Source organism: Lissotriton helveticus, chromosome 5_1 (assembly GCF_964261635.1).
Source record: "Lissotriton helveticus chromosome 5_1, aLisHel1.1, whole genome shotgun sequence".
Lineage (NCBI taxonomy): Eukaryota > Metazoa > Chordata > Amphibia > Caudata > Salamandridae > Lissotriton > Lissotriton helveticus.
In genome coordinates this window covers 1,150,582,990-1,150,871,347 of record NC_136065.1, presented here as the reverse complement: position 1 = coordinate 1,150,871,347, position 288,358 = coordinate 1,150,582,990, and positions in this window count along the sequence as shown.

Genomic DNA, 288,358 nt, shown 5'->3' with positions numbered 1-288,358 from the left:
AGGACCAACAGCAGCGTATGGACCGGCATCAGTGTTTCTACTTCACAATAGTTTATCAAAACATATTCTGAAAACTTGGCGTGACAAGGCAGGTCATTTCATATTTTCTAAAGTAGCGCTACAATCTGTTACAATACAACTCCAGCATTTCTTTCACTGAAGTATTCCTATCAGCTCAAGGTAACTGTCTCACATTAGTATCCGTAAGAGTAAAATCCAAAGAAATAAACTGAGGAGAAATATCCTCTGGGGGAGAATGGAGCTCTACTGTCTCTGATGTTGCACTAGTGGTGCTTATTCCCCGTAACTGAAGGAACCTTTGGAAATAAATCAGTCATTATAGTTGCTTGGATGTCATTTTGGACAGTAGTTACTTTATCATTAAATGCTTTTGTGGCTGAATCGATCTTTGCTCCTAACAGAGTTAAATCAGGATTTCTCTCAGTGCCGACAGAACTATGAAGGAAAATTATCACCCACGCTACTGACAGGGTGTGATTGGAACATTACACAAAATTTAGTGAAGGGCAGATCAGGCCCCCCTGACAAGGCACTTTATCCAGATCGGGGTTTCCTCCGTGATTTGATCACAGACTGATTTGGTAGACCCCGGGGGCCTCATTTATGAGGCCATGCGTCACTTTTACGACGCCGGTGCGTCACTTTTTGTGACGCACCAGCAGCGTAAAAAATGTGCCTTGTTGCACCATATTTACAAAGTGACGCATCTAGGTAGATGCGTCACTTTATAAACCCCTACGCTACATTATACCTGCGCGAGGTATAATGTATGCAGGGGGGGCGTTCTGACGCAAGAAAAGGTCATAGAAGTGACGCAGTGAAATCTATAAGATTTCACTGCGCCACTTCTAGGACACAAATGCGTCAATTCTGACGCAGGCCCTTTCACATAAGGACACATTGCTGGAGTTGCGTAATTTTTGTGACACACTCCAGCAATGCGTCACTTTTGCGCCTACAAATACGTCAGAAATACTGACTTATCTGTAACTGCTTGCGCCATGATGCGTCATATTGTAAATATGACGCATCACTGGTGTTGCAAGGAGGGCGCATTGAAAAGTGACGCATCGCTGTTTTCACGCAGCGATGCGTCACTTTTCATAAATGAGGCCCCTGGTGACTTACTCATCCCATCGCAGTACAATGTACCTTCCTGTTGTGCACCAGTGGCACGCAAATGAGAATTGAGTATTTCCTCATCAGTGCACCCCTGCTCTCTACAGTGTCTCACTGCTCGATAAATAAACATCGTCTTATCATTCATAAATCAGAATTGACATTTATTTACAATGACCAAAATCCCAAAGATGGAGAATAACGACCTTAAAATATAGGAACCCGGCTGGCAAAGAGATACTGCCAACTTACTTTAAAGACTACATTATCTGAATGATCTATACACCCCATGTCTTTGGATGGCTGGCTAGATACGAAAAGATGCTGCCACAGCCAAACGTCAGATGCTACAAAAGCAATACACATTAGAAACGGACATGAAGACTTAAACAATATCACAGGTGACTGGTTCCCGATTTGCTGAAAAGGATAATTAAGGCTAAATTTCAGCTTAGTTTAATTTTTACATCAAAAACAGAATGGAATTTGACTCGCTTTAAGCGCAAGATCTATGAGGACGGAGAGAAGCATTACAGTTTGAGACACGACCTGGCTTTTAAGACTATTCCGACAACAAAACCTCCTGTGGGAAGTCCCACTGATCATACCCAGACGATTGCAGCAACATTATCAGCATTGGAAGTCTCAACACAACAGGAGATCGCATTCCTGGAGACGCTGCACTTGCCACGCTTTACTCAACCCAATGCAGAAATGCTAGAAACAGACATGACCTATGTAAGAGAAAACCTCCTAGGCCTTCCAGGAGATGCTGTCAAACAATGCACCCGGTGGAGGTGACCTACCACCCTACAACGGTACTGTTATTAAAATAGATCTTTGACAACGCAACGTCTTCTGAAGGCTTGTGTTCCGAGTTTACCAAGGCGTTTACATCTTTACCACTGAAATCGAAGAGAGATTAGAAATTGTGTTCTGGCTATAAACACAACTTCATGAGGTCAATGAGGGCCACATTTGAAACTGTATTATGCAGTGTGTCACCGATTTCATCTTCTCTATATTTTCTCCTCATTTCTGTAAAGCCCGGACATAGCTATTATTGACCAACATTTAATGGGAAACTCCCAGTTTCATCATTGCTATACTGGATGGCAGGAAACTTCAGTGATCCGGGTTATCTTATACTTAACAGAGTCTGGCTGAGAGTCCACTTGAAATGTAAAATGAATGCCTTTATTCACCATAACCCTCCCCTTACGGCATAATGTGTGTCTTGTCATTGACTATAAAATGCTGAACTGGAGGACATAGAGAACTGCTGGCATAAATACCATGCAACATTTCATATCAAATAATGTACCGAAGTCCTTCTGGGATCTGGTAATGGATTTTGAACTCCTCGAAAATTAGGAGTGGAAATATCTATAATTAAAACCTTGCCTCATCAGGAAATTTGGAACAATGCCTTTGAAGCTGGGAGAATCATATTTCCACCTTTTTCCCAATGATGGATCACATTTAAAAGTTTAATGTCTGGCCTCTACTCATTGCTAACAGAGGAACTTCATGCTTCACCTCCATCAAATGGCTATGACAATCTGTGGTCGCAGTGACTTATGCTGATCAAGACTGACATAAATCAAATTCCACAAAATATGGGCTTGGTGGGTGGACTTTTACGGCTTTCAAAATATCCAAGAGAATAGAACACTTGAAACAATGGGATTATGCGTGGACCCACACTTGGGTCAGAGAGATGGGCGTTATCAACCACACTTTGGAAACGAATAATGATTTTATTTATACTGGTTATGCCATGTTGTAATGCTATTTCTGCATCGTAAACTTACTAACATACTGTAATACCAACATCAGTTTTCTACAAAGTGAGATGTATTTAGTTGCTAATGGCTACACAGGAAGGTTCTTATTGTACAATAAAAATAAAATATATGTAAAAAAATAGACTGACATACATTATTGGAATCCCACGATAAAGGAGTGATGGAGGCTCAATTAAAGTGCAATTTCTTGAAGGTACCACGTGATTGTCTTTGGTCGCCTGCAAAACTTATCAAGTCACATCTAAGTGGCACAGATGCTGGCTGAAAATGTTATATTCCTGGCGTAGATATCATTCATATTCTGGGGTCTTGTAATGCTATAGAGCCATATTGGTGACAAGTATGGAATACACTACGTACAATATGTGTATTAAACTTTGAGCATTCTCAGTCCCTGCTATTGCTTCACACATTAAACAGGTTACAAACCACTGGAAAAGATGGGTTGATACCTCAATGTCTATTGCCAAAATAGGGATTTTACGGAAAAGGAAGACTATAATATCACCTCACCGTACAGACTGGAGATGAGTTCTGACAACTGCAGCACTCATGAACAATTTATTGACAGATTGGATGACCAAAATTGGGTAGTTTAGTGGAAATGGGGCTTTTTTCTATTTTTCTGGCCAGTCACTCTGGGCTTAGTGCAAGCTGAGATTTTTGCCCAACTGATTCTGAATACAAGCGATATCTTAGCAGGGATGTTTTCCCTCCCTTCTTTTGTTCTATTATTGGCAGGTGATAGCAAACGTCTCACGGCAGCCTATATATGGACTCAATCTATGTATAATTGAAGGTTTCCTGATATGAAAATGATGGTGTGAATGATCATTAGGTTTTCTTGTCCTTATATGTCTATATACTACTACTACCATTTTGTCTTTTCTATAGGTCACATTCTGCTTATAGCATAGAATATTAGTGACTTTGTAAAAGGATGGCGCAATTGTCATTCTGGCTGCTTTTTGAAAAGATAGAGGTACTGAGTATTTTGTTGAAATAAAAAGATATGTTTAAAAAAAAGAAGCAATAACAACAATCTATTTTAAAATCTTTTGCCACACATATAAAAATATTACAATTAACCCTGTCACACCTAATGTCCTCAGAAATATTTTCATTTATTTTCCAAAAAACGTTCATAAACGAAATTACACATATATAATTACACGTTGTAGTTGACTGTGTACTTTTTCCAAGTCACCTGAACACAGGCCACCACAGAAATTATTACATGACCCAACAATAGGCTGGTTTATTGTAGCTTGACATGGTTGATCTAATTAGGACACAGTTAGCACAAATGCATTCCACTTCGGGTGTCTCACTTAGAAAAACAATAAACTGATAGGTTGAATGCTTATCAATCAATGAGAATTATTCAGCCACCATTCGAGTCCTTCATTTTGTTTGCCCACTATGCCTCTCCAGACAGAAACCAGCAATGTGCAAATCAGACTTGGTCCTTCGCTAACTGAAAAAATGTCCTGCCCAAACTGCAAGGCTAAGTCCTTTGGATGTATGACGTTACAACGCATGCTATTACAAAGCATGCCTTTACAAAGCAAGTTTTACAACGCAAGTCGTTACAACGACTTGCAATGGGGGGCGCTGGATAGTGAATAGTTTAATTTACTATTCCAACTCCAGTCCCCGTGGATAGTAGGGAATGTGTTGGAAACTATTCCCTATCCAAAGCCCCCCCAGCGCAAGACGTTGTAAAAGTTGCGTTGTAATAGTTGCGTTGTAAAGGTACTTCGTTGTAAAAGTTACTTTGTAAAGGATGTTCCCCAAGTCCTTTCAATATGAGAATACAAGCAACCCTGACTGGTTGTGGCCTTTTTAGACCTCATGAGAAGTCTGGTATGAGCAATCAGGGTTACTGGGTCCAATTCGTATCTATTACCTTTGTTATCCTAGGTTTTACCTTAATTTGGGTCTCCAAATTAGAAACGAAGAAGTGCAATCATCATTTGGCTCTCAGTATTTCGAGCAGGAATACTGCAAATCTTGGGGCAGTGCCGCCGGCTAAAAACTCAGAACTCAGCCAAGCACACCAATAACGTTCGGTTCATCAAAGCCAAGCCTGTGCTTTTACCTTAGAAGAGAAAAGATACTTTAATACTCGAAAACTAAGAGGCATATTCACAAGCCACTATCGCCACCACAACGTCACTTTCAATGATGCTGTGGTGGCGATAGGGGCCTCGCCCTATTCACAAGGCAGCGGTAAGCCACTTAAAGTGTCTTAACGCTGCCTTGTGAATACGGCCCCCTTTCACGCTGTGTTTAGCGTGAAAGGGGCGTGCAGTGGGTGTTGTGGTGGGCGTTCCACCGCAACACCCATTGATTTTGATGCTACCCCCTATTCACAAGGGCAGCGTAAATAGGAGGCAGCGCCAAAATTAAGGCCAGGAAAATCCTGGTTGTAAGTTGCGAAACGAGGAAAATTGCTTTATTTCTCCTCGTTTTTGCTTTTTCTATGTGTTCTGCCTAGTGCAGCACTCATGGAAAAAGCAAAATGCCCTGGTTTGTGTGTGTACAGGAAGGTGTCCCTTCATGTACATGAATAAACCTTTTCTTCAAATGCCGTTTTGTAACTTGCATGTGTGCTGCATGAAGCAGCGCACATGTAAGTTACAAACTGGCATTTTAGGTTTGTTTATGTGCAGGAAGGAACACCTTCATGTACATAAACAAACCTCCCTGCTTGCAGACACCTTTGCACTCTGGTGCAAGAGTGCCTGCGTTGGCGCTTAGTAGTGAAACTTAGCGCAGGGGGAAACACAAGGCTGCACCATTTCCTTGTGAATATGGTGCAGCCTTGCAGTTTTTAAAGTGGCGGAAAGAGGCGTTAAGTCAAGAAGGCTAACGCCTCTCTCCGCCACTTCCTTGTGAATATCCCCAAAAATGTTATGCATAGAATTACAATTAAATTTGAGGTTACAATTTGCAAATCACTCCTTCGGGTGTCTAACATGGATTACTATAGTGACACATTTTCTGCCTTTTGGGTCTGTCAGAGGGGTTAGATCAGTCTATGTTTAATCAGGTAGTAACTAACTATATAAGTGAAAGTAATATTAGTGAATATTGCATTTATATATTTACTCCATATGGTATACTAAATACCGCCGACCCTATGTACAAATACCTTACATTGTCAGTCGCATTAGGGGAATTTGTCATGATTTGCTCTCAGAGCACTTAACGTTGGATACCACAGGCCTAATTTTTTTTAAATTGACGCATCGGCACCGTTGCATCAGTTTCCATGTGCACTCTGGATGCACTGTATTTACAATACAGGGCTCCGTGGCTCAAGGATTAACAGCTGCATCAGAAATTCTGACGTTGATCAAAAAACTGACATAACTCTAGAAATGCATCAAAACACGTAGGCGAGTCCCATAGCAAAAGCCCTGCTTCAATCCTTATGCCTGGTCAGAGCAGGCGTAAGCATTTTGATGCAGTGATGTTATAGAGTGATGCAGTGAAAAATTGTGAATTTTAGTGCGTCAGTTCTACGTGGCTTTTTTGCATGGGAACGCCTACCCTGCATACATTACACATGGCGCAGGTATAATGTGATGCATTGGACTCAATGCGTCAATTTGTAGATATGGCGCAGTGTGGTGCAGTGATTGCGGCGCCGCTTTGTATAATAAAGATGAAGAAGCGCAAGGGGCTTGTAAATAAGCCCCCACATATTTAAGCGTGATGTGTTGGAACTGAAAGTCTAATCTGCGTACTCACACAGCCAGAAAAAGCATGGCGAAGATGCTCTTGCTCCCTATAACGAACGCTGGAGCATCTCTCTCTGAGGCTTTTTTCCTCCATGTCCTTATCAATTGTATCTAAACTACCTATAGGCTGTCCACACTTGCAACCAACAGCAGCCTCGCGCTGTGCCCATTCTGAGTCAGGAGGACATTCTGACGTTCCCCTCACTCTCTTTGAATCTTTTATAGATGTTTTTTTTCAAACCTCATTTCATGCTTTGCAGGCCCGCGTGACTCTGTTTGTTCATGGAGGCTTTGATTTTTCTCTTTAAAATGCACTTAGTCTACCGAGCGGCACTTTGAGCTGATAGGTTTTATTGTTGTAGTAGGAGCCAAAGATAAGTGGAGCTGCTCGGAAAACTCCCAAAAAGTATTATTCTGGTTCATTCAGCATCAAAGGGGAAAACATAGCAGTATGTGTGTCCCCAGAAAGCAGTCATTTCTAGCCATAGGCAAAAACCTTTTCTGATAAAAAGGATGAATTTCTCGCGCCCTTTCAAGAGACTTGCAAGAGACACGATTGACAAAGTCCAATTCTTTGTAAATAATAATTTATTTATTCCACATTTCAATTTCTCACATTTCATGTTTGTTTTTCTTAGGACTTTTGACACGATTTACGTGCAAGATTTATTTTGCTTCTGTTTTATATTCAGTAATAGCCGTGTTTATCACGGTGAGATACAGATCTGTGCTTTTAATGCCAATGTCTTTCAATGGCACTTGTGCTTCACTTCTGTTCTGGAACGAAGTCATTATTTGCCACAGATGAGAATGTATAAAAAAAAACTACATTTCATCTCTAGCCAATACAGTTATGTTATTTACTTGCAAAGTACTTTCACGGAATTGCTGCCAGTTTGAGTGAGACTTGTTTACTTAATTGTTATTCAAATTTTTCTCATGCTCTTCAGAATTATGCTATATTTGCATATACAATGAGGGAACACAACAATCAGCTGAACTCCTGCGCTGTGATGTTCGTGTGTTTGTTTTTTACGCCGCCAGGTTTTGAAGGGCTGCCTCCTCCCCCGCCCCTGATCGTTCTTTTGTTAGGAACAAAGTGCAATTAGAATAAAAGAGACACGCATGTAAGCTGTGCCGTTAATATTCAGGGGAACACAAACTCAACATATTTCTTTCTTAGGTACTAGATGATGTATCCAAAATGTTTTACTGGTAAATAAGCAATCATTTGTATAAGCTAGGGACTTTTGTCACAAACGGCGGTGGTGCTGAAGCTATGCTATTAAGGGATAATATTATTCCCAGCGACCTGGCACAGAAAAGCACTTCTGTTTAAGTGGCTGTCCACATATGATCAGAGTGAAAATGCCTTCATGCAGAACTTGAAAAGGAGAAGTGGTCTGATCCACTTCACCCTGTCTCATGCTGTACTCTATGATATGCTGTGTTGGGTAGAAGCAAAGTGAGAATAAGATTTGAACAGACTACTGGATATAAAGTGCTGAGCTGAAGATCTATCTATCTATCTATCTATCTATCTATCTATCTATCTATCTATCTATCTATCTATCTATCTATCTCTCTCTCTATCTCTCTCTCTATCTCTCTCCATCTATCTATCTATCTATCTATCTATCTATCTATCTATCTATCTATCTATCTATCTATCTATCTATCTATCTATCTATCTATCTATCTATCTATCTATCTATCTATCTATCTATCTATCTATCTATCTATCTATCTATCCATCTATCTATCTATCTGTCTGTCTGTCTGTCATTCTGTCTGTCTGTCTGCCTGCCTGTCTGTCTGTCTGTCTATCTATCTATCTATTACGTACTGGAGGTCATCTGTAGGTAGTTATAGGGTAGTTATAGCTAGGACCATGTTTCCATAAGAAAAGCATTTTTTGACTTGCCTATATCTTTGTGCCATTTGACGAATCTTCACGAAATTTTCCGATAAAAGTGTCATAGTGAGTCTTGCTATGCATGGAAAGTTTCTGGGTGATCCGTCAAGCGGGGGCTGAGAAAAAGGGGGATAAAAATTAAGTGTGTTTCCTATGATAATTCCCATTGGAGCTACAACCCAGCTCCTATGGGATCACAGATCACACTTTCAGCTATCTAGATTAAATCTGTTCAGTAGTTGTTGAGAAATGTAAGGAAATACAAATTAGGATATCAGCGATCGCTGCTAATTTGCAAATATTAATTAGCAGGGAATTGCAGATCTCCGATTGGCTGTGATAGAGCGCTTACAGCACTCTGAATTGTATGGGTGCATTATATTCATGCTTTAAAGGCACTCACTGATATTCTGTCGGTTGCAGGGTTTTATGATTGATAAAATGCATTTATTCAAGTCACATGAGCGTTTGTAATGTAGTGTGCACATTTAAGTAGGATTTTGTATGTATTATAAAAGTCTATAATTCCTGTATGCATAATGTGCAGGATGATATTATACCCACATAATGTAACTGTGTATTGTTAAATTTATCTGCACTGTAGGCCCTAACTGTAAGTTGTTGTTAGTTTCAATATTCTTTGGTTGCCCAAGAATTAATTAAATGAATCCTTTTTGTATGCGAAGACAGTATGTTCTCATCCTACTGCAGGTGCAGGAATTCAACCTCGTTATTCTTAGATTAAGGGAGATACCCAGAATGTCTTTGAAGAAGACTAGAAGGCGAAAAGGGAGAATGCCTATTGTGTCTGGTTGATCTGGGAACCAAGGCCACAGAGCGGGAGCTGAACAACACGGTTCCTGTGGAAAAATAGAGACAGAGGAGATTGAAACATTTATGTGATGTATTGGGGGCGAAACATTGTCTTTTTGTATGATGCGCAGGGACAGCGTAAGGAGACTTCTGCATTTTTAGGAGGAGAAGGAGCATCTTAGAACAAGCTCCATAGCCTTAAGCTTTCTGACCCATTTGACATGAGTACTTCTTAGGAAGTCAACACGTGCTGACACCTTAGGGGTATGATATAAGGGCAATAGGCAGGACCCTCAGTGAGAACAGTGTAGGGAAAGATTACCTTTGTTTCTCTTCCTCATGAAAAAGGATTTGGACTCAGCTTCAATTCTGGGCTGCATTTTGATTTTGGAGTTCATCACATTATTCCTTCTATTCTGAATTAATTATATTTGTAGATTCGGCTCTGTATTGATTTTCATGTACCTATATTCTCTGATATTAAGGTGTGTTTATATTCAATTATTTTTGGCCTTATAATAAAACCCATAAGCGGAAATTCGGAGTCTGTTGTCTTCTAAATATAACTACATTGTAAGTATAATCCTGAATTGTTTACTCCCCTCAACCACTTTCAGCAGGCAAACATAAGACCATCTGTGCTGAATTTAGTAGGGAAGACAAGGACTAAATTTAGTGTAATCAGCTGCCAACACTTCAACCAGGACGTGTTGGCATCCATTTTGGGACTTGGCTTCAGCTGAGTCTCACAAAAAAGTGATAAAAAAAGATAAAGGTGCAGGGTAGGAATACCCTGACCATCATCCCTTGGCCTTGGAGCCACAGACGGACTCGTCAGAGCAAAAAAACATTTCCATTAAAAAGAAACAATCAAAGGCTACCTTGCTTGTTTTGAATAGAGCTCATGTGTAGGCCAGGTTCTGGGTGAATTTTTGTAAAAAAGGATGGGGGCACACAGGGTCACCCTCTTTAAGCTCGTGGAGTCCTGGAGACAATCACATCAAGGGTTTTATTTGTAAAAATGTAGGGGGGCACATGGGGCTCCCTTCCTGAGGCTCTAAAAGCCCAAAGGACCACCACCTCTCCAGGGCTACACAAACAATGATGGGGTTGCGCATGGACCTCCTCGAGCGCTGGGGACCACCACCTCCATGTGGCGTAACAGACATTGATGGGGAGCCACACAGACCTCCCAAACTCTGGGGACCACCATCTCTTGGGGGCTAACCAAACATTGATGGGGGACTGTGTGTACCCCCAAACCCTACGTACTACCACCTCCCTAGGCTAAATAACACAATGGGGGAGGGTGTGCAGATCCCCTGGATCCTGAGCACCACCACATCTCCTGGGCCAAATATTCTTTTTAAAATGGGAGCGGGTGTTATGAACCCCAATGTGCCCCAATATAGGCATAGGTGGTTGCATGACCTTTTACCTACATTTGTCCTACCTTGCTCCACAAAGCAGTTCTGGCGCTGACCTTTTGTTGAGTTAGGCTCTGAATACATGTTTTGTGGTTTTCTCCAACATCTAGCCTCAGTTATTATGCATGAGGATTCTTAGTAACACAGCAGGATTACCATCTTCTACATAATAACTCTGTACAAGGGTCACAGCTATCGTCATCCCTGGATGACATGCCTACAGTACCATGACACATCTAGGTAAGACCACTGAGGGTACCTTTTGGGTATATAAGCACCACATCTTTGCTGGGAAAACCAGAGGAGAAAAAGGGGCATGTAGGAATACCCTGACCCTCTAGCCCTGGTGGTTTGGTCCCTCAGGACCGCGCCAGGTCCCAAACACATTAAAAAATATATTTTTATGGTGACAATTATGACAGATTTGCGAATATGCTGCAAAAATTAAAAAAAAGAGCATGCACAGTCTCCCACACTTGTTCACAGTATAGCCCCCAGTTGGGCCAGGTTCCAGGGGCATGTGGGAATACAAACAAAAAAGGAGCAGGTGCATTGCGCCCTCCTCCTAAGGCTCCTTTGAGCCTCAAGACCATCTCCTCCCTGGGGCTTTTTTAATATATTGAAGCGGGGCTATTTGGAAAATAAACCAATTGTGAGCAAGGGGCCCCATTAGAGATGGAAGGACAAAGCCAAAACCGGGTTGTAAATATTAAATATCAAGCTTAATCATTGAACTACTTCTCCATGAATGAGTCAAACAACTGCAAAGTCTTTCTTAATAAACTCACACTAAATAAACAAAATAAACCTTGTCTTCTTAACCTAAATAAATGGAAAATTATCAAGTTAGAACAAGACAAGTCTCATAAACTATAGAAACAAGAGCAGCATTTTCGCGGTACTGTTTGAACCCAATGCACGCTAAGCAGACCACCATCTAGCGGCAGCCTACCCCTTGCTAATGTACTTTCTTGTGTGCACTTAGTGGCAAATGACACCAACCTAGATTAGGCACAAAAAACTCCTAGAAAATAAAAACTTGTTAATTCAAGCTGCCCTATCAGTGTGCATGCAGTGCCTCGCAAACCACACTACCATATGCAGACAGGTAAGCCACAAAATCTCAAGATCTTGGTTTTCAAAAAAATCATAAACCAAACCAACTTATAATTAAAAAAAAACTTTCCATAACGGAAGTCACAAATAGGAATAATACATTAAAACAACACCAATTGAACCTAAATAAGCCGTGCAAAACCAAAAACCTCACACACAGCATATTGATCCTTCTGTCACCACAAGACATGAAACCTCAATAACACTCTTTATAACATTCTCAAACACCAGCATCATTATGCCCAGTTCATACTTACAATCCAATTTGTTCATGAACAGCACTGAATCTTGGCATAATCCTCCAGGATAGTCCACACTGGAAAATCCTCTAGCATTAAAGACTGGGCAAAAAAGAATTTTCTAAAGCAAAAAGGAGGTGCTATTTAACGTGCAACCATACAGTGCTCCCAAGACTGTCGGAACAAAATGCTCTACCCCAAAATCTGGATGCCCCAAAATTGACTTCAATCAGATTTCCTACATTTCTTCAAATCAAACTTCAAATGAGTCTTTATTCGATATTTTCAATCATAAAAACACATATACAATACATGCAATATCATAAAATACCTTAAGAAATAGTCATTGCAATTTAAAATTCCTTAAAAAAATATCATTAGAAGAGGAATTTTTCGGTTAAAATTGTACAGTTCTGTATAAAGAATTTAATAACATTTGATGGTGGTAAAATAATTCCTAGGATTGATATCCTTAGGATTAAAAGAAACATTTAAAAGATAATATATAAAAGCAGGTTATTCATTGGAGTACAGTACACAGAGGATACACCTCACTAGATATATATGCAGGTTAATTAATGCAGAGTTGTAACTGAAGTAGCCTCCAATGTGGTTCTTCTAAGGGCCCATGTCCAGCTCAAAACTTAGCCATAGCTATATCTACGTCTTCGCGTGTATCAGTTTTCAAGATTCGCAATGCTGTTTGGCAAGATCTTGTGCCAAGTTTTAAGCAAATCGGCATGAGCCATTTATATTGAGGGCCCTTATATGCTGGGAACACAAACAATACATGAGCTATAAACTCTTCCAAAGTCAAGTATGTAGGGCATTTAGTGTCTAAAGCATTATGCCACTTTGACGTAAAAGATTTTAAGGGGAGAGTACCCTCTCTGAATTGGTGATATTATTTCCTATCGCAAGGTCTCGCTATGGAATCCCAGTATGCTTCAGACCTGAATTCATACTTGTGTTCTAAAAAGATACATGTTAAGAAGGTGCTACTCACCAATGACATGGACTTATAACTGACCATGTCCCTATAAGGTGCTTTGTAATCATTTTTACTTGGAAACAAATTCCCTACTGTGTCCTCCCACAGACTGCTGAGCCCCATTTCACATATTGTGCCCTTGACCTTTTGTAGCCAATTCATTTTTGAAGACGTGTCTGCTTCTCTAATATGCATTACTGCATTAGCATATGGTGCTAACTCCAGTGGCGGTGCGTCCATTAGGGGCGTTGGGGCATTGCCCCACTAACCATGGACGACCGCACGCTGCAGGAAGTAGTAAATACTATAGGCTTAAAAAAAAATGTATCCGCGCTTCACTAAGCGCACTCGCAGTACTGTTTGCAGCAGAGAGAGACAGCGGGACAAGCCCGACAGATTCGGAATCGCGGAAGGCAGTGGGGGCGGGGCTGCAGCAATGAGTGATAGTGCAGCCATAGGTAGCGCAGCAGGCACTGTGTGTGTGTGTGCATTTTGGGCTAGTCATTTTTTTAACTGGCCCACGCATGCGCACACCCAGTAGTACCTTCCCCCCTCCTCCTCCCCTACAGCACACAAACAGGCAGGGACCCGGCTCTCCCGGGTCTCATAATGGGCAGTATTTACCCTGCTCTTTAGCCAATCCTGGCGCAGTGGCGCTGGTAATGCTGCACCAGGATTGTATGCACGTCACCGCGCCTGGCATGCCAAAACAACACACGACGAAGAGTGAGATCGTCACAAGGAAAGGAGAGTGTGTAGTACTCTGTCATCATGTATGTACGTACCCTCCTCGTGAGTCGTGTGTGCCTGCTGCAGTACTGTCTCCACACAGTCAGTCGAGACTGTCGAGTGAGTCACGTCACGTCACCTCATAAAAAGTAAGTTTTATTTAGAGTACAACAATAATCCAGTACAGACAGTCCAGAAGTGTGTCTGTGTGCGTGGTGTGTCGTGTGTCACTCACACTACTATTCTGGCCTAGACATGTGTATATGTGGGCTCTGATTACAAGAAGCCTCTCTGTGGGGCTCCACCGCTCCAGGCATGGGCACGTGCGGCATGGATAACTGGAAGCCATAATCTGTGGTGCCCTGTCCTGGGCTGGCCAGTATAGCACCGCTCCTGCCCGGCTGGCACACCAGCCGCCGTTCAATGGCCCAGCGTGTCGCCCAGCCTCTGCTCTTTCTGTCTCAGACTCACACACACCCCGTGGCCAAATCCCGCTCCGAAATTCAAATACCCCGGCCCCAGCGCTTAATAACCCGCTGCCACCCATGTGTGAGAAACAGGATTGAACCCACGTGCAAAGGGCGGCGGCCACCGGCATTATTCAAAACGTGCTCCCACACACCACGCGCGGACTTACACCGCACAACACGCACACTTATATGAGCGGCGCTGCGCACTCACACAAGGAAAGATGGTTTACAGCTGAACCTGAAGGAAGGCCACTATGGTAACAAAAGCAAGGTAAGTGGGGTACTCCTGGCTACCGGTTATAGGACTCACATTCTTTCTGCATTTAGTGGATTTCATTCCTCCATTGGTGTTAATCTTTATTTTAATCATTCCACACATCAGCAAACTCTTGCTTCTCAGAGAACAGCATGCTGCATTTTGGAGCAGGGGCTAATAATACAAATCCCCTTTTGATCGGACCGGGCGGGCATCATTGCAATATAAAATGCTCCTTGGGCCTGAAAGTCTACAAAGATTCATCGGTATACACAGAGTAAGAACCCGGCAAACAGCAACTGAATCGTCAAGAGCAGCATTATACAGGGCCACTCCTATCATGTAATTATGCGGCCGCGTCGGTTTTCGCTTAAGTATGTATTCGCCGCATCTGCCACATAATCCATCGTCTTCTGCATAATCTTCAGATTGTAATAAAAAAAGGTTCATTTCTATCTCAAAGGGTTCAAAAGTTACTAAAGATGCAGCAACACGTGCTGCCCCTCAGTGGAAGGCCCTCTGTAAAGCTTGATTGGTCACCATTCTGTTGCTTATTGCTATATTTTTGTGTTAAACCGGTGCTAATGAGGGTCAAGCAATGCTCAGGAAGTGTTAACAAGTGCAAAGATGACAAAAACATGCAGTATTACGATCGTAAAATGTGCCACATTAAACCACATCATTTGCGTTTTCTTGCCTCAAAATTTGGTCCTTCCCTGCCGCATAATTCCAGTGGCCCTGATTATACATTGCGTCACAGGCTTTTTAGGGGGACCAGGGGCATAGCTACCTTTGGTGTAGTGACAGGGGTGCCCATGGGCTTGAGAGGCCTATGCCCGGATAGTTGTTCACTTTTACTGCCCACTTGCAGCCAAATGGGTAGTTTTCCTTGCTTGCACCAGGACCATTGGCACCATTGCTGATGCGTCATGCAGCTTGTCTCTATTTTTTAGACACCACATGCATATTTGTTGCTGTCCTCTCATCTGTCTTGAGGGAGTAGGGTCCTCAGACATGCTCCCTCCTTGTGTGCTGCTTTCGCGTCCACGTAAGTTTTTCGCACTTAAGTTGCTTGCTTCTGGTTCCAAGCAGCTTCACCTAAAAGCGGCTTTGGAATTTGTAAGTGAACTTCCTGACTGTGAGTGCGTACAGAGGAGGATATTTAGGTTTAGCATTGGGCCTGGGACCGGTTGGTTAACTGTTCTGCATTAAATGGTTCTAAAAATCGTAATGAGCTCTTGAAGGCAGTAAGGAATGGCGTGGCCGAGGGGGCCGCGGTGTCTACAGTCTACGCACTTAGGGACAGAGGTGGGATGATCTGTTTGCAAATGCATCGTGCGTCACGTACATCGACTGGGCTATAGGCATTTTGGGACTGGGCCGAGTCAGAGTCAAGCATATATGTCAGGCATGACTCCCTACTTTGGTTTCCTATGCGGTCTGAGACGGAGGTCTGGGGACGGAAGTGAGTCCGAGGGTGGCACGGGGTCGAGAGAGCACTAGAATGGATAGATTAGGTCCTGGGTGATAAAAAGGTAAAAAAATCTTTATTGTGTAGTTAATAAAAACCATTAAATATGAGATGCAACATTGATTTAAGATGGATCAAAGAAAGCACTTTCTTATAGAATATTAAAACAAACATTGATTTAAAAGGTAAACATAATATTGGTACTGGTATAAAAAAATTGTAAGTGCTTATTCAAATTCTATAAAATACAGGTTAAAAAGTTCAGGAAGATCAAATTTGTAGTAGGTCTTGACACAATTTCTGTTTTTTTTCAAAATTGATAACATATTTAATTGTTCGACAGATAAATTGAGGGTCCACTGAGTCCAACACTTGGATTATGGCTGAGCGGCATGTGCGGATTCCTAGTTTGTTGAATTTTGCCTTGAGCAGGAGCCGACGTTCACTGTCTAGTTGCGGGCAAATGCAGATCAGATGAATGAGATCTTGTACCGCAGCGCCACATACGTTACACTCCTTTGAGCCTGGTGTCCTCCAGCCCGGTTGGTCAGCATTTGTAGGCAAATTACCCATTCGTAGGGTTAGGTATTTGGATTTCAGATGTGAGGAAAAGGCTAGCCCTAGATAGGGTGCCGGGGCCAGCTTCTTATATGATTGGATTATCATCCAGGAGTGTGAGCGTTGTCTCAGGATTGTTTTATCATCAATCAACGAGTGCCAATTAGCTGCCTTTTTTGCAGCCTGTTTGAATGAAGACACTGGTAACTGCCTTTGCCACAATGACGCCAGCGCTGTGATTTCTAGGGAGGATTTTAAATACTTTGCATGCTGGGAGTTTGGGTTGCTTTGCATGGCTTCCCAGATAGCAAGGTTAATTTGTATCTCACGGTTCAGCCACACATTGTACCAGAATCTAACTGTGTCGTAATTTTTTTGCAATGTTTGACACTTCAATCCAAATTCAAGCCGAACCTGGGCGGGTGAGGCATCGCATGGCAATCTGAATATGCGTTTATACACCCCTGTTTGGATTTTGTCCAAGAGCGGTGCGTTCTTTCCACAATGTACCACACTGCCATAAGCTATTGTTGGAAGTAGCTTGGCTTTGATGACTGTTAGGAGGGGGATGAACAGGGGGCCCTTAAGTGACTTAGATAAACAGCTGAATGCATGGAGTAGCGCTGTTCCTTTCTTCTCGATGTCATTGAAGTGCGCAGAGAAGGTGAACCGTCTATCCTAGTATATTCCCAAGTACTTATAATTATCCACTACTTCCAATTTGTTATTGTCAATTGTATAATTCAGTACTTTTGTACGACGGTGAGTTATAATCATGACCTTTGTTTTCGTGGTGTTTATTTGCAGAATGTTCTGTTTGGTGTATTCAGCCAGTTAGTTTATGAGACGTTGCAGTCCTATTTTCGTCTGACTAAGGAGAACAACGTCATCAGCGTAGGAGAGATGCGTGAGGGGCATTATTCCTAAGCGTGGGGGGGTGTGCATTGGTCCCATCAAGCCTTGGTGTCAAGTCGGCCATGAATAAGTTAAACAGATGGGGGGCCAAGACACAGCCTTGCTTTAGACCTTCACAGGTGCCGATCTTCCTCGTGAGCTGATTGCCGTTATCAATCTTTACCTGCATCCAGGTGTTGGTGTATAGGTCCATTATTGGGGTTAAGATCGCGTCCGGCAGGCCCTGCTGCTTCAATTTTGCCCAGAGTAATTGTCGGCTGACACGGTCAAAAGCCGCCTTAAAATCCACGAAGCATAAGTGTAGTACTTGATGATTTTGAAGGCTTTTTTCGGCAATCAGGCTTATCGCTACGGCGTTTGCCATGGTACCTATGCCACGGCGGAACCCTGACTGGTTTACAGGTATTTTGTTGTTATTGTCAGACCATTTTGTAAGGTCGGCTAATACCAATGAGGCGTAATACTTTGCCTCGGCGTCAATGAGCGCGATCAGGCGATAATTTACAGGATTTTTTCGGTCACCACCTTTGTAGATTGGGTTGATGATCGCCCCTCGCCAGCTTTCCGGAATCCGACCACCGATGTTTATTATCCGAAACAATTTGTAAAAGTTGCTGGCCCAGAAGTAAGGATCCTCCTTGTAAATTGCCTGAGGAACGCCGTTCGGTCCTGGTGCACTGTCTTTCCTACTTTTCTTTATTATTTGTAGTATGTCTGCTTCCTCATGTGGTTCTGGATCTTGCTGATTGATGTTAATAAGATCAAGCGCTATTGTATCTGCATTGGATCTTTGAAATGCTGAAATTTCTGTTAGCAGAGGAGATTTCATAGGATTTATTGAGAAGGTATCAACTAGATGCTGTGTCCATGCCTTTTCAGTAATGCAGGTCAAGCATATAGGGCTAGATGATCTGTTGAGTATATTTACTTGAGACCAAAATTCTCTGGAATCAGATTTTTTTGCATTATGTATTATTTTTGTCCAAAAGTCAGTGACCGTGTGTTTTTTTTCGATCCAAATTTGTTTCTTATAAAGTTTCTTTATGAAACGTATGTCCTGCCATACCATGGATTGTGAACTGTGACCTTGTGCTCTCCTCACGGAGTGTCGCAAGCGCCTTCTTAGAGAGCGTGTTGCCTGGCTGAAATGGCTAATGTTCTTTGCCTTATGCCTTGTATTGACATTGAGTTTAGTCTTTGGTAATTTCTCCACAAAGGCAACCCACGTTTCCATGGCTAGTTCATTTTCTAGGGTAAGCTTATGCAGTAAATTCTTTGCATCTTGAGCTATTTGCGGGAGTGTGGCACTTGTCCACTTTAACCGTTTCAAGTTTATTGTTGAAGTGTCCCCTGCCAATTTTGGTGCATTTAGGTGTTTTGAAGGTGTTAGTTTAATTTCAATATGCTGGGCCAAATGATCACTATCTGGAGAGCATACTATTTGGAACTTTTTAATTAATCCCAAGAGTGGAAGGGAGACAACGGTGTAATCCAGAATTGTGGTTTAGCTAGGACCGATGTGGGTGCTGTTGGGGGGTCTGTCCTGGCTTATTCTCCCATTTAACACTCGAAGTCCTTGCTGTTCTAGCTCCCACAACAACTGTCGTCCCATTTTATCCAATCTCTTCGCATGCGGGATTTCCTGTGTTTCGACAGCCCGGAGTTCATTATCTGTAATGATATTTTCTTTATCCTCATGAGGGTGTAATAGATTGGCATTAAAATCGCCTGTAAGTATTATTTCCCAAGTTGGCTCTTCTATACGAAATGTTGTTATTACACCACTGAGTTTCTTGAATAACTCTTGTTTAACCTTAGATTTTGGGTGGGCGTAGATATTAATAAGAAGAACAGTTCCGATACCAACCAGGGATCCCATTTCTAGTTTAATTATTTGCATATCTGTAGTGGATTCTGGTATCTGGGAGGACTTGATGTTTAGTGCTGTGGAGATATAGACCGAAAGACCCCCCTTTGCTCGCCCATAGTTTTGGGTTCGAGTGGCACTAACATGGAATCCTATCCTGCCCGGGACATCAACTATAGATGTTAGCCATGTTTCCTGTAGTGCAATGATGTCATAGGCATCCCTGGAGTCCGTTTTATTTTTATCACTTACGATGTTTTTTGCTCCCGCGATATTCCAGGATAGAATTTTTACAGGGTTTTGATCCAAGTGGGTGCCCTGAGTATTATTTCAGGCCTCTCGTGTCCCATGGATTAATCGGAATTGAACTTCAGGCTTCCGATTTTCCGTGCCCCTGGCACCTTGCAATACCGAGTATGTGATTCTTTTTGCCACTGGACTGTTTGCTCTTGTACGGTGTTTCATCAAGAGAGGGGACGGGTAACCTGGTGTTACCTCATCTTTCAGGCAAACATTCTTTACATTACAGTTGACCATTCACATATTTTCACTACAAACAAAAAGCAGAGTCATGATGACAAGCCCATATTTCAGTTTGCTCAGCCCACAATCAATTATCCGGCAAGGCCCAGTATTTTCATCAGATATCGACAAAACCCCAATAAAAACGGGCGCCTCCTCCTCGATAACGCCCCACGTTGGGTGCCAACTGAAGTACTGGGTTTTTCAGAACCGGTACTGAACCAGTAACCCAGCGGTGCCAGGGACAACACCCTATGACTTCGGGTCCTTCCTGTTTCAGACACAGAAACTCAGAGTCTTCTAGGTGAAGTCAAAGATCGAGGTTATTGGCTGCAACCAAGTAACAGGCGTCCTAGAAGTACAACACAGTGTATATTCTCAGCAGACTGCTCAACCTTACAAAGCCAGCCTTCTCTTTTTATACAAAATATTATGCTTCAGGCAAACATTCTTTACATTACAGTTGACCATTAACATATTTTCACTACAAACAAAAAGCAGAGTCATGATGACAAGCCCATATTTCAGTTTGCTCAGGCCACAAACAATTATACGGCAAGGCACAGTATTTTCATCAGATATCGACAAAACCCCAATAAAAACGGGCGCCTCCTCCTAGTAAAGCAGGTCATAAAGTAGGAAACAGAAACAGATGTGTGTAAGATTAGGAAGGGTTTGTGTGCGATGAAAGGTTTATGGCATGTTGTGCCTTGATACAATCTCGTTCAGCCACTGGGAGAGGAACTGATCGAACAGGTTTGTCCTTGGGCAGTGGAGTCAGCTTGCCCAGGTCGCAGAGAAGTCAGCAAAGGTGTACATGTCCTTCAGAATCATGTTTTGGCCTTAGTCTCCGGCCTATGTGAGGGAAATCACAAAATGGCTGCCATTCACAAAATGGAACCCAAGGGTTCAGGACAAAAATTGCGATTACAAGGAGAAATCGTCACTCGAATATGACGAAAATGCTTGTGCATAGAGTACTAGCCATTCTCGGTCTTCTGATATCAAAATCGTCATGATACGATGAGGTTTATAACATGGGTACAGAATTTCAAGTACTACAGTACCAGTGCAGTTGGCTGTTGTACTTCATTTCTTGGGGTCTTGCTCAAAGTATTTGACTTATATTCTCCATTATATGTTTTAGTTTCAAGATTCGTTAGAGTTTTGGGGAGATTAAAGATTGGGTAATTGATCAAGGCCTGCTCATTGGCGGGTCTACTGCTCAATTGTTGGTTTCTGGTTTTTCTTGCACGTTTTTTTTGTCTTTTAGTTAAAACTTGTTCCTGATTATTTGTGGCGTTTATCTTCTCTGCTTTTGTTTGTTCTTTTGCTGTCGGGTGTTGGCGAATGTTAATCTGGTCCTGGGAATTGTTCTGTTCTTCCGATGGTTCTCCAGATTTGGTTTTTGTTGCCTTACTCTGCTGAGTGTTTGTATCTGCCACTTGTGGTAAAGTTTCTATTTCTATCATGGTGTTTTCACTCCTCACATCTAAATTAAGTGTGGCATGATTAGGTATGGTTTTATGCTGGTCTCTATCTTGCAATAAGTGGTTGGAGCCAAGATTTGTACGTCTGCATTCCTGTAAGATACTTTTGAGGATTGACGGGAGGTCCTTTAGTTTTCAAGTATGGGACTACATGTACAGTTTGGGGAAAGAACCCGTTGGGTATTACGATTCTGAAGGGATTCAAATGTGGTTGCCATGGCATCGAGCTTTTTATTGATATCAAAAATATACTCAGCGATTATGCTCATGAGATTGATTTGGATGTCGAGTTTATCCGACTGCATGTTCAGCGTTTTAATTGATGTTTCTAGTATTTTTCCTAGGGCTCCATGGAGTTTTATTATGGATTCCAGATTTTGATTAGAGCCGAGCTTTCCGGCTTGCTGGCTCTGATTATCCTGGTGATTGGATGTGTTCGCTAGGTAGTTGGGATGTTCCTCGACATTTTCCTCTGCCATGGTGACTCGTGCTTCCGTGCCCACATTGGCCAGGGAAGATACTTTATCTGTCAGAATTCGGTGTTTAGAGCCGGACAATTCCCAATCGCTCGATATTTCTATTATTGTTGCATCCTGGGGGGGTACTTGATTTGTTTTTTTCGATTGGTCCAAGGGTGGATGTGCTTCCTCTTCGGACCCACTAGATATCTCAATTAGGTTTTCCTTTGTTGGATCTTGAAGCAGTTGGTAGCTTGCATGGCAGCCAACCTGGGCTTTTACTTGCACATCTTTGGCTGTAATTACAAGTTTATTGATTGGTTTCATTTTTTCCAGGTCGGATTCCCTAATGTTTTTGATTCGCTGGTCATTGACTTTGTTTGTACATTGACCTTTTAGTGATTCCTTATTGTCGAGGAGAATTTGGGGTTCCGACCAGGAGTTACACACCACATCCTTTTTGGCGAAAACAAACTTTGTATGATTTAGACATGACTCATGTCTAGGTGTTGAGTGCTTGGTTGGTTGGTCTTTATATGCCTCATCTAAATTGCTGGTGTTAATGCATCCCTGGTCGTTATATATGGCTGAGTTGGTGCCAGCCCCTAGTTGGTCAAATTTTGTGTCGCTAATTGTTAACGCTGGAGGCGTGTTTGTCCTTACTGAGCTCTTTTGGCTTATATACATTATGCTATTTTCTAGGGCATGTTCCATGGTGTTGTCTGAGATCCTGTCAGTGGGACCTTGCGGTATGATGTATTTTGTTTTGAGTTGCGCCTGGTCATGGCCACCCTTTTCTGTGTGCACTTGAGCTTGTATTTGAATTGTGCACTTGTTAATCTCCTGACCTGTTGGCCTGTACGCCTCAAGGGCTGATGCCGTACTCCTGCCTGGATCCTCTGTATCGGTACCATTTGTTATGTTGATGATTGTATCAGGTATGGTAGTGAATTTTACTGGCAACTGCATGCTTGGTTTACTTGGTGTTAACGGTTTTTGAAGACCATTTAGGGTTGCTGGCATTGTATAAATGGCTGTTACTGGGTCTTTCAAAAATGTGAATTTACTTGTAGGGGTTATTGAGCCGAAAATCGAATAAATTGGTGGTATTAATGAGGTTGTAAGGGTGTTAACTTCTTTGTTCTTGGAGTTAATGGTTACTGTTTTGTTTTTAGATTTCCGTTTCGTGGGCTGCTGTGGATTCCCTCTTGTCCTCCCCGACCTCATTGCTCCAAGGTAAACTGGCGATGCTTGCTCACCTTTTAGTAACTTACTGCCCTTTTAAAACCTTTCACCAGATGACCAAAACTGAGGTTGACCGGGATGAAGATCCTTGTCTATATTTATTTATTATTTATTTATTTATTTATAATTTTTTTGGGAAGATGGGAAGTTCATTTAGTTGTCAGGGAAGGATCCGTTCGTCTCGGAGTGCTTGCTTGGCTTGGCTAGGCTTGAGTGCTTGGTTTGGATTTGGTTTGTGTTTGAGCAATGACAAATGTTGGGCTAAGTAGCAACTTGATTAGTTGTTGTTTTTAACTGTTATTATATTGTTACTGCCCACCCTGCGCCTGTTCCTTCTACTCCTCCACTTTGCTACTCCACAGGATGCCCAGTGGAAAAGACAGGCACTCGCTGAAACTGCCTGTCTGCCTTGTCTGTCTTGTCTATCTGTTCGTGCTGGTGCCTAGAAGGCGAGGGGATCGTGGGGAGATTGTAACGGGCCGGTCAGGTTGAGCAGTAGCTGTGGGCTACCGACAGGCTCCCACCGCACCCTGCCGCACTTACTACCCACTGACTCTTCCCCGGCCTCCATGTCCACGCCAACCCCCCCTTGCAACTCCTCACCGCCTCGATCCTTTGTCCGTTGCTTGCTGTTTCTGCTGCTGCCACTGTCAGGCACCGTCGGCGGGTTCCCAAGAAATCGAGCTCGAAGGTGCTTGGTGCCGCTTGATTCCTTCGCCTCGCCTGGGTCGGCTAGGTAAAGACAGCGGCTCGGCACAACTCCTCAAGCCACGAGCAGTTCAAGCTCCCGTCTCCGGCTCCTTACACACCCGGCTCAGGCACCCAGCTTGCTTCCAGCTCCTCTTTCCCCTGTGCTTGGCACTTGGCACTTGGGGACAACTCACCGTCTTAATCACGGCACCCCTGGCTCCCCAGGCTCCCCAGGCTCTCCTTGTACCTCCTCCCCTTCCCCACGCCCGGCTTGGCAAGCGCCTGCTGCACCGGTAGCGGAGTCGGGAGGGGGGGTCGCGGGGCAAGCTGGTTGCTGTTTTGCTGTGTTTGCTGTTTGCCACCCGCGGTACTCGCCACCCTCCGCAGCCGCTACTATACTGCCTTAATCGCGGGAGATGGCAACTGGCGGCTGGCGTCCGAGCTAGCGTCCGGGCAATGGCGATGGCGATGGTGATGGCTAGCTTCTCTCGCACCCTGCTCAGGCTCAAGCTCGGCCCAGCTTGCCTCCGGCTCCTCCTCCTACGGCTCCACACTCAGCACTCGGCACTCGGTACTGCTACTCGACTCGACTGCTACCTCGACTCGACTGTGACCTCTCGCGATTAGGTCCTGGGTGTGTCTGGCAGGTTGGAGGTCCGAGAATGGATTGGAAGCTGTGGTTACCATGGATGGACTGGAGGTCAGAGTTCAGATCCTCTCAGTGAGGGCAGGGGCAGGGTATATTTGAGAACATCACAGACATGCATCGCAGATTCTGGGAGCATCTCTCCCACACAGTATTTTGGAAGACCTCGCCTGCAGATAGTGGCCCAAATGTTCTCCTTTCGTATTCCACCAGTCCCAGGTACATGGATGAGAACAGGTTATAATGTACGGCAGCTTCTTATGAAGCTCTGTTTGATAATGGCCTCCATTTATGTGCAACCCGGCTCTATTAAAGTTATTTTTAAACACACGTAAAGGGCGGAGTTCGGTGACCCGCAGCTTCAACAAACATACATCATTGTGATGTTGACAGTTTTCCTAAATACACAGGAGAAAATAAAGGGCATTGCAGTTGAATCAAAACAGAAAGAAAATTATATACACCCCTACCCCCATCGTACTGTCTACCTACCATACAAGGGCTCTATTAAAGTTTGCCATGATGAATTCTGTGGTGAGATGGTGGTGCTCTCCTTATTGGTCTTTTTGAGGGTCTCTTCGTACACGAAGACTCTCACATGCCTGTTTCTTCGCTTTCTCAAAGGACATTTCACTCACTGGTGATACGTGCGGTTTCCAGTATCTACAGCTTTTTCATCTTCAACTCAACATGCGAACGTGGAAGTGGATGTGTTTGTCTTGGTTTTGAAATAGGGTTAGGGAGACTAGATTTCTCTGGTTGTTTGTGGGGGTGAGGGTGCTGGTTATCATTGAGTTCAAAGGATTTTTCCAATCTTAAAAAGGCAACTTGTAGCACTTGTAGGTAGCACTGGGCAATGTTGGGGTCTGCACTAAAACTGGTTTCACTTAAGGAAGACTGATTTTTACACTTAGAAGGTTGCAGATTCATCCCCTTTTGTATTCCCTTTTGTATCGCTTTGCAGATTTATCTGCCCAGCTCCTCCTTTTCCCCATGCCCATCCTGGCTAGATTTAAGTCTGGAAGGGACTGTTAACGTGTTAATATGCAGAGTTGGTATTAAGATTTGTTTCTTTGCTTATCCGAGTCTTTAGAAATGTTTTTTGAACGGCTTTAATCTCTGTATCTTGTCCATCTATGCTAGATGGGACAGGAAATCTTGCAAACAGTTTTGTTCCTGCGCTTTAGGTTGGGAATTTTCTGAGTAGTGTGCCTACTTGAAAACACTACCTACGTAACAACCTGCATTTCTGTTGCTTTTCGTTAGGCTACAAGTCTGCAGTGTATTGAGTGTTGGCTAGATATTTATTTGTGCCTATGCCAGTGCTGCCAACTGGGGATTGTCCTGAACCTTGGATGAATAATTAATAGCTAAAATATTTTGTTACTTTTTACTGCACAGCCTTTTAACTGCAGGGCATCGATGGGAAGGAAGGTTACCGTTAAACCTGTAGAAAAGCAATCGGCCTCATTAAGAGACCTGCATTGAATTCTCAGTTTCCCACTAACTGTTCAGGCAGTTGGGGCAAGTTAACATTCTGCCACGTCCTAGGCATAGTTCCCAACATCTATTGGCCCTTAGTTGCATTGCCCTGATCCCTTCAGAACAGCCCTGGTCTTGGGGTGTAGGGCGGGTTCATGCTGTCTCATATACTGTGTGGGTTCATGCTGTCTCATATATAGTCCCTGGACAGGAGACATGCTCTCACAAATTTCACCCATGCATTCGCACCCTCTTCTCGCCTGGCAGTCCTTCTTCCTGAAGGACTGCGAGTGCGCACCCCCCTTCTCACAAGTGTGTCTCAAGCCCCGGGCCCGCACCCTCCCTGATTCGGTCACAGACCAGCGCCCCGGGCCGTTTTTCTCCTAAGCACTGCAGGAGTCTGTTATGAAGCTCTGCGGTTATACTGAATAAGCAGCTACCTATGTTATATGACAGCTCTTTAATAATCTATCGAGGGCACGTTTTAGACAGAATTAAAGTATCGTCTGCAAACATTAATAATGGAACCTTCGAGCCGGCAAGAATAGCGGCATCTGTTGGATAGGCAGTATAATATTAAATAACCTCATTTATAAACAGCGAGAAAAGTGTAGGGGTCAGTACGCACCCTTGCCCTACCCCCTTATTTACTGGGAGGTGGTCCGTTAATTCGCCCTAGTGTCCCCACCGTACCTGGGCATAGTTAGACTCGTGCAGTTTAATGATAAGAAGTTGGAGTTTGGGGGGCATCCCTGCTTCCTTTAACGTGTCCCAAAGCTTGTATTTGGGCACCAGGTCGAATGCTGATTTTAGGTCTATAAATGCAGCATATAGAGTCCCCCTAGCTAAAATCACAGTGCTCCAATAAATCATCATGAATCTAAAGACTTGATCGATAGTACTGACATGGGGGCGAAAACCCGCTTGATAGGTGGATAGAATTTCCTGATCATCTATCCATGTGTTTACTCTACTCAACACGAGTCTGGCCACAATATTTTGTAATGTGTCAATTAGGTTTATTTGCCTCTAATTACTTTGACTGGCGCAAACTCCTTTTTTGTATATTGGGATTATTTCTGCCCCATGCCAGGATTCTGGTATGGGGGCACCTCTGGCCAGGGCATTGGATATGATGTGGATGTATTTAAGCCAATTCTTCCTGTCATGTTTAAATATGTTGGCCGGGATACCATCCGAGCCAGGGCCCTGCCTGCAAGGACACCATCCAAAACTCTTTCAGTCTCCCCTATACCAAAGGTTAAGACAATATCAGAAGTTATTTCAGGGTAGTATATGGGGGTGCCTATTGTGGAAGCAAATTGGGCCTGATAGTTGACAACCCCATTGTTCTGGTAGCACATTATTGACTGGTACAGGCCCTATGTCTCCGCTACCCCATTTAACTTTTTGCCAAAATTGCCGCCAGTTTTTCCCATTACTTGCATGTAGCAAATCCTTCCATCTATTTTCATCAAAATTCTTCTTAGCCCTGTGTTGTACTTTTTAATATTCTAGTCTTGCATTTTTGACCTCCTGTGGTGCTCCCAACCTGATTGCTTGAGAGAGGTGCCTAAAAGCAGTCCTGAATGCCCCGTCATACCATTTTGTTGATTTTTTAATTACATGCCTGGTAGATCTTTTGTTTTTCGTAAAAAAAACTTTCAGCTTAGCAAAGAGGTCTTCATGTACCTTCATAACGGGCAAAAAGAGAGTCATCATGAGTGTCTAGAGTTGAGAGAGTTCTTAATGTACTTTTGAAGAGATTGCTTTATCTGATCTAAGGTGCTATCGTCTTTTGATATCACTGCCCATTTTAGCCGCCGACAATCTTGGACATAATTACATCTTCTGTCACTATTTCGGTACTTTCCCATGGCGGATCCTGACCCTTTATCTCTAGAGTTAGCAATAACAGATTGTGGTCGCTCTCCATTCTATGTAGGATCTTCATATCCAGAAGTCTTGACCATAATTCTAAGTTATTAAGAAAGCAGTCAATTCTGCTACTTCTTATCCCATTATTAAAGGTGTGGGTGCCGTTGCTGTCTGATATCGACGTCCCATTAACAGCCCTTAGACCCCTCTCTAAGCATAAGCTTTTTAGCTGAAGAGTCGCCACAGTCCATTTATTAATTGGAGGCAGCGTTAAAAGCGGAATCCCCCAACTAGAATCCTCATCACTGCTAAGACTGCAATCTTCATGGCCGAGGGTCTCAAAAGTGCAGTTGAAGTCACCTGCAATTACCACATGATTCACCCCTTTCATGGCTTCAATAAAGGTATCCAATTGAGAGACAGTTGATGATGCTTTCCCACCCACTATCCCTCTTGCATTCACATTGATCAATATAAGATCTGGCTCAAATTCCAATCGGACTTTAATGGCCAGAATGTCAGGGCTGTCGATTAATAACTCTTCAAGGTCGCCCTTTATGACTAGCAGTTGCCAGTTTACCGAAGGCCAGATAACCAGGACGAAAAATTTTGTTCAATGACCAAATCTCCTGGAAAACAATGATGTCATGCACCTCTATGAAACTTGACAAATCAGATGACGTGATATTGGATGGTAGGCCGGCAATATTCCAAGATATCAATGTTAATGAGGAAGAGGCTGGACTACCACCCAAAGCTAGGGGTATCTGGGTCTCCATACTCTCTGGATGGTTAGAATTTAATATCTGCAGTCCCGCATTAGTGACGGGAGAGAAAATAGGCTGAATATTGATGTTCTCTGCCAGAGTTGGGGTGACTGATTGTAGTCAGTCGCATGCATCTAGGTGCAAAAGGGGGCAAATCTATTGGCGAGATTTAAATCTAAGGATCTATATATGCTTTTTGGGGGGCCCAGGGCTGTCTCACTACACTTGGTGGGCCCCTCCCTATTAAGGGGTGGGGATGAGGTCTGTAAAGAACCCCAATGGCAGGACAGAGATTTTGTCAGAAATACTTTGAGTTTGTACCCAACTGATCCAAGAGAAGTCTAACAACGTACACATTATTAAAGTTGATAACTACACAATCTCCCCTCCCTTCTTTCCTGGAGGGATCTATCCAAGCAGATCATCTGGCCATGATCATCTGATTATAAATATCCCCCTCCCAAATCCCAACACCCTTCAGTTGTGTGTTCAACCAGTGCATAACTTTAAATAATAATTGTTCAGTGGTTTCAGTCTGTCCTTCCAGCAATACTGGGACATTCTTCATGACCACCACCAAAGGAGCGGCTGCCGGAGGAAGGTGTAGGATCATAGGACTTTCTAAAGCTGTACTATGATCCGATCTACCATGCTTTGTCAATGGTTTTGGACCAAATGTCCCTGGTAAAGAACTGTTCTGTCTTACTTTAAGCGCAGCTAGTATTTGGGTTTGCCATTGGCGCGTTATTAGCTGCTGTCACTGCAGAGGAGCGTCCATCGCCCAGGGAACTTGTGATGGATTGAGCAAATTCACTCGACATGTTCCCTGTCTCAGCGGCGTTCTCAATCATAGCAGCCCTAGGAACATCTAGATAGGTAGCTGTGGGGAGGGTCTTCCTAGAGGGTAAAGAGTTCATTGCTGATAGCTTTGTGGATTTGGGTTTGACTGAGACAATGTTACTTGACTTGCAAGGTATAGGCGCTGATGGCAACTTGGTTTGAGCAAATAGTCCCTCAAGGACACAGAGATTAGATTTAACCTGTAGTTCAAAATTGTTTAGTCTTTCCTCAATCTGGCTCAGTCTGTAGATGATAGGGTTTAGAGATGCCAGGAGTAAGTTTTCCATTCTCTTCCACATAGCCTCATTAACCTCAGGGCATAAATCGCCTGTTGGGTAAAAATTCAGAGCTCCAGCAGTTAGGGGGGCACTGTCTTCTATAGTACGTGGATCTAATGTGGCGCCTCCTCCAATTTTATTCTTCCTGGGAATTTTTGCGTTTTTTGGTCTCTGTGGACCCCCTCCCCTCTTCCTCTTTACTGTGGGTTCTGAGATTACTGTTAGACTTTTATTTTTAGTTAGGGGCGCAGGCCTCATAGAAATCCGTTGGAGTGTGCTAATTGCAGCACTCTCTTGCAAGATTTCAGCAGATGACTGTGTGATAGGCACTTCTATTGACCTATTAAAAGGCTGTAAAAGGTCACTCGCCATGTTAGTATTATCTGTAGCAGTATTAGGGCAGCAGTTGGGGTGCATTCAGAGGCCAGGCCGCTCAGAGATGATCTTTTACACAATAGGGGTTCAAGGGCTCAAGGGATAGGCGGCGCTCTGTGATTGCTATCTCATGTTTGAGAACAGAGGTTGCTCTAAGTAAAAATGTATCCAATGTTCCCACCACACTTCCATTATGTAGCGCGCTTCTCCTCTTTCCCTCACGCTTGTTCATCTTAGGACATAGTTTGATATCAATTCGGAGGTCCTGATTAATTGCGAGGTTTGATATAGACGGTCCGGGCTTTGCCTGGGAAGCTCCCGGGCACTCCCGCGTTGCGGGAGGGCGGCTTCAAATTTACCCGCGCCTCCTGGCACCCTGTGATGACGCCCTAAGCAGGCGTCTGGCAAGGCCTACTGGGACTTGATGTTTCTGCTTGGCTGTTCCCCTCACAGGCAGAGCGGTTGGTTCCCATCCTGTTTCCCTCAAGGCTAGTGGAAATGGAGAAGGTTGAGAGATTTCCTTCATTTCACTGGATTGAGAATGATGTTCAACCTCACTTTCAAGAGGCAATATGCCCCTGCATTAAGATACCTCCTAAAGCATCAAAATCAATTACACAATTTTGAGTAAAAGAGTTGAGATTGAATGGACCCACTCAATAACTAAGTTTTAGATCAATGAAAATTCAAAGAGATTTATTATAGAATTTAAAAAAATAAGCGGTTCAGAATCAATTCCACAAACGATCTCATTGCAGAGTTATGCAGACAATGCAAAAATCAGAAAAAATGTTAAGACCCAAGTGGGCAGCAAAATCGGGAAAGAAACAGGGAGCATCTCTAGCTGAACAGGAAAGTATTCTTCTTGCACCAAATTCAAGGGGTTTTTACACATTATTTTTCACATGAAGTCATAGAAGCCACAGACTCACTATAGTGTGTGCAAATGTATCATTTCATTAGCAAATCAAAGCTTATGGAAAATAAATGTCACATTGCATAAACTGCTAAGCACTAACCCACTACATGAATAATTGTTCAGCATTCTCTATGCTAATGTTGTCTGGAGATGCTAGATACATTAAAAATAATGTGCTATATGAATCACTGGAGCACAGTGAATCAACGGAAGTAGCTTGTAATTGTTTGAAGCTGTGACTAAAAGTTTGAGAGCAAGACATCAGTAACAGTGGACATAAATACATATATTTAAGCTTGACTTCATGTTGCAGAGTTTGAGAGGAGAGAAGGTGGGCAGGAGTGAAGAAACTTGAGTAACAGGACCAGGTCCAGGACAAGATGGTGTTTATGTTTAAACTTAAGGCCATGGTTTTTTTTTGTCCTCATCGCACCATATAGCGTCTGCCATACAATCAAAAAGCCATCCTTCCAACCTGGGCTACTGCATTGGCTGTAGGCCTAACCAGGCCAGTTTCTTCGTATGAAGCTTGGTGTAATCATTGGACCTAGGGGCATTTAATCAGTCTCATTTCCGTACCCCATGCTATGAGCCGTGACCAGATGTTAAAACTATTGTCATTCAAGTGTCCCTGGTCCAAGCTGAGTCCCTCAGCCAATTCTCATAAAGTGGGGGGCGTGAATCCTCCCACAATTTGCAGATCTCCCTCCGAGCAATAAGAATCAAATGCAATAGCAAGCCTTTATGTGTTACCAACAGCGAATTCATCAATTCGTCATCGATGCCAAATATTACTATGGAGAGATTCAAATTGATCTTAACTTTAAAGATGGCTCCAAGTGCGCATTCCACATTCTGCCAGAACCCCTTTAACATAACACATTCAAAAAATATATGTAGATCATCAGCCGGAGAGAACTCACATCTTGGGCATTTTGAGGAGGAAAGAGGGGCAAATGTAGCTATTTTCATGGGGGAATAAGATAGTCTGATATTAACATAGAAATTATTCTTTTTTAACGAAGCCGGTTTAACAAATTTACATTGTGTTTGGAAAGAAGATTCATACAGGTTATCAAATGTAGTATCCAAGGCTGACAAGTTCCAAACAGCATGCTGTGGAGGAAGATCTGTAGCATCAGCGTCCAAAAGCTTCTTGTACCAAAATCCGACCTCCTTTTTTATGGGGTTTGCATTTTGAAGGCGAAGCTCAATTTCCCAGTTTTCACCAATAAACTCTTTCTCCGCTGTATACCAGCAGGTCAGTTGTAAATATTTAAATCTTGAAAAAGAGCTTCCTATTTTGGATCTTAATACCTCCCAAGGGTGGACTCCGTCTGAAGATATAAGATCAGACCAAATCATGATAACGGCCTTTTTAATGGGGAGCGCAAGGCTATCCTCCAAACATGCGGGAAACCCAGCGGAATCCCAAATGGGAGCAAATTCAGATTAGTAGCTGATCTCCCATTTTTTTCTAACCCTGTACCAGACATTTAAGGCTGTTTTTAAAACTCTTAAGGCCATGTTAACACAATTTTTTTTTTTCAAAGATCTTTATTCGGAATAAAATACATCCATAAAAGTACACAACAAGTGCAATGGCAAACAGTACAATACAAGAATAAACAGCCAAAAATATAATCTGTCTGATCCAATAAAATGCGAAAACATGTTAAAAAGACAATATATACAATATTTTTAAAAAATCCTTAAAAACTCTTAAAAAACAGCGACAACTATAGTGTAAGACAATGAAGAAAAGAAATCCGAACAGATATATGTGCAAATTACAATGTGCAAGATCATGATGAGTATAAAGTGCAATGTGCAATATGCAGATTCTTATCAATCAATGTGCAGAGTAGCTCGTGAGCGGACAGCAGCTTTAAGAAAACAGCTCACTCTAAATATTATTTCATCTGTACCTAACATTAGTAAATTCCTCATTGCAGTCTTGAAATCTAAGAGATCGTGTTTCCGACAATATGGCATTAGAAAGTGCACAGTAAACAATTTATAAAATTCACAAAAGAACATAAAATGCATAAGGCTTTGTTTCATGGTCGGGTTACATGGACAACCTACGGTTTTCAAATGTTTATTGTAGCCCAAAGGGAAATTTAACAAATTTACTATGCTCCCGTCCCGGAAACGGAACAGTAAACTTCTATTCCATCTACCGAGATTTAAACGTAAATATTTCTGGGGCGGGGCAGAGTAACTAGAGGCGGGCTCTAAATGGCCCATGTACCTTGCGACTGTATGCTTTGGAAGATTTATCCTTTCCCGTTTTTCTCTATTGAGTTTGTACAAAGCCCTTTGAATACACTTCTTATGTGAACGATCTATAAGATTCGGAGATGTAAACAGGTGACCTTGCCCTATACTTATTAGACATTCATTTACTGCTTTCAGCCATGGTATGTGATGTGCCCTATCACATTTTAAACAGTCTGTGATTATATCACGAGTCAACATGGCTGCAGGGTTCGTCCATATCTTTAGCCAAAAAAGGGAAGGCCTTGATCTAATAAAATCCTCAATATAGGGAATATTTAGTTCACTGTGACATATATATTTTGAAGCACAGATAACGCCACCCAATACCTTCCGGCAAAATCTGTTTTCTTCCGTCTGGATATGGAGGCAGTTTGTATATCCCCAAACCTCTGCACCATAAGTACCGGTAGGGATGCATTGTGTTTGATAAATCTTTATTAATGGCACAATTACATCCGCATGGTTAGGTTGGCGTAGAGAAATTATTGAGTTAATAGCTTTACCCAATTTGTTCCTCGCGTAGGAAACATGCGGTTGCCAAGAACCGTTGTTTGAGAACAACAGCCCCAGATATGGGAAAGTGCATGTGCTTTTTAGAACATTCTCCCCTGAATTAATCTCGATAATTTTATACCTTTTTGGGCCACAGGTCATGATCAGGGATTTTTTCAAATTTGTACTTAAGCCTAAGTCGGCCATAAAACTAACGAAGCCTGAAATTAAAATACGCAGTGCCTTTGGAGTGCCCATTAGGACCGCATCATCAGCGTAAAGCAGAGTGGGTATGGGGATGCCATTTATATACGGTACGTCTTTTGTTAGGGTACTTAATGAGCTACTCAATTCATTAATGTATAAAATAAAAAGCAGAGGGGCCAGAACACAACCCTGTCTGACCCCCCTGCCAATTAAAATATCACTGGAAACTTCACCAGTGGAGTTAATACGCACACGAGCTCTTAAGTCGCTGTGAAGATAAGATAAAAAATGAACCAAATTATCATCTAAACCATAATTAAGAAGGACGGACCATAAACGGGAGCGGTTTACAAAATCAAAAGCAGAACTCAAATCCATAAAACCAAAATATAAGGGGGATTTTTTGGCGATTGTATATTTGGCCATTATCAAATTTAGGTTTAAACATTGTTCTACCGTTCCCACTTTACTACGGAAACCTAACTGACTCGGGTGTAAAATAGAACTTTCCTCCGCCCAGGTTCTAATTCTTTTAAAGATTACCCTACCCAGGACTTTCAGGGTGTTATCGATTAGTGATATTGGGCGGTAACACCCGGGATCCAGCCTGTCGCCTTTTTTAAAAATGGGGACGATAGTACTGTTAGACCATGTCTCAGGGATGGATTCGTATGTTAGGTTATTGAATACATTGCATAGAAGCGGTGCCCAAAAATTTATTTCACATTTTAGTTGGTCGATGGAAAGACCATCTGGGCCAGGTGCTTTATTACTGGCAGATTCTGCAATAGCATCCTCTACCTCAAGCAATGTAATGTTCAGAGGAGTTGGAGGAGGAAGGGTTACTGCAGGGTGGCCAGATACAGCGTAGATCTTTGAGAAGTGGTCCACCCACACAGGTCCCAAGATATTACAATTGATTGATGTTATATTTGAACCAAGAGATCTTAGGTTCTTTACCTCCCTCCAAAACCCTGGTGTGTCTTTTAGGGCGGCTGTACGTACAAGGGATTCCCAATGATCTTTGACTAATTCATTGGATCTAATACGTAAGGTAGATTTATACCTTGCTCTCAGAAGCCTTACCCGGGAAATATCCCGTGGTTTGGCCGTGAGAGCAGCCCTTAGATCCCGGTTAGCCTTCGAGCAAGAGGCATCAAACCATTTTGGGGCATCCTCAATTTTCCTGGATGTTGGCTTGGAGCTCTCGCTTTTTATTGCGAGGCAAAGTTCACTAAATGATTTAATCAAGTTGCCCCCGCAGCAATCAGTGGAAAGACAATTCGAGATCAATACAGGATGTTTATTGATCACAGTAGCCAGAACACCCCTATTATCCACCCCCCTCCAGACAACCCTTAATCCATCCGTCGAGGCATCCAAATTTGCTGCCCCAATTTCCCTATGTGAATTTTTCCCCCCTAACAATTTAAAATAAATCACAATTGGGTAGTGATCGCTATATACATTACACACTACCTCTGCTTTTAGTAAAACATCGGCAAGGGAGAGTGAAACAAAAATATAATCAATAGTTGTTGCACTTCCGTGACCGATGTAAGTTGGGACCGGGGCAGTGCTTATGTCATTGCCAGCAAACTCCAAAGAGTTTACGAGTTCTCTAGTTGCAAGGAGATCAGATAGTTCTACACCTCTCCTGCAAGGGGGATTCCTTAAGTGAATGTGAGCATTGAAATCCCCTCCTAAGCAAATGCCATCAAACTTCCCATATTTACGTCCCTCCGCTATATCATCAAAGAAATTAAACAAATCTAAAAAGTTACGATTGGGATAGGATAAAAAATCATTATTGTAAAAATTAATCAGACATAATTTTACCTCTCTTGCATATACCAGTGCCATAAAACTTGGGTTATTGGTTTGTATTACTTCTGTTTTTACCCCTGCTGTTATCTTTACCCAAATCGATAAACCCCCACTAGGACGGCCTAAAGGTGGAGATGGCACTATCCTATTGTGGCAGCTATACCCTTCCAATAACAGATTGGTTGTACTCCAAGTTTCCTGAAACATTAGAACATCATAACAATTTACCCAGTCCTTCCAGGCTTTAATTTCCAGTTTTGCCTTCAGCCCTGCAATATTCCAACTTATAATGGACAAATTCTCGTTAAGACAGGGACGAACATCATGAACGGTTACCCTGGCGATAGCTGTTGGGTGGACCGATTGATCAGATTGAGCGTTTGATGGCAGAGAAGGGTCGGGTGGTATCAAAGTCACCTCGGGTTCTACAATCTGTAAAGAGTCAGCATTGGGCACCGCTGCGACAGGGTCTTCCTGAATTACTGGCAGTCAGTCCAAAGTGCCCTGGTCTGATAATGCTGAAAATCTATTATGTAACGAAAACATAGGAGGAGATTGCAACAATCTGTTAGGGGGTCTGTAAAAATAACTCAGAGGTAAGGGGGTCACCACGGTGGATGGGCCATGCTGAGTATTCTTCCTATTTAGTAAAAAATTTACCATGCCCGGGTTCCTAAAATTGATTGTAATACAATCCCCGTTGATGTTTTTAAACAGGGGTCCAACCCAGGTCACTCGGCGAACAGAGAGGATCTCATTTGTTATATCGTAGCCGACCCCCTTGTGTTTGGTTAACCAGTCAATGCATTTGTTATGTAACTGTACCCAAGATTCACCTTGACCCTCCCTAAGTGGTGGTATACCAGCCAAAACCAAAACATATGGGCACGACTCTGGAGGAAGGTGTAAGGCAGGACCTTGATGTTTTATCGGTCTGTTATCCTCCGGTTGTCCTCTATGCTGGCCTGGCCTGGTAAGTACTTTCTGCTTAGCTATACCACTGGGGGGGGTTAATCTTTTTAGTAGTGTTTGTGGTGTTAGGTAGACCGGAAGATAGTGAAGGAATGAGAGGTGGAGTTATAGGAGAGTGGTTTTGCCTTGTATTTCCTTCCACCAAAGGTTGTGTCAAGGGGGCGGTATTAACATTTGATGCCCCTATGACCCCTTTGGCTATAGCTGAGTTACAGTTTTTGTTGGGCTCTCCGCTAGATAGTGTGCTGGTGATAGACTCTAGGTCTTTTAACAGGCGATCACCTCTAATTTGGTCTAAGCAAACCATACCTTTCCTCTTGGCTTCATATTTTTCACAAGGGTTTCCAGTCTATCAAACCTCTTAAAAATATTATTAAATTGTTTGATCATTTAACATTCAAGTTGTTTAAAAATTGTATCTGCAATAGTCTCTATAAGATTTCCCTGTGGTTTGAATTGATGAACATTTTCATTAGGGAAATCCGTCTGTGTGCAGATTGAATTTGTGCCCTCATTTATTATAACAGTATCACAAAGATCCCCAGTGTCAGAACAGGCTGTTGGGACCTCTGTTTGACGCTTCTTCCCTCTAGTCCACATACTCTGTGGGGTTGGCTGGTTATCACTTCTAGGAGGCTGCTTCCTCTTATTTATTTCAGTCTTTGCTGGGCCCCTTTTACGTTTTGCTCCTGTGATCTTAGTGTTTGCGGAGGGAAGCGCTGATAACGGCGCAGGATCACAAACAGCATCAGTAGCCATGACAAGGGTATTTCCTTCTTGTGGTGCTTCAGATGAGCTCACCGCAGGGGTAGATTTCACTACAATTACCTCTGGCAGTAGAGGTGTAGTGTGTTTAGGGCTGATGAAAATGGTCGATTGGCCGTTATTTTGGGAAACCAAAGACAGCCTCCTTTCAGTCTCTGCAATCTCGTTGAAGGCATTATCCAGGAGACTCTCAAAGGAGAGTTGTAGGGATGCAGGGACTTCAGTAGCCTGTGTATCGGTGTTGGTTGTGATGGTAGTGATATTATTGCGTTTCCCCATATTAATAATAATGGCTCACCTTTCAGTGGAAGTTAGATGGGTGGCCCGCCCGACCACTGTTGACCTCTGAGGGCCTCAGAGGGCCCGCCCTTTGCCCGGGCTTTGCCCCGGGCGCTCCCGCGGCCGCGACTCGCGGGGCGAGAGGTGCACCTCTGCTTTATCGCGCCTCCGGGCGGTCTGCTCTGACTCGCGGACACCGCGACCGCCGGGGCACCTGGGGCTTGTAGTTCTGCCCTCTCGGCGGTGGCGGCGGGGTCGGCGAGGGTGCTAGCACACGTTGCTGGGCTTTACTGTCCCCCTTCGCTGGAGCGGTCAAGGAGACTGGCGAAGATTCAGCCGTTTACCTCACAGCAGGATACGTCCTGGAAATGCCCCCCAACACAAATGAAAAACACATTTCTACAGATGGTAGAGAATTTGTTTAAAAAACAATAATAATATATCAGAATATACATGCATAATCGAGTGTGAAAATGCATTCTGCTCATTGTCAATAATGTACAAAATTATGACCCTATAAAAATGTTCACACTCGTGCCAGTCATCCCCCACTTTTCATGAAAAGGAAAGGAGAGAGGCACAGATACAGGAGACTGCAAGGACAGAGCACAAAGCTAACCGTAGAGCACAACAATCAGTGGGAGAAAATGGTAGCTCTTAAGTTGAAGAAGTGAGCGAAGGATCAGACAGAAGGTAGGGGATTCTGGAGGGCCAGAGCTGAGTAAGCAGCCACAAGGATGAGCATCTGCAGAGCTTTAAGAGACCCAGAATAGAAGTGGGGAAGCAAGTACATCTTTTCCGTGCTATTTGTGTCCTCCTTCTGATGTGACTCCTGAGGTTCATTGTGTTGTTACTGTTCTTGTTCTGTGCATCTGTGACGATCTTCTCAGGATCGAGAAAATATTTCTCTAAGATGTGAATGCTGTCTATGCTAGAAAGCATGAGAATGGAAATATATGGTAACTAGGGGAGGATGTGATAGTCAAAATATCCAGCATCTCACTCAGGGTCTTCTAATCTCACTGACACCAAGGAAAATCAAGGCCTACCACTGTTGTGTGTGGGTGCCGGGAATTCCTCTAGTGAGAATACTTTTTGCAGGAATACTTTTTACAGCTTTTGTGGTGGTTGGCAACATGCTCCTCTTCTCTATAGGCTTTGCCAGCTAGCTTGTCCCACAGCTACATGTGACAGCACAAAAGGTATGGTCCATCTCATTCCCTCGAGTCCCATAGACCTGTGTAGTATCAACCAAAAGATGGGAGGCGCAGGCGATAGATTTGTCAGGAGGATTTATTTAAGTTCAGTAAAATATATCAGACCCCAGCCACAGCTGACTGGCACCAAAACACGCTGCCTCGCAATTCCCCGGCGCTCGCCTTGGAACGCTGTCCGTGGTGACATTCTAAGTGATGTCACAATGGCGTGTTCCAAGGTGACAATGGGGCAGGGGTGACACATGCGGTTATCTTCCTAGTGTGATGGAAGATAACACACATCCCCCTTCTCTACAAAACTTCAGGAACACACAATAGTGAAAACAGAAGACCAATAATAGCAATCTACATGGTAACATAGTGCTCTAGGTGTTTTGGGCGACTTAACACCCTTTGGCTAATTCTGCGTGGAGCATGCGATTCTCCCATGCGCACCCTCGCAGGCAGGCTGTCCCCCCTCTGTGACGGATCTTCCCTCCTGGCCTCGTCACCTTTGGTCTCAGGGGGGTGGGGGGGGGGGGGAATGGTACCTTACAACTCTTCCCAGGTTCCATATCTTCCCCTCCTGGGGTTTTTACAGCATTTTTGATAAATTTTACAATTCTTGTAGGTTTGGTAAACTCTGACCAACTTGCCCTGCCTGTTGGTACTCTGATTTTTATTGTGTCTCCTACTTTGAAACCTACCTCTTTCACGGAGTGTAGCTTATCAAACCTGTCTTTCCTCTCAATCATGGCTTTGTGCTGCCTATCCAACCCTTGTAACTCCCTAGCGTGCCCCTTCCACCCCTTCTGCCACCCCATCCAACCCGGTGAAAGTATTGTGAGGGGCCTTCTAGCTCTGAGTAGTTCGAAAGGGGTGACTCCAGTTGTTTGGTGAGGGGTCAGGCGGTACGCTTCTAGACGTTTTCCCATCTCTTCTTTCCAATTCAATCCATTTGTTCTTGCAAGTTGGATGCTCTCCTTGAGAGTTTTATTAAATCGTTCGACCATTCCGTTGGTCTCGGGGTGGTACAATGCGCAGCGTTTGTGCTCAATCCCATTGTTCTCGAGGAAGTACCCCATTTCTTTCGAGCATAGCTGTACCCCATTGTCCGTCAGGAGGCTACTGGGCAGACCTTCCCTGAGGAATAGTTCTTGCAGGAACTCAATGACCACTTTGGTGGTGATCTCCGATACCATCTTCACCTCTGGCCACCTAGCATATAGGTCTACGAGCACTTAGATATAGGGAGTGCGAGTCTCGCCTGCAAGTGGCCCTATTATGTCCAATGCCACTTCTTCCCAAGGCCCCACCAGTGGTGGTCTACATTGCATGGGAGGTGTGTGCTGTTTCAAGATCTTATCGCTCATGGTGCATGGTATGCAGTCCCTAACTTTCCTCTCAATCACATTGTTCATCCTTGGCTGCCAGTAGTCTCCCCGCATCCTCTGCTTCGTCTTGGTGATTCCCATGTGCCCCTCATGGGCGAGATCTACTAGGTATTCCCTCAATGCACTGGGAGGGATCAACCTTGTGCCGCGGAACAGACATTCATCGGCGACAGATAGTTCATCCTTAATCATCCAGAACGGCCGTAGCGCATCGTCCTGTTTGTCTTTGAGGTTCCAATTTCCTTTTACCCTCTCGTACACTTTCATCAACTGGTCATCAGCTCTAAGGGCTTCTTTCCAGCTCACTTCTCCAACAGCCCCTTGGGTAATTACTCAGACCTTTTCTGCCAGAAACTCGTCCTTGTCTTCTTCGTTCTCATCGCCTGCTTCATCATCCTTCGTTACCCCCACAAGGCGCGAGAGGCAGTCTGCTGCAAGGTTCCTCGTTCCAGGTACATATTCTACATCAAATGTATACTCCTTTTTTTTAGTTCAAAAGAAAGTTTATTAAAGTAATTAAGATAAAAGTTGACAAAGTACAGCATACTCCTGAAGGTTTACGATCCAATGTCTGATCCTACTAGAGATCGCGTCTAGTCCTTTTTTGTTGAAGACCTCAACCAGAGGCTTGTGGTCAGTCCTCAGGTTGAATTTAGTTCCCCAGAGGAAGTCCCGGAACTTGTGCATGGCCCAGTATACCGCTAAGGCCTCCTTCTCTATTACCGAGTAGTTAACCTCAGATTTCTTGAGAGATCTTGATGCGAAGGCTATGGTCTTCTCTCCACACACGCCCACCTGGGTAAGGACCGCCCCGAGTCCTTTCGAACTCGCATCTGTTGCCACAACCGTCTTCCTGTTTGGTATGAACGCTTGGAGGCTTGGGGCCTCTTCCAGTGCTTTCCTCACCTCCTCGAATTCCCTTTGGCACTCGCCTTGAAACGCTGTCTGTGGTGACATTCTAAGTGATGTCACCACGGCGTGTTCCAAGGTGACAATGGGGCAGGGGTGACACATGCGGTTATCTTCCTAGTGTGATGGAAGATACCACAACCTGTCCACATTGTGATTCAGAAAAGAAGAAAGAAGCAAACATGAGCACCAGGCATTTCAGTGTTTTAGAGAGAAAAGGGTGCAGCAACCGATAATGACAGTTGATTGGAGATGAATGGTTGCTTGAGTAACATATTTCCATCATTGAGCTTAGATGTCAGACTGGAGAGAGTGACAGAGAGTTTAGAAAGTCAGTACTGTACACTAGAAGAGAATGTCCAGTTCTGTATGACTCGGAGTTGAAGACATTATAGAAGGCACAGTGGAGGTTGACAGATCCAGATGTAGGTGCGGGGTCATTTGTGAATGTAGGAGGTGAGGCAAGATGAGCAGATAGCGATAGGTAGAGAGTGAAGGCAGTGCCTTAAAATGGTGCTGATGACTGTTCCAATTTGAGCCATTTAAATGGAAAACAAAAGGTGATGCATCCACTAGACCATCATGAGTACTGGGGTTTGCAGTTGTAAGGAACTGAGTAAAGACAGATTTGTGTTTATCATAGGCCACAAGAGTGAAGTTGGAGCAAGGTTTCAAGGTATTGAAAAGTTAATTTCCCAGAATCTATGCTGTTCTAATGAACTTTTATGTGATGTAAATGGCAATTTCAATGGATACAGCACACAGCAATGCCATGGATATAAGATTTATTGAAACAGAAAATGAAGTAAAAAGGTCCTAATACTTAGATGAAAATACAAAGGTTTTAAGGGGCATATTACCAAGAAATAGCGATAATTATCGCTATTGCTTCGTTAGAGACAAAAAATTACCGCTGAGCTGCGGCAATTTTTATCGCAAATAAACCTTGGTATTACCAAGGTTTATCGCAAATGCGATAAAAATCGGCCGCAATGCATGAATATCGCTGCTAAGTCAGCGATATTCATGCATTACCGAGCTAATGCTCTTAGCCATGTTATCCACCTCCCATTGGATAACATGGCTAAGAACTGCTCAGGGCAGGTGTTAGCTTTTGGAGATATTTGCGCTTAGCGCGAATATCTCCATAAGTTGGTAATAGGAGATAGCGATGTTAGCGACTGTTTCCAGTCGCTAACATCTTGGCACGCCCACTTTGCATGTCATTAGTGATAAATATCACTGACATGCAAAGTGGGGCCCAAGATGGTCGCTATCTCCTACTAGCTGTCGCTAACTGGTGTTAGCGACAGCTAGGTAATAGGGAGATAATTTTATCTCCGCTTTCTTGGCTTTTAAAGCCAAAAAAGTGGAGATAAACCCCCTTGATAATATGCCCCTAAGTTATTTTACTGAAAGGAAACAAATTGCTGTCAAGGAGAGATGGGAGTACTAGAACAAAGACACTTTACAATGAATGCTCTCACTCAGAGGTAGTCTAATCATAGAGTATTAGCTTTTCGTTAAGAAACCAAGAGGAGTTGCAATACACTGCCTGAAATTACTGAACCATGAATCATATGAAGGCAAGATTGCTTAAGTATCATTAGCAAATGCAATCTCTTGGCAAGGCCCTTCTCCACATCATGAATAATTATATTACCAAACACATCTTCTCAAATGCACAACAAATGAATAAGTCATTATTTGTTTTGAAAGAACAAACACAGATCCTGATACTTGAAGACCTCCCAACCTCATGACCAAATAAATCCCAAAGAAACCCCAATGATGATCATAAAAAGTATTTGGCATCAGCACCATCGAAAAATCAACATTCTCTTCCAAGACTGCCAGTCTGAAGTAATTCCTCATCGGCACCAGTGGGATGGGCTTTTATGTGAAAAGAGACCTCAGGCTGTCCAGATAAACATCTCCAGATCCAACACAGTGGGTGTGACATTCAGAATCCCCAAATTATCCATCCTACATCCATCCTAGGTTGAGTAATCTTAAAAAGCTACATTGTACCACTTTAGAGTGCTTTGGGCTGGTAAGAACTTCTGTTTTCATCTGTGAGGAGAACACTGAGCTCTACCTAAAAATCATATCAGGAAATTATATCATCTAGCTCAAAGATTGCTTTCCCATCTTCTGTACTTGGGCTCATACTTACTGCTCAATCCCTTGAAGATAGAGGTTATGATAATTACCAGAGACAACCCAGAAGGAAAATATTTACAAATAAGTGAAGAATCTTTATGGCTGAACCCACCAATTCGTCCACTGTAACAACTTCCTCATAATTTAATCAGGTTTCAGGTTTCAAGTCTTTATTTCGATTTGATAAATCATAAAAGACACATTGTAATACATTTATAAAAAAAACTATAACATAGAAAACTATTTGCAGGAGAGAAACATGTACAGATGTGTTTCTTATTGAGTTAAAATTTCACTACACAACTACTAGGTGAAAGTATAAAAGCTAATACATAAATAAAAAAGAACTTCATACAAATAAAGTAAGCCAAGTGAACCATACACTAATAACCTTGGATGAATTAATTATAAAGGGATTTAAAAAAAGTATTAAACATCTTAAGTAGGAAACCTGATAAGAACATAAAAATTAGGAATTACATAACAAACCATAACAATCAATCAATGGGACACCATTTCATTCATAAAATGCCAGAAAGTGCTATCAGTGCAATCGTACGTTTATGCAGTAGACTGGGTTTGCCCCCTTATGAAGCAGTATTGGAGGGCTCTAACAACTGTAACACAAGTTTTGACCTGATAATCCAGGCCCACCCCAGGTATTTTGCGAGGCTCACTACGAAGACCTCAGAAGTGGTAGTCCTTAGCGCCCAAATGGCCTCTGCTGATTTTCTAAATGGTAAACGCTGAAACAGTGGTTTTAACCATTTGTTTCGCGGCGCCAAGTAGCTAGGGCAGGCAAAAAGAAAGTGGCCCTCAGATTCCTTCTGCCCCGTACAGCCCTTACAAAAATCTGAGGTACCAGTGGACCATTTATTTACAAAGGTGTTCAATGGCAGAGCACCTACCCTGAACTGGTGGTAGAGTTTTTTGTCCAGCGGTTTATTAATAACATCCCAATAAAGCTCACGAGACAGATCTAACTTAAAAGAAAGGAACCTGCCCGTGAGGCTAGTAAGGCTGGAGATCGAAACTCGATTTTGGCGAAGAGACGCCCAATACAGTGCTTTAAACTCTTGTTTGGAGGGAAAAGCATTTGTGGAGGGAGCTGCCCAGAGTTGTTCTAGACCCATATCAACCAGAATATTTTTTACAGCTTGGAGCCATGGAATTTTCCCAGAACCACCAATTGACCTCACTTCTGCTAGTTCTTTCGCAAATAAAGACAGGTCAGGGGAGGTCCATATTCGCCTCCACAGGGCCACCAGTCTGAATCTGGCCATCTCGTTGATCGGAAGGCACCCCAGATCCAAACAGAGGGGAATAGATGGAGACGACTGAGGTAGACCTACCAAGTTCCGTAGGAACTTGCATTGGGTTTTAAAGAGTTTTGAGAGGTCCATGTGACCCCAGAGATCTGCGCCATATAAGATTGCAGTACTAATTTTGGCGTCATAGATCTTGAGAGCTGGGGTAACCCGCTTAGTAATGGAACTCTTTTGCTCCTTTATTAGGCAGCCAGTTAGCCGTGCTAGCTTAAGATGTTGTATTCCAACTTGATCCTTCCATCTCAGGCGGCTGTCTAGGGTAACCCCCAAGTAGGTCATGGTCTCAACTTGCTCAAGGTTGACTCCACTCAAGCTCACGGAGCTCCGGACAGGACGGTTTCTCGAGAAAACCATGAACTTTGTTTTCCCCACGTTCACCGCAAGATTGTTAATGGCACAAAACTCCTCAAAGCGGTCCAGCGCCCGCTGTAGACCCCTACGTGTTCTAGAGAGGAGTAGGGTGTCGTCGGCGAAGATTAGCAATGGGAATCTTGTCCCGGCTAACATTGGGGCATCAGTGGGGGTATCTGAAAAAAATTTCACCACTTGATCAATGAACAGGAGGAAGAGTGTTGGTGCCAGGACACACCCCTGACGGACACCTCTAGTTACGGGAAATGTTTCCGTCACTTGTCCCTGGCCTCCCCACCTTACCCTCGCATAATTATCCTCATGGAGTTTAATTATGAGGTCAAGTAGTTCAGAAGGTAAACCCAAATTTCTCATGACTCCCCACAGTTTGTCCCTTGGCACAAGATCGAAGGCGGACTTCAGATCAATGAATGCTGCGAAGATGGTACCGCCACCAAGTAAGACCACTTTCCAGTAGATCAAACAGAGTCTGAACACCTGGTCAATGGTACTTATACCTGATCTGAAGCCCGCCTGCATGGGAGATAAAATATCCTCAGATTCCATCCAGCCCTGAACCCGTCCCAAGACCATACGTGCGATGATTTTTTTGTATGGAGTCAATGAGACTGATCGGGCGGTAGTTCCCTGGGTTGGATCTGTCGCCTTTTTTAAATATCGGTATTATCTCGGCTCCCTTCCGTGATTTTGGTATACTAGCTCCTTTGGCTAGTGAGTTAGCAATCATTGTTATGTAGGGAAGCCACAAGGCGAGATTTGATTTAAACAGATCCGCTGGAATGAGGTCCATACCGGGAGCTTTCCCTCGCAGGGTCAAACCTAGAGCAAGTTCAACCTCTGATTCTGAGAAAGTAAGATTCTCCCCGTATGTGTGTAACGGGGATGGCTTTCCCAAGATTGGTTGCAATTTGGGATTTTCAACACTGAATTGGGCAGAATAAAAGGTTACCCACTCTTCTGGAGGCACGTGATTTGCCGGAGTACACGTATCGGGATCCTTCCCCCATTTGACTAGATCCCAGAACTTTTTCGGATTGTTCGAGGTGGAGGCATCCAAGAGATCCGACCAGAACCTATCCTCCCACTCCCGTTTTGCTTCCCACTGGGTTTTTCTATAACGTAACCTGGCTGCTTTAACTGCGCCCATATCACAAGATTTTATAGTTTTAATAAGATCTGTATGGGCCTCCCTACATTTTTTATTATACCATTTCTGGTTGTGAGAGTTGGCTTTGGAGGGAGCACTCCGACAGGGGAGAGAGAGTAGGGACTTTAAATGTCCAAAGCAACTAATATGGAGATTAATAACAATATCTGCCAATTCCGGGCTACCCCCCAGCAGATCAATTTTTAACATTTTGTTACACACATTTTTGACCACAGTATTAACATTGACCCATAAAGTTTCGTCCTCCAAAACCCTGGACCATTTCAGCCTCCTCCTGTCATTAGTTATAAAGACATCCCCTGTCTGTGAAGTAGTAGGCTCCACCGGACTCTTTATGCCTGGCAGTTTCAGAACAAGCGACAAGGGATTATGGTCACTTTCTGGGCGCGTTATTATTTCCATGTCCACTACCAGGGGCCAGTATTCCAATTTTAACAGAACGTAATCAATACGGCTCCGCCTTAGGCCATTGTCAAAGGTACAGTTGGCTCCTTTATCCGATCTTGTGCGGCCATTGCAAGCCCTGAAGCCCCTGTTTAGGTTAAGAGCCATCCAGTTCACTGCTGCCTCAGTTGCTTTGACAGTTTTTTCGACCATCAAATCAGGAATATCCCAAGCGGCATCCTCAGCCGAGCCCCAGCTGTCCCCTATGTCATACAATGGCTCGATGGTACAGTTTAAATCTCCTGCTAAGATGGTAACATTCCCACTACCCATTTCAACAAGCTCATGGTCTAAAACATTCAACAACAGAGGACTACGGCCACCAGGCATACCTCGGGAGTATATATTAAAAATGATCAGATCCCGGTGGTTGGCCTTGCTCAGCTTAATTATAAGAAGAGCCGGGTTCTGAACAGATAACACTGTCGGATGAAGTCCCAAAGTCTGCTTTACCCATATCAACAAGCCACCTGAGGCACGCCCTTTGCCCCCTCTAATCGCAGGTTTAAAGAAATTAACATAGCCCAACCTGAAGACTGGTTCGGGTGCCCATGTTTCTTGGAGTAGGATGATGTCAAATTTATCCACAAACTCCAACCAATCTTCAGAAAGCATACGGGCCTTAATCCCTGCGATGTTCCAGGATAATATTTTCAGGTTTTCTAGGTCAGATGCCGCAAGGGGGGGTGGCAGGGCTGAAACTGCAGGAAGTACCTGGATGCACCCACTAGCCCTCCTATTCTCCATCAACCTATGGTTGTCCATATTGCCTCCACTCATCTTGGCCTCTAAATCGTCATTGGAAGCTGGTGGAGTAGTCTCCCTTGTGGCCGAACCTCCCATAACTACTTCTAAATTATCAATTAAGTGTGAGGTCTCCCTATTCCACCTCGTCGGCTCATAGCCAACTACTTCAACAAGGGGGGTCAAACAAGGTGTTATATGGAGTCAATCTATGGCCTCAAGGTCGGAAAGGGGACCAAAGTAATTGAAGAGAAATGGGCGTTGCTGGGCAAGAGGTGTTATTTCCAAGGGATATCTTCTAGCGGGAAGTTGACCAAAATTTGGATGTGATTGAGATTGAGTAGGAGATTGCCTATGGGGATAGAAGTACGATAGGCCCAATGTTTGGACATCCCCCTGTCTAGCAAACCTAGCTTTTCTTCGAATGGTGTCTACCACCCATGGGTCCCTAAACGAGATTAAAATGCAATCTCCCTCCAAGTCCTTAGTGCCATGGCCCACCCTGTCCACTCTCCTAACAAATAATATTTCAGTGGGTGAGGAGGGGGGTAAAGGTCGATTTTTGTTTAACCTAAAGGTCACTTTGTTACGGAGGTCCCCATATGACTCCTTACTACCAGGTTTTAATGGGGCAACACCTGTTAATACTATTGTGTGGCGTGTTGCCTCCACAGGTAGATCAGCACGTGGGGTGGTAAACCTTCTAGGCCTGTCCACCCTTTGGTTGGTATTAGTACGCCGGCCAGCTATATCTCCGTATGGTAGGAGACGAGGAGGGGCAGGGTTGGGTTGTACTTGTGGGGGTGGCCTGATGTTTTGGGGTCTATGAGAATTTTGTTTTTGTTTTTCGGGGGCCTTCAGCGTAGATACTTGTACTAGGGTACTCGCAGATAGTTTAGAGAATGTGGTTTTTGTAGCTTTTGGCATCCCCCCCCTATGATCATATTGGTGTCTACCCCTGGTATTTTGTTAGAGACAATATTACCAGTAGGAATGTTATTTACACTTGAGGTCTTCGGGGCTATTTGTGTTTTGATGACTCCTATAGGACTGGTACCAGACAAATTTTGTAACATGGCCTGGTTTAAGTTCACTACAGCCTCCATGCTGTCTATTTTCGAGGTCATTAACCTGGTCCGTTCCAAGACGGGTAGTAGTAGGGATTTGAGCATGGCCTCCATTTTTGCTAACAAGATTTCATCACTGTTAAGGCACATTGGGCAGGGGTTCGAGGAGCCCAAGGTGGTAAGGGAAGGGCCCAACACATTAGGAAATACAGACGGAATTTGGGTGTCTATAAGGTGCCCAGGACCCTGGCTCCCATTGTCTGTTGTGTCTATTGTTTTTAAAATCTTACGTTCTCTCCCCCCCGAAAGTCTAGCATCTGGTTTCCTCTTTCTAGAAATAATTTCTGTACTTATGGGGTCTGTGGCAACACCATTGTTAGAAACATTAAGGAGTAAATAACCAGATATCTGGCTAGGTTCGGGGCTCGCATTAGCATGTGAGTCATCCCCCTGGCTAGCTTGTGAGTCATCTAAACTATACGCATCGTCCTCCAGTATGCGAACAGTAGGGCTCTCCCCCACACTATCTAAGTGAACAATAGCATCCATAGAAGTAGAATGAACACAATTAAAAGCAGCATGTGCTACGGGGCTGGTGGCGGTAGCTAGTCCGCCCAGCGATGAGCGCTTTCCGCTAATGAGGTCAAGCGATAGTCTTTTTTCCACCATCAAGATTTCCTTCTCCAATATCCCCGTGGCCCGGGTGATGAAGGCGTCCAGTGGGCCTGATACAACTCCCTTTGTAGTTTGAATTTGGACTGTGCGGTCTTTGCCTGACCTTAAAGGCATGGTAAGATGTAGGTTAAAGGCAAAACCACACTATCAGTAGATGTTACTTATGTCCGTCCCCACTAGATCCAATATCAAACGATAGTTGAGTAAGGTAGACCGCCTACCTTAGGTATGTCAAAACGGCCAGGGGGGGGTGGGCCCGGGCCGGACTCTGCCATACTCTAACGGCCTCAAACGGCCCGCTCTTAGCCCGGTCTTTGCCCCGGGCTGCGTCCCGCGCTGCGGGAGTACTGATCCAATATATAGTGACTGTAGAGGGCGTTGGGCGGGCCAGCAGGGAGAGCGGACCGGAAGCTCTCAGATGGTCACGCAGGGACTCCTGGACAATGGAGACCCCGCAACGCTCGCAGCCCTGCTGAAACCACTTTCCCACGTCCTGCGCTGTTCCTCCTCTCCTCCCTGCAGCAAGAGTTCTGCCACACGCACAAGCGGCGAAGCGGCACCCGCGGAGCGGGTGCGGCGAGGTTCCCCAGGGAAAGGTGAAGTCCCGGCAGAGAAAGCGCCTCCAGGTAAAAAGCGCTAGTAACGATTTTGGTAATCTAATAAAACCTTCAATTTTAGTATGCACACCTAAAAAAGTGACAATATGTACCTTTTTCCCTAAAGAAAGAAGCATACTATTTTTGAAAGCCATTGTTTTCTTATATTCCAGCAACTTAGGCAATTTTTTTCTTTCCAGCATTGCACAAAAACATGACACCTCACCATAGATGTCCTTCACAGAGCAGTTCAACTGATCAAGGTTTTCAGGAAATTTACCAGAATCTCAATGACACTCAAAGAACTCCACATGCTCGGTGTAGCAGCTCAAATCACCTTCAAAGTCTGTTGCATCACATATAAAATGGCAAACTTGAGAACATCATCACATTTGGCATCGAAGATCATTTAGTGGGCCTTGTAATATCACTGCATAAACCTACTTAGACCTGCGACAAAATATGCATGAAGATAAGACATTCAGCCTTCCCTTTCCACACTCTTACCTAAGACCACTACCCAATATACATTTGGATACTCCATCACTCCAGCTTAACTAACACCTCAGTCAAGTACATTAACTCTGGAAGATGGACCTCAGATGTAGACCCTTTTGTTCTACTTGTATCTCTCCCTTATACCCATTTTCAGTACTTTATTCTTCACGCCACATTAACCGTTGTGCAGTACATTTAGCCCTCCACGACGCCGGACCTGCATACCTCAACAACAGTCTCTCCTTCTACACACCCACCAGTCATTTCTGCTCCACCCAACTTGCCCTAGCCATCATCCCACGATCTGCAAGACCACAGCTGGAGGAAGATCCTTCTCCCACCTCGCTGCGAGGACCTGGAACTTCCTACCTCTACATCTCAGGCAATCACAGACATTGCCTCAATACAGGAATGTCCTCGAAACCTGGCTCTTCGACTGAACCGCAGACCCCCCCAACCTTGCTCCTTGTGACCCTAACGGGTGAGTAGTCTCGCTTTACATGAAACCTGGTAGATTGATTTAACTATGTATTGCTTTTAAAAATTACCATAACTTCAGAAAGACATTGCACTGTGCCTTTCATAGCACCCTGATGTCCACTGGGCTCCAGCATAGTGAGGCAAATAATTTGAAAGCCTCAAGTATAGCACATTTTCTGTATATGATTTATGAGCTGTCTTTGACTAATACAGCAACTTTTCAAAATAAGAGTTGGGCACAGCATCCCTGGGGGTATTCAGGTGAAAAAACATGTTGACACTGAATCTCAGTAGATATAGGCAGCCAACTACTGTTTTTTTAATAAACCATTATATTGATGTTGACACAGACACATTGGGCACCTATATAACAACAATCATGAAGGGGTTCTCCATAACGTAAGAATATATTGGTTGTTAAAGGAAGAATTGAAGAACTGCATAGTAGAATCCCGTTGCCCAACCACCAATTGCTCACCCCTCCTTTTTTTTTAATCTGTTATAGGTCTACAATAAGTTGTGACTTCATGATTGATGGTTTGACATGGGTCCTAAATGGTTCAGGGAGGAGTCCCCAATAGTGACGCCACTCTGACCAGATTTTGTAGTTTTTCTATAGGCACGCTCTGGCCGCGTATATGGGAATCTCTAAGCTCATACAGTGATCTAGGCCCCTTCTCCAGCCCTTCAACAGAGGGAGATCCACAGTTTGGTGACAAGTAATTTCAAATCTGGGGGACTGCACAGTTTCTGGAAGTAAAGGCAGATCCCCATGTTCTGAAAATGTCACTTTTCAACTAATTGACTCCCATCAAGTCCTGCACTGCCATTATAAAGAAGACTCGTGACAGCTACCACCCCAAGGAATTCAGCAGGATCTTTGTATTGTCTGCTTACTGGTAGTGTCAGCAAATGGATGAGACGAACCATTGGCATGAGACAGACATTCATTATGGTACAGGGTAGGATATTTTGCCTGGGAACCCGCATTTCACAGACTCTTATTCCTTTTTGAATAAAAAGAGCTCTATTGACAGAGACTGAACATTCAAAATGGACTGAAACAGGTAGTTTTCACTTTACCAATGCAGATCTCAGCGATGCATCTAACAAGAAATTTAGGGTGAAAGGTAGAAAATGTGATGAATAGTGCAGCAGAAGCAATGCTGCAACACCACTCCTATCGGTTGCCACTTAAGGACTCCTTTTCATGGTAGTAGCACAACATGACCTGATGCCCATCCAGACCATGAGTTGGGATTATATGATGCAACACATTCCATTTTATTTGCCAGGGCAGGGGAAAATAAGCTGGATTAAAGTTAGCAGGATCCATTGTGTTGTTTTTTTAAAGGGGGGTACAATTACTCAGTCCCAACTGTAAATAACTTTATCTTCTGATACTGATAGATTTACTTGAATGATCAAATGCTGTGCATATACCTCCAATATTTGTAATACTAAAAGTATGCAAACACTCCATGGGCCTAGAGAGGAACAGTATTTAAAGTTTCAAATCAGATTGAACATCTGTTGTTTGGTGGGAAAAGTAAATGCATCCTAAATTAAAAGTATTCTGTAAAAGGAACAGTTATGGGTGATATGACATCAAGTCTCAAAGTCTGGAAAAAACGTAATAGTTTCACAACTGTTTCAGGTAAAGTGTGAACAGCCTGTCCTTTAGACTCGATGGAGAAAAGTACCTAAATGTGGCAAGGAACAAAGTTGTTTGTTTGGGGTTTTTCAGAATGCAAGGCGAAAAACATATGACCCTATATTCTTTCAACGGTTTGTATTTATAGTGTGTTTCTTTCCAACCCGTCAGTTGTGGAAGAGCATAAGCCTTCCTCAGCTTGTGCTCCAGGGCTTAATCAGGGATTTAAAGCTACTACTTCGGCAGTAAATCACAAGACAGGTTTACCTTTATGTATCCTTAGTTTACAGTTTAAATTCAACTTCTTCAATTTTCCAGCCAGAAATGGCAGTATCTAGTACAATGATGCCCTTCGCTGCAGAGCCTGGAAAGGTGTTAGCCAGAAAGATTGTCATTTGTGTGGGTTAGTTTGCTCCAGCCTCTGACTGTACACTTGTGGGGGGATGGTGATTACGAGCAGAAGCTGTTCCAGTATAACCATGTATCCTGACTTTCAGTGATGCATGATGCAATCACATCATTTATGAGACTCTTTTCAGCCAATACCACATCTAGGAAACGCAACTAGTTTCTATGGAAATAAGGGGCAGCCCTGGAGATTCCATTATTAGATACAAAGAGAGCATGATGCTTGTTCCTAGCGGGAAACAGTGTTCACATCGCATGCGATACATCGCATGCCATTACAACTCGGTCGTTACAATGACTACATTATTACATTGCGAACCATTACATCGCAAGTCGTTACAACGACTTGCTGTAGGGGACAGAAGGTGTTGGATTTACAATCCAACACCTTCCCTGCTGTTGCACAAACTGGAGTAGGAATAGTAAATTATACTATTCCTAAGTCCAGAGCGCCTCCTACAGCAAGTCATTGTAAAGACTTGTGGTGTAATGGTTTGCAATGTAACAATGCAGTTGTTTTAACGACCCTGTTGTAATGGCATGCTATGTATCGCTTGCGTAGTAAAGAGATATATTTGTTTCTAGCACGTAGAGTTGTCACTGTGCCACATTTCATCTGCAGATGGAGATGGGCACTAAAGAGTGTGCTTTAAATTGTACTCTTGTACTCAGTGCGGTTGGTGCAGGAAAGGATGGGTGTAAGGTGGGTTGTGGGTGTGGCACCAAGGCTGAATGGTTTTGGAGTTCTTACAGAGAGTAAAAGAAAGACTGACTGTGTTTTTTGTGTGAATTTTTAACAAGCTTAATAATCAGTCTCTTAAGTCGAGAAGGCTTCTTTAACATTGGAAGCCACTCTGATGGCCCGGAAAGGATTTGAGCTGATGTCCACATGTGATTGGGCTATAATATTCCCTTTCTTTTCAATGAATTGCACTTGCTATATCATATTGTTTCAACATACTCTGTGTGCTATAATGGTTTGTATTAACCAAATAAAGCTATAATGATGATGACTGTGGTGTATCATTAAAGCGGTACCTTCCGTTGAGTCAGCCTGTATTTTGTTTTTGGACATTGATGCCCTTGGGATGGGAGTGGCGATGGAGGAAGTCAAAAGTCATATAAATTAGGTCATAGCCAGAAGAAGTGCAAACAGCAGGATGAAAGTGAGTCAGTAGTTTAGAGATTAGGATAGTGTCCAAGTGTTTGTTCAGCAGTAGTTGAGTAAGGATATTTCTTACTGCTGAATCTTCATTTTTAGGTTAGTGTTGCTAAAGAGGATATGGAAGATGTCAGGAGGTAGTGAGTCCAGGATAGTGTCAAGGTCATCATAAAACATTCAACAGCTGCCACGGGGGCGGGGGGGGGGGCGTGATACAAACAAGAAAGAAATGGAATTCCCATCATGAGAGAGTGGTGATTCCGATGTGATTCAAGAGAGAGGCTAAGCGTCTGGGTGCAGGGTTGAGACAGAGGCGGGGACTTCTTGCAGATGAGGGTAAATTTGCCTCCAGAATGTGCAGCATCTGTGATTACATGCAGGTGTAAGTGATTGTGAAGGTGGCATTGTTGTGTCAAGGGCAATGAGTCCAACCATATCTTTTTTTTTTTTTTTCAAAAACCTTGATTAAACAAAACTGCATAGCAAAGTTACAATATTGCACCGTATCAAGACATCATGTACAGGCATACAATATATTTCAGCAAAATTTACCTCGAATACGTACCGCATAAAATCAATACAAAGAAGAAATATCGTGAGCGCACCAGTCCAGTAAGGTGAACCACGGAAAGAGGCACCTTAAGTAAGGGATGTGTTGCTCGAGCAGAGGGGAGTGAGAGCTGGAGACAAGCTGCTCATTGACCTTCACCAGCGGCCGCCGTGGGAAAACGCTGGCGGAGAGCGCAGGAGAGGTCGCAGGTCGCAGGGCGCAGGGAGGTGCGACTAAGGAGGTAAGACACAAGTGGGCCCCACCCATATGTCAAGTGGGCGGGATCTGGCTGGCATGAGAGTCCAACCATATCTTTAGGGTCAATCTAGGTTTTGGTGATGGCATTGAAGGGTCGTAAAATGAAGATGTGACACAAAATGACCCCGCCCCACCTTACATTAGTTTGCCGTGCCCTCTGAACTCATACCGCAAATAAAATACAATATCATATGTTATTTATTTTCCTACCAGTATAGCTTCTTAAGGGCTCAAACCGCTGATACCATTGCAGAGCAGCGGTGAATGGAATGAAGAGGAATACATGATGACTAGCTCTTCCACGGGTATCAAGAAGAGGTGGGAGTATGGGTCTGAAAGATCATAGTAAACTTCATAAAGTGAAGCCTAAATGTCTCCAGTGACTGCAAAGTCTTTGAAGTTAGGTGTGCACAAAAATCGGCTAGTTGTAAGTATCCGGCTGGCAGCTATAACTAATGAGAAAAATCACATAGGGTTTCAGTTAATACGTTTAGCTGAGATGAGCAGATTCCTGCCCTATTCAGAGCGAAAAACGTGTATTTTTGTCTTACCTGAACGTTAGGAAGTGCGGAGGATATTTCCATAGAGAAACGCCACGTGTTTGGAGTGTTCTTCCTCCTTTTTACAGGATTGAATAGCCAAGAGGTTAATAGAGAGTGAATTCAGACGCCATTAGGATCACAGGGCTGAGAGAGTGTCAGATAATCACCTGCGCAGCCATGACCAGACTCTTGACAATTACAGCATTTTCTGATGCCACTGGAGCTATTATTTGGACAGGGGTCTTCTTGACCTCCAGTGAGTCTTGCTGCCTGGGTTTGTACTCTTGGCGGTTTGTGAAGAGATTTCTGGGGCGGCCAGAAAGAATGTCATGGCAGTGATGCAGATGCAATGACAAGGGTCAGGAAAAATACAATCACTTGTGCGATCAGAGGAAAGGGAGGACATTCTGTATAGGACACATTTGATCAGCAGTAAGCACACACTGCGTTCCAAATGTGTGTGAGCACAGACACCACGAGCCTTTAGCAGAAACATCTGATAATACTGCAGGATTCAGAGGTCATGCAACACCCACTCTCTGCTAGCGCAAAAGCGGTTTTAGAATTGGAATAGGAGAGTGTGTTGCTAGAACTCTGAGATATATTTCTTTTTAAAAATAAAAGTGTTACTTTTCAGGGTAATCTCGGTTAAACAGCGGCAAAACGTGGTGCAGATGTCAGTGGAGAACTGCTTATGACGATTAGGTTTTGTGAAAGAAATCTGTAAAAGAGACACACAAAAAGAACGGTTGGCCTGCTAAGGGGCTACCTAATCTGTATGGAGTTGCACAAAACCAGCCATTCGCCCGAACATAGGGGCAGATTTACAAGCCCCTTGCACCAGGTTTGCGTCATTTTTAACATGGGAAAAGTGACGCAAAAGTGGCGCGAGGGGCTTATAAATCTGCCCCATAGAGTTTGGTTAGAAAAGCATCCCTAAACCAGACTATGAACCCAAAAGCGGTTAAAGATCTCGTTTCAGCAATGCCAAGTTGTTTAACATATGCTTGCACCATAAGCGATTCTGTGTAAATTGCAGCTGTTGAAAATTGTCTTTTCAGAATAGCTAGGAAGAAGTTTTCGTTGTTTGCATTTTCAGTAGCAACCGCAATTTCGAATTACAGATGCCATATTTAACATATACGTTGAAGACATAATTATAGAATATAAAAGTTAATGTCTTCGATGCGTTTTGAAATATTCATGAGCAAAGCCTTCTGAACATTGGTCTAAATAAAATTGTTGAGCATTTATTCGAAGACAAAAAATATGCAAAATATGTATTGCAGATTGTTGGGCAAAAAGTCTGTTAATAATTCATCTGTCAACCATAATGCACTTCCACCACAATGCATGTTCATATTTGCCTCAGCAATGAAGCATTGCGTTAACTTGCCCTTTTCTGTGCAAATAGCCTGTCAGATTTTGCTACATTCTATTGTCATTAGCAAGTACTCTGGGCACCGTAGGCGTTATAGGCGGGCAATAATTGCTCGCAGGCCTTTGAAGAAATGAGATAAAAGGGAAACTACTTCCAAAGCCCATTTATAAAAAACACTAGGCAATTGCAGCCACACCTGCCTGGTTGTACTGTTGTTAAGTTTGCTTCAACCTTTAGTAATCTTTGGAAATTTGAAAATAAGAAAACAAAAGGGATGACTTGCTCTTCTACCTTAGAAAAAGAATGCCCACCTCATGTTCTTCACCCTCACACCACGTACCTTCCAGGCTCCCGGCAGGAACAGGATGTGAGCAAAATCTGGCACCACCTGCTACCATTCACCCTTTCAGGGACGCATTGTTAATGGAAATTACCTCTAGGGGGAAACATCATGGAATAAGTTCAATATTAAGCATAAGGGAGGGATATACAGGTGGGTCTTTTATTTCACTGAGTTAAGAAAATTATATTTTGTCAGTAGAGAGAGGTAAGTAATCAACTTAATGTTGGTAAGCAGCTCGGAGAAAAACACTCTGTGGGGCACTGTGCGGAGTGGGCAAAACTCTGCGACCTTTGACGATGGAGCAGAATTCTTCACCCACCCCCTATTAAAAACGTATGTGATGGTCTGTGGTCCCAAGTCCGCAAAGACTCACCCACTCTATATTAGGGATGTGCCTATCGAAAGGGTCAGTTCTTTTCACTATCTTGGTATTACTTTTGATGAGAATCTTAGCTGGTCTTCTTGCATGGCAAACAGGTGCATCAGGTTTAAGTGGGCCATTCAGTCTGTCTTTACAGTTTCAAGGTGTGTGGGAAATAAGCCTAATCTTCCTCTCCTAGTGATCTACAAACTAAGGTGTTTTCCAACTTTGATTTACGGCACAGGGATCTGGGATACTTCTAACACAGGACACCTGCAGCTAGAAGAGAACAGGGTATTTTGGAAGATTTTGGCGGACCCGTCCACCAGTAATACTTTAAGGTGCATGAGGAGCCCGGCTTAGACTATGTTGATGATCTCTGAAAATTAGCTCCCCTGTTTCTTTGGTGCCCTATTTGGTACAATATGCAGGCCTCTCTCGCTAGGTATCTAATAGAGGATTGTTTGGCATGTGAGGCTGGCCTTCCTGTGCCTTGGCTTCGGTACCTACAGCTGAGCTTTTGAAATCTTGGTAGACCTAGCCTATTCACTGATCAACCTTCTATTAAGAAGGAGGATATGAGGTGGGTGAAGATGCATTTCCTCTGGAAACTGGCAAGGGACAGGGAGTCGAATATTTCAAGTTCTGAATCCCTGAGTAATTACGTGCGGATGCAAACTTGTCCTAGGACAGAAGCATATCTTGAGTGGGTCAATAATGCATGGGAAAGATCACTTCTTGCTAGATTTCGACTGGCCTCTATCAGATGGAAGCTTTGTTTCCCCCTTGGGCAGTAAAATGCTTCCTCTGTCTGCTACTGCCCCTGTGATGAGTCCTCTGACCAAACTATTTTGCACTGTTTGGTCTGTGTAGATTTTTTGTAGATTTTACAGAGAACTGTTAAGGGCTTACTTATTCCAGCTGTTCAGAAATCCAAAATTAATAACTGTTGAACTGCCCTATTTTACCACCAGTCATTGTGTTCAGAAAATCTCTGCTCTAGAGTGGGCCTATTTTTCAAGTCCGCTGTCAAATTACGCAGTTCCATGATGTTCTGATATGTGTTTTATCTGATTTTAATGTTAAGGCCTTTTACTGTATAAAATAAGTATTCTTGATTTGGATATTGATTTTTTTACGGATTCGTCTATTGCTTTGTACATGCTTTTATGACCATTCTTTCTGGTCAAAATAAAGTTTTAATGAATGACACTCATATATAGGTGGCTGCTTGACATTTACTTTTTATTTAGTTGCGTTTGCTTGCATTAAAAAAAGCATTTGCAATGCAATAGGTCTCGCATTATTTAAGTTTGAGCTATTGGCATTGATAATAAAAATGCAACACCAATAACATTTTAGTAATGCGAGACCTATTGCATTGCAAATGCTTGTTATAAGCAGACATGTGTGATGGTGGATGTGGTGGTGGACGTGGTGGTGGTGGATGTGGAAGTGTTGGTGGTGGACATGGTGGTGGTGGATGTGGAGGTGGTGGACGCGGTGGTGGTGGACGTGATGGTGGTGGTGGCACTAAAACAACTTGCCTTTACCTTACGGAGACTTGGCTCGGAGAGTGTTCGGGTCCTGATCTGGCGACTGCCATTCCTTCTAATTATAATATCTATAGGAAGGATAGAGTGGGAGGCAGAGGCGGGGGTGTGGCTGTGATCGTGGATAAGAGTGTCCCCTGTTCGACCTTTGCCGTTGATAATATTACCGGTTTTGAAGCCTTAGGTTTTACCCTTGGGCTCTCTCCTTGTCAAACGTGCACTGGGATCCTTATCTACAGAGCCCCTGGGCCCTTTGGCTCTTTCTTTGATGATCTGCAGGCGGCACTATCGGTGCCCTGCCTCAGATCGGAGCACTGCATCCTGTTGGGGGATCTGAATGTCCATATGGACAATGTAGCGGATCCCGATACCATTAAATTGCAGGATATTGTTGCTCCTTTAGGGCTGATCTCTTATATTACTAGCCCCACTCACATCAAAGGTCATACATTTCTCCCGCCCACTTACCTTCCTTTGGGGCTTCTGTTCGCTTCCCTGCACCCCGCGCAGCCGAGGTGAACGCTGCTGCGGGAAAGGCTTTCCCACTCGCCGCCATCAGCGAGCCTCCCCTCAGGCCATGCCCACCTGCATGAGGCCACGCCCACCTGGATACTTAATAGGAGCTGATCACTAGCTCGGCCCTGCATCAGACTCTCCCGAGGCTTCCCCGGGTGCACAGTCCATACTTTTCTCGATCTTTTTTAACTGTGTGAAATAGCTTGTTTTTACCTCCCGCCCACTTACCTTCCTTTGGGGCTTCTGTTCGCTTCCCTGCACCCCGCGCAGCCGAGGTGAACGCTGCTGCGGGACAGGCTTTCCCACTCGCCGCCATCAGCGAGCCTCCCCTCAGGCCACGCCCACCTGCACGAGGCCACTCCCTGATCATCGCTATAAAGCATGTGCTTCCCACGTACGCGCAGCGGAGGGGCGCAGCGGGCGCGCCTAAGGCAAACCCGTCTGCGCCCGTCCGCGACCGGCCGGGACCAGGGGCCACAGACCCTGCCCGTCCTCTGGTCTACTCACCAGCCCAACTTTCTGCACACCCGGCCCTTCTCCCTCCCTCCCCCTCTTTGCTGCAACGTCTTGACTCCTGTGGTATTCTTGCCCCCCACCCCCCCTGTTCACTCCCACCCACTCACAGTCTTATTTCTCCCTCCCCTGTTCCTCCGCCTCCACCTTGCTCTCCACCCACCCCCTCACAGCTGCTGCTTACCTGCTCAACACTCGGTCGGCAGTCAGGCACCAAATGGAACTTTTTAATCTTTTGAGCACTGATTCTCCAGATTATTTATTCCTCACTGAAACTTGGTTCTCCACCGACTCCCTTCCGGACCTTCTGACCATTCTCCCTGACAACTACTATGGTCTTCGAGCGGATCGCCCGGCTGGGAAGGCTGGAGGCGGTGTGGCGATGATTGTTCGCTCCACCCTGAAATTTCAGCTTCTCGATCACCCTCCCATACCCAATGTGGACTACCTGGTGGCCCGATCCCTTAACCTCCCTGATCCTCTCACCATTGTCCTCTTGTACCGTCCCCCTCAACCTATGCCTCTATTTGTAGCTACTCTCCAGGATCTCTTGGCCACTTTGGCGGTCAATAATTCATCGGTCATCTTACTCGGCGATTTCAACTACTGGCCAGGCGACCCTGGTGAAGATTCTTCTTCTAAAGACTTCTCTGCCACCCTCCAGTGTTTGAATTTCACGTCTCACATCTTGGTCCCCACCCATGTTAAGGGCCACACTCTTGACCAAATCTGGTCATTACGTCGTCATGTCTCCCCCCCTTCCATATCCCCTTGTATTTGGTCTGACCATTCCATTATTTCTTTCTCCATTTTTTCTGCCTCAACCGTTAAACCGCCCCTACCCAAAAACGTACTTGCTCGCAGCTGGAACCAAACGGATCTCATCTCTCTTTCGTCTTCCTTGGCCTCCACAGTGCCTGACCTTACTGGTCTCGCCATAGATTCACATACAGGAACCATTAGCACCTGCGACCAGGTTGCCCCGTTTAGAAAGGTCAAATCCGTTCGTCCCTACGACGCACATAAATGGTTCACCAGGGAGCTCAAAGATCTTAAACTTGATCTCAGGCGTTCGGAACGCCATTGGAGACGAAATTACTGCCCTGCTCTCCGTGCTAAATATAAACTTTTACTCAACGACTATAAAAAAGCGATCTTGATGGCCAAAACCAAATACTTTACCGAGAGAGTTGCCCTCTCTGCGAACAAACCCTGAGAAATTTTCTCCTTGGTTCACCATCTCGCCACTTCCGATTGCACTAGCACCAGCCTTGTCCCTACCCAGACCCTCTGCTCCTCACTCAACGATTATTTTATTGACAAGATTGCCAACATTGTAGTGTAGTTCCTATTATCCCAATAGGCTCTGCGCATTGGAATAATACCTTCAATAGTAAAGGCCTAGACCAGACGTTAACTAGGTCTACTACTGACGATATTAGACTTAAAGTTTTGGGTTTGCCAGCTAGCTCAGAGTTCACTAGAAACTTTCTCGAATGTTCAGGAAGGAATTAACTTCCCTGATTAGACAAGAAGGGATTAAGTTTCTGACAACCATAGAACATGACAACTTTGCTCTCCCCTAACCAAGAGTGTATCTCGAGAGTCGTGTGAACAAAAGGCAATTTATTTTACTCAGTCAGTACGTGCATTCTTAGTCTCATCAGAATGTAGAGAAAAGGAAGAGACGGGCGTGTTCAATAAAAAGGTGTTATTTATTGATCAGTCTCTTTTCTCATACAAGAGAAATGGATCTATATTATTGCAATACTTATAGTTAAGTAAAGTGCATACATTAAAAGCAGAAGTATAAAATAATACTGTAAAAACATTGATATGGTTTCTAAGCCATAAGATGTTTTAAAATGAATAAAATATATTATATACACATATACATTTGACTAAACGTAATCAACTGATGTTTCTAAATACGCCTACCCCGTGTACCTGACCTAAGCCTAATACGTGGGCGGGAATAGAAAGTTACAGTTTAAGTTAAGTTTGTTTTTGCCAAGTGAATAACTAAAGAATTCTCTGCGAGGGGTTATTCAGTTCTGTACCTGGAATTAAGGATGAATGAGGGATGGTATCTCTCTCTCTGGTCTCGATATTCCAGGCTGCCTGCGAGGGCTACCCGGAAGCGCCGGTGCTGGATTTCTCGGCAGGAGAAAGCAGCGCGTCTCGTTCTCAGCGCGTCAGGAAGGCGGGGCTGCGCCAGCGGGGTCTGCTCTGCTCTGGGCTTCGGCAAGTATGGCTGCTCCGTCTCGTCACCACCGCGTGTGTTTGCATAGGGCAATATCGGTAATATTTATACCTTTAAGGTGCCGAGATTGACGTAAGGATGGACATAGATACATCAATAAGGATGTCATACGACTTGCTCGTTAGCACATTCTTTTGCTGAAGTTCTCGGTGAAATCAAAACAATGGCCGCAGGGTTTTGCCCAGGTTGTCATAGGTTTGATTTGTTATGAGAACTCCGTATGCCTTATCAGGGGCTGGAGGAATATCGCTTGTCTAATTAGATCGCAAGCGTTATGACCTAATCAGATAACACGTTCCTGTGCCGTAGTGTGACTGCGTCAGATAACGGTATCTGCATCATGGGGGTTTTCTGCCTCATGGGCTGACTGCTAGTTAACTTGTTGGTTTGTTTAACCAGAATAGGGTCAGGAATAGGGGGATCGATTCAGAACCTATAGGAATACATCACACCCACTCCACGCTAACTATGGACATATTTACTAATCTATGCATAGTAAAACATACTATAGAGTATAGTGTATACCTTACCACCCCAAAATACATAAATGCATTTTGAAATTTTTCAAATATACAGAAGAATTGCAGTCATATGTATTGTATGCACTCAAGCTGTAGAATAATGCCAAAGTAATCACGCATTTGTATACATTATTGCTATTTGGTATATGATAATTTACACATGAAATGGCTCTTAATACAGAAAAAAAGTTCGAGACCATTCCATCACACAATAAAATATCTATGAACATATCAGCGGGCAGCTAATATCTATAAGCTATCTAAAATTTAGAAACCTTAGTTCTCTAAGAATAGTTCTTACTTTAAGCAGAAGATAGTGTCCCGAAAAATATGTAAAAATATTTTGGGGCTGCTGAAAAATTGCTGTCCGTGAACTGGAGGTAAAAATTGTTCATGTGACTTTATTTTTAAAGTTGAAGGCCGAATTCAGGGAACGCCGTGTGCGAGCTTGCTCAAAAGTCTCTATTTCTGCTCTGGTGAGAACATCATATCATTTAGGCTTTCGAAAAAACTGTCAACAGCTTCCTGGGAAAGTTCCACTAACTCGGAAAAAGGTGTAACCATGCATTCGTGCGCATGATTTTCTCCATTGACATTCTGATTCGCATTGCTGACAGAAGGTCGTACCTGTTCGATGCTGCTTTCATCTTGAACTTCACTACCCCTTAATCGTAGTGGTGAAGCTTCCACGAATGCCGTCATCAGGATTGGTAGCATTTGAGGGCAGCACAAAGCGTGAACCTTGATCGGGCTCAACAATGTTTCTGCATCCATTGGCGCATCCGATTGTAGCGTTAGACAGGTGTCTAACACGCATTCTTCTCCGCATAGCAGACACCTCAATACAGGTAAAACACATCTTTGCCACATTGGTCGAAATGATAGAAACCAAGTCATGTTCAGGTCTCTAAGCCGGGAGAGTCCCAGGATTTTTGATATCCGGTCCCGGTATCCAATGGCTAGGATTGTTTCTTCCCTTGTCGCAAGAGTTTTGTCTGTGACATGGGTTGCCATAACGAAAAATAAGGACTAAGAATAGGATTCCTGCAATTAGTCCCAAGATCAGGGGAAGTCCGCCAAAAATCGAATGGACGAAATCTGGAAAAATACCCAGTATGGCTTTGAATGGTGTTAATGCCATCGAAAATACTGTCTTAAATACCTTTGAGACCCCATTGGTATCAGAAATATTTAAGATTTCATTCAGGATTTCTGCGAAATGTATGGGGGAATTAGTTGATAACAATGAATGTATCTCTGCAGTCGTCCTTGCGACTTGTAGATCATACGTTTCTTTTGATGACGTGAGCCTTGTAGGCGTCTGAAGAAGCACTGTTTTCATTCTGCTTAAAGTATCTATTCGAATAGAAGTAATTTTCAAATTGGGCCATGCCCTTGCCTCCCTGTCTGGAAAGGAGCTGGGGAACAATGAGCGTCCACAGCACTTGACCTTCGCAGTCGTAGTTACGAGATAAGGTGTCCCGGGCATAAGACTACAACATCTGCGATCTACAATTAGAATGTAACTCCCATTACAGAGTCTTTGAAAGAATGGTTCTATCTCTGTTGCAGGTGCGCCTTGCTGGTGACATGAAAGGTTGTATGAATTCCCTTCACAGGCTCCATGCAAACTAATTCCGTTACACAGAAGCGTGCCGCTTAGTGACATCGCACAATCATTGCCACTAAGAAACACTTTCTGTCCTTTATTACTGACACATGCATGTGAATAGGGCAGGTTCCATGTTGTTTTGATGTACCCCTTTCCCAATTTCTCGTACATGCCAGCCTGTATATATTTTTGGCAGAATTGAAACCTGAAGGTTGAGATTGGAATATTTATTATCCCATGTATTATCCATTCACTGACAGGTCGTTCTGACATTGTCACTGGTAATCTTTCGAGTTTTTCAATGCTCAAGATTGTATAATCAGCACCCTTTTGTGCCATACTGATTTGTCTATCAGTAAGGTTAAAGATTTGGAATAGTGACGTTGTGTTGATTAAACGCCAAGGCACATAGCCTGAACGCAGATTTTGTAACGTCCAGCCAAGCTGTACAATAGAACGCAATTGAGACTGACCGTGTTGTAATAACAGTAAGTCTTGCGATAATATGTCGATTGCTGAAGACACAATGCTGTCCAAAGAAAAAATTCTGGAGGACAGAGTCATTAACCCATTGTCCACTACAGAAAGTGATTTTTCGAAATGAATACGGTCAATTTCCCGTATTCTCTCTGCTGTTTCAATTTGAATAACCTTCCAGGCCTCATTGTATGCTGCATATACAGAGGCTGCTATGAATCGCTTGTGACGCTGTTTGCGTGGTCCCATAGTGAAATCACGCAAGTCAGCACCATCAGTAAGTAAAGTTAGGTGTTGCTTAATTTCTGTCAGTGTGGAAGTTTGTAGCCATTGAAGGCATAATGTGCCCACACTGTAGGTGGTTATTATCCCTGAGTGATGTCTTTGAGGATATCTAGGGTCTGGCCTGGTCATTTTGAACCCCTGTGTTTTGTTCAGGAATCTGTCTTGACAGTTATTAGTATCTGTGGGCCAGATCAACCACTGTTTCCAATCTGGATGTGTTCTGTTTTGGTTTAATACATCATTTACGTCTATCTCTTCATCTATAGAGCTATTGCTGTACATTGTTGGTTTTGGAATAGACGGTTTATTTAAGTCATTAATTTTGGCTAGGCCAAGACAGGTAGTTTGTTGAACAGTGTCATTTAAAAATATCATTTGTTCTGGGATCATGCAGGCTCTAAACAAAGATTCTATACCCTGTACTTGCCATTCTTTTGTACCCCAAACACTTTTCAATTCAACATTTTTGTCCCAATAATCAAAACCAAAAGTATTCATTTTTTCAAAGAATGAGTCCGAATATATCAATTTTGTGTTTGTTATCATGGTCTTTGTCCCTGTCTTATTTGACAATTTGAAATAAAATGTTTCAGCATTACTTATGTTAAAACCTGAAAAGTATGAATATTTGTCGTAAACGGTTCTTGAGCTCCCTTTTGGAGGGGTTGCACAATGCTCCCATTGATTATAATTTAAAACATTTCTAGGTTGTGCAGATCTATGTAAAAAATGGTTACCATAGTGGTTATAACAGTACATACTATCATAATTTGTAGAACCCTGCAAATAATCATGTTTGGTAAATTTAGCAGACATTACTAAGTCAGACATCATATTATTAATGCTTTCGAAGTCCCAATCATCAGCAAATGAGCTTGGTTTTACAAAGTCACTCAATGAGATCTTAATTTGGTGTGGATATTTCAGGATTTCGACCGGACCATAAATTTCATAGTCAGTGTTGTCCCATGCTACCCCACCCGGTATAGGATTGGCTGTGAAGTTGACTGAAGAAAGTTCTCTTTTCTCGACGTGTGACGATGTGTGTGGTTTGAGGATCTAGTTGATTTTCTGACTTGCTGTGTCCATTTTAGCATATTTTCCCTCAATGAAGCGTCCCAAAGTAAGTACCATGATGAGCCAAAGTATGAGGATAAATGCACCAAAACCCACCCAAAATTCGATCCATGGAGAAATCAGATATGTTACTTTCAGTTGTTTCCAAAGTTCTTTAGCTTTATCTTTAAAGGTTTTTGATGATGTCTGTGTCTTTGATTCACTGAAGCCTTCAGAGGAATCATCGAAGTTTATGAAGTAGCCGGATGCAGTTCTGTCAATTGTTCCAATTGGTTCAGGATCACTGTTTCTTGCATTTGTACTTGGTACTTCATTGTAGATTGGTGTGTCTCTGCTAAAAGTTTTTATTTGGGTTTTCAGAGGTCTGAGTTCTATTGCATTGTTGCATAGTCCTTGTTGTTCTTCTGTAGGCGTTTCGAATGTGATGAGCCTCTTCGTTAGGACCTCTGTACTGGTAGCAAACCTTGGTGTTCGGCTACTTATTGGGAGTCCACTTGGCCTACTGTTTGTTATCGGCCACATGATTGTGGTTTTACCAGGTCGATGGATACAACTCGGTTCTCCTTTTTACCAGCAAGTGGCGGTAGTACTACTGATCTTGTCCCGTTGATAGACAAGACAGGAACTGCTTTTCTGTAAGAAGGCCCAAATTCCTTCTTTACCGCGATCTTTTCCCTGACTAGATCCCCGACTTTTGGAATCCAGACAGGTCTTGCTGGGACAGGTGGTGGTTCTTCAGTGGTTGTTGGCTGTTGTTTAAACTTTATGTTGCTCAGGTCTTTTCTTGTTTTGTTTAAGTCCTGCAAAATAGCCAAACGGTCTTTGATATCAAAGCTTTTTTCTTTCACCACTGAAGTCTGACTATCAATGTCAGAGATCAACATCCTAGTTCCAAATAATAATTCGTACGCACTGAATCCCTTCAGAGAATTTCTTGGCAAGTTATTTAGACTACGTTGGACACTTATTAGATGTTTGACCCACCCAGCTCCCGAACCTAATATCCTTTCCGTTATAGATTGCTTTATGCCTTGGTTTTTTCTTTACACCATCCCGTATCCCTCAGGAAGGAAGTGAGAAGATTCCCGCTGTGCTATGCTCATTTGGCCATGTTTCCCATCAGGCTGGAGGGCTAGAGTGAAAACAATGGTCAAACGTAGCATGCTCTTAGCGTATATGCCATTTAGACTCGCAAATCTTTGTATAACAGTCCAGACGTCAGCCGAGTGCTGGTGATCTACATTATAAGTGGAAACTAGCCTGTATATGTTAATCGCAAGCCTTCATTTTTACTCTTGATTTTTTCTGGAGTAAAACGACGAGGTATTAAACTGTTTCTCTCCCCACTGCGATCTCTGTTGCAGTTTGGGCAGTTGTTTACAAACATGGTGTGACGCAGGCTCATGCCTGGCCACCAGTACCGTGATTGTAATTCTTCCAGAGAATCTTTTAGTTTGAGGTGTCTGAGACCCTCGCCCATATGTGCGTCTGCGATTAACAAGTTTCTCCTGTCCATGTTTGGAATCACTCTATCCCCCACTCAAGGGATTCGAGCAAAAGGGACGGAGTTTGCATCGATTATGTATGTATAATTGAGTGGATAGTTGATCGGTAGCGCTGAGCAGTCGCCTTTTGATGACGTTTTCACCGCCAGCACTGTTTCACCGTCAATGTATTTTAATGTACGCTTTTTTCGAACTACGGGAGCCGATTTAGTGGCTGCCGCTGCGGCTGTGTCAGCCAATGAATTCCCTGCAACGTGAACGCCATCACGCTGATGACTCAGTGAGTGTGTCACGTGAGTCTTTGGTAGCTCTTTTTGTAAAAGAGCTATTTGTTCCCAGAGCAGTTTCTGCTTTATTGGTGCATCTGTGTCATCTTTGTAACCGTTCTGAATCCATGTCTGCAAATCCTTATTATATGATTTGACGCAGTAATATGAATCTGACACTATAAGTGTCGGGAATTCGCGATCCGCATTATCTAGCGCCATTTTCAATGCTAGTATTTCAGTTTGTTGTTCTGAATTAGTTTCTACTGAGTGTGTTTTTGTTAATAGAGGTTTTAGTTTACCTCCGCGCCACACTTCTTTTGTAATCCCACATGTGGGGTTGTATGCCTGTTCTCCCCAAACGGGGGGTTGAGCATGTCCGTCTGTATAAATTACACAGGCGTAATGTCGTAAAGGCAGAATGTCGATTGGCAGAGGGAATGTTCTTTCATATTCTAAATTTTCCATTTCTTCTAGTTCTGGATCAAAGTAATAGTATACTTTGTCCGTTGTGATTGAATTCACCCATTGTATCCATTCCGGATTCAATGTTGTTGTTGGTAAATTACACGGTGTTGTTAGTGCCTCAAAGGCTGAATCTGCTGTTGTGACTGTGATATGTCTACCGTCAGCTTGATCTTTTTCTCTAGCTATTGCGGTTTGAACTGCATGAACAATGTTTTCTTTGTTGCTGAATTTCTGTTCAGCTTCTGTGTACAAGTGTGATTTGAATGCAATTGGTACCTTTTCTCCCTCATTAGAGGTCAGGTATGTGAATCCGCATCTCCCTGGGATGACTCGAATCACAAGATTGCGTGTGTTATCACGTGTTTCTAATTTTGTTTTAATTAGCATGTCTGTTTGTAAGGATCTCAAAATTTCTGTGTGTATTTGAGTCCAATTATATCTTTTAAAATCTGGTTTTATCAGATCATAAAGGGGTTTGACCCTTTCTGCGTAATTTGCAATGTATGTTCTTCCGAAATTTAGGAAGCCTAGAATCGACTGTAGGTTTTTTAGTGTTCTAGGTGCTTGGATTACGGCACATTTCTCTAGGAAATTGTCAGCCAGGCTTTTGCCTTCACTTGATAATTCATATCCTAAGAACAGGACTGTCAGAAGGGCAATTCTGGATTTTTTAAAGTTGAATTTGTAACCCTCTGCTGCGAACCCAAGTATTATGGTGTTCACTCTCTTCAAGTGAGTCTCCAAGTCATCATCTGTTAAGTAAATGTCGTCGACATAAGATAATGCTTCATCATCATATATTTGTAGTAATTCTGTTACTCTCGCTGAGAATACTCCCGGGCTGTTCTTGTACCCCTGGGCTAACCGACAGAATTGTTTTTGAGTGCCATTTATTGAGAACGCAGACAAATATCTGCTCTCTGGTGCAATGTTTTGACAAAAGAATCCATTAGAGATGTCTAATGTTGTTTTGTATTTTTTGCGCACTATGTTATTCATTAGTGCAGCACTATGCGAATTTTGCACTGCAAAAGTTTTGCAACATGTGTTAAGGTGTCGGTAATCCAAAACAAGACGATATGAATTGTCTGGTTTGGAGACCGGAAACAAAGGGTTGTTCATTTGTGAGGTGCAAGTTTCAATCACCCCCTGGTATTCTAGCTGATCTAGTATTTCTTTTACCTGTTTTTTAGCTTCTTGCTTAATTGGGTACTGCCTTTGTGCAGTAGGTTGTGATTTTAACTGGATTTTGTGAGGAGGAGAGTCCTCATCCCATCCCACGTGATTTTTATATAAAGCAGGAGCTAGAGCCACTGCCCACTTTCTAGCAAGTGTGTATTTTTTATGAATTGGGATATGATTTGAGAAGGCAGGCATAATTACTTCTTCGCCATGAGGGCAATCCCTGACAAACTCTGGTGGCCAGTCTTTTTCAGCTAGAAGGATATCATAGCCCTTGGAGAGATTATCCCAAAATAGTCCCCTTATTTTTCTAGTCTTATCACCCTCTATACGTAATGTTATTTCGTATATTTTGTGAGGTTTGCTAACTCTGGTGTCTGCAGTTTCCACTTGAAGATATTCATTCGTGTCCACTGTCTCCAGATGATTCATAAGGACTTTGCGAGCTATGCTCACTTCTGCTGCGCTGTCTAGCATTGTCTGAGCCCATTCCCCGTTTTTCAGTTGTGTCCTCAGAATTCTCGGCATTGTTAACTATTTTAATGCTGGCTACCTTCTTCTTTGGAAATTGTAATTTCTTTTTTAGCTGAGCAGGTTCCTTGTCTTTGGACTTGGCGTGCTCTTCTCTTTGTTCTGATCGTCCTCTTCTTTCCGATTTCTGCGAGGAAGTCTGAAAAGATTGAGAGGGACGTGTATCAATATCTTGATATCTATCAGGCTTTTTTATATTATCCCTATTTCTAAGGTTATATCTTTTCCCAGAGGGGTCACTCTGGGGTGACCTGTGTCTTTGGTTCGGAGATTTCTCTCTTCGCCTAGGAGACCTTCCTCTGGACTGGAATTTCTTTTCTTTGGGATTGGATTGTTTGTTTCCATCCCAGCTCTTTTTCTGTGATGTTGAATTATTATTAAAAAATGTTTTTTCTGGACTTTCAATTAGTTGTGGTTTTACTGGTATTCCACCTAAACTATCTCTACCTAGTTCCTCATAGGATTTTTCTATGATTCTGGCAATTTCAGCTGGTTGGTCTGCTATATCTGTTTCCTTTAACCTCTGGCGGATCGCCACGTTTGCTGCTTCTCCCTTTATGTTGACTAATAATATAGCCGAGACCTGCTTGAAGTCTTTTAGTAATTTCATACCAAGAGTTAAAGCGGGTTCTGGACCGTATTCATCTCGAATTTGTTTTAGCACATCTGGTATTACCGAAATGGATGGAACACCGTGCGTTTTTGTGTAGATGGAAGCAAAGACTGTACCCCAAGTGTCACAGTCCTCAATGTGTGGTGCGATTCCCATTGGAAGACAGATAGTCAGAATCCTGTGCTTTTCTAGCGGGGTGGTGTCTGGAAACACCGCCTCTATTTGGGTGATTTTCTGCGCTAGCCAGAATGGTATTTGTTCCCGTTTAGCCGGTACTTTACCTAGGCAGGACTGGATGTTCTGTGGTGTAATTTTATTTGTGTTCCCCTGGTGAGGGGTCAGCTGTGGGAGTTTAATCGCTGGCTGAATTGTTGAAGTCCGCATCACATACTGGACTAATTGTCTATGTATTTTTATTAATTGTTTTAGCTGTGTTAACAGGTTGGCTGCAGACATCCCGTCGATGTCTGGATGTGGTGTGTATCCGGCTAGGACCGGCCACGTTGCTCCTGGTCTACCTAAAGGACCGAGCCTGGTGATGTGATTATTATGTTTTAGGGCGCCATCAAATAAGAGCAAATGCTCTTGAAATTTGAGTGGTACTTCCACCTCCTCGAAAGGAGTGTACGTTTCAGGAGGTTCCTCTATTTTGTAATAGTGGAAGTACTTTGTTACAGGATTTGCTGCTGGAAAATTTATCCATGAATAGTATACCTCTGTCTGCCGATATTCGTGTGCCTCAATTACGAATATGACTGTACCACCTCTAGGTGTCAGTCCATTTTCTATAAGTTTTATGGTTATAGATTTCCTTTTAATGACCGGGATGAGTATTATATCCTGGTCTGCTTCCTGCATGGTAGCATCAGCTGCTGCGAGTTCAGTTGCTAATCTAACTGCCTCTCTTTCTTCATCACTGTCTACCATTTTACTGACAGGATGGTTATTTCTTTTGTTTGCAGATCAGGTTTCTTATGGAAACAAAGATTAGATGCACAATATTTTGGAACAGTGTATCCTTCAACGTTGACTATACCAAGAACCATACATAGGAGTTCCCTCCTGCGAGGTCTGGCGGATATAACCTTTTACCCACTCCAGACGTCTTTGGAGTATTATGGGAGAAAGGGGTCTGAGTGAGAAAGCACGACTGAGTTACTTTAAATGTCTTACGTTAGTTTTATCGCCCTTTCCAAACGCGTTGGGCGCCATGTAGTGTAGTTCCTATTATCCCAATAGGCTCTGCTCATTGGAATAATACCTTCAATAGTAAAGGCCTAGACCAGACGTTAACTAGGTCTACTACTGACGATATTAGACTTAAAGTTTTGGGTTTGCCAGCTAGCTCAGAGTTCACTAGAAACTTTCTCGAATGTTCAGGAAGGAATTAACTTCCCTGATTAGACAAGAAGGGATTTAGTTTCTGACAACCATAGAACATGACAACTTTGCTCTCCCCTAACCAAGAGTGTATCTCGAGAGTCGTGTGAACAAAAGGCAATTTATTTTACTCAGTCAGTACGTGCATTCTTAGTCTCATCAGAATGTAGAGAAAAGGAAGAGACGGGCGTGTTCAATAAAAAGGTGTTATTTATTGATCAGTCTCTTTTCTCATACAAGAGAAATGGATCGATATTATTGCAATACTTATAGTTAAGTAAAGTGCATACATTAAAAGCAGAAGTATAAAATAATACTGTAAAAACATTGATATGGTTTCTAAGCCATAAGATGTTTTAAAATGAATAAAATATATTATATACACATATACATTTGACTAAACGTACTCAACTGGTGTTTCTAAATACGCCTACCCCGTGTACCTGACCTAAGCCTAATACGTGGGCGGGAATAGAAAGTTACAGTTTAAGTTAAGTTTGTTTTTGCCAAGTGAATAACTAAAGAATTCTCTGCGAGGGGTTATTCAGTTCTGTACCTGGAATTAAGGATGAATGAGGGATGGTATCTCTCTCTCTGGTCTCGATATTCCAGGCTGCCTGCGAGGGCTACCCGGAAGCGCCGGTGCTGGATTTCTCGGCAGGAGAAAGCAGCGCGTCTCGTTCTCAGCGCGTCAGGAAGGCGGGGCTGCGCCAGCGGGGTCTGCTCTGCTCTGGGCTTCGGCAAGTATGGCTGCTCCGTCTCGTCACCACCGCGTGTGTTTGCATAGGGCAATATCGGTAATATTTATACCTTTAAGGTGCCGAGATTGACGTAAGGATGGACATAGATACGTCAATAAGGATGTCATACGACTTGCTCGTTAGCACATTCTTTTGCTGAAGTTCTCGGTGAAATCAAAACAATGGCCGCAGGGTTTTGCCCAGGTTGTCATAGGTTTGATTTGTTATGAGAACTCCGTATGCCTTATCAGGGGCTGGAGAAATATCGCTTGTCTAATTAGATCGCAAGCGTTATGACCTAATCAGATAACACGTTCCTGTGCCGTAGTGTGACTGCGTCAGATAACGGTATCTGCATCATGGGGGTTTCTGCCTCATGGGCTGACTGCTAGTTAACTTGTTGGTTTGTTTAACCAGAATAGGGTCAGGAATAGGGGGATCGATTCAGAACCTATAGGAATACATCACAACATAAAGGCTAATATTCCCGTGATGCGCTAACCTGATGCCTCCTGTCCCCTTCCTCTGCCCCCCTCTTCACTGGATCACTTTCCTCCCATTTCTATCGATTGTTTTCTCAATTTGCTCGCCAAAGTCAAGTCTGGTTCTCCGGCGGACTGTGCTCCGGCACAGATCCTCAAAGCTCTTTTTACCAACTGTTTCTCTCCTCCCCTTGCTCTTCTTAATGCCTCCTTAGCCCTGGGGTTTGTTCCTTCTTCTTTCAAAACTGCCATAGTTCTTCCTATTCTCAAGAAACCTGGACTAGACCCTTCTCTCCCTTCTAATTTCAGGCCTATTTCCCTTCTTCCCTACTTGGGGAAGATCCTTGTAAGCTACGTCACATCTTGCTTGTCCTCTTATGTCGAGGAGAACCGTCTCCTGTCCTCCCATCAGGCAGGCTTCCGACCAGGACATTCTACGGAGACTGTGATCATCGCGGTCCTGGACGAACTTAAGGGGAAAGCTGACACCAATCTTCCCCAAGCCCTGGTTCTCCTCGACCTGTCCGCTGCGTTTGACACGGTCGACCATACCATCCTTCTCGACCGTGTCAGCGCAGCGGGCATTCGGGGCGTAGCCTTCTCTTGGCTTGCGTCCTTTCTCCAAGGCAGGTCCCAAGCGGTCCACCTTTCGGGCTTTTCGGCTCCCCCTCGATCAGTCAGCTGCGGGGTCCCACAAGGTTCCTCTCTTTCTCCCCTCCTTTTCAATCTTTATATTCACCCCCTTATTATTTCTCTTCGCGAACTTGGGGTCTCGGTGTATAATTACGCGGACGACCTCCAGCTCGTCTTTGATCTTTCCTCTCCCTCGGATTCTCTTTCTAAATTCTGCTCCACCTTAGTTTTTATTTCTGAATGGATGAGCTCCAATCATTTGAAGCTCAATCCCGATAAGACGGAGCTCATCCTCACGGGTGGCCCTTCCAATCCTTGGTCCCCGATTCATTGGCCCCCTTCTTTTGGCCCCCCTCCCTCTCCGGTTCCCTCCGTTCGGACCTTGGGCATCAAGGTCAGCCATGAGCTCACTATGCATGCCCAAGTCAGTTCCGTTGTTTCTTCTTGTTTTTTATCCCTTCGTCTCATCCGGAAGATCTCCTGCTATTTCTCAGCAGACGCCCTTAAATCCATAGTCATGGCTCTCATCACCTCCCGCCTTGACTATGGGAATGGCCTGTATGTGGGCATACCTGCTTATGAAACCCGACGCCTACAGGCCATTCAAAACCAGGCAGCCCGCCTCATCCTCCGTCTTCCCAAATCTTCCCACATCACTCCTGCACTTAAGGCCCTTCATTGGCTTCCCGTGCACCTTAGATCTTTCTTTAAATTGGCCTGCCTGGCCTTTAGGGGCCACTCCTGTTCAGCCCCTCTCTTTATTAGTTCTTTGATCATTCCCTATACCCCGACCCGCACTCTTCGTTCCTCTTCTCTCTCTCTTCTGCACGTTCCCCGCTTCCGCAAAACCAGAACGGGGGGCACCCGTTTTTCGGTTCTGGCTCCCCGGTTCTGGAATAGTCTTCCTCTCTCCATTCGTTCTATTCCCATCTACACCCACTTTCGTAAAGCCCTGAAAACATTCTTGTTTTCTCAGGCTTTCCCTTGCTAGCCCCCTCGGATTCCTCTACAGAGTCAGGTCTAGTCCCTAGCGCCAGGAAGCCGCTTGGCCGCAGTGCGCTGTATCAAGTTTCTTTTTCATTTCATTTTTCATTTCATACTATAATCATATTCTCTCCACCAGGCTCATTGAAGTATCTTTGCCGCATCCTGTGCTATGGACGGACCATTTTTTAATCAACTTTTGCATTCTTTCTTCCGCCTTGACTGGTTCTACACTACCGAAGGAGGTGAAACGGATGGGGCGGTCATTTCATCAGGTTACGGCGGAAATGCTGTCCGATGCCCTTCGTTGTCATCCCTGTCGGCATTCGGGCAGTTTGGAGGAAAAGTTAGATTCTGTCCAGAAGTGGCTGGCAGTTAGATTTGATGAGCTTGCTCCGGGGAAACCAGTTAAATCTGTGGCCAGACATGCTTCGGCCCCTTGGTTCACCCCTTCACTTGGGATAATGCGCCAAGATTGCAAGAAAGCTGAGAGAATGTGGCGGCGTAAGTATGATCCGGACGATAAATCTAAATATCGGGATGTTATCAAGATCTATCACAAGCATATTTCTGAGGGGAAAAAAGTTTACTTGGAGCGCAGAATCGATGAGGCGGAAAATAGGAGTGAAGAACTCTTTCGGATAATAAAGGAGTTCGTCTCCCCCCCATCGAGTTCGCCCCCTTATTCTCACTCCGCAGTCTGGATTAGCCAGCTTGGGGACTTCTTTATAGATAAAATTAAGTCCATTCAGGCCGCTTTCCCTGGTACTGGTTTTCGTCTATCTGCTGGCCTACAGGCCACCCTCCTCTCGCCATTCGATGAGAAGAGCCCAGTCCTCTCGGACTTTCCTCCCTTATCCGTTACCTCCTCTTTTGATCTTCTTTCCCGGCTTCAATCAGGCTCGCCGTTGGATCCTTGCCCAGCGAAATGCCTAGGAAAAATAGCGCCTGCAATTAACAGCTTGCTTAATCCGCTGCTTAATCTCTCCCTGTCATCGGGCGAAGTTCCTTCGGCCTGGAAACATGCTCTGATCCTGCCACTACTCAAAAAGCCCACGTTGAATATTGTTGTCCATGCTAACTATAGGCCGATCTCCCTTCTCCCTGCTCTGGCAAAGGTGATCGAGAAACATGTACAGCTCACTATTTCTAGCTTTATAGAGAGCAATAACATCTTGCATGATTCTCAGTCGAGCTTCCGTGCTAATTATAGCACGGAGACAGCTTTGCTCGAGATCACCGATGCCATCAGGGAGACGCTTGATCTGGGGGGAAGGCTATTTTAGTTATGCTGGACTTGTCGGCGGCGTTTGACACCGTCCCCCATGTCGGTCTTCTTTTTAGAATCTGGGAGATCGGCTTTCGTGGGACGGTGTGGAACTGGTTTAAATCCTTTCTGACCGGCCGTCGACAAGTGGTCTGGGCACCACCGTTCTCCGCGGAATTGCCGCCGCTAGAGGTGGGGGTTCCTCAGGGGTCTATCCTGAGCCCCACCCTCTTCAATATCTATGTGGCCCCTCTGGCGGCGGTCGTGGAATCCTTCGGTGCCCGGATCATATCCTATGCTGATGACACCCAGCTCCTTTTTACTTTCAAGAAGGGAGAGGCTTTTGATGGTGGTCTGATCAGGGAATGCCTGGGTGCGGTCTTCGACTGGTTTCGGCGGAATAGTCTGAAGTGCAACTCCGATAAGTCGGAGTTGCTTTTTTTCGGAACGCCGCCGGCTCCCAGTTGGAGGACTTGGTGGCCGCAGGACATGTTTCCGCCTGATGAGCCCTCTGTGAAAGCCAAAAACCTTGGTGTGCAGTGTGATGACGGCCTCTCTTTCGGACCCCAAATTATCGGTCAGACAGGGAAATGTTTTGGCATTCTGAAAATGCTTCGGAAGTTTCTTCCTTTCCTGTCATTGCAACACAAAAAAATCATTGTGCAGTCTCTAATTGGCTCGCGACTCGATTACGCGAATGTCCTATATCTCGGGCTGCCCAAATATCTGCTGGCCCGCTTGCAGACTGTACAGAACTCGGCTGCAAGAGCCATTTTTGGCCTTTCACGCAGGGCAAGAGCCTCGGAACTGCTCAAGAGACTGCATTGGTTGCCCATTGCTCAAAGAATCACCTTCAAGGTTTTGACCTTGGCTTTCAAGGCCCTTCATGCGATTGGCCCTAAGTATTGGGGGAAGCGTTTGGCGTTCTATGTCCCGAGGAGGACTCTGTGATCGGCCTTGTTGGCCAAAGCCGTTGTTCCTTCTATCAAACGCGCCCGGATCGGAGGGCGTTCCTTCCGTTACTTGGTCCCGCGCTGCTGGAATGAGTTGCCTGTTTTCTTAAGACAGTCAAACAGTCTCCTTTCTTTTAGAAAGGAGCTGAAAACGTGGCTCTTCTCAGTATGATCTCCCCCTCCGGCCTCTGCTCTCTGCTGCAGTTCTCTTTGCCAAAGCGCCGGGACACCCCTTGGGGTAGCCGTGCGCTATAGAAGAGACCTAAACATAACATAACATAACATAACAAGGATTGTGGAAGGAGGAAGCAAATCTGAACATGTACTAATGATTACTGAATGATGGGGCAAATCCAGTGATGCATTAAAGTTGAATGAATAATTTTTGAAATGTGATCATTCAGTGAGGATTAGAGAGGTGGCACAAATATGAATATCAATTAAGGATTATTGAATGATGAAGCAAATAGGAACATATGAGTGGAGCACAGTAACCTTAGCGCTATATAGCCCGCTGCTATTTCCCGAGGTGAGGGATGCCGAGTTGGTACAAAGGGGCCAAGGCCTACCAGGCTCATGTGACTTTGGGGCTGGAAGGGCAGGAAGAAGGGGCACTGTAGCCCTAGCGGTATACAGAGTGGTAATATTTCCTGTGGTGCAAAATGCTGAGTTGATGTAAAGGGGCCAAGGACTACCAGGCCCATATGACTTTGGGGCTGGAAGAGCAGGCGGAAGGGGCACTGTATCCCTAGCTCTATTCAGAGTGTTAATATTTTCTGTGGTACAGGAATCTGAGTTGATGCAAAGGGCCAAGGACTACCAGGCCATATGACATTGCTGTAGGAGGAGCACAGGAGCCCTATCGCCATATAGCACTTTATTTGTTCACACAGTGTGGGATGCCGAGTTGGTGCAAAGGGGCCAAGGACTACTAGGCCTATACAACATTTCTGCTGGAGGGCAGGAGGAGCAGTCGGAGCAGGAGGAGGACAGTATCCCTATCAATCAATCAATCAATCAATCAGGGGTTTATGAATTGTGCTACTCACCTCACAAGGTGCTGGGGGGATGCAGCTCCGGATCAGTCGAATAGCCAGGTCTTGAACGTGTGCAGAGTGGGAGAGTGTCTGATGTTGACTGGGAGCTCATTCTAGGTCTTTGATGTGACCAAGGAGAAGGTTCGTCCATCTGCTCTGATTCGGATGCATGGGGTCTCTGCCAGGTCGAGGTCGGTGGAGCGGAGGTTCCTTTTGGGTACATGGAAGGAGACTTTTTCGTTGAGGTATTTGGGTCCGATGGTGTGGAGGGATATGTATGCGTGGGTGAGTAACTTAAAGGTTACTCTCTTCTCGATGGGGAGCCAGTGGAAGTCTTGTGGGTGCTGGGTCATGTGTTTGTGTTGTGGGGTTCCGAGGACAAGTCTGGCTGCGGTGTTCTGGATGGTTTGGAGCTTGTGTAGCAAGGTTTTGTTGATTCTGGCATAGAGGATGTTACAGTAGTCCAGTCTCCTGGTTATGAGTGCGTGGGTGATGGTATTTCTGCATTCAGGGGGGATCCACTTAAAGGTCTTATGGAGGATGCGTAGGGAGTTGAAACAGGTGGAAACGTCGGCGTTGATCTAGTGGTTCATGGTGAGAGAGAAGTCTAGGATGATGCCGAGGCTTTGGGCATGGTCTGATGGAGTGGGTGGGTTTCTGAGGGTGGAAGGCCACCAGGTGTTGTTGTAGGTGGTGGAGGAGGCTCTAAGGACAAGGACCTCTGTCCTCTCAGAGTTGAGCATAAGGCAGCTGTTGTTCATCCAGGCTGTGACGTCTTTCATTCCTTCCTGGAAGCTGAGTCTGGTGTCTTCGAGGTTGTTCGTGAGGGAGAGGATGAGCTGGGTGTTGTCGGCGTAGGATACTATGCTGAGCCCATGCTGTCTAACAATGGCAGCGAGGGGGGCCATGTAGATGTTGAAGAGTGTGGGGCTGAGCGAGGATCCCTGGGGTACACCGCAATTGGTCTCTGTGGGTGCAGAGAGGAAGGGTGGGAATCTGATCCTTTGGGTTCTGCCGGTGAGAAAGGAGCAGATCCAGTCAAGGGCGTCATGGAGTCTGGCTGCGAGAGTGCAGTTGGAGATGGTGTTGAAGGCTGCGGAGAGGACTAGTAGGATGAGGGCCGCAGTGTGGCCCTGGTCGAATAGCATGCGGGTGTCATCAGTGGTGGCGAGGAGGGGGGTCTCGGTGCTATGGTTGCTGCGGAAACTGGACTGGGAGGAGTCGAGTATGGTGTTCTCTTCTATGAAGATGGTCAGCTGGGTATTGCTGAATCTCTCGGTTATTTTGGCTGCGAAGGGAAGGAGAGTGATGGGCCAGTCAATTTTCAGGTCCATCGGGTCAGCCAAGGGTTTCTTGAGGAAGGGCTTGACCTCAGCTCGCTTCAGTCATCGGAGAAGATGCTGGATTCGAAGGATGCATTAGTGGTCCGGCATAGTTTGGGTGTTATGGGGGCGGTGGCTCTGTGGTAGATGTGCGGTGGGCAGGGATCCGTGGGGGATCCTGAGTGGGTGTCCTTCATGGTTCTTCGGTGGTAGCCGGTTTCCAGGTGGTGATGGTGGGCTGGTTGTTGGTGGTGGAGAGGGGGGTGGTGTCTGGAGTCTGTTTGCTGAAGTTGTCATAGGGCCTTGATTTTCATATGGAAGTAGGAGCTGAGCCTGTTGCAGAGGTCCTGGGATGGTGTCACATCTGTGGCTTCGCTGGGGGGTTTGGTGAACTATTATATGACGTTGAAGAGTTCTTTTGCGTTACTGCCATTAGTGTGGATTAAATTCTTGTTAAAGGTCCGCTTGGTGGCTCTTATGCGCTGGTGGTATTCAGTCACGGTGTTCCTCTAGGTGTTCTGGTCTTCGGTCTAGCGCTATATAGTGTGTTGATATTTCCTACAGCTCCCCTCCTAGTTACTCTTTTGAGGCCTCTACCTAGCAGCATAGAAGAGCCACATCAATTTCTGAAGTTTTGTCGACTCTCACAAGGGCAGCTAAATGAAAGAAAAGAGCTGCTGCCTTATCACACCACGGAATACTGCTGGAGAAACCCCCAATCAGAAGCTTATGCTACTTGAAAGATGCTGTAGCAGGTTTTCTTTGAACCATCAAGCCCAATTGTAACCCCTTCTCAATTGACTGGGTCTAATAGAACTCTGGCTAGAGGTCCTTAAGGCCACCCTGACTTCAGTGAAAGAATCTAACTGAACACTGTGTGTATGCACATACCGCCTAGCGTTCATGGGAGTAATGAAGGCCCCTGCCCAGAACTCTGCTACTAGTACTGGCAGGAACAACAAACTTTTTGGATTTCCCCTTAAGGAAACCCGGTTCTATGACTCCACTGGGAGATTTTGGTAATCGGATATTATTGTAATTCACACCACACCCAAACTGTGAATAATGCTTCAGAGGTGAGACATCTGCAAGAGAAAACCTTGTCATCAGACATCCAGAGCATTTAAGAACTCTCAAATACTACTGTGCTCAATCTTTCACCATCTGCCAGTCTATATGTGGTGGTGCTGGCAGGGGTCCGTCCCTTCTTTGAGGCATTATCAAACAGAATCTGGTAAGAACTTTACATAAATTCACCCATTGGCTGTGCGACAACAGAGGATTTAGCATGGCTAATTGTAATAAGATCTGCAGTGTTGGATGGCTGGGGACTTCCGGCAAAATATTGCAGGGGACAACATTGTGGTAAACTTCGAGAACCCGATTTATGAAAGAAATGTGTTATCCAACCAGAGGATCTTCGAGTCCCAGTGGAGTAAGATTGTTTCACTACCACCCCTTGGGTTCTTTTACATGTCATCTTTGATGCAATTAAGTAAGCTACCCATTTCAGAAACCTCAGTGGTGTCCCACCTTGCCACAGGGACAGCCTATGAGTTTGACCCTTAGGAATAGATTCGAAATTTCATCAGATCCAATATCAATTCTACCCTTCAGTGGCAGTGCAACTCTAGAACAATTAGAAGCAACTTGCCCCTTGCTATCATTCTATGGAACCAGCAACAAGGTCTATTTTTCCACTATCTACCTCAGACTCCTTAATTGGAATATTGCAGTAATACATTCTAAATTAAACTGTGCGAGCCTGATTGGAAACCCTTATTTATTGACTTTGACATCACACCGTTTCAAGAGACAGGGGCCTTCATATCCATGGCTTTCAATGGTTATTAATGTTTTTGTGTGCTGGGCACGCACAGTCATTCTTCAAAGGGGAACCTGTCCATATGGATTAATTTGCCTCAGAAAGTTAGTCCTCATATAATAGAAACAGCAGTGATTTACAAACAGAAACTGTTAAGGGAAACTCTAGATTTTTTGTATTTGATTAACTTTTACAATAATGATTTTGCGAACATGCTATACACGAAATTCTCTAAACTGTATAGTTTAATGGAATCCCTTAAGGATAGGCTCAGTGCCCTGGGCCAAGTGTTCTATTTGATTATTACAGGGGATTTAATGCTAAACTGGGAGAATGCATAACCATTGAGACCAGTATGCCTTTGCAGCCCCCAACGGGTAATAAAGACCTGAGAGGGATATAACTTAGGGGTTACTAAGCAGCGTAAATCCCACATCCATATTTTGAGGAGGAGATTACACCTCTGTAATTGATTACATCTTTTTTATCCAGAGGTTTGCTCAACTATTTAGACATTACATGACTTTAGAATCTACATATGTGATCACAACCCTCTTGTGGCTACTTTGAACCTACTGATAACTAAGGCACAAAGTCCCTTGGTTGCAGTCCCCAATCCTCAACCAACTTCTCAACATCCCTCCCAGTTTTTAGAACTTCTACTAGGGAGAACCGGAAATCCATTTTAAGCTGCCTCAAAGATGAGGGAGGGAGTTAGTTGTTCTTTCAATTGAAAATCTGTGTAACTGTATTAAAAACGACCTATTAAAACCAGTATGGAACCAATTCAATACACCTAGGTGGTTCAATAAAGCATGTTCCACAGTAATTAGACAACTAAGGAAAGCTCTCTGAGCTAAACCAAGAGATTCTTCAGAAGTAACTGTATCTCGCAGGCTGTATAAAACAGCGGTTGAAAGAATGGGCATAGAGTTTAACACCTTGCCTGCAGTACCGATTCTCCCCCGGTGCTGAACAGTCCATTCGCGGGTGTGGTCAAGACAGAACGGTCCCGTCATGAGCACAGCGCGACCGATGCTCATGATGGAACGGTTCCATCATGAGCATCGAAGGGGTTAATATCAAGAACTGGGACAATTTAGTCCCTGCAGCATCCACAAAAAATACCAAATCTTTTTGTGCAGCGATAATTCCAAACCACACTACTCCTGTGGCGTGAGGTGAACTCCTGATAAGGACTGCTGGGCCAGTTTCCAGACAGTATTCCGTTACTGTGCAGTCTAAGTTTCCAATTCTAGAGAATGGAAATTCGAGCCGCCGATACGCGAACTCTTCTCCTCACGCCGGACTCCACAATGTGAGTACCGGGATTTCACCTCACGCCACAGGAGTAGTGTGGCTTGGAATTAACGCCGCACTTTAAACCTCAATACAGTGAATCTGTTCAGCCGTGAACAAGTCGCATGTACAACTATACTGAGGCAATGAAACACGTGTTGGCTTGAGAACTGTTCAAAGCTTGAAGACCAATTAAAAAGAAGGAAAGAAAAAAGGAGAAAAAAACGGATTGATTTATTGTGTTTTATGTGTGATTAACAGCTGAAACTACCAGTTGAATTTTACGTGTGCTTGGGTATACATGTTATGATGTCTTGTTGCTTTTACCACAGAACCTAGGGAGGCAGGTGGTTCTCTCTAACCCTTGAGCACTGTCACTAATAAGGTCCTTTTCAGAATACCTAGTGTAATTACCTACACGCGCCTACATCGGTAAACAACCTTTACAACGAAACTTTTACATCGCAGAGCCTTTACAACGCAACCATTACAACGCAAACTATTACAACGCATTGCTCTGGGGGCCGCTCTAGGATAGGGAATAGGTTAATTTACTATCCAATAACCTTCCCTAGTATCCACGGGGACTGGAGTTGGAATAGTAAATTAAACTATTCACTATCCAGCACCCCAAAGCACTATGCGTTGTAATGGACTGCGTTGTAATACTTGCGTTGTAAAGGCATGCGATGTAAAAGCATGCGTTGTAATGTCATTCATCCGCCTACATCCTATTGCTTATACCACCTATCTAGTGAAACTATAAATTCAATAAAGGTCAAATATTTAGAACTCGCTCACTTTGGCCTGAAAAATTACGGAACTTAAAAAATCACCTGTCCTTGCCCATATGTATTTAAAGTCTTCCTGGGGACTAGAGCATCCCATATTTACATCTCAAGGGCACCGGGAAAGGTTGTTGCTGCTCTGCCTTACTTTGTTTTCCCTTCAGGTTTCCAAAGAACTTTCAGCAGGCCCTTGCCGGAGTGATGATGATTTTTCCCCACAGTCCCCACTGCATCTCTTCTTTTGTAAATTGTACCTGCCTTATACTAAACTAATTTAATTCCATTGATAAGAAAGCATAACACCCAGCAGCTCAGAGTAGCTTGTAGTTATCTTCACCCATTGTCGGATGTCGATTGTTGTCACCATGTGGGGTCCTTTTTGAAGATATCTGTTCGCTCAAGAAGTAATAATATGCATCTCGATTGCTGCCTATGTGTAATAGCGTTAACAGGTTTACGACTGTATTCATTGTACTTTTTAAAATTTTTGTGGCATGCATTAATGGGATTTTTATTGCCGGTTCACCTATATTTTACTGTATGTTAAGGAGGTTGGTTTTAATTATTGTATGTCCTTTTATGGGTTGTTTTCAGCATCCGAATAAAGACATTTGGATTTGATTTGAAAATGTGCTATGATTACTGAGCAGTGGGGCAAATCAGAACATGCATTGAGGATTGACAACTAGCAGTGGAAATGGTATAACACCTTTCTCTTCTACAGAAGATTTTGCATGGTGGTTTAAGCTTTCTATGCAGACTCAGATTTTACCCACGATATACGTACCAGCTTTAATTAAATATGCTGGGGATCTTACAGCGTTTGCTGGAAGTTCGTTCGCCGTCTGAAAAAACTATAAGCATGTTTTTTTTGTATGCATAAAAGTCACACATATTATAGAACAAGACTACTTCTAAACAAGTTCTGCTTTACCTATTTTGGGTGACATATCAAACACCTAATACCCGAGGTATCACTGTTTAAATATTGAATTCTATCTCCTGACACTCTGCAGATTCTATTGGCAGCTGTGTCATTTTGCAGTGTTGTACTGATGGAACCAATGGGCATATTACCAAGGGTGGCGATATTGAATTATCGCCGCTTTAGCGGCCGTTTTCGGACGCTAAGCGACGATAATTCCATCGCCCTATTACCAAGCTGTCGCTAACACCAGTTTGCGACAGCTTGTAGGTGATAGCGAGCGGTTTGGGGCCCGCTTTGCATGTCAGCGATATTTATCGCTAATGACATGCAAAGTGGGCGTACCCAACTGGTTAGCGACTGAAAGCAGTCGCTAACCTCGCTTTCGCCTATTACCAAGAAAGACGAAGCGATGGAAATATTGGCGCTAAGCGCGAATATCACCAAATGCTAACGCCTACAAATACCAGTTCTTAGCCATGTTATCCAATGGGAGGTGGATAACATGGCTAACAGCATTTGCACGCTAATGCGCGAACACCGCTGGTTTTCCAGCGATATTCACGCTAACGCCTGCAATAATATTGCTTTTGAGATAAATGTTGGGAATAGGACGTTCTCTCAGCGATAATATTGGGCGAAGCGCGGCGTTAAGAAAACTAACGCTAAGCTCAGCTAGCGATAAATATCGCTAACTGTTGGTAATATGCCCCAGAATTCTCTGGGTACTGAATCTATGGGCTGGACGCAGAGAACAACTCCATGTGAACTATCTTGATAACAGAACTAGACAACTTCATAGAGGTTGTTATATGGGAACTTCAGTGTTACTCCTGACCTCTTACTAGATAGATCTTTTTTTTAACAAACAGAGGAATGGCGCACAAAGGGTGTGTACTCTTAAAACCAATAGGTCATGAATAATTTTAATTTGATGGACATCTGGAAGGCTCAACATTCAAGCAAGCACAAGTGGGCCTATTGCTCCCACTGCAGTAATGCTTCCTCGAGGATTTTTTTAATATTTATTTAATAATAATTCAGGGAAGTAGTAGTACATCTTTCGCAGATATTTGTACCATATTATCATAAAGGATCATGTAGTAATTAATGTTTGAGTTTGTGGTAAAGACTATTGCATTAAAATAAATAGGGACCTTCAATCATGGCTGGGTCAGAGGAACAGATGTTTGCTTCCACCTGCACACAGAAATCGACCCCTTCGTGTCGAGTAGCTTCAGAAGCTCTGTAGTTCACATAGAATGGGGTGCACTATAGGCAGTGGCTTCAGTTCTCTGCACAAGGTACCCATCCCTAACAAATAGGTGATGGCTCGTGGTCATCGTATGCAAATGGACAGGTTACAATCCTTACAAATTCAGCACACAGACTCTTTGCATAAGCTACAGATTTAGTCCTTGTTCAAGTCAAAGGAATGAGAACCCATCTTCCAGAGGGTCTTAAATAAGCCTCGTAGAAGAACCATTGTGCTTCATTCAGCCATAACAGCCTATGAATCAAGCCACAACTTCAACTGTGTCCTGGCAGTGATCACTATGGAAATGAAAGCTCCTGGTATAATTAAATATATGAAGGGTGAAGATGGAACAACAGATGATCAGTCTTCCACAATCCATTCCTTGTTCTTGCACGTTTACACTGATCTATATCATCCACAGTGGTAGTTGCTTTCTCCTGCGACCAGGTAGTATTTAGAAAAGGTGTTCACAACCGGCCAATACACCGACCTTTGTTATTACACAAAACACAGGAGATGCTAACTCAATCTCTTATCACTTTAGAATGGCATACGACAAGTAAGTCCAAGAAACAAAGTAATTGGCAAACAAGAGTTTCCCCCACAATTCTACCAAACATTAGTGGATAGCCTCACACCATCCATTTCTGTTGAAAACTATATGCCAAACAATAGATGCAGGAGGTCCGAGGAGTCCACTGCCCACTTACCCATTCAATGGTGGGAAAGTATTGCTCAATAATTCTAGACTGCTACTCAAAAACGGTGAAGCTGGCCTCTATACCTCCTCAGCTGCTCGTCTAGATGTCTATTCTACAATCTAAATTCAGATTTTTCGGCTAAATACTAGTTATATTCCACAAACATTGCTGAAAAAATTCAATCCATCACAACTTCATTTATTTGAAAAGCAAAATAACCGTGGCAACTTTCACTATCTTTAGTGGAAGGGTCTTACCCTTGCCGGAGTTATGATGGTACTAGCAGCCAGCACCTGGGTGCCAAATTATGCAACGCATGAACTTGGAGCAGGTGGGTCAGAATTATAATGTTAATCGTTTGCTCTTTTTGGCTAATTTGATCTTGAACAATCATCTCAGAAAATTCAATCAGGCAAACTTTTTCAAACAATTAAAGCTGAAGACTAATTTTACTTTGACTCTAGTCTGTGAAGAGGCCGCCCACGCCTTTGGGGTCCCAGCTATTATATATGAAAGGCCCATTTTGGAAAGTCAGTACCTCTTCTTTTCTCTCTCTGACATTCTCTGTTAAAAACCCCAGGTTAGATCCCCATATTGCCAACGTAAGGTTTTCATTTGAATAGAGACCTTTCATGACCGCAATGCAACATTGAAACACATACAACTGAAACAGCTTCAAGTCACATTTCCCAGTTTCTTTACCATGTACCATCCCCTAGTCGTTAGAGCAGTTTTATCTGTTCCAACTTTGTGATGCTTCCCGACATATTTTTTTTAAATAAATCCTTATACAGTGGAAACATTAGCTGATGGGTTGTATGAAGCTCTCCATACTCACATATATAGCAAACTCCTAATTGAAATTGAAGATTTTGTAAATTACTTATGTTAAGACGAGCATCCTCCATAACCTATACTTCGACACATTGAGGGTACCGTCTAATTTATGTACATGGCACTTTCCAGACACAGATCTTTCTAGTTTGTTAGCTGCCTGGCCGTTATTCAGAAAGTCTGTGGTAAGATATTGATTGATGAATCCTGTGGAAGTTAGTAGGCTGTCTACTTCTCACAAGGGGGTTGTTAGACAAAGTCTCCCCTCATCCCTACGCTAGATGCAGGAACTATTAATGTAATCTCATCACAAAAAGCCATTACTATGGAAAAAAATACCCTTTCAGAAGGAAACAGTGACCACAGTTTCTTTTTGAGCATAACTATAGAGAACTAGACTTTTCTCATTTTTTCATTGAAGATGTCCGATTGGGCGATGTACTTTGGGGTGTTTACCTATTAGGCTTTTTACCTTCATTTTTTATATAAAGAGGTGTTGGGCTTGGCTCTTTTTGCAGGGTCATCCCTAAACTTTTTGCTTTTCTTCTAGCCTTTTTTCTGACATGGTGTTGTTGGTTTTAGGCCTCTGGGCACTTTAGCACTGCTGTGCAGTGTAAAGTATGTGCGCTCTCTGTGTTAAATATGGTAAGATTGGTCTACACCTGTTTGGCCTTTATGTAAAGTAGTATCTCATATACCCTGGGCTGGTAAATTAAATGCTACTGGTGGGCTTGCAGCGCTGATTTCGCCACCCACCAAAATAGCCTTTCAAACCTATCTCAGGCCTCTGTCATTGCAGGGCCTGTGTGCGCAGGTGTGCGTAATGTCACTGCCGTTGTGACATGGCACCTACAGTATGTGCCATGTCTGTGACCCCCCCCTTTTTACTACATGTCAGTCACTCCTAAGGTAGGCCCTAGCTAGCACTATGGGCAGGGTGCATTGTAGGTAAAAGATAGGACATGGAACCTTAAGTGTGTGACATGTCTTGGTAGTGACAAACAGCCATTTTGGTTCCTCACTACTGTGGGGTTGCCCTCCCATAGGAATGCATTGGGGATTCCCTTGTAAGTGTTTCAGTGGTAATTCCTGATATGAGAAAAGCAGCATGGTCAAGTTTTGTATGTTTGAAATAGTGATAATAAAATGCTACGCAATGATGTGCGCAGATTTATTAAAACTATTTTAGAAATGCCACTTTTAGAAGTTGGCATTTCTGTGTGCTATGAGTTTGGCTGCCTGATGTGAATTGCATGTCTGGCTTTTGAGTGACAGGGGCTAGTAGGCGTGTGTGGCACCAGGAGGGGCAGGGTGAGTCAGCATTAGGCTGAATGGAACATCTGCATTTGGTGTGGTGGGAGGAGAAGTTCCTGGTCCCTAAATAGGATGGTGCCTACCCTAGTGAATGCTGGCTCCGCCCCCGCTGTGGTGTGTTTGATGACGATCCCCCACCTAACAATAGGGTAGAGGAGCCTGGTAAACAGAGTGCTCCAGAACCAGTTGGAACTGGTTTCCCCAAGCCCTGTGCTTTGATTTTCAGCTGGTTCCTGTGCTTGTTCTGAAACTGGGGGCTGCTGCTGCTGAGCTCCAGGAGGAACCGCCACAAGGGACTGCCTCCCTGATGGAGGGCCCTGTGTAAGGTCCTGCCTGAGCCCAGCCTTGTGCCCCCTGACCTTTGTCTTGGACCTAGCGCCTCATGGAGTTCTACCTTCCTACTGCTGAGAAGAGCACTTCTTTAGTTGTCTTGCAGCGCTGGGCTGGGACATGGGATTCCCCAGCATTTTTGGCACTTCTGCAGCAGAGCGGGAGCCACCCCGCACTGCCGCTACTGAAGGGGAGCGGGAGCCTATCCCGCATTACGGTGTGCTTTTGGACATTTATGCTGCATTGAGTGGCAGGAGTTCCCCCCGCATTCGTGTTGCCTTGCCAGCTGGAGTCTACCCCACTGCAGGTGCCCACCCCACATCTGCGTTTTGTTTGGAGGCGGGTGCCAACCCCGCAATTGAGCTTTGTTCTGAGGTGGGTACCCACCTCCGATTTGCCTGTTGCTGGGGGGCTGCCGCTCTGTGAGCAGCGTCCCGGAAAAGCATCCAGCCGGCCAGGAAGTCAGGAGTCTCGCCTGGTTGTGGGTGGGGCCTCTCCGTGTGGAGGAGATTAAGCCGCAGGGGCCTGCATCGACAGGAACAGAGCTGTGCGCTGGCTCACTAGAACCCGGATCCCACCAGAGATTGATGGCAGGAGATGGGGCTCGACCGGGGTCTCCCCATACAGTTTGAGACGGTTGAGGAGAAGAGTGCACGCCGGTTCTAGGTGCCTGAGACCTGCGCAGCAGAGAGCGGGAGAGTGGAGCTCTCTCAATCTCTGTGGGGGGCCAGAACTGCTCCTGAAGTGCCCCGGTGCTGGGGGCACTTGGATTGCTAGAGTCCCGATGCAGGGGACTCACAGGGCATCAAAGTGCCAAGGCTGCAATCCCTTATGGGGGCAATTGATGGATAGGAGCCCTGGAGTGGGGCCCCAAAGGCACCACAGGTTGCGTTGAGTGGCAGGAGTTCACCCCGCATTCGTGTAGCCTTGCCAGCTGGAGTCTACCCCACTTTGTGAGTGGTTTTGACTGCAGGTGCCCACCCCGCATCTGCATTTTGTTTGGAGGCGGGTGCCAACCCCGCAATTGAGCTTTGTTCTGAGGTGGGTATCAACCTCCCATTTGCGTGTTGCTGGGGGGCTGCCGCTCCGTGAGCAGCGACCCGGAAAAGCATCCAGCCGGCCAGGAAGTCAGGAGTCTCGCCTGGTTGTGGGTGGGGTCTATCCGTGTGGAGGAGAGGAAGCCCCAGGGGCCTGCATTGACAGGAACGGAGCTGTGCGGTGGCTCGCTAGCAGCCGGATCCCACCAGAGATTGATGGCAGGAGATGGGGCTCGACCGGGGTCTCCCCATACAGCTTGAGCCATTTGAGTAGAAGAGCGCACGCCGGTTCTAGGTGCCTGAGACCTGCGCAGCAGAAAGGCAGTGAGTGGAGCTCTCTCAATCTCTGTGGGGGGCCAGAACTGCTCCTGAAGTGCCCCAGTGCAGAAGGCACTTGGATTGCTAGAGTCCCGACGCAGGGGACTCACAGGGCACCAAAGTGCCAAGGCTGCAATCCCTTTTGAGGGCAATTTATGGATAGGAGCCCTGGAGTGAGGTCCCAAAGGTACTGCAGGTGCCAGTGTCGATCGGGGCACATTGTCTGTGCTCATTCTTTGTCACAGCTGCCCCGCCTGAAAGTGGGCAGCTGCAACGTTGGGGCATTTGTTGTTTAGGAGCCCAAGTGGGGGCCCAGAGGGCACAGAGATGCCAGTGCCCCCCTGTATTTTCTCAGTTGCGCCACCATAGCGGGCAAGTGCCACGTGGGGACCATTTCGTTTTGGACGAGCAAAGGGTGGGAAGCACCCCTGGCCCCAGAGCAGTGCGCACTTTGTCTTGGTTGCAGAGGCAGCAAGAGGGCCAGTGGGAAGGTCCTAGGATTAAGCCCTGACTTTGCTGGACAGAGGGCAATGGAGCCCTAGAAAAGGCCAGTTGGCCTGGTGTCAGTTTCCAAGGTGGGCCTACTGTGATGTGATGCATAACATGGGTTATGCCGTAGGTGCTGTGTTACTGTGGAGCCCTGTTTAGGCTTATGATGCCTATTGCGTGATGTGGCTATGTTGGTGATTTATGTTATGTTATGTTAATAAAAGCTTATTAAGCGCACTAACACCGATTGGTTTCCTGGCGCTGGAATAGACAGTAACATAACTGGGGACATGGAATGTAGGTTTATTGATATGCTTGTCTGTAGAGCCAGGTCTTTAGGGCTTCCGAAATGAGAAGAGGTCCTGGCAGGTCCGAATCTCAAGAGGGAAAGTGTTCCACAGACGAGGAGCCAGTGTGGCAAACCTGTGGCCGCCAGAGCGCTTGCGTTTGAAAGAGGGTATATGAAGGAGGCCAAGATGGGATGAGCGGAGGTTGCTAGACGGTACGTACTTTTTGATAAGTTGGTCAATGAATTTGGGGCTTTTGCAGTGTAATGATTTGAAAATCGTCCATCCTGTTTTAAAGGTGCACGCTGGGTCACCAGAAGCCAATGAAGTTGCATAAGTAGAGGGGTAGCTGGTTGCCATCTGGGTTGATTCAGGATCAATCTGGCGGCATAGTTCTGCACCATCTGGAGGCGTTTTGACAGATAGAGGGGAGGCCTAAGTAAATGGAGTTCGCATAGTCCAGATGGGACAGCACGGTGGCGATCACTACCTGGGTGATTGCCTCCGGGGTGAGAAGGCGCCGAACCTTCCGGATTTTTCTTAGATGAAAGAAACACTTAGAGACCACCTGGCCCACTTGGGCCTTCAGCGAAAGATCGCAGTCCACGGTGACCTCAAGTGTCTTTGCCGACAGTGAGGGGGTCGGGGCTTGACCCATGTCTGCCGGCCAATAGTGAGGGCCCCAGTGTTTGACGCTGTCTCCGGTGAGAACTAGCTCAGTTTTTCCCAGATTTAATTTCAAGTGGTTTTGGTCCATCCAAGCTTTGATGTTCCTCATAGTCGATTGAAAATTCAAAATAGAAGTTGCCCCATGTGATTTATGTGATGCCTTGGACAAATGTAATGTAGGCACTATGATTATTGCCTAATGTGTTTGGGCTGCTGAGGTCGTAGTGAGTAATATGTTTATGCTAATGATGTTTGGGTCTACCGTGATTTATTGCCTAATATCATGATATGATATGTCAGGATGGGGTCTAATGCTTGTGTGATAATGCTTAGTTCATTATGGTACCAGTAGTTACTTGTTGTGTTTTACATTTACTTACCTGTTCTGAAGGGTCTGACCGTGGCCGATTGGCCTGGTCCTGTATATAATCCCTTGTGAATATTGCCTGTGCCAGTTGGCACAGTGTAATTGTGTGATTAGGTTTCTAATGTGTTTATGATAATACAAAGGCTATTTTTTATATAATCTTGTGTGGAGTTACTTTTGTGGTGTGCCTAGTTTGTGGCTGCTGTGTGTGGGTGTTGCGCAAACGCTTTACACATTGCCTCTGGGATAAGCCTGACTGCTTGTCCCACACTACCAAGGGAGTTAGCAGGGGTTATCTTCAGCGTGTAACTCACTTGCCCTGACTAGAGTGGTGGTTTCTCCCTGTCTTAGGCGCAAGCCCTAGCCAGTACAAAAGGGGGTGGTGATGGACGGAGCATCTGAACCAATCAAACACTCACACCCAGTCAAAAGATCTGGGTTTGATCCATCACCGTTCTTTAGCCCACTCTGCCACCCCAGTTCAGACATGGCTATATGCAAATCAGTCTGACCCTGTGCCTCATGGGAACAGTCCAGCCCGAACTGCCAAGCCATGCCTTCCCTGGACCGGAAACAAGCTTCCGAGGACCGGTTTCTGGCATTACAGCCGTCTTCAGCCCGGCTTGCTTGAATCCAGTGGCAAAGTGAGTAAGGGACTCAGGTCTGAGCATACCCTGCCACACTTATGGTGGCCAAAGCAGTACAAAAGGGGGTGGTGATGCAAGGAGCATCTGAACCAATCAAACACTCACATCCAATCAATCAATCAATCATACCACTTGTATAGCGCGCTACTCACCCGGGAGGGTCTCAAGGCGCTTGGGGGAGGGGGTCCGCTACTGCTCGAACAGCCAGGTCTTGAGTTGTCTCCTGAAGGCGAGATGGTCCTGGGTCAGCCGAAGGTGGATGGGGAGGGAGTTCCATGTCTTGGCCGCCAGGTAGGAGAAGGATCTGCCTCCGGCGGTTGCTCTTCGGATGCGTGGTATGGCGGCGAGGGCGAGGCTAGTAGACCGTAGCTGGCGGGTGGGCGTGTAGAAGGTCAGGCGGTCGTTGAGGTACTTCGGGCCCAGGTCGTGGAGAGACTTGGGTGCATGGGTGAGGAGCCTGAACGTGATCCTCTTGTTGACGGGGAGCCAGTGCAGGTCCTTCAGGTGGCCGGAGATGTGGCTGCGTCGGGGGATGTCCATGATGAGTCGGGCGGAGGCGTTCTGGATGCGCTGGAGTCTTTTCTGTAGCTTGGCTGTGGTTCCGGCGTAGAGGGTGTTTCCGTAGTCCAATCGGCTGGTGACGAGGGCCAGGGTGATCGTCTTCCTGGTTTCGGTCGGGATCCATCAGAAGATCTTGCGAAGCAGGCGAAGGGTGTGAAAGCATGATGAGGAGACGGCGTTGACTTGTCTGGTCATCGAGAGGGAGGAGTCCAGGATGAAGCCCAGGTTGCGTGCGTGGTCTGTTAGCTTGGGAGCGGTGCCCAAGTCTGGGGGCCACCAGGAGTTGTCCCAGGCAGAGGGTGATGGTCCCAGGATGAGGACTTCCGTCTTGTCTGAGTTCAGTTTCAGACGGCTGTTCTTCATCCAATCGGCGACGTCTTTCAACCCTTCGTGTAGGCTGGTTCTGGCGGTGTCGGGGTCGCTGGTGAGGGAGAGGATCAGCTGGGTGTCGTCGGCGTAGGAGATGATGTTGAGGTTGTGTTGGCGTGAGATGGCAGCAAGAGGTCTCATGTAGACGTTGAGGAGGGTGGGGCTGAGTGATGATCCTTGCGGAACACCGCAGATGACTTCGGTGGCCTCGGATCGAAACGGGGGAGGCGGACTCTCTGTGTTCTTCCGGCAAGGAACGAGACAATCCACTCCAGTGCCTTCTCTTGGATGCCGATGTTGCTGAGGCGCTGTAGTAGGGTGCGGTGGCAGACAGTGTCGAACGCTGCAGAGAGGTCCAGGAGGATGAGTGCCGCTGTTTCCCCGTTGTCGAGCAGGGCTCGGATGTCGTCGGTTGCTGCGATGAGGGCGGTCTCGGTGCTGTGGTTGGCTCTGAAACCGGACTGCAAGGGGTCGAGGGATCCATTCGTCTCGAGGAATGAGGCAAGCTGTCTGTTGATGATCTTCTCGATGGCTTTGGCAGGAAAAGGAAGGAGCGAGATGGGGCGGACGTTTTTGAGGTCGTGGGGTCCGCTGTTGGTTTCTTCAGTAGGGCGCTGAGCTCGGCATGCTTCCAGCTCTCCGGGAAGGTGGCGGTGTTGAAGGAGGTGTTGATGACGTCTCGGAGTTGGGGTGCGATGGTGGAGTTGGCCTTGTTGAAGACGTGGTGGGGGCAGGGGTCAGTCGGAGATCCGGAGTGGATGGTGTTCATCGTGCGAGCTGTGTCTTCGGTGGTCACTGTGGTCCAGGTGCGGAGGGTGGCGGTGGGGGGCGTTGGTTCGGCGGTTGGGTGCGTGGGTGGTGCGCCGAAGCTGTTGTGGATGTCGGCAATCTTGCGGTGGAAGAACGAGGCGAGGGAGTCGCAGAGATCTTGTGAGGGAGTGATGTCGTTGTTGCCGGTACTGGGGTTGGAGAACTCCTTGACGATGGTGAAGAGTTCCTTGCTGTCGTGGGCGTTGTTGTCCAGTCGTTCCTTCAGTGATTTCTTCTTGGTGGTGCGGATGAGCTGGTGGTGCTTGCGGGTGGCGTGTTTGAGGGCGGTCATGTTGTCAGTGGTCCGGTCGAGGAGCCAGGCTTTCTCGAGGGTGCGGCAGGTCTTCTTGGAGTCCTTGAGTTCGTCGGTGAACGAGGAGGCCTTCTTGCTTCTGGGTCTGCTGGGAGGGTTCTTCAGTGGTGCGAGTTCGTCGGCGCAGGCGGTCAGCCACTGGGTGAGGTTGAGGGCTATTTCGTTGGGGTTCGTTGTGCTGGTGGGTGGGTTCTGGCTGAGGGAGGTGGTGAGCTGGTCGGCGGTGATCTTGCTCCAGCTTCTGTGAGGAACCTGTTGCGGGTGGTGGTGGGTTGTGGTTCTTCTGAAGCTGAAGTGGACGCAGCTGTGGTCGGTCCAGTGGAGTCCGGTGGAATGGCTGAAGGTGATGTGCTTGCTGGATGAGAAGACGGGATCTAGCGTGTGGCCGGCATAGTGGGTGGGGGTGTTGACCAGTTGCTTGAGTCCGAGGTTGGCGAGGTTGTCCAGCAGGGCGGTGGTGTTGCGGTCCTTGTTGTTCTCCAGGTGGAAGTTGTGGTCGCCTAGGAGGATGTAGTTGGTGGAGGGGAGGGCGTGTGGGCTGATGAAGACCGTGATGTCTTCGCTGAATTGTGTGCGTGGTCCCGGGGGTCTGTAGATGAGGGTGCCTCTGAGGGTCGTCTTAGGGTCGGTGTGAATCTGGAAGTGGAGGTGCTCGGCGGCGGCGAAGGTGTCGTTGGAGTCGGTCGTGATGCGGATGGTGTTCTTGTGGACGATGGCGATGCCTCCTCCGGTCTGGTTGATGCGGTCCCTCCTGGTGATCTTGTACCCGTCCGGGATGGCGATGGTGATGTCGGGCGCTGAGGAGGCGTTCATCCAGGTTTCCGTGAGGAAGGCGACATCTGGTGATGTTGTGTCAAGCAGGTTCCAGAGCTCCACGGCGTGTCTGTGGACGGAGCGGGTGTTGAGCAGGATGCACTTGAGGTTGCTGCTGGTGTTTGGCTTGGCGGGCGCGGTGCAGGTCCGGAGGCAGGTGAACTTGCAGGTTCTGCAGGTGAAGGGTCCGTGAGTGCGTTTCGGGGCGGCCCGGCAGCAGGCGGTGTGCCGGCCGGCATTGAGTGCGTTGAGGGCGGCGGCGTCGTAGGTCTGTCGGGTCGTCTTGCATCGGTGGGGGCCAGGGGTTCTGGCACTGGGCGCTGTCCAGGCGCGGACGGGCGCAGACGGGCTTACCTTTGGCGCGCCTTCGGTGCACATTCGGCGCGCCCGCTGCGCGTACGCATGCACTCTGCCATAAATGGAGAGTGGGGGGGCGGAGCGAGGGAGGGTAGCTGGGAGGCGGGAGCGGGGTGGCGAGTGGGGGGGAGCGGTGATGAGATGCGGAGGGAGCGAGGGTGGGGCCGCGGGGAAGCAGCGTCAGGGAGCGGGGTGGGTCAGGGGAACAGGTGTGAGTACAGTGATAACACAAAAAACAATAGGAACAGCAACAGAGTTGAGGGCACAAAAAACAAAGGCAGAGCTAAGTTACAAGGGGCAGGAGATCGACGGAGCAGACAGCAACACGAGGCAACGCAGCAAAGCAGGACACGAGTCCAGACGGCAAACCTTGGCGGCCCGAGAGAGCGGGCAAGAGCAGGGGGCCACTCCACACAGGGGCAGAGACTCGGCCTGGCAGCGGTGGCGGGGATCGCGATCGGGTCCGACCAGGGCTGGTCGGTCGGTCGCAGCTCCTCGTCCCGCGCGCCGGGCTTAAGTACTACTTAGTGGGAGGGAGGGGCAGCTGGGAGGCGGGAGCGGGGTGGCGAGTGGGGGGGGAGCGGTGATAAGATGCGGAGGGAGTGAGGGTGGGGTCGCGGGGAAGCAGCGGCAGGGAGCAGGGTGGGTCAGGGGAACAGGGGGTGAGTACAGTGATAACACAAAAAACAATAGGAACAGCAACAGAGTTTAGGGCACAAAAAACAAAGGCAGAGCTAAGTTACAAGGGGCAGGGAATCGACGGAGCCGACAGCAACACGAGGCAACGCAGCAAAGCAGGACACGAGTCCAGACGGCAAACCTTGGCGGCCCGAGAGAGCGGGAAAGAGCAGGGGGCCACTCCACACAGGGGCAGAGATTCGGCCTGGCAGCGGTGGCGGGGGGACTGATCGGGTCCGACCAGTCAAGAGATCTGGGTTTGATCCATCACCGTTCTTTAGCCCACTCTGCCACCCCAGTTCAGACATGGCTATATGCAAATCAGTCTGACCCTGTGCCTCATGGGAACAGTCCAGCCCGAACTGCCAAGCCATGCCTTCCCTGGACCGGAAACAAGATTCCGAGGACCGGTTTCTGGCATTACAGCCGTCTTCAGACCGGCTTGCTTGAATCCAGTGGCAAACTGAGCAAGGGGCTCACGTCTGAGCATACCCTGCCACACTTATGGCGGCCAAAGCAGTACAAAAGGGGGTGGTGATGGACGGAGCATCTGAACCAATCAAACACTCACACCCGGTCAAAAGATCTGGGTTTGATCCATCACCGTTCTTTAGCCCACTCTGCCACCCCAATTCAGACATGGCTATATGCAAATCAGTCTGACCCTGTGCCTCATGGGAACAGTCCAGCCCAAACTGCCAAGCCATGCATTCCCTGGACTGGAAACAAGCTTCAGAGGACCGGTTTTTGGCATTACAGCCGTCTTCAGCCCAGCTTGCTTGAATCCAGTGGCAAGCCCTAGCCAACCAGAAATCCCATTTCCAACAAGAGGTCAATGATGAACTGAATTCACTAAAACTGCTTTCTTTTTGGGATTTTAATTTGTCATTTGATACAAACTCTCCTAAATTTCAATATTAGATTGAATAGAAAATGTAAAATCCCGTAAGGCATCTGATTTGTAGCCCGGGTGTACATTATACAGTTAACTGGTGTGGATCTTGTGGGGGGTCTAGTCCTTATTCTATAGAACATCGCTCCAGCAACACATGTATGTAGCCACCTCAGCACATAGCTAGTCCCTATGCTTGGAGGATAAAAAGTTACCAAAACACAACATACCACAACACAACAAAATGAATCTTAAGCTTCTACATTGAGACAAATTAGAAATTTAAAAACTACCCTGGTCCTCCATGCAGCATAGACAAGCCAGTGCTCTGCAAATAACTGCACCAAATACAGATCCTGACTACCGACATTTTTGCTATATTCAAGTCCATCAAGAAGAGAACAGGGTAGCATTTCCTATGTGCATCCAATGCAATTAACTGGAATGTTAGCACTTCAGTGAAGAACACACATGTACACCACAAGGTGAACCCAGAAACAACTCTTCAGCAATCAATGGAAAGTTTTTCAACATCCACCATACTGCTGAGTTGGTGGCCATTAGATCCACATGAGGACATGGTATACGCGAATGTCTGACAAAATATCGACATTCACAATATCGACGTACAAAAATATCGGAGCAAAAATATCGAAATCAAATATATCGGCTTCCTATACTTAACTAGATATATACACAAATATCGATTTTTTAATATCGATATACAAAAACATCGTTTACTTTTATATCGACTACATTAACATCGGAAAACAAAAATATCGCTATCTACAAAAAATAATGACATTAACTATAATATCGACATCAAAAATATCGTGCACTTCAATATCGGATAATCAGCTATATCGACTTTTTATATGCATCTGTTTGTATAATTAATTAACGTTTTATATGTTTTCACATCTAAATAAACACACAATACTTAAATTAATACTATAGACACACTATTAATTTGTCAAAAATATCCTATTGGTATAATTATATCACCTACACATATAAAAATATTCTATACTACTTTGTATAATTTTATTATTTTTTTTGGTTTTTCACTTCTATTACAAAGTAATCACAACTGAAATTCAAATATACTAACTAACCAATCACAAACCTAATTTTTTAAATGAACCAATAGCAAAGTAATTACTACTGACACTCCCCTATATAAACAATTAAAATCTAAACACAAACTACTTGCCAAAAGTCACTGAAGGAGATTTATCTCTATCCGAATTGCTGCACAACAACTAGAAGAACCAGACTATCAACCTACTATCACATCTTCTAAGTAAGTAAATAAAATAGAAACTGCATTATTTGCTACTACTACTTACTTACCTGCTAAATACCCAGTGCCCCTTTGCTATTCATACTACTTAACATGCTAAATAATTATATGAAACTATTTTTTTAGATACAACGACTACTGAATATTCTACTCAAAATAACTGTGAACAAAGCATACGAATACAGATTGTAATAACTATGTAAGTAATTTCACATTGTTTCATTATGTGCACATAAATCTAAACACACAGAAATAATGACTTTTGCCCCACATATTCCTTTTTTTCTGTAGATTCTACTACTGAAAACTGCACTACTAATGAACTAAGGACATCAGTACTATTTCTCCAATACATTTTACTAAGTAAGTATTATGCAACTGAAATAAATGTGGAAAAACAATACAAACATTTAGAACTGTTCTAATTATTTTCTATTATATATTGTTTATTTACAGAGCAAACACAACGAATAGATATACAGACATAATACAGAACTCCACATTCTGAATAATAAAGATACTAATCACAAAGTAAGTATATTAAAGAACATAATTACCAGATAATCTATTAAAAAACATACCAACATGGTGATTATTCTAACACATATGTTCCTTTTTTATTTAAGATAACACTACAAACTACTCTCCAGAAGCTGAAGAAACAACTATACTGGCAAAGACCAACATAAAAAAATATGTAAGTATCTTCACAATGTGAATCATGAAGATACACTTTTGTAGTAGAAATTAGCTCTAACATTGCAAATGTACTGAAACATTAATTAATAATATACTACTTTCATGTTTTTCATAACAGCTACAACAACATCACAAACAATTATTCCCAACAAAAGAAGCAAGCAACTCCTAATTTTGCTGTAAATTCTAAAACACGTAAGTATAAACATTCCTACTTATCACTAACATAGATTATTTATCACATTTAATTTGACATTAACTATTATATATATATTTTATAGATATACAAAGTACAAAATGACCGAAGGAGCCGAATTTGTGACCAGCCAGAAAGGAAAACTATTACTATGCTACATGGGTTACACTTATACACAAGAAAAGCAATATAGCATGAAAGTTAATTGGAAATGTTGTAAATATTATTCTAACAAGTGCTATGGCAGAGCAGCAACTAGAGAAGCTACAGTACTGTATACTAGGGAACACAATCATCCACCTAATGTTACTGAAATAGAAGTTAGAACAGCTTTGGAAAATATAAAAGAAGCTAGTACAGGTTCCCAAAAGCAAACAAATTTCATTTTAAAAGAAGCTATTCCTAAAATCCCAAAAACTGCCACAACTCAAATGCCAAATATCCTCTCCTTAAAAAGAACTATAGCACGAACTAAAAAAGCTACTACTGCTACAACACCATCTCCCAGAACATATCAGGATATACATTTAACTGCTAACCAAATAATAACTTTAAATAAACAACCATTTATAGTTTACGACAACGAAAACAATGACAAAAGGCTTATAATTTTTGGTACCAATATGAATTTAGTTAAACTGCAGCAAAGCCAACATTGGATGATGGATGGAACATTTAACATCTGTCCCAAACCATTTTTCCAATTATACACAATACATGGCCTCTACCACAACTGCAACATACCTTTGCTATATGCACTATTACCAAACAAAAATAATTCCACATATATGGAATTAATAAATATAATTAAACAAAAAACTAATGATTTTTCTCCTGAAAAAATCATTCTTGATTTTGAGCAAGCAATGCTCTCAACTATCCTAAAAATCCACCCCCATACCTGCATTCAAGGCTGCTATTATCATTTAAACCAGTGTTTATGGAGACACCTTCAAAAAACTACCCTAAGTGTCGAATATGCTACAAACTCATCTTTTGCTTTCCAAATTAAAAAACTCATTGCACGTGCTTATGTCCCTGAAACAGACGTAGCTGAACACTACAACATTCTTATAGACAGCCCCTTCTACAAACAAAATGAAGCTAAATTAAGTCCATTTCTCGACTACTTTGAAGACACCTGGGTAGGCAGATTCCACAGATCTGGCCAGAGACGAAATCCCAAATTCCTCATACCCTGGTGGAACGTTTACAGAAGTACCCTTAACGGAGAATCAAAAACTAACAATGCAGTGGAAGGTTGGCACAATGCATTTGTACAATCAACTGGCAGAACCAAACAAACTCTAGAACATTTCATTAAATGCCTACAGAAAGAACAGAGCTACCAGGAATTTAGAATGGACCAATCTGTAACAGAACTTGTCCCTAAAACATCAAAGCAAAATAAACAAATGCACAAGTACCTGGAAGAACAAGTTAAACTTTACCCTAGTACAAAAGGCATAGAATACCTAAACATCATTGCCAAAACACTACTCTAATTAATTCCCAAAATGTTATAAAACACTAAAAGTATCACCTAAGTATGCAAAAATATGTAACGTGAGCTTCTAAAGTATTTAATGTATGCAATATATAGAGATATTATTATAATATATGCACACATTAAAACTAAATAACAAGTAAAAAACAATTCCATAATAAAAATAACATTACCCACCCACACAAAATAAGAAAGCAAGGACTTACCAATCATGTTGTCAATCCAATAACGTCCTTCTCCACCAAAGTAATCCAGGTAGTGCAAAATTAACCCCAAAAAAAATGTAAAAATACAACTGTTCCAAAATTAAGACATCCATGTTGTCCAGAGCCATCGAATAACCATAAAAAACCAGAAAAATTGGAAAAATAGAAAGAATCGCTCCAGCAAAACCGAAAAATGTAAATAAGTGTTTGTAAAGCAGTGTTGAATTAAACAAACAAACACTTCCTTTAAAAAAAACGGAACTTCCGATGTAGCGTACACCTATGACAAAAACATAGAAAACAGACATTCCCACCCACATTAATTAGCTAGTAATTAGGTACAAACATATTAAAATTGATAATTTCACTTGTAGATATACCGTAAAAGACTAAAATTCACTCTATATATAATGATTTAACTAACTAACACTACGTGTATATACCATAAGTAATTATCTGTTTTCGAAATCTAAAACATAACTCCCTCACATTCAACAACACAAAATATAAGGTCACTAATCTCAAAACATCATTAAAATACACATAAAACATATAAAATAAACCTTACCTAAAGCGACGTGAAGTGTCTCCCAACCGCGATCAGCCCTTCTTCCAAATAACCCAAAACGACCTAACCCGGTTACAAAATAAAGCACCCAAATGCAATAAAATAGTCCCAAGTATAAAATATAATATCTATACTTAACTAAATAGGCAAAAATGAACATTAAGTTTCTATTATTGTAAAGAAATATTTACTTTAATCCTACAATGATTTGATTAACAAATATATAAATGAATGTAATAAATACATATTAAAAAAAGAATAATATTTATGTTAACAATATCTAGAAATATAAGTACATTGTCACAAATTATAATAATTGAAAAATGTGTAAAAAATGTGTGTATTATATAATAAATATTTGATGTATTGAAATGAAGTGGAAAAAATACTTTTGTTATTTCTACATTTCTTTCTGAAATTACAATATGTAAAACAGATAATAAATAATTTTCTTTTTTTACAAAAAGGATGAAAATAATAATGCTTCTGTATAGTTGCTTATCATTGTGTTTATAAAATATGTTTATAAAACCAAATGTAATAAAAATATTTTTGTTATGAAATAAAATGTTATTTGTGAAACATAAATAAAAATAATGTTTCTACAATCATGTTGACCAATTTGTATCATTATCTTACTATAATGTAACAATCTTATTAGAAATGTTGCACTGTATATTAAATGTGAGTATATGTTGGACTCTAATAATTTAATTATTACTATACCAAATCCAGCGTACATTAAATTAAAACTGACCCTGAACCCAAACAATACCCCTTTACCCAAAAACTGAAAACTGACCCTGAACCCTAAAAATACCCCTTTACCCAAAAACCCAAAACTGACCCTGAACCCTAAAAATACCCCTTTACCCAAAAACAGAAACCTGACCCTGAACCCAAAAAATACCCCTTTACCCAAAAACCCAAAACTGACCCTGAACCCTAAAAATAACCCTTTACCCAAAAACTGAAAACTGACCCTGAACCCAAAAAATACCCCTTTACCCAAAAACTGAAAACTGACCCTGAACCCTAAAAATACCCCTTTACCCAAAAACCCAAAACTGACCCTGAACCCTAAAAATACCCCTTTGCCCAAAAACTGAAAACTGACCCTGAACCCAAAAAATACCCCTTTACCCAAAAACTGAAAACTGACCCTGAACCCTAAAAATACCCCTTTACCCAAAAACCCAAAACTGACCCTGAACCCTAAAAATACCCCTTTACCCAAAAACTGAAAACTGACCCTGAACCCAAAAAATACCCCTTTACCCAAAAACTCAAAACTGACCCTGAACCCTATATATACCCCTTTACCCAAAAACTGAAAACTGACCCTGAACCCAAAAAATACCCCTTTACCCAAAAACTCAAAACTGACCCTGAACCCTATATATACCCCTTTACCCAAAAACTGAAAACTGACCCTGAACCCAAAAAATACCCCTTTACCCAAAAACTGAAAACTGACCCTGAACCCTAAAAATACCCCTTTACCCAAAAACCCAAAACTGACCCTGAACCCTAAAAATACCCCTTTACCCAAAAACTGAAAACTGACCCTGAACCCAAAAAATACCCCTTTACCCAAAAACTGAAAACTGACCCTGAACCCTAAAAATACCCCTTTACCCAAAAACCCAAAACTGACCCTGAACCCTAAAAATACCCCTTTACCCAAAAACTGAAAACTGACCCTGAACCCAAAAAATACCCCTTTACCCAAAAACTCAAAACTGACCCTGAACCCTATATATACCCCTTTACCCAAAAACTGAAAACTGACCCTGAACCCAAAAAATACCCCTTTACCCAAAAACTCAAAACTGACCCTGAACCCTATATATACCCCTTTACCCAAAAACTGAAAACTGACCCTGAACCCAAAAAATACCCCTTTACCCAAAAACTGAAAACTGACCCTGAACCCTAAAAATACCCCTTTACCCAAAAACCCAAAACTGACCCTGAACCCTAAAAATACCCCTTTACCCAAAAACTGAAAACTGACCCTGAACCCAAAAAATACCCCTTTACCCAAAAACTGAAAACTGACCCTGAACCCTAAAAATACCCCTTTACCCAAAAACCCAAAACTGACCCTGAACCCTAAAAATACCCCTTTGCCCAAAAACTGAAAACTGACCCTGAACCCAAAAAATACCCCTTTACCCAAAAACTGAAAACTGACCCTGAACCCTAAAAATACCCCTTTACCCAAAAACCCAAAACTGACCCTGAACCCTAAAAATACCCCTTTACCCAAAAACTGAAAACTGACCCTGAACCCAAAAAATACCCCTTTACCCAAAAACTCAAAACTGACCCTGAACCCTATATATACCCCTTTACCCAAAAACTGAAAACTGACCCTGAACCCAAAAAATACCCCTTTACCCAAAAACTCAAAACTGACTCTGAACCCTATATATACCCCTTTACCCAAAAACTGAAAACTGACCCTGAACCCAAAAAATACCCCTTTACCCAAAAACTGAAAACTGACCCTGAACCCTAAAAATACCCCTTTACCCAAAAACTGAAAACTGACCCTGAACCCAAAAAATACCCCTTTACCCAAAAACTCAAAACTGACCCTGAACCCTATATATACCCCTTTACCCAAAAACTGAAAACTGACCCTGAACCCAAAAAATACCCCTTTACCCAAAAACCCAAAACTGACCCTGAACCCTAAAAATACCCCTTTACCCAAAAACTGAAAACTGACCCTGAACCCCAAAAATACCCCTTTACCCAAAAACTGAAAACTGACCCTGAACCCTAAAAATACCCCTTTACCCAAAAACCCAAAACTGACCCCGAACCCTAAAAATACCCCTTTACCCAAAAACTGAAAACTGACCCTGAACCCAAAAAATACCCCTTTACCCAAAAAATCAAAACTGACCCTGAACCCTATATATACCCCTTTACCCAAAAACTGAAAACTGACCCTGAACCCAAAAAATACCCCTTTACCCAAAAACTGAAAACTGACCCTGAACCCTAAAAATACCCCTTTACCCAAAAACCCAAAACTGACCCAGAACCCTAAAAATACCCCTTTACCCAAAAACTGAAAACTGACCCTGAACCCAAAAAATACCCCTTTACACAAAAACTGAAAACTGACCCTGAACTCTAACAATACTCCTTTACCCAAAAATAATTATTATTATGTAATTACAAATTAATTATTAATTAACAATAACAATAAAGTAAATATATTAGCACATTAGCTGTAAATAAATAAATTTAATTATTAATATTATTTTTTCCAAATTAATTTACAATAAGTAAAAAATATATATTTAACTAAATGAAGCTAATTAATATAATTAACTAATTAATATTAATTAATTACCAATTAATTATTATTTCAAATTATGTAAAAATGTATATTAATTAATTAACTAATTATTAATAATTAATTACCAATTAATTATTATTTAAAATTATGTACAAAATTAAATTAATTAATTAACTAATTAATATTAATAATTACCAATTAATTATTATTTAATTACCAATTATTTATTATTTAAAATTATGTCCAAAATTATAATTAGTAATTTAATAATTAATATTCATTAATTACCAATTAATTATTATATAAAATGTACAAAATTATATTAATTAATTAACTAATTAATATTAATTATTTACCAATTAATTATTAATAATTTTTTTTTACAAACATATATTAATTTATTAATTATTTTTAGATTACTTCCCACCCTTATCCCCTATAAACCCAATAACCCGCTCCTAAAACTTGATATCTATTATTATTTATTAATATTAATAATTTAAATATTATTTTAAATTTTATCTTTTTTTTCATATTTTTTATTATTTTATGTATTTTTACATACATTTTAATACACTCCCCACCCTTATCCCCTATAAACCCAATTACCCGCTCCTAAAACTAGATATGTTTTTTTTTTTTTTAAATGTATTAAATATATTTTAATTTTTTAATATAGACCTTTTTATCAATTTTTTATGTACAATTATTATATTTTTTCCTATACTATTTATTTTTTCCATTACTACACGATATTTTGTATTGTCGATATTTTGTCATACGATATTATTATTGTCGATATTTATACTTACTTACCTATTACGATATTTTTGTATCCGATATTTTTGCTTCCCAATATTTTTTACCTTCGATATTTTAACTTCGATATTTTGTCTTTACGATATTTTATTTTCGATATTTTGTCTGAGTACCGGTATACGCATCTCTGGAATGGCCTCCTAAGTCACTTCGCCAGTCCATCTGTGGATCTAGCAGAACCGACACATCTCCTGTACAGCACTGTGCATCCCCGGCAGAACCAGCACACCACCTTTGTTGTTCGACACATTGCCTTCAGAACCAATGCGTCACACCTGCTGTGAGGGTTCTTCCGATGCAAAAGGCTCCACATTGACCCTGCTGCCACATTGGAACCACCACCTATGCAAAACTTTCCTGAGTTAGGCCCTCACATCTCTCATCAACTACTCATCATCTGTGCCGTAGGGGTAGGCTGAACTTGTGAAGTTTTACTCCACGGAATTCTGTGGAGCTACCTAAAATCTCAGCAAGATTCTGCAGAGTCCCACGAGTGTTGGAATTCCAGTCTGTAGCACTGTTGCACTAATTTCTAGTGCTGAGCTTGGTCCGCACTGTAAAATCAGCACAAACAACACCTTTGTGCATGCCAGAGGGCACTGCTTCTTTCTGCCGCTCAAGTAACTTTTGTACTCATGTGGCCACTTTCTCAAAGTGAGCGGCAACTGTGTTATCATGAGCAGTAGTGACCTGCCACAACCGCGCATGTTGAGAATCTTGTCAGAAGGTGGTCTAGCGCTTGTTTTTTCCCACTCGCACTTGCCGACTTAACAATGGAGAGCCAAGTGCAAGAAAAACTCCACCATACAGCGGTTTGCTGAGTTTTTTCAGCTTGCCTAATTGGGTCGCAAAAGATGGCCGCAACTCCAGCCCCAGTTGACGTGATGTTGTGACTATGTTCCACACCGGCGCAAGCAGATATCCATAAGTTGGCGCTTTGTGCTATTTGGCACTATTTTCACTGCAAACGTATAACCTGCATATCTCCGGTTGTATTCTTTGAATTTTTGTTGTTTTGGTCTTGTTTCATTTATTGGGAATTTATATATTTTTCTTATATGGTGTGGGAACCTTTTGTGGAGTGTTTTTACTGTGTTATTGTATGTAGCGTTGCAGAAATGCTTTACACGTTACCTCTGAGTCAAGCCTACTTGCTCAGTGCCAAGCTACCCGAGGGTTTAGCACAGGTTAATTTAGGGGTTGCTTGTGACTGAACCCTGAAAAGGATTGTGGTACCTTCTTGAGCATGGTTTCACCCCTCAACCTGGAACCCAAACTTGTACAGTGAATACAATGCACATGCCACTTTGTGAGCCCAAATTCATCATCATTTGAATCACACTGCATGAGAATTGCTACTCATTACTGTTCTTTTGGGGCGTTCGCAAATGCTTTGTTTGCAAATCTAGCGCAGTTGTGATATCTAGCAGCACGTGTCTTTCGTCCTGCGCTGCTTTTCCCTCATATGTCATTTACTGTGACCTGCTTCCTTCAGTAGAACGAGTCCAAGGATACAGCGTATTTCTAAGAGAGAGAATACTGCTGGGACTTTGACAGAGAGTTATGTCTTCATTTCGATGGGAGTCATTCGGAGGACACCTCAATAAATAGCCCTGGCTGTCACAACCTAAGTTGGTTTTAAAGAAGGGGTGAGTAGCCGGGCAGATTGCCCTGTTCATTCTGAATGTAATTGCACATATTATCAACAGCTTCCCTCTGGTTCTCCTTTAATGTCGATGTAGCAGAACTAATGACAATGTTTGTTTGTTATTGGCAAAGTTATATTGCTGCCGAAGAAAATTGTTATGAGACAAAGGTATAGTAATCTGAGGGGTACAGTGCCTTTCAAATGATAGCTTCAGGGCTAATGGACTTCAGAGTGTGTGTACTCAGTTTTCGACATGAGTGCTTGCAGTTAAGGTGCTCTGATATGGTCATGGTGATTGACCGCATTCTTCACTTGGTAATAACATTACAGTCAATATGGTCTGTGTCCCCTGACATTTAGTGGTTGTTCTTATCCAGCAGGGGTTTGTAGCACGGTGGCAGGATCAAATAAGTCAGCATTTGTATACCACCTGTGGGGTGACGAAGCACATTACCAGATGGGTAGGAGACCACACCACGGATGAGTGTGTGGTTGGCAGTGTTATATTTGTGCTGATCCTATGTAGGAAGTGTTTTGTGATTGTGGCCGGGCGAGCATAGAGATGTTCTTATCTACTTTTGGAGCACAGCGTCTCCCAGTACGATGGGGAGTAGCTGTGAGAGATAGACCTGCACAATACCATTGTAATCAGCTGAAGGTTATCATTTACTCTGCAGGTCGTGCGTTCTGTATCATGACTTAATTTAAGCTTTCACATCATATCGCATGATGAATGTTTTGGGAGTGTGGGAGAAAAGAGGCAGGGGTCTACCTGCATGGTCAGTGATATAGGTAGTTCAGTTGGAGAGGAGCACAAGAGCTAAACATATAGGCATTCACACAGCCAGAACCAAGTCACGTATGCCTGAACCAACAGGACTCAGATAGATGCTTTTATATTTGTTTAATACTGTGCTTTTGTGGCTGGTAAAAGCATACGGACATAGAGGGGCCGATTAGGATGGCGGACGGACTTGCGTCCGTCCGCCACCCCTGAGTTGGAGGGACCGTCCGCATGGGCAGCGGCGGTCCCTCCATAGCAATTAGGATGTGACCGCCACCCTGGCGGTCACATCCTGTATGTTTTACATTGCGGCGGATGCTGCTTGAAGCAGCATCCGCCGCAATGCAAAAAACGAAAGGTGTGCATTTGCATGCACAAAGCGGCAGGCACCGCGCGGTGCCTGCCGCTTCGTGCACGCAAGGGCAGGGGGGTACCATAGGTACCCCCCATGTGCACCCCCCACGCAACCTTCACCCAGGGGGCCCGCAACGGGCCCCCAAAGTGACTGTCCGTATGCTTTTCCACGGCGGAAAAGCCGCCGCGGAAAAGCATGACTCACCCTGCATCCTAATATGGCTGGCGGTGTCTGATAGACACCGCCAGCCATGTTATTGCTTTTCCGCCGTGGTCGCCTTCCGACCGCGGCGGAAAAGCGGCGGACGGATTGGGAGACCCACCAGCCATCCTGATTTGGCGGTGGGTCTTTCAGGCCTCCTCGGCGGATTTCCCGCATACTCCGGGCCGGCGGTGGCTTCCGCCGGCCCGGAGTATGCGGGAAATCCGCCATCCTAATGACCCCCTGACTTCGGGGGCCCGTTGCGGGCCCCCTTGGTGAAGGGGGGGTCAGGGGGTGCACATGGGGGGTACCTATGGTACCCCCCTGCATTTGTATGCAGAAATCGTCAGGCACCGCACGGTGCCTGCCGCTTTCTGCATACAAATGCAATGTATGCATTTTTTACCATTGCGGCGGGTGCAGCTTGAAGCGCACCCGCCGCAATGGTAAAAATAGAGGATGTAACCGCCAGGGTGGCGGTCACATCCTAATTGCACAGGAGGGAACTCCGCAGGCAATGCGGAGGTTCCCTCCTATGCTATGGTGGCGGACGGACTCAGGTCCGTCCGCCATCATAATTGGCCCCTTGGTTTGCATTTCTCTGCAGGTGCTTAGTAATATTTCTCTTCTTTGAACTTGAAGATACATGTCCGCAGCTCAGTGTTGCTCTAGCATCTCACTCTGCATGGCGTCCTACTTCCAAGTGATGCCTAGTTCATCATAATTCTCAGGCGTGCCCAGTGCACTGTTAGTCACTTCGCCTACAATTAAGAGACATCAGGTTGGGCGAATGTACAAGAGAAAGAAATACTGCAATTATAACAACCAGCAACACTAAACAACTTGCCGAGAACCCATTGTTGGAAGTATTTAGAAACATGTTTAGGGAAATAGCTGTAGATTAAGGATTTCATCCGGACCTGAGCCATAAACCTTTTCTTTGACACTTCGCAAATAAAATTGGAGAAGACCCAAATGTTTGAGATGGCTGGGCAGATGGTGTTTATTTGGAACATTGAGCAGATAGATACATCCGCCAAAATCTGTCCCCTTAAGATATTAATATGGCTTGAGTATTGGAGAATTGAGGAAATATTTAGTGATCAAAATGTTTTAGAATGCGGATCAGATGTAGAAGCCGAACAAAACGGGTATGAAATTGGTTGATGGTACAAGTGCAATTAATAGAATTTGTTTAATCTATAAAGTTATTCTCGTGACACTTCTCCCAATATCCTATAACAATAAAAAGAATGGGGGTAGAACATTGTGATCACTGTGTATGACAATTTAAGGTTTAGTTTATCCAAATGAGTCACTCATTCTGGTTCAGATTTAAGAGTGCGACTGGTGCTCTAAACGTTGCTTTTGTTTTTGTGTTCATCCCCAAATAAAATGCACAATTATACCCATTGGAGGGTGACTATTGAAGATGTGTCTGGACTATTAATCTATTTCTACATATGCTGGGAGAACATCAGAAAATAAGCAGAAAAATCAGAAATGTTGGAAAGAAATATCTCTTAGTTTTAACATGATGACAGACTGTGCCTGAAAAAAGACAAGATTGTGATATAGTTGAATACATTGTTAAGTAAACCACATTGGAAACTGGGAAAAAATTGGTTTCAGGTGGAATAGATGTGGAAAAACTCTCCATTCTAAGAAATTGGATGAATAAGTCAAAACTGTATAGGGATAGGTGGATTTAGGAAATCATTAACCAGCAGGTATTGGTAAACTGCATTTTCAGATAGATGGGGAATCTAGTATATTTAACAGATCTGGACCATCCAGATAATCCATGAACCATATAGAGTTATCTAATTCAAATTGATTGGGGGTGGTTATTTAAAGTTATAGAAGTAGGGACAGATGCCAGAAATCTACTGAACTCTAAATGACCCCCTTAGTTATATTAAAAGTGGTAATCTTCTATGAATGCAAGGTTAAATGGATACTTAGACCTTACTTGTGTATTTATTCATATATAAAAATGTATGTTTATGTTTTTATTATTGTTAATTTATTTCACTACACTTAATACGTTTTTTAGTGAATTATTGCCTTATTTATTTATTTCGTTATTTCATGATTGTATCCTTTGAAGCGGTGGTATACAATATGTACTTTTGTTTATTATATTAAATTCTATATTTTAGAATTAAAAATGTAACAGCAAAAAAACAGCATTGCAAACAAATTGTTCTAATTGTAAGGATCAGATTTAGTGACTTCCCAAATGATTCTACACCCTACTGACACGCAGCTGTAACATCACATTCAACTTCACAATATCATTGGAAAATATAGCTGGGGGGTTTTCAGAGGGCTGAAATAAAAATATATGTTCATCCATTTTAACTTTTATATTATGTCAGGAAATAAGATAACCTTTATATATTTTAAAGAATATATGTTCATTTATCCAGCTGTATGTTTTAAAATATAAATGCACACTTGCCAATGCTGGTAAAATATTATATTTGATGTATTGCTTTGTGGTAATTCAGTTAGCTTGAATATATTGTTTAGTGTTTTTCTAAACAATCAACAATATTTTATAATGAGTTTGAGATCATGATTTTTCAGTCACTCATTTTTAACAGCAAACATTGTCTGACATAATATAAGTGGGTGAAAGGCTAGAAGGGTTTTATTGATCGCTTTGTTTAAAAAATATTCGACAATGTCCAGGCAGAGTATATAAACTGAAACGAAGCATTATTAGTTAGAGAGGAACTTTGATTCAGAGACTCCAGGATGAGGGTTATGCATAACTGTAAGAACCTTTTCTTGCTGAAGGCAACAGAAATGGCTCCCCAAATCCACCTTATCTGTCTACTTGAGGATAATGTAGTTGCTGAGGCACAAAGTCAAGATCAGCAGCTGTCTCCTTATTTTTTTTTAAATTTTTTTTTTTCTTCTTTTTTGTAGCTGTCTCCTTATTGATCACCTTTTCTGTTGTTTGGAAAGCGTATGCTTTTGTAGATCATCTATGAGACTTCAGTAGTCCTCTTTTGGTGCTAAGATCAGCGTAGTTAGCCAATGGTAGGGAGAATTGTGGATAATGATATAGAGAAACCCTACAATATTGTCATATTGTGGTAGTAGTTTCTGTTGCTCTGCTTTTGACAACTGCTGTTGTCTCAAACTTATTTATTTTAATAAAAACCTGCTATTGTTATTGTGTGCAAAGGATAAGATTTTAATTTTGCTAAACCTCGAAAATATTTTTCTAGCTTTCTAGTGCTTTTCATTATGTCTATTCATGATGTAAAAAGCATTGGTTTCTACTAACTATTCCTGTGAGACTCACAGGACTGATCAATACCTAACATGCACTTTACTTCTGTGGTTTGGGGAGATTACAATCCATTGCGCTCTCTGTAGGTTTTGTAGAAATTTTAATTACACCAGAGTAGTTGTTGTAAGTTTGCTTTTGGGGGAAGAAATCCTAACACACGATATACTGTTGTGGCAGTTTTTTTAATGCAAGCAGCCTTTCGGGTGGATTTCTTTTACAATGCAAACCAATTGGGTAATTTCTTTTTAGCAAAACTACAAATCTGAAAATGAACAGCAATGTTTTGAATGTTAGCAGCAGTTCCTTTAATGTGGTTGATCAACAAACATTTCGAGTATATTTTTTACCCAAATGGAACGTTTGGGTAATTATTTAGCACCAAACTACAAATATGAATGTGAGCGGCAGTGTTTTGAACATAAGTAAACAAAAATAAACTCAAAATTTAATTTTTGAGTTAAATTATTACTCAAACAGAATGCTTGGAGATTTTTTTTGAGTGTGAATTGCATTTCACATATTTATATGCAATTTTATTGCAAGATAGGAGGAAGGCAACACAAAGGACAGATAGGGCAAACAACACAGTGGTGGGAGAGAGGGTGGGTGGGGTAAGCAACATGGAGTGCAAGTAACAGGATTGCAACTAACATGGGATGAGAGGATAGGTGGAGCAATCAACATAGAGGTGCATGATTGAGTGGCAGCAAGCAATATGTGACAGGAGGGGGCAAACAGCATTGTGACAGGAGGACAGGTTGAGGGAAAGCAACATGATGTGGCTGTCCGGATGGAGGGCAAGCAACACGGGAGGGAGTGTAGGTGGGGGCAAGTAGCTTGGGGATGGGAGGGTAGAAGAGTAGAGGGAGCAAGCAATTTAAAGGAGTAAAGCAGGTAGGGGGTAAGCAAAAATAAGAGGGGTGCTGGAGGAACACAGAGTGGGTAGTATACACTGGAGCCAGCTGAAAAAGGCGCACTCAGGTAGAATAGATAAACGCAAAAAAAAAAATAACTCCTAAAAAAAATGAGCAGAGGACTCACACAAGGAATGCTCCAGGAGACGGACAAGCCTGTGAAGACAAAGGAGGCTTGTGGCAGCTGACCAATAAGAAGCATGCAAATGAGAATCACAATGAAGGCAAGCAATAGTGAGCAATGAGCAGACTCTAACCTACTGTAAGAAAATAAAAGGCATTGAAGAGACAGCATATGTGCTGTATATGCAAGACTTAAAAATGGGTTTCTCATTTTAATGTCTATTGAACCCATGTAAAGAGATGAATTATATTTAATCTGTGTTTGGGACCATCACAGTAATTCTGTTCCGCACAACCACGCCCCTGGTGAAACTCCTTTCCTTTGGCTAGAACTAAAAAAATGTTTTCCCAGATGCCTTCTGTCATGCAGCTCTCTAGTTTGAGTTCACATTTACCTGAAAATGAAATCTTTTCTGGTGTGGTTCCTCTTGAGTTCAGTACTTAATTTCCAGAAAAATAAGTGTCAGGGTCCAAAGTTTTATACAGAGGCCCACAGGCTTTTCCGTCGACGGGTTGGGGTCCGAATATAAATGCTACATATTCGTGATTCCACGTCATGCTTCTTTAATCCACCAACTTATGCTCCCTGGCTCTTTATCTCATCACTGCCTTCTCCCTTTGTCACTTTCTTTGTTCCATTTTCTATTCCTCCTTGTGTGATTTTCTCTCTCTTGCTCTGATCAAAGTTTGTGGATGAAAAACAAATATCCGTCCCCAAAACCTAGTGCAGCTGTGCGCCACCTACTGCCAGAACCTCAGATTAAGTACTGCTTAATTCACATAGGTTTTACCTTTATGTGAATACCTCGTTACATTTCGGACAAGACTTCAGTTGAGCAAAACCTTATGCTTTTATTACTGCACTGTCCATGTGGATGGGCTGAACAATTTCCTTATCTGTCAACGACTTGGAATAAATATTATTCCTTGCTCCACGCAAAGAAATGGTGCATGCATTTCTGTTTATTACAATGCACTCTCCTTTCTGCCTAGTAATTCTTAAAACCCCAAACTAGGCCAATAAGACACCTACAATACAATTGTGTGGACTTTTAACGTTTATTTGGAAAAATGTCTAATAAATGTTACCTTGCAATTATTTTGTCCTCCTATGTAATAATTATGTGCTTGCACTCAAACACTTTCAGTGTTGCATCAAATAAAAATCTTTATTTACTGGTGCATGTGACTATCAGCCTGATTCATGAAGGTAAATGCGCTCGCAAAAGGGCCAGATTCTCAGAATCTGGCCCTTTGCGAGTGCAATTTTTGCATTTGGGATTCATCATCCCAAATGCAAAAATCGCTAATAAAGAATTAGCAAATATGCGAGGATTAGCATTTAAGGAATCTCTATTAGAGATTCCTTAAATGCTATTCATGACACATTTAAAAATTGCGAATTAGCAATTTTGGGCCGCTATTTACCGAGAGGTCAGACCTCTCGGTAAATAGCAAAAACTTAGAAAAATGCTTTTAAAAGCATTTTTCTAAGTAGCATGTTGCACACACACATGTCCCTTGGACATGTGTGTGCGCAACACCTGTTTCAATTAGCATTTCAGGGGTGCTACAGGGTGTCCTTTGGACACCCCTGGCACCCTTAAAATCGCTATCTTATTTGCGAGTAGCAAATTGCTACTCGCAAATAAGGGATACTCCACATTCATTCCTATGGGCCTTTTGGCCCATAGGAATGAATGGGGAGTTATTCCTTATTTGCGAGTAGCAATTTGCTACTCGCAAATAGAGAATATGTAGGAATCGCTATTTATTTAGCAATTCCTACATGAATACCGTTTTGCGAGTCCCCAATAGCGATTCGCTATGAATCGCTATTAGAGACTCGCAAAACGGTACCTTGATGAATCAGGCTGTATGTTTTCTAATTTCTAGACTTTCCAAATACATTCGTGTTGAAAATTGCCTTAATGGTTGAGGGGGGTGAAACGATACTCAAACAACAGCCGCAATCTCTGTCAGGGTGAAAGACAAACCCCAAATTAACCTGTGCTTATCCCTCTGGTAGCTTGGCACACAACAGTCAGACTTAACTGAAAGGCAATGAGTAAGACCCTTTATGGCAGTGAAATTTGGGGGGTACACTGACACAGATAATCTCCAAATTGAGACGTCTTTCATCTATTCCTCAGGGTACTCCCTCTTTCACTGCTCATGAAGACCTAGGCATGCCCCACATTTCTGATCTAATAGCATTCCGCCAGGTGTCTCTCTGGCTAAAAACTTGCTTTTCCATCTTCTTCTTGCCCATCCCAGGGGTCAAAACAAAGGGCAAACTCTTTCGACTTGCAGCTGTGATGGTATGTCTCCGCAGTACATGGTTCATTTCACAATGTTTTGCCCATTTTATGATACGCCCAGAAAATCCTTTTTAATTCCTGTTTTGAAACAGGCCAATTTTAGACAAGTATGGCCCTCTTTTATATTTTTTAAATGTTGATGAGTAACACTGTTTTTTATGTGCTTAACTTTTTTTAATCCGTGATTAGGCTTAGGGTGAGTTGTGATTACCTCACCTGACCCTTGTCCTTATTCCCGGCACCATGCACTTTATCTTGCTCCTCTAGCCATTCAACTAACAACTTGACTAAGTGCAAGGTCTTACTGCACCATCTGGAGCATTGTTTAGCAGGTATTTTATGTGTGTTTGTGGAGATTTGGTAACTATATATTTTTAAACTACATATATTTTTATTTTGTATATACTATGTTTAAACCAGGTATGTTCCCGTCTGGATTGTATGTATTATATTCTACCTGGTTCATTTATGGTTTTATCACTTGAAACCAAATAACGTTTATTTGATAACATTTTGATTTAGAGGCAATGAGTAAGGTATTCATGCAGCACTTCAAACGTAATAAAATGAAAACACAGCACAAGAAAAATCCCACAACAATTAAAAAAATATATAATAAAATGTAATACATTATTTGACACCAAAATGACAATAATCCAATCAGTAGAAATGGTGATATGCAATTTAAAATGTTTATGTATAAACAGTGCCTAGAAGCACAAAGAGCCAACTGCGGTTTTCTGGTCATACTGGACCATAACAAAATCACAAGTGGGCCGGATACAGGGACCAGATTAGGCCAGCTGAACAAAGTACCTTAAATCCTGGTTTGCGGAGTGTTGTGAGAACCTGTGTCGAGGATGTGTCAGGCAGTGGTGATTCTGAGGAGCTACAGAGCGGCAGTGCGGAGTCCTAAATCATCATGGAGATTGCTGGCAATGAGGGGCTTGCAATGCAAAGTGGTGTGTTAAAAATGCCCTGTGCACTGTGGGTTCTGAAGAGCTGTGGGGCTCGGATGCGAAGTACTGTGTCGTCATTGAGGATGCCGTTGACAAGGGGCTTTCGTTGCGAATGCCTGCACCGATGATGCATCGTGCAGTAGCAGTTCTAAGGAGGCTGAGAATTGCACTGCGTAGTCTGGCATCAGAGATGCATCACGCTACAGTACTTTTGATGTGGCTGCAAGGAGATGCATCGCGCTGCATTGGTACTGCTTCAGATGACCACAGCTGGGCTGGCAGAGCACCTTCAGGCCCACTTCCATAGGTCCAGGACTGGGATGGCATCACTTGCGAGGGAAGGACTCACAGCAGAGTCCAGATGCTGGGTTCATGGTGGTTGGAGTCGTTTCTGTCCCTAAGGCTCTGATCAGGATGACAGCCAACTAGCCCTTGGAGTCACTCTGGTGATCCTGGGTTCAATACCCAGGTAGCAAGGCAACAGAGTTGCAGTCCTTCCGGCATAGCAGCACAGCAGTTCTTTTGAGTCTGCTACAGGTCCAAAGGTGTCCTAAGGAGTTGGGTCTGAGGGTCCATTATTATTACCAGTTGCCCACTTTGAAGTATGAGAAGGTTCAGGAGATTTGCAACCCCAGAGGTGCTTGGAATTTCCTGATTCCCTGTCCTGGCCTTAGCTTGTCTGTGGTCTGAATAGACTAGGGTCAAACACTTTGTGAGTGTGATCAGGCAGAGCCTTGATGACATGCAAGTATGGTAGATGACAGCTCCTCCCTCTCATCAAGTCAGAGTTGGACCATATTGCCAACACCTATGCTTCTTCATCTCATTGTCTAGGAGCAATATACAAAGACCAACTGCTAGCAACACCTAGCCATGTGATTCAGGAAACAGACTGCAGGCACCAAATGATTGGGACAAAAAAAGCCAACTTTCTTAAAGTGGTATTTTCCGATTGTGACTTAAAATCTGGCTTTACCTTTAAAGGGGGTTTTTAATTCCAATTATTTAAATACCAAAGTCAACATTCCAACGTAACCACAATTGAAAGTTAGCACCTATTGATTATAGTAAGCTAACCCAGGGTCATTCTATGGGAGAGGTGGTCCTTACAGTAGTACAAAACGAATTTGAAAGTTTTCCACAACCAGGACATGCAGAAGTTAAAAGTACATATTCAGCCTTTTAAATAAACACACTCTACCCTATGGGCTGTTTAGGGCTTACCCTAGGGGTGACTTAAATGTAATAGAAGGAGATTTAGGCCTGGCAAAAGGTTTATACTGCCAGGTCGAAATTACAGTTTAAAACTGCACACACAGGCTGCAACGGCAGGCAGGAGACATGATTTAACTTCTACGTAGGTGGGTTGTGCAATTAGTGCTGCAGGCCAACTACTAGCATTTAATTTGCAGACCCTGGGAACATGCAGTTCCACTTAACTACGTACCTATAAGTAATTTAAATGTGCCAATTGGGTGTACCCCAAGTTTACCATCTTTAAAAGAGAGAGTGCAGTTTAGCACTGATTTGTAGTGTTATAGTGTGAAATGTCCTTTGAACCAACAAAAGCAGGTTCAGAAAACAGGATGGTAAAGACAAAACGTCCATAATCCTTTTAATATGTCTAATGCATTCTGACATACTGAAAACTTGTTTCCTTACCACATTCGCCACTAACTTTAACTCTTCTGGTTAAACTTGGCTTGTACTTAATGTGCTGCACAAAATAATATTCATGATCAGTTATCACCTAATACAGATCTCTGTTTTTCTTGTTCCTTTCCACACCACGCAGTTTTGCATTTATCCAAAAGATTACCTCGTTGTCATCTCAATGCATTTTTAGCAGAAATCTTGAGAACATTGGCCCCCATCTTTAACCAATTCAATTTGGTGTGATGTGTTATCTGTTTTATATTGGATTGTCAGATTTGGCTCCTTTCTTTTAAAGGTTCATGTTTCTTCTTTCTAAAGTGGTTGAATGTAGTGCCACCCACACTGATCGAAAACATGACACACCTGCATAAATCCAGCTGAATTATTTTCGTTTCAGGGTTTTTACAATGCAATTGTATCTACTTGAAATTTGCAAATGCTGATTTTACGTTGTTTTCAACGGAACTTATCACGACACATAGGCAAGGCAACCTGGTCCAGATTTACAAAGAATTTGCAATCTGATGCAAAGTCGATTGCGATTTACAAATCAACGCAAATCACAAATTGCAGTGTTTTGCAACCTAATGTAATAGAAGACAACACAATGTCCTGCATTCCTTTACTTCATGTCAAGGCCGTGCTCCAGTGGTGGTGTATGGGTGTTCCCAAGCAACCACACACAGGTTTTGATGCGAATCGCTAGCTACAAGGAATTATAGACAGAGATTTGCGCCAGAGTCTTGTGCCCACCTGAGGCAGGTGAAACTAAGAAGAATTGTTTTCATTTCTTCTATTTTTTCTCTTTGCTTGTATGCTGTATTTGTGCAGCAAACCATACATGGATGAAAATGCCTTAAAGCATAGTTTTTGTGTAGGAAGGGATCACTTCCTGCACAGAAACTATTCTGAGTACCACGCAGACACCCCTGCACTATGGCACAAATGTGTGTGCATTGGAGCAGGGCAGCCACAAGGGCAGAGTGCAGGTAAAAAGCAGAACTGCACCTCTTCTGAGTAGATATGGTAAGGTTCTTCTCTATCCCATTCACACAATGCAGGGCAGAAACTTTACTTGCTGTTCTGCACTGCATTGCACACGCTCTTTGTAAAAATGCACCTCAGGACCTAGGGAACAAAAGCATCAGAAGCTTAGAGCGAAGTGTTCTATAAAATATTCATAACAGAAGAGGGCATTCTGTAAGGTATGGGAGTTTCTCATTTAAAGTGGAGCGACTTCTAAGTACAAGGGATTGATTCATTTGCAATATATTATTTTGACTAAAATGCTACAAATGACTATCATGGCGGATGAGAAATTGTATTGTTATTTTTTGAATTTCAGGTGATACAGAATTCATTTTTGCTGAAATATCATTGTTATTACCATACACAAATCTTCAAAAGCGAAATGGTCTTCTATTCACCACTGGCGCATGTCTCGTACTTCTTACAGGAATTGTAAGTTTCCAATGTAGAATTGCATGACCTGTGTTCAAGCACTTCGCTTGCCTACGGCATGGATGCAAACCGCGCGTGGAATGCAAGCCCTATTGTGTTAGGCCCTCGCGACCATGTACTTCTGCACTATACCTATGGTGCATCATTCCCTCCAAGCAACTGTCAAGACCCACACATCCACCTCCACACATGTATTTACACCCACCCACCAACACAGACTCACTTATATATAACTCCACCCACATCAATGCCTTCTTCCACCCATTAACTCCCATGTGCTCAATGTTTGCTCATCCATCCCACTATTCACCGAAGCCCAAGCATCAGCTTAGCAGTCTATCCTCCTACACTCTAGGACACATACACGTGTCTTCTTCCATTCACATATGCAGACACTCATCCATATACACCAATATTTGACTCCAACTATCTACCCACACTCAGACATCCATCCCCTCAAGCACAACCATGCAGTCATTTATCCACTCTTAGCCATGCATTCATCCTTCCACCCCACCGTTTTGTTAATCTGTTTATCCCTCAAGCCCAAGCGTTTTGTCCATCTTTCTACATCCATCCATACTTCTGCATCCTTCATCCATTCACCTCAGCCATCCATACATCAATTAATCAGTCTATTAATGGAATAATTTTTTCTTCCAACCACCGAGTCCAATGCATTTATCAAACTATCTATCCACCACATTATATTTATCCATCCTTCGACACCCTTCCATTCATCCATTTGTCCAGCTGCGCACCCACCTATGGATTTATTCTGTAGTGTACCTAACCACATTATTTACTGATCCATTTCTGTGTATTTATGCAAACATCGATCATCACTTACATATCAATGTGCGATTCTTAGTGTGCACGTTTGCCCCTAAATGTAATGCCTGTAACTGCCAGTGTGGTATGTGTGCCTACATGTCTGTTGTATGTGTGCCATTATGTGGGTTACGAGTGTGTGCATACATCTGTGTATTGGTCTGTGTGCATGGATGGTGGTACATATGCTTGCGGGTAAATTGGATGCTTGCAGGTAAATTGTTCTGTGTTTGCAGGAGTGCTTCCATAATTGCTGTTTTGGGGTGTGGGTGTATTTGTTCTATGTGCATGCACTATAAAGAAGCTAAGGGCCATATGTTCAAAACTGTTTTGGAGGTCGCAAACACCCTGATTCGCATAGTCAGACCATTTGCGACTACAAATAGCATTTTTAAATATACAAAAGCCAAATTTTGATTCAGTAACTTGTTACCGAATCGCAATTTGGGTTTGCAATTCAGTATTTGGAGGGGCTTGTTTGGTGTGTCCCTTCCAAATAACGATATGGAGTGGTATGGATTAATGTTTTGCGGCCAAATTTCAATCTTAAAACATTAATGTTTTACAGACTACTGACAGATAGTGGCAACCATTTGAACAAGCATTTGCAATGCAATAGGTCTCGCATTTACGTGAGTTTGAGCTATTGACATTATAAATAGCAATGCCTTTTTATTTTTGTTTTTAAAACATAAATAAAAGGCATTGTCATTTACATTGCCAATAGCTTAAAGTCTCATAAATGTGAGGCCTATTGTATTGCAAATGCTTGTTAATTACATGGGCCTCTGCCACACTCCTCTCTGCATAGATTGGAACTAAATTTGACCGTGGCTGCAACCCCAGTCTGCCCTTCTGTTGATCTGCTGGGTGCTACATAGAAGAGCTGCATCAGGTAGCATTTAATGAACACTCTGTCAGTGTAAATAGAATCACGAGAGCTGAAGACAACGAAAATCAATTAAAACCAAGTCAGCAGGGCTCCTAGAGAATTGTTCATGGCAGCTATTTGGTATAATGTTAATATTTTCAGTCTGCAAAATTAGCACCACTTTTTGCACCTTACATGTACAGCTGAACAATCAATCAATCAATCAATCAAGACATTTATAGAGCGCACTACTCACCCGTAGGGTCTCAAGGCGCTAGGTGGGGGGGGTGCCGTTACTGCTCGAACAGCCAGGTCTTGAGCTTCTTCCTGAAGGAGAGGTGGTCTTGGGTCAGGCGCAGGTCGGTCGGGAGGGAGTTCCAGGTCTTGGCGGCCAGGTAGGAGAAGGACCTTCCTCCTGTTGTCGCTCTCCGGATGCGGGGGACGGCGGCGAGGGCGTGGCTGGTCGATCTGAGGTGGCGCCTGGGAGCGTAGAAGTTGATTCGGTTGTTGAGGTAGGTCGGGCCTTGGTCGTGTAGGGCCTTGTGTGCGTGGGTGAGGAGACGGAAGGTGATCCTTTTGTTGACGGGGAGCCAGTGCAGGTCTCTCAGATGTCCGGAGATGTGGCTGTTTCGTGGGATGTCGAGGATGAGTCTGGCTGAGGCGTTCTGGATCCGCTGGAGTCTCTTCTGGAGCTTGGCGGTGGTTCCGGCGTAGAGGGCGTTGCCGTAGTCCAGTCGGCTGGTGACGAGGGCCTGGGTGACAGTCTTCCTGGTCTCGGTGGGGATCCACCAGAAGATCTTCCGTAGCATGCGCAGGATGTTGAAGCACGACGAGGAGACGGCGTTGACTTGTCTGGTCATGGAGAGGGAGGAGTCCAGGATGAAGCCCAGGTTGCGTGCGTGGTCCGTTGGTTTGGGTGCGGTGCCCAGGGGGCCACCAGGAGTCGTCCCAGGCGGAGGGCGAGGAGCCCAGGATGAGGACCTCCGTCTTGTCTGAGTTCAGTTTCAGGCGGCTGGTCGTCATCCACTCGGCTACATCTCTCATCCCTTCGTGCAGGTTGGCTCTGGCGGCGGCGGGGTCGTTGGTCAGGGAGAGGATCAGCTGGGTGTCGTCGGCGTAGGAGATTATGTTGAGGTTGTGTTGGCGTGCGATGGCCGCGAGGGGGCTCATGTAGACGTTGAAGAGGGTGGGACTCAACGAGGATCCTTGAGGGACGCCGCAGATGACTTCGTTGGCCTCTGACTTGTACGGTGGTAGGCCGACTCTCTGTGTTCTTCCGTCGAGGAAGGAGGTGATCCATTCCAGTGCCTTCTCCTGGATTCCGACGTTGCCGAGGCGTTGCACTAGGGTGCGGTGGCAGACAGTGTCGAATGCCGCGGAGAGGTCCAGGAGGATGAGGGCCGCTGTTTCTCCGTTGTCCATCAGGGTTCGGATGTCATCGGTGGCGGCGATGAGGGCGGTCTCAGTGCTGTGGTTGGCTCGGAAGCCAGACTGTGAGGGGTCGAGGGATGCATTCGTCTCGAGGAAGGCGGCCAGCTGTTTGTTGATGGTCTTTTCGATGACTTTGGCCGGGAACGGGAGGAGTGAGATGGGACGGTAATTCTTGAGTTCGGTGGGGTCCGCTGTAGGTTTCTTGAGTAGAGCGCTGAGTTCGGCGTGCTTCCAGCTCTCAGGGAAGGTGGCGGTGTCGAAGGAGGTGTTGATAATGTCCCGCAGGTGGGGTGCGATGACAGCGTCGGCCTTGTTGAAGACGTGGTGAGGGCAGGGGTCGGTCGGCGATCCGGAGTGGACGGAGTTCATTGTGCGGACGGTGTCTTCGGTGCTGATTGGAGTCCAGGCGCGGAGGGTGGCGGTGGGTGGCGTCACAATGCAGTCTCAGGGGACCTATTTCGAGAGTCAAAGTGATACAATAGTTGTCCTGCGTAGAATCACTTTGCCATTGACTTCTGAGAACCAGATAGCTTCCTTATGAAATGAAAGAGGTGCACTAAACACGCAGTTGTTCAGGATTAGTGCTGGCATTCTTCTGTCAGAAATAGGCAGCTTCCTATTACAAACACCCTTCGGGAAAAAAGAACAGCCTCCCAACAGGGGGTGGTCCAGACAACAAAGACGTCATTAAGAGTGCCACTGTATGCCATGAAGCTGGATACTGGCACGCCCCGGTTTTCACTCTCTCGCACTACATGTCTTTTACTAGCTCAGCCAATTGCACCCGCCGTGTAGCGACAGGCTGCGCGACCAACTCAATGGGCAACTTTTTGTTATCTCCACGTAGCAGGACGCGACAAGTGCTCTAGCAAGCCACTGTTTACCCGTGGTCAGACGAGGGTCAGGAAGAAGGGCAGAAAGAATGGCGAATACCATAGCTGCCAAGTTTTCAGCTTACCCTTAGTGCAGAACAAGTCGGTCTCTGGTAGAGCAGAGTGCACGATGCCCCACTTGAGTCCTCTAGTGGTGAGCGCGGTAAAAGCAAGCTGTCTTTTGGTACGCGCTGGTTGCCATGACAATTAATTAGAACAACAACGGTCCCATGCAAACAAGTTTATGCGGAACAAATAAATATAGACAGAGTCAGATCTATATTTGGAGCGACATATCCAGCCGGACAGAGGTCTTCAAATTTACTCAATAAGAAATTAATTCTTACAGAAAGAATACCTTCAACAGTTCACCAGTGTGGGGCACAAGCCTGTACCCAGACACTCTTAGATCCAATACAGAACAAAGAAAAGGGCTTTTTAAGGCAAAAGTAACGTTTTCTGTTTAGAAGTTCAAATGTACAGAAATATCAAGAAGCACCATTTACATATACAACACATATAAATCAAGTTTTGTATAAGGTGCAAGGCAGGTCGACGGCGTTTCGGTCCCACTACTAAATCATGGGGACCATCATCAGGACATTGATTAATGCCTTAACGTTTTTTAAGCCTCTAAATGCCACGTTAGATAACCGGTCGGTTCAGGCAACGGGGTGATGGCCTATTGAGGACGGGGAAGCCCAAAATGGGGCATGATGATTTTGACCGTGTTACGATAGAGTAATCAAGCGGTACCAGGATTCTACCGGATCAGTCGGTAGTTTGGTCTGCGTCCTGGCTTCCTCGTGGGGAAGGAGGCGGTGATATTGCCATGACAATGGCACAAGCAAAACAAAACAAGCATTCGCCGCGTTGCAATACAGCCCCGCGCCAGTGAAAGTGGCAGCAGGGGGAGGGGGCATGGGCGGTTCCCTTTCGGGAGTGTGCGACCATATGGCTCCACCATATGGCGCTATGCGCTCCCGAAAGGAAATCGCCAAGATGTGCAATACATGGACATTGCAAGCAATGCAACGCGTGCACATCTTTACCCCCAAAGCTGTGGCGATGGCTACAGGTCTCTGTCCTATGCAATGCATGCGCGTTGTGTAGGCGAGACCTAAAAAGGGAAGGGATCCCAATGGGACGCCATCCCCTTTAGGAACATAAAAAATGAAACTTGAAAGTTTCATTTTTCTTTTGAAGCACATTCCATTTTCCTTTAAGGATGCATTTCAAGGAATAAATGTTGATTTATTAAAAAACAATCACAGACATGGTAGTCTATTGACCCTAGCAGGACACCATCACTATGATTTCTGTGATTCCTAATGGGTCACAAACTGCTACTTACCTCATCAATATTCATTAGGGGTAGGTCGATTTGCGATACACTAGGAATTGCTAATTGAATACAAGTTTCATACATCACGATTAGCAATTTACTAATTGCAATTCAAAGAAATATCAATTTTAAATTGCTATCCCAAGATATTGAACATGTGACCCTAAGTCTTTTGTTCCATACAGTAACGACTAGCTAGCTAGCCTGGCCTGATGACGGCTGATTAGCCAGAAACCGGTCCCAGGATGCTTGTTTCCGGTCCAGTGAAGACATGGCTTGGTAGTTCGGGCTGGACTGTTCCCATGAGGCACAGGGTCAGACTGATTTGCATATGGCCATGTCTGAACTGGGGTGGCGGATTGAGCTAAAGCATGATGATGTATTAAACCCAGGTCAGTTGACGTGCTTGCAATGTTCAACACTCCGTCTATCATCCCTTTTGGTTTTGCATAATAAAATACAGGCGGGTACCCACTTAGACAGTTTTAACTTAATTTTTTTTCTGCACTTAAGATCCCTAGTTTGAAAGAATTTTGTTTCAAAATACGATTGCTCCACCCTGAACGTTGGTTTGTACCATGGTGTGTTAGGAGCCCTATGATCAAGCATGCCACTATCTGCGTTGAGAACTGGGTCCTTACTCTGTTTTGGCATGACCATTATTACAGCTTCAGATATGGTAGGGGTAAGTACTTTTGATGCGCTAGGAGTGGAATAGGCATGTGAGGAGACACCAAGACCGGGCAGAATTTTTAATAGAAAGCTGGTGTGAACCAGTCACTTCCAGGGGATTTATTGGTCTGTTGTTTAGCTATGGTAAAATTGATCTCCTCGATCCAAATATCCACCTCTAAGCCGTCCGCATCGTTGTGAGGTGGGTGAACCAACTGCGAGCCAGATATATATCTCTCCATCTCGTCCTGGTCCTTCTCAGCGTGATACAAGTCATCATATCGCCAACGTTCTATTCCTAGGCATCAACAAAGCGGAGATGGCCCGGCTACAACGGATACAAAACTCGGCTGCCAGGGCCGTCGTAGGCCTCCCTCGCAGAAGCTCGGCCAGAAACACCATCCAGAAGCTACACTGGCTGCGTATTGAAGCCGAGTTCATTTCAAGGCTCTCACTACCGCGTTCAAAATTCTTAAAACTGACTGTCCCGGACTCCTATGTCCACTCCTAGAGCCGTACACTCCCCAGCGTGACCTACGCTCCTCAGGTCAGCATATGGTAGTAACCCCCCGCATAAGACTTAGCAGAATGGGTGGCCGTTCTTTCAGAGTTTTGGGGGCTAAGGTTTGGAACTCCTTGCCTCCTCACATTCGCTCCATGACCAACCTGCTGGCCTTTCGCAAGGCGATTAAAACTCTTTTATTCTCCTCAACATAATCCTCCCTAGTCCCTTTCCTTCCTCCCCCCCCTTCAGGTTTCTGTTATGGTTCAGCGCCGGGACGCCTCGTTGCTGGGGCAGCTGTTCGCGCTCAATAAAATGTAATAACATAACATAACATAACATAACATAGAATTTCTCTATGGCATGGTATATGTTGTTATCGGATAGGGCCTCATGGCATGGCGATACACGGCACCCTTTCCATCTGCTGCCTTACTTACAACTTACACACCAAGAGGCACTCCATTTTGTTGCCACCCGAATAGTTTTTCTGTTTGGTTCAAAGTAAGGCTTGCACTGTCATAATCTAATGTTTAAGCTGTTTCCATGCCAGCGTCAGTTGATGCCACACAGTGCACGCCTCTGACTTTTATGAGCTTCATCCTGGCTTTTCACATGCTCCTTCAGGGTGAAGCACTTATCTCTTCTCTCTTTATTGAGACAAGCTGAGATCGCTGTAAAGGAGGTCATAATCACCACTTTTAAAGCATCCCAGAGAATGGGTTGGTGATATCTGCATTGTCATTATATTGGAGGTATTGTTGGACAGTGCTCAGAATCCTGGTTCGAACGTCCATCGAGTGTAGGAGATGATCCTTGAATCTCCAACTGCAACTACCACTTGATAGCGGAGGGAGTGTGACAGTGATGTGTATGAGTGGGGGAACCAACACAGCAGAAACCGGAATTTCTGCCTGTGCTTTAGCCCATAGGTCGCCCTAGCCCGAGCCCTAGCCCCAGCTGCCAGTGTGACATTCCTAGCTGAATCCAACTTTTTTAGACAGGCCTTTGATAGCATGTCATTTAGAGTGCTGTCCTCCTCGGATTTGTAGCACGCCATAGTAACTTGCAAATAGGAAGTCCACTGATCCCAGGTGCAGCCGTGTCACCCAGTACCCCAGGTGCTTGAGCATTGTGTTATGCGCAAAGGCCGAAGCTGTCTCCACCGGGCACAAGGCCACCAAAGTCAAGTAGTAATGGGACTGCCCTTAGGCACTAGAGTCCCCCTCCAAAGTGGCTCCCAAGGGGATGTGGGGTGCTCACCAGAGTGACCCTTCCTTCGTGCACACCATACCACAGGTAGCCCCTCTCCAATAATATGAGATAAGCAACCTCTAATGTTGGAGACTGGACTGTCTTATGCTGTGGGCCGCTGCACCTGGAGAGGTGAGGTGTAAAGGGGCCTTCCATGTACAAATAGTTGTCCCCCCGCTCCTTATTGATTGGAGTGTCACTCATTCAGTCATCTCTGCAGCCCCTTCTTTAGTAGGCCATATCTGCTGCTGGTCCACCAGCAGTTCACTCATTAGGCTCGCCCCAGCTGCCGAGAAGTCAGATCACAGCACTCCACCTCCTGCAACAGGGGAACCTCTCACTGGGGATGCTGCCACAGCAGATGTGAGGCCAGAGAGTGCCCAAGGTGAGCCAACCTACCCACTCACCACTTCGGCAGGCTGTCAGCATGCAACCCATTATGCCATCTCTGTGCCAGCATGGTGGTCGCAAATTTGATGCTCTTTGTGCGGAGCTGCCATGTGAGTTGCCTCACCCTTCAGCACTCACTGAGGGCAGATCACAGCCCTCTGGCGTTGCCTCTGTGCTCCACAACCAATGCTGCTGCTTCACCATCTTGTCCAAAGGTACTTGTGGGGCCAGGATGGCACAATGTTGTATAGGCAAGCAGAACTTCAGGAGTATGCTACTAGGCATCTGCCATCTTGACCCCCCCCCCCACCCCAAATACTTTACTATTGTGGTAGAATGATGTGATTGGAATTAAATGTCTGGAAACTTCGATGTGCAAGAATTAGATCAAACAAAAGAAGTTGATCTTTTTACTGAATAATTGATTAGGCAAATAAGTGAAAACCCATAAAGGGGCAGGGGTGAATGTTTCCATCAGATGATTTCCATAGATATCATCTCTGTATCTGGTGATGTGAATGACAACCAGCTTTAACCATGTGTGCCAATTAGGCCTGGATGGAACTTTTAATTCTGCTTGCGGAATTGGAGAAAATTAGCGACTCTGAATTACTCTTGTAATGCAGAGTTCCAGCCAAATTCTGTGTGGTGATTTTTTTCCCATCTGAGCAACACAATGACAACAGGAACAATGCAGGCATCAGAACAAGTAGAATAGGCAGCCAGCAGCTATGTGTGATGAGACTTTTTTACTAAGTGACGACCTCACACATCTGACAATTATTGGATGAGTTTTAAACAGTTATGTATATGCCATTGAACGTTTGGACTTTGTGATTACAATTAAACTTGAAGTCTCTGTTTGTCGCAGCATTTCCTAATTTGATGGATACAAGAAACCATGTTGATTATTCATGATTAAGGACACTACTAGTCTGACTGTCAAGATAAGCCTTACAGCTTTTATCAAGCATCTATGGACATGTACTTTAGAAGAATGAAATGAATATACGTTAAATACTCTTGATTTGAGTATTATATGGGGAACATATGAATCTGGTAATCCAGTCGGGCTAGCCCCTGAAGAATCTAGTAAATAATCCCATAGCCTTATGTTATTTCCCCCACTACTTGTCTTAATATTCTTCTATACTATGGGTCCAGAAGAAGGTAGTCTAAAAATTATTTTACCCACCGAAACGTGGATTGACCTGGATGATGGATACCCTGCCCACAACACTGTCACAGAGATTGCTATGTTATCTATCTTCTCTTTGACATTTGTAGTGTATATGATCTGGGATGGGTATAGGATGTTTGGATGAGAGAATGGGAATGGGTGTTGGTATGATAGTTAGCATGTAAGTGTGGAGATGTGTTAGTACAATGAAATGCTTTTGTCCATACAAAAAATTATATTCACGTGGACTATGTACAATAGATGAAATTGTTGGACTTGATTATATAAATATCTTTCCTTTTTCATCTGGGAAAAAAGGTGCAAATTCTAAAAAACAAATAAATTGATGATTTTTTCTACTTTTGATACGGATAAGTTTAAAAAAAGAATTTGAATTAAAAAAAATCATTTATAGGAAAGAAATTAAAAAGATAAAGATGTTGTAAGAGTGTTATAATGTTATCATGGATAGCCCAGTATAGCTGTTGTCATCCTACACCAAAGAAATATAGGTCGGGCGTGGCTTGCACCCGAAGAGCATGGCAGCGCTTCTGTGAAGCTCCCGCGACCGGCACGTCTGCATCACGCTCACTGGAAATATCGAGTGAAGTGAAACGAAGGCATAGACGTCGGACAGATCAGCCTGCATAATGGATTCCGTTTTGACGCTCCTCTCTTCGTTTCTAAGGCATTTTTTGTAAGGTTAATTCCCATCTTCTCTGAAGCCCTGTAACGGCCACTATCTTAGCGCTGTAACCATCGTTGCGGCAAACTTCAGCTGGCAGCGTTAATTCCACACAGGCTACATGCTGGCACCTGCAATGTGTGCTATTAATTTGCCAATTTTTCACCTTCCTTGCGAAGATGCTATGAGGAAGTCAGACGACCGCCATTTTGTGCACAGCACCTACCAGTCTGTTTATGCAGCACTGCATTTTACTTTTTCAGTTGAAAGCTCCCAAGTTTCTGCTTTCCCCTCTTTGAGTGAACCTTTTGAGCACTATTATAACATTTACTCAGTATTAACACCAGCATCATTCATTTGATTATAAAGTGTTGTGACTTAGAATTCTCTGTGGTAAATAGGACCATATTATCTGCTGTAGCGTACTTGCTGGTATTTTTGAAGAAAGCAGGACAACGCAACTATGCTGACTTCACATCTTCATAGTGCCTTTATCAATGTTTTCTAGAATCAAATGTTTTCCTTAATCTGCATATTTGAGATGTAAATGGGCAGGATTAAAATGTCTTCTGTATTGCACCCAAGCCGCAGTGCTCTTTCATTAAAAATTCAAAACGTTTTTCAGAGCTCTCCAAATTAGACGAATCTGATCTGCTAACTTCAGAAGCTAATACTACAACAATGGATTCCGCAGCAGCATCATCAGGGAAGTCTAATGTTAATCGCTTAAAAAAAGGCCCACCTTCGCCTCCAAAACCACCTTCTCCAGTCGCAATAGAATTGTTATTGCATGAGATAAGAGCTCTTAAACCTTTTATTGAGGAAACTAACTCTAAGTTACACATTCTTTCAGACAATTAATCTCAACCGGATAATAGACTCACAACTGTGGAACACAAGATCTCCTCCCTTACAGAAACCACCAAGTGCGTCACATTCTTGCAATCTCAAGTTGTATCACTCCAACAACAGGTTGAGAACTTGGAAAATTGCAATAGGAGGAACAATGTGTGCATTAATGGATTGGCGGGGGGAACAGAATGTGCAGACCCTTTTGGTTACTTCAAATCCTTCCTCCCCAAGATACTCTACTGAACATACAGAGAGCTCACAGACTTGGCTGACCTCCCACTAGTACAGTCCCTTCCAACGTCTAAGAGGTGTTATTCTCTACTTTCTCGAATACACGGACCTACTGAAGGTATTGGCAGCCTCCAAAGCCATCAAGCAGATTTCTTGTTCAGGTTCTACATTGTTCTTCACGCTGGATTACTCAAAAGCTATGGTAGCCAGACGCAAGGCTTTCCTAAATATGAGACCTGACTTGCGCTCCATGGGAGCCAGATAAGGTTTATATCACCCGTGCTTATTTAAAGTCACTTATAACAACAAAACAACATAATACAAAGATCTTTTACGTCTACAAAGTTTCATTAACTCTCACAGCACCTCGCATATGGACTCTTCAAGACCCTCTCCCTTTCCTTCACCTTTTTGAGGCATGAACCTTAGGATCTTTTCTTTTGTAATCCCTAGTTTGATGATGTTATTCTCAGATATAGGTTGTTATCTTTTTTCTATCGATACATTTTTTTGACTTACATTATCTTGATTCAATTATTATATCATTTTAATATAGTTTCTCTGTTTAATGTATAATATGCTGGCTAATATGTTCTTTCTTCGCTTTTTGCAGTTATGTGTAAGTTGAACTTGATTTCTCCCCCTTGCGGTTCAGCTTCCCCTGGACGTCCCGTCTGCTCCATGTGGTCCTCCCCACCCCCACATATTTGTTCCATTTTTGTAGGTATGTTCCTTGTATTGTCTTTTGTATTGTCTTTGCAGCTTTTGAATATTATTCCCTTATCTTTACACTCTCTCCTAGTAAGAGTGCTCCCTGTTCTGTCTTATGTTATGTGTACTGCATTATATTCTTCTACTTTAACTAATTCTTATATATACTTTTTACTTGCCTTTACTCACACTATACATCAACACAAATTGCTAGATGCAGGGTGCATTTGTACCCCAACCCTCAGAGAATATTCCTTCTATTCTTCAAACCATCATACCCAATCAAGAATTGACTATGTTTTTGTATCCCATAACATTTCACAGTCCCTCACATTTGCAGAAATTGGTCCCATTCTTTTATCAGACCATGCCCCGGTCTCCATTGGTTTTGATATACTTCCTAGAAACACTTACCCAAGAAGCTGGCGCTTTAACAATGCACTCCTTTTAGATTCCAAATTTACCACAGCTTTCATTTCCTTCTCCACTGACTATTTTGAAAGAAATAACACAGATTCGTTATCTCCCGCAACCATCTGGGACGCCTTTAATGCGTCGGCAAGAGATTTCATATTACAATACGTCTCAAAGAAACATAAAGCTGCGCGTAGGATCACTAACGACCTCCTTCAAGACATTAAGACACTAGAACATTCATATTACTCATCACACTCAGAGGAATGCCCTCTCTCTCCTTTACTTTTCAACTTGGCATTAAAATCATTCCCATCCAAAGTCCGTCAGAACCCAAGTATTTATAGATTTCAAACATCGAATACTCACATCAAACTTGCAGCTTATGCCGATGATATTCTGCTCTTTTTGTCTTAACCAGAAGAATCAATCCCGGCTTTTATGGTGAAATCCTTTTCATTTATCTCCGGATACAAGTTAAATAATGATAAGTGCAAAATCCTACCGCTAACAAAGTGTACTTTTAGTTCACAGTTTCTAGCTTCTCGCTTTAAATGGAGTCCAAATCATATTAAGTACTTAGGCCTGCACTTCACACCCTCCATTTCAGAAAGGATCACACTATGTATGAATAAATGCATTAAAAAACTATCAGAATTGACTTCTAAATTGCATCCCCTTTATTTATCTTGGTGGGGTTGCTTGGACATCATAAAGATGATGTTATCACCCATAGTTTTATATAATATTTCCAATATGCCAATCCCCATTGCTTCCAAATTAACTAAAAAAATGAACTCCATTTTATCCTCTTTCTTATGGAATAATAAGAAACCCCAAATGTCTCTATCAAAACGAATCTGTCCTAAAACAGAAGGCGGAGTAAACTTTCCAGATTTCTAGGTTTATCATAAAGCCTTCTTACTACGACAAGCTTCCTTGTGGTTGCATGACCATACAAGTACTTGCCCTCTCTGGACTTCCATTGAACTGTTTATGTTTCCCTTTTAATTTTGTGAATACTCATCTTTTTCACGCAAACCTCAATCCATTTCGACTCCTATATTAAAGCATACATCCAAATTACTTGTATTATCCTCTCACTCTAATCTTGATTCCAAAAACTCCTTTTTAAATTCAACAATTTGGCATAATAAAGATTTACAAATTTGTGACAAACCTTTTTATTGGAAGACTTGGAGAGAAAGCAATCTATCAATTATTTTCAGACTCAGAATTTTTGCCCTTTTCAACACTCAAGCAGGAATTCAATTTACCGACTTCCTTCATACATAAATACAATTTACTTAAAAAGCCATATTGGAAACTTATTTGCATTGTCCTGGCCCGCCACCCATTTCCAATAACTTGGATCCCTCTTTAAAACTCCATGCCCTGTTAATGACCACGCCTAGAGCCTCTACTATCTATAATCATCTACACGGATCTGACACTGACAGACAGTAAACAAAAACTGAAGAGGCTTGGGAAAGAGACTTTGAGATTTGCTGGCCAATCTATTTTTGGAATGGCATTTGGTCCAAACTAAGCAAAGCTTCAAGAGCAGCAAATACCACATAGACACTATTTTTTGTATATAATAGACTTTTATTCACACCAGCCACTTTAAGCAAACGGTTTTCAACCTCTCCGGATACATGTTGGACTTGTTCCTCCCCATACGCCGATTTGTTCCACATGCTATTCATTTGCCGGTTGGTACAAACTTTTTGGAAGCAAGTATGACCACAAATTAATTTGATTTATGACACTGCGCTTCCCTTCTCTTATATTCATATCTTTTTATGTAGCCTTTCATCTGTCTGGGAGGGGGTTTCACTTAATATTAAGATTATTGATTTTTTATTAGCAATTGCTTTTCAACAAATTACTGTTAATTGGAAAGACTTCTCAAAAATGTCATACAAAGCTTGGTGGTACACTGTATTCCATAATCACAGATTGGATACTGCCTTTGTATATCCTCCTCAAATGGCTATAAAACGTATTGATTTATGGTCACCTGTAACATTGTTTATTGATGATAGTGACAAGAGATACTCGATGCCAAAACCGTTGCAACAAGAAGTTCCCAAACCACCCTGATCTCCCTAATAGTTCCGTAAGTTTCTTTTATTACCCTTTATGCATATATGTTTCATGTTCTACATACCAATGTGATATATGATTTATAGTGTTTATTATGTATGATCACTTCATTTTCCTCTCAATAAAAATCGTTTGAACTTAAAAAAAAGAAATATAGGTCAAGTGGTAGTTTTTTGTATATATGGGTAATTCTTAAAGCCTTGGGATATCTGTGGTTGAGGAATTTTTAAAGTTGACTTAATTTTCATTTTGACATTGCTGAATTAATTGTAGTTTTTTCTTCTCTGTTTGACACGCCTCCTTTTTTTGCTGGCCAAGTGGCCATTTTGGTGTGGCCAATGTGTGTTTCTGTGTGTGTGTCTGCCATAGGTCACCATTTTGTCTTTGTTCTATGCCTGTCATGTGGCAGAGTGGCTATTTTGCTTAGCCACTGTGCTTTTGCCTTAGGCCTCCATGTGTTCTTTGTTGACCATGCCTTCTTGCTTGCAGTAATGAATTTATGGCCAAGTGCATATTTTACGTAGTCTGTATGCTTTTCCCATAGCCCTCCACCATGTGTTCTTTGTTGTCCATGCCTTCGCCCTTGGAGGCCATGAGGCAGGGAGGCCATTTTGTCTAGCTCTGTGCTTTGCTTTTGCCATATGACCACATGGGTTCTTTTTTGTCCATGCATTCGCCCTTGATGGCCATGATGCATGACAGCCATTTTGTGTAGCCAGTGAGCTTTCCTTAGGCAATAGGCCGCCATGTGTCCTTTGTTGGGAATTCTTTAGCTCTTAGTGGTCATGTGTTAGTTCAGCAATTTTTGCAGCCAGTGTGCGTTCCTTTTGCCATAGGCCCATAGGTGTTTTCTGCTGTCCATGCCTTTCCCCTTAGTGGCTATGTGGCAGAGATGGCCATTTTGTGTAGCCAGTGTCCTTTGTTTATGCCATAGGTCTGCATGTGTTCTTTGTTGTTCATGCCTTCACCCTTGGTGGGTATGCAGCAGGGCGTCATTTTTGTGTAGCCAGGGTGCTTTGCTTTAGCCGTAGGCCAACTTGTGGTCTTTATTGTCCATGCCTTCTTCTTTGTTGTTCTGAACATGCGGGTGGTGGCCATTTTATGCAGCCAGTGTGTTAAATCATTTTTTTCCATTTTTCAAAGTCATTTTCTAGGGGCATTGAGAGATGAAGACTATGCCTTTTTGAATTTTGTTCTTATTTTCTTGTTTCCCTGATATGAGTTTCATATGCTTGAGGATGATTGTAGTAGTGTTTTTTTATGCTTTTTCCCAATTTTCCACTGTACCTTCTTGCTGCCCATAGCATTTCTCATAGTCCCTAGGGAGATACCAGCAAGTTTTCCCTTCCTCCCGAGCCTGCCATAGGTGTTTCATCATAGGCCATAAGTGCAGTGTATGCAAGCAATAGTTGTTTTAAGGATAATTACATTTTCCCCTTCACCCTCTGCCTGTCATAGGTGTCTCATAGGTCATAGGCACACACCAGCAATCATTTTTATAGAATGTTTCCATGTTTCATTGCACCCACTGGATGCCATAGGTGTCTCATCATAGGCCACAAGCGCACCAAACACAGCAATAATTTTTTTAAAGAATATTCCATTTTCTCCTGCTCCCTCTATCTTCCATTGATGTCTCATAGGCCATAGGCGCCCAGCAGCAAACATTTTTTTTAAGACTTTTTCCATTTTCCCCAGTACTCCCTGACAGCCACAGGTGTCTCATAGGCCTGAGAGGCACATAAAGTAGCTTTTTCATTCTGTATGTTATTGAAATATTATGTTTATTCCTGATGTGGAATGGCTATACTATTGTTCATTATTTGTGTTGACATAATTAAATTATATTGTTTGTATATTCAAATTGCATATGACAGGTTTCACAGAATTTTTTTCTTTTTTGTTTGCCTTTAGGTGCAAAAGAGACACCACATACAGTCAGACAGAAGGCCGACAATGACACCACCTGAGTGCTCTTTTGCTTCCTCAAGTTCTGCCAAGTGGCGTCTGCCAGAGCTAGGAACTTGAAGATGGCTCAAATGAAGGGTGCTCCTGTCAAGAATGTGGCTAGTGAGGAGGAGAAGGAGAAGATAGCTGTGACTAACCTGCGCCCTCCACTTTTTTTTAGATAACGTGGTGCAGAAGGCTGGGATCAGCACTCCTGTATCACTGGCACCACCCCAACCTAAGCCTAAGCCTGTGCCTCTCAGCGATGCAGCACTTGCAGTCATGGTGACGAGCAATTAGTCTGAACTGGATTTGTCTCAGCCACAAAGTTCCTAAATTGTCATAGGAGAGTGGAGAACAGGAGTCACAGCCAGCAAAGTTCTTCTTGAAGTCAGAGCAGAACAGGAAGTTGCCCTTCCTGCTGAGCAAGATGTGGCTGTGGTTTCTGAGAATGGTTGCGTCTGTGCCATGTAGATGGGGGCATTACACAAAACGGTCCTGCTACAACGAGCGTTCCCTGTAGTGTGCCAGCATCATCCACATTATCAACCTCTAAATGGTGCAATATTCAAATGCAGACACCTTTGCATACAGGTATTCCTGCAAGACACACATTGAGAATACCACCTCCTGGTTTTCTCCGGAAGTCGCCTCTGTCAGTGGCATCAAAAAAACACAAAAATTCAAGTTACTATTAAAGGCATGTTTAGGCAGGCTGGGCCCTATGAATGCAACTACCCACTGGTACATATTTTTAGAATTTATAGCAACCATCTGCCCAAAATAGAAGGTTCCCAGTTGGACCTATTTTGCCAGAGTTGCTCTCCCAGCACTCCATCATGATGTGCTGCAATTGGTTGGCAAAATGAATGTGGAAAGTTGTCAAGCAACTGATTACTTGTGTATCACTGCACACTGTATCTCTTTTGGGGGTTAGGCAAAATCTATCTGCAGGTCTCAGCACAGAGGAAATGTTAAGGGCATTTGGCAGCATGCAACAGTAGCGATATTTGCAATTGAGAAATCCCATACAACTGTAAACATCTTAGAAGAGTTTAACAGCAAAGTGTTTGAAAAGCTTTGACCCAGAGGTCTCAAAATTGTAATTGTTGCCACATCCAGTAGCAATAATATAGTCAAGGCCATGGCAGATGATGGCTTTTTCAAGGTCCTGTGTGTGGCACATTGCTTCCACCTGATTGTGTGGAACATAGTCTGCAATATACTGGAATATGCACTCATTCCAGTCACTCTTTTAAAGCTCAGAAGCAGTTGAGGATCTTTCAACATGCTAAAAGAGTTCTGGTTAAAGTCCTCAAACAGGAGGTGGCAACACGTTGAAACTTGACCTACTACATGCTGCAATGCCTGTTTGTGCTATGCAAACATATGATGGACAGAATGCTGAATAAATCATACATTCACCCCCAGTCAAGAGATCTGGGTTAAATCCATTGTCATTTTGCTCACCATGCAACCCCAGTTTAGACCCAGCCATATGCAAATCAGTCTTGACCCTGTAACTCATGGGAACTGTCCAGACAGAAACTGCCAAGTCAGGTCCTCCCTGGACCGGAATTAAGCATTTTGGGACCAGTTTCTGGGTATTACCCTTCATCAGCCAGGCTAGCTTTAATCCAGTGGCACAGTGAGCAAGGGACCCACATCTGGGCATACCCATCCCACTTAGGAATAAATCATGCATTCACCCCGTCAAGAGAATGCCTTTTGAGCAGTAGAGACTGATCCCTGACTATGCCCTTCAAAGAGGAGGATTGCAACTGGAAAAAGTATCATATCAATGAAGGTGGAAAAATGGGAGCTATTCAAGTTTCTGACACAAATGCTACTTCCTTTTGAAGTTTTCACACGGGAAGTCAGCAAGGAGGACCATAAAATGAGCTGAGCAATCCTGTTGTTGCATCTGCTAAAGGACCAGTTGAAAAGGCAGCACAAAGATTCGCCGGTGTGAATGAAAAAGCATATGAGTTGGTTCAGAGTGTAATCCTTCACTTACCTATTAATCTAAGACTGCTAAAAGAGAATTTTTCCTCCAAAGAGTGCATATGTGCCACAAAACGTGGTCCACGGTCCAGAAAGCAATGCCAACTTACATTCTTTTCTCAGAGGGGATGTTTCATTTACAAGACTTGGACTGTCGATCAAGTGAGGGACATGATAGAAGAGTGGCTGGAGCTAAGGGGCCCGAACAGAAGTTCTGCCGTTCAGCCTTCAACCTCCAGAGAGAGCGGTGCTGTTTTCTCACAGCCAACACCATCACCACAAGCTACACAAGCAATAGAAGAATCCAAATCAACATCTGCAATGGCTTGGTTTCAAGTTTCCGGGCTTAAGTCAAGTGCAGAGGCAAAGGTAATAGAGGTCGAGCAAAAGGCAGCACCAATGAACATTCAGAGGATTGTCCAAAATTATGTGGATGATCCAAAAGTGGTCTTTTTGGATGAGAACTCAATGGCCAGGCTCTGGGGTCAACCCACTACTGCGCATGACCGAAAGGCTGTATAAGCATGGGGTTGGCTATCTTCAGAAAGGTTGACACTCATGTCACGTAAACGTAACTTACCTTTGATCATGCTGCTTGAAAAAAGTAATAATATTAGAATTTTAAGAAATCAAACATATTGCTCACGAACCCCTCAACCTCGATACCTATCAGGTCGAGCAGGTCCTGTTCTTGGTCTATAATGAGTGCAGACACCACTGCCTTGTCGGAAATAAGACTGGGCTGCACCCTCGCCTGTCTGTGTAACCAAAAGGGGATGCAGGTGGTGGAAATTGTATCGCTGCATGCTTCTGCCACAACACTAGGGACTGGAATGGGAAGAAGGGAATCAGGAGGACAGAGAAAACAGGTCAGGAAAGTGAAATTGGTGATCAGATGGGGTGGTTTGTGTTGAATGGAAAAAAACAAGAAGTACAGCAGAAAGCTAGGACAGAAGCAGGCTGGATAAAACAAATTGGCTGGGCGGTTGTGCACCACGTAGTGCTGTTCGCACTGATTTTTCAGCACGGGATGTGCTACCAGTGCTAAATCGTAGCACAGTATGCATTTTCTGCCCATTAGCAGAACTCCACCATATCTCACACTGGGCATATTATCAAGAACAGCGTTAAAATTATTGCCGCTTTAGCGGCAGAAAACTGCCGCTAAAGCCGCGATTATGGGCTTAATAGTATGCCCTGGAGAATTCCAATTGAAGCCCATGTTCACACCGAACATGGACTGCTATTGGAGTTCTCAAGGGCATATTATCAGGCCCATTACCGCCGCTTTAGCTGCAGTTTTCTGCCGCTAAAACTGGGATAATTTTGAACGCCCTTCTTGATAATATGCCCCAAAGTTTTTATGTAAATCCACGGAATTTCGCAGTGTGAAATTCCACGTGTTCTGCCCACCCCTAGTGCCAATCTGTATAATCCAAGTTGGACTTTTTTTTATCATAAAGCTGCTGTTGTCAGAAAGTGAGCAAAAAAGGATGACATTGTCATTGAATAACCTTCCTCCATAGAAATCCTAGAGCTCTGCTATCATTTAGGAAGCCCGTCAACGTCATACCGCCATCACGTATGTATAGATACCACAGTCTCTATGTGAAAGTCCAAAAGCCCAAGGTTACCAGTCCTCTGTTGGCATCTGTCTGTTTCTTGGAAAAGCCTGCCATCTGAGACAAGAACTTGACTTGAACTGATACAAGAGATGCAGAATCCGAGGCCCGCAGCCAATTCAAATAGCATAGTTCAAGTTTTGTGTAAAGCTCTTAGGCTTTCTAATACCTGCGATACTGCAGCAGGGTTTTCATATGTTTACTTAGAAACTGCTCTCGGTGCCAACGGTGTGAACAGTGAACTCTGTCAAAACTTTGAGCGAATCCACAGCCTCCCCTCCTTGAACTGGTGTCGTCACGGATGCTTCCTTTGTGTCAGACATGAATTTCAAATGCGGCTGCGGGTCAAATTCTACTCTGACATTGTGCCATTTAATTAGCTGCTCGGTTCTTATGGCATTTGACTGTAGGGACCAGGAAGGCACTTGCCAATTAGCAGGAGGGTGCCATTAGTTAGGTATGGAGGTGATTTCTTCAAAAATAAGAATGCGACATGCCTCACTGTTTAGTGTGAGCGCACATGCCACCGCCTTCATGTGCCTCCCACATTAGAATTCAACATCGCAGACCTCCCCTCTGCCCTCACCATCCAAAGCAAAATCAATAAAACATGAAGAAGCTACTTAATAAGCACTGTATATGATTACTTTCCTGATCACATACTTCCAACACATTCATATGGACTTAGAACAGACCGCTGGCTGGTCCCTGTGCCCTCTCTGATTTGCATAATGCACCTCTTTGCCCTTTGACATTTGATCTTGCGACTTAAATGTTCATTAAAGTTGAAGAGATGGGGAAAGCCTGAAGACGAATCACAACTGTTAGTGTACTGTTTGAATTATTAGAGCCTCTGCAAAACGTGGAGCAAAGTGTATGGTGTACCCAGATTGAGCTTATTCGTAAAAAAAATGAAAACACAGCTATCTATCTATCTATCTATTTATCTATCTATCTATCTATCTATCTAACTATCTATCTATCTATCTGCAAACTCACACAGTGACGCCATGTGACACACTATGGGGCATATTTACATTAAGGTGGTGTAGTGTGTCATTAAGCCAAGAAGGCTAACAACACCCTTCGCCACTTTAGAAACGCAGGGCTGCATCATATTTACTAGACTATGGTGCAGCCTTGCGTTTTGCCCTGTGCTGGCACTAACTTCAGCTGCCTAGCACCAACGCAGGCACCCTTGCACCATAGTGCAAGAGTGCCTGTGTCGAGAGGGAGAATGTTTATCTGCAGAAAGTTCCCCCTTCCTGCACATAAACAATCTTTAAATGCCGTTTTGTAACTTCTAAGTGTGCTGCTTAAAGCAGCACACATAGAAGTTGCAAAACTGCATTTTTTTAAATGATTGTTTATGTGCAGGAAGGAGGATCTTCCTGCATATAAACAATCATAGGCAATTTTCTATTTCTATGTGTGCTGCACAAGGCAGCACACAAGGAAACGGCAAAAAGAAGGAGAAATAAAACAATTCTCCTCTTTTCGCCTGTATAAGACCAAGCTTTCCCTGGCCTTAATTTTGGCGCTGCCTCCTATTTATACTGCACTTGTAAATAGAAGACAGAGTAAAAATGAATGGAGCTTGTGTTGGAACGCCCACTGCAGCACCCATTACCTGCCCCTTTCATGCTAAAGTGTGCCTTATTTACACATTAAGTGGCTTAATGCTACCTTGTAAATAAGGTGAGGCCCCTATCCCCATCACAACGTCACTGATGGTGTTGTGGCGATAGGGGCTTGTAAATATACCCCTATATGTACTCCCTAATGAAGGGCTAATATCACACAGAGTCACAAAAGATGACATGGAAAAACCTTCACAGGTTCCCATTTCATGTTTAGTGGCCCTGCAAAGCTGATGTCCTTACAGGGTGTGAAAACTCCCCAGGAAACTGGTGGCAGATTTAGAAGCTTTTGTTTTTGGACTTTTTTTAAGTGGAGGGGTTGAGGGTAGGTAGAAGAGCTTCAGTCTGTGCTCGGCACAAAGCCCCACCTCTCCTGCCCTTCATTGCACCTGTTGAAGTTTTTTTAGAGGTTGGCTATCTATCTATCTATCTATCTATCTATCTATCTATCTATCTATCTATCTATCTATCTATCTATCTATCTATCTATCTATCTATCTATCTATCTATCTATCTATCTATCTATCTATCTATCTATCTATCTATCTATCTATCTATCTATCTATCTATCTATCTATCTATCTATCTATCTATCTATCTATCTATCTATCTATCTATCTATCTACCTAATCCATCCATCCATCCATCTGTCTAACAGGCTATCTGGCTGTCCGTACACTAATATTCTCAAATAAAAAGGAGACACAGACGAGTTGTGGTGGAACATGGCTTCAAGCTCCACATCTAGGACTGAGTTTACTGAGAGCGAGAAGACTGCCACACCTCTAACAACACAGTGTAGCGAAAAAGACATCATCCCAGACTTCTTTGTCACTATACATTTCCTAAGCCTCCTTTATCTCTGCTCAGTCTGCTATCTGTCCCGCTCCTAAGCTATCCTTATCCACTACAGTTTGTCATTCTTCCTGGAGCCCTCTCTGCTCATCCCACATCCACTTGAACGCCTATTTTCTTTTCTTTTTCAGCCCTCCGTTTCTTACTGCCTTCTTTTATGTCACCCTTCCATTCTTTAGTATGTTCTAACACTCTGTATCTATACCCACCTTTCTATATTTAGCCCTCTCTCACCCGGACTCCCACTCTCAGTTATCTGAGCCCTCTCTCCGTGCCACAGGGGGATGTGACTGCAAACACAACAATGATGGACAGAATGTGGATCAATGTCACACATTCACCCCAGTCAAAAGATCTGGGCCCAAATCCATCGTTTTTCCACTCCACACCACCCTGGTTTAGACAATGGCGATATGCAAATCAGCGCTGACCCTGTTGCCCCATGGGAACAGTCCAGTCCGAACTACAAAAGCCATGTCCTTCCCAGAACGGAAACAAGCATCCGAGGACCGGCCCGGTTTCGAGGTAACACCTCTCATCAGCCCGGCTAGCTTGATTCCAGTGGTGTGGAGTGTCTGGGACTCACGTCTGAGCATCCCCAGTACACTTAGAGCGGTAACTGCAAACACAACAATGATGGACAGAATGTGGATCAATGTCACACATTCACCCCAGTCAAAAGATCTGGGCCCAAATCCATCCGTTTTTCCACTCCACACCACCCTGGGTTAGACAATGGCGATATGCAAATCAGCGCTGACCCTGTTGCCCCATGGGAACAGTCCAGTCCGAACTACAAAAGCCATGTCCTTCCCAGAACGGAAACAAGCATCTGAGGACCGGCCCGGTTTCGAGGTAACACCTCTCATCAGCCCGGCTAGCTTGATTCCAGTGGTGTGGAGTGTCTGGGACTCACGTCTGAGCATCCCCAGTACACTTAGAGCGGTAACTGCAAACACAACAATGATGGACAGAATGTGGATCAATGTCACACATTCACCCCAGTCAAAAGATCTGGGCCCAAATCCATCGTTTTTCCACTCCACACCACCCTGGGTTAGACAATGGCGATATGCAAATCAGCGCTGACCCTGTTGCCCCATGGGAACAGTCCAGTCCGAACTACAAAAGCCAGGTCCTTCCCAGAACGGAAACAAGCATCCGAGGACCGGCCCGGTTTTGAGGTAACACCTCTCATCAGCCCGGCTAGCTTGATTCCAGTGGTGTAGAGTGTCTGGGACTCACGTCTGAGCATCCCCAGTACACTTAGAGCGGTAACTGCAAACACAACAATGATGGACATAATGTGGATCAATGTCACACATTCACCCCAGTCAAAAGATCTGGGCCCAAATCCATCGTTTTTCCACTCCACACCACCCTGGGTTAGACAATGGCGATATGCAAATCAGCGCTGACCCTGTTGCCCCATGGGAACAGTCCAGTCCGAACTACAAAAGCCATGTCCTTCCCAGAACGGAAACAAGCATCCGAGGACCGGCCCGGTTTCGAGATAACACCTCTCATCAGCCCGGCTAGCTTGATTCCAGTGGTGTGGAGTGTCTGGGACTCACGTCTGAGCATCCGCAGTACACTTAGAGCGGTAACTGCAAACACAACAATGATGGACAGAATGTGGATCAATGTCACACATTCACCCCAGTCAAAAGATCTGGGCCCAAATCCATCGTTTTTCCACTCCACACCACCCTGGGTTAGACAATGGCGATATGCAAATCAGCGCTGACCCTGTTGCCCCATGGGAACAGTCCAGTCCGAACTACAAAAGCCATGTCCTTCCCAGAACGGAAACAAGCATCCGAGGACCGGCCCGGTTTCGAAGTAACACCTCTCATCAGCCCGGCTAGCTTGATTCCAGTGGTGTGGAGTGTCTGGGACTCACGTCTGAGCATCCCCAGTACACTTAGAGCGGTAACTGCAAACACAACAATGATGGACAGAATGTGGATCAATGTCACACATTCACCCCAGTCAAAAGATCTGGGCCCAAATCCATCGTTTTTCCACTCCACACCACCCTGGGTTAGACAATGGCGATATGCAAATCAGCGCTGACCCTGTTGCCCCATGGGAACAGTCCAGTCCGAACTACAAAAGCCATGTCCTTCCCAGAACGGAAACAAGCATCCGAGGACCGGCCCGGTTTCGAGGTAACACCTCTCATCAGCCCGGCTAGCTTGATTCCAGTGGTGTGGAGTGTCTGGGACTCACGTCTGAGCATCCCCAGTACACTTAGAGCGGTAACTGCAAACACAACAATGATGGACAGAATGTGGATCAATGTCACACATTCACCCCCAGTCAAAAGATCTGGGCCCAAATCCATCGTTTTTCCACTCCACACCACCCTGGGTTAGACAATGGCAATATGCAAATCAGCGCTGACCCTGTTGCCCCATGGGAACAGTCCAGTCCGAACTACAAAAGCCATGTCCTTCCCAGAACGGAAACAAGCATCCGAGGACCGGCCCGGTTTCGAGGTAACACCTCTCATCAGCCCGGCTAGCTTGATTCCAGTGGTGTGGAGTGTCTGGGACTCACGTCTGAGCATCCCCAGTACACTTAGAGCGGTAACTGCAAACACAACAATGATGGACAGAATGTGGATCAATGTCACACATTCACCCCAGTCAAAAGATCTGGGCCCAAATCCATCGTTTTTCCACTCCACACCACCCTGGGTTAGACAATGGCGATATGCAAATCAGCGCTGACCCTGTTGCCCCATGGGAACAGTCCAGTCCGAACTACAAAAGCCATGTCCTTCCCAGAACGGAAACAAGCATCCGAGGACCGGCCCGGTTTCGAGGTAACACCTCTCATCAGCCCGGCTAGCTTGATTCCAGTGGTGTGGAGTGTCTGGGACTCACGTCTGAGCATCCCCAGTACACTTAGAGCGGTAACTGCAAACACAACAATGATGGACAGAATGTGGATCAATGTCACACATTCACCCCAGTCAAAAGATCTGGGCCCAAATCCATCGTTTTTCCACTCCACACCACCCTGGGTTAGACAATGGCGATATGCAAATCAGCGCTGACCCTGTTGCCCCATGGGAACAGTCCAGTCCGAACTACAAAAGCCATGTCCTTCCCAGAACGGAAACAAGCATCCGAGGACCGGCCCGGGTTCGAGGTAACACCTCTCATCAGCCCGGCTAGCTTGATTCCAGTGGTGTGGAGTGTCTGGGACTCACGTCTGAGCATCCCCAGTACACTTAGAGCGGTAACTGCAAACACAACAATGATGGACAGAATGTGGATCAATGTCACACATTCACCCCAGTCAAAAGATCTGGGCCCAAATCCATCCGTTTTTCCACTCCACACCACCCTGGGTTAGACAATGGCGATATGCAAATCAGCGCTGACCCTGTTGCCCCATGGGAACAGTCCAGTCCGAACTACAAAAGCCATGTCCTTCCCAGAACGGAAACAAGCATCCGAGGACCGGCCCGGTTTCGAGGTAACACCTCTCATCAGCCCGGCTAGCTTGATTCCAGTGGTGTGGAGTGTCTGGGACTCACGTCTGAGCATCCCCAGTACACTTAGAGCGGTAACTGCAAACACAACAATGATGGACAGAATGTGGATCAATGTCACACATTCACCCCAGTCAAAAGATCTGGGCCCAAATCCATCGTTTTTCCACTCCACACCACCCTGGGTTAGACAATGGCGATATGCAAATCAGCGCTGACCCTGTTGCCCCATGGGAACAGTCCAGTCCGAACTACAAAAGCCATGTCCTTCCCAGAACGGAAACAAGCATCCGAGGACCGGCCCGGTTTCGAGGTAACACCTCTCATCAGCCCGGCTAGCTTGATTCCAGTGGTGTGGAGTGTCTGGGACTCACGTCTGAGCATCCCCAGTACACTTAGAGCGGTAACTGCAAACACAACAATGATGGACAGAATGTGGATCAATGTCACACATTCACCCCAGTCAAAAGATCTGGGCCCAAATCCATCGTTTTTCCACTCCACACCACCCTGGGTTAGACAATGGCAATATGCAAATCAGCGCTGACCCTGTTGCCCCATGGGAACAGTCCAGTCCGAACTACAAAAGCCATGTCCTTCCCAGAACGGAAACAAGCATCCGAGGACCGGCCCGGTTTCGAGGTAACACCTCTCATCAGCCCGGCTAGCTTGATTCCAGTGGTGTGGAGTGTCTGGGACTCACGTCTGAGCATCCCCAGTACACTTAGAGCGGTAACTGCAAACACAACAATGATGGACAGAATGTGGATCAATGTCACACATTCACCCCAGTCAAAAGATCTGGGCCCAAATCCATCGTTTTTCCACTCCACACCACCCTGGGTTAGACAATGGCGATATGCAAATCAGCGCTGACCCTGTTGCCCCATGGGAACAGTCCAGTCCGAACTACAAAAGCCATGTCCTTCCCAGAACGGAAACAAGCATCCGAGGACCGGCCCGGTTTCGAGGTAACACCTCTCATCAGCCCGGCTAGCTTGATTCCAGTGGTGTGGAGTGTCTGGGACTCACGTCTGAGCATCCCCAGTACACTTAGAGCGGTAACTGCAAACACAACAATGATGGACAGAATGTGGATCAATGTCACACATTCACCCCAGTCAAAAGATCTGGGCCCAAATCCATCGTTTTTCCACTCCACACCACCCTGGGTTAGACAATGGCGATATGCAAATCAGCGCTGACCCTGTTGCCCCATGGGAACAGTCCAGTCCGAACTACAAAAGCCATGTCCTTCCCAGAACGGAAACAAGCATCCGAGGACCGGCCTGGTTTCGAGGTAACACCTCTCATCAGCCCGGCTAGCTTGATTCCAGTGGTGTGGAGTGTCTGGGACTCACGTCTGAGCATCCCCAGTACACTTAGAGCGGTAACTGCAAACACAACAATGATGGACAGAATGTGGATCAATGTCACACATTCACCCCAGTCAAAAGATCTGGGCCCAAATCCATCGTTTTTCCACTCCACACCACCCTGGGTTAGACAATGGCGATATGCAAATCAGCGCTGACCCTGTTGCCCCATGGGAACAGTCCAGTCCGAACTACAAAAGCCATGTCCTTCCCAGAACGGAAACAAGCATCCGAGGACCGGCCCGGTTTCGAGGTAACACCTCTCATCAGCCCGGCTAGCTTGATTCCAGTGGTGTGGAGTGTCTGGGACTCACGTCTGAGCATCCCCAGTACACTTAGAGCGGTAACTGCAAACACAACAATGATGGACAGAATGTGGATCAATGTCACACATTCACCCCAGTCAAAAGATCTGGGCCCAAATCCATCGTTTTTCCACTCCACACCACCCTGGGTTAGACAATGGCGATATGCAAATCAGCGCTGACCCTGCTGCCCCATGGGAACAGTCCAGTCCGAACTACAAAAGCCATGTCCTTCCCAGAACGGAAACAAGCATCTGAGGACCGGCCCGGTTTCGAGGTAACACCTCTCATCAGCCTCGAAACCGGGCCGGTCCTCGGATGCTTGTTTCCGTTCTGGAAAGGACATGGCTTTTGTAGTTCGGACTGGACTGTTCCCATGGGGCACAGGGTCAGCGCTGATTTGCATATCGCCATTGTCTAACCCAGGGTGGTGTGGAGTGGAAAAACGATGGATTTGGGCCCAGATCTTTTGACTGGGGTGAATGTGTGACATTGATCCACATTCTGTCCATCATTGTTGTGTTTGCAGTTACCGCTCTAAGTGTACTGGGGATGCTCAGACGTGAGTCCCAGACACTCCACACCACTGGAAGCAAGCTAGCCGGGCTGATGAGAGGTGTTACCTCGAAACCGGGCCGGTCCTCGGATGCTTGTTTCCGTTCTGGAAAGGACATGGCTTTTGTAGTTCGGACTGGACTGTTCCCATGGGGCACAGGGTCAGCGCTGATTTGCATATCGCCATTGTCTAACCCAGGGTGGTGTGGAGTGGAAAAACGATGGATTTGGGCCCAGATCTTTTGACTGGGGTGAATGTGTGATATTGATCCACATTCTGTCCATCATTGTTGTGTTTGCAGTTACCGCTCTAAGTGTACTGGGGATGCTCAGACGTGAGTCCCAGACACTCCACACCACTGGAAGCAAGCTAGCCGGGCTGATGAGAGGTGTTACCTCGAAACCGGGCCGGTCCTCGGATGCTTGTTTCCGTTCTGGAAAGGACATGGCTTTTGTAGTTCGGACTGGACTGTTCCCATGGGGCACAGGGTCAGCGCTGATTTGCATATCGCCATTGTCTAACCCAGGGTGGTGTGGAGTGGAAAAACGATGGATTTGGGCCCAGATCTTTTGACTGGGGTGAATGTGTGACATTGATCCACATTCTGTCCATCATTGTTGTGTTTGCAGTTACCGCTCTAAGTGTACTGGGGATGCTCAGACGTGAGTCCCAGACACTCCACACCACTGGAAGCAAGCTAGCCGGGCTGATGAGAGGTGTTACTTCGAAACCGGGCCGGTCCTCGGATGCTTGTTTCCGTTCTGGAAAGGACATGGCTTTTGTAGTTCGGACTGGACTGTTCCCATGGGGCACAGGGTCAGCGCTGATTTGCATATCGCCATTGTCTAACCCAGGGTGGTGTGGAGTGGAAAAACGATGCATTTGGGCCCAGATCTTTTGACTGGGGTGAATGTGTGACAGTGATCCACATTCTGTCCATCATTGTTGTGTTTGCACAGGGGGATGTGAGGCAGGGTACACATGTGCCAGTGGCCAGCCACAGCAGTTCGTTTGTCAGAACACTAAACTATGCAACAGGAGAGGGCCAGTGCATGATGCACGATGACAGTGGCTATCTCTATCACTTGTGTGATGGTCATTGTGGTGTATGCACAGAACACCAGTCTCTGTCACAAGTGAGGACAGGTGCATGGTTTGTCATTTCATCAGACAGCATGACTACTTTTGTGAGCAGCAGTGCTTGGACAACTGGTATTGGCCACGTAAGTGCTAAGCATGCACCTGTAGTTTGTTGCCACATCTGAATGCTCGGAATTATTGGGGCAAAAAACACAGATCACAATCTCTGCCCAGGTGACAGAAGAGGACTCTGTTGTATCTTCTCCTTTAAGGGTGAGTATTCCTTGCTAGGAATGTGACATGTCAGGGAAAGAATGTTGTTGGTCAAGTGAAGTTCAGTTGGAGCCTGGACTTTGCTGAGACTACTTGCCACCCTGGTGGGTGTCAATAAAGTTACTAAGAACCTTTCCTACGTGTGAAGGATCGTTTTATTACTGGCAACGAAGGAACCCACCAGGAAATAAAGAACCCAGCGTGCGTGAGACTTGATTTTGAAGGTATTTTGTGTTTCGGGAATGTTTTATTTGATTGATTGAAGACGGGAAAGACTGGTGCAACATTTTGAAGATTTGTGGTGAACAGGTGCTACGGGAAAGACTGGCGCACCGCTTGAAGATTTGTGATTAGGAAGTGCTTTAAGACTATTTTCAACGAACTTGACTTACTTGTCGTCACGGCGTGATTTGAAAGTCTGGAGCGGGTTGTGCACGAACTCATTGGCGTTCTGTTCCAGTGCTTGCACGACGGAAGTAAGCGGAGTGTTCTCTTCCGGAGCTGCATTTATGATGTCATCACGCGACGCAGCGTGTGTTTTTGGTTCATTTTCTTTTTATCATCTTTACATTTCCGTTTATCTTCATTATATTTTTGTATTGTAATGAGGGAATCTATGACATAATATCGAAACACACATTATCGTAGTACAAAATTATCGACACAAAAATATCGACATCAAATATATCGTCATCCTATACTTATTTAATCACATACACAAATATCGAAATTAAAATATCGCAATACATAAACATCGATATCAATTGTATCGACCCCATATATATCGCAATATTTAAATATCGATAATTAAAATTTATAAACAGTACGTTAAAAATATCGAGAGTAAAAATATCGGCTACAATAATATCGTTATTTAAGCAATATCGAACAATTTTATTATTATTCTATAACACTTTTAAACATTTAAAAAATACTATTAGCACTACAATTCACATTTTACAACAATTTATAAATACATACATTTTCACATTTAAAAATAAATGATTTACACATGTATAAATTATTTCTTTAACATATTATATAAAGGTATGTATGCTCAACATTAATTAGCATTTACCATATATGGTAATTAATTACACCAACAGTTTTTCAAAAATACAAACCAACGAATCAAAACAGTACAAACATAAACTCACCAATAGCTAACTAATTACTAACTCCAAAACACTATATAAACAATTACATCCAACAAACAAATTACCTAAGAAAAGTAGAAGACAGGAAAGAATACTGTGGATACATTTGACGACGCCTACAAGAAAACTAAGATTCAACCTACCATTAAGAGGATTGAAAGTAAGTAACAAAATGTAACTTAATTAAAGGAACTGCTAAAATTACACATGTAGTAAAAAGGACAAATTACTCATACATATGTATTGTATATTATCTCCTACCACTACAGAAAACTTCACTACTAAAGAACAGAAAAAACTAAGAAGAAAACTACAAAACTACTAACAAAGTAATCATTTTATATTTTTTCTCGAACAACATTAATTAATTGAAGCTTTAACATTAAAACAGCAAACAGACCTGCTTCCAAAAATATGTTTATAAATATGGATTTTAATGAATATTTTTTTTTTTACAGATAAAGACATCAAAGAAAATACAGGCCACAACTGAAAATTGAACAGATTGCCTTACACCTACAACAGCATTAAAAATCTGCATAACAAGCAACTAATACAAAGTAAGTCAATTAAATGATGTGACAAACAGTAACTCCTAAAGAATGAAAAATTGCTAACATATTGTAATAATTTATGCATATATCCTTCTTTTTTTCTAGCACCACTACAACATCCACTAACAACAAATATCAAAGAACAGAATTCAACAAACAAAGATACAACTACCAAAGTAAGTATATCCAAACACTTTTCAAAAAGATAAAATAAGTAAAAGCTTTAACTTATAGCAAAACATGTAAAAGCTACCCAAAAAAATATAACTAAACAATTAACACAAATAAATGTTTTTTTTCAAGCAAAGAAACACCAGAAAAGACAGACCACAAGGAAAAGAGTAAAGAACATCAAAATCACAGACTAAACTTCAACCAAAGGTAAGCATGCACAATATAAATATTTATAATTCCCACTTAAAATACATATAACTATAACTATAATAACTATACCATATATTTCTAATAGATTTAAAAAGGAGAAAATGACAGAAGGAGCTGAATTTGTTACCAGTCAAAAAGGGAAACTATTACTCTGCTACATGGGTTATACTTATACCCAAGAGAAACAATTTGGGATGAAAGTAAATTGGAAATGTTGCAGATATTACTCTAACAAATGTTATGGAAGAGCAACAACTAGAGAAGCAACTGTCCTTTACACCAGGGAACACAACCACCCTCCAAATATAACAGAAATAGAAGTCAGAACAGCATTAGAAAACATTAAAGAAGCTAGTACATGTTCCCAAAAACCTACAAGCCTAATTTTAAAAGAACAAATTCCACAAATCCCAAAAAACAGCCACTACCCAAATGCCTAATATAATTTCTCTCAAAAGAACAATATCACGTACCAAAAAAGCAACTACTACTACCACTCCACCTCCTAAAACATATAGTGATATAAATTTAACTCATGACCAAACTATAACTTTAAACAAAATACCTTTTATAATTTACGACAATAAAAACAATGAGAAAAGAATAATAATCTTTGGTACTGCTATAAATTTAATAAAACTCCAACAATGCCAATTTTGGATGATGGACGGTACTTTTAACATCTGTCCCAGACCTTTCTACCAACTTTACACAATACATGGCTTATATCAAAACTGTAACATACCTCTACTGTATGCACTGCTTCCAAATAAAACTAATTCAACATATATGGATTTATTAAACATTATCAAACAAAAAACAAATGACTATTCCCCTGAAAAAATTATACTGGATTTTGAACAAGCAATGCTCTCAGCTATTTTAAAAATACACCCCCATACCTGTATCCAAGGCTGCTATTATCATTTTAATCAGTGTCTTTGGAGGCATTTACAAAAAACTACTCTAAGCATAGAATATGCTACAAGCTCATCTTTTGCATATCAACTGATAGCACTAGCTTACGTCCCTGAAACAGATGTGGCCGAACACTACAACCTTTTAATAGACAGCCAATTTTACAAACAAAATGAAGCAAAGTTAACTCCTCTCTTAGACTACTTTGAGGACACTTGGATAGGTAGACTCCATAGATCTGGCCACAGGAGAAATCCTAAATTCTTAATACCCTGGTGGAATGTTTACAGAAGCACCTTAAATGGAGAATCTAAAACAAACAACGCAGTTGAAGGTTGGCACAATGCCTTCCTCCAATCAACAGGCCGAACTAAACCAACATTAGAAAAATTAATTACATGCCTCCAAAAAGAGCAAAGTTATCAGGAATTCAGAATGGAGCAATCCATTACTGAACGAACTCCAAAAACATCCAAACAAACAAAACAAATGCACAAATACCTAGAGCAACAAGTAAAGCTGTACCCTAGCACAACAGGCATGGAATACCTCAATATAATAGCCAAAACACTACTGTAAACTACTCTAAGCCACAAACAATCTCAATAGAAAAATGTTCTAATACAATATTATTACATTCATATAATTTATCTCGAAAAAAATTAATGTATGGAATATATATTATATAATTAAATATATATACACACATTAATTATGTTTGAAATAAATAAAACTAAACAATATTCATTAAAACATTACCCACCCACAATTATAAAAATGTAAAAAAACTTACCAAAGATATTCCAAATGATGCAGAATCCATTTCCACCAAAATAATCCAGTTTCGAATACCAGTTACCCAAAAAAAAATGAAAAAATACAACTGTCCCAAAATAGATAAATCCATTCCACGAAGCTCTTTCGAAATACCATAAAAAACCCGAAAAATGTAAAAATGTAGAAAAAACGCTCCAGGAAAGCCGAAAAATTTGAAGAAGTGTCTACAAACTATTAGTTAATAAAACTAACGAACACTTCTCCCCAAAAAAAAACGCTTTCTTCGGACATCAGGAACTCCTGCAAGTGAAAGACATAAAAGAAATATTCCCACCCACCTAAAATAACACATACACTCCTACTAAAAGTAATAGCAACATAATATTTCGAATAATAGACTTAAACATCGAAACACTAACTCTACACACAAGGCAATACAACACTAAAAAGTACGTTAAATGTACATCCGCAAACACAACATATCATAATCGCCAATACAACACATTTACTTCTAACAACACTAAATACGACCAAACTACTCTCAAAATTAATTCAAAACACAGTTAAAACATATTAAATAAACCTTACCTTCAGAGACATGAAGTGTTTCCCAACCGCTAGCTGAACTTCCTCAAAATGACACAAAACGACCTAAAGCGGTTACAAAATAAAGGACCCAAAACTAAAGAAAATGATAGAAATTACACACTTATTATTTAATGCAAGCAAAGTATTTGTTAATTTAATAAACCAAGGAATACTATGAAAAAATAGTAATTTTTTATTTGTATTAAATTACTTAGAAAAATGTACACAATTTGTAAAATTATAAAAATAAATATTATAAAATACATAATATTTATTATTATAATTGTAAAAATGTTGAAATGATGTAAAAAAAATTAACAAAATGTTTAACAAAATGTATAAAAATAAATATATTTTCTTCAATTAAAATGTTTGTTACAAAATGTAATATTAATATATTTATATTAATATAAATACTAAACTATTGTTTACTAACAACATGTATTTGAATATATACATTGTATATGTATTTTTCAAACAGTATATTTTATTTGGATGTATGACGTTACAACTCATACATTTAGAACGCATACCATTACAACAAAATATTTACAACGCAAAAACTATTACAACGCATGTATTTACAACGCATGTTTTTACAACGCAGATACCTTTACAACGCATACCATTACAACGTACGTATTGGTAAGTATATAATAATTTTGTTAATTTAAATTAATAGAAAATAATATAATTTAATTAAATGTAATATAATTTAATGTAATTTAATATCATTTAATTAATTTAATTTAAATTTTAATAATTAAAAATAATATAATTTAATTTAATTTAATGTAATTTAATTTCATTTAATTAAATTAATTTAAATTTAAATTTATTTTAACCCTGTACCCCTGTACCCCAAAAACCCAAAACTGACCCTGAACCCTAAAAATACCCTTTTACCCCAAAACCCAAAACTGACCCTGAACCCTAAAAATACCCCTTTACCCAAAAACCCAAAACTGACCCTGAACCCTAAAAATAGCCCCTTTACCCAAAAACCCAAAACTGACCCTGAACCCAAAAAATACCCCTTTACCCAAAAACTGAAAACTGACCCTGAACCCTAAAAATACCCCTTTACCCAAAAACTGAAAACTGACCCTGAACCCTAAAAATACCCCTTTACCCAAAAACCCAAAACTGACCCTGAACCCGAAAAATACCCTTTTACCCAAAAACTGAAAACTGACCCTGAACCCTAAAAATACCCCTTTACCCAAAAACTGAAAACTGACCCTGAACCCTAAAAATACCCCTTTACCCAAAAACTGAAAACTGACCCTGAACCCTAAATATACCCTTTTACCCAAAAACTGAAAACTGACCCTGAACCCTAAATATACCCCTTTACCCAAAAACTGAAAACTGACCCTGAACCCTAAAAATACCCCTTTACCCAAAAACTGAAAACTGACCCTGAACCCTAAAAATACCCCTTTACCCAAAAACCCAAAACTAACCCTGAACACTAAAAATACCCTTTTACCCAAAAACTGAAAACTGACCGTGAACCCTAAAAATACCCCTTTACCCAAAAACTGAAAACTGACCCTGAACCCTACAAATACCCCTTTACCCAAAAACCCAAAACTAACCCTAAACCCTAAAAATACCCCTTTACCCAAAAACCCAAAACTGACTCTGAACCCTAAAAATACCCTTTTACCCAAAAACTGCAAACTGACCCTGAACCCTAAAAATACCCCTTTACCCAAAAACTGAAAACTGACCCTGAACCCTAAAAATACCCCTTTACCCAAAAACTGAAAACTGACCCTGAACCCTAAAAATACCCTTTTACCCAAAAACCCAACACTGACCCTGAACCCTAAAAATACCCCTTTACCCAAAAAAACAAAACTGACCCTGAACCCTAAAAATACCCCTTTACCCCAAAACTGAAAACTGACCCTGGACCCTTAAAAATATCCCTTAAAAAAAACCAAACATATAAAATTTAAAATATAATTATATACTTACCAATACTTACGTAGTAATGGTATGCGTTGTAAAGGTACCTGCGTTGTAAAAAAATGCGTTGTAAATACATGCGTTGTAATAGTTTTTGCGTTGTAAAAATTTCGTTGTAATGGTAGTGCGTTGTAAAAGTTGCGTTGTAATGGTTGTTTCCCATTTTATTTACTTATAACAATACTTATGTTTATTAAATATGTACTCTTTGAATTAAGTAATATTACCAATATTGTTTGAAATGTTTAATAACATTTACACAAATTCCACTAATATATTAATAAATATAAATGTAAAAAATATATGTTATACTAATGTTTATTGTTGTTCTTTCTCATGTTAATAAAAAATTTAATTTGTTCCAAAAAACACTACAGTATTTAATATTTTACTTCACTAAAATATTTATTTAATGACATTTCAATCTACATAACTTTACTATTCCCACTCCAGTCTACATTAATTTGGTGTAGGTGCTGGACACTAATTAAATATAATTTACTATTCCCACTCCAGTCACCATTAATTTGGGGTAGGTGCTGGACACTAATTAAATATAATTTAATTTTCTCACTCCAGTCTACATCAATTAGAGATAGATGGTGGACACTAATTATGTATAATTTACTATTCCTACTCCATTCTACATTAATTAGGAATTCTTTAGCACACTATTTACATATACTTTTAAATTCCCTCTCCAAGGTACATAAAATGCATGTATATATATGTTTAGTTAAATAAAAATACATACCTTAAACACTATATACAATAATAATGTTTAAAAAATAATCTTTTCTAATTAATCATTTTTATTTTCACTATTCAAATGTAGTATAATATACAAAACTGTACAGCAATATAGATTGTTAACAATTTTACTCACTCCATACACTCAACAAACAAATATACTTATTCCGAATGAGTAAATATCAAATAAATGTAAAAAAATATTCCGATTATTTATATAAAATAATTTGTTAAACATATTTTAAAGTAGAACAATATTGTAAAATGTTATAGAAAAAATTTCGCAATTTATTTTAAAATTTTAGCGAAATTCGAAATTTTAAATTTGTATTTAATGTACATATTGGTTTTATAAATGTTTTGACATATTTTAACAAAAATTTTTAAAATATATAATTTTAAATTATAAAATATATATATATATTTTTTTAATTTTTCCAATAAATTTAAAATTTAAAACACTTTTTTTATGTAGAATTATTTAACCATTTTACATTTTTTCTCTTATTTAAATATATTTATTTATAAACATTTTTTATATTATATTATTTTAAAATAATTATTATAAAATAACATCTATTTCAAATATCAAATTTCTAAAAAAATATATTTGAAAACATATTTTTAAAATTTTGAATTATTTTAAAAAATATTAAATTTTTTATTTGTAAATGTTTTTTTAAATGTATTATATTTTTTCAATTAAATCAAAAAAAATTATAATTTTTTTTAAAACACTCCCCACCCTTATCCCCTATAAACCCAACATCCCGCTCCTAAATTTATATATCAATTAATTAATTTTTATATAAAATTTATATTTAATTTTTTTTAAATATATTTTCTAATTAAAATAAATAATCTGCAATTTAATATTTATAATATATAAATTTTTAATACACTCCCCTCCCTTATCCCCTATTAACCCAACATCCCGCTCCTAAATTTATATATGTTTTATTTTTTGTATTTATTATATTTTATAGGTACACATTACTATTAATAAATTGTAAATATTATTAATTATTACACAACAATAACACATATAACTACATAATTATTACTATATATTTTATTTCGATATTTTTACTATTTATCGATATTTCTTTACAACGATATTTTTACTTAGATATTTTTGTTATCGATATTTCAGCACACATACTTATAACGATATTTTTGTAATCGATATTTGTGATTGCGATATTTTTCATCATCGATATTTAAACTTCGATATTATGTCACTTCGATATTAAAAGTTCGATATTATGTCTGAGTACCGTAATGAGGGAGATGTGTTGTATCTTCTCCTTTAAGGGTGAGCAGTCCTTGCTAGGAATGTGACATGTCGGGGAAAGAATGTTGTTGGTCAAGTGAAGTTCAGTTGAAGCCTGGACTTTGCTGAGACTACTTGCCTCCCTGGTGGGTGTCAATAAAGTTACTAAGAACCTTTCCTACGTGTGAAGGATCGTTTCATTAGATTCACAAACCAATAACATAATTCCAAGGGCTGTTAGAGGTCTCACTAACCAGTGGCATATGGCAGTGACTGCCTGGATCACTCTCTTGTGCGCCACCGAGAGCTAATTAAGGCATCAGGAGAATGCCATGCAGGAGGCGTGGCCTGCACAGATCAGACACAGGAGTGTGTTGTAGTTCCTTGTGATCCGCTCTTGTCTGGCAGTCAGATTCGATCTGACAACAGTGGATTTAGATTCCAAGGCTTGAGCCTCAGTAGTCCAGGTTCTCCTTGAATGATTTAGTTGCAGCTTCATTTTCTTGTTGATGCGTGACACATTGTCACACGTGAGTTAATCCACTGATTCATCGCTGTGATGGATCTTCCTCTGTACATTGTTTTTATAGGCACAGCTTGATGAAGGAACACGTGGTGCTGGTATTGGACAATGAGGTGCTCAGGCATGAGCATTACTGGGTCTTTGGAAACTCTCATGTATCGCTTCTGTCCACAGAAGAAGCACATGCACACGCACTGAGACCATTAAGCACAATACTGGTTGGGCGCTCAGATCAGGCCCATCCGTACTGTTGCAACGCGTTTTGTCTCATTAGTCACTTCAAGTGGTATTGTATGTAATACTACTTATGTGAAAAAGAGACAATAAGGAGGAGCTAACAGCACCTCCCCGAGCACCTTTCTTTGCTATAAAATATATAATCCAATATACAAGAAAAAATTAAAAAGTGATACAATTTTTGGCATCAAGTATCTTAAATAAAATGTCTTACTATTCGGCAACACAATTTTGTTAAACTGCAAAAATTAATTCAAATAAATTCAGATAGACTGTATAACTGACTTTAAATCTTCCAGCTGCGAGGAATGTAACAAATCAACCAAAACTGATCCGAGGGAATGAAGGCCGTCGCCGACTGGATGAGGAGCAGCCAACTGAAGCTGAACTCAGACAAGACGGAGGTCCTCATCCTCGGACCCACCCCCTCAGCCTGGGACGACTCCTGGTGGCCGACCACGATGGGAAAGGCACCAACACCCACCGACCATGCACGCAACCTAGGATTCATCCTCGACTCCTCACTCTCCATGTCTAAACAGGTCAACGCCGTCTCCTCCTGCTACAACACCATCCACATGCTCAGCAGGATCTACAAGTGGATCCTGACCGAAACAAGAAGAACGGTGATACATGCCCTCGTCAGCAGCAGACTGGACTATGGCAACGCACTCTACACAGGAATCCCAGCCAAATACCTACGATGACTACAACGCATCCAAAACACCTCCGCCCGACTGATCGTCAACGTCCCCCGCCACAGCCACATCACTCCCCACCTGAGAAACCTACACTGGCTCCCCATCGACAAGAGGATCACCTTCAAGCTCCTCACCCATGCACACAAAGCACTCCACAACGCCGGACCAGCCTACCTGAACAGCAGACTCATCTTCCACACCCCCACCCGCCAGCTCCGCTGTCCCCCCGCATCCAACATATGACCTCCGGCGGCAGATTAATTAATTAATTAATTGGTGGTTTCTAACACGCTAGAATCGACTCCCGAAGGAGTATCTCTGCGCTATAGACCGCTGGGGAACCCGTCCTGGCTTTCTCTGTGAGATGGTCCCTACTGAGTATCTCCATGGTGAAACCAGGCATCCCCGGCGTATGTGGGGGGCCGTTGTGGAGATGAGGCAAGCTAATGCCCAGAGTTTCCGAGTGTGATCCCTGGTTAGAGTAGGCACCGAGGCGAGAATTATCGAGTCCGCTGACCCTGGTCCACGACCCTGCCGCGTCAGGAATTGAACCCTGGCCCTGGGCCGTCCTCTGCTTCCGGGTCTGCCGCCTCTAACCAGTGCGCCACACCACTCCACAGATCCTTCTCCTACCTAACCACCAAGACCTGGAACACCCTCCCTACCCACATACCGCAGACCCAAGACCTACTCGCCTTCAAAAGACTCCTCAAGACCTGGCTCTTCGAACAGTAGCAGCACCCCCCCTCCCCTCATGCCTTGAGACCCTCACGGGTAAGTAGATCGCTTTACAAGTACTCTGATTGATTGATTGATTGATTGATTGATTGAATTGTGTTTTGTGCTATCAGGACTCTATGATGGGCACGGTTCACTGACCTGTGTTCTGCTGCCAGGACTCTGTCTCTGATGGGAAGGTCCTGTGATGGACTGACTTCCATGGCTAGGTCTCTGTCTGTGATAGGCAGGGTTCTGTGAACTGTGTCATATGTTGCCAAGACCCTATCTGTGAAAGGCAGGGTCTTTCACAGGTTTTAGAAATGTGCCTTTTTTGCAAGGTCTCTCTATGTGTTGGGAAGGGACTGGAATGAGCTATCTTATGTTGCCAAGATTCTGCCTGTGAGGGAAAAGGATCTTAAAACGGTGTCATCTACTGCCAGGACTCTGGGCCTGATTTAGATCTTGGCAGTATTATCACTTCCTGCTGCCGCAGCATCCCAAGTACCCCGTTTATCTGACAGCGGTCCAACCGCCACATTTGAATGTTGTGACAAAAGACAGGAGACCGCCACGATGGCAGTCTTTTTTGCTGGCTAACAGTACTCTCCCTCCCCCCGGTGGGTTACCATAAGCTTGTTTAGATGTTCCCATTGTGCTGGCAGTGTCCTGGAGGTGTAGTCCTCATGGAGTGCCGTGGTTGTGTGGAGATAGGTAAATTCTTCTTATTTTCATTGCCTATTTTGTTTTACATATAGCATTGCACACCAACAACAAACACACACTATTGAATGCATACCCACACCCACCACAAAAGCCTACCTTACATACCTGTAAAAATGGGGTGACTGAGCGTCATGGTCAAGTAGCAGCAGCAAGGACCTGGACAATGGCGTTCAAGATGAATTCGGTTGTGGGACCCCAAAAATTATGAGTTTTCACGTCTTTTTCTTCAATTCCGCCAACTCGAGCTTGGAGGTTTCCCCACCACAGCAGCCTCAATGGAAAAGCATATTGTAATCTGGACTGCAGGAATTTTGTCCGGACTCTCTAAAAAAAATGCTTCTGCCTATGATGCCTTCGATGTGGGAGAAATATCCTGGTGGAGGCAGTGACAATGCAGTGGTCTTCAATCCAGTGACCAGCCAACATCTAAATTGAGGGGGCGGACCGCCAAGACAGCGGGTGGGAAGACCTCCAAAATCGAGACAGCAGGACCCGATCCACCAAGATCTAAATCAAGCCCTCTGTCTGACATGGGCAATGTCTAAGATGGATTACTCAACTGCCAGGACTCTGTCCTTGATGAGCAAGGTCAGAGATGAACTGTGATCCACTGCCAGGTCTCTGTGATGAGCAGGATCTTAGATGGACCGTCTTCTGTTACCAGGACTCCGTTAATCATGTGCAGAGTGCTTAGAACTATGTCATCCTCTGCCAGCACTCTGTCTGTGATGGACAGGGTCTTCAATGGACTGTCTTCTGATGACAAGATTATCTCTGATGGGCATTGTTCTTTGAATTGCATCATCTGCCACCAGGACTCTGTTTGTGATGGGCAAGGTCAAAGATGAATTTCTCTAGAGCGAGAACTCTGTCTGCGATGGGAAAGGACTTTGAACTGTGTATTCCTTTACCAGGATTCTGTCTGCGCTGGGCATGTTCTGAGATGGACTGTCTTCAATTGCCAGGACTGTGTTTGTAAGGGGCAGATTTCTTTGAACTTCATCATCTATTGCCAGGAAATTATCAGTGATGGACAGGGTCTGAGAAGGATGTTGGGCCTGATTTAGAGTTCCGCAGCTGGGTTACTCCATCCCAAACCTAACAGATATCCTATCTGCCGTATTACAAGTGCATTATATCCAATGGCACTTGTAATATGGCGAACAGTATATCCGTCACGTTTGTGATGGAGGAACCGATCCCCCAACCTCTAAATCAGGCCCTTTGTTTTATTTAAGTGCTTGGGACTTTGTTGCAAAGTTTCAATCGGCTGTTTTCTGATGGAGATTCCGGTGGGACTTTGGAAGTGGTCTTAAAAATAGAATTATACTACTTCTTAAAGGGATCTGCTAGAAATGACTTAAAGTTATGATTCACATTGAGCATTTTGTGTTAAACAATCTGATGTCTTTATATTTGTTTTATTTGTTCATCTACAGCATTCTATAATGCTACAGAATGAAACCAGTTTTTAAAGTTTCCACAACACCAAAGTATTTTAGATCAATGACTCAACTCCAGCCCTGCAACAGTGTCTTAGCCCAGTGAATGTATCTTCCAAGCTATTACAATGGCCTACAAGTAAAGGGAAACTTTAAGGCAAGAATCTGCACAGGTGTACGTTCGGGGCCAATACATCATTTCCATCTACAGTCTATGACCTGGTTTAGGATGGTTCCTTTTCAAATTTTATTTTCAAATTGCAGTGCTCTTGTACAAGGGGATGGCTTTCATGACACTTATTGGTGATTATGGTTCCAAGCATTACATTTCCAAAACATTGGCACAGTGAAGTATGAGCACTGTACACTTGGCTGTGTTCAGCCATTCTCACCTGGGATCACCTGGGACAACAAAATGTACTGACTCATCTCCTACAGCCGGCCAACCACCAGATGGTAGTGCTGAGGAAGGAATAATCAGCAACCCTCTGCTAAAAGGTCCTCATCAAATGTCCTAGTAGCTGTGTCCATCCTCCCTCAATTCAGTGTCAAGTTCTCCCATCAGATCTAGGAATGCAGGCAATACACCTTCACTGTCAGGGGAAGCTGCTTTCCATCCTCAGTCTTATGTCAAATTAAACCATGAGCTATCCAAAGTGGTCCACAGTGGTCCCAGGAGTCTTGCTACCATCCACACATTACATACACTCACTCAACATGGTGATGTGATGTCAGAGCAAGATGTAGATTTCACTTCTAGGCAGAACTGTACCTGGTTGGGCCAGTATACTGCTATCTACCATAGATGACTGGTAGATTGAGGTATGCTTGAAGTAGATCGCTGTAATGATATCCATCGATTTTGGATGATGGAGGCAATGGAGGAACAGCAGCTAAATATTAACAAGAGAGCATTCTTGCTGTCTGCAGACATATCCAACTCTAGGTTCTTGAGTAGAGCACATCATGAGAAAGACTGGGAGTTGTGTAGTGTAGTTCCTATATTACCAATAGGCTCTGCGCATTGGAATAATATATCCTATAGATTTGACGTAGGACTTATGTCAATAGGTCTCTATCGAATATACTAAATTTAATTGTGTGTGTGCCAGCTAACTCAGAGGTCACTAGAAACGTTCTCGAATTCACAAGAAGGGATCAGTTTCTGACAACGACATAAACAAGCCAACTTTCCCAGGAATAAGAATATATCTCTCAGAGTCGTGGAAACAATAGACAACTAGTTCACTCAGTCAATCGTGCATGCTTAGTTTCTACAGAGTTGCAGAGAAATAGAGAGACAGGCGTTTTTAATAAAAGGTTTATTGAACAGTCTTCTTTCTCATGCAAGAGAGGTAAACTGCTACAATTGTTAGACAGAATGCAAAGTATAATGCGCACAGCGAAAATAGTATTATGAAATAATACTGTAATAGCATTGTCTAGTGCTATGACATATAAAAATACATACTAAAATACTCAACTGGTGCTTCTAAAATACGCCTATCCCAATGTACCTAACCTAAGTCTAGTTCGAGGGAAGAAGTATAGTCTTTTGCATAGGTTTAGTTTTGCCAAGAATCTACCAAAGGTTTCTCTAGGTTCTAATCAGCTCCATACCTTGGAATGAAGGAGGTCTGATAACCCTGTTTCGGGAGACTCGATTTCCCAACACCCCGCAAGGAGAGTCAGGAACACTGGAGCTGGATTCTCGGCAGAGAAGGGCAGCTTCCTGATCGGTGCGTCAGCTGGAGAGTCGGCTTCCTTCGGCACTTGCTGTAACGAGCTGCGTCGGGCAAGTAGGTCTTTGAACAGTTCCGAACCACCGTGCCTTGCTATAGCAAGTGAACGTATATTTATACCTTGAAGATGGTTAGGAATGCCATGTTTGACGTAAAGTCGGGCATTTGAACATCATGAATAAACCCCTAGGGACTAGTTGTTCATTGTAAAACTAACTGAGTTCTTGCAGAAATCAATATTCAAGCAAGAGGAAGTCCCTAACGGCTTAAGCTGGTTTTCCAAGAAATCGCTGTGACGTTTGGTGAACGGATGGAAGTAGCCATGCCTGTATTTAGGTACCATGGTCTATGCTATGCCAAATAAGGGCTTGATTTCTATGCCTAAATAAGGGCAACGTGAATTGTACCTATATAAGGGCATGAATCGGGAAAATTCAATCGGAACCTAAAACGCCATACAACACCCACTCCACTTTCTTATTTATGACATTACTAAGTTCTAAACACCTTTAACATATCTAAAAATGATGTGTTAAAACCCAACCAAAACACATAAAAATGCAATGGTACTGGTGGTACATGAAAAAGCAATTGTGCTGTACGTATTTAAAGCAATGTTTCATTCTAAGCATATATGTTGACCTTTGAAAATGCTATCTGAATGAATCACGAAAATACATTTATGAAATGGCTCGTAAATACAGAAGAAAAAGCCGAAACCATTTCATGGCATATTACATAAACTGTATGAATGTGGACAAGGTCAAATATTCTCTGGAAGTTTTTCAAAGAATTCTAGTTCTCTATGAATAGTTCTACTGTTAGCAGATTACTTTGTCCCAAAAAATGAAAAATACTAATTTGGAAAAAGAAAAAGTTAATCATAGAAAAAATAGTCCCAAAGTTAGAACTTTGTTTTGAAAAATGAAGGATGAATTCACAGTCTTCTCAGAACACTGTGTGCCAAATCAAAAGTCAGTGTTATTGTTTGGAGAAAACATCAAATCTTCTAAGTCCATAAAAAATTTGTCTACCAATGTAGGTGAAAGTTGGATTACCTCATTAAGAAGATCAACCGCACGTAGATGTGAAGCATCGCAGTCAGTACTGGTCGCATTAGCAATGTTCGTAGTGGATGATACCTGAGTGCCTGTTTCCTCTCGTACCTCACCATCAGCATTTTGCATCTGTGAGATCTCAATGAATGCCGTCATCAGAATTGGTAGCCGCTGGGGCCAACACAGTGCATGGGCCGTTACTGGTTCAAGCAAAGTATCAACATCGGTTGGCATGACTGATGGGAGTGTGAGACAGGTGTCTAACATGCATTTTTCTCCGCATAGCAGGCAGTGTAGAACAGGTAAGATGCAATCTTGCTAAATTGGTCTGAATGACAGAAACCATGTGGTATTTAATTCTCTTAAACTAGTTAATCCCAAAATTTGGACGATGCGCTCACAACACTTTATCACCAGTAGAGTTGTCTCCACAGTGAACTGGGTGTCGCTTGTAGATTGGTTTCCATATCGAGCAAGTAGGAGCAAAGATATTATCCCTGTAGCGAGCCCCAAACTGAGAGGCAATCCGCCAAACACAGAGAGCGCGAAGTTTGGAAAAATTCTTAGGACTGCTTCAGAGGGTGCTAGCAGTCCCGAAAAAAATGTCTTAAATACATGTACAATACCACTCGTATCAGGCATGTTTAAGATACGACTTAACATTTCTGAGACATGTATAGGACAATTTGTAGTTAGGATGCATGTATCTCTGCAGAAGTCCTTCTGACTTCCAGATCATAGGTCTCTTTGGCCGAGGTCAGTGGCACAGCTTTCTGTAAAAGAATGGCTTTCATTCTGCTTTAAGTATCAATTCAAATAGATGAGATGTTCAGTAACGGCCATAATGGCGACTCCCGGTCTATCTTAGTTTTTGGAAACAATACTTGCATACAGCAAGTGATCCTGGCTGACACAGTTACTAGATAGGGTAAACCTGGCAACATGCCACATCAGCTGTGATCGTTCAACATAATGTAACTTCCATTTGAAAGTTGTCCAAAAAGTGGATCAATCACTGCAGCCGGAGAACCTTGCAGGTGGCAGGATAAGTTGGAAGAGGAACCATAGCAGGTCCCGTGTAAATTAATACCTTGACAAAGGAGAGAACCGCTTAGTGCGTTTTCACAATTTTTACAACTAAGAAACACCTCTCTTCGCCCACTCAAACATCCATGTTTGTATGGTAATTCTCAGGATGTCTTGATGTATTCTTTACCCAACTTTTCATATGTGCCTGCTGGTATATATTTTAGGCCATACTGAAAATGGAAAATTGTAACAGGCAGAGTGATTGTCCTGTGTATTATCCATTCAGTGGCTGGCTTTTCAGCAACTGTAAATGGCAACCTTTCCAGTATTTCAATGCTCAGCACCGTATAGTCTGCTCCCCTCTCTGCCATTTTGATCTGTTTATCAGTGGGATTGAATTCTGAAAACAGTGACGTGGTATTGATTAAACGCCAAGGCACATAGCCTGAACAAAGGTTTTGTAACGTCCAGCCTAATAGCATGATAGAACGTAATTGCGGCTGACCGTGTTGCAGCATGACCAAGTTTTGTTCCATGATGTCTATGGCAGAGGATACTATGCTGTCCAAAGAATATATCCTGGACGACAGAGTCGTTAACCCATTGTCAACCACAGAGAGAGTTTTCTCTAAATTAATATGATCAATTTCTTGTATTCTTCCCCCAGTTTGTGCTTGCGTAATCTTCCATGCTTCATTATAAGCAGCATAGATACCGGCATATATAAAACGTTTATGGCGCAGTTTAGTAGGTCCTTGCAAGATGTCCCTTAGATCAGCGCCATCTTTAAGTAAAGATAAGTGGTGTTTTACATCCTTTAGTGTAGATCTATGTAACCATTCAAGGCACAGTTTCCCTACACTGTATGTTTTTGAGCTACCCTTTGGTGGCGTAGGACAATATTCCCATTGGTTATACTTCAGTACATTTCTAGGATTTGCAGATTTGTGCAAGAAATGATGACCATAGTGATTATAACAATACATTTGTTCATAATCTGATGAACCTTCTAAATATTAAAGCATTTATAAACTTTGCAGACATTTCTAAGTCTGACAGCATATTATTAACAGTCTCGAAGTCCCAATCATCAGAAAAGGTACTAGATGAAACAAAGTCATTCAAGGAAATCTTGAACTGGTGTAGAATCTTTCACAGCTCTGCCGAGCCAAAAATTTCATAATCAGTTCTGTCCCAAGCTATACCACCTGGTATAGAAACAGGTGTGATGTTCACTGATGACAAGTCTCTTCATTCCCGATGAGATGATTTGTGTGGCTTGAGGAGTAAGTTGATGTTCTTACTTGCTGTGTCCTTTTCAGCATATCTTCCATTTATCAGCATTCCCAAAGTTATTACCAGAGTCAACCAAAGTAGAAGAAAAAGCACACCCAACACAATCCAAAGTTCAATCCATGGTGAAACCAGATAAGTCTTTTCCATGTGTTGAAAAAGGTCTGTTGCTTGTTCTTTGAAAGTTCTTTTTACTGGTGTCATTTCAGGTTCGCTGGGATCCTCAGAAAACGTATCAAAGTTAATGAAATAGCCAGAGGCAGTTCTATCAATTGTAGGGATTGCATCAGGATTCGTTGAAATCTCTGGAACCACTTGATCCCGTGTTACATTTGTGTAGTCAGATGCTACTTCGTTGTAGACAGGTGTTTCTTGCCGAACTGTTATTTGGGTTTCAAGAGGTACAAGTTCAATGGCTTTATTGCATAGTCCTTCTTTTCGCACTGCAGATTCCTCAAAGGTGATGAGTCTTTCAGTTTGAACCTCTTGGATAGTAGCCAGATTAGGGCGTCTGCTACTTTGGCAGGGTCCACTTGGCTTACTGCTTTTGATCAGCCACATGATTTGGTTTGACCAGGTCGATTGACACAAACATGTTCTCCTTTTTACCAGCAAGGGGCGGCAGTAATACTGTTCTTGATCCGTGGATTGCTAGGACAGGTACTGGTTGTCTCTGAGAAGGCCCAAATTCCTTCTTGTCTGCGATCTTCTCTCTGACTAGATGCCTAAGCTTAGGAATCCAGACAGGCCTTGCTGGGACGGTCGCTTTCTCTTAAGTTGTGGTTGGCTTCAGGAACAAGTTACTTTGTTTCGTTCTTATTTCATTTAAGTCCTGTAAAATAGCCAAACAGTCTTTGATATCAAAGGGTTTTTGATCTACCACTGAAGTCTGACAATCGAGGTCTGACACTATCATTCTGGTCCCAAAAAGGACTTCATATGGAGTGATACCCCCTAGAGAACTTCTTAGCAGATTATTAAGACTACGTTGGACACTTATTAGATGTTTCACCCACCCGTCACCCGAGCCTAATACCCTAGCTGTTATAGATTGCTTTATGTCCCGGTTTTTCTCTCCACTACCGAATTTCACTCAGGATGGAATGCAGTAGAGTACCACAATGCAACCCCCAATTTGGCCATGGCCTCCTTGTAAGCTTGAGAGCTAAACACAGGACCCTATTCAGAATGTAGCGTGCCGACTGCGTATGTGCCGATAAAGACTCGCAAATCTTTTATAACAGTTCGAGTGTCAGCTGAGCGCTGAGGCCACATCCAAATTAACCTTAAACACGAATCCACTGCAATCATGATATATTTATAGTTACTATCCCTCTGTAAGGGCCTGCAATGGTCCAGGTAAACGCAAGCTAATGGTTTATCTGAAATTAACAGGGGCGTCTGTGCAGGATGTTTCACAGTAGAGACTTTCATCTTTTGGCAGATTTCACATTCCAAAACATAGTTTCTGGTTTGTTTCCTCATATGTGGCCACCAATATCTCTGTTTTAATAATGACACTGTGGCTGAAACACCTGCGTGTGCAGAGGCAAGCCCTTCATGTGCTACTAAGATTCGTCCTATTCTATGTTCCATGTTTGATATTACTCTATCCCCCACTCCAGGGATTCGAGCACAGGGAACATTATTTGCATCAGTTATGTGTGAGTATTTGAGTGGAAAGCCTTTCGGTAAGGTTTTACCACTGTCTTTGCTTGAAGCATTGACAGCTAGCATTATTTTGTCATCTATTTTCGTTTTTGAACAAGTGATTGCAGCTACGGAAGCCGTTTGCACAGCTGCCTTCGCGGCTTCATCAGACAATGAATTTCCTTCAACGTGAACGCCCTCACATTGATGACTCAGCATATGTATCACGTGAGTGTTTTGTAGTCCTTGTCGTAACGGAACTACTTGTTCCCAAAGCAATTTTTGCTTGATTGTTCCACCTTTTGTATCTTTGTAACCGTTTTGAATCCAGTTCTGCAAGTATTCATTGTAAGATTGAACACAATAATACGAATCGCACACTATGAGTGTGGAGAATTCGCGGTCCGTATTCTCAAGCCCCATCTTGAATGCTTGTAGTTCAGTTCGCTGAGCTGTACAATCTCCTAGGGATTGTGTTTTCGTGACCATTGTTCAGATTTTGCCATAGCGCCAGCGACCTTTATCGATCGCGCACGCCGCACTCTAGGCTTGTTTACCTTCCGTAGCAGGTTGAGCCGATCCGTCAGTATAAATTATACATTAATACTGCTCTGGAGGCAGAATTTCAGTAGGCAGAGGACATTCTTGCTCGTATTGTAAACATGTTTGTGTTTTAAAATATGGGTCAAAAACGTATTCAAAGTGTGTTGCAGCAAGAGAATTAACCCATTGTATCCATCTTGAATGTAAAGCTTTAGCATTTGGAATGCTCGCTTTTGTCACTGCCTCTAAAGCAGGTACAGTTGTAACGACCATAATGCGCTTACCCTGTGCAAGGGCTCTCTCTTTTTCTACAGCAGTTTGAACAGCTGTCAGAATTTTTTCTGTTGAAGTTCATTTAATTTCTGCTTGTGTGTACAAGTGTGATTTGTATGCTATCGGTATTTTTTCACCCTCGTTAAAAGTTAAGTATGTGAATCCTCATTGTCCTGGAATGATTCCGATCACTAAGTTGCGTACTTTTACGCGTGTTTGTAAATGTTTAGTTGCTAACATGTCTGTTTGTAATGAACGCAAAATTTCTGTGTTTTTTTGTGCCCAATTAACTGTTTTAAAATCAGGTTTGATTAATTTGTAGAGAGGTTTAACCCTTTCTGCATAGTTTAGAATGTATGTTCTTCCGAAATTCAGGAAACCTAGAATCAACTGTAAGTTTTTCAGTGTTTTTGGAAGTTGGAGCAGCGCACATTTCTCTAGAAAGTTTGCTGCCAGGCTTTTGCCTTCACTCCATAACTCATATCCTTAAAATAGGACATTGAGGGGGGCAATTCTCAATTTTTTTGAAAATTCAATCTGTACCCTTCTTAGGCGAATCCAAGTATAATGGTGTTCACCCTGTTCAAGTGCCTATCCAAGATATCATCTGTCAGATAGATGTCATCCACATATGATAATGCTTCATCTTCATATGTTTCTAGTAACTCTGTTACTCTCGCTGAAAACAACCCTGGACTATTCTTGAATCCCTGAGGGAGATGACAGAATTGACGCTGTGTCCCCATAATTGAGAAAGCGGTCAAATACCAACTTTCTGGTGCAATGTTTTGACTGAAGAAACCGTTAAAAATATCTAATGTGGTTTTATATTTTTTATGCACAATGTTATTCATTAATGCTGCACTGTGTGCATTTTGTACTGCAAAAGTTTTGCAACAAGAGTTTAAATGTCTGTAATCCAGTGCTAGATGATATGTATTGTCTGGTTTGGGGACAGGAAAAAAAGAATTGTTCATTGACGAGGGGCATGTTTCAATCCCCCCTTGGTATGCAAGTTGATTTAATATCTCCCTGACGTTTTTTTTTAGCTTCTTGCTTAACTGGGTACTGCCTTTGTGCAGTTGGTTGATTTTTCAACTGGAATTTATGGTGAGAAGAATCCTCATCCCATCTTACATGATTTTTATATAATGCAGGAGCCTGGGCTACTGCCCGTTTCCTGGCATAGGTATATTTTAAATAAATTGGAATGTGGTTGGAGAAGGCTGGCATAATGATGTCTTTTCCATGTGGGCACTCCCTGACAAATTCTGGTGGCCAGTCTTGTTCAGCGAGAAGAATGTCATAACCCTTTGAAAGTCGCCCCCAAAAGAGTGCTCTCACTTTTCTTGGTATGTCCCCCTCCATCCGGAGTGTTATTTCATATAACGTATGTGGACAACTAAGCCTGGTATCTGCAGTTTCAACTTGAATTAATTCATTCAAGTCCACTGTCTCCATATGATCCTTCAAGTCATTGCGAACTATCGTTGCGCTGTCCAACATTGTCTGAGCCCTTTCCCTGTTCTTGAGTTGTGTCCCAAAGATCCTCGGCAGGTCTGATTTTAGACCTGCTACCTTCTTTTTGGTGAATTGAGGTTTCTTGTTTTTCTGAACGTGTTGATCGTCTTTGGAGTTCACACGTTCTTCCTTGTTTTCTGACCATCCTCTTTCTGTGACAAAGTTTGAAAGGTACGAGAGGAACGTGTATCAGTATCTTGATATCTATCGGGTTTTCTCAAATTATCCCTATTCCTGAGGTTATAGCTTCTTTCGGAGGGCTCCTTTTGAGGAGACCTACCTCGGGATTGAGAACGCTTCTCTTTAGAAGTTTGTTTGGTGTTCTACCACTTCTTTTTAGAAGTAGTAGGAGTGTTTTTATTAAAGACCTTTTCAGGACCTTCAGACAGTTGGGGTTTAACTGGTTTCCCACCCAAGCTGTCTCTTCCTAATTCTTCATAGGATTTTTCAATTATTCTGGCCAGTTTTTGTGGAAGCTCAGTTACATCATATTCCCTTAACTTTTGGCAGATCGCCACGGATGCTGCTTCACCTTTAATATTAGCAAATATTATTGTTAAGACCTGTTTGAAATCTTTCAGTAATTTCATACCTAGATTTAAAGCAGGCTCTGCCCCGTATTCATTTTGAATTTGTTTCAGGATGTCTGGTATTACCGCCATACATGGAACACCATGTGTTTTAGTGTAGATTGCAGCAAAGACTGTACTCCAAGTGTCGCAGTCCTCCAGATGTGGTGCGATCCCCATTGGTAAACGGATTGTTAAAATTCTGTGTTTCTCATGAGGGGTAGTATTAGGAAATACTGCCTCAATTTGTGTAATTTTTCGAACTATCCAGAATGGAATTAGTTCCCGTTTTGCAGGTAACTTACCAATGACCAAATGTAGAGTCTGTGGTGTAATAGTATTTGTACTCCCCTGGTGAGGGGAGATATGTGGACTCATTATTGCTGGTTGGACTGTAAGAGTCCGCATGACATATTGAACCAATTGTCTATAGTTGTTGACTAGCTCTTTTAGTTGAGCTCGTAGTTTCGCATCTGTCATTATATTAATTTCAGGATGTGATGTGTAGCTGGCTAATACCAGCCATGTTGCTCCTGGTCTACCTAGTGGACCGAGCCTGGTAACATGATTTATATGTTTTAGGGCGCCTTTAAACCAGAGCGCATGCTCTTGGTATGTTAGTGGAATTTCAATATCCTCGAAAGGAATGTATTCCTCTGCTGATTCATCTTCTTTGTAGAAGTGAAACACTTTTGCTACTGGATTTGCTTCAGGGAAGACTATCCATGAATAGAATACCGCTGTCTGGTGATATTCATGTGCCTCTATTACAAAAACTACCCTACCACCACATGCTGATTGGACATTTTTAATAAGTTTTATAGTGATGGCTTTCCTTAAATTTTCTGAAATGCTTATAGCATCATCGTTGGTTTCATTAAAACCTGAAATGTTAAGAGCTGCATCGGCTTGATCAGCCACAGCTCTACTGGCCCAGCGGTAAGGTCCTCGTCGGCCATTTTGTTGACTGAAAGTTTGCAAAGTAAGTTTCAAGGAAACAAAGATAAGGTGCACAATATTTTGGAACACTGTATCCTTCAACGTTTCGTCCTACTTAGCTATGGCGAATATTTTCCCTTTAACCACTCCAGATATCTATTGGAGTATTTACAGATAAAGGGGTCTCTGAGAAAAGCACGACTGAGTTACTTTAGTATCTAGCGTTAAATTAGTGCTTTACCAAATGTTGGGCGCCATGTAGTGTAGTTTCTATATTCCCAATAGGCTCTGCGCATTGGAATAATATATCCTATAGATTTGACGTAGGACTTATGCCAATAGGTCTCTATCGAATATAGTAAACTTATTTGTGTGTGTGCCAGCTAACTCAGAGGTCTCTAGAAACGTTCTCGAAATCACAAGAAGGAGTTGGTTTCTGACAACCGCATAAACATGACAACTTTGTTTCTCAAGAATAAGAAGATATCGCTCAGAGTCGTGGAAAAAATAGACAACTAGTTAACTCAGTCAATCGTGCATGCTTCGTTTTTACAGAGTTGCAGAGAAATAGAGAGACGGGCGTTTTCAATAAAAGGTTTATTGAACAGTCTTCTTTCTCATGCAAGAGAGGTGAACTGCAACAATCGATAGACAGAATGCAAAGTATAATGCGTACAGCGAGAATAGTATTATGAAATAATACTGTAATAGCATTGTCTAGTGCTATGACATATACAAATACATACATAAATAACATAGGTTAAAATACTCAACTGGTGCTTCTAAAATACACCTACCCCAATGTACCTATCCTAAGTCTAGTACGAGGGAAGAAGTAAATATGGTATTTTAGTTTTGCCAAGAATCTACCAAAGGTTTCTCTAGGTTCTAATCAGCTCCATACCTTGGAATGAAGGAGGTCTGGTATCTCTGTCTCGGGACACTTTATTTCCCAACACCCCACAAAGGGAGTCAGAAGCACTGGAGCTGGATTCTCGGCAGAGAAGGGCAGCTTCCTGATCAGTCCATCAGCTGGAGAGTCGGCTTCCTTCGGCACTTGCTGTAGCGAGCTGCGTCGGGCAAGTAGATCTTCGAACTGCTCCCAACCACCGTGCCGTGCTATAGCAAATGAAGGTATATTAATACCTTGATGGTGTTTAGGAATGCCATGTTTGACATAAAGTCGGGCATATGAACGTCATGAATGAACCCCTAGGGACTAGTTGCTCATTGTAAAACTAATTGAGTTCTTGGAGAAATCAATATTCAAGCAAGTGGGAAGACCCTTACGGCTTAAGCTGGTTTTCCAAGAAATGGTTGTGACGTTTGGTTAACGGATGGAAGCAGCCATGCCTGTGTTTGGGTAGCATGGGCTATGCCTAAATAATGTCTTGATTTCTTTGCCTATATAAAGGGCAACATGAATTGTACCTATGAAGGGCATGAATCGGGAAAGTTCAATCGGAACCTAAAACACCATACAACAGGGAAAATGCCTCCATATCAGTGGGGACCTCCATCTAGGCTTAAGTAAGTACTGGACTTATATACCTTACCATCTCTCTTTATATAAGAGTTAGGGTGGCTGCTTTAAAGTGCATCTTGTTCTTCAGAAGCAGTATCCGCTCTCTTAAACAGACCGTATACACTGAATTTCATACCCTTGCAGCAGAACAGCCCTTGATTAAGCCTCCATGAGCACATTACAGATGACTGTACATTCAGACCTTCCAGCTTTAGCAATTTCACAAATTGTTAGTTGAGTGCAAAATTCTTAAAGGCCAGCAATGCCCACTATTTCTAACCAAAAAGCTGCAATATACATAAACGGTCTCTCCTTGAAGTTTCTTTTTAGGTCGAGCGTAGCGAACCGACCTCGTGTATACTTTAGTATACTTTTAGTATTTGTAAATGGGGGGATGCACGCGCTGGGACTGGGGAGGTGCACGCGCTTTCCGTCGTGGCTCTCGGATTTGACCTCGTGAGCGCGCATGTGGCTCTTAGGTTTCGTTTTCCTAAGCGCATGGCAGAGTCGCGCTCACGAGGTCAAATCCGAGACGCCGAGCCTCGGTAATGCCAGCATGGACGTGCGCCGGGTGCGGGAGCCGAGGGGTGCCGAGGACAGCAGACCCAGGTACACAACACTTCAGGGACGGGCAGCGGGAGCGGGTTGAGCTTCTAGCGTCATCCAGGACGAAGTTTGAAACAGGCGAACTGTCTTGTTAGTAGCTTGTTTAACTTGCGATGGAGTGTATTTTTTTTTAAAGGCGCAGCACTCCTAATCTGAAACACAGGCTGCCCGGCGTTGCTTTTCTTCTGGGCGGCACGCCATTAATGCTAAACAATGGCGGACACACATGTCTCCTCCTCGCTGGCTCGCTCTGCCTCTGTCTTGCTCGCCCCTCCCCCTCCACAGAGCGTGTCTCATAGCCGCTGCCTCCCTGTCGTGGTCGTTACACACGAAGACCACGGTGTGACCAGATCCCCTCACACTTACGACACACTGAGCCCCACTGCCCTGCCTCCAGCCCCCGGGCATGCCCAGCTCTGCAGTCACTCCAAGGTGGCCACTTTCCAGACCCTGCCAGTGGACAGCGCCCAGTGCCCTGACCAGGCGTTTCAGGAGGGGAAGCTGCTCCTCTCCCGCCAGAACGGGTTCACCAGGGTCCAGAACTGCCCACAGCAGCAGTGGCAGCAGGCCAGGGACATCGTGTCGGAGTTGGCCACTGCCCACCCGGTCCAGGCTCGCCACCTCTATGCCAGCTTGCAGCAGAGCTACCGAAGCAGCCAGCACTCGCTGGACAGCGAGGACGACGATTACTACGACAACGACTGCCTGCCCTTCTATGAGCCGCCCGAGCTGTCAGGTGTCCAGGGGGGACAGGACGCCCCCCCGCGAGGAATGGAGACCCCGCTGGCAAAGGCAGTGCCGGGGTCTCCCAAGAGACGGACCGCCTGCGGAGCCAGCTGCAGGAGGCGTACTACCTGCCGATCCACGCCATGCACGACTTGCCCGTGGAGCGACGGAGCCCCCTCCCCTCGAGCACTCCCTCCCAGGACAGCATCTGCACCCAGTCCTCCCCCCGGGCGCACTGCTCGTCCGGCGAGGCCAGCCCCCAGTAGGCATCGGACAGCGAGTCTGCGGCCCCAGCCTCAGGGGCCCTCCTTCCGCGCCGCCACCACTGGAGCAAAAGTGAGGAGACCCTGGGCAGGGAGGGGGCCCTGCCGCCGCTTCACAGGTCCCTCAGTGACAGCGGCATCCAGTACGGCCCTCTGCCCCCCGCCCGAGGGACAGGCAGGAATGTGGAGGTGGGCCGGACAGTGAGGAGGAGGAGGAGGAGGACTCCCAGTGTCCAGCTGCCGAGGAGCAGGCAGTGCGCTGGGGGCGTGCAGCTAGCGGGGCTGGCCATCCATCACGTGTGGACAAAGAGTGGCTGGGGGGGCTTGGAGACCCCGATCACAGCCCCTCAGGGATGGGCAGCCGGCCAGATGGCCCCCTCCGGGCCTCTGGGGTGACGGTGAGGAAGGTGCAGAAGTGGATGTACAAGGGCCGGCTGCTGTCCCTCGAGATGAAGGAGCGCATCATCGGCGGGGCCCTGCGGCCCGGGGTGCTCAGCCCCAGGGACGAAGGGCGAGGAGGCGGCATGGTGCCGGGGAGCGCGCCAAGCAACAGGAGGCAGCGGACAGGTATGTTCTGTCAAGATCAGGACTTTAAACTTCCCCCGTGTAGTAAGTTTTCTTTCCACCATCGTTGTTTTACTATTATTTTTTTTGTAATTTACGTTTCTGACGAGCTTTGTTTTTTGGTTCTAAAATCTCAACTTGTCCCAGGTCAGGTCAAAGTACCATGTAGTGATGTGTGTGTTTTCTTCGTGCACTTTCCATTTCCCTATTCCAGAGTGGGGACGGGGTTTAGGGCAAGAGTGCATGTTAGAAATCAGAACCCACTCTTTGGGTACGGACAGCACAATCTCTCAGCAACCTTTGGTATAAGTGGCCCAAGTGGTGCATGCTCCCCGCGTCACTCACTGCTGTTGGCAGCGCACATTATTGACATGTTGTCTTTTCCGTTAGTAAATATATCAATCGCTTCAACTCCTATAGACAAATCCTGTCCTGTCACCTGTTGTGTTTGTGTGTGTAGTGCGCCCGGCGTCTTAGGGAAGAGGCTGCTTCTGAGCACCAGTTCCATTGTAGAATGTAAGCGCATTGTGTCCTGCACACGTAGTTCCCTCCCTCATGTGGGCAATGTAGAGGCTGGCTCCTTCTATGCTGTCTTTACCCTGAGCTGTGAGTTCTCTACCTGCTTTTTGGGTCTCGCTGGAAAAGCAGTACCACTGTGATCACAAAATTCTTAAGCACCCTGCAACACTGGGGATTTACAGGAATCCAAACACCAGCGTAAAGTACTCGAACAACAATAACGTCTGTCTTATAAATGTCACAAAAAAATGTTAATATTTCACTTCTGTTCTTGGATTTCCGTGAAAATACAACACATATTGCATTGCAAATGCTATAGGTGTCACATTTGTGAAAGTTAAAACTATTGGCATTGTAAATGACAAAGCTATTACTTTAGCTATTACTATAGCTATTTTCACAACCAACACATAAATAAAAAAAATGTAATTCGCAATACCAATGGCTCAAACTTTCCTAATGCGAGACCTATTGCATTGCAAATGCTTGTTTTCCTTTGTTTCTAGTGGTGGGCGGCAAACTCTGCTCCACCGACAGAGTTTGTGGTGTTTTGTCACTCGGAGTTTGGCATAAAAAATCTGCCTACCGCCGGCGGAGCAGAGTTTACTGGTGTGCTTGCCAGTCACTCCTAGTTATGCTGAAACTTTTCCTTTAAGCCAGTGAGAGTGAGGAGATCATCCAGATTGGGAAGGTGACGCAGTAATTCTTGCCCAAGAATAAAGTAGGACAAGAGGCTGGTCAGAACTGGCTTGTCCAATTTCTTTGTGACTCTGATTTCCTCAGTGCCAGGACAGAGCCCCTACCCCCTCATCTAGGTGATTAGAGGCTCCTGTTGCACACACTGATATGGATGGCATTTTGTATCTGCCCAGCAAGGACCCCTCCTAAACATTAAAGGGTTCGCGTTGGACTCAGAGGCTCGGATGTAGGTGAGTGGCCCCTAATAAGTTAATAGTCCACATGCCCACATGGCCCTGTATGCATAAGCTCTGGCATAGTTGGGCATTAGAGCACACATATCTATTACACTTAATTCCCTGGCACAAGACCCGCCCCCAACAAACAGAAGATTCAAGATTGTGCAGACATTATAATTTCATGAAAACTAGGTCCTCCAGAGGCTGTGCCACATTCATACCCGACATTTTATCAAAATTATGTCAGGCTGCCATGATGCCAGCGGTGTTGAGTCCCTGAGTATGGATGCCCATTGAACATAGTTCCTGGGGGTAGTATGTCTTTACCATATGCGTAAATGGCTCATACAAATCTAGTGTCAAGGGCGAGGCTGGAAAGGTTCACTGAATGTCATTTTGTTTCTTGAAGAAAGTCCCCAATCTGAAAGCAACTAACCTTGCTATGGCCATGTTAGGGCCAAGCTTCTAACAGGGACCTCTTTTCTGAGGAAACACTGCTTTGCAATAATACCACTTGCTACAGTAATGACTTTTACTTTGGGCACCATTGACCAATGTCTTAATTTGCACATACTATTAGAAAAATACGCTAAAGCCAAGGGTGGTCACATGTTTTTAACCTTTGTTGACTTAACGTCAGCTTTTGACTGCGTCATCCATTCTAAACTATGGCTGGTTCTTCGGAACCTAGGGGTTGAGGAAAATATAATTAATTTTCTCAGGGAACTTTATGCAGGGGCTACTGCTCGAGTTAGGTATGGAAAATATGGAGACTGCACTGATTCGTTTACCATCGCGAGAGGAGTGCGGCAAGGCTGCGTCCTCGCTCCTTTTCCTTTTACAATCTATATCAATGATCGTGAAAGGACATTGTTAGAGGAGTGTAGGGACATGCCGCTCGTTGGCAAAAGGTCTGTCCCGGCGCTCTTATATGCTGATGATGCAGTCTTGATGGCCAGGACACCGCTGGCCATGCAAACGGTGGTTAACACTTTCACAGGTTTTATGAAAAACTTAGACCTGAAAATTAACTGTACGAAAACTTTTACCATGGCATATGGCCCTGGGCAACATAAAAAGGAAAAACAATATATATTGGCTCATGACCACTTGAGCATACCCACACTTTCCCAAACCTTGGCGTACTGTTTGACCAAACAGGTCGATAGAATGATGCTATACAAACTAGGAAACTATTGTTTTGTAAATCTATAATGGCTTTTAAAACCTTTAGTTGAAGGATGGGTAAAAAACCAATCGGCGAGCTTTTTACTGTGTATAGAGCGACTTGTGTGGCAGTTGCCACATATGGCGCAGGAGTATGGGGATATGTGAACACAAAACCACTACAGGTGGTGGAGAATACCTTTATGAAATTCCTTTCAGCAGTACCAGACAGTGTATCAACTTATGTTTGTCACGCTGAGCTAGGGGAGCCCTACTTAGAAGATAATATTAAGATTGCTCCGGTTCTTCTGTGGCACAGGGTCTGGTCAACTGAGGAATGCACGTTTAATCGTTCTATTCTAAGCCTAGATAACGGTGGTAAGGTGGCGTGGCTAACCTATGTAATGATGTTTCTTACAAACATAGGACATCGGGAATATTATGATGACCCCACAAGTATGAGCCACGTCCCTAGGAAAATCCTCAAAGGTGTATGTATGAGGCATTTGTGTGACCTTAGAACTAATATAGAAATGTCATAGAAAACTGTGGTTGCACATCAATTAACAATGACCTCAGATCACATGCAACCTTATATCAGACTAACAATGAGTGATTTTGAAAGGTTCTTATTGACGCGTTTTAGACTAAATTTGTTATTCAGATCCCTCAGCTTCCCTGTTATGAATACTTGGTGTAAACAACTTATTAAGTGCCCTTGTGATGATTTGTCTGAGCAGTCAGACATTCATATTCTTTTTTTGTTGTAGATTTTATACAAATCCCAGGAAAAGATGGATTGTACCCTTATTGAAGATTATGGAATGTAATCAGTGTCGCCCTGCTTTTTTAGAATTACAAAGATTAGATAATATTTTAGCCGTTGCATCTTTGTCTGTATATTTTAAATCTGTTTTTAGATTTCGGAAAACGATCACCTAAATGAACTGAAATAAGACAAGCATATTTTATCCTTGTTTTAACCTACTGTGTTTTTAAGGATATTCTGAAATGTGATGATTTATTTGTACTTTTATGGTTGTTTTTTATCTGATAACTGAATAAAGTTTAAAACTTGAACTTGACTTTACCTATGACCATCCCTATGCTCAAGCAGACATGTGCTAAATACACTGTTGTGCGTCCTCCTACCCCTGAGGGATGACTGCCTTCTGAGCAAGCTTGCACCTGCTGTATTGCTGTAAACTTGTGCACATTCCCTTTTCTGTGTCCATGTCTCCCCTACCCTTTTGCTTGCCTCTCTCCTCCTCTCTATCTATCTGTCAGAACACTAACTCTTCCTTCCCAGCCACCCGTACTCATGGCCTTGTCATACCTGCTGACGCATCAGGCAGGAACTAATGCAGAGGGTTAACTCATTGTCATATGCCCAAGTTAGGCCCGTGGGAATTAGTTAAATTTTTACATTCACACAGTCCTTTCCTAACGTTGCCTTCCCTTTGCCACATTACCTTTGGCACACATTTGCATTCGTGACTCTTAGACTCGTTTCTTAGAAGCACTGGCCTTGCTGACACGGACCACTTTGTGAGCACACTATCACACTGTGTTGACATTAGACATGGCCCTCGTGCTCTTGCCACAAATGTGTTTTAAATATTACATCAATGCGGTGACGCAGTTATCAGTGAAATACAGACAATGACAGGCCGATCACAATCTCGGCCTGATGCAAGGATGCCTTTTTCTATAAATAATCTTTTGTTTCCTCACATAATCAGAAGGGACAAACAGCCTGATTCATGTACGGGCCGTTTTGCGTGTCCCTAATAGCGATTAATAGCGACTCGCTATTGAGGAAACGCAAAACGGCATTCATGTACTTTTCGGGGAAAAAATAGCGACTCGCACGCGGGCGCTAAAGCCGTTAGCGACCTACAAAAAACGCAGAAAAATCGCTATTCCCGGCTACCTGCGATCGGGATTGCGACTCGCAATCCCGATCGCACGGGATTGCGACTCGCAATCCCGATCGCACGGGATTGCGACTCGCAATCCCGTGCGATCGGGAATGCGAGTCGCATTCTCGCGGGATCTGGAAAACGGGAAGACGCATTCCGAGCACCGTGATGACATCACAACCAGGAAGCAGCCAGTTCCCACCCCCAAACACCACAGTGACGCTATCCTTCGAGTGTGCACGTCGGAAAGCAGACGCTAAACCACCGTTAGCGACTCCCGAAACGGCAGAAATAGCGACCGCCATGTCCGAGGAACCTGTCCCTGGCCCCAGCAACAGCGCTGGACGCAAGCGCAAGCTCAAGTTCTCCGAGCAGGAGCTGGAGAACCTGATTGAAGGGGTGGTGGCCAACCACGACCGGCTCTTTGGTGCCAACTCCAGGAAGGTCCCAGAGCAGGACAAGCGGAGGATCTGGCTGGGGATAGCCTCCAGCGCAAACTCTGTGGGCGTGGCGGACAGGTCGTTGGAAGAGCTGAAGAAGCGCTGGTACGACCTCCGAGGGCGTGCCAAGGAGAGGGTGGCGGAGCGCCTTGGTGAGGCATCGGGCACTGGAGGTGGCGGACCGACTGTCCCACCCAACACACCCCTGGAGGACCAGGTTGAGAACACCTTGGAGAGGGAGGCGTGTGTTGGCGTGACCCCTCTGGACTCCTCCCGCCCCACCCAAGACACCCAAGCTAAGTGGCATGCGACTGCGACCCTGTCCCCTATGACCGTCCCTACCAAATAGGCTCACTCATTGGCCCTTAGTCATGCCTATGTTGTGCATCAGGAAATGCCCTGAAGCATTGTGGGAGACGTAGTATGTCCACAATGTAGTAGTACCACAATGCGGCCAGAAAGGTTCCGAAGTGCACAAATCCACAGCCATCCAGGGAATGACACCCAGCATGCATGTAACATCTGCACGTCTGACAGTCACATGCATCTAATGAGTATCCACTTACCCTCACAGGTGGCGATGATAGCAGTGACAGCGAGAGGCTGCAGATTGATGAGGAGGCCCAGGAGGAGGAATCCCTACCCGAAACCCAGCCACCAGCCCCTGCCGCTGCACCAACACCAGCAGCCAGGCCCCCCACCGTACCTGCTCCTGCATCTGCCGCTGCACCAACACCAGCAGCCAGGCCCCCCACCGTACCTGCTCCTACATCTGCCGGCCAACCGGCTGCCAAGGCCAGGCCCCCCACCGTACCTGCTCCTACATCTGCCGGCCAACCGGCTGCCAAGGCCAGGCCCCCCACCGTACGTGCTCCTACATCTGCCGGCCAACCGGCTGCCAGAGCCAGGCACCCCACCAATGTGCCTCCAGTTCCTGCCGCACCAGCAACACCAGCTGCTACACCACCTGCAGCTCAAGCAACCAGATCTGGGCCAGCCACATCCGCAACACAGCGGCCGAACAGCAGGAGGGGCAATGGGCATCTCCATGCCTGCATGAGCGTGGAGCGGCGCATGCTCCGAATCCACCAGTGCCAGTCGCAGCAGCAAGGAGCCATCCAGCTCCAGCTGCATAAAATTGGCCGCAATGTGGCGGGAGTCGGAGAGCGGATGGACCGCATGACGGCGGCCATGGACCGCATGACGGCGGCAATGGAGGACAATACTGCAGCGCTTGTCAAGCACCGCAGTGTTGCAAGCAGGCGCCACCACCAGCTGATGAGCCGGCTGTCGGCCTATAGTAGGTCAAATTATGTGGCAGCAAATGCCACCACCCAGCTGTCGCGGCGCTCTCTGACCCAGCAGCACCAACTGGTCCAGTGCTGCGAGGACATAACCCGGGTGCTGGAGCACCTGACCACCGCCGTGACCGCACTGCATACACCTGTGCTACCGGCCATTGTAGGGGGAGACGATGCGAGTGAGGGTGCCTCCAGCGTGAGCAGCCACTCTGCCACGCAGGTCCCGCCACTTAGGCGCAGCACCAGGGCAACGCCTGGTACAGCTGCCCAGGATGAGGAAGAGCCTCACAGGCGCCTGGGCATTACGCGCCGGAGGCGCCAATGACATTGTGTGAGGGACACTGCCACAGGCTGACGCTAAGCCTGCCAAGAACCTACTTCACACTGCAGTATGCAGGAATACTGTAATTTGTAAATAGTTGAAACAATAACCTTTTTCTTGTGAATGGAACAAATACATTTATTTTGCTGCACACATTAGCCTTGTGTAATCATTACATTTTGCATGCAATTGTGATATGTGGGTTGGGGGAAGAGGGTGGGCTAGAAATTGTTCGCTGTGATGTGGTTGCGACGTCTGTGGCCTTCTGCTGGGTTCTCCCCGCGTGCATGGTGCGCATGTGCTGGTGGCCGGTCGTCCCCCTCAGATTCACTGCCTGAGATGTCAACAGGTATCCGGCGCTTGGTTGCAATGTTATGAAGCATTGCACAGACAGCCACAATGCGGCAGCACGCTGCAGGACTGTAATACATCGCCCCACCTGTCTTGTGCAGAATACGGAACCTGCTCTTGAGCAGGCCGAATGTCCTTTCTATACAGTTCCTTGTCCGGATGTGCGCAACATTGTAGCGCCGTTGCTGAGGTGTGGCAGGGTTGAGGTAAGGGGTCAGGAGGTATTCCCGTAGGGCGTAGCCACTGTCACCTGAATGAGAGGAGCAGATGTTGATTGCCTGTGCAGCGCAGTTACTTCATAGCAATGTGACATGGTCGACAAAGTGTACTTACCAAGTAGGTGTCCTTCCCCAAACTCTCCCCTGAGCAGTCGTGTGTGGAGTCCGCTGTGCCTGAAGATAAAGGAGTCATGGGTACTCCCTGGGTACTGGGCCACAATGTCAGTGATGATGGTCTTGGCATTGCAGACCATCTGTATGTTGAGGGAGTGGTAGGACTTCCTGTTGCGGTACATATACTCCGTGGCAGCTGGTGGGCAGATGGCGACGTGGGTACAGTCTATGCAGCCGAGGACATGGGGAAAATGGGCGACATTGTAAAATTGTAGTTTTGTCAGGTCCAATTCCTGTTGGCTCGTGGGAAATGTGATGTGGCGGTGGAGCTGGGTGAGCATGGCGTCAACAAAAGTGTGGAGGCAGCGTGACATGGTGGGCTGGGATATCCCCCCAGCAGCGGCTACTATGCCCTGGAAACTGCCGGAGGCCAGGAGGTGCAGGCTGCACAATACCTGCACATGTGTGGGCACAGAATTGTTTCGCCTTGTTGGGTGCTGCATGATGGGGTCGAGTTCTTGTATCAGCCAGGTGATCATTTCCCCATTCAGCCTGTATTTAGCATATATCTGTTCTCTGGTTTGGCCCAGCAAGGTGACCCGCTACCGGTAAATCCTTTGCTGCCTCATGCGTCTCCTCCGTGCTGCTCGCTGTAGCCTTCGCCGCCTCACCACCATGTACATCCCAGGCATTGTGGAACGCCTAATGCTGCTGCTGAATGTCCTTATGTGTGATTGGTCAGGCCTGGGCCTGTTGGTGATTGGCCAACAGTTTTTCAAATTTTACTTAATCATGGCTTTTATGGTTACCACCTGCTTTGAGTTGTCCTTAAATTGCGCCGCGCAAACGTGCGAATTAGCGCTTTTTCGCTATTGAATTTATTTCATGAATGCCGATTGAGACAATATTGCGTTTCGCTATTCATTTCGCAGATTCCGTGGTTGGTCGCTATTTCCGTATCGCTAATGCTCGACTACCCGGAGTCTGCGACTATTATTGCGTAATCGCCATTTAAATCGCTATTCATTTTTTGCGAATTCGCTATTTCGTACTTGAATGCCGATTCCGTGTTTTGCGCCCGCAATTGCTTTTTCGCAGCCATTGCGGGCGCTATTTCGCTTCATGAATCAGGCTGAAAATGCTGACTTCGAGGGATCCCTGCAGACCAAAATTTCCACCCGACATCTCAGTGTGGTGTGTCCAGTTCAGAATCAAGAGGAGGTATTAAACTCCTAACCATGAGGTAACGGGGCTAGATTATCCAGGAGAGGGCTTCTTGGCCAAACATACATCTGCACCCCAGACACGTATGTTAGGTTTCCTTATTTTAGGAGTGCGGTTCATTGTTGTACTGTTGTATATGTAGGCATATATAAGTTGTGTCAACAAAATGGTCAAGCTATTCATTTTGCTCACCGTTCTGACATTCAGTATAACTTTTGTCTGCTTCTGTCTATTAATAATCCCAGTCCGTATTTTCTATGCAAGAATCACTATGGTTCAATAAATCTTGAAAACAGTATTTTCTATGCAAGAATCACTATGGTTCAATAAATCTTGAAAACACCCCTCTGTGCGTTCTTTTTATATTTGTCTGAGCGGAAAAGAGCACAAGTGACTGAGTGAAAAGTTGGAAATCTGTCACAATGGTTCCTGAAGGAACAGAGTTGTTATGTTCAGTGGTTGCCAGAACTGGATAGTGGTGGCGATGCAAGTTAGCTGGTCCAAGGGACAACATATCCTGCGGGTGTACATGGGTCAGTCTGGCACCATCCTAAGTGTATGTTGCCTCCAAACACACAGTTTCTACTGATGGGTGGAAACTACACAGCATCATCACATCTAATCAACCCAGGGAGGAGAGCAGAGCGATGGCAGCAGCGCAGACTGGCAGCCACCCTCTCTCTCAAAATGGTAAGTGGGCCCTTTTTTCTTTAATGGGAGGAGCGCTGCCAGAATTAGAAGACTATTGTTTCTCACTCGTTTAGCCTCTATCATGGTGCTCCAGCGCACTGCTCACGGCATCCCACTATGATGCCGGTAGCAGCAGCAGCTTTAATCAAGCCTTCTGTGAATTATTGACTCATGCTTGCATGATGCACTTTTATTTATATCCGTTGCAGCTGCAGTGCTCATGCTGGGTGAATACTTTTTTTAATGCCTAATTGCTAGGGTTGGCCCAGCAACACTTGGCCCATCACCGGAACTCTGCAGAATTGCACAGTTTTTTTATGACTCCATGGTATTCTGCGTAGAGAAAGTCAGTGAGTTCCGCCCAGCCCTTTCTGTTTCTTGTAAATGTTACCCGACTATTGGCTCTGCATGCGCAAGTAATGAAGTGTTTGTGGATACCACTAGTCTTAGTCATAAAGCATTGTTAAGAAAACAAAGCAAAGAAAATGAAATTGATTATCACGGGTAGTCTATTTATTTATTTTTCTTCTGCAGTGCTTGCTTATCCCTCTGGTAGATTGGCACAAAAGCAGTTAGGCTTAACTTAGAGGCAAAGTCTAATGTATTTATACAGCAAACAAACAGTAATAAACTGCAAAACACTACACAAGAAAAATCCTACATCAATTTTGAAACATAGAAAATAAATTCATACAGAAAATGACACCAAAAGAAATGTAATCCAATTAGTAGAAACAGTGTTATGAACTTCTAATCTTTCAAGTTAAAAATAGCACCTGGGGGGCGTGGTCTGGCCACGCAGGAAGATGGCCGCCTGCTGAGTGAGCTCCGCCGAGGGACGGACCCCTGACGAGCTTCTCTTGCCTACCTGCTCGTGTGGGGCGTCCCTTTGTTGATGGCAGGACTCCGGGGAACGTGAAGATTGAGGCGATATTCTTTGTTGCTGAGCGGCGGCTTTGACACACATGCGGTGAGGCGGCCGACCTTCATAGCGCACGCCTCGGTAGTCACGCGTTTCTGTGACTGCGCTTGCCCTCAGCCGAGGCGGCGCCTACAATACCACAGAGCCGCGCCTCCTTCATATCAACCAAGAACAAAAGAACGTGCCTAAACTGATACGTGAATTAAACCACGACTTTAACTCTATAAGGTAGAAAAACTCATTTCCAACCTGAGATGTTGCTACTCAATAGCAATTTATTCATTCAATTTAAAGCGATTTTTTACAAAAAAAATTTCATTTTATATACAAATACTACACCATTATTCCATATACAAAGACTCATTCAACTAGTCAGACATATCACACTCATTCAATATCAGACATCCATATGTACACAAAGCTAAAGAATTACTGGAGATTACCAGGAAAGAACTTAGTGGTGGGGAAAAAAGGAAACAAAAGAGGAGACAAAGGTTGCTCAAAAGATAGACATTTGTGATATACCATACATATATATATACACTTGGAGATTAATCTCAATCAACTTGATTGATGGAACACACTGTATATACATAAATTAAAGCATTCAAATTGTCAATTTTTGAATTTAGTGGGAGCAACACTTTGTGCAGAGGCCTACGCGTTTCGAGTCCCAAACGGTATCTAGTGGGGGGACTCTCGTCAGGGCCAAAGGACATTTCTGAAAAGAAAGGAAAATATCTCTAAGTAAGGGAATTCACTCGAGACAATTCGAAGCACCTAAGAGCAACCACCATTTCCTCGGACAGCTTACCCTACTGGTCTGCAAGGCCACTTGAAAGGTGTAGAAATGTGTCTAATATAGAAGCGCAGCTGGTAGCGTTCTGTCTTGGGGTTCTCGTGGTCACACTAGAAGGCAAGAGGGTCGGACATTAACCTCAAGTGTTCACACGAGGTAGCATCTAAATGTGGGAAAATCGTGAACTGACTCGCTCTTACCTCGCTTAGTCTGAGCGGGCCCCCAGGGGTCCGGGACGGGGTTATAATCCACCGTTGGGTTTAGAAGGGGGGGATGATGGACGAGGTCCGTGGGGGTGGCCTGGGAAAAAACGAAGGCTAAATCAGGGACGGTGTGTATTCATGGAGTCCCACAATACCATGCTCACAATGTTCAAACTACCGGGGTACGCTATTAGGCTGTGTGACCCAAGTGAAGGGATGACATTAGTTACCTGCAGGGAGGCTGCACCTCGGCTCAATTGATGTGCAAGACGGACGTTTTAGAGGGAATCCTTTAATTATTTGGTAGACTCCTGCAAGGGAGTACAGAGTATTAGTGGCGGAATTGGAGCAAAAGGAATTAGAGATAACACTAAGATTTAAGGCAAAATGTCCCAGACAAGGCGAAACCCACCTAATGACAGAGCTTTACTCGTCTCCCGATCTGGCGTCGATGGAGCGCTATTCCTTGGCGCATGCGCCCGGAGTCGGGGGTCCGGACTGAGCAGTCTGCTGAAATAGCTGCGTCCGCGAGGGAAGCTGTTCTCTCGCACATGCGCACAAGCATTTAACCCTCCGGTTCTATTCACCGATGTATAGGTGGAGGAGCCCGACCTGAGCACAATCGAAGTGACTGGTCTCCTGCGCAGGCGCACTGCGTTTTATTGGAGAATTACAACAATTGGGAATTTCTTGAAAAAAGACCACGAGTCCTATTGCCACATGTTCTAATATAAGAACCCGAATTGGACACAAAATGAAGACAGACCTCGTGAGATCTCCAATGTCTGTGGGGCACAGAACAGAGGGTGCAGGCGGACAGAACAAGAATTATTAGAGTTTGTAAATTTCTGAAAGCTCATTCAGCCCAGTGACTGCCGTGTTGAATTTAACAATAAGGAGTGCTTCCCTTTTGGAGAGCCTGGCATCCCAGTCACCTCCTCGGGGGTCACGCTCCACCTTTGAAATGATGGTCCATTTAAGGTCCTTTATATGGTGGGACATTCTATTCCAATGGTTGACCAGTGGTGCTGTCTCCACCCGATTTCTGAGTCGGGATTTGTGTTGGGAAATTCTTTGTCGGGCCTCTTGATTGGTTTTGCCAATATACAAGAGCCCACAAGGGCACATGACTCCATACACAACATATTTAGATCTACAGTTGCTATGTGTCTCATGTTTCCACGAAACCCCTCTGTATTGAAACAGGGAGCCCTCTATTGTGGAATCACAGCAAACGCAGGTACCACATTTATGGTGCCCTGTGATGGGATTTAAACCCATCATTTGTCTGATGGTAGGAGTCGCTTGTTTGGGGGTGGCTGCTCTTACTACGAAATTAGCTATGCTCCTATCTTTTTTAAAAGCAAAAAGAGGAGGTTGGTTCAGGCATTCTTCAAGGTTTTTTACAAGGTGCCAGTTTTGATTTATCACTTTTTTTAGCTGATTCGCATTGGGACAGAATGTAGTGACGCACACTTGACGTTTCAATTGTGGTTTTTCGCGTCATTCCAAGAGGGTTTCCCTTGGGGTCCAGCGTGCCCTTTTCATACAGTTTGATACCAACTTTTTCGGATATCCACGGTCGCATAACTTTGTCACTAGGTTATTCGCATGATATTTGTAATCATTATTCATAGAACAATTTCTTCTGATGCGAAGAAATTGACCCAGCGGTAAATTCTCTCGCAGACTCCTTGGATGGTTTCTTGAGAATAAAAGGGCTTTATTCCTATCCGTTGGCTTCACAAAAAGGGACGTGGATAATTTACCCTCATTCGGGAAGACTTCCACATCCAAGAAAGATATTTTTTCTCTTGATGATGATATGCTGAACTTAATGTCCAATGTCCGTGCGTTCAACCAGTTGTAGAAGCTTTCCAATTCTTCCTCATTGCCCTTCCACACCATAAAAACATCATCAATGAAGCGTAGCCACGCTCCAATGTGGTTTTTAAAGGGGTTATTGGCATAGACAAAAGTGTCCTCGTAAAGTGACATAAAAAGGACAGCCAATTCAGGGGCGAAGGGACACCCCATCGCTACTCCTTTTATCTGAAAGTAAAAGTCATTCCCAAAACAAAAATAATTATTTTTTAAGGCAAAAGATGCCAGGTCAATCAGAAATTTGGTTGGTACCTGTACTGGTCTTGTTCTTAGCTCCAGGAAGTGTCTGAGCACTGCTAACGCTTCATCCTGGGGGATCTGAGTATAAAGGGCATTGACGTCCAGGGTGACCAAGATGTCACTGCCTTCACAAAACTCTATGGTATCGAGTTTATTGATAAAGTCCGTAGTGTCCTGCAGATAGGATTTCACTAGGCTCATAAATTCCTTGAGAAACACATCGACATATTTAGCAACGGGCTCTAGTAGTGAATCGCAGCCCGCTACAATTGGTCTGCCAGGGGGTTTATTAGCGTCCTTATGTACCTTTGGCAAGATATAAAATAAAGGTGTCTTAGGATGCTTTTTCTGTAAAAATTCCAGTTCTTTAGGGCCTACGAAACCTTGTTCATGGCCCTCCCTGATAATGGAAAAAAGTTGATTCTGTAATTCAGATGTTGGATCTTTCCCAATTTTCTTGTAGCATTCCTGGTCGTTTAATTGCCTTAGGACTTCGTTATTGTAATTGGTAGTGTCCCACACCACTATGGCACCGCCCTTATCGGCTTGCTTTATAGTAATGGTGGGGTCATTCCGTAAGTCCATGAGTGCTTTCGTCTGTTCTTTTGTGGTGTTAAATTTGACATATGTTTTCTGCAATTCCATTGCAGAGATTGCAGAAAGTACCGTTTTTTCGAAGACTACTATCTCCTTTGGTATTTTATGCCCCGGCGGGCAAAAAGCAGATTTGTTCCGGAGCCCTGTGACTTCAGGAATCGCAACGGTGGGATTATCCGCAAAAAAAGTTACCAGTCTCAATTTGCGGCAGAACTCAATGAATTCGGTTTTCATTCTGGTAAAGTCAGTGCGCTTTGATGGGACAAACGAGAGTCCTTTAGAGAGGACGCTCTCTTCTGCTACTGAAAGTACTTTTGGTGAGAGGTTAAAAATGGGTGACACTATTGGTTTTGATAGTGTTGGCGCTGGGTTTTCATTTCCCATCTTACTTTCGCCCTTGGGCGTGATTGACCTCTTCCTAAAAAAGAATTCTGAACATTGGTCTGTTGTTGCTGGTTCTGGTTCCATTGGCGGTTCCTGTTTGGTCCACTGTTACTAGTGTTCCCACTGTTATCACTTTCACCACCTGACGAGGAAGTGTCCGAAAAGGTGATGAACTGATTCCGTGATCTACCACGGTTCCCTGATAGGAAACGCTTTGAATCTGGTTTAGTAAAAAAATCAGTTTGTAAAAAGGGGTACACGTTCTCGAGGGAAAAGTTCTTTTTATCCTTCTCGAATTGATTGGTTTTTTGCGTCACACTGTAGTCTTTGAAGTCTTGGATTTCTTTAGCAACTTAATCTATTAAGGCCTTAGCATCGACTATCGCAGGATTACTACTTATCTCAGACTCAAGTTGGGCTATTTGTTCTAATTCTTGTCTCGAAATTCGAACAGCTGTTTCAACGGTGAGGACCATAAGGTCCCTACTGCATTTGGTCTCTATCTGACTGAAGCCTTTTTTGAATACAGGATCTTCAGTAAAGATAACCGGAATATTTTTAATTTGAAGACCCCCCGGGATCGTACCTTCCCGTAAGTGTTGGAGAAGGAAATGACCATGTAGGTCAGTTCTAATTTGTTTCTTTCTCAGTCTAAGTAATTTATCTGTCTCATTTTGTGAAGTAGCCGAGACACTGAGGGTCACTGAAGAGAAAACTGGTGGATTACTCAGAAGGTCCTTTATATGATCTTCAGAAAAGGCCAGAGTGTCCTTCTCTGCCATGGAGGACTGAAAAATAACAAAATAATAATAACCAGGGTGCGATAAAAATACTAAAAATTGGGACAATGTATGCGTTTTGTATTGGGGCTATAGTGTCAAAGTATATCTATAGTCCGTAGAGAGAGGGTCCTTAAATTAACGTCACTCACAAAAGAATGTGACATACAAAAAAACTTCGCGAGGAATCCCCCGCTACAGACTGTATGAACAACAAGGAGTTGGCTCTACACAGTTAGGCTGAGCACCTATAACCAAGAACAAAAGAACGTGCCTAAACTGATACGTGAATTAAACCACGACTTTAACTCTATAAGGTAGAAAAACTCATTTCCAACCTGAGATGTTGCTACTCAATAGCAATTTATTCATTCAATTTAAAGCGATTTTTTACAAAAAAATTTTCATTTTATATACAAATACTACACCATTATTGCATATACAAAGACTCATTCAACTAGTCAGACATATCACACACATTCAATATCAGACATCCATATGTACACAAAGCTAAAGAATTACTGGAGATTACCAGGAAAGAACTTAGTGGTGGGGAAAAAAAAGAAACAAAAGAGGAGACAAAGGTTGCTCAAAAGATAGACATTTGTGATATACCATACATATATATATACACTTGGAGATTAATCTCAATCAACTTGATTGATGGAACACACTGTATATACATAAATTAAAGCATTCAAATTGTCAATTTTTGAATTTAGTGGGAGCAACACTTTGTGCAGAGGCCTACGCGTTTCGAGTCCCAAACGGTATCTAGTGGGGGGACTCTCGTCAGGGCCAAAGGAAATTTCTGAAAAGAAAGTAAAATATCTCTAAGTAAGGGAATTCACTCGAGACAATTCGAAGCACCTAAGAGCAGCCACCATTTCCTCGGACAGCTTACCCTACTGGTCTGCAAGGCCACTTGAAAGGTGTAGAAATGTGTCTAATATAGAAGCGCAGCTGGTAGCGTTCTGTCTTGGGGTTCTCGTGGTCACACTAGAAGGCAAGAGGGTCGGACATTAACCTCAAGTGTTCACACGAGGTAGCATCTAAATGTGGGAAAATCGTGAACTGACTCGCTCTTACCTCGCTTAGTCTGAGCGGGCCCCCAGGGGTCCGGGACGGGGTTATAATCCACCGTTGGGTTTAGAAGGGGGGGATGATGGACGAGGTCCGTGGGGGTGGCCTGGGAAAAAACGAAGGCTAAATCAGGGACGGTGTGTATTCATGGAGTCCCACAATACCATGCTCACAATGTTCAAACTACCGGGGTACGCTATTAGGCTGTGTGACCCAAGTGAAGGGATGACATTAGTTACCTGCAGGGAGGCTGCACCTCGGCTCAATTGATGTGCAAGACGGACATTTTAGAGGGAATCCTTTAATTATTTGGTAGACTCCTGCAACGGAGTACAGAGTATTAGTGGCGGAATTGGAGCAAAAGGAATTAGAGATAACACTAAGATTTAAGGCAAAATGTCCCAGACAAGGCGAAACCCACCTAATGACAGAGCTTTACTCGTCTCCCGATCTGGCGTCGATGGAGCGCTATTCCTTGGCGCATGCGCCCGGAGTCGGGGGTCCGGACTGAGCAGTCTGCTGAAATAGCTGCGTCCGCGAGGGAAGCTGTTCTCTCGCACATGCGCACAAGCATTTAACCCTCCGGTTCTATTCACCGATGTATAGGTGGAGGAGCCCGACCTGAGCACAATCGAAGTGACTGGTCTCCTGCGCAGGCGCACTGCGTTTTATTGGAGAATTACAACAATTGGGAATTTTTTGAAAAAAGACCACGAGTCCTATTGCCGCATGTTCTAATATAAGAACCCGAATTGGACACAAAATGAAGACAGACCTCGTGAGATCTCCAATGTCTGTGGGGCACAGAACAGAGGGTGCAGGCGGACAGAACAAGAATTATTAGAGTTTGTAAATTTCTGAAAGCTCATTCAGCCCAGTGACTGCCGTGTTGAATTTAACAATAAGGAGTGCTTCCCTTTTGGAGAGCCTGGCATCCCAGTCACCTCCTCGGGGGTCACGCTCCACCTTTGAAATGATGGTCCATTTAAGGTCCTTTATATGGTGGGACATTCTATTCCAATGGTTGACCAGTGGTGCTGTCTCCACCCGATTTCTGAGTCGGGATTTGTGTTGGGAAATTCTTTGTCGGGCCTCTTGATTGGTTTTGCCAATATACAAGAGCCCACAAGGGCACATGACTCCATACACAACATATTTAGATCTACAGTTGCTATGTGTCTCATGTTTCCACGAAACCCCTCTGTATTGAAACAGGGAGCCCTCTATTGTGGAATCACAGCAAACGCAGGTACCACATTTATGGTGCCCTGTGATGGGATTTAAACCCATCATTTGTCTGATGGTAGGAGTCGCTTGTTTGGGGGTGGCTGCTCTTACTACGAAATTAGCTATGCTCCTATCTTTTTTAAAAGCAAAAAGAGGAGGTTGGTTCAGGCATTCTTCAAGGTTTTTTACAAGTTGCCAGTTTTGATTTATCACTTTTTTTAGTTGATTCGCATTGGGACAGAATGTAGTGAAGCACACTTGACGTTTCAATTGTGGTTTTTCGCGTCGTTCCAAGAGGGTTTCCCTTGGGGTCCAGCGTGCCCTTTTCATACAGTTTGATACCAACTTTTTCGGATATCCACGGTCGCATAACTTTGTCACTAGGTTATTCGCATGATATTTGTAATCATTAATCATTATTCATAGAACAATTTCTTCTGATGCGAAGAAATTGACCCAGCGGTAAATTCTCTCGCAGACTCAAGGCCGCGCCTCCTCAGACGGTGGGGGTGCGCTCTGTTTACTCTGCAAGTCGCCTCTCCACGATTCCCAAGGCCATACAAAAACAGTAAGCAGCGCCCTCCTCAGGCTACTTTATTATCAGTTTTCCTCACAAATTCAACTTAATGCTTTTTCGAATAGAAAAGCCACTACGACAGGAATGAAGGGAGGCATAAAAGACTGGCACACTCGTTTTTCTCACAGAAGCATGTCTCTTAATTAACTATGCACATGTGCCCAACGTTTCATCATTCTGGTGATACTACTACCTCCTGAATTATAAACTCTTATATTTAATATTACATGTGGAAGCAAATAGTGTCTATCATCTGAAAGGGCAGAAATAATGGTATTGGCAGATTTACATGCAGCAGTACTTGTTCATTTCTCCCTCTCCCTCTCGCCACTTGGATTTGACACCTTTCCTTAGCTGTCTTATGAGCCATAAGTGAAATTAGTGTCAGATTGACTTGACCTTCTCAGTTTCACTATCTTTGTCCCCTGTCTTATTCTCCCACTATGATATCTTATCAGTTGCTCTCTTTCAGGATGAGACAGATGGAAAGAACTGACGGCTAATTTCTCATTTACAGTCACTATTTTTTATTGCAAGCTTATGTACTTTGTTTTTCTTTACAGCCATTTACTGCATCTACATGTTTTGCCTATGAGGTAGTTTATGTGTGCAAGACTGCCTACTCTGATATTTCATTGGTTTTGTGGCATAATACTTTTCCAATTTCAGGAACTATTTGTTTGCTGGTCATATTGGTTATTTTCTTACTGCGTACACCATATCACCTCATTGTTATTTGCTATATTCCTGACTTCACCATTGCCTCCTATTCCAATATTTCTTCTATTCGCTTGTGCAGACCATCATTGGCACATTATCCGAATATGTCTAACAATCGAAATAGTGGTCGTGGACCTAAACAGCCACTTTTCAATGAGGTGGTAAAACAATCTTCTTCTGCGACAGTTAAAAGTAATGGATCTGCGTCACTTCCTTCATCGCAAGCTGCATTGCCTCTGAGCGACAACTCCTTATCTGACACTATGCAACGTATTTTGCAAGAACTCTCTGGGGTAAATCGACGGTTAGAGGGTCTGGATATTGCTATGACTTCATTGACTGCAGAAACTAAGTCTATCAGGGCAGAACTTACTACGTTTCACTCTAGGATTGATGTTATTGACTCTAAAATAATGGACATAGAAGGTCGTCTGGATTCAGTTCAGGGTTCAGATCAAGACTTACTTTTCCTACACAGTAAGATCATCGATTTGGAGGATCGTAGTCGTAGGGACAATATCCGTTTTTTTGGTTTTCCAGAAAATGTTGAGAAGCAAGACATGAAGTCATTTCTTTGTAATGCCCTTCCGACTTTGACTGGGATTTCTTTTACTCCTCCTCTTGAGCTCCAACGTGCTCACAGATTGGGCCCACCGCGTTCTGGATCTTCGGCAAGACCTAGACCAATTATTGCTTGCTTCCTCCGACATGAACAAACCAGACAGATTCTTTCACTGGCTCGTACCCATGGTTCCTTTTTGTTTCAGGGACATACCATCCATATGGCTGCAGACTTCTCTAAAGAAACGAATGAACGAAGGAAGGCGTTCCTCTCCATGCGACCCCAATTACGTCAAATGGACATCAAATATGGATTATTTGAGCCTACACGTTTTCGTATTACTAGGAATGGTGAGTCTAAAGACTTTTATGATCCTGCACTTCTACAGCAGTTTCTGAATGATCTTAAGTCCGACGATATGGAAACGCAGTCTCCTCCCTCAGCTCAATCTTCTCAGTCCAAGTCCTCCTCTACGACTATTCCAACATCTCAATTGCACTCCTCTCCTGAATCCAGGCAACGTGGTAGAGATCTTACTCGTTTACCTCGCTCTCAGGATGACAAGCAATCGGCTCTACGTTCTGTATCCTCTCACACTTCTCTGCAGCAAAGAGACAAATCCAGATCGCCTCTTAAGACACCTTCTGATGCTGACTGATGTTTTATTACCTTTTCTTATTCTATAAGTGTATAACAGTGTTCATTGTTCATAATGTTTTCACTGCTCATTTAGCTCATCGAGACTTTAATGCATAGTATAATACGATTCATTATCCTTAGTGTCCTATATAGTATTTTGTACTCTATTGTTTTTCTATATTTACTATTAATATGTGATTTACAGTTTGCAGTTATTTAAGTATTTCAGGTTTTTGCTTATTATATACTATAGGAATGTTCCCATTTCGCAAGAGATCTTTCTCTCCTCCTGTTCATTCCCCTACCTATGATGTTGTTATTGTTGCTACACCTACCGCCATTTGTTTCATGTATTAATTACTCCAGTTTTATATGATGCTTGGTTTAAATTGTGTTTGATCATTATCTTTTGTTTCTTCTTTATTGTATGGCTTTAGGGAGTTTTTCTTCTCTTCTTCTAATTCCTGCTTCTTTACTCCCTTTTCTATGACAATGCTGGTTTGGTTCCTCATTCCTATTTTCTTCCCCTTAGCTATGCTTTCTCTTTTTCTTGTCATGTTATTCCTGTCCAGGTTTTATTCTCACGGTATATTCTTCTTTGTGGTGTGTTTACCCTGGTTTTCTGTTTCAGATTGTGGCTTATGCCTCCTTGCTTTTTTACGTTTTTGTATTAGTGGTTTTTCCTTAAAGTTGTTACCTCTTTTTTATGGTGGTCCCTTGTTCGACGCATTCCCTTTCTTATGATGTTGTACTTGCTGTTAAACGTGACATTATTCATTTCCTTTACTCTGATATGGATGGTTTCACATTTTCTCTTAAGAGGTTCTAATATTTTCTTCTATGTCTCTTACTCTACCTCTCTCACACTTCTTCTTTTTTGTATCTGCTTTCTCCTTCTTGCTTCTTTTCACTCTTTTTATGTCCTTCTCATGTAATCCTTAGGATGCTGGGGGTTTTGATGTGTTGGTTATTCTTCCTATTACATTTTGTGGCAGTTTTTGTGGGGACGTTCGGGAGTTGATCCAGACTTTTATGATGCTATTTTATTCTATTATGCTTTATGTGTTTCATGTTATAATTTATCCTCTAGATCCCCATTCTTCTTTGCTCGGAGGGGGTTCGGTTCCCCCTGGCGTTGCTCTAAGTGCGCCCAGACCCGCAGCTAACAGTCCAGGTTGCTCTTTTCTCTTTCAGCTCTTACTTTCTTTTCCTTTGTCCTTTTCTTTTTCTTCTCTTCTTCTCCTTTTTCTCCCCCAGAGTGGCATCTCTCATTTCTCTCCCTCTGCTTTTTCTCACTTCTTGTTAACTCAGTCCTACTATCATGTCTCCCATCCATCCGTTATCTGTGGTTTCTTGGAATGTTCATGGTCTCACCCATTACATAAAACGTAAGAAAGTTCTTTCCTATTTACATTCTAAACATGTGGATGTTGCCCTATTGCAAGAGACTCATTTGGATGATATTGAATCTAGTAAGCTCAGCAGAGATTGGGTTGGTAAAGTCATTCATAGTTCAGTCTCTAAACCTGATCCCGCCAATCCCAATCCTATTCGTAAATGCGGGGTCGCCATTCTTTTCCGGAAGTCACTTTCTTTTACAATTTTAAAGACATGGTCAGACCCGGGAGGCCGGTATGTTTTTGTCAAATTGAAGATTGGCAGTTCCTTCCTTTGTCTTGGTTCTGTATACGCTCCGGTAGGCTCCAAAAAGCAATATTTCCTTCAATTAAATCGTCTTCTTACGGAAATAAATGCTTCTCAATTTCTAATTGGTGGTGATTGGAATTTGGCATTGGATCCTGCTCTTGACAGAACAGGTTGTATTGACACTATTAACGCTTCAGATAGAGCCATCTTCAGTGACATCCTTGCTGACACTGGTCTTGTGGACCACTGGAGACTAAGTCATCCACAGGATGAAGAATATACGTTTTTTTCTTCTACTCACGGTACGTTTTCACGTCTTGATTACTTTCTTCTTTCGCAACACTCAGTCCGACTGGTTACTGATTCTAAGATTTTAGAAGCAGCTATATCTGATCATTCTCCTGTCCTTTTGTCTCTAGATTTGGGTCTCGTGAGTCCGGGGCGCAAATTGTGGCGTCTGAATATCAACAAATATAAAACACCAGCGGGTAAAACTCTTTTACAATCCCACTTAAATGATTATCTTCTCAATAATGCAAATTCGGTTTCTTCTAAACGAACGGTTTGGGCAGCTGCTAAGGCAACCATTAGAGGCCAACTTATGCGGGATGCTGCTCTTTATAATAAAAAGAATGCTGCCAAACAGATTGAATTGGAAAAGGATATTCGCCGACTCTCTCAATTGTATATTTCGCAACCATCCCTCCAAAACCGAAAGTTATTGGAACAGGCGCGTATGTCCCTCAATTCTCTTTTTACTTCTAAGGCGGAATATGCCTTGCAAAAGATGAAAGGACGTCATTATGAACAAGGAGAGAAAGCTGGTCGGTTATTGGCGGCACAGTTGCGTCAAAGAGAGGTCGTTATGGCGATTCCAGCAATTAGATCAAGCGGTGGTGATATCCTTACTCGGCCACAAGAGATAGTTGAGGAATTCGCTTCGTTTTATAGATCTCTATATTCCCCGGACACTCAGGTGGATACGATAGCGATGTCTAAATTTTTGGATGAAGTTCATCTTCCACGGCTCTCTGATGATGGCAGGGCTCTACTTGAGGGACCTATCACGAAGGAGGAAATTTCTTCAGCCATATCTACCTTACCGTACCATAAAGCTCCGGGAGATGATGGCTTCCCTCCTGAATTTTTTTAATGGACTGGTCAGAATATGATTGATACTCTTCATGCTGCCTTTGGGGAAGCCGAGGAGGAGTCTTCTCTTGGTTCTATTTCTAACAAAGCCATCATAGCGGTTTTACCTAAACCTGGCAAGGATCCTCTATTGTGTAGTAGTTATCGTCCTATATCTCTTTTAAATTCTGATGTTAAGCTCCTTGCCAGTATTCTAGCATCACGACTCCGCAAGGTCTTGCCTTCCTTAATCCATAACTCCCAAGTAGGTTTTGTTCCCGGCCGTTCTTCCTGCAATCATTTACGTACTCTCTCCCATGCCCTGTGGTCTGCTAAACATCTTGCCCTTCTTCTTTCTTTAGATGCTGAAAAAGCATTTGATCGTATTGAGTGGGAATATCTTTTTACTATAATGCAAAAATTTGGTCTAGGAGACCAGTTCATAACCAAAGTACGACTACTTTATGATAGCCCATCTGCCCAAGTTAATTGTGGAGGTTTTATCTCTACTCCATTTCCTATTCGGCGAGGTACCCGTCAAGGTTGTCCACTCTCCCCTCTTCTCTTCCTTTTGGCTATGGAACCTCTAGCTGCTGCAATTCGTCAATCGGCTGCTGTAGTGGGTGTCCCTCTTCTAGTTGGTCATTCAAAAATATATTTATACGCGGATGACATTCTTCTTACACTTACTAATTTGCCACGATCTCTCCCTGCTCTCCTCCGGATCATTGATAATTTTTCTTCTTTTTCTGGTTATAAGATAAACTGGGACAAGAGCGAAGCTTTACCTATGTCCCTTGGTACTACAAAGGATGCAATGTCTGGCTTTCCGTTTCATTGGCAACCTTGTCGGCTCAAATACTTAGGAATACTCCTTAATAGGGGATTGGATAATGTGGTCACGGACAATTTGGCTCCCTTGATTGCACAACTGCAGAGGGACTTCGATAAATGGAAGGCCCTGGGTTTATCTCTTTGGGGACGGGTTCAGGCGATTAAGATGGTCACCTTACCGCGTTTTCTTTATGTTCTGGGTATGCTTCCTTTGACTATTCCTCTGGCTACTCTTCGGTCCATTGATTCAAAAATTAAACTTTTTATATGGGGTACAGCTAAACCGCGTCTCACCTTTGCAAAATTAAAATCCCACCAATTACAGGGAGGTTTGGGTCTTCCCTCTATTGAGCACTATTCTCTTGCCCTCCATCTTTCCCATCTTTCTTTCTTTTTACCTAAATCTAAAGACATCCCTCAATGGGTTCCACTTGAACGCCACTTATTGGCCTCTGGCCCTGGTTTGTCCATTTTATATGGCAAGGGTTCCAGTTCCCTTGACCCTAAAAATCCTATCTTGTCTGCCATGTTTAAGTCTTGGCACAGAAGTCATCGTCTCCTTAAATCTAACTCGCGGCTTCACTTTAATGCTCCTCTATGGTCTAACTCGGCTATTCGAGTTCGAGGTCGATCTGTATCCTGGCCTTTATGGCAGGAAGCTGGTATTCATTCCCTGGAACAATTGTTCCATGGTGACACTTTTAAATCCTTTTCTCAACTGAGTGAGGAATTTCAACTACCGCCCACACAATCTTGTAAATATTCTCATCTTCAGCATGCTATTACAAAACATCTAAGTCCCCCACCTGAATTGTTGTCCGCTTCTCCTATTTTATCTTATCTGAATTTATGGGGAACTTTTAAGGGTGTCATTTCTGGTCTTTATAAGACTTTCCTACACCCTCTATTTTCGCAACCGCTTTCGAAAGCTCTTCAATTGAAATGGCAAACACGCCTCTCTGTGACCTGCTCAGATACTCAATGGGATCTCATTCTGGAAGGCTTACACAAGGGTGTTCGTGAAGCCCGCCTTAAATTTTGTATTTTTAAAATTCTCCATGAATGGCACTGGTCTCCGGTCAAATTACATCATGCTAAGTTACTTTCGCATTCCTTGTGTTGGAGATGTTCTGCTTCCGGCTGTGACAAAACGCACATTATATGTGAGTGCCCTCGTACCAGATCATTTTGGCTTTTTGTACGAAACACTTTGCCCATTCTATGTCATTGCTCTTACCCTTTACCTCTGCAGCCATAATTTTACATGACTTTCGTGACCTTCCCAAGTTTACTAAACCGCAGACCCGACTTCTTCATACTGCTCTAGCCACGGCAAAAATTTGTATATTGCGTCATTGGAAGTCTTCCTTACCTCCTTCTCAGGAGGAGTGGTTGGTGGCAATGATACAAACAGCTTCTTATGAACGCATAATTTATAATATACAGGACCAAGCTTCCATTTTTCTTCAAGTATGGTCCCCATTCCTGGAAACCACAGCGGATAATGACTCTGTTTCTACTTCTTCTTCTTCTACAACTACTCTTCCTTATTAATTTCACTTTCTTTTTAACATGCTTACTCTCTCTTCCTTCTATCATTCCCGCTTATCATTCTTCTTGTTTCCATCTCTTTTCACAGTTAGTTTGTTACTCTGGGCCTCCTTTATTCTTTCTTTTTCTTTTTCTTTCTTTCTTTCTCTCCTTCCTTTCTCCTCTCTTTCTCTTCCTTTCCTATTTTTACCCTAAATGTTGCCATATGAATACTACAGGATGTGTTGTTTTATGCCTTCTTTGTTACATTTTATGAATGGTTTCCTCATTTATACTGTGTTCCATTTCTTCCTCTGCATTGTATCTATATTTGTGATTTATTTGAAATTTCTTAATAAATAATTTCAACACAAAAAAAAAAATAGCACCTGAAAGATCAAAGTGTCAACTGCACGTATCTGGTCGCTCAATACCCGGGAAAGTCAGAATTTAAAGCCGTTTGCGATGAAGCACGGTTCAGCTGCACAAGGTGGATTGGGCCTAGTCTTGGACTACTGTCGGACTTGGAAGAAAGTTAGAATAAAAGTTCTTGAGGAGGTAAGGTTTAGCAAGGCAAGGCAGCTGGCAGTGTCCAAGTAAGAGGTGTTCTCATTGGGGAGCTGCTGGAAGGAGTTGTGGTGAAGATTTCTATGCTTGAACTTTGTAACTTTTTTTTAAGTTGAAAATCTCCGGCAGAACAAAGCTTCAGGCCTTAGCTCTTGGAGTCATTCCGGTAATCCTATGTTCAAGCAGCAAGGCAGGCCTTAAGCAGCAGGGTAATCCTCTGAGAGCACAAGGCAAGCTTCAAGCAGCAGGGTAGTACTCTGGTAGCATCAGGGCACTCCTGTGACATACAAAGCAGGCCTCAAGCAGGTGGCAGTCCTCTAAAGTACAAGCCAGTCCTTCTGTGGGTCTTGTGCAGGTCCAGGAGTGTACTGAAGAGATAGTATGAGAGTGCAATACTAAAAGACATCTGGATCCAGGAAGTTTCTTCTATCCTCTGCCCAGGTTCCAAGAAGTCAAGGGTGACAAAATAATTATGTAAATTTCCTTTGAGAGTGTGCTGGAGGCAGCACTTTGAAATTTGTTAAGGTAGAGAACAACTTTGCACTGCCCCTCCTGGCAGGATGGCACATCCTATCAACACCCAACCCCCCCTTTGCCTCACTATCTAGGAGTGATACACAAAGGCCAACCACTGACAATCATGTGACTCTTGACACAGGCTGCAGGCAACAAATGGTTAGGACAAGAAATGCCATCTTTTTAGGAGTTTACCGTTAAAGGGGATTTTAAATAAGAATTTTTTCGAGGCCAACCATGACATTTCTAAATGTTTCTAATTAAAAGTTTGCACAGTAGTGAAAATGAATTTGTTTTTTTTTTTGTTTTTTTACTACCAGGACATGTAAAACTAAAAAACACATGTCCTACCTTTTAAATACAAGGCAGCCTGCCCTATGGGCTGTTTAGGACCTGCTGTAGGGATGACATATGTATTACAAATTTTGCCAGGTCAAATTGGCAGTTTAAACTGCACACGGGATGCAATGGCAGACTGGAAACATGTTTTAGATGGCTACTTTGGTGGGTGGCAGAATAAATGCAGCAGGCCCACTAGTATCATTTAATTTGTAGTCCTGGGGCACATAGAGTACCACTTTACTAGGGACTTATAAGTGAATTAAATGTGCCAATTAGATGTAGGGAAATTTACTAGGTTTAAAGGAGAGAGCACAAGCACTTTAGCACTGGTCAGCAGTGGTAAAGGTCACAGAGTCCTACTGCCAATAAAATGTTATCCAGAGTGTATGAGGGGTGTAGGCAAGGTTTGATGGAAGACAACACCTAGGGTGTCCGGTTTAACAAGACATTTTTAGAGCTCAGGGATGGGCAGCAATGGGGTTGCAAAGAAAGGAGTTTTAGGGCTAAGGGATGGGTAGTGTATAGGGATAGTAAAGAGTTTTTATAGCTCAGTTTTGGGCAGTGTATATCCCTGGTAGTAAAGGGTAATTAGAGTGAAGGGATCAGTAGTTGAAAGTATTAAAAGGAAAAGTAATTAAAAATTATAATAGTTTAATATTATTATTATTATTAATAAAATGTCCAAATAACTTAATTTTAAATAATTAGAAAATGTTCTTTAGAAATTCAATATAGCCTTATATCCCACCGTAGCGGGCAATACTGGCAATTAAAGATCCACTCGGGCCTTTAACAATTAAGTATAAGTATAAGTATAAACCGTTTTGTAACGCGCTCTGTTACTGGTGAGTATCCTGGCGCGGGGGAAAAAAGACAGACCGGCAGAGAACAGGACATCGGGGGATCCTCCTAGACTACGCTCTTGAATAGGTGAGTTTTCAGGTGTTTTTTGAACGCAGCCACTGTCGGCGTGGAGCGTAGATGGAGAGGGAGGGCATTCCAAGCCCGAGCCACCACAACGGCCAGCGACTGGCCGCCCAGTCTGACACGTTTAAAACGGGGAAGGGACAGTTTAAACAGAGAGGCGGATCTCAGGGTGCGTGCCGGGATGTACCTTGTAAATCTCTTTCTCAAGTACGATGGGCCCTGGTCATGAATTGCACGAAACGCCAACACCAAAGATTTATACAGAATGCGTTGCGCTACGGGAAGCCAGTGAAGCGAGCGCAGCTCAGTGCGAACGCTCTTCCACCTGGGGATGTTAAATAGTAGGCGTACAGCCGCATTCTGAATAATTTGGAGGCGTTTGACCAGGTATGCCGGAATGCCACTAAACAGTGCATTCGCGTAATCGAGGCGAGCCAGTATGAGCGCTCTGGCAACCGACTCTCTGGCCTCCCTAGGGAGCAAGGGGAAAAATTTGCGGAGCATTTTCAGAGTGGCAAAACAGGTGCCTGTAAGTTTTTTGATGTGATGCTCAAATCTGAGATCCTCCGTAAACCAAATACCCAGATTTTTTGCTGGTCTCCCCATTTCTGTTGGGCAAGGAATATTAGAAGGCCAGAGTGTGCTCTTAAATGAGGGGGGGAAGGAGCCATAAAAGAGCACTTCGGACTTGTCCTCATTGCACTTCAGCTGGGCCTGTGTTAGCCAGCGAAATACCGAGGACAGACACTGATGGACTGTAGACGTGTCCAGATTGTCGTCTGGCCAGGTAAACAACAATTGGGTGTCATCAGCATACCCTAAGATTTTAGCCCCAAACTGTTCAGCTAGGTATACCAAAGGTGTAATGTACACATTGAACAGTAAGGGGCTAAGTGTGGACCCCTGCGGGACCCCTGTAAGCAAAGGCTTTTGCTCAGAGGCATGCGGAGGCATCCAGACCTGCTGGGTCCTATCAGATAAAAAAGAGGACAGCCATTCCAGCACCACTCCCCCGATACCTATGGCAGACAGCCGACCGAGAAGGAGATCATAGGGGACAGTATCGAAAGCGGCAGAGAGGTCCAATAAAATTAGGACCGCTCTGCCACCTCCGTCTAGACATTCCCGAATTGCCTCGGTCATCTCCACCAGGGCCGTCTCGGTGCTATAAGCAGCCCTAAAGCCCGATTGGGCAGGGTGGAGGGCATTCGATGTTTCGACGAAGCTCTCCACTTGTTGAAGAACTACCTTCTCACAGATTTTTGTGAGAGCAGGTAGAAGGGAGATGGGTCGGTAGTTTCCCGGAACCGACACATCCAGTCCTGGTTTCTTCAGGAGTGGGAGGAGTTTGGCGTGTTTCCAAACCCGGGGAAATGCGCCTGCGGCCAGGGAGAGGTTCACCATCTGCGTGATCTCACTGCAGACTGTAACCGCCACCTCCGAGAGCACTCGGGCAGGGCACGGGTCGGCAGGAGAGCCCGATTTTAGGGACTGGAGAAGATGGAGAACATCCCCCTCCGCAACTTGTACGAAGGTGGTAAGTTGGTGCCCAGAAGATGAGGGAGAGGGTGAACAGGGGCCAGCTACAGAGCAGTCGGCAGGAAGTGCCTCTAAAAGGCCCTGCTGAATCTTCGCTATTTTAGTTATAAAAAAAAGTGGACAACTCCTCGCACCATTGCGCAGAGGACGGGAGGGGCATAGCTTCCGCAACAGGGGACACAAAGCTTTTAACAATCGCAAAGATCTCTCTGCTGTTGTTATTGGCCTTGTTAATACGCCCGGCATAATAGTTACCTTTTGCATCCCTAATGGCTGCATAGTAGTCTTTTTGAGCAAGCCGTAGGGCGGACTTAGCCTCGGGGCTGTACTCTCTCCTCCATAAACGTTCTAATTTTTTGCAGCCCTGTTTCATCTCTCTTAGTTCAGGGGAAAACCAGGGTTGGGAGGGCGAGCGTCTGGCTCTAGTCAGCATAGTTTGCTTAGTAGAGGCAGTCGCCGCCTGCCGTATCCATTCATTAAACTCCCCAACTGCTTCGTCCAAACATCCCTTAGATTGTGGACGAGTGTTAGACAGGGCAAGTCTAAACGCGGGAAGGTTAATTTTTTGAAGATGGCATGTAGGGGACGGGGGGCTGGGCTCTGCCATCTCCCAGCTGAACCTGACCAAGTCATGGTCAGACCAGGATGTTTTTTCCACAAACACTGACTGGATGGGGAAGTTCGTGCACACCAAGTCAAGTAGATGGCCGCCCGCGTGCGTAGGACCAGAAACCCATTGTTCTAACTGGGCAAGCTCAAGAATTTCACCAAGCCTACGAGCTTCGGAGGAATCAGGGGCATCCATGTGGATATTTAGGTCACCGACCAAAAGAAATTTAGGAAAACCTAAGGCCCGTGGCACTAAATATTCCTCTAAGGAGTTCAGGAATTGGGTAGCCAAGCCCGGGGGCATGTAAATCAAAGATCCACCTAAGGTAAAGTGGGGAGAGGTTTTAATGGAGAAGTGAAGAGCCTCACCCCCTAGACTCTCAGTCAGAGGCTCGGATTCGAAGCTCCATCCCTCCTTGAACACCACTGCTAGTCCGCCCCCTCTACCCAGGGGGCGATCCACTCTAGCTATCTTAAACCCCCTGGGGACCGCAAGTTCAACACTAGGAGCGGAGGTACAAGTCAACCAAGTCTCCGTGAGGAACAGCAGCTCCAGTTGGCCGTCCGAAAGTAATTCAAAAATATCGGCCGCATGCTTAACCGCCGATCTTGCATTAATCAGTCCCGCCCTGATGTTGGTAGTGGTGGCGTTGCTGACTGGACGTGGGGGGGGGAAGGGTTGGGGCTGGAATGCACACGTAGCGCACCTGCCCAAAGCAGTGGCTAGGTTTGCACGTGCGCAAGGTAAGCCCTTACTGTGAGGGGCGAGTCTCAAAAGATCAGCACGCGAATATTGCCGCGTCGCTGAGCTTGTCAACACCAAAGGGGGCCGGGCAGGGTGACTGGCCCTGGGCCCGTCCAAGGCACGGACTGGCGCAGACTGGCACCCCTTTGGCACGGCTTTGGCACGGTGTCGGCGCTCCCGCTGCGCTCGACCGCTGCGCTTCAGAGTGACCATTTTATCCTTTCTGCCCCGCCCCCAGCTGGAACGCTAGCTCCGTTCGGCTCGGGGAGGCGGCTCTGTGATTTTGAAACTGACCCTGCCCTCCACACAATCGGCACAAGCCGCGATGGAACGGGGCAGGGGGTCCACAGATACGGTAAACTACTTCAAGTATTAAGAGCGTCTTAAGCATCAATTACTGTGCAATGAGGAGCGCGTTTAAAACAGATTAAGATTCGGTTTTTAAAATCAACACAATATACAATAATGATTCCAAGTGTGCAGAGGAGGAGCCCCTCGCAATCTGCACGAGCTCTGATGTCAATAAGACTGCCAAGGAGCTGCCACCACCTTGTAGGTCTCCGAGCCTTCAATCACGCTTGTATTTATCCTTTCTGCCCCGCCCCCAGCTGGAACGCTAGCTCCGTTCGGCTCGGGGAGGCGGCTCTGTGATTTTGAAACTGACCCTGCCCTCCACACAATCGGCACAAGCCGCGATGGAACGGGGCAGGGGGTCCACAGATACGGTAAACTACTTCAAGTATTAAGAGCGTCTTACGCATCAATTACTGTGCAATGAGGAGCGCGTTTAAAACAGATTAAGATTCGGTTTTTAAAATCAACACAATATACAATAATGATTCCAAGTGTGCAGAGGAGGAGCCCCTCGCAATCTGCACGAGCTCTGATGTCAATAAGACTGCCAAGGAGCTGCCACCACCTTGTAGGTCTCCGAGCCTTCAATCACGCTTGTATTTATCCTTTCTGCCCCGCCCCCAGCTGGAACGCTAGCTCCGTTCGGCTCGGGGAGGCGGCTCTGTGATTTTGAAACTGACCCTGCCCTCCACACAATCGGCACAAGCCGCGATGGAACGGGGCAGGGGGTCCACAGATACGGTAAACTACTTCAAGTATTAAGAGCGTCTTAAGCATCAATTACTGTGCAATGAGGAGCGCGTTTAAAACAGATTAAGATTCGGTTTTTAAAATCAACACAATATACAATAATGATTCCAAGTGTGCAGAGGAGGAGCCCCTCGCAATCTGCACGAGCTCTGATGTCAATAAGACTGCCAAGGAGCTGCCACCACCATGTAGGTCTCCGAGCCTTCAATCACGCTTGTATTTATCCTTTCTGCCCCGCCCCCAGCTGGAACGCTAGCTCCGTTCGGCTCGGGGAGGCGGCTCTGTGATTTTGAAACTGACCCTGCCCTCCACACAATCGGCACAAGCCGCGATGGAACGGGGCAGGGGGTCCACAGATACGGTAAACTACTTCAAGTATTAAGAGCGTCTTAAGCATCAATTACTGTGCAATGAGGAGCGCGTTTAAAACAGATTAAGATTCGGTTTTTAAAATCAACACAATATACAATAATGATTCCAAGTGTGCAGAGGAGGAGCCCCTCGCAATCTGCACGAGCTCTGATGTCAATAAGACTGCCAAGGAGCTGCCACCACCTTGTGGTCCTATGGGCCTATAATAGCCGGTATAGCCCACTATGGAGGGTTATAAGGCTATTAGAACATTTCACCGCTAGAGGGTAGAATGTCCTAATTAGTAAAACAAAGGCCTATCAGGCTCTGTGAGGCTTTTGTTCACAGCAACAAAGGGAAGTATTAGAATGTTGATGCTCCGAGCGTCTACCAGCGATTAGAAGCCTGGAGCACACCATTATATTCAATTGAGCGCTCAAAATTCCAATGCTCTAATTGTGACTATAAAGGTTGAACATTATACTCACTATCTTACCTGTGATGTAAAGTGTACTGTAATAACTTGTGATGTAAAGGTACTTCTCCTGTAAAGACCAGCAAAGTCACAACTGTTGAGTGACTCATTAAGGTGCCTGTTTTAAAACTATTTTCTTAGTGCCATATACTTGGTAAATAACAGCCAGCATATTTTTGACACAGCATAACCAGTGCTTATATGATACATGTGACAAGAACAACTATTAAATTGTTTTTGTTTTTGAGTGGACTGCACTCCAATAGAGAAAAAGTAAAAAGGCCTGCAAAATAATTGTATTGTTACCATTGACAAAGTTTGATCTCATTACTAAAGTTAGGTCCTAGATATAATAAGAGAAATCAATAGACAGATCAACTGAAATTGTAATGATTCCTGACAATACCGTATAAGCACTTTTGCTTCTAAATGCTCCACATTGATGTTTTGATCATCTGCTATAATTTACATTCTCTAAATGTGCCTGTCGTCTGTTCTGAGTATTTTAGTCACCATGTGCTGGGCACTGGCTTCTGACACTGGGCCTCACTGACACACAAAAACCGAGATGCTCAGATGCTACTGGGGCTGAATGAAGCCCTACTGAGTTTGCGTTGATCCCATTAACACAATACGCAATTCTGATGATTTTGCCACCACATGGACCCCAATGGGAGAACAGCATTTACAACGCGGTCTGAGACACACATGCCTTTTCTCCGCAAGTGGAACAATGCTTACCTAAACAACGCATCAGCCTTAAACACATATATGCATGGTTAAGGCAGACAGTGGCGTATATTTCAGGAAGGGCGGGGAAAGGAACTGGAAGCATTGGACAGGAAGCTCCGGACATGACCAGGTAAGTGGGGCTGGGGTCTAGTTTGGTGGGGGATAGCTTTTAGGTATCAGGGCACTGGGTCATGGTAGGTTTTTTGTTAGGTGACAGGGTGTTAGTGCTCAGGGCGGAGGGGGCTCAGGTAGTTTTAAGGACTGTGGATACGGGTAGTTTTAGGGCCTTGCAGGGGTCAGTTTCAGGGCTCAGGGCGGGGAGCTGGGGTGGGGACGTTTTCGTCAGGAGCAAGGTTTTGGGCCTCTGGGCAGGGGAAAGGTAAAGGAGTAGATTTAACTGCATGGTGGGCTCAGTTTTAGTGCTTAGGCGGGGGGGCGGTGTCAGTGTCGTTTTTGGCAGTGTGCAGTGTTTTAGGCAACATGGCAGCTGAGGGGATGGGATAATTTTAAGAGCAGGATGGGGTCGATTTTAGGGCGCGGGGCGAGGGGGATTGAGTCAGTTTTTTGGAGCGGGGACCGAATGTTAGGGCTTAGGTAAGGGGTCAGGGTAGTTTTAAGGGCTAGATTGGGGTGGATTACAGGGCTAGGGCATCGGGCAGGTGGGCTGGGATATTCAATTGACCATGGAAATCCCTTTAGCAAACATGCCCTTACAACGAAATTCATTGTAAAGGCATGCATAGTAAAAGCATGCATGGTAAAGACTTAGGGCCCGATATAGGTGGTCAAATACCGGTCAGTAAAGGTGAAATTCAGTAAATTTCACCATTACAGACTGGTATTTAGCCATTCCTGATGTAGGGAAGGAATCGGAAATAAGGAATCGGTAAATAGCGATTCCTTAATACCGATTCCTTATTTGCCTTGCATTTAAGGAATCGGTAATACTGATTCCTTAAATGCAATGTAGAAAGCACATAAAAGAGTGCTTTTCGGCCTTACGGAATCGGTAATTACCACCAACTTCAAGTTGGTGGTAGTTACCGAATTCCTTTTAAAAAGCACTTTCTTGCTTTTTTAGAAGTGCCATGTGGCACACGTCTACGCTGTTAGGGCATGTATGTATGCCACATGTGAACACATGCACATTTCAGGGGTGCAACAGGGTGTCCTTTGGACACCCTGGCACATTTGAAATACCTTCCGGTATTACCGATTCAATACCGTATGTCTTCGCATTCATTCCAATGGGCATCCAAGCCCTAGGAATGAATGGGTAGGTATTCCTTATTACCGAATCTCAATTACCGATTTGGCAATAATGAATATTAAGGATTTCATATTTTTTTTACCGAATTCTTACCTACATCTGAAATACCGATTTCTTGATTCCGAATCGGTAAAATGCGGTATTAAGAATTCGGTATTTCACAATTTCCTACATCGTGCCCTTAGTCGTAGTTCAAACCATGTTGTTAAGGCATGGGTGGTTTAGGCATGAATGGGTGTATCATACAACCACCTCAATCCAGTACTATCTGTGCAATGCTGTTGGATGATATTCATTGTTTTACATGAGTCAAGACTCAAGCTGACTGAAGCTTTCAAGCACAGGTTAGATTAATTTGATGTGGAGTTGTGGGTGATGCCTTGGTGCAGCTGGGATGGGCAGAAAAGAATAGTGCAGTCCCCTGGGCTTTGGTTCATCACTCAATTTTGTCATGTTCATCTGGACACGCCAATCCATGCATAGGAGACAAGTCACCTGCTTCCTTCTTTACCAGTGGTCCCAGATACAATGCAGCATTACTGTCAATGTTTACATATTTTAAAATGGCACAACCATCTCAAGAGAGATGTTTGTGAGAGATTGTGTGCACACCATGAGAAAAACAACACATGCTTTTATGTAGGAGGATGCCCCTCCCCAATCCCATGAGCATGGTCCAGCTACCCATGGGTGTAGTCTAGTTTTCCTGGCCGTTTCCTTCTGTATTTTTTTTAACTAAACAGAAGAAAGACATACACAAACACAGCCATAGTAATAAGACAAAAGCTATTCATGCTTGGTAACACAGATTATTTTTTTTATGCAGATTTACATAGCGCGAACTCGAACCGAAGGTATTGGAGCATGTTATGATGAAACACGGTAGACAGGAACGCAATTCAGTTATTTATTGAAGAGAGAAGAAGCTGGCATCTAAGACCCTCGACGATCCAACAGGAACTGCCAGAGGTCGAGTCTTGTAAGCCTTACATTCTAGAGCAGAGGACATGGGCATTCTACAAAGAGGTAAGAGTGAAGGGCACGAGGAAATACAGGTAAGTAAAGAAAGGAACAACATAACACATCCTCTTCCCTAATGCAAGAAATAAATAAAAACAATAAAACAAAGAAGATACACTGCAGAACATTACTTCAAAGAAGTAACATAATCCTGTAAGTAAGCAGGAGGTCTGCGTACTCTGCCGACCAAGTCAGCCGAACCTTCAGATTCCTCAAAACCTCCAACCGCAAGTGGTAGACCAAAATCAGAGGAAGAAGTGCCAGGATCTTGAGAAACTACCTCTTGTGGAGTAACATCAAGTGGAGCAGAACAAGAACTAGAATCACCACTCATCTCCCTCCCCACAATATTGTTTTTATCAGGGATAAACAAAGCACCTGAAGACTCATCATCAGAAGTAAAATCCATACGAGGACCCACCTTCACCAAATTACCCTTCCTCTGGTAAAGAGCAATCCTGCGCAAATTTCACTTACGACCACCTTTAACTACTACATGATGTTTTGCCACTTTGGTGATGTGGCAAGGAGCAGAAAATTTACTCAGACCAGCCTTAACTCTGCCAGATTTGATTTTAATCCAATCACCTACTTGAAACTTAGAAACAAAGAAATCCTCAGGAGAAGAGCCATCAGAAATAACCCAATCTTTAAGCAAGAAGGGACCAACTTAGAACCGGGTACTCGGCCTCTCATACTAACAAAAGGAGAAACATAAGTAACACTATGTTCAGTGGATCGGTAGGCCCACAACATTTCATTAATCAACTGAATGGGAGACTGCCTGTTAGCAACAGCTAATTGTAAGGTACCCTTAATCAATCTATTTGCCCTTTCCACAATGCCATTCCCCATAGGGTTGTACAGAGAAGTGCAAGAGTGTTTAACACCCCAATGTTCGAGAAAACAACGCATCTCACCAGACGTCAGTTGTGTCCCATTGTCAGTCAACAAAGAATGTGGAACTCCTTCTTCAAAGAAAACTTTCTCCAAGACATCAATAGTGGAAGAGGTGGTAATCTCTCTGACAAATTTGACGATTAGCCAACGAGAGTGCACATCTACAATGACAACAGCAAAATGAAAATCTAAAGAAAGATCTGACAAAGGTCCAATAAAATCTAGACAGATGAGATGCCAGGGTTCACCAGGATCAGGGATATGACCAAAATTCTTTTGAGCACCAATTCTTAATCTCTTTTCACTATCTTTGCATAATAAACACTCCTCAACCCAACCACGGATCTGGTCGTCCATAGCAGGCCACCAGAAGTCTTATTTGACTTTCTTAATAGTCATGCCCTGACCAAGATGCCCCTCATGAGCAATCTTGAAAATTTGAAAACGCAAACCAGAAGGGGGGACAAACCTCTCACCACGCACAATAACCTCCTGACCACAGAGAGAGAGTTCATCCAGTAACTTCCAAAACGGCCTTAACGGGATAGGAACAACACTTTCCCGAACAGCACCATTCCTAATCAGAAGAATAACTTGTTTTAGCACTTTGTCATTTTGCATCTCTCTAACCCATTGTTCCATAGAAAAAGTACTGACAGTAGACTCGCTAATCTCATTCACACAAGCCACAGCTTCCTCAGAAGAAAGTTTATCCACTAAAGCCTTATCAACAACCTCCCAATCCAAAGGCAATCTGGACAGACAATCAGCTTGCGAATTCCTCCATCCTTGGATAAAAACCACATCATAAGAAAACTCTTGCAGTCTGGCAGCAAACCGAGCTAAGCGAGCAGAACCTTTGCCCGCACCACCCGCTGAACGAATCTTCATTAATGGCTTGTGGTCTGTTTTCAAACAAAAACGCAATCCCCACAAATACACTCTAAAATGCTCAGTACTCCATGCAGCCGCAAGAGCCTCTTTTTCGATGACTGAATAATTTCTTTCAGTTTGTGTCAAAGTCCTCGAAGCGAAAGCAATGGTTCTCTCCTCCTTTTTGTGAATTTGAGAGAGCACCGCACCCAAACCTGTAAGGCTGGCATCAACAGTCAATATAGTCTTGCAGTTGGAAGAGAAGGGAGCTAAAATCCCAGCATGACAAATCTTTTCCTTAATACTTGAAAACGCTAATTGTGGTTTGGCCCAATAAAATTTAGCACCTTTGCGCAATAGACATCTCAAAGGTTCCACAACACCAGCAAAGGACTTCACGAATTTAGAATAATATTCAACTAATCCTAAGAAGGAGCGCAATTGCTCCTTGTCTTTAGGATGAGGAGCATCTCTAATAGCCAACAACAAATCATGCTTGGGAGTAAAACCCCCTCTAGAAACAGTGTAACCAAGGTATTCGATTTTCTCAGTTATACATTTACGCTTGTCTTTGTTGACTGTTATACCAATGTGTTCCAAATTCCACAGTACTTGTTTCAAGACAACATTATGTTCTTCCACAGTCAAACCTGAAATTAAAACATTATCTTGAAAGAATATGACTCCTTTGATGTCTTTAAACAGTCCACTCATCAGCCTCTGAAACACACTCGCAGCTGAGGCTAAGCCAAACGGCATGCGAGTGAATTGGAAAGTGCCTTCAGAGGTGATAAATGCTGTCAGAGCTTTGGAAGAGGGATGGAGCTTGATTTGATGGTATGCGCTCCTCAAGTCGATTTTGGAGAAAAATTTGGCATTACCAATTGATTGCAATAATTCGTTGATATTGGGTAAAGGAAAAGTATCCATTACAATATCTCTATTAAGAGATCTTAAATCAATGCAAAATCTCAAACGGCCGTCCGCCTTAAGGGTCAAAACAACCGGAGAAATCCAAGGTGACGCTTCAATGGGTTCGATCACTCCTGAATTTAAAAGGTCGTTTAACAAATCCTTGAGTTTACTTCTAACAGTAAAAGGAACTCTCCTAAGTTTATGTTGAGTAGGACATGCATTGGACTTCAGGATGATTTTATGCAAGTATCCCTTAACACAGCCTAATCTATCCTCAAAAATTCTGTGGGCATTTTGGAGAATTTGATCAAGTTGAATAACTTCCTCAACAACCATAATTTGGTTAGGTGCTCTGGGATTGATAATGATGTTTAGATCAAATTGGTGCATCCAACCAAGAATGGGAGGACCTTCCTTAGAAATATATACCTTGCCCTCAACACATTTAGAACCAAATTTTATGGGACCTTTTATGAAACCAAGGATGTCAATAGGTTGACCTTGGTAACTCACAGGATTAATATCGTTGATAGACAAGACAATATCATGCCATTATGAGTTGAAAATACATTCGGGTATGATGGTAAACATGGAACTAGAATCTACCATCAGAGACACATCTTTACCACACACATTAAAAATGGCAGAAGGTCTAACCAGTCTCCGAGAATCAATTTCAGAGACAAACTAAGATCCAGATCTTCACCAAGAGCTAGAATCCTTTTGTTCAAATGAAGTTCCTGAACAACATTGACTTTAGACTTAAACGTATCAGGGTTGTCTGAGCTTTTGCACATACGAGAGTAATGGCCCTTACGACCACACTTATTACAATTTTGGTCTAAAGCATAACATTTCTTAAAGTCAGAAGAAAGGAACTGACTACCACAATGAGAACATTCTTTGTTTTTAGGTTTGGCAATATTTTGTGAAAAATTTTCCAACCTTCTCTTGGAAACTACATTGATTTCACAGTCATCTTCAAAACTGGTGCTGGCGATTTCATTAGACGACCTGTCTTTTTTGCTTATTTCGTTAATGCAAATCTGAGACTCTTCAATGACTTTGGCTAAGTCTATAGCTTCTTTAAGTGTGGGGTTCTTGGCAGCCCATAGTCACTCCTGGATCTTTTTATTCCTACATTGTACAACTAGCTGTTCACGAATTAACTCTTCACACATGTTGCCAAATCTACATTTTACAGAAAGTTCTCTCAACCTGGAAATAAAATCATCTATACTTTCGTTCTCAAGTTGGGGTTGGGTATAGAACTTATATCTGGCCATGACAATATTGACTTCTTTGGCAAAACGAATTTCTAATCTCTTAATAGCCTTAAAGTATTCATTATCCATAGGTTGACCATTGGGACCCATAGCTACAGGAAGATATTTGAAAATGCGTTGACCTTCACTTCCTAAAGCAGTTAAAAGAAGTGCCTTTTTCCTAGCAGAAAAAAAATTACCACCGTCCAAGGCTACAATGTAATTTTCTAGCATGCATAACTAATCTTCCCAAATGATTTTAGGAGGACCAGGAGTCGGAAGAAACAAAGGAGGCATAATTACAATAGAATTTGACTCAGCCATTGTAAACAGTGTAAACGACAGGTGTGCAAATCACTGTGAAAGTGTTGCACGAAGGTATAGTAGAAATAACACTGCAGAGCATCTTTGATGAGAAGGTGAGGAGAAAAAAAAGGAACAGCAAAGCGTCACTTTAATTGAAAAAAACAAAATCTCGAAACAAAAGTGTGCAGATCACCGTGAAAGTGCTGCGGAGAATAACGAAAATCGGAATGTAAATACCTTGTAAATTTGAAGTCAGGGAAAACAGAACAGCTTGACACAAAGAATAAGTATTAACAGCTCCGAAAGTTGAGAGAATGTGATAAGACTAATCCAAAATGGCCGCAAGTAACGTGACGTGAGGATACACGCACGAGTACGTAAACAATGCACGCAAACACTGCGCTGTGCGTTTCACGCTGAAGGAGAGCGTTCCAGTAACGTAGGGTCGATGACGTTGAAGATGAACGGTTGCTTTGCGCTCAAGCAGTCGAGCGAGACAGTTTTAACAGAAGATCTCTTGGCAAATACCTCCACAGATAATAAAATGAGAAAAAGTACCTTGTGGGAATGAAAGCGGAGATCACAGCTAAACCGAAACAACGCTGAAATCAAGAGCAGGAGCTGAAACAACAACGAAACTGGAGCTCAGGCGTGCAGCGCAGGGATACCAAAATTCTCTCTCGGTATTCAGGATACGCCGAGGAAAACCAAGCGTCGCCAAAATTGTTATGATGAAACACGGTAGACAGGAACGCAATTCAGTTATTTATTGAAGAGAGAAGAAGCTGGCAACCAAGACCCTCGACGATCCAACAGGAACTGCCAGAGGTTGAGTCTTGTAAGCCTTACATTCTAGAGCAGAGGACATGGGCATTCTACAAAGAGGTAAGAGTGAAGGGCACGAGGAAATACAGGTAAGTAAAGAAAGGAACAACATAACACAGCACTTTACATGAGCATCGATTACGTTACACAAGGACACATTAAGGCACAGGGAGATTAAGTGATTTGCCCAGAATCACAGGATGTGGACGCAACCCCTAGGCTCGAACCTTAGTTTCCAGCACCAAAGTTGGCAATCTAGCCGTCGGACCACATCCTCTCCCCAATTTTTATTATTTAAAGATATTGTGTATTTTAGAACAGGGATTTAATTTCTGATTTTTGCACATAGTGCTTATGAAATGGCAATGCAAAGATTTAAACAAATAAAACACTTTATGAGTTTGCGTCTTTTTAAGCCATCAATGAGATCAATTTGTTATCATTATTTTTAATACACACAAAAAGAGGTTGATTTACGCGTAGCGAGTTTAATTTGTCCCTGAAAAATATTCAGTTTTTAAAGCTGTAATGTTTTTCTGCTATGAAAACCTAACATCAAACCAAGAATGTCACTATGATTAATGTAGATGGAAGCTTAAAGGTCGAATTGTTCTGCATTGTGGAGAAGCGTGGTTTTCTAGCACACACGTTCTGTTTTATCCAGATCTAATCTGTAGAAAGGGAGGTGCATCTAATGTAAGTGACCGGTTTGAAGGTTCACATCTCAAGTGAGAGGATGGAAGGGAAGAGAAGGGAGCAAGAAAGGCTAAGGTGAAAGGTGAAGATAGTAAAGGGTTATATCACAACCAGATCAACCAACAAAATGCTCCACCAACCCTGGGGAAGGCATTATTAGGGAGCCCTCAAGCTCCCATATCGTTTGAAATTGATTCCGAGGACGTCACATCATCAAGAACAAGTAGCGTAAAATGGACCCCATGGAGAACCGATGGACCACGGCCTTCTCAAAGAGAACAAAAAAAAAAGGCTAAAAAAGACTAAAAATAAAGTGGCTGAAGAAGGACTCCTGATCCAGCACTTAAATGGACGAGGGACATCTGGTAGTAAACCAACTTGTGTGTGCCCCAAGTTCAAGGAAAGGGTGTTAGAGAAAAGGGAGGCTGAACCCCAGACAGCTATTTGACCCCAAGGAACTCCACCACCAGCGCACTCCTTACTGGAACACAGAATGAGCCCAGCACCCTATATGATGCCTAACCCTGATCTAGAGACTATACTACCACCACCTTCTAAAAACTGGGGCCATCCTGGTGTGCTGTTGGGTTCCAGTGTAGTTAAACAGATGAAGTAAGATCCACAAGAAGAAAAGGTGGCCTCCCAACACAGTCTCAGTGGGGCTGTCCCCTAACAAGAGAAGGCCACCCAAATCAGCAACAATTGTCTGTTTAGCAAACCCTCAGGTAATTCCAGGTTCAAGAAAGCTATTAAAAGAAGAAAATGAAGATGGCAGTGTGTTGGAACTGGCCCTTCTTGCAGGGTCATCCTCAAACTTTTTGCTTCTTCCTCCCTTATTTTTCCTGACCCGTGGCTGTTGGCAATAGGACTCTGCGCACTTTACCACTGCTGATCAGTGCTAAATTGCATATGCTCTCTATGTAAAGTGTTATTCTGATTGGATATACATGTTTGGCATATTTGTATCACCATGAAGTCCCTAGTAAAGTGCACTGGGTGTGCCAGGGCTGGTGATGACAAATGCTACTAGTGGGCCTGCAGCACTGATTGTGCCACCCACAGGAGTAGCCCTAAAATGATGTCTCAGGCCTGACACTGCAGTGCCTGTGTGCAGTTTAGAACTGCCATGTCCTCCTGGTCAGTGTCCCCACTGACCAGGCCTAATCCTTCCCTTTTTGTGCACATCAGTCACCCCTATGGAAGGCCCAAGGTACCCCCCTGGGCAGGGTGCAGTGTATGTAAAAGGTAGAGCATGTACTAGTGCAGGTGACATTCTCTGGTAGTGAATGGCAGCCATTTTCGTTTTTCACTACTGTAAGGCTATCTTGCTCCATAGGTTAACATGGGGGATGCTGGCTACAGTGGTTAACAGCATTTCTTCCCATAGGAACAAGATAGGACATAAGTATCTAGTATCCCTGAACTCAGAATTTAATAACACATCTTTTAGGAAAGGTTGTTTTTAAATCCTGTGTTTGAGAACAGCACTTTTAGAAAGTTGCTGTTCTCTTGTCTGACCCTTCTGTGTGCCTGGGCCTGTTTGTGTATTGACTGTCTGGTTTGAGAGTGACAGGGGCTGGGGAATTCCCCAGGAGGCTGGATGAGTCAGCACTAGGCTGAATGACTGCATTTGCAACAGGAGTGGTGGGAGGAGTTAGCACCTGGGCTGAATAGGGCTGTGCCTGCCTTCCACAATGCTGGCTCCACCCCCCTGCTGGGCGGCTGAGGACCCTGCCCCTCACTCTGGAAGGAAAGAAGCAGCCAGCAAAACAAAGTACTCAGGAAACCCCAGAACTGGAAACCCCAGAACTGGTTCAGACCGGGCTCAGGGCCCACATGCACAGAGAGAACAAAGACTTTAGGGGTATAAGTACAGGACCCCTGACAACAGAAAATTAGATCATCCTGGAAATCAAGAAGGAAGGAACCTCTGCCAAGGAGAAAGCTGAAACTGAAGAAGGAAGATTGTCCTGCTGTTGCTCTGCTGGACTGACCTGTTGCTTTGCTGCCAAGGAGAGGGGAAGGACTTTGCTGTTGAGCTGTGTCCCCTGTCTTGAAGGAATCGCCTGAGTAGAGCTGGCTCCCTGTTTTGAAGTCCCAGGAACAAAAGGACTTCACCCCCAGCTTCCCTGAACTCTGCTGAGAGAGTTCTGTCCTTCCTAGAGTGCTTGATCCAGTTGTGGGGCCTCTGGGAGTTGTACCTGTGCTGGGAAGCTTGGAACTAAACTTGAGTGACTTTTGAAACTGAAAAGTGTCGCATCGCTCGCTTGCGGAGCGCATCCCCGACAGTGCGAGAAGTTTCCCACCGCTACGGAGGTCGAGATCGTCGCAGCGCCTGACGCCGCTGCCAGAGACGTCGCATCCTTCATTTGCGGGACGCACCAGACCGGTGCGGGAGAATCGAACATCGCTGCGAGAGTCGTCGCAGAGCCTGTCGTCGCTGGGTGAGAACGCCGCACCGCTTGCTTGCGGACCGCATCACGTCGTTGCGAGCATCGTCGCAGAATCAACGCATCGAGGAGCTGCGAGAGAGAGGATCCCCGCTGGACCGCGCATCGTCGCCCCGGAGATCGCCTCAGCCCCTACGAGATCGTCGCATCGTGCTTTTGCGAGAACAGACTTCCTACGGAACCTACGCACTGGAATCCATACAAGTGGCCTTCCTCCCCATACAGACCGGATTCGTCGCAACACGCCCGCTGCTGCAGCGGGGCTGTCGCATCGCCTCCCCAGGGTCTCAGGAGCAACGCATCGCTTGTTTTCCACCGCACCAGCTTCTGCTTTTGGAACTTTGTTGCAACTAAAAGGTACTGTGAGTAAACGTGACGCAACTGTGAACTTTTCACGCATCAGTAGAGAATTCTATCGCAACGTAAAGAATTTTAACGCAACCTTAAGAACTCTTTTGAAACCATATTCTTTTTTTTTTTTTTGTTTTTTAAAACCTTTATTGAACAATGAAAGCTCACAAATACTGGCCTACAACCCCACGGGCTGGCCAGAACAGAATGGTCGAATAACCAGCATACAAAAAGAAGATCTGCACAGGATATAACATCAGGAGCACTGGTGAAGCAATAAAAACCATCGAGCGTTCAGCAAGAGCAGGATAATAAAGGTTAATTTTCTAGCACGGGGAGGGGACCAAAGGAATAACGGGCCGTCTATGAGAATACAAGGGAGGGACCGCGGCAAGCCGCCATTTTATAAACACAACGTAAGAAAATGACTCCATATAATCAAATCTAGCAAAGGACAGAAACAGAATCAGACCATCAAATAGCGACAGTGGCAACAGTCAATCGCGCTCACTCACCTCCGCCCCTACCCGAACAAAGAAGACGTGATCAAAAAGCCCCATCACAAAGACTATGCAATACGCACCCCAACGGAAAAGGGGGACCTCCATAAAGGAGGAAGGGAAAGAGGGAGAAAAAGACAACAAAAGGAACACCCGCCAGACCATGCACCCCCAGGGGGAAAAACAGGACAATAAAACCGGCATGCGATGTAACAGAAACACGATACCAGAATAGGCAGCGAACCACAATCAGCCACACACCGGAAGAAGGACAGAAAACCCCCGGGGGAGACACGAGGTGACAGAGTCCCGAAAAAGTGAATACACAAGAGCCATAGAACAAAAAAAGGGGAAAATAAGGGGGGAAAAAGACCCCCCGACATAAACAGACCCCCCCCACCCACCCCTAAGCCCACCCTGCACCCCTGCAGAAGGCTACGGCCTACCCCCCCCCGCAGCGTGCCTGTCGCCCTAAATAGAACCCGAAATATAGTGGAGCAAGAAAAGTTGGAATTAAAAGACAAAAAAAAAAAAAAAAAGGGGGGGGGAAGGAAGGGAAGGAAAGAAGGGAGTAAAGACATACAAACATACACACGGGGGAGGGCCAAAGACAGGAGTAAACGCACCCATCCACCCGCCCGGGTTAAAGGTCCAAGTCCTCGGGAAGCCAAAGAGTATCAGGCCAAAGTCCAGGAACACTAACCAATTACACAGAACCATATCAGGACACAGAGATCTTCCAAACCGTGCATGAGCTACCGCATATAAGAGTCAGTTTTCATCAGCCCTGACCCTTTTTATCCAAAGCAGTAAGGGTCCGATCCAACGAGGACCCTGCCAGAAAGAACAGAAGGCAGGCAGCAGGAGAGTCCAACGGGAGTCCAAAAAAGTCACAGGAAGAAAAGCACGGAAGATCCAGGAAAAGCACAGAATGTAGCAAACGATGCAGGCACAGTTCCAAGGATATATCCATAAAAACCGACCCATCCGGGCCGGCACAGGAGACGTCATCGGGCAGTGGTGATTGAGAGGGACCAGGAGAATCATGAAAGTCCGGCAAAACAAAATCCAGCTCCCGGGCCAAGGGCAGAGGAGGCAGCACAGGAGGAGAAGGCGCCATCAGGTTGCGCACCTCCGGGGCGGCAGCCGGGGCCGAGTCCGCCAGGAGAGTATCAGCCACACCCCGCGATATCAATGCCTCATCCGGTCGTGGGGGCCCGGGAGGCCCGCAGTGAGGAACCGTCTCCAGAGCCAGGAGTGGCGCGGCCACCGAGAGCCGCCAGGATAGCAGGATGTTTAAGATCCCCTTAAGTGCAGGAAAACCTTCACAGTATCCGACACCCGGGCCTTGCGGCGGGCCCCCAGTGCTCGTCCGGGCCCGGCCCAAACAAATGGGGTTGGTCGCCATCTGGAGAGCCCGAACAGGCCGCGCGGCCAACAACCTCCGCCGGGGCGGCAGTCAAGCAGATAAAGTCCCGCCGACAGGCAGAAGAACACCCCGGACAGGAAGGGGGGCCACCAGAAGAAGGGGATTCACCGGCCCCCCAATGTCGCCAGTCCCGTTTTCCGAGTCCGGCAGCAAAGAACAAAATGGCCGGACCGGAGAACAAAGGGGGAGGAAGCTGAACACACGAGGAACCCCAATAATAAAGGGCAGCGTCACCATCCAAGGCTGCCGCCACACAGGAGTCTCTCAGCCAGGAACCTCCGGCTCACACGAACAGCGGCCCTCCAATCACCTCCAGCGCGCCCCGAAGGGCAAGCCCGCAGGCTGCATCCGGCCCAGGAGCCGGGACGAAGAACCAGGCCAGTCCGCTCTCGAGTCCCGGGAATGGTCGGGGGCACTGCACCGGACCCACAGCAGCCAGGACAACCGGAACAAGTGGTAAGTGCCTGCAGTGCGCCGTAGTAGTACCACACAGCAAGGAGGGCTTCCCGGGGCAGGATAAATGCAGGATAAATGTGAAAAACACAGGCGGGCGAACGGAGCCGAGCTAAAGCGCGGCCATCTCGGTCGCGAGCTAGGCTCCTCCCCTGAAACCATATTCTTGAACTATGTATGTTGGATTTTTGTCGTTTTGGTCTTGTGTAGTTTAGATTAAATACCTTTATTTTTCTAAACTGTTGTGGAGTCAGTTTGTGGTGTTTTCACTGTGTTACTGTGAGTGTTGGTACAAATACTTTACGCATTGCCTCTGGTTAGCCTAGACTGCTCGTGCCAAGCTACCTAGAGGGTGAGCAGGGGTTATCTCAGAGGGTTATCTCCTTGCCCTGACTAGAAGCAAGGGTCCCTATTTGGACAGTGGTACCTACCTCTGCCAACTAGAGACCCCCAGATCTAACATTGGTGGTCAGGCGGTGGGATTTGAACTTGTATTTGTACTTGACCCACAGTAATTGGTGTACATCACTAGTGAGTGCAGACCACTACGCCACCGCATACCACGGTTAAGCTTTTTTATTTTTGGTTCTATTTTTGATCATAACCCTGAAGGAATCCAAGCAACATGTCTCTGAATGGTAAACCAGCAAGGGATGTTGCAGAACTGGAGTTTGATATTGAAATGTTAAGTGATTACAAAGTAGGTCAACTCAGGCAGTTCTGCAGGAACTTTGGCTGCCCCATGAAGCGCCGCTCCAAGAAGGAGGAGCTACAGGAGGCCTTATTAGCGTGGTGGGAGACCAAAGAGGCTGGGGAGACAGATGATGCAGAAGTGGATGAGGATGCACAAATGGATGGTTTCAGGCCACAGGATCTGCCTGTGTCCAGAGCGGCCTCAAGGGCTAGCAGCAGCAATTCAGCTGACAGTTTTTCCCCAGAGGAGTTGGAGGAAAACCAAAGGGCTAGAGATCATAAGTTAGAAATGTTGAGGCTTGAAATGGAGCTGAAGCACCTGGAAAGGGCGGCGGAGGAGAGCAAAAAGGCCCATGCCCTGGAGGAATTGAAATTGACCTTGGCCCACAAAGTAAGAATGAGGATGCTTGAGTTGGAGCTCAAGAGGCATGAGGCCATGAGGGTCTCAGCTGAAGAAGAAACATGGGTAGCTCAGGAGGTGAGCGTTGCTGAGTTGGAGGTGGAGTCCAGCTCAGATGGTGGCAGCATGATTATGATAACTAGTGCGGAGAGAGAGGTACAAACACCCAGAGATGTGGCGCCTGACTTGAGGGAGGGGGTCGACATACACCAGGGGGTTCAGGTTTATGATGTAGTTCCAGTGGAGTGCAGTGTCCCTGAAGTAGATTGGGGGACTGGCACAGGGGACCATATTCCTAGTGGTGGGAGGGACACTCTACTGACTCTAGATGAGAGGTACAGGGATAGGGGTTCCCCCATGGTAGAAACCTTGGTGTGTGTGTGTGAAGACCAGCCAGAAGAGTGTGGGTTGTGTGACAGAGACAGTCAGATACTGTCTTGCCAGTCTCAGGAGAGTGGTGTGGGGTACTTGTGTGAGGCACTGGAGGGTGAGGCAAAGGGTAGCTTGGTTAACAACTGTGGGGGGCTGTGTGATTCATTTGTTGGAGAGCATATTTTAAGTCCCTGTTTTCCAGAGCTATGCCAACACCCGGTGGAGTGTGAGTTCTCTGATCCCAGAGAGCTTGCGTTGGAGGCAGACCTCTTGGTGGACTCCAGAGAGTATGGATAGAGTGATCCAACTGGGTTTAGGATGGCGTAGAACAGGACTGCCCTGCTGTGTGGGCCAGTTTCCGTGTTGTATCGCCTTAAGCAGGGAATACCATCGAGGTATCATTTGGTCTACCCTGGCTTTAGGCTGGAAGGGGGTTGTGTTGGAACTGGCCCTTCTTGCAGGGTCATCCTCAAACTTTTTGCTACTTCCTCCCTTATTTTTCCTGACCCGTGGCTGTTGGCAAAAGGACTCTGCGCACTTTACCACTGCTGATCAGTGCTAAAGTGCATATGCTCTCTATGTAAAGTGTTATTCTGATTGGATATACATGTTTGGCATATTTGTATCACCATGAAGTCCCTAGTAAAGTGCACTGGGTGTGCCAGGGCTGGTGATGACAAATGCTACTAGTGGGCCTGCAGCACTGATTGTGCCACCCACAGGAGTAGCCCTAAAATGATGTCTCAGGCCTGACACTGCAGTGCCTGTGTGCAGTTTAGAACTGCCATGTCCTCCTGGTCAGTGTCCCCACTGACCAGGCCTAATCCTTCCCTTTTTGTGCACATCAGTCACCCCTATGGAAGGCCCAAGGTACCCCCCTGGGCAGGGTGCAGTGTATGTAAAAGGTAGAGCATGTACTAGTGCAGGTGACATGCTCTGGTAGTGATTGGCAGCCATTTTCGTTTTTCACTACTGTAAGGCTATCTTGCTCCATAGGTTAACATGGGGGATGCTGGCTACAGTGGTTAACAGCATTTCTTCCCATAGGAACAAGATAGGACATAAGTATCTAGTATCCCTGAACTCAGAATTTAATAACACATCTTTTAGGAAAGGTTGTTTTTAAATCCTGTGTTTGAGAACAGCACTTTTAGAAAGTTTCTGTTCTCTTGTCTGACCCTTCTGTGTGCCTGGGCCTGTTTGTGTATTGACTGTCTGGTTTGAGAGTGACAGGGGCTGGGGAATTCCCCAGGAGGCTGGATGAGTCAGCACTAGGCTGAATGACTGCATTTGCAACTGGAGTGGTGGGAGGAGTTAGCACCTGGGCTGAATAGGGCTGTGCCTGCCTTCCACAATGCTGGCTCCACCCCCCTGCTGGGTGGCTGAGGACCCTGCCCCTCACTCTGAAAGGAAAGAAGCAGCCAGCAAAACAAAGTACTCAGGAAACCCCAGAACTGGTTCAGACCGGGCTCAGTGCCCACATGCACAGAGAGAACAAAGACTTTAGGGGTATAAGTACAGGACCCCTGACAACAAAAAATTAGATCATCCTGGAAATCAAGAAGGAACCTCTGCCAAGGAGAAAGCTGAAACTGAAGAAGGAAGATTGTCCTGCTGTTGCTCTGCTGGACTGACCTGTTGCTTTGCTGCCAAGGAGAGGGGAAGGACTTTGCTGTTGAGCTGTGTCCCCTGTCTTGAAGGAATCTCCAAGGGCCTGAGTAGAGCTGGCTCCCTGTTTTGAAGTCCCAGGAACAAAAGGACTTCACCCCCAGCTTCCCTGAACTCTGCTGAGAGAGTTCTGTCCTTCCTAGAGTGCTTGATCCAGTTGTGGGGCCTCTGGGAGTTGGACCTGTGCTGGGAAGCTTGGAACTAAACTTGAGTGACTTTTGAAACTGAAAAGTGTTGCATCGCTCGCTTGCGGAGCGCATCCCCGACAGTGCTAGAAGTTTCCCGCCGCTACGGAGGTCGAGATCGTCGCAGCGCCTGACGCCGCTGCCAGAGACGTCGCATCCTTCGTTTGCGGGACGCACCAGACTGGTGCGGTAGAATCGAACATCGCTGCGAGAGTCGTTGCAGAGCCTGTCGTCGCTGGGTGAGAACGCCGCACCGCTTGCTTGTGGACCGCATCACGTCGCTGCGAGCATCGTCGCAGAATCAAAGCATCGAGGAGCTGCGAGAGAGAGGATCCCCGCTGGACCGCGCATCGTCGCCCCGGAGATCGTCGCAGCCCCTACGAGATCGTCGCATCGTGCCTTTGCGAGAACAGACTTCCTACGGAACCTACGCACTGGAATCCATACAAGTGGCCTTCCTCCCCATACAGACCGGATTCGTCGCAACACGCCCGCTGCTGCAGCGGGGCTGTCGCATCGCCTCCCCAGGGTCTGAGGAGCAACGCATCGCTTGTTTTCCACCGCACCAGCTTCTGCTTTTGGAACTTTGTTGCAACTAAAAGGTACTGTGAGTAAACGTGACGCAACTGTGAACTTTTCACGCATCAGTAGAGAAATCTATCGCAACGTAAAGAATTTTAACGCAACCTTAAGAACTCTTTTGAAACCATATTCTTGAACTGTGTATGTTGGATTTTTGTCGTTTTGGTCTTGTGTAGTTTAGATTAAATACCTTTATTTTTCTAAACTGTTGTGGAGTCAGTTTGTGGTGTTTTCACTGTGTTACTGTGAGTGTTGGTACAAATACTTTACGCATTGCCTCTGGTTAGCCTAGACTGCTCGTGCCAAGCTACCTAGAGGGTGAGCAGGGGTTATCTCAGAGGGTTATCTCCTTGCCCTGACTAGAAGCAAGGGTCCCTATTTGGACAGTGGTACCTACCTCTGCCAACTAGAGACCCCCAGATCTAACACAGTGGTAGTAACAATAAGCTAGCACATCCACTAACAAATTGTGGTGGGTTAATAGAACAACTGTAAACATGTGTGCTACAATGGATAAACACTACACCACCCGAGTAGTGCTGATAAATATAGAGTAGAGAGACTACAATATATTAACAAATTATACATATAATACAGAGCACTACACAAATGTGGTTTTCGGTATGCCAATGTAGCAGATCCAGCTTTGAATTTTTCACATAAATCATAAATTCTGTTGACCCGCAGGTCAGTATCATATAACAGCAATCAGCCGACACGTGTTTCGTCGAGAAATCAACTTTTTCAAGTCTTATTAGTAATCGGTAGTACAATGCAGTACTCTTGAAGATCCACGTTGAGTAGTACCTCTAAATAGGGGGTCCTTGGAGTCCCAAGGACATCAATTAATCAAAACGATTGTGTATTTATATACGAGTGATCTCAGAATAGGAATATGCTCAAATTACAGAGCATCTTTCACAAAGGTACAGTGAAAGTACAAATAGAGACAAAGGCTGTAGTCGGCCCAATAACACAATCGTGCACGTATCGTACTTGTCCAGCGATAAGCAGAACTGCTCCTAGCACTAGTAACCATGCTTCAAAAAGACATCAATATCTGAAGATACTGTTAACGTTCTTTTGCTGGGTTGCTGAGACTATTAAAATCTTCATCTACAAATTACTCCTAATAAATGCTGATTTACTCTGACTCCAAGAAGCATGGTCCACAGATTCGATAACCATCCCTGCCTTCTGTGAGCTACATCAAGCTACAAAAAAAAACACCATCTTTGGGAAGCCATCAGAGGGTTTTAGTAATATATCTCAATATCGTCTTGGTACTAAAAGCTAAAGAAATACTAGTCCCAGACAACATGCTATGATTGATTATACTGGATTGATTTAAAGAAAATGAGTCCTGAATAAGGATCCTGCTGATCAATCTCTATTTTAACAGGTTAAGCTCTGAGCAAGCGGAAATGCTGACTCGCCCATTTGAAAAACTAGATGCAGTGATAATGTGACTATGCTAACTTTGACATCATAATCTGCAGTGACTTTAACCTGCAACATTTGGGAGCTAATTTGAGTGGCTGCTCACCAGCAAAGCCTTCAAGTGAATTGCTCCTAACCTTTCTATGTAAATATGGACGCAAGTCTATTCAACACAAAGTAGAAAACTCACCAGCACAACCAATATTTTCCAAAACATTCAAGGGAATAAGTACCATCAATTACATCTTCTCCTCAGCCAAAATAATTGAGCCCTTAAAGAGCTTTGAAATCCTTCAATCACAAGAGAATGGCCATCTCCTACTTCGTACAGTGCCGAACAGCTCATCCAAATGAGAAGACTGGATAACATTGGGCACTTAAAAAGGTGACAAAACCCTACACCTAAACCGCAGAATAAAGTGAGGCTCAGTCTCCTAGCAAAAACGTACAGTATTGAGACTTGCCAATGTCCTGTCCCTTACAACTCATAGCGGCAACAATCTACTGTCCGATTGGGAGTCCATAATCAAGGACATTCATCTAACCCTAGATCCACACCAGATTCCCGCTAGTTCATTGTTAAATATGCTAAAAAAATGACCCCTACTGGAAAGCAAGCAGAACATCCGCAGGTTGAGGAAAACTCAAAACTTACAAATTAAGGCTGAGCAGCACCTAAGGCTGCGGGACCTAATAAAACAACACAAACTACTTGGTTTGTCTATAAAAGGTCAACAGGGACAAAGAGTGGCTTCATGTATACTCACTTCAGGGCAAACACAGTCAGGCCGACCTATGGAGATATATAAAAAACAAAATGTGTCAGGAAACCTCGAGACATAATGCAATCGATGAACCCTTGTGGACACGTAAAAAAATCTGTATGTAGTAGAAACATCAAGTGCTCTAAACAAAGCATGTGTTGCAGATGACTATTTGGACAAGGAGCTAATGCTGATGAAGAATGCATTTAAAAAATCCTGTGCAAAATGAGAGTGACAGATGCACCCGGACCAAAGAGGATCCCAGGTCAAGTCTTAAAGGATGACATCGATCTGTGGTCTGCAATACTCCACTGACAAGTCAAGTAGCAGAAAGCTGCAGGGGCTACATTTTGCACTGCATATTCAAGAAGGAAAACAGGCAGAATGCCTTATCAATATTGAAGCCAATAAATATGCCTCTGCCCTTTTAAAAGATCTGGAGCACTGGGTGGTGTGCAATTCTGGCTTTGGGCCTAACTCTTCAAACTCGGACAATATAGTCACACTCGCCTACCTAATTCACCAAGAGACTAGTGAACAGTCATCCCCCCTCTACTCATGCTTTGTTGAGTACTTGGCTGCCTTTGACTCAGTGGACAAAGGCAATTTATCGAGGAAACTTCAACTTTGGTGCATTCCGAACAATCTGCTCAGTGCGATAATATCCTTGTACTCTTAAACATGAGTGAGGGTCAAGCTGTCCCAGACGGTTATAACAAGGAAAATACCCACAGAAAATGGATTGAAATGAGGATGTGTCCTTGCTCCCTTCCTATTCAACCTAAAACATGCAAACCTAATCCCGCCAAAAATAGGAGATGTCAAGATTACCATTCTGCTACATGCAGATGATATTGTACTGTTGGGACACTCCAAAATCTGGATTCAGAAAGCCCTTTATGCCCTTCATAAGTATAATGCAGCCAACAAAAAGAGGGCAAACGAGTCAAAACAAAAGTTACAATATTAGGTATGACAACTAAGACCTCAAATTACTGCATGGGCCCTTTAAAAACAAGCATTTGCAATACAATAGGACTTGCATTAATAAGAGTTTAAGCTATTGGCAATGCAATAGCTTAAACTATCGCAAATGCGAGACCTATGGCATTGCAAATATTTATTTACTAGTGCCCATTCAGCGCTTTCACATTAACAGTCGCATCTAAAGAAAGGGACGTGTCTGACATCAAAGTAAAAATGCGGTATGAGGGATTTGACAAAAAAATGCATCTGTTTGTCAACTTGACAAACAGATGTTTTTTGGGAGTAAAAGCGCCCATGCCACGCTTTCACTTTATGTAGGCGGAGTACCTTTCTTTAGACGCGGTTTGTGTAAAGAAAGGGGCACAGCCTATGTGAATGTGAAAGCGACGCATGGGCGCTAGTAAACAAAACAAATAAATAGGCACAGCTGCTCAATGCCGACCATGCTGCTAAAATAAATAAATATTAAAAAAACTGAGGCCGCTATAGTTAAAACGGACCGCCATAAGTAAAAACTAAAATAAAAACAGGCGCCGTGCTGCGAGGTGCTGGGTGGAATAAGGGAACAGCAGTAAATAAAACAGTGCTCAGCAACTTATAAAGCAGACCATGTAACAAAACCAGTAAAAGGTCCAGTCATTATGGAAGGTAACAAATGCAGACAAGGTGGTACCAAGGAGGGACTAACAAGCCTAATAATGACTCGGAAGCCAGCGTTTACAAAGGACAATGACACAAGCCAATAAAAAATATGGATGTAGAGTGGGCTGGGCTTCAAAGCCATACTCCACTACTGAATGCCTCACAGCAGCACATGCGCTGCCCACGCTCGACCTATAAACTGGGATGAAATTGTATAACTTTCTGGGCCTATGGCTCTCATCAAATTGTTAAACCAAAATTCACTTGAGCCACCTCAGAGAAAAGGCCCCCTTAATCATCACTAGACTCTGCCAGCTTAACACCGAGCTAGAGAGCCCCTCTCCAGTTCCAATATGAAGGGTTTGAGGTCCACCCTCCTACCTGCGATCACTTACGGCCATGAAGCATTTCCAGGGAAATTCACTATGATTACGGAACAGCTCCATCTTAAAGCGTACACGAAGGTCTTCAGGCTACCCCAATACATAAGGGTCTGCCTAATTAGACTTGAATTCGGCTGGGAGGGTGAAGTATGGTCAATATGGGTGCTTTTTAAAATACCATTACAGGTGCATTATGGCTGCACCCAAAACCTTGAACTTTGTTCTTCAAGCCATATTTAAAACCATGAGTATCCCTTGGTCCATTTATCTAAATGAGTCACCTGATACCCTCCAAACAGATCTGTCAGTTCTGAACAAGCTATTGTTCTTACACACAGCTTTTATGATTATTCTGAAAAAGCAAACAAATGCACTGTAAAGGTCAAGCAACTCAGCCAAATTGCAGAGAACACGAATATTAGAAGCACTGGCATTTTCTTACAATCATCTACTCTGTTTGAAGCCGCAACCATACCTTCACAGGTCAATTGTGACAGCCTACCTCAAACATATCACGGTTGCATGGATGATGGGAATGCATTGGCTTGTCCTTTCTAAGATCATGAAGTGCAAGCTGTGTTGCTTTAAAACAGAGTCCTTTGACCACATATTGTGCTGTTGCCCGAAGCTGCACCATGCACCCACGCACACAAAGCCCTCTACGACCTAGGACCTGAATGCCTCAACACGCGCCTGTCCTTTTACACCCCCACCCGCCAACTACGATCGTCCAATCAAGCCCTCACCGCAATCCTGCGCATCCATAGATCCACCATGGGGGGAAGATCCTTCTCCTACTTAGCGGCCAAAACCTGGAATTCTCTCCCCACCCACCTCCGCCTTACACAGAACCACCTCTCCTTCAGAAAGCAACTAAAAACTTGGATATTCGAGAAGTAAAGTACCCCCCTCCCTCAAGCGCCTTGAGACTACCTGGGTGAGTAGTGCGCTATACAAATGTTTTGAACTTGAACTTGAACTTGAACATGGCAGGTTTACCCTGTTAAAGCCGCTTTTCTTACAACACAGCATAAGAACCTGCAATGAGGTTAGGAATTTTGTACTCATGACAATGGAATCAACCAAATTTATTACCTTTGGTAAATATGTTTGATAGTACAGAGCCTTCTAAAAGACCCTGACAAGAATGCCCAAACTTATATTTGGAAATTAAATCTGACCTAATGAAGTTCCAATTGGTGTGCAGCTTTGAGTGCTTACCATGTGCAAGTCCATGGACACTATTCTAATACTGGCTTGCACCTGCATAACATCATGCACACCACTAGGACATGGCTACTATTATCGTGTGTCCTTGCCACAGATGTCACTAGTTAAAATCTTGCTGCTATGGACCAAAGTCTTCCTTCATAAACTGTGCACTTACAGTTGCCTCTTCTATTGCAATGCATTAATCTTGGCTGTTACTCTTAAGCCTTTCACTTTATTACTATATTCTTGCTTCTTGTTTTTAGTATTTATGCTTCTTAGCTATCACTAACTATGGTGCTATTCGTTATGGTCTTAAAATATCCCACCTTTTAAGAAATGCTTAAAACCATTTTCACAACTACTGAGTACGTCTGGATTTGCTGCTATACCTCATACACAGGAAAAGTCTTATTCTGATGTATTTTAATGCTTTTTTATGCATTTGTGTAATTGACCCTATACTTACTTTTTAAAGAGTTTTTTGATTATAAAATAAGGTTTATTGACTGACTGACTATATGTTCTTACACATACGATTTTTTACTTCCCAATGGTCCTGTGCTCTCCATGTCACTGGAGTCAAGGTATCCTGGCTGATGAGGGGTGAGACCCCAAAACCGGTCCTAGGATGCTTGTTTCCAGTCTAGGGAAGACCTGGCCTGGCAGTTCAAGATGGACTGTTTCAATTCGGCGCAGGGTCAAGACTGATTTGCATATGGCTGGGTTCAAACTGTAATGGTAAGGGGAGCAAGAAAACGATGGACTTAGTCTCAGACCTCTGTACTGGGGTGAATGTATGACATTTTTCTGCATTCTGTCCAATAATTGTTGTTTTTGCACTTGGATTAAGGTGAACAGGATATCCATCACGGTTGGAATGAAGTAACCCCGTCATATTCTAAATCAAGTTCTCTGCCTTTTTGACTTACAAATGGTGCAAAGCTGGCATAGGCTGTGCTATTGCTTCTGCTTCTCTCAGCTACCAATGCTGAGGTATCTAGAACAATGAATGTGCTTTTTTCAGAGGCAATGAGCTCCAAGGGGATTCTGCCTTGCCCTCTCTGTAGTTGGTCTCTTCATGTGCTCTTGCAGAAAGGATGGCTAAAATATACCTTTGTGGTTAGCATCCTCTGAGTTATAACCTTACTTCCATCCTTGGCCTTCTCATAAATACATTTAAGAGGGCATTTTAGAAAGGGGTATGTCAGAAACCACAGCCGAGAAGGGCAATGGTATTGAGCATTTTCATAAAGATTGACAAAATCTATTGAGGACAAAATCTGGACCAAGGCAATGGACCCAAATCCTAAATATTAAAGTTAATCGAAGACAAAGAACAGCCGATGCGAAGAGTCTGGACAAAGGAATTAATGTTTATTCATATACATTCATTAAAATGTTACCTGAAGCTTTCGTGAACTGAGCAAACCAATTGACTTGTCCTTTCTAAGATCATGAAGTGCAAGCTGTGTGGCTATAAAACAGAGTCCTTTGACCACATATTGTGCTGTTCCCCGAAGCTGCACCATGCCAGGTGCACCCTGTTAAAGCCGCTTTTCTTACAACACAGCATAAGAACCTGCAATGAGGCTAGGAATTTTGTACTCATGACAATGGAATCAACCAAATTTATTACATTTGGTAAATATGTTTGAGTGGTACAGAGCCTTCTAAAAGACCCTGACAAGAATGTCCAAACTTAAATTTGGAAATTAAATCTGACCTAATGAAGTTCCAATTGGTGTGCAGCTTTGAGTGCTTACCATGTGCAAGTCCATGGACACTATTTTAATACTGGCTTGCACCTGCATAACATCATGCACACCACTAGGACACAGCTACTATTATTTTAGTGTGTGCTTGCCACAGATGTCACTAGTTAAAATCTTGTTGCTATGGACCAAAGTCTTCCTTCAGAAACTGTGCACTTACAGTTGCCTCTTCTATTGTAATGCATTCATCTTGGCTGTTACTCTTAAGCCTTTCTCTTTATTCCTATATTCTTGCTTCTTGTTTTTGGTGTTTATGCTTCTTAGCTATCACTAACTATGGTGCCATTCGTTATGGTTTTAAAATACCCCACCTTTTAAGAAATGCGTACAGCCATTTTCACAACTACTGAGTACGTCTGGATTTGCTGCTATACCTTATACAAAGGAAAAGTCTTATTCTAAAGTACTTTTAATGCTTTTTTATGCATTTGTGTAACTGACCCTATACTTACTTTATAAAGAGTGTTGTTGATTATAAAATAAGGTTTATTGACTGACTGACTATATGTTCTTACACATTAGATTTTTAACTTCCCAATGGTCCTGTGCTCTCCATGTCACTGGAGTCAAGGTATCCTGGCTGATGATGGGTGAAACCCCAAAACCGGTCCTAGGATGCTTGTTTCCAGTCTAGGGAAGACCTGGCCTGGCAGTTCAAGATGGACTGTTCCCATTGGGCGCAGGGTCAAGACTGATTTGCATGTGACTGGGTTAAAAACTGGAATGGTAAGGGGAGCAAAAAAACAATGGACGTAGGCCCAGACCTCTGTACTGGGGTGAATGTATGACATTGTTCTGCATTCTGTCCAATAATTGTTGTTTTTGCACTTGGATTAAGGTGAACAGGATATCCATCACGTTTGGAATGAAGTAACCCCCTGTCATATTCCAAATCAGGTTCTCTGCCTTTTTGACTTACAAATGGTGCAAAGGTGGCATAGGCTGTGCTATTGCTTCTGCTTCTCTCAGCTACCAATGCTGAGGTATCTAGAACAATAACTATGCTTTTTTCAGGGGCAATGAGCTCCAAGGGGATTCTGCCTTGCCCTCTCTGTAGTTGGTCCCTTCATGTGCTCTTGCAGAAAGGATGGCTAAAATATACCTTTGTGGTTAGCAGCCTCTGAGTTATAACCTTACTTCCATCCTTGGCCTTCTCATAAATAAATGTAAGAGGGCATTTTTAGACAGGGGTATGTCAGAAACCACAGCGGAGAAGGACAATGGTATTGAGCATTTCCATAAAGATTGACAAAATCTATTGATGACAAAATCTGGACCAAGGCAATGGATCCAAATCATAAATATTAAAGTTAATCGAAGACAAAGAACAGCCGATGTGAAGAGTTTGGACGAAGGAATTAATGTTGATTCATATACATTCATTAAAATTTTACCTGAAGCTTTCATGAACTGAGCAAACCAATCTCCTGGAAGTGATGAGAGCTACCACCATTCCCTGCTATGTAGTAATTCTCCTGGAGGTTTGTCGAGGTTTGTGAGGCACTTCTCACGTATCATTTTATTTGAAAAGGAAGAAATAAATACCTTGGCACCACTTTGATATAAAAGCTATCAAAACCACGGACCACAAAAAAAGAATCTTGTTATGTAGGTTTTTGCCACTCCCATAACAATATGTGTATGATCATGCGAATGCCCTTTAAATATCCACAGTATGATCCAATTCGTGCCTAAGCACAGGCAGCCATTTCTTAATATCAGTATAGAGATCTGTTTAGGCTATAAACATCCTCCCAGTCTGTATCCTGTATGTTAATATATTCCATTCAATTTATTCCAGAATTCTAGATTTCATAACATATAAATCTCCATGACTCCATGAAGACATCCATAAGATCATCTGCAAAGAATCAAAAATGTAAGGTGTTGCTAGTGAAACTCAACAATGACGAATTTTCATCAGTTGAAGATGCTGATGTGAATTCTTTAGGAATGTAGATCTAACCTTTTCAAGGCGTATCCTGCAGCGCAATCTGCTTACAAGGCTTGAGCAAACTACAAGTCATCAAAACTTTAAAACCCTGTGTTCAGATCATTGGTGGAACGGTTTATGGTTTCAAGAAGGACTATGGGGACTCTGTATTAGTTGGTGTATCTTACTTCCATCTATGCTCCACAACAGAAGTAGTCCACTCCCCACCCAGAGTGATTTCTGGATACAAAACAAATCGTCTGTATTTTTCCTGTCCTTCGAGATGAGGACAGAATAAAAGTTTGTCATGGATTACCTTCAGGACACACCTCAACAATCCTGCATATCTACTCGCTAGCATCAATACAAACTACTGGTACTAAGATTCTAAGAAGCTCTCAAATGTCACCTAGTAAATCATGAAATGCAATACTTTGAAGGGACCTTCACAATCAATCTCTAGTTCACCAACCACAATATGGAACTCCTTACCAATTGAAATCGAAACAGCTGAATCCATTCCTATGTTTATAAATAAATGAAAACGTTCCACTTCAAGCAATGTTTAATCTAAGATTGGTTACCTATCACCACTGATGTAGCTTTAACTGAAGATAGTGTCGTAAATATCTCTTCTCTTAAGTCTCCCATATGCATACCCTACTACTCATTCCCATTTTTATAATATTGCAATGTCACGTACAATCGATTCAAATGTTATATCTCATTCGGTGCAATGCTGATATTCATACATTTCACCATGTATTATCCAGCACCTTGGTACCCTTTCATAGACTGCACTTTAAAAAAAATGCTTCAACAAGTAAATAACCTAAAATGTGTTATATCAAAATATACAATATGAACTATAGAAACCACCGCAATGGAGCGCGTGCCGGTTCGGGCATCGAGGCCATTGACTGTTGTTTGGCGGCCTTCTCCTCCACCCCTAAACCATTTTCTCTACTGATGAGGGAAGTTATCCAGAAACCCGAGCCATGTCTCGGGCGATACCCAAAAACCCAGGACATGTATCGGGTCTAGAGATTCATCAGTCCAACAAGTACCGACTTGCACCCACCTGGGTGATCCACTACTGAACTACAAGTACCAGAGTCCCGAGGGGCGATCCGGAGGAGGGGCTAGCGGTGTGCGCTCCATTGCGGTGGTTTTTACAATATGAACTATGCAAACAAATTGTAAAGCACATATAATTCAAGTCAATTTAGTATATCATATTCCATACAATCTGCACCATTTCATTTAAAAGAACGGGAAGTTTTTCTATGATAATGTACAAGCTGTAAGTAGCGCAAACTGAATGCCATTGTATTAAAGCACATCCAATTTAGACTAAACCAGAGAAAAAGAAAGGGGATGTTGACAAATTAACAGGCTCATCCTCATCTCAATCGTTTACGTCATAATCAAGAATCTACATCATTTGGAAACTTTTTTTGAGTATCATTCAATGGCTACAAATAGAATTCACCATGGCAAACTGAATTGTTTCATGTTTCGTGATTTTACAAAGCATTCAAGCTTCCTTGCATGGCCTCAAGCAAAGGCTTTTAAATGGCAGTGTTAACTTATATTGTTTGTGACAGCAACAATGAGAGTTGCTCATTTACAGCTAGGTTTTATATTAACAGAAAGCAGTACAACATTTAACCCACTTGATGGAAAAAAACTAGTAAACAGTGGCGTACGAAACTTGAGGGGGCCTCCCTGCATAGTAAAGGAGGGGGCTCCCTCCCCAACACCTACCACTTTTGCTGAGGGGGCCCCCTGGAGCTCTGTACTCCAGCACTGAAATATTGCCTAATATACATACAAATGTTGCAGAAAAAAGAAATAGGGGCATGGATGATTTACTCTGAATGTGTGGATGTGAAACACGATTGGGTATTTTCAGCACAATGAAAAATTAACATTGCCACATTACCAGAACACGGCTCCTCCAGAGGAAGCATGGGATTGAAGACATTTGGGTCTTGCTGTTCGTCCACTTTCATAGTTCCCAGCAGGCTGTAATGGAGAATGGCTGTTGAAAAAGCCATTTTGTCAACGTTTTCATGTGCCGCACCCAATCCAGAGACACTGGACCCTCCAATAAAGAAGCATCAATAAATCAAATACCCTTGCAGGGCCGCAGGCTGACATCTGCAAAATTTCAAAAAAGTAAGGCTTATTTTTGAATGGGTGTACGGTTTGTTGTGGCCCACAAATGGCATGCAAACAAATCCGGGGCCCAGGTCCCTGAATAAAAGCAGCCCCCACTGAAGAGAATTGAAGAGAGAGCATAACTGAACTCAACCAGTGGTCGAAGTAGGGGGGGGGGAGTAGAGGAACTATGGGCGGAGAATTAGAGGGCGGGGATAACCCGAGGATTGGATCAGTGGGCAGAGTCAGAGGTGTGGCCAGAAAGAGATGGAAATCCCTATTTCTAGTATTTGTTTAGCATTTCAATGACCAGTTACAGCGTTTTACATTATTTAATTTAACCAATGGATGCACACGCTTATTAATAAAGGTATAATATGAGTTATTGACATTAAAATATATTCACAAAGTGGGATACATTTCCAATCACAGAATGTCCCAAATATGCTCAAAAGTGGAAACACAAACTATCTGTCTCCGAGCCATGCAGTTTCTGTCATCAGAACTTCTCTTGCCCTTTTCCACAAGAGCAGTTCAAACATGAATGATGAAATATCCTAGTTTGCAAATGTATTCCACATAATTAAGGCTCTGCCATATTTGTCACATATTACATCATCTGCGGCATAATTTGACGATTATGACTAATAAATTATTTGTAGCTCAAACAGATCAAAAGTTACTAAAAATGTGACTTGTGTTGCTGCGAAGTGCCGGGCCCTTTGCAAAGGTTGACTGGTCACCTTTCTCACTGCTTCATTTGTATGTTACACTGGTACTAATCAGGCAAAATCTTTGCACAGACAGTTAGTATGTGTAAAAAGTCAAAATAATAAAGTATGAGAAAATGTCCAGCATTACGCTGCAGCCGTTTGTTTGCTGCATAATTTAGTAAACACTGCAGCATAATTTTGTCCCCCATAGCTGTATAATTCCAGTGGCCCCAAAGCAGTCAGCACATGTTAAAAGTGCTTGTACATGAAACAGAGAGACAGTGAAGTTTGCAAACATAGGGGCATATTATCAACAACTAGCGATATTTATCGCTAACTGGGCCTAGCGATATTTTTTTTATTGCAGCGCATCGCCGGATTTTATCGCAGAGATAACGTGCTATTAGCAACGTTTATCTCTAAAGCGATAAAATATCCGCCGATAGCGGCGAAATGCGTGAATATCGCTGGAAATCCAGCGATATTCAGGCATTATCGCTAATGGGGTCTTAATCTCAATATCCACCTCACATTGAATATATACAGGTTAAGAAATGGTCAGAGCAGGCGTTAGGGTTTGGCGATATTTGTGCTTAGCGTGAATTTTTTCATCGCTACGCCTGAGTTGATAATAGGCGATAGTGATGTTAGCGACTGCTTTCAGTCGCTAACAGGTTGGGTACGCCTACTTTGCATGTCATTAGCGATAAATATCGCTGACATGCAAAGCGGGCCCCAAACCGGTCGGTATCGCCTACAAGCTGTCGCTAACTGCTGTTAGCAACAGCTTGCTAATAGGGCGTTAAAATTATCACTGCTTTTCGGCCGAAAACGGGCGCAAAAGCGGCGATAATCTCATATCGCCTGCCTTGATAATATGCCCCTCAGTTTGGTGTGTGTGCAAATCCTGCATTGCTGGTCCCTGGTGAGTTGCACTACTACTGCCGTAACAAGGCCAATGGAGGTATCACTGGGTAAGGCGGACTGGTTTCAATGGTTCTGTGAACTCAGTGACAGGCGCTGTTGCTCTAGGGTGTGCTGATTCGTAGGCCTGACCTCAAGATGGGAGGTGAACTTCAGTATGGTTTGTGGTGGTCAGGCCTTCAAAGTTAATGCACACTTGTCAGCTCTAGGGTCAACCTGCTCGTGCTATGACACTAGGGCTTCTAAGGTCTTGCGGTGCCTTCTTAGGACTAGCATGGGAATGTGCTCCCTCAGGAGAGTGGTCTGGGGGACTGGTCATGAAGGCTGAACCTGGTTCCCCAGTGCCAAAATCGGCAGCTGTGACCATAGTGCCACATTCTCTCCCCCACTGAACACCAGACTGCTCCACTGAGAGAAACTCGCACTGCCTTCAGCTCCAAACAAATCATGCCATGATATAATGCACTAGACAAGAATATTATGCTGCCTGAAAAAAAAGCACTCATAGTAAATGCAAGATTAAGTAAAGCATGTGAAATGTAAAGCAAAACAACGTGGGTACCTTAATGCTTTTACACTCATTATTCAGAAATCAATGAGTGTTTTTGCTTGAAAAGGTAAGGAAATGACTATAGGGCCTAGAAGTGAACAGTTTCAATGTCCTTATATCCTTAAAAAATCGTAAGCAGTTTTGTTTATAAAGACCACATCTCTGGACGCAGATAAGCTAAAATAAGGAAAACAGCTTATAATGAACACATTAAACGTTTTCCACTCTACACATTAACTAGGTATTGCAGTCCCTTCAGGAATGCTGCGCATCCCCAACTAAGGAAAACAATGCTGTTCAAAGAAAGACGAGAAAACAAAAGTAGCTCTTCACTGGCAAACTTTGTAAAGTGGCACTAAAGTGTGTGAGTGTGAATACAACCAATATGTCCACTTTCAGACCACTATGTCTTGCTCTATTTAGCTATTTATTTGTCGTTTTTTAAACCTTTTTTTCTCTCTTATAAATGAAAAACACAGTAATAATCTGGTCAGTGGGCCCCTCAGACCTCTGTGCCCACTGCTGGTGCATTCATCTAGTAATATATGGTCTGCCTTGCTGATGGCAATTGGCTACATGGGGCACTCCGTGGCAACGCAAGGATATGTGACGTGTCCAACAAGTACCTGCAAACACCACTACTCAGATTACAAAACACCATTTTGGTGGGGACCTGCATATGGGGAGTGTTGGGTGAAAGCAGAGATAATTTCAAATCGATTGTTGGAATCCCTGAAATGTCCACATTCTTTCGTGAGACTACTCTCTTACTTAATTATTATTATTTTATTTTTTTGCCAGTGAGGGTTATCCACGGCCACAAATAAGTCCAAACATACTTTAAATCACATCTGGGCAAAAATCCACATCACTTACACATAATTTTGCCAGCAATTAGTAAAATAATTGTGTACTTGTTACTAAGGGTTGACTATTCGTGTTTGCTGCACACATTATCCAAAACATTGTTTCGATTGATACCCAACCCTCCCACTTTTAAACGCCTTTTTCCGCTGTCACGCTGCCCCACCCAGTGAAAGTACACTTAGGGGCAGATTTACAAGCCCCTTGCCCCACTTTTGCGTCAAAAGTGGCGCAAGGGGCATGTAAATAAGCCCCTTAATGTCTTGGTGGCACGGGCAGAAGGGTGATTGTCATTATTTTGCACACGCTGGTGTGAGAGTTACACACTCTCCAAAAAATCCGTTGGTATTGGGCAAAGGGTGCCGGTAGTAAAAATCAGGGAGGTGTTGTCAGGCTTTTTCCTCTCAAAATTAGGTCTTTGCTCTTTATTAAATAAAACGTTGGTGGTTTGCATCATCACGTTAAAATATAATGAAATTCAAGAAGGCACCATTATATTTCAAACATTAAGGTCACCCCACCTCCTGGACGTACAGTTTGTCAGAGAGTCCAATTATACACAGTATTTCCTTGTCAGTAGGTGAAGTGATAGAATTAGAATATCTTCTGTTTGGCAATACAGCAGCAGACATAAACCGAAACAAAGTTTCGATTACAGTTGCAGAAGCCCCCACACTTGCGCCGGTGCATCACGAGCTCTGCTGTCAGTCTATCCACTCCCTTTAAAAATAGTATTTTCTTCTGGTTGTTAAATGGAGAGAAGGGGGTTTGGATGTTGTTTTTGTTGCTCTGGAAAAACTTGCTTTTTCAGCGCATTGAGCAACGAGTTAACTTTAACCCTAGGTCCCCGAATTCAGATGGACCCTGCCTGTGAGTGTAAGTATACAGTGTGCCTATGGGGCCCATGGAGCTCGGGGCCCCCCGCACAGCGGAGGCTGCGGGAGCCTTTATTACGCCCCTGCTAGTAAAAGCATATTCTTAACCTACATTTCATATATGGAGAGACATCTCTAATTGGCAAAGTTGTTTGCCTCAGTAAACCTGGCCCAAAAGAGGGTTTATAATTGTCATTGAATGTCTCACATTGTATATAATCCTGGTACCTAGCCCATAGCATTCCCACTGCTGTACGAGACAGCTTGTTTGCTTCTGCCACCATCCATGACAGACGTAAGACTTGTTCACAGGATAAGAGTTACTGAAGTCTTTGCTAGTAGACCTGTGCAGCAGTATTTGACCTCAATCTAATTTAATACTGAGGTAATGTAAGAACTGCATGCTTGCTTAATCAATTCATTGTAAACTTAAGTATTAATAATTTTAATGGTGGTGTATTTGGTACCCAGCATATTCTCCAAAAGAAATGATTTTTTTGTGTAATCAGTTGATATACTCCACGATTGGAATCATGGCAACCCCCACAGTTCTGCTCCAAAATGCGCCCAATATACAGTTATTTGTTGATTGGGTTGTAGTGGGCTGAAAGATACCCACCACCTTATTTAACATTTTAAGACATCGACTGATAAACTAAGACATTATTGGAGAGCTAGTAGTCAGTTATAATGCACTTGATGGGGGAGGAGCTGTCACCTATGACACCACCACGTCACACAACCACTGCCTTAGTACGCTCACAATGTGTTTCACACTATAGTCTTGTCTCCACAGCCAAGTTGGGGCCAGGGCAGGGGGCAGGAAATTCAAAGAACATCTGAGGTGGAACCATCTAGAAACTTCTCCTACCTCAAAGTGGACACTAAGAATAAATAGTGGCCTATCAAAGCCTCCGCTTCAGTACACCTCCGGACCTGTGGAAGACTCAAAAGGACGGCTTTGCTGCTCTGCTTCATGGACTGCTACTGCTACTCTGCTGCCCTGCTGGCTGAGAAGGAAAATTGGACCTGCACCCTTCATTTGGCTAAGGTGTCTCCAAGGGTTGGCTGGCTTACCTCCTGTTCTTAGGTAAAGGGACATAACATGCCCAGGAGGCCTCCTTGCATCTTCCCAGCTGACCTGCTGCCTGGACCGTGGATTTGCCCTTTTGGGAAAAGGAGAAATTATGAAGTTTTGGACCTTTCTGACCGGAAACAGGTGTTTTCCTGCAAATATCGTGCTACCTGCACCGACCACCTATGCAAAGCTCCGGTGAACACTCTTCACACCATAGCACCCACCAGCGGTGACCATCAAAGAGAATTATGCACCTTGCGATACAGCATCGAAAGCCCGGGGTGACTGTCAACGTGAAATTACATTAACTAATTTCTGCAACTCCCAATATAATCTTTGCGCAGCAGTGACAACTGTCTGCGACACCCAGCCTGCTCTTCGCACTACAGTCATCACCATCCACAACTTTCTCCCGGCTTCTCTCGGTCTCTGAACGGAACTCTTTGGGTCGGACTTTAGAAGGGAACTCTTTCAGTGGCACTAGACTGATCCCTGTACCCGGTCAACGCTCCATCGCAGGTGGCTTGAAATTGTGCCTTTCACCAGTCTCACTCATTCAGATAACCCTGAGTAGTACTTTTTGATTTTAGGTGCCATACTTACCTCAACTCTTTAAAGTTGCATTCTACTGATTGGATTTTTGTTGTTTTGGTCTCAAATATGTGTTACTACTTTAAGTGCTTCATAAATACTTTGCATATTGCCTCTCTAAGTTAAGCCTTACTGCTTTTGTGCCAAGCTACCAGAGAGTTAAGTACATGTTAATTTGGGGTTTGCTTGTGTTGTACCATAACAAGAACGATAGGGTACCACCCTCCTCAAACAGTAACCTAATTTTGTATAATAAATGTGAAGGCCCTTGTGCATTGACATAAAACGACTAAGAGTAGCCATTGCTTAACCATTTCACTACTCTTCATTGGATCAAATAAAGGCCTTTCCTGCTAAAAAAAATAACAAAAGAAGAAAAGACAAAGGAAATGTTCCAAAAGACATACCAGTGCTGGAACATGTTTCCAGTTCTGCAACCAGCTATATTCCAACTTTGCATTTTTGGTATTCCTGACTATCTGGCATTTACCAGCAGGTGTTCCAAGCCACAAATGACTGGTATTTGATTTCAGCCCATCCCAAGGGTCCATCCACTTCCTTTGAAGACACTGAATCATTCCATTATGTCTCCATTCCAGTGACATCAAGTTGAATTAAATGGATGTGCAATCCCACCGTTGATTTGTTTTGTAACTCTTTTGGCCCATTTACCACTTTGTTTAGTGGAAATAAATTTGACATGACCTGACTTCATCAATGTGACAAAAATGTTGTTTGTTAATATCAGATTGACGGAAACAAATGTAACATGACATTGATATATCATCGAGATGTTATACAAACATATTCTTCCACTGAAAGTTGCTGTCCGCCTAGTATTTTGATTATTCAATGGCAGAGTTCAAAATGTAATATGTCATATCTACATTATTAATAGAATTGCTGCGTTGATGGTACTCCTCCAAGCTGATTTCAATCTTTTTGGTATTCTTAAGGGTGCATGACTATAAGTACTGACCAGCGAACACTAGATGAGCCATCACAAATGACTTTGCTACATAAATACCCTACTAATTATTCATTTTTAAGGGCAGTTGATTCTAGTTTGATCTCAGAATAACGTTTTACTGTTATAATTGTTTATATCAGTACCTGCCTTCTCAAAGTAATGATGTGTTTCATGTTTTACAAAAATGTATAGATGTTTTCAAGAAACAACTTTATTAAGGGACTTTCATATTAACTTAAAATAAATGTGTCAGCCACATCAGTGGGGTAAGAAAAGAATCATCTGTTATGCTACAAGACATATGCAGTGAAGGAATGGCTGAGTATGAGGAAACATCCAAGTATGTGTCTCTCATTGTGGTGGTTCAGAATAAATAGCCTGCCTCAGATTGTGTGCTGATTTAAGATCTTTAAATAATCAAGCTTTAATTGACTATTATCCCACTCCAAAAATCTACATTGGATTTACATGTGGCATTCAATAAAACCGACAACTACAAATTGCCATCATTTGACCAAATCTCAAAATCTGAAAACATCTTCAGTTTTTTTGTGTTCCCTTTTTGTACTAGTATTGGCTATATCTGTCTTTCAAAGGACAATGAACAATCTGTTTAGAAATTTGAAAGGGGGTGGTTGCTTTCAAGATAATATTCTTGTTTTGTCAATTCTATAAAAGAGCACAAAAGAAGCTTAGAACAATCTTTATACATTTTACAATTGAAAGGGATGTTACTTCAGTTGAACAAATGTTTTTAAGGAAGTTGGCTACTCAGAACACAATATTACTGATGGTGGTATCAATTCTAAAGATTTATTTCTGAGACTGATAAAACATACACCTTTACTTGAAAATGTGCCTCTGGTTTTAGGGCTCTGTGAATATAACTTGTGTTTTCTTCGAAGGTTCTCATCTTTACCTGACTTTATGAGGACATTAATGAATACAATTTCAAGTATGAATAAACTCAGGAGATGATTGCGGCTTTCCAAAAATGTAAACTAAGATTACCCCATTTTGGGGAAGATAGAGATTATATATTCATGATAGATGCCAGTAGTGTAGGGTTGGGTGCAGCCCTATCCCACATGTGTAATTTTGATAAGGGCAAAGAAAATACTGTGGCAGTTCCATCTAGATCATTAACCGCTACTGTTCAAACATATTCCATGATTGAAATGGACCAGGCCAGAAACCCCCCCCAGAGAACTATTTAACATTGTTAAAAAACAAACATCCTCTGGCCCCCCAAAATGCCAGCGTCGGTTGAACGATGCGAAGATGCCAGCTTCTTCTCTAATAAAGTCAACTCGATTGAACTCTCCTTCACCTCCACCCCTCTTCCTCCTCAACCTCCCCTCAAGCAACTCCCCCCACAACATCACCAACACTAGTTCATCCTCTTCCTCCTCGCCGCAAAGCCCCCCTAATTCCCTAAATGGTCGCCCCCAACTTGTCTCCACTGTCACACACCACCAGGCTAAAAACCTTGCCTCCTGGAGCGAATTCACCCTGTTTCCGAATCCGCGGTCACCAATATCATCTCTAAGCTCAAACCCTCCTCTCACACTAAAGATCCTCTCCCCGCACACCTGGTCCAAGAACTTTTTTTTTCAGTTTAAGAAAGTTTTTATTTTGTTTTAGAAAAATTACATCTTAATAACATGTCATTGCTCCAGTCTGGACCAACATCATCAATTCCTCTCTTTCCACGGGCTGTGTTCCCGCTTCCCTTCAGCTAGGCCAAATCTCACCCATCGTCAAAAACACCTCCGCTCACCCTAACAACCTAACAACCTACGTCCCATCTCTAACCTACCTTTCCTCTCAAAAGCCCTGGAAAAATGTGTCCTGACCCAACTTGATATTCCAATCTGGTTTCAGAAAAGGATGCAGTACTGAAACGGCCATGCTCAATATTACAGATGACATCCATCGCTCCTTAGACAAAGATGTATCCTCTCTACTAATCCTCCTTGACCTCTCGACTGCCTTTGATACTGTCCATCATCCCACCCTTCTTAACACCCTCGAAGTTCACTTCGGTCTCGAGGGCACCGTACTCAAATGGTTCTCCTAATTCATTCAAAATAGATCCCAACAAATAAAGCTCAGCCACTGCCTCTCCAAGCCCCAACCCGTCTCACTTGGTGTTCCCCAAGGCTCCATCCTCTCCCCCTCCTTATTTAACCTATTCATGGAACCTCTCACCCTCATCCTTAAACAAGCTAAAATATGCTACCACCTCTATGCGGATGACACCCAGCTATACTACAGGATTAAATCTCACAAAGACATCCTTCACCTCAACGAGACCCTGATTAAAATCCAAGCCTGGTTCCATCTTAATCATCTCAAACTAAACCCCAAAAACACTAAAATCATCCTTTTCACTCCTAAAAACAACTCCCTCCCCATTCACCTCTGGATCAAGGATATTACAGCTATCAATTGCCCCCTCTCCCCCTCGAATACTGTCAAATCCCTAGGCATCAGCATTGACCATAACATGAATCTCATCCCACACATCAAAAATGCCGCCAAGGGTGCCCTCTTCACCCTCCACCACCTCAAAAAACTCAAATCTTTCATACCAGCAGACGACTTTAAAACCGTTGTCCAATCGCTTGTCCTTTCCCGTATTGACTATGGTAACACCACACTCGCTGGCACCCCTAAAGCCCACCTAGCACCGTTCAAATCTGTCCTCAACCTTGCCGCCAGACTTATCTCCGATTGTAAAAAATTCGACCACATCTCTCCGGTCCTGAAAAACCTCAATTGGCTCCCAATAGAAGGTAGATCCATCTACAAGATTGCATGTATCACGCACAAAGCCCTTCACCTAAACACCCCCTCCTACCTGGCTGAGAAACTGCAAAAAGCTGGATGCTCCAGGTACCTGAGGAGCACCAAATCCCTTGTTCTAATCCCTCCCAGATTCAAGCACGAAAAACCCCAATCTCGTGCTTTTTCTGGAAACGTCCCAACGATCTGGAACTCTCTCCCCAAACAAATATTGGGGAACCTAACGTCACTGATGTCTGACTCTCTACACTCCTTGCTCCCTGATTCTCACCTCCTCCTCAACCCCTTCCTTGCCTCTCATTCTGCCTCTCCCCTTTTCTTCACTACCTTCTCCCTCTGACCTTCAACACTCCCACCCCTATTGATCTCCATCGCCCCTAAACACCCAGTACATTCTATTACCCTATTTTATGTAACTCATGTTTAATGCACATTGTTTTACTTTATTGTAATTGTTTACCTATCTAGTAAAGCGCTCTGATACCCCCGGACCCAGTAGCACTGTATAAAACCTTGGAAATAAATAAATAAATAAATAAATGTAAGCATTGGGATGCGCTTGAGTGTTTAAACACTTTAAGCCTTTTTGCGGGGTAGGCAGTTTGTATCAGCTAATGCCACTTCTAGATTGATAAGATTATTATCATTATTTCACATAGGATACAACACAGAATGTAAGAAAGAACCACAAAGCTGATTGTCTCTCTAGTTGTGGATTTAGCTGATGAAGAATGCTAATACTTTAAGTTAGATTCAATAACATCTTACTGAGAATGATCATAAAATATACAGTATTGAAGAAAGTCAGAAAACATTGTTGAGGACTGGCCCACATAAAGATTATTATATGCCAATTGTAAATTTGTTTGGTTAGTCAAGGATGAGTTGTGCAGTAAGGTTGATGTCAATTTGAAAGTTGACAAGCGTGTGCCTCCTGAGTGTATTGGAACAAAAATAATCACAATTGTTCATGAAGAAGCTTATTTGAGCTGAGTGTTGAAGGTCACACATAGATAGAATAATTAGGAATTTTGTTAAGTCTTGTGTTGAATGCAGCAATTCAGCCAAAATTGCAGACATTTGCAGATCTCCTTTTATTCATATATCCTTTCTATAAAGGTCTCTGGAATATTCGTGCATGAATGCTGTGCTCCCATTCTATTACCTTAACAATTAAATGAAATTCAACATTTTCTATAGCTGCCTATTTTCAAAGTGGGTGGTATGGCAGTTTGTAAGGAGACCTACTACTGACAGTGTTTTGTAGTTCATCAGGAAAAGCCTTTGTAGGGAATATCACCCCTTGCAGATCATCACTGACAATGGTGAAGATGAAGAACTTTGTACAGAAAAGTAGTATTTTCACACGTGTACCTCTCTGGTCAACGAGTAGTAACAATTTGGCTGCAATAGTAAATAGTATGAATTATGAAGGTGTTTAGACTGCCTTGTCTGCTTCTTCAAATGTTAGAGATTATATTCAAGAGAAAATGTGAGCAAAATATTCTGCACCTCACTTCAATACTAAATGTTGTTGATTTGAAAGTTTGAAAAATTGCATTACCCATGGTGACCCGAGTATTTAACTAAGGAGACGATATAAAATATCGAAAATTAATGTGGAAATGCAAAAATGCCCAGAAAGCGAGTGAATGGTAGACAACTGAGAGTCAACCATCGGTATAAAGTAAAAAGTGTTAAGGATTATGAGATTATAAAATGGAGTGTAATCAAAGTTAAAAAATCCAGATTGGTACGTAAGGGCAGTACTTAATGTTTGATTTACCTTCGAGTGATTGAATCAACCAAATCATCTATGAACGATATATATGGGAATTGGTGGGTACCTAAAAGAGTAGTGAAGTTAAACTAGGGTTCCAATTTAGAAAGAGTTGGGGGATTTGCTGAGTAGATAACACTTGTTCATGTTCTTTCTGACAAGATAGTTGATGGAAACACAGAAGCACAAGGAGTTTTTACTGCTGGAGGTAATGCTATTAGTGCCCAAAGTTCATGCTCACCTACTCATAGCTCAAAAAGAGTTGTTTATCCAAAGCCTTAAAGGACTTTGTATGATTGTCTTAATGTAAGCGTAACAGTAAGGTTCAAGTCTAGACTACCTGCCAATATTGAGGAGATACATTTATTTTTTAGTCTTGTAAAGTGCACCGCTACTCTAAAGAGTTTCCCAATGCTTAGCTTAATGAAATAAATGAACTGTCTACTTAGAATAGACATGTCCTCAAACATTTGGGGAACACAAGAAGGGAGGTACTTTTCCTAAGGGATTTGGGAAGAGAGCTCCACAATTTCAGAGCTATGACTGCTAAATAATTTCCATCCATCCATGTCAAATGGAGCCGAGGTACAGTGCAAAAAGCCAGATATAGAATCTCAGGGGTTGAGAAGGGATGTAAGATGTCAGGAGGTTCTCAATGTAGCGTTGCCCTGTTCTAGATTTGGCCTTAAACATGTAGCAAAGAGCCTTAAATTGGATCAGTTTAGATACTGTCAGCCAATGCTGTTCAAGAAAGAGATTTGAGACTGAGGCATGTTTGGGAAGCTGGTACAACAGTCTGGCCCCCGAATTATGACCCATCTGCAGGTGCCTCATAGATGCCTGGTCTATTCCCAAGTATAAGACATTACCTTAATCCAGTCTAGGTAAAACTAAGGCCTGAATTACAGCCCTCTGGGCAGATTGGGGGATCATCAAAATGATCTTCCTCACTCATCTCAGCACAGCAAAACAGGTAGAAGTAACTTTAGACACCTACGGTTTCATTGATATTTTGTCATCAAGAACAAACCATGGTTTTTAACCTTGGAAGACGGAGTGGGGATAGGTCCTAGGGATTGAGGCCAGTGTTGCTGGCCCCAAAGCTGGACATGTTTACTCAGAAGCATGACCTCCTTCTTATCACCATTCAGCTTTAGAGAGTTAGCCCTCATCCAGGTAGCCACTCGACTCAGGCCCAGGTTAAGGTCAGAGGTTCCACGATCCTGGGTAGATAATAAGGACGTTTGCGTGTCTTCTGCATATGAGCACATGGTCAGACCGCAACTCTTCACTATGTCTACCAAAGGGTGAACATAGCTAATAAATAGCAGAGGGATTAGCACAGACGCTTGTGGAACACCAGATGTTAAGGCTCGGATTTCAGATCTAACACTGGCCAAAAAGACTTGCCGATAAAGTATTGTAGTGTGGGGTGGCATATTATACATTTGCTGATATGAGTTAATGGGAGAAGGAATGTGATGGATCTGATGGTATATTAAAAAAATAGTTTAAAGAAGTTAAAAAAGATAATATGTTGATGAAGGTGACACAATGTATGTCAATGTTAGCCCATGGAATATGCAGTTTTAGATAAATTCAAAAGGTTCTGCAAAATAAAAGATGAGTTAGACATTGAGAATAGTTTACTTCTTATGGGGAATAAAGTCAATCCTCCTTTCAACTTGAGTTCTAAATTGATTTATTAGGCTTGTGAAGGTCATGTGGGCATGTGTGGTACCAGGAGACATTTGTGTTAACAGTATTGGAGGTCTGGTTTAAATATTATGGTGGATAAATGGGTGAGTTTATGAAAATTGTGCCCTAGCTGTGATAAGTCTGATCAGGCTATTGCTACTGAGCCAAGTCCTGTAGAATAGCTGGATGGTCCATGGAAAAAACAGACATTGACATTGTTGGAGCATTTTCTGTTCTTCCTAAACACGAGACTTAAGGGATAGTAGTTCTAGACTATTTTTCTAAGTGGTCTGAGGTAATCATGGTAGGCAAAGTTACGTCAGATGTCATAGTGGATTTCTTAGATGAGTTATTCTGCTGAAAAGGGACACTGGAGGTCATTGTGTCGAATAATGGCCCACAAATTTTGAGCAAGTTAACTGAAGAAATGTTTCCTAAATGTGATCCAGTATAGAAAGATTTCTGTGTTTCATCCATAAGCTAATGGTCATGTTGAGAGATTCAACAGAGTAATAGGGAATCACTTTGGTTAGCCACTAAGGGAGGAATTAATTAAAAGAAAGCTTTAAAAGCTACATTATACTCATGTATAAAGTAATACCAAATGTTGTGTCTTCATTGACTTGGTTTGAATGATTAAAAGGGAGTAAATAATGCTTTAAGTTGGCGCCTTAGTAGAAAGAATAAATGTGGCAATGCTACTCAGGTTGATTACTGAATTATTAGGAATGTTGTGGAACTGTACAAACCCAAAATGAAAATGTCAATGGATTACAAAAGAGGGGGGTGTAGTAAATATGGTATAGGGAAGAGTGATTGGGTAAACCTGAAATATGTTACTGATTCTGTAAAAGGACCAGTATGCAGGGTGTTCTAATCCTGTACAAGTGATTCAGGTTTTTAAGAATGCAATAAAGGAACCCAAGTAGGGTGCGATTGTGTAGTGAGTGGATACAAGAGCAGCATGAATTAGGGAACAGTGTTAAACTTGACATCAGAAATGTGTTTCTAAATATGTCTGAAAAATATGTTGTAAATGTGTTTTATGCAATGGTGATACTGTGACTGATGGTGCAAAATCTCAAATCAATGATCTAGATCTCTGTGGCAATTTACTGAATGTGAGAAACAGTGCTCTCTAAATTTCTTTCAAAGTTGGAGGATTATGTTGTATAAAGCTGTAAGAATATTCGATTGTCTTATAGTGTGTTTTATAGATTTCAGATCTTTGTTTTTTCTTTTTAACTCTATGTTATTTACAGAAAAAAGAATTGTAAGAGATACATTCTCCTTCTCTGAAAGTTTGTTAATTGGAAAGTTGTGCAGCATTTGCCACATCCACATTCTCTCATGGTGTTGTGGTAATAGAATATTGAGGAAAGAGTATTTAGGGGTGAAATGCAACAGGAAATTGTGGCAGTTACAAAGATGATCTGATTGGGTGGAAGCTCCTGTTGTAGCCCACCATCTTGGTTCTGAAGAATAAACCACGTTGCTTCACCATTGTTGTTGAAGTGGACTTTGTTTCAATTTATGTAACAAATGCTATTTATATTGTTTTCTTAATTTTAACCCTTGACTGTGAGTACTCTTGTATAATATTACAGCACATGTGGATCTAGTCATAGTTCGTGAAATATTTGTATTCCAATTTGAAGTACAGAACAACATCATTTTTTATGGCATGATTCCAACGGAACCACAATATTACTTTTAGTCCTATTATACTTTCTGTTAGAAATTGGGTCTCTAGTTGGCAGTGGTTTTTACCCTGTCCGAGTAGCCAGGTTAAGGAGTCACACAGTTAAGATAACTCCTGCTCACCCACTTCGTAGCTTGGCACGAGGAGTCAGTCATATCTTAGAAGCAGTGTGTAAAGCATTTGTACATACACACATAGAAACACAGTGAACACACTACAAAATGAGCCCACACCAGGTAAGAAAAATAGCCAATATTTATCTGAATAAAACAATACTAAAACGACAGAAATCCAGGATACACAAGTCAAGATGTCGCTGTTAGGAAGATTACTGTGAAAATATAGCTTCTAGAAAACATAATCTCCAACCAAGGCTATCACAAATCCTGAAAGATACTAAACCAAAGTTTTGCGCTGACCGCGACAAGTGTGAGCCAGCTACAGAGTCACATGGGCCCCTAGTAACAGTACCTTGAAAACTATGAAAACAAAGATGTGAACAGCATAGAGATGGTGTGGCATCGCTGGTGACAATGACGTGCCAGTTGCTTACTGCTACACAGGGTGGGTGAGGAGGCATTGGCAGCGAGGCATCTGTTCTTTACAACGGAGCAGTGTCGATGAGTTAAGGGGCTCACCCATGTCAATTATCGACACCTTGATGGAGCAGTTGAGGCGCGAGCATCAATAGGCATCAGGGCGATTGATCGTGCTCTTCATGAGCAGTGCCAGAAACCGGTCCTAGGAAGCTTGTTTCCGGTCCAGGGAAGGCATGGCTTGGCAGTCTGGGCTGGATTGTTCCCATGAGGCACAGGGTCAGACTGATTTGCATATGGCCATGTCTGAACTGGGGTGGCAGAGTGGGCTAATGAACGGTGATGGTTTAAACCCAGATCTGTTGACTGGGTGTGAGTGTTTGATTGGTTCAGATGCTCCGTCCATCACCACCCCCTTTCGTACCGCTTTGTTCACCATAAGTTGGCAGGGTATGCTCAGACGTGAGTCCCTTGCTCACTTTGCCACTGGATTCAAGCAAGCCTGGCTGAAGACGGATGAAATGCCAGAAACCGGTCCTAGGAAGCTTGTTCCCGGTCCAAGGAAGGCATGGCTTGGCTGTTCGGGCTAGACTGTTCCCATGAGAGGCAGGGTCAGACTGATTTGCATGTGGCCATGTCTGAACTGGGGTGGCAGAATGGGCTAAAGAACGGTGATGGATAAAAACCCAGATCTGTTGACTGGGTGTGAGTGTTTTATTGGTTCAGATGCTTCGTCCATCACCACCCCCTTTTGTACTGCTTAGTTACAGTGCAGGCAACGGCGTGGCATATGTGTGAATCACTGTTGTCAGAGAAGTCAGGGCTGCAGTATGAGTCAGGGCGGTGTGTCAATCACTTCACAAGTGGTGCCTTCGGCTCTGGTGAAGGCAGTGGCCTCAATGACGGGGTGGTGTGGTGAGCAAAATAACGATGGATTAAACCCAGATCTGTGACTGGGGGTGAATATTTTGCCATTGTGCAACATTCCGTCCCTCAATTGTTGTTTTTGCATTTGTCACCCTGAGTGGGACAGGTAGGCTCAGACGTGAGTCCCGTGCTCTCCATGCCACTGGACTCAAGCTATCCTGGCTGATGAAGGCTGATAGCCAGAAACCAGTCCTAGGATGCTTGATTCCGGTCCAGGGAAGACATGGCTTGGCAGTTCGGGCTGGACTGTTCCCATGAGACACAGGGTCAAGACTGATTTGCATATGGCCATGTCTGAACTGGGGTGGTGTGGTGAGCAAAATAACAATGGATTAAACCCAGATCTGTGACTGGGGCTGAATGTTTTGCCATTGTGCAACATTCCGTCAATCAATTGTTGTTTTTGCATCAATGACAAAGTCAGCATCGATAAGTCGCTGTCATTGGCAACACCAGGGCTGTGGTGTAAGTTGGGGAGGTGCATTGTGCACTTCACAAGCAGTATCCTCAGCTCTGATGCAGGCAGCAGCATCACTGACTGTGTTGTTGTTGCTTGTCTTGAGTTGCAGCACCAGCCACATCATTAAAGGGCCCAGGAAAAGGATTTAGCACCACTTGGCAATCAGTACTCCCAGAAGATAAGTCCAGGAGCTGTTAGCAAGATGCAGGTGAAGCCCTTGATGGCCCTGAGACTTCTTAACAGGAGGCAAGCACGTATAAACCCTTAGAGAACCTTGGAAGCAGGATACAGAAAAGCAAAGTCTAATCCTTTCACTCCCCGGACAGAAGAAAGCAAGCTAGCACAACAAACCAAAAGGCAGAGTATCAGTTACTTCTACAGCATCCAGCACTTCTTACTGGCAGAATGTGTTTCAGTTCAGAAGTATTCTGCCGTTGAGGTATCAGAGGTTCAATACCCCTTTCTCAAACTTAGCGTGCGGAGAGCAGCAAGACGAGACGCGGAAACCGAGGAAGACGCCGGCCGTAGCACCCAGCTCCTGGCACAGAACGGAGTGGAAAGTGGCACCGAAAGCGGGGAAAGCACCTGAATTAAAAGGCAAGCAGGGCCGAGCCCCCCCGCCGAAAGTATCCCGCCCGCGGCCCGCGGCAGGGGCCAAGAGCCGCGAGTAGAGTCCTGGGGGCGGCCGGTCCTGGGAGCGGCTGGAATTGAGTTATTCCCCGGACGTGGCAGTAGCCGTGAAAAACCCCCGGACGCGGCTGCAACTGCCAAAGGTGTCTTGACAACGCTCGCAAGGAAAGTGAGCAGAGTCTCGGGTGCGGCTGTACCAGCGTGAGCCCTCCGAGCGCAGAGTCCAGAGACTAACGCAAAGCAGAGCAGCAGGAGTGGCGAAATTCACCCAGCAGTGTCGAGAGGCTGCCTAGTGGTGAGGGCTGTCCCCCTCTTGCGGCAGCAGTGAGAACATGTCTCCGCAGGCACGATAACTACAGGCACAAGAAATACCTGCTTGTTACAGAAGCAGTGCAACAGACACTACCCACTTCTCCGGATTTTGAGACACCGCATGTGCACCTGCACCGCTTACCGTCGGCCGCTGACCGCCATCTTGCAGAGACCCTAGGTGGACCTTAGGTGGAAAGCAACCCTTCGGCAGAGGATTTGCGGTGAGCGGTGAACGGGGGGAGCGCGTAGCAGGGGGAAAAGCGGAAAAGCGGGCGAGAACTGCTGCCTCGCGGTCCCGGTCCCGGCCCGCGGCTCCCAGGATCCTGCTCCCACGGACCCTCGGCAGAGGATTTTCGGCAAGCGGGGAGAGCGTGCGGTAAGGGAAAAGCGCCCCCACGCTTGGGCTTTGGTAACTCATTTGGCAAATCTCCTCGTGGACCCTAGCCCACGGCCTCAACTTTGCCCCTACCAGGCCCTTGAGGCGAGGAGAGGATCAACGCAGGCAAACGCAGGAGGTACTACATCCTGCCCCTCCTTAGGAGAGAATAGCATCGGTACCAGCACACCAGCAGCAGCAGCAGTGTGAGGCAGGCCATAGGAGGGTTGAGAAAGCTCCATCACTCATGCAGAGGCCCCTCCCCCTCCTCCCTGCCTACCTGCGCTGGCTGCCGTAAGGAGAACACTCAGATCCTGGCTTCACTGGAGGGGAGACTGACCTGATCATCCAGCACTCATTACCCTCATTACCTTGTCATTGCTCCTACCACCCCCATCATATTAAGCAGAAGGCTTGGCGCCCTGCTGAATCGGGCAAGCTAATCAACTTGGCAAATCATGAGGACCAGAAACTCGAATCTAATACAATTACAGGAGAGGCCCCGGAACAGGGAGCTCCTACCTAGGGTTAGGGACAGGGCCCCTGGACGGGGAACTTACAGGCACAACCGGAGCAACCGGAGCAACGCCCACGTCCCCGGGTGCACCGGCAGAACTCTCAGCTGCGGGCCAACAGCATCACCATGGAGGACCCCTAAGCCATCTGCCCACAAGCCCCATCCCAGCATGAAAGACGCTCCTAATGGGACTGTAGACAACAGAGATATAAGAAACTTTTTCAACCTCAAAGCACTAAAGACAGTAGATTCCCACCGGATTCCAAATAGCCCATTTACCTATAGGGCAATAGAGGACGGACAGTCTTCAATACCCATAGTCTCCCGGGCACCCGACATTCCTCCTTCACCAACAATAACCATGCATCGGGGCGGAATACTTTTCGAATCAGCAGTCTCAAACACAGCTTCACATAAGCCCTCTCATATGATCACGACAGCCCCGACCGATCAACAATTGGAGGGCCTTCAGCAGCACGCTATTTCAAACGGAGAACCTACGACTGACGAGCTTGACAGCCTGCACGCTGTCAGAGAAGGAAGAACCTCTGCAAACGGTGTAACTACGCCCGACGTGCCTGATAGCATCTACACGGCAATCGAAGGAGGAAATACAAACTCACCTGGCTTATCACAAAAACAGCACCCGAACTTGTCACGATGGAGCACCCCTGAACACGACAAAACGGCCCGGTCTCCAAAGTCCGCGAGCAGCCGAGAGGGTAAGGGGGAAAAGACACCAGTGATTTCTAATCACCTATCAATGATCAATGACACCCTCACTTCAATGACAGGCGCAGCCATAATGCATGCAGACAAGCTTGACGCACAAATCAACATCCTGCAAATCGTGTCAAGTTTGATAGCCGGGATAGACTCCAAATTGGACAATTTGAATTCATTGATTCGAAGAGCACAGGATAGAACAAACTTATATATAGAGCCTTGTGGTTGCAGTCCAATCCTGCACAGTCTAGAATACCTACCAAACATTATGACCACATTAGTCGAGGATCTCAAGAAGGAAGTAAGCAAGCATCAAAAACCGCCCACACAGGACACCGACCAGGCATCGTTAAAAACAAAAGGTATAACAACACATCAAATTTGTAGCACGGAAACCAGCCAAAGTAAAAAAAACGCCTGCTCGGTGCCCCCAGCGATGCTCTCTGAGAGCGGTATAAATGCTATCCCGGATCAGGTTAAAAACCAGGACTCTCAACACACCCCCAAACTGAATAGCCTAGTGTGCCAAAATCTATCCCGGAAGAACAAAAAAAACTAAGAAAACTCAACAAGGTGCACAAAAACAAACCACTCGCTACCTGTTCCATTCGGCACTGGCTACGCCCTGACACACAGACTCCCGGTCACATCGAGACCCAGAAAACGACCCAACTGGCAGCAATTACTAAAACAGCAGAAATGGCGACAGTCGCAGAAGCTCCGTACATAACCAACTCCTCAACAGATCCGATGATGCCGGTCCAACCGGCAGCATTCCGGCATACTCTTGCCCTGAAAACAGAAAACCAAGCAACCGTCCGGCAGGGACAACATAATGGGGAAGTAAATCATGCCTCTCTAAATGACCTCGATCCTAGTCTAATAAGTTTTCAGCAACCCACTGACATAAAGCCCACATCGAGCAGAGTGACCCAAGTGTCACTAGTTGCCAAAAACCCCATAGTGACCACTGCAATCACGGAAACCTCCCAGCGCCCTTCCGATTGGACTCTGGCCCCCACACTTGACTACGCAGAGAACAGGCCAATTAACAACAAGCCGCTCAGCCCCTTCCCCAGTGTGTAGCCCAGCAAAACACAAGGCCTTTAGTCCAGGCAACCCTTCACTGGCCCGGCATGGTTCAGCCACTATTCTCTGGCACTCAGGCCAAGACGCAGAAGGACGTGTATTCTGTACCCTACTCAACTCAAATAACAACTCAGGATCGGAATATAAGGCTGTATCCCGAATACACCTCTCAGGGCAAGTGGGATATTCTTAACTGCAGCAATCTCCTGATACTCTGCGCAAATATCCCAGGGCTGGAAGGGATAAAAACCTCCGACATTGAGACCATCTCCTTCCTTCCGCCAGACCCGGATGAGAAAAATGAAACTACGGAGATAACTTTCATCAGCCCACATATGGTGGAGACCCTGAAGAGCCAACAAACGCTACTGGAAAACTGGGGCATAAAAATAAAGCAGCAGCCAGCACAAAAATACCCCTCAATTTTAAAAGCTCATCATCCGACCGGCCACTTGGAAAATTATGACCAGCATGCCGGGGGGGCACCCATGCTCCAACGCCCTCTATGCTCACGCCCAAGATGCAGCGTCAATCCTTCAAGGGTCCAAGGGTTGTACGAACACAGGCCTAATCAACAGCACCCCAATTAAGATAACTACAAACTTGACCCAAGGAAAACGCTCATGCGTAACAAGGGGCCGCGCAAACAAGGACTGGTCCTGGCTGCCACTAGCATTAAATCCCCGCTCCTAATAGGCATCTCCCTGAAGACTCAGGTCACGCACACCAATGCACGTCCAACAAGCAGGTGATACCCTTAAACAAAGCTGGCACCATAAAGCCTCTGAAAATCATGACTTGGAACGTTTCAGGTCTCAAAAATCTGTCACATAATCAAGCTGCGGTGACTTTTCTGGAGGAGGCGGATATCATCTGCATACAAGAATCTTGGCTGATTAAACCACTTTCAATGAGAGGATACGCAGAATACGTCAAAGCAGCAACAAAGACCAACATATTTGGAAGACCATCAGGCGGGACATGCATTTATATAAAGCACTCACTTAAACTAGAATTTATGGAAATACACAACTTCCCAAACACGCTCCTGGCAGGCATTCTGAAAGGCCTCTATCCACCACATGGAACAACTTCAATTCTAGTAATCAACATCTATCACAACCCGTATGGGCATCTTGCAAACCCGCCCATGCTAACAAACCATCTAGAGTCTTTGTTGCTACAATTTCTGGCACTAGATTGCATTATCCTCGGTGACCTCAATATCCACAACATAGGGGCCTTGAACATAAAAAAACACCAGTCTGGTGCTACTAAGGCAATGAACGAACTATTAAAATCGTATAAACTGGCCACAGCACATTCAGTCCATATAAAGAACAATCGAGGGGTCTTTGTCGCCCCGACATATAATAACCAGACGACGATCGATTACATCATTTTAAGCGATAAACTGCAACCCCTAATGTCAGAATATACGGTCCATCCGTGCAGTGACAGCGACCTTGCCACTTTAACAATCACTTTGAACCTGACAGCAGAAATACGCCATAGGCTGCAATACATGGGGGCTGCTGACGGAGACGAACTGGCAAAGCTCCCCAGAAGAATTAAATGGGGGCACGCAGCGATCTTCAAATTTAATAGCTGGATAAATTCGTGGGCGGGTTGGCCACTGTGTGAACAGAAGAAGAGCGCCATAATAACATGGGATGGCATCACTGGGACATTAGCAGCAATACTTCGAGTGGACTCAAACAGGACTCCCCATTGGCACCCTCCAGCTGCACTCGGATTCAACAGGGTAATCAAAAACAGTGTTAAACACTTGAATATGAAACGAAAAGCTTTTCGTAAAAATGGCACAGCCTCAGATAAAAAACAACTACAAGAGGCTGTAAAAAGCCATTCCAAGAAAGTGTGGGCCGCAAAACGCGAATACTGCGACGGACAATGGCTGAAGATCTTTGACCTGCTGAGCCCCGGGAAAACACAAGAGTTCTGGAGCTACCTAAGTAATCTTGGCCGAGGCACTAATCATAGAGAAAACTCCCTTGAGGCTTCAACCTGGGTAGCCCACGTAAAAGCTCTATACAACGAAGATATACCGGTTTCCCAGTCAAACAATGGACCGAAAGTAGGAGATGAGCCATATTCCATCACCGATAAGAAGGCTTTGCCTTGTAAATTGCTAGTCTCAAAAATCCTAAAAAAAATCTGGAAAAATGGCGCACCAGGCCCAAATGGTCTTCCTGGCCAATTGTTTAAAGAGAACATCGAATTCTGGTCCGAAAATCTGTCCCACCTATATAACGAATGCTGGCTCTTGGGGGATGTGCCAGGCTCCTGGAGAGGCTCGCTTCTACACCCAATACATAAGAAGGGGCCTAAATCAGACCCGTCCAATTACAGACTGATCGCCCTCTTGGACATCGAGGGAAAAGCCTACGCTAGTGCAATATTGACTGACCTCACAGCTTGGGCGCTATTGGTCCTATTTGGCCTATCAAGCTCGGTCGCGTAAAATCCTCCCTTTATTCGCCTGCATCATCGATTACTCTGCCGCTTTCGATGGGGTAGACCGCGCAATTTAATGGAGAAAGCTGGCACAATGGAACATCAATCCGACCCTGCTAAGAGCAATTCAGTCACTCTACCAAAAAACGTGGGTTAGAATTAAACTGTCGAGTGATTTTGCATCTGAGAAAATCGACACGGACCGAGGTCTAAAGCAAGGGTGCGTGTTAGCGCCACTGCTGTTCAATCTGTACACAACAGACATGGAGACAGCCCTGTTGGGGGCAGCCCTAGCAACCCCAAGGATTGAAGGGACAAAAATCCAGTTTATGCAGTACGCTGACGAACTGGTACTGCTGGACCACACTAAAATAGGACTACAAAAGATGCTGACCGCCCTGGCAACATATAACAACGAAAACAGATTGGTGGCAAATCCTTCCAAGTCTAAAATAGTTATTTTCGGGCACTATCGACACAAAAAACTAGCAAAATGGAACCTTGGTAATCTATCATTGGAAAGCACACAGCGATACACCTACCTGGGAGTCTGCTTCCACGAGTCAGGTCTCTCCGACGCCCAGTTAAAGAAAATCCAAGGCAAAGGGAAAACCATCACTTACGCACTCTGCAAACTACAAGCCTCCTTACATAGCCCATCCACAACGGCTATACGAAGAGTATTAAAGGACAAACTAATGCCGGCCCTCAATTATGCTCAGCAAGCATACCCGGGCAAACTCAACAAGGAACTTGAAAAAATTCATTGCAGAGCATACAAAAGAATATTTCACCTACCGAAGTGCACCAGAAATACCCTTATCCGCCTAGAATTCATGCTCAACCAACAAAATCTGGAAGAGATGGCGGCCATAAGCAAATACTACTACCTTGCTACAGCTGCAAAAGAAAAGACACTTAAGGCAGTTCTTAAATATATCTTCACGGAACCCGGGAATCCTTGGTCAGCTATTCTTACCGCGGCAAAAGTTCGCCTCAACCTGGCCACTGAGTTTTGGGACCCCGAACTAGTCAACTATACGGCGATTAAAAACGCAATCAAGAAACAAGTTTGGGCTTGCTCCCGCGAATTGGACTTGGAGTCATTAGTGTCAAGAGACCTGCATGAGACCCTATGCTTGCCGCACACTGTGTACAATCCTAAACACCATCTCATGCAGGCCGTGGGCTGCACAGCTCTCCATAAGATTCTAGCCTACAGACTACACCCTCTGCCCCTTAAAGAACTATACGCCATTGAACGGGCAGAATTGGGTGTTGTAGAATGCAGGCTCTGTAATTACAATCGCGAGTCCCATGCTCATCTGCTATTTTGCTGCCCGGCCCTGCGGGCAGCACGCAGCCTTTACCTCAGGCCCATCCTAAGACAAGCGGGGACCCGCACCGTAAAGGAGGCGGTCCATCAACTATACACATTGACCACAGTAAAAGACATGGCCTCATTTGGCAAGTTCATTCAAGAGACACGGACTAAGTTGATGGCCACTCATGGCCCAAATGAATAGAGACTCCCCAGATGTATAGACTATTTTGCTAAACACACTTCCTATTTTAACCATTTTTACTTTTTGTGATCTTTTTTATCCGTTGGTTTTAATGTAATGGTTTTGAGTAACCAAACAATAAAGTTATTCATACCCCTTTCTGCCTTTGAAGTAGCTTGTAGTGCACAAGACCCTGCCTTTCTCTAACTTGGCTCCAGACACAGTACAGGGGGTGGAGACAGCTTTGTGTGAGAACAGGCACAGCCCTATTCAAGTGCCAATGACAACTCTTCCAACTTAGCTCAGAAATGCTCATCAGCAGGGTGATGGCCCACCAAGATATGTAAGGCAGCAGCTCCCTTTGTGTGACTGTCTAGAGTGAATGCACAAGATCTTAACTGTCATCCTAATTCAGGTGTGCATTCCACAGACAGGCAGAGGCACAGAATGTTAAGAAAGAAAATGCCCTCCTTCTAAAAGTGGCATTTTCAAACTCGCAATTTCAAAATTAACTTGTGAAAGATGTACTTTTAAATTGTGAGTTCAGAGACCCCAAACCACATTTATATCAGCTCCCAAAGGAAAATTACAAGGGAATCCCCATGTTACTCAATGGGAGAGTAAGTCCTTGCAATAGTGAAAGGACATGTAAAATACAACAGTACTTGTCCTACTTGTTAAGTATACTGCACCGTGCCAATGTGGCTGCCTTGGGCCTACCTTAGGGGTGACTTACATGTAGAAAAGGGATGATTTAAGGCATAGCCCTGGCAAGTGAGTTTATTTGCCAGGTCGAAATGGCAGTTCAAAAGTGAACCCACAGACACTACAGTGCCAGGTGTGAGACATTTTTGTAGGGCAACTCATGTGTGTGGCAAAATTAGTACTGCAGGCCTACTAGCAGCATTTGATTTACAGGCTCTGGGCACGCCAGGTAAACTTTACTAGGGACTTACTAGTAAAACAAATATGCCAATCATGGATAAACCAATCACCGATATAAGTTATACAGGAAGCACTGGCCCTTTAGCACTGGTCAGCAGTGGTAAAGTACCCAGACTCCTATAGCCAGCAATAATGAAATGCAGCACACAGTCAAAAACAGGAGGTCAGAAGAAAAAAGACTGGGAAAATCATGCCAAAAGATGCCAGGTCTAACATTTTACAATTGTTTTGAGGAAAGGATGTGCTTAGTTTCATCTTGTTTTTAAATATGTTGTACCTGTGTCTCATAAGCCTTGTACTTTTGCTTGTCACTTGAACTTACTATTTTCTTCTATTTGTGTCAGTATTCCATGTTTGTGTTCATTCTGCTGCATCTGTGTTTTCCATATCAGTTAGACGATTACATAGTTTATATCTGGGTGTTCTAATTAGTCAGTTTCACCTTACCTTGACTACTGTCTTCAATAAGCCCCCTTGCAAACATCTGGATAATTTGCTGCATTCATACTACATGATATGGAGGATGGTGTGACAACATTTGCCAGTGCGGCATTTATTTCCTAGTCCATCCCCACCCATCCCAATACATGCTTGTTTAGTTTGCCAAAGATGTCTAAAAATCAGAAATAAGGGCTGCAATGGATCCTTTTTTGAGCAATGCACATACAAACCTGGAAAATTAAAAGCATTTTTGCATGACTGTTTCAAACACCACTGGTTGAAGAACAGAATTGTAGCTTCCTTTCTAAAGTTATGAATATTGTGAATAGATATTAGTGAAGTCTTCTTCTAAGCTGCAAATTAATTAGAATCAGTGGATGGTAATATTCACACAACACCTTCACAAAGCAAAGCTCATAGTGATTTTGAGTTACTTGGCATGCCCCATGTGTGTATTGAAAAAACAAATGGAACAGAGTAATGGTCAAATTGAGGCTTAGTGGGCTGGCTATCAAACCACTAGAGTGGTGGTGTGGTGGGTATTCTCCCTCAAGCACCCACCTGTGCCGAGGGAGTTGATACAGGGAAAGCTTCCATGCAGCAGGTCTTCTATGCCATGTCAGCATGCTGGACGTTCTTCACAAATAGGCCCATAGAAAGATGCCTTAAGTTACAGTCAATTTCCAGGTCCCACATACAAAATATCCCTGACATACTGACGTTAGCGTGTGGGCTTTATTTGCATAGGTTTCTACAGTTTCAATGGCAGTGCTGCTCAGAAGATGCACTGTTGGAAATGTAATCTGAATCCCCGTTCTGCATTACACAGCCCATCCAATAGCATTTCAATGCCATTTCTGTCTATGCCATTGCCACCAAATTGTATTTCCCATTGTGCTGTCAACAGCTTCTCTGGCATGGGAGCACCTGCTTTGAACACCATAAAAAGAATGCATGAACATGCGGCAGATTATGAAGGAGGGCGGATTGGGCATCTCACCTTAGTCCAGCTGGGTAGGTAAAAAACATGGACCACAATATGCATCTTTGAGGAGAGAGCGATGCGAGGATTTGCCATATCACTTGTAGATGAAAGGTGTAGTTGCATACAGCAGAGCTGGAGAACTTGATTAGGAACGTACACAATTCAGTAGACCAGATAGACTGGGTCACTAGAATAAAGTAATGTACCCTATTTCATATAATTTAGTTTTTTAATATATCTATGGACTGGATTACATTCCTAAACCCGGTACCACAAAGCGGTTGAACAGTAAATCATATGTTCCTTAAAAGTGTGCTCCAAACCATGAATTATAAACGCTTTGCAGGAAGGTGATGGGGGTGGGTGGGGGGAGTGTTTGTAAATAGTGGGGCATATAGCATCTAAAGTATGATCTAAACAGTGTTGTGCAATTTACAACTTCTCAAAAGTAGGCGGACTTTGCAGGTTACAGTTTGCTAATCTTCAACCTTTTAATTTAGACTGGAGAAATCTGTTGCTCCTTGATAGTTGGTTTGTGCTGTTTAGAGAAGTTTATCACTTGGTATCCAAAGTGTTAATGAAGTACCCACTCTTTCATCACGGATGAAAGTTGCCTGCGCGTTCTACCGTTTGCAAGGCCTCAGCTCCAACACATTTAAACCAGACCAGATCAACAGATCAGGCCACTTTTTGGTATTTGTAATTTAACAATAAAGTTACATTTTTAACTTTTTCGGAGTCAGAACTTCTGAGGCCACTGTGAGCCAGAAATGTTTTAAACTTTAGATGGGTTTTACATCAGCCTTTCAAAGCAGGTTCACAAAAAAAATCAGTAACAATAACTCGGAGCTATGTCATGCAGGCCCTTTGTGCTTTGAAATACATTTTTGAGACTAAAGGTTATTCCTAGCACAAACCTCATATGTGGAATGTTCTTCTACTACAAAATAATACGCTCTCTCTGAAATACCTTTAAATAGTGCGAACTGCCTAAGAGCCGTTTCCTTTTTCTGGGAACAAAAGGCACTGCTGTCGGAACCAAAGAAGTTCTCAGTAGCCGTGAGTGTTCGTTGAAATATCCAGCACCTTAAAATACCGGAGCTCTGCTATACAGAAATTATTTTGCGTTCCATCTATACATGACAGGATGAGGTAAATGTACTGACAAAGACCTTAGATTGACGTCTGTATGTCAATATTTGCCATGGGTACCTTTGAACAAGCAAACCCATCGAGAGCTACGTCATCCAGATAACTGTTTTTTAAATGAAAAGGTTTTTTTTAACAGAATAGAGACGAGTTTGGTGTGTTTTATTTAAAAAATAAATCTCATTAAAACAAACAAAGTAAGAATAAGAGATTAAATAGAAGTCGAAAAGGTAACACAACAAAGGAAACATTTATCAAAGAAGATATATAAAAGAGATAAAATGTCTCATTACAAAAAACAAAGGGTACCGATGGAGAATATATATATATAATGGAGAGGATGAATTATAACCAAATCTAAGAAAGCAATAGAATAATAAATATTATTATTTCCACTTATAGAGCGCTCAGCTACCCAGAGGGTTTTCCTGCGCTAAGCATAGGCAGAAATGCAAAAAACTCTGCCGCGCTACTCAGAGTTCCGCAAGTGGTGGAGTGCGTTAGATAAATGCAGTTTGCAGTGATTTTCAGTGCCAGGTGTTTGTCCACACTGTGCAATCACCATGCACAGCACAAGCGGGTACTGCTACCTTTCTGCGGCTCGGATACATTTTTTACTCAAGCGCAGCTTTCTCAACGTGAACGGATGGTTTCTCAATGCGAGCGGTCATGAGCAAACGTGACCACTCGCAATGAGAAATCCAACTGCCCTTGTTGAGAAATCTCGCCTGTAGGTTGATTTTCCAGGCTCACGCTTGCCAACTTGACACTGACGATCGCGAACTAGGAAAAATCTCGCCGGGAGGGGGATTTTCCTTGCTGGTTCTTGCCAACTTGATGTTGATGAGCGCTAACGAAGAAAAAACTCAGCTCCGCTATGCGGAGCGGAATTTTATGGAACTCCACGTGCTGAGATGAGGAAAACTCCGCAAACTCCTTGTGCTGAGAGGAGTGGAGTTCAGCACCCAGGGCTACACTCTGGCCACTTAGAGTTCCATAGAGAGGTTTTCAACCAGCCAGAACCCAAAGCTTTTTACATTGGTAGATAGTGTTGTAAGAGTCCCCAGGGACTCAACCCAGTGTTGTGGAACCCAGAGCTGTGGGTTCCTACTGAACACCATAACCTTGGTCTTATCACCGTTGAGTTTAAGCGAGTTGCTATCCATCCAGGAAGCAACTCGCCTTAGACTGAGGTTAAGGGCATCTGGGTTATGCCCCTGTATGGATGACAACAAAAAGAGAATTTGTGTGTCGTTTGCGTATGAAAACAGTGTCAGGCTGCAACTCTCCACTACATTTGATGGGGAGGGTGAACATACAGTTTGAACAACATTGGAATTAACGTGGAGCCCAATTGTTGAAACATTGCCATTGTTGCCTCCACCACCAGCCGAGCCTTAGGGAGAGAGGAAGCACAGATCAGATAGGGATAGACAGAGAACTCACGAAGCTGCAAAACACCCACATCCGGAGCCAATACCTTGGTAAACATCCATGGAGCAGTCGACAGCCCAAAGGGTAACACCTGGAACTGGAAATCGGCCTGTTCACCACAAATTTCAGAAACTGCTGGCTGTCTTGATGGACAAGGACATAAAAATAGGCATCCTCTAAATCCAGGTCACCAAAAAAATCGCCCTGCTGAATCATGCAAATGAGGGATTGCAAAGTGTTCATTTAAAATGGTTCCACCTTCACTGACCTTTTCATAGCCTTCTGATCCAATATCGGGCGGAAAGAACCATCTGATTTGCAAACAGAGAACAGAATCTTTGCTGCAGGCACCCTGATCATTGCGCCCTTTGGGTGCAGCTTCTCTACTCCTGAGGGCATAGCAGTCCATTTCAGAATGTCTTTTGACAATGGCGTATCCTGAAATTGACCCAACAGATGGAACCCAATAACCCTGGATGATGATCGACAAAACCCACTGGTCAGAAATCCGATGACACCAATGTTCCGGGTAAACCTGGATCCCGGCTCCTACTCCATCACAGTCATTTCTGACTTTTTCCCTGGGACTGTTGACTCTGAAGTCAGGGCTTCTTGGTGAAAGCAGCACTCCAACGTTGAGCCTGTCCACGAAAGGGCTCATAAGAGGATACAACGATTTGGAATTTCATTTGTGAAAGAAATACTTTTTCTCCTGTACAGATTGAAAAGGCTTTCACATCTTCTCCTTCGCAAAACGTTGCACCATAGTGTTCAACTCATTCCCAAACAGCTTAGGATCTTTAAATGGCAATGTATGCCTACTACACAGCCTCTAGCTGCCATGGTTTTATCCACAGAGACCAGCAAACAGCTACTGCAGCCCCTGCTGAGGTGGAAAAACCCACAAGGTATCAAACGTGACGTCAGAGAGGAGCTGGCCCAACAATCTCATACGAGTCAGGACAAGGGTTGGATCTCCTTGATCCTGAAGGCAGTCTCTCAAAATCATTAATGATGATCTGTGAGGCATAGGCAGAGTAAGTACTGGCCCTGAACGCAAAAATGTCAAAGCTGATTAAGACAATGAAGACGAAGAGGCCACAGGGTTGGAATTAACCTATGGGATCTGTGGGAACTGGTCATCAAGCTGCTCCAGTAGATACCGCTTGCTCAAGAAACATGGAATACCCTGCTTATCCACATTCTTCCACTTCTTAGAAAGGATCTCTCTGATAATGTCATGCAAGGGCAAATCACCTACAGCAGAGGCACTGTATTGTGAATGAAACACATCATCCACAAGACTTTTATATTCAAATCCAAGCACACCCCGAATAAGTGCCAACATATCAGAAAAAGCTTTTCCCTGCACATATTTGCCCTTAGGGGAATTGTCCATCTCATCATCACCATCTCCCTTTTGCTTTTTGCTTGAAGCTCAGTCAAGCCACCCTGCATCACATTATTAATCAAGTCTGGCAAATCAGCCCTGGAAATTTGCAGCAAATCGTCCTCCTCTAATTCCTGAAAATGCTTCTGTTTGGAAGCAGATTTCCCAGTCGTAGCCTCGGACTCCACAAGCTCTGTGACACCAAAAGAAAGAGCCAAACCAGCAAGGAAATAAGTTGTGCCCAGCAACAACCTCCTATTTACACCTGTCTCCCAGCAACCAAGTCCCACAAACCACAATACTTTGGGAGCATAAGAGATAGGCTTGCTGCCACCCTGCAGCCCGGTACAACATAGACACAAATGCGGGGTCTAAGTGCTGCCAGGACCGTCCCAGCACTTGACAGGCCAGACCCCAGACAATGCTCCCCAACCCAGCCAAGCACATTGGCAGGGAGAGCAGACCCAAGAATGCATTGTACATGCGACCTGCCGCCAGAAGAAACAACACGGTCAGGCAGCTTGCACCTCAAATAGTCACACAACCATACATGAATAGAAAAAGAATCATACAACTATATGTAATTTACTTCATTCCCAAAGCATGTTTCCCTCGCCTGTCGTAGGACAGGAAAACAAGAAGGTATTGAGGGAGGTGGGAGGGATTTATATAAAACCATAACAACAGACTGAGATGTTAGGAGCCTGTTGGGAGGCAGGACCGCTTCAATATGGTAATACTGGGACGAGGATGCCCCATGAGGGAGTAATGACAGTGGTGTGTTAACTAACAATAGTAACAATTGTATGCCCTGTATACATCACACATGCTGGAAACTACCTTAGCAACACTATGTAAAACAGGAACTAGCACTTATGAGATAATTTTTCATAATGGAAACTGATTGCATGTGCTGATAGGAGGTAAAGGCAAATGTTCAGTTGGCGAGCTCACTGGTCATAAAGACAACTGTTCCTAATGAGCTTTAGTATTTAGGAAACTGATGGTCGAGTGCTTACAAACTCAGAAAATGGAAACTGACCATGATGTGCTAAGATGAAATAAAAGAAATTGTACGATATATAGGCATAATATAAACTATCAAGGTATACACCAACTGGGCATATTGGGAACAGGTGAATTAACTGCCACGGTTTTAGTTTGCTATGTGTGACATTTTCATAATTTCAGTGTAATAATGAATGACATTTCAATGACAATGAGTGTCACTTTCCTGTGAGAAAAATCAAGCAATTAAGACGAGGGAAACATATAAATATTATCGGAAATTATAGCCATTTGAGCAACGGGATACTAAGAAGTCACTGAAGTAGAGTGTGCTTACGGCAAACAGCTGAAAATTGATCAGAGCAGAGTCAGTCTGTGTGACTGCACAGTTCTCAGACTAAGTACACTACAGGCCTGTTGGTACAGGCAGCTCAGAATGATTGAGGCATTAATGTTATTTATTAATAGCAGCCATAGCATGTTAGCTGAACTACTAAAACACAGATGCCTTGGCCAGCCTTTGCCCACACTGGGCCCCTGGATCCTCCCTGCTGCCAGCAATCAAGCAGTCAGGTCTGAATGCAGCGTCTTAGTGAGAACCAGGGCCTCTCTGCCCCATGTGGGACCCAGCCTACAACAGAAGGCTGTTAGACCCCAACATGAAAAACAAGTACCTCAGCTGTAATGTCTCTAAGCTGCAACAGTAGTTTGGACTTGTTGCTGTCATCTGTGCTCGAGCATTGCCTGTTCAGTGCTCCAGTGCAGGAGGTGGACTCACTGTGCAGGCACTACTTACAATGCTAGCAGGTTCACCTCTCTGACCCAGGTGCTTCAGATGAGTTGCGCAGGCAGTTGTGCTCCTGCAGTCGCAGGGAGTTGGGACAGTGTCTGCAAGCCGTTAGATCAGCCTGTGCCGTTTGAAGAGAACCATGGCACCTCGCTATGAGCATGGAGGACAGCAGATGAGTTGATAGTGATCAATGGCAAGCGCATATTTGAGACTCCGATGGCAGTCTCTGTCTGCACTTACTTGCGAGGAGAGCCACGAATTCTGGTGGGCAACCGCCCGCCTCCTCAGAGTCTGACCAAAACAACACAATCCTTTGGCAAGGCAAATGTGGCAAATGTGCGCTACCACTGCCATCAGACTCACTCAGGCGCAGCTCAGAGCTGCACATTGGGTTCCAGTGGCTGCCGCGGTCTGCCTTTTTGGGTCTGGCGGTCGCGGGGTCATCATTTGATTTTAATTTGCCACAGTGCTGCCATGATTATCTGCAGCTTAGCCTCCCAAATTAAATGCAGCCAGCAGCAGAAGGATGTGGCATTTTACGGCGCCCTGCAGCAGCATTAGTCTCGATTTGAAGTATTGATACATTGTATGCAGCCAGTGTGAGCTAGCAGCTACTAGCTCAGCCAGCCCCCAAGCATGGCGGGAGCAGCGCGCATACCATGGTGCGCTGCTACTCCAACTTCAGTTTAGTCATAGAAGCACTGTGCAAGCTTGAAAGAGGAGGCAGGCTCTATGCCTTATGCGTGACTTTGCATTTCAGTGCGGTGATGCGGACCACCACACTGAAATACGTTAATCTAACGCCTGATTCGTGGTAATTTGAAGAACTGCAGGTGATGTGCTGCATGACTTTGGGGAACTAGCGGCCACATGCATCAACGTTGCCGTTTGCGATTTCTTAATTGTGAAAATTAAGGAGTCGCAATTAAGAAATCGCAAACGGCTATGCATCAAGAAATCGCAATTTATTTTGCGATTTCTCATTTTTCCTTAATTGCGATTCACAATTTGCGAATCGCAATTAAGGAATCCCTTTCCATTGATTCCTATGGGCCTAGAGGCCCATGAGAATGAATGTGAAGGCATTCTCATTTTGCGATTCGCAATTAAGGAATCGCAAAATGAGAATGCAATTTCAAGGGTGCAGGGGGGGTCCAAGGGCATGTGTGTGTGTAAAATGAAACTTTCAAAAATGCACTTTTGTGCATTTTTGAAAGTTTTCGCAAATTACCATGAAGGTTAACTTCATGGTAATTTACCACTTTCTATTTGCGATTTCGCAATTTAAAAAAATTCATGCATTGCATTTAAGAAATCGCAAAATTGTGATTTCTTAAATGCAATCGCAATTCAAGAAATCGCAAATAAATTGTGATTTCTTAAATTTCGAAAAAAGCAAAAACCTTAATGCATCCCGAAAAAGGGATTTGCATTCGCAAACGGCCGAATTTTGCGATTCGCACCGTTTGCAAATGCAAAAACCCTTGATGCATGTGCCCCTAGGTCATTAAGTGCAAACTGGAATACAATGTCAATTTGTTGTGAAGTAATAGCATTCATTTAGCTAAAAATGAAGCAACATATAAAAACGGTTTAACATAAATATGTGGTTACAATTTTAAAAGCAATTACTAACGTGTTAAATAAAAATACTGAAAAATGCAATATTTTGCTTGAGTTATTAACTACAACCATGTGAAACATTGAAATTCAGCAGTAATACAATCCTCTCAAGCAGATTTTTGGCTTTTTGTAGCGTCACTGAAGAGATTTGGTCTAGTGGGTTTCTTGTTTATTTTGCATCTCAGAGACCTTAATTCTAATCCCAGGATCAACACTTCATCCAAAAAGCCTGTGATTCTTGGCAAATCACTTCATCTCCCTGTACCTGATATTGAAGAAACTGTTCTTTGTAAGGACCTCTGGTGCTCCTTGGAGTTAGGTTTGTGCTGCATCAAATATCTAAAATAAAATAAGATTAAATTATAGTAGAGAATGACAGTCAGATTTACCGCAGCTTTAGTGCTGATGGCATAGTGTGCACTGACATATGCTTGTAACTCTGTGAGGACCACAATCTGTATATTAAATAAGTGTTTTTACTTAGTGTTGCATACTGAAAATTTGCACAGCATCCTTAGAGTAAGCATGTATAGTTTCTTGACTCTTAAATCAACATTTATGCTTCGGATAAATATTTACAAGTGAAAATTATATATAACAAGTTGTACGTATTTCCCAATCTGCCCTACCTCACCACTAAAGCTACGGTCCACTGTGAGAAATTGGGTGGTGGTTGAGGGGGGTGAAACCCTGCTTAAGCAACAGCCACAATCCTTGTCAAGGTGATCCACAAAAAGTCCCTAAATTAACCTATGCTTAACCCTTGGGTAACTTGGCACAAAAGGAGTCAGGCTTAGCATAGAGGCAATGTGTAAAGTCTTTATGCAGTAATACATTGAAAACACAGCACAAGGAAACTCTCACACTGATTTAGAACAATAGAGTAAAATGTAAGACAAAACAAAAAGCACCAACTGCAGTTATCTGGTACCTGTTTGCTACGGACCAGATCTAAATCTTAATGTTAATGTTAATGTTAATTAGCATTTATTGAGCGCTCGTACGCCCGGAGGCTTATAATAATAATAATAATAATCCACATTTGTATCGCGCACAATCACCCGTTAGGGTCTCTAGGCGCTGGGGGCCGTCGGGAAGATTAAGCAAGCTATTGCCCAGAGTCGCATGGTGCTGGGCTAATCTGCCGCCGGAGCCGGGGATCGAACCGTGGTCCCCAGATTCCAGCGTCAGTCGCCCTGGCCGCGGCGCCACACCTCTCCCTTCATGGCGAGGCTTCATGGCGCTATAGAGAGGAACAAGGCGCGACAGTCAGTTAGTAGAAATGAAGCAGCTCAATAATGTGCCTGAGAGAAGAGCCAGGTTTTCAAAGAATGTCTAAAGCTGAGGATGTTGTCGCTCAGTTTTAGATGAAGGGGGAGAGAGTTCCAGAAGGCAGCTGCAAGATGGTCAAAGCAGCTGCCTCCGAGACGCTTCCTTTTGTACGGAGGTACAGTTAGGAGGGATTTATAAGTGGACCGGAGATGGCGGGATGAACTGTATCTTTTAAATAAGTCTCTAATGAATAGGGGGCCAATATCATGTAGAGACTTGAATAAAATACACCCGGCTTTGAATGCAACGCGTTGCTCAACCGGCAGCCAGTGTAGCTGTTTCAGGCCAAGTCTGACTGATTGCCTCCTAGGTATGTTCAGAAGGAGTCTGGCTGCTTGGTTCTGAACCAGCTGGAGGCGTTTAAGCTCTCCAGTTTGGAGCCCAAGATAGAGACTGTTAGAAAAGTCCAACCTGGACAGAACCAAGGAGATGACAATCTGTGTGAGGGCTGCTGAGGAGAAGAAGCGGGCGATTTTTTTTATTTTCTTCAACTGAAAAAAGCTGGAGAACACAACTGCTCCAACCTGTTTTTTTAAGGAGAGATCCTCACTAATGAAGATACCTAGGCTCTTGACCGAGGGTGACTTAGATGGGGGAGCGCCCATGTTGGAGGGCCAGAAGCTGGGATTCCAACTAAGTGTACTCTGTCCAGGCAGGACCAATTCGGTCTTGCCTGGGTTGAGTTTTAGGTGATTGCAGCTCATCCAACTCAAAATGTGGGACATGGTTTTTTGAAATTCTACCACAGAGTCCTTGGTGTTCAAAGGAAAGATGAGCTGCAAATCATCAGCATAGTTGAAAATGGTTGCCTTTGCATTCCTGAGGGAGAACAAAAGGGGGCGTAGGTACAAATTAAAAAGCAGGGGAGATAACGAGGAGCCCTGAGGTACTCCGCAGGTAGTGGATATAGTGGGAGCAGAGAAGGAGCCCAGTCTGACCGATTGTGTTCGGCCAGTAATGAATGAGCGAATCCAGCTCAGCGCGGGGCCCCTAAGACCTGCCTGCTCGGCAGAATTTCAGGCTGAATGCAATGGAGCATGTGTCGGGTGCAAAACTGAACTCAGTTTGGTGACAAAGGGGCATATTACCAAGAACTAGCGATAATTATCGCTATGTTGGCTTAGCGGCAATTTTTTTATCGCCGAGCTTCGGCGATTTTTATCGCTTAGGAACCTTGCTATTATCAAGGTTTATCTCCTAAGCGATAAAAATCGGCCGAAATGCATGAATATCGCTGAAAAGTCAGTGATATTCATGCATTACCGAGCTAATGCTCTTAGCCATGTTATCCACCTACCATTGGATAACATGGCTAAGAACTGCTCAGGGGCAGGTGTTAGCTTTTGGAGATATTCGCGCTTAGCACGAAAATCTCCAAAAGTTGGTAACAGGAGATAGCGATGTTAGCTACTGTTTCTAGTCGCTAACATCTTGGCACGCCCACTTTGCATGTCTTTAGTGATAAATTTCACTGACATGCAAAGCGGGGCCCAAGATGGTCGCTATCTCCTACTAGCTGTCGCTAACTGGTGTTAGCGACAGCTAGTAATAGGGAGATAATTTTATCTCCGCTTTCTTGGCTTTTAAAGCCAAAAAAGCGGAGATAAACCCCCTTGATAATATGCCCCAAAGTTCTTTATAGCCTGGGCATAGAGATGCAGTGTCCTTGAGTTGAACTGTGCAGGCGGGGATTGAGGAGTTGTCGATCAGGAGCTGTGAGGTAAAGGTCCGGCATCGAGTTTCAACAGTGTAGTTGATGATGCTGTCGACCAGAGCTGCAATGCGAGGCTCTGTGATGTCGTAGAGGAAGTGGTTGGCTGGTGCTTGTGAGGACTTGGGCTGCAATGCATTGCAACCGAGGGTGAGATGTGTCACGCTGGGCCAGTGTTGTGGTGAACTGTGTTGTGCTGCGTTGAGATGTGTGGATTTGCACTCACATTGAAGAAGACTGTTATGTCCCTGTGGCTTTGTACAGGGGTCCAGACGACTGACCCTTGGAGGTTGTTGTGAGTCCTGGTCCCACACAGGCATGCTAAATTCTGCAGGGCAGCTCACAGCAGCAGAAGAGCACTGGTGCATCAACAGCAAGACATTGGCAGAAAAGCAGTGTGGTATCTTCCACCACTTCCTTCCCCCGGCAGATCAGCTTGGATTGGAACGACTCGCGGTGACGTCATGCGAATGTCTTCGCGACCAGCGTTCTAAGCTGAGCGCCTGAGAGAATGTGAAGTCCCACCCGCCTGGACTATTGCTGTGGCTGAGGTCGCTGTGTTAAGTATGCTTAATAAATGTTCATGTAAGCATCTACTTCTGCGTCTGGTCTTCTGTGAAGCGGACGCTACACTGGCGACGAGGGTAATCGTTCAACAGCGACCTCAACACGCTCGTGGCGAAGAGAATTTGTGAAAGGAGTTGATTGCCAAGGCGGTGAATGCAGACTGAAGGGCTGCGGGTCTCGAGCGACGGCTGACTTACACCGGCGGCGCAGATGTCTCACGGCGTAACCCTGTAATGAGGAGAGATTGCCGCACCGTGAGTAGAGCCAGCTGATTGAGGGCGGACTGTGCTGTCGGCTGTGCGTGAGGGACGGTCTGTGCATTAGCTGGCAGACATCGCGTGTGAGCAGATTCCCTGTGTGGGGAGCGGAGGTCGTATCAGCAGGGAGGAGCGCCGGAGGAGGAAAAAGGAAAAAAAATAGAGGTCGCTTTAAAGGGGGCTGACTATGACGCCTGTAAGGTCTGCGAGAGCTTTGTGAAAGTAGGATTGGAGGTGTCAGCATCGTGAGGCAAAGAAAGGAGTGTTTACAACGTGTGAGGCTTGGCATCCTTCCAGCCTAGACTTTGCCAGGACAGCGCGTAACTGAGCCGGCCCTCCTCAGCACTCGAGCCTAGGCCTGTCTGTGTGCATCTAGGTGTCGAGTGGTGCCAGCGCGCGCTGAATCAAGGGTACCCCCACAGCGTACTGGCTGACCTGGACGAAAACAACGTAGGAGGAGAAGCCCTCACTCTCCGTGCAACGCTCAACTCACCTGTGCCCCCCCTGTTGATCTTTCGTATTCTGCTCTGTGAAGTAGCACCTTTTAAAATCTCCGGTGTGGTGAGGAGAACATCGGCAAGGGATCTTCCTCAGTGTAGCAACATCCTGTTTTCGTTGCACGACGACTGGACAGTTGTCAAGCTAGTATTCACCCCAGAATTGATTGACTTACACACAACAGTGCCACCCTGTGGTTATTGTGGGGATTGGTTTAAATTAACAGTGAAAGTACAGTACAGTGCTCCATTCAAAGACTTGCAAAGCAAGGTGTATGCACCGGGTAGTTTGTGAAAACCTTTTCATTCTATTCCTCTGTGTATCTCTCACCCCCTCCACTAAGTTGTCACCGTACCTTGGGGAGGGTCCAGCATAACTGTAAATATGCAGAGCGTAACGCCCCCACCATTCTTTTTGACCAACCCAGGGGAACCTGCAATACAGTGGAAAAAATGGAAAAAGGTGTTCTTAAATTACGCTACTGTGTGTGGCCCAAATCTTGGGTTGGAGAGGAAAGTGGCACTGTTGGCTTATTACCTGGGGGCAGAGGGGGAAGAGGTTCTTGATCACCTCCCAGACCTAGGGGTACAAGAAGCGAGGGGTCTTAATGAACTAGAAATAAGCTTGAAAAAACTAGATTTACACTATCTCACGAAGACTAGCACCATAATGGAGCGCTACCATTTTGGGAAAAGAGCACAGAAGGAAGGGGAGTCAATAGAGGACTTTGTCTCAGACCTTAGGAAGCTAGCTGCGACATGCAAATTTGGTGGTGCAAGTGAGGAAAGGATCAGGGACCAGTTCGTGTTGGCATGCAGGATGGAACGGGTACGGGAGGAATTGTGGCTTAAGGATGACCCGCCCCTAAGAGAGGTCCTAATAATAGCCAAACAGGTAGAACACATGCTTCAGTGCGTCAGTGAAATTAAACAGGATAGTGGCGAGAAGAGAAGCGATGAGAAACCCAAAGTTAGTGAGGTTGTGACTGAGTTGGAGGCTGTGTCTGTGATCAAGGGCCAGAAGATAGCGAACAAAGAACATAAAGATGACAAACCAGGATGGTCATTCAAGGGTGCCTGTTACAGGTGCGGGAAGCAAGGTCACATGGCCAATGACAAGGAGTGCCCGCCCTAAAGTTCACATGCAACAAGTGCGGAAAGAGGGGCCATTTCAGGCAGTATTGCAAAAGCGGACAGGGATTCAGCAGAGAGGGTAAGGAGAGGACAAGCACGGTTTGTGACGAAATAGTTGTGCAAGTGGAGGAAGGCCTGGTCTGCAGCCCTAAAGACACCGTAAAAGTAAAAGGCACAGAGTTGGAGGCACTATTCGATTCTTGTTCAAGGATAACTATCATCAGTGCGAAAGAGTTTTCACGTGTATCCAAAGGGAAGGTAATCTTGAAGAGAATGGATGTGAGGCCTGGGGGATATGCGGGTCGCCCCATCTCCATGAAAGGTCACATCTGGGACGTAATAGAAAACAAAGGCAGAACAACAATGTCCAAGGTGTATGTGTCCACTGTCGGTGATAACATTCTGGGTTGGCAAGCACAGAAGGAGTTGGGAGTATACATGAATCCTAACAGCAATCCCCAAATTCTGATACAAGAGATACAGGAGCCGGAAGAGGGTTTGGTGTCAGAGTTCAAGGAAGTTTTCAAGGAAGAGCTAGGATGTTTGAAGAACTACTGCCACAGGATCAGATTGAAAGAAAATGCGAGGCCAGTAGTAGCCAAGGTCAGGAAGCTACCCATTGCCATCCAAGAAGCAGTGAAGACTGAACTTGAGAAATTGTGCAAGGCAGGAGTAATTGAACCGGCTGAAGCGACAGAATTGTTTGCACCCATTGTGGCTGCACAGAAAAAGGATGGGTCAGTTCGGCTGTGCATAGACCTGAGGGCCTTGAACAAGGAGGTGGTAGTCGACCGCTTCCCGCTGCTCTATATCACCCAGATGATGAGCATGTTAGAGGGTGCAAGAGTATTCTCCACTCTTGACCTTACGTCAGCGTACTTCCAAATCAAGCTTCATGAAGAGTCGCAAGAACTCACAGCGTTCGTGACACCCATGGGCGCGTACAAGTTCAAAAGAATGCCATTTGGGTTGGTTTCTGCGGCAGCTGTCTTTCAGAGGCTCATGGGAAACATCCTGAAGGAGATTCCTGGGGTTGTATGCTACCAGGATGACGTCCTAGTGTTCGCCAGAGATCATGAAGAGCATGACAAGAGACTGAGACAAGTACTAGCCAGGTTTAAGTCACAAGGACTGACGGTGAGGAGAGAGAAGTGTGTCTTTAGGTGTGCAGAACTGGACTTCTTGGGACACAAAGTGACTGAGGACGGAATCCATCCCAAAGCAGAGCTCCAGAACACCATTGTAAATCTGGCGCCCCCGAAGAGCAAGGAAGAGATCAGGTGTTTCATGGGAATGCTAGAATTTTACGGAAAATTCATACGGAACCTCGCGGGGAGAACGCATGCCATCAGGCTGTTGTTGAAAAAGGAGACGGTGTTCATTTGGAGTCAGGAGTGTCAGAGTGAGTTCGAGGACGTGAGGAATGCTCTTGCAGAAGCACCCAGTTTGAAGTCTTACATACCAAATCGCATGACAATAGTCACCATGGACGCAAGTGCCAAGGGGCTAGGGGCGGTGCTCACACAAGCAAGCAAAGACGGAGAAGAAACTATAGCTTTCGCCTCACGATCCCTCCAGAAGTCAGAAAACAACTACTCCGTGATCGAAAAAGAAGCCTTAGCAGTGTTGTGGGCGTTGAGCAAATTTAGGGACTTCCTGTGGGGCACGACGTTCATCCTTCGCACTGACCACAAGCCATTGGTGGAGGTCTTCAGCAAAAAGGGGTTGGATGCGATCTCCAGTAGGATCAGGCGTTGGATTGTTGGCCTCCAGGAGTACACCTTCAATGTTGAGTACGTCCCTGGAGCTCGCAATCTGGCGGCAGACTGCTTATCAAGGTTGGTGAAAGGAGGTGATGGAAATGAAACGCACGACAGAATGGAAGATGATCTGGATAATCACCAGATGGAAAATGTTTGAGCCATCCAGAGAGCAATTGGGAGAGGTGTGCAAGAGAGTAATGGACAGATGGAAACATGAAGATAAACGTGTGGAGGCTCTTCGGCCATTCTGAATTGTAAAGGATGAGTTGTCTGTGGTCGACGAATGTCTGTTCAGAGGAACGAGGTTGGTACCACCCGTGACGGTGAGAGAGAATCTCATTGACATGGCTCATGATGGCCACCTGGGCATCACCAAGACCAAACAAAGGCTGAGAGACGACTACTGGTGGCCGAGCATGGACCTGGCGATTGAAAGGAAGGTGAGAGACTGCATCCCGTGTAGCATCAGCGACAAAGTGCTGAGGCAATTGACACCCCCAATGGTGAGCAGACCACCGCCATCAGGACCCTGGGAAGAGTTGGCGATAGATATCGTCGGTCCCTTGACAGGAGAGGTGCGCACGCCTTATATCCTGGTGCTCATGGATATGTACTCCAGATGGCCAGAGGTGAAATTGGTGAGCGAAATCACAACTAAGGTCGTCATCGAGTTCCTTCAAGGGCTGTTTGAAAAGGAAGGATTACCCAGCAGTCTACTCACAGATAATGGAGTACAACTGTGTTCAAAAGAGATGGAGGATTTCCTTGGAGAGAGAGGAATCACTCACAAGCGGTGTGCCCTGTACCACCCAGAGACAAATGGCATGGTGAAACGTTTCAATAGGACCCTCAAGGAGAGCATCCAGTTAGCCAAGGCCAGCGGCATGAACTGGAAGGAGGAAGTATGGAGGCGCATTGAAGCATATAGGTTCACCCCGCACCAGACGACGGGAGTTACCCCATTCGAAATGCTCCGAGGAAGGATTCCCAACACTAAACTGTCTCCAGGGTGGATGGGGTGGCGTAAGGGTTGGTCAGACCACTCCAAAGAAGCGGAAGGGTTGGTGAGGCAGGAAAGAGCAATGGGGGAGAGGAAAGAAAGATTTGACAGGCTTAACTCCACACGGGAGGCTGGGTTCCAAGTAGGTGATGACATTAAGATCAGGACACCCACGGGCAGGGCAAGTTGGTCAGGGTACAGTAGGCCCACCAAGGTCACAAAATTGTTCAGGAATGCCATCAAGACCCAGGAGGGGAAGATTTGGAACCTGGGAAGAGTAGTGAAGTTTTACCCACCCAGTCAAGGTTCAGATAGAGGCAGCGTGTGGGAGGACGACTCTGAGGGGAACTGTGGCCCTCCTCCTAAGAAACGGGGGTCAGACCCCCAACCTGGTGGGAGAACTAGCTTGAGAATGACCAGACCACCCAGACATTTTGAACAGTATGTAATGATGTAATCCTCCTGTGATTCCTGGTTGCTATGTTCTATGTTCATTGGTTTCCGCAAGGGAGGGGGATGTGTGGTATCTTCCACCACTTCCTTCCCCCCGGCAGATCAGCTTGGATTGGAACGACTCGCGGTGACGTCATGCGAATGTCACCGCGACCAGCGTTCTAAGCTGAGCGCCTGAGAAAATGTGAAGTGCCACCCGCCGGGACTATTGCTGTGGCTGAGGTCGCTGTGTTAAGTATGCTTAATAAATGTTCATGTAAGCATCTACTTCTGCGTCTGGTCTTCTGTGAAGCGGACGCTACAAGCAGGCCTTGGTCAGAAAAGCATAGTTTGGGCATCAGGGCAGACATTACAGCTGGACATTTTTTCTTCCTGGCAGAGTCTACACCCCAGAAGTGATCTGAATACTTGGGTGTCCCCTATTTATACCTGCTGCCCACTTTGAAGTGGGTGAAGCTTTAAGACTCCTTCCCCTACAGATATGCCTAAAGTTTTCCTCCTCCTCGTGTTGGCCCCAGATTGTATAGGGTCACAATAGATTAATGTGAAATCCTTTGTGAGTGTGCTAGAGAAGTCCCTGTGAGGTGCAAGTGTGTTAGGTGACAGCTCCTCAACCTGCGAGAGATGGCCCATTCTGCCAGCACTCAGACCCTCTACAGTGATGTTGTCTGTGAGGAATGCACAAAGGTTAGTCTACAATTAAACCTAGTCATCTGACCCAGGAATAGGCTGCGGGCAACAAATTGTTAGGACAGAATATTTTCAACTTTCTAAGAGTGGCTTTTTCAAAATTGAGACTTGAAATATGACTTTAAAATTACATTGGGATTTAAATTACAATTCCCCAGTCGCCAAACATGACTTCATACATGCTCCGAATCACAAGTTATCCCTTATTAAATGTGATAAGTTAACCCAAGGCTAGTTAGGTCTTGCAGAAGTGAAAAGCAAACTTAGGAGTTTTTCACTACCAGGACATGTTAAACTTAAAAGTACATGTCCCACTTTTTAAATCTACTGCCATCTGGGATGTTTAGAGCCTACCCATGGAGTGACTTATTAGAGCTAGCAAAAGGTTTGCTTTTCCAGGTCGAAATGGCAGTTTAAACTGCACACACAGGCTGCAATGGCCAGCCTGAGATATTTTTAAAAGGCTACTTAAGCTGGAAGCACCATCAGTGCTGCAGTTTCACTAGCCTTCATACAAAATGTTTCCGGAGGTATTAATTATGCAACATTCAATTGTTAGTTGGTGATAGAGATTATCCCTTTGCATACTATCACTTAATCACTCATATAATAAAACAAAGGCATATTGTCGTGAGGGAAAGGTTATCAATAAAATGTGATTCTATCAATATTTCTTTGTATACATTAATAATACATGCAGTACAAAAGGATTATATACACCAATATACACAGCAGTGATCAACATATTGACATAATAACAATGGTGCCACCACCCTATTGTCAGGAATCAGGTCACGTGTTCTGTGATGTGGCACATAATCGAGTTCCTCAGTGCATGTCTGGTATAAGGAGTATCTTTTTTAATTGAGACTCCCTTACTTGTACTCCTGGATACTAGAAGAAACATTTGTACACTCTCCCTTGTGAGCTTCCTGTCCTGACTGGTTTCCACACCCCACCTCCCTGAGATCATATCCTGACTGCCTTGCATGACGACTTTGCCCTGTTTCCCTGGTTTCTGACACAGGTTTTAAGCCATATTTGGAATTTGTTACCCATACCTGGGAGCGTTCCATATTAATAAGGTTTAGACTTGGGGTCATCAGACCTGAACTGCGCTTTCCTTTGGGTTAATTTGATTAGTCAGCAATTTATGCACGTGTGATGAGAACTCACCGTAGACCTTACTACATTTTATGTTTTTTTGCATTTGTTATATTTGCTTTTCTAAGAGACATCTTCTGCCTCTATTAAAGTAGTAGGGGTTGTCCAAATGCTGGTCAGTATTGTTGTTCTTATGTATGCTTCCCTCAGTTGAAGTTTGTAAGCATGTTATAACATTTTCTAAATCTGCTGTTCGTTTTCAGAATAGCCTTATCATTTGAAGTTGTTTAGTTGTTGTTTTCTCCAGTGGCTTTTCAACTAATTTGATTGGATGTTATTGTCTGTATTTTGACCAGTCCATATTGATTTGTTATCTTTGCTCTTTTGTGATTGCTTTTAAGGATTGAATAAAGATTATTAGAATTTGAATTATTCATATATTTATTATATTATCATGTAGGTACAGAACATGAAATAGTCTCAAAGTGACAATAGTGCAGACGATGCAGTGTGTGAATGTGCACAAATTGACTATATACAATTAAAACAACAACTCCTTATTGTAATCCCTGATATTTATATCAATTTGATGGAATACTATTATAATTCCCAACCATTCTCAGAACACAATCTAAACTAAAAACCATGAGATTTCTTTGTCAACATGCGACCAAAACATATTTACATATTTCATCATAACAAGTCATATAGAATTATAATTAGCTGCAAGAAAAATTAAGAGGCCTAGGTATATTATTCCATATATTTTTTACCCACCACAAATCTATATTTGATCAATCTCCAGGTATCTCTCAAGGATTCAAGCTGTGAGTTAATTCTAGAAAAGAATACAATACAAAACAATACTTATCAGCTGTTACATCTGTAATATCCAATGAGTTCAGGTAAATTCCAAAATGACCTAAGTGAGTGTTGGGAAGGGAACTTCAGGTGTGTCCCCACAACATGGTCTCTTATATTTCTGTTACATGTGAAAGCAAACAACTGGGGTGTTTACTTGTTGATTCTAACAGGTGTCAATGTCTTTTACGAGTTTTTGTTTCTGGTTGCTCACAGGGAGCAATGTGCAGACCATGGCTATCAGCTCCCTGTTTTCACTGCTCCTATGCCTTGCGGTCAAAAGTGATTCTCTAGGGTAGAACCATGCACTCTTCTGTTGATCACCCTTTTTGGATGGCCTATGTCTGTCAATTTGTTTCTTAGTATCTCAAATTCCTTAAATTAGTCATCCCAATATTATAAGCAAGTGCTTGAGATTGATGGCTATTGCATCTTAGTAGGAAGTTGGTGTTTGAAGATTTCTTATACAGCATGGAATAAAGTGTACCATCTCTGTGTTAGAGAAGAAGGTCCAAGTAGTTAATGGATTCACTGTTGTGGTTGGCCATGAATTTGAGGTCTGGACTTTGAGTGTTCAGCTATCCCACTAATTTGATAAGTTGGTCGTCGCACGCATACCAAACGACAAACACGTCATCAATAGGCCTCTTCAAATAAACAATTCTTTGTTTGCAAGGTTTATCTGTATTCATAACCATGTTTTTCTCAAATTCAGCAACATAGAGATTTGCTCTGTCTGGAGCAAAACATGCCCTCATCATGACTCCCTTTGTTTGTACATAGAACTCATTTTAAACATAACATTTTTATTTTTAATACAATTGTGAGTAGTTCTATAACGAAATCTATGGGGACTGAAGACCTATTCACACCATTATTGAGAACTCAGTCAATCATAGTAATAGCCAGATCCTGACGGATATTAGTGTAAAGGGATTCTACACTAAGGGTCACTAGAATTTCATTCTGTTCTTTAAAATGGATCCCCTGAATCATATTAATGAACTGCATGCTATCTTTCACTCATGATTCAATTTTAGGAACTTCATCTTTTATAAAGTGATATATGAACAGGCATAACCGTTCCACAACTGATCCACATCTAGAAATATTGGGCCTGCAGCACTCATTGTGCCACCCACTAAAGCAGACTATTGAATCATGTCTCAAACCTGCATTGCAGCTTGTAGTGGAGTTTTAAGCTGCCATTTTAACCTGGCAAAATAAACCTTTTGACAGCCCTAAACCTTCTTTTTTAGTACTTAGAAGACATTGTTAAGGTGGACCTTAAAGGCTCATAGTGAAGGGTGTATTGTATTTCCCTTGTAGGGCACGTGTACTTTTACATGCCCTAGCAGTGAAAAACTCTTACGGTCATTTTTTCTTTTGTAAGGCTTATCTCTCCCATTGACTAACACTGAGCAACCTTATTACATTTAATAAGTGCTAACCTTTGATTGGGAGCAGATAGAAGTATGCTGCTTACTCTCAAATGAAATGTAATATAAGATCTTCGATGTTAAGGTCAGGTTTTAGATCACAATTCTGCAAATGACACATTTTGAAAGTTAGCATTTTCTTGTCCCAACCATTTGTGCCTTCTGCCAGTGTCCTGGGTCACATGATTTTGAAATGAACTAATGTTGGGATATGAGTATTCCTACCAGACAGTGATACAAATGGGACTTATGTGTGGACAGGAGGAGCGGTCCTGACATGATGAGCAGGGAGGGGCTGTACCTAGTCCCACTTACACTTCAATGGGTTTTGCCTCCTGCACACAGAAAGGACCGTGGCACAAGGCCTGCCCTGCCTGTTGTCACCCCCAGACAGGTTGGTGTCTTAACAGAGGAATGGGAAGAACTTTCGAGAACCAGCTGAGGGGTAAGATATAGAGTCCCCCGCCCCCACACAAAGGCTAGCAAGAAAGATGAATATTGGACCTCCAGAGCACCCCTGGTCCTGCTGCTTGAAGGACTGTTTGGTGCCAGAGAAGAAAGGCCGGACTTGCTTGCCTTCATCCCAGGCTAAACAGGGTGACTCTAAAACTCTGGCCTCCTGTGTGAACTACAGAGACTCAACAAGCTTCAGAGACCTCCCTGGCAACTGCCCTGCTGACCTGCTGCATCTGGACCTGCAACTAGACCTGCTGACCCCTGCTGAAGTGAGTCGCTGATCTTCAAGTGGTACCCCCCAAGTCCTGGACCCTTGGTTAGCATTATTGTGTACTCTTCCTGAGGGTATGCTGAAAATCCCGATGTTCTTGGTCCCTGTGACCGGGAACTGGCCTGTTTGCACCAAGACTCTGCTGCTCCTGGTGACCTCCAATACAAAAATCTGGTGAAACATTCTCTTGGCTCCATTGACAGTCTGTGCTGACCAGCAGTGCAAGACCAGAATTTCGCACTACAGTAACGACAGCCCGAGATGACCTCCAAAGAAAAGCTAGAACAACGACCATCCACAATGCGTTACTGGCTCTTTGGGTGACAAAGACATAAGGAACATATGGTGGATGGAATGTTGAAAAATGCAAACATTCACCTCTAGTCACAGATCTGTGTTTAACGCATCCCTCCATCATTTGTATGTATTTTGCTATCTCGCAATAAGTGTGCTGGGTAAGCCCAGACTTCAGTCCCAGGCTCACAATGTCACTGAATTACAGCTAGCCTGACTGATGAGCATTGATACCCTGAAACCAGTCCAAGGATGCTTGTTTTTGGTCCAGGGAGGACCTGGCTTGGCAGATTGGACTGGACTGTTCCCATTAGGAGCAGGGTCAAGACTGATTTGCATATGGCTGGGTTTAAACTGGGGTGGAATGGCGAACAAAAAACCAATGGATTTAACCCAGATCTCTTCTCTGGAGGTGAATATTTGATTTGTTCTGCATTCTGTCCATCATTTTTGTGTCTTTTGGTATCTAGGCCTTCGTGTGTGCCCAGACATGAATCCCTGGTTCACTGAGCCACTGGATTCAAGCTAACCTGCCTGATGAGGGGTGATACCCCAAAACCGGTACCGGAATGTTTGTTTCTGGCCCAGGGAGGACCTCCCGTGGCAGTTAGGGCTGGAATGCTCAAGGAGCAGGCTCAAGACTGATTTGTATATGGAAGGGTCTAAACAGGGGTGGCATAAGGAGCAAAAGAACAATGGATTTATTCAGGATCTCATGACTGGGGGTGAATGTTTGATATGTTCCGTATTCCATCCATCATTTGTGTGTCCTTTGCTTTCCCGCCCTAAGGGCACTGGGTATGCCCAGACGTGAATCCTGGGCTCACCGTGCCACTGGACTCAAGCCAGCCTGGCTGATGAGGGGTGATACCCTAAACTGTTCCCAGAAAGCTTGTTTCTGGTCCAGGGAGGACCTTATGTGGCAGTTCGGGCTGGATTGTTTCCATGAATATGGCTGTGTCTAAATGGGGGTGGCATGGTGAGCAAAGGAATTATGGATTTATCTCAGATCTCCTGACTGGGGATGAATGTTTGATCTGGTCCTCATTCCGTCCATCATTTGCCTATCTTTTGCTTTCTCGCCCTAAGTGCGCAGGGCATGCCTAGATGTGGGTCCCGGGCTTACTGTGCCACTGGATTCAAGGCAGCCTGGCTGATGAGAGGTGATACCCTCAAACTGGTCCCAGGATGCCTGTTTATGGTCGAGGGAGGACGTGGCTTGGCAGTTCGGGCAGGATTGCTCCCATGAAACTAGGCCTGGACGGAGTTCCAGTAGTCGCGCTACATGGAACTCAGCGAAGTGGTAAAAATATCTGCTGCACTACGCCAAGTTCTGCACTTGGGCGGAGTTCCTTGTCATGCCATATGCATGATGTTTACATCATATGTCAATGTGAAGTGTGTTCTTGCATGGAAATCTTGGGCGAACTGCACCACATGGTACGCATAGGCGTGGCTATCTTGTTTTTCACTCTGTTTATAGTGCTGGGGCCTACTTTTCATCCTTTGTTAATCTGTTTAATCCTTCAATAATACAACTTTTTTCCCTATTTTTTATTTATCATCTTACTTTTTGTCTTTGTGTGTATTTAACGATTTCAACATTTTCTGGGATTTTCGCGTGTTTTGTACTTTTTATGTTTTTCACTTTATTCGCTTATTTTTACATTGCTTCCTTCTTTTTCCTGTTTCTTTTTTTCCTCTCTTCCCCCTATTGCCATGGCAAAGCAGGGTGCCAAAAAAAGAAAGAGCAGCAGCCGTCTTCCATCAGAAAGGGGTGCAGCCAGTGCTTTATTTTCAGAGGTGGAGGTGACAGCTCTGGTATTTTATGCCTAGCACCACCTTCCCTCCAGCCTGGCTTCAGGCGTAAGGCCTGGGTCAGGGTACAGACTCCGAGGAACACAGCAGCGTTGGGCGAGGGTGAGCGAAGCAGAGTACCACTGCTCCGGGGTCTGGCGCACCCAGCAACAGCTAATGCACCATTGGTTCAATGTCCATGACCGAGACCAGGAGCTGCTGGGGGTTGAGGTCGCTGGGCTCACGGAGTAATTATTGAAATTATTACATGTGTTTTATGCTAATATTTTTCCCCAAATAACAAGCATGCTGCACACATGCAGGTAAGTTAACTTTGCAAATATTATGTGATCGTTATTCTAGTCAGGTGATCGGCGCTACCTAATGGTACATGTTGGCACTTGCTTAGGCTGATTATTTAAAAAGTACGGCAGAGACTCCTTTGTCATGTCGTGATGATAGTGGTAGTTAGCATTAGTGATTTAGCACATCCTCTCACTTCTTTTTTTTTAAGTTTGATTTTATTGAAGAAATAAAAAGTCAGAGGGGGAGGGGATGAAGAAACAGGAAAATGGATATGAGAATAATATACATCATACAGAAAAGGTAAGTATAATTGCAAATATAAAATATACAAAAAGAGAATGAGCAATAGGAGTAAAATCCCAGTAGTAGAGAAATCAATGAACCAAACCATACAGCAAGCATAATAAAATCAGAGCAGGATAAATAGATAAACTAATAATATACAATAACATAACAATAAAAAGCACTTATGAGGGAAAAAACAAAGCAATGGGAAAATCAAGGTGGTTTGCGTACTTCAACTGAAGCAGGATCTGGGGGAGTATTGGAGGGAACCGATGAGGAAAGATAATTTACCAGGGGGAGCCAAAGTAAGTCACGTTTGATTGCAAGGGAGATGGGAGAATCGTGATCAGTATCTAAGCAATGATGAAAACAAACTGCATTCCACCAAGAGCAGTATGAAACATTGGCAGCCTACTTCCAGTTAGAGGTAATGGTGTGGAAAGCAACAGCT